Below are 216915 nucleotides of genomic sequence, written 5' to 3'. Positions count from 1 at the left end.
CAACTTATTAGATGAGGGCTATTCACATTATCAAGATCATCTCCTTTACTTAAAGCCAACTGATTGTAGATGTTAACCACATCTATAAAATACCACTGCAGCAATACTTACATTAATGTTTGACTGAATAAATAGCATAGCCTAGCCAAGTAAGACAAACCATCATACCTCCATATAAAAGTGATTACAAAAATCCTATACTTTTTTGGGCATTTACTATGCACCAAATATAATGCTAGGCACTTCACACGAACTGTATTTTTAATATTCACAACCCGACTTCCGGGAAGATGGCGGAAGAGTAAGACGTGGAGATCACGTTCCTCCCCACAGATACACCAGAAATACATCTACACGTGGAACAACTCCTACAGAACACCTACTGAACGCTGGCAGAAGACCTCAGACCTCCCAAAAGGCAAAAAAAAATCCCCACATACCTGGGTAGGGAAAAAGAAAAAACACAGACAAAAGGATAGGGACGAGACCTGCACCAGTGGGAGGGAGCTGTGAAGGAGGAAAGGTTTCCATACACTAGAAGCCCCTTCGCGGGCAGAGACTGCAGGTGGCAGAGAGGGAAAGCTTCGGGGCCGCGGAGGAGAGCACAGCAACAGGGGTGCGGGGGGGCAAAGCGGAGAAATTCCCGCACAGAGGATCAGGGCCGACCGGCACTCACCAGCCCGAGAGGCTTGTCTGCTCACCCGCCGGGGCGGGCGGGGCTGGGAGTTGAGGCTCGGGCTTCGGTCGGAGCGCAGGGAGAGGACTGGGGTTGGCGGCGTGAACACAGCCTGCAGGGGGTTAGTGCGCCACGGCTGGCCGGGAGGGAGTCCAGGGAAAAGTCTGGACCTGCTGAAGAGGCAAGAGACTTTTTCTTCCCTCTTTGTTTCCTGGTGCGCGAGGAGAGGGGATTAAGAACGCTGCTTAAAGGAGCTCCAGAGACGGGCGCCAGCCACGGCTGACAGCGCAGACCCCAGAGACTGGCATGAGACGCTAAGGCTGCTGCTGCCGCCACCAAGAAGCCTCTGTGCGAGCACAGGTCACTCTCCACACCTCCCTTCCGGGGAGCCTGTGCAGCCAGCCACTGCCAGGGTCCCGTGATCCAGGGACAACTTCCCCGGGAGAACGCACGGCGCGCCTCAGGCTGGTGCAACGTCACACTGGCCTCTGCCGCCGCAGGCTCGCCCTACACTCTGTGCCCCTCCCTACCCCCGGCCCGAGTGAGCCAGAGCCCCCGAATCAGTGGCTCCTTTAACCCCGTCCTGTCTGAGCGAAGAACAGACGCCCTCCAAAGACCTACACGCACAGGCAGGGCCAAATCCGAAGCTGAGCTCCTGGGAGCAGTGAGAACAAAGAAGAGAAAGGGAAATCTCTCCCAGCAGCCTCAGAAGCAGCGGATTAAAGCTCCACAATCAACTTGATGTACCCTGCATCTGTGGAATACATGAATAGACAACGAATCATCCCATTTTGAGGAGGTGGACTTTGAGAGCAAGATTTATGATTTTTTCCCCCTTTCCTCTTTTTGTGAGTGTGTATGTGTATGCGTCTGTGTGAGATTTTGTCTGTATAGCTTTGCTTCCACCATTTGTCCCAGGGTTCTATCCGTCCGTTTTCTTTTTCTCGTAATAATTATTTTTTATTTTAATAACTTTATTATATTTTATCTTATTTTATTTTACTTTATCTTCTTTCTTTCTTTTTTCCTCCTTCCCTCCTTCCTTCCTTCCTTCCTCCCTCCCTCCTTTCTTTCTTTCTACTTCTACTAATTCTTTCTTTCTACTTTTTCTCCCTTTTCTTCTGAACCGTGTGGATGAAAGGCTCTTGGTGCTGCAGCCAGGAGTTAGTGCTGTGCCTCTGAGGTGGGAGAGCCAACTTCAGGACACTGGTCCACAAGAGACCTCCCAGCTCCACATAATATCAAATGGCGAAAATCTCCCAGAGATCTCCATCTCAACACCAGCACCCAGCTTCACTCAACGACCAGCAAACTACAGTGCTGGACATCCTATGCCAAACAACTAGCAAGACAGGAACACAACCCCACCCAATTAGCAGAGAAGTTGCCTAAAACCATAATAAGGCCACAGACACCCCAAAACACACCACCAGACGTGGACCTGCCCACCAGAAAGACAAGATCCAGCTTCATCCACCAGAACACAGGCACTAGTCCCCTCCACCAGGAAGCCTACACAACCCATTGAACCAACCTTAGCCACTGGGGACAGACACCAAAAACAACAGGAACTATGAACCTTCAGCCTGCAAAAAGGAGACCTCAAACACAGTAAGATAAGCAAAATGAGAAGACAGAAAAACACACAGCAGATGAAGGAGCAAGATCAAAACCCACCAGACCTAACAAATGAAGAGGAAATAAGCAGTCTACCTGAAAAAGAACTCAGAATAATGATAGTAAAGATGATCCAAAATCTTGGAAATAGAATAGACAAAATGCAAGAATCAGTTAACAAGGACCTAGAAGAACTAAAGATGAAACAAACAATGATGAACAACACAATAAATGAAATGAAAAATACTCTAGATGGGATCAATAGCAGAATAACTGAGGCAGAAGAACGGATAAGTGACCTGGAAGATAAAATAGTGGAAATAACTACTGCAGAGCAGAATAAAGAAAAAAGAATGAAGAGAACTGAGGACAGTCTCAGAGACCTCTGGGGCAACATTAAACACACCAACATTCGAATTATAGGGGTTCCAGAAGAAGAAGAGAAAAAGAAAGGGACTGAGAAAATATTTGAAGAGATTATAGTTGAAAACTTCCCTAATATGGGAAAGGAAATCGTTAATCAAGTCCAGGAAGCACAGAGAGTCCCATACAGGATAAATCCAAGGAGAAATACGCCAAGACACATATTAATCAAACTGTCAAAAATTAAATACAAAGAAAACATATTAAAAGCAGCAAGGGAAAAACAGCAAATAACACACAAGAGAATCCCCATAAGGTTAACAGCTGATCTTTCAGCAGAAACTCTGCAAGCCAGAAGGGACTGGCAGGACATATCTAAAGTGATGAAAGAGAAAAACCTGCAACCAAGATTACTCTACCCAGCAAGGATCTCATTCAGATTTGATGGAGAAATTAAAACCTTTACAGACAAGCAAAAGCTGAGAGACTTCAGCACCACCAAACTAGCTCTAAAACAACTGCTAAAGGAACTTCTCAAGGCAAGAAACACAAGAGAAGGAAAAGACCTACAATAACGAACCCAAAACAATTAAGAAATTGGGAATAGGAACATATATATCTATAATTACCTTAAATGTAGATGGACTAAATGCTCCCACCAAAAGACACAGATTGGCTGAATGGATACAAAAACAAGACGCATATATTTGCTGTCGACAAGAGACCCACTTCAGACCTAGAGACACATACAGACTGAAAGTAAGGGGATGGAAAAAGATATTTCATGCAAATGGAAACCAAAAGAAAGCTGGAGTAGCAATTCTCATATCAGACAAAATAGACTTTAAAATAAAGACTATTAGAAGAGACAAAGAAGGACACTACATAATGATCAAGGGATCAATCCAAGAAGATATAACAATTGTAAATATTTATGCACCCAACATAGGAGCACCTCAATACATAAGGCAAATACTAACAGCCATAAAAGGGGAAATTGACAGTAACACATTCATAGTAGGGGACTTTAACACCCCACTTTCACCAATGGACAGATCATCCAAAATAAAAATAAATAAGGAAACACAAGCTTTAAATGATACGTTAAAGAAGATGGACTTAATTGATATTTATAGGACATTCCATCCAAAAACAACAGAATACACATTTTTCTCTAGTGCTCATGGAACATTCTCCAGGATAGATCATATCTTGGGTCACAAATCAAGCCTTGGTAAATTTAAGAAAATTGAAATTGTATCAAGTGTCTTTTCCGACCACAATGCTATGAGACTAGATATCAGTTACAGGAAAAAATCTGTTAAAAATACAAACACATGGAGGCTAAACAATACACTACTTAATAACGAAGTGATCAGTGAAGAAATCAAAGAGGAAATAAAAAAATACCTAGAAACAAATGACAATGGAGACACGACGACCCCAAATCTATGGAATGCAGCAAAAGCAGCTCTAAGAGGGAAGTTTATAGCAATACCATCCTACCTTAAGAAACAGGAAACATCTCGAATAAACAACCTAACCTTGCACCTAAAGCAATTAGAGAAAGAAGAACAAAAAAAACCCCAAAGTTAGCGAAGGAAAGAAATCATAAAAATCAGATCAGAAATAAATGAAAAAGAAATGAAGGAAACAATAGCAAAGATCAATAAAACTAAAAGCTGGTTCTTTGAGAAGATAAACAAAATTGATAAACCATTAGCCACACTCATCAAGAAAAAAAGGGAGAAGACTCAGATCAATAGAATTAGAAATGAAAAAGGAGAAGTAACAACTGACACTGCAGAAATACAAAAGATCATGAGAGATTACTACAAGCAACTCTATGCCAATAAACTGGACAACCTGGAAGAAATGGGCAAATTCTTAGAAAGGCACAAGCTGCCAAGGCTGAATCAGGAAGAAATAGAAAATATGAACAGACCAATCACAAGCACTGAAATTGAAACTGTGATTTAAAATCTTCCAATAAACAAAAGCCCAGGACCAGATGGCTTCACAGGTGAATTCTCTCAAACATTTAGAGAAGAGCTAACACCTATCCTTCTCAAACTCTTCCAAAATATAGCAGAGGGAGGAACACTCCGAAACTCATTCTACAAGGCCACCATCTCCCTGATACCAAAACCAGACAAGGATGTCACAAAGAAAGAAAACTACAGGCCAATATCACTGAAGAACATAGATGCAAAAATCCTCAACAAAATACTAGCAAACAGAATCAAACAGCACATTTAACGGATCATACACCATGATCAAGTAGGGTTTATTCCAGGAATTCAAGGATTCTTCAATATACGCAAATCAATCAACACGATACACCATATTAACAAATTGAAGGAGAAAAACCATATGATCATCTCAATAGATGCAGAGAAAACTTTCGACAAAATTCAACACCCATTTATGATAAAAACCCTGCAGAAAGTAGGCATAGAGGGAACTTTCCTCAACATAATAAAGGCCATATATGACAAACCCACAGCCAACATCATCCTCAATGGTGAAAAACTGAAAACATTTCCACTAAGATCAGGAACAAGACAAGGTTGCCCACTCTCACCACTCTTATTCAACATAGTTTTGGAAGTTTTAGCCACAGCAATCAGAGAAGAAAAGGAAATAAAAGGAATCCAAATTGGAAAAGAAGAAGTAAAGCTGTCACTGTTTGCAGATGACATGAGAATACATAGAGAGTCCTAAAGATGCTACCAGAGAACTACTAGAGCTAATCAATGAATTTGGTAAAGTAGCAGGATACAAAATTAATGCACAGAAATCTCTAGCATTCCTATACACTAATGATGAAAAATCTGAAAGTGAAATCAAGAAAACTCTCCCATTTACCATTGCAACAAAAAGAATAAAATATCTAGGAATAAACCTACCTAAGGAGACAAAAGACCTGAATGCAGAAAACTGTAATACACTGATGAAAGAAATTAAAGGTGATACAAATAGATGGAGAGATATACCATGTTCTTGTATTGGAAGAATCAACATTGTGAAAATGACTCTACCACCCAAAGCAATCTACAGATTCAATGCAATCCCTATCAAACTATCACTGGCTTTTTTCACAGAACTAGAGCAAAAAATTTCACAATTTGTATGGAAACACAAAAGACCCCGAATAGTCAAAGCAATCTTGAGAACGAAAAACAGAACTGGAGGAATCAGGCTCCCTGACTTCAGACTATACTACAAAGCTACAGTAATCAAGACAGTATGGTACTGGCACAAAAACAGAAAGATAGATCAATGGAACAGGATAGAAAGCCCAGAGATAAACCCACGCACCTGTGGTCACCTTATCTTTGATAAAGGAGGCAGGAATGTACAGTGGAGAAAGGACAACCTCTTCAATAAGTGGTGCTGAGAAAACTGGACAGGTACATTGTAAAAGTATGAGATTAGATCACTCCCTAACACCATACACAAAAATAAGCTCAAAATGGATTAAAGACCTAAGGCCAGACACTGTCAAACTCTTAGAGGAAAACATAGGTAGGACACTCTATGACATAAATCACAGCAAGATCCTTTTTGACCCACCTCCTAGAGAAATGGAAATAATAACAAAAATAAACAAATGGGACCTAATGAAACTTCAAAGCTTTTGCACAGCAAAGGAAACCATAAACAAGACCAAAAGACAACCCTCAGAATGGGAGAAAATATTTGCAAATGAAGCAACTGACAAAGGATTAATCTCCAAAATTTATAAGCAACTCATGCAGCTTAATAACAAAAAAACAAATAACCCAATCCAAAAATGGGCAGAAGACCTAAATAGACATTTCTCCAAAGAAGATATACAGACTGCCAACAAACACATGAAAGAATGCTCAACATCACTAATCATTAGAGAAATGCAAATCAAAACTACAATGAGATATCATCTCACACCAGTCAGAATGGCCATCATGAAAAAATCTACAAACAATAAATGCTGGAGAGGGTGTGGAGAAAAGGGTGTGGAGAAAAGGGAACACTCTTGCACTGTTGGTGGGATTGTAAATTGATACAGCCACTGTGGAGGACAGTATGGAGGTTCCTTAAAAGACTACAAATAGAACTACCATATGACCCAGCAATCCCACTACTGGGCATATACCCTGAGAAAACCATAATTCAAAAAGAGTCATGTGCCACAATGTTCATTGCAGCTCTATTTATAATAGCCCAGAGATGGAAACAACCTATGTGTCCATCATCGGATGAATGGATAAAGAGGATGTGGCACATATATACAATGGAATATTACTCAGCCATAAAAAGAAACGAAATTGAGCTATTTGTATTGAGGTGGATAGACCTAGAGTTTGTCATACAGAGTGAAGTAAGTCAGAAAGAAAGAGACAAATACCATATGCCAACACATATATATGGAATTTAAGAAAAAAAATGTCATGAAGAACCTAGGGGTAAAACAGGAATAAAGACACAGACCTACTAGAGAATGGACTTGAGGATATGGGGAGGGGGAAGGGTAAGCTGTGACAAAGCGAGAGAGAGGCATGGACATATATACACTACCAAACGTAAGGTAGATAGCTACTGGGAAGCAGCCGCATAGCACAGGGAGATCAGCTCGGTGCTTTGTGACCACCTGGGGGGTGGGATAGGGAGGGTGGGAGGGAGGGAGAGGGAAGAGATATGGGAACATATGTATATATATAACTGATTCATTTTGTTGTAAAGCAGAAACTAACACACCATTGTAAAGCAATTATACTCCAATAAAGATGTTAAAAAAATATTCACAACCCTATGAGGTAAGTATTGTTAATCCTGTTTTACAGATGATGATACTGAGGTTTAGAGCAGTTAAGTAATTTGCTTAAAGTCACACAATGAGTAAGCCGTTGAGTCAGGATGCAAACCTAGGCTTGTCTGACTCCTGACAAGTCCGTGTTCTAGGGAATCTTTTTGGTCTCGAATAGATCTCCTGTGTATGCTTAGTCCCCAAGTCTCTGGTGAAATCACGGAAACTACCTCAAAGCCAAGAGCCCCAGGTCTGAGAGTGGCCAGCGCACTCACTGTTACCCTCAGTTCTAGCTCTCAATTTCCAAGACCACATGATTTTCCAGAGAAATTAGCCCAAATAAATTCTGGTGGTGAGGTTAAGCAATTTAAGAGCGAGAGGAAAGCAAACCTAACCACTCACTCTGGTTTCGAAGACAGCACCCACAGACTGAAATATCCACTCTCCATGTTGGCTTGTCTAACACTGCCCACACTCATAATCTGCTACACTCTCAGGATTTTGCAAACAGACTCTCTTAACTATTAACATTTGAACCACTAAATCCTTCAAGTTTGTCTTTGAGGCCCACCTCTTCTCAATTTTCTAACTTTTTCTCTCTTTCTATGATTATCAGAAGTCTGTTCATTGCCCCCATATTTTCTCCTTCATAATCTCATTCAAAACCTCTTCTTAAGAAAGGAAGGTTTTAAATTATTCACTCCATGGTTATCTTTACCAGCAGTATTTGTATTTACATTTGAATAAAACCTTTATTTATTTAATTTTTGCTCCCGCCAAGCCGCTTGTGATATCTTAATTCCCTGACCAGGGATCGAACCCTGGGGCCCAGCAGTGGAAGTGCGGAGTCCTAACCAGTGGACCATCAGGGAATTCAAGCCTTTACTTAAATGACTAGATCTCTTGTGTGTGTGTATGTGTGTGTGTGTTTTAATTTATTTATTTTATTTATTTTACTTTTGGCTGCACTGGGTCTTTGTTGCTGACGCGGGCTTTCTCTAGTTGCAGCGAATAGGGGCTACTCTTCGTTGCGGTGCGCAGGCTTCTCATTGCGGTGGCCTCTCTTGTTGCAGAGCAAGGACTCTAGGCACGTGGGTTTCAGTAGTTGTGGAAGCCCGAATGATTAGATTTCTGATCCCGGAATATTAGGCAAGAGCTGAGGAGGCATTTGGTAGTTATGGAGCCTTCAGGCTGTGGTGTTCTGAATAATCCCTTGTTATCATTTGCCTGCGCCTGCCTTGTCTATGTCTAGCTCTATTCAGGAGAAACTCCTTTTGTGTTCAGGTACACTGACACTTTCCTCCTATCCATTTCAAGAGATAAACCTGAACACTAAGAAGATTATGAAACATCAGCATAGAAACTGGGTTTATATGTATTTCCATTAATATTTCCATCAATACTGCTAATAAGAATGAACATTGAGTATTCATTTAATTCTCACAGTGACTCTGGGAGGTAGGTACTATTATTATTGTCATTTCTCAGATAAAGAATTTGGGGCTCAGAGTGAAGTAAGTCAGAAAGAGAAAAACAAATTCTGTATACTGACACATATATATGGAATCTAAAAAAAAAAATGGTTTTGAAGGACCTATGGGCAGGACAGGAATAAAGACGCAGACATAGGGAATGGACTTGAGGACATGGGTAGGGGGAAGGATAAGATGGGACAAAGTGAGAGAGTGGCATGGACATATATACACTACCAAATGTAAAATAGATAGCTAGTGGGAAGCAGCCTCATAGCACAGGGAGATCAGCTCCGTGCTTTGTGAGCACCTAGAGGGGTGGGATAGGGAGGGTGGGAGGGAGACACAAGAGGGAGGAGATATGGGGATATATGTGTATGTATAGCTGATTCACTTTGATAAAGCAGAAACTAACACACCACTGTAAAGCAATTATACTCTAATGAAGATGTTTTTTAAAAAAGAAAAGAATGTGGGGCTCAGAGAGATAATAAGTGGTGGAGCCATGCTGAAATCTAGAAGCTGCTCACCCTAAAACCCAGGCTTTCACAGGTACAGCTTAACATTCATCCCAGAGAAACAAGGTGCAGAGGAATAGAGTAAATTATAATGGCGCAGAACATAAATCAGTTCTGGGGAGATTTACCAAAGTTGATACTTGGGCATATCAGAATTCCATTCTTAAGCCCCAGTTAACTGCTTAAAAATGAGATATATTTCTCCAAAATTTTGGAGATGGAAGAGAAAATTTTAAAAAACACAGTTAGTAGATTATTTAAGGTAATACAAAAAAGCCAATTCTTGGGACTTCTCTGGTGGCACAGTGGTTAAGAATCTACCTGCCAATGCAGGGGACACGGGTTCGAGCCCTGGTCTGGGAAGATCCCACATGCTACGGAACGACTAAGCCTGTGTGCCACAACTACTGAGCCTGTGTTCTAGAGCCCACGAGCCACAACTACTGAGCCCACGTGCCACAACTAATGAAGCCCGTGTGCCTAGAGCCCATGCTCAGCAACAAGAGAAGCCACCAGCCCTTGCTCACCGCAACTAGAGAAAGCCCGTGTGCAGCAAGGAAGACCCAATGCAGCCAAAGATAAATAAGTAAATAAATTTATTTTTTTAAAAAGCCAATTCTTATTACATGGGTTTAAATTTCCAAATTATGAAGTTAGGCAACAATTACCCTTCCTTTTGACAGGAACTGTCAGGTTTGACACTCCGTGTTAGGCAGTCCTCTACCTTCCATAAAATATTCTCTTCGAGGATTAATTCAGATTCAGCTGGGGAACCTCCTTTCCTCTCAGAGAGCTCAATCCCTCAGTTTCTGAGATCTGTAAAACACAATGTCCTAATCAAGGTTTCTGTTACTTCCCAGTGGCTTCTGATTTCATGGCCATCTCTGCCTTTAGCTCATATTTTGGGCCTTGCTGTCTTTGTTCCTCTTTCATTAATGCCTTCCCAGAACTCAGCCCTTCATGAGCTTTCACAAGAAATTCACTTCCACCAACATTTTGTGAATTTTAGTAGACTTCACTGAAGATATGTGGGATCATGGTGAGAGGTCAATCTATAGAAAGCTTCACTTTTCTCTCTTTGCTTTCCATTCTCTCTCACCTACCCTACTCCCTTCCAGAAGCAAAGCAAATTCTTCACCTGGCTTTCTGCATAGCAATTTAGCAAGCTTTACGCTTGAACATGTCCTTGGGATCTCACTCTTCACACCAGCACCTTAACCAAGTATTTTCTTCTCAAGTGCTCTCTTTGAGAAGAATTCTGGTAGGAAAAAAAAAAGTTATCTACTCTGTTCTAGAGAAAAAACTTACTTTGTTCTGGGAAAAAGGACTTATGATTCATTAACAAATGTGTCAAGTAATGGTAACAGCAAAATTTTAAGTCTTCTGTCTAGAAAGTCATGTTAATTTTATACTTTTGGCAGATGAAAAATTATTCTTATACTTGTGGTTTTAAACCAAAGAGCCATTTTATACATCTGAAACTAACACAATATTGTTAATCAACTATGTTCCAATAAAAATTAAAAAAAAATAAAGCCAAGAGCCATTTTAGACTTTTTTTTTTTGGACTGGGCCTTTACTTCACTATGACTGGGATAACACCATGTTTTAATGATTACTTCCATGATTAAATGGCCAAAGTATGCACAGTGAACTAAAAGCAAAGAAGTTAAAACTACACTTAAGTACCCATACTAATGCTGATCAGAACCTGTTATTCCAATGTAAACACTGCAGTTACATTGGTTGTATGAGACTTGAAGTTTAGCAAAGTTCAAAGACTCTCAATTGCACGCACTCGAAAACCGAAGATGAGACTGTAATCATCAAGCCAAGTCAGGAAGCCGAATGTTGTTGGGTCATTGCAGATAAGGAACTAGTGATGGATTTAGGATTCCTACATGGCAGGGGCCTGGGACAGGCAGCTTTCTAGGGGGGGAAGGTAGGGTGAGGGAACAGGTCTCGAAGCTGCATTTACATAACACTTTACAGAAATTGAGAAAATACTAATTGTCTATTCAATGACTGCGGTGCTAATGAACATTGTGCAGATACTAAAGCCTATTCTCCCTCTTTGACACTACCCTGGCCCTGGGACCCATAATGGTCTGGAGTCTTTCTCGTTTGGTGGTTTCAAATTTAAAGTTATCCCAGAAGTGATTCAGTCACTTAAGGTCTTCAGAACATACAAAGTCACTACAACTGAACCTCAGATATTCTTGAAAAGGTGTCCCACACTAAGCTGGTCTTTATCTCAACCAGAGTGGCAGAAGGTATTAATGGGTTAAAGAGATGGGGCAAAAATTAGGAGACAGTGGGCCTAGGAGATACAGTCAATTCCGTGCTGGAGGCAGAATGTCCATCTGTGTATTATAGAAGATTGAAATACAAAGGACAGTTGTGGCACACATATAGGTCATCTCGTATTTTAGGGCCAAACATAGAAGTGCACATGGATATGAACTGTATAATGTCTATGAAGTCCTGTGCTTACTTCCTGTTTTGTTTTTGTTTCTGTTTTTTTTTTTGTGAAGTCGCTTACTACTGTAATGACACCTACTGTAAGTCGCTTACTACTGTAATGACACCTACTGACTGTCATTACCCATGTTCTCTCCCTGAGGCATTCCTCCCTATCCTCCCTGCCCCACCTGAAACATACACACAGACACACATGCACAAACCCTAAAACTGACCTGCTCCTGTCCCGCCGTTAGTGGAAATAGAGGAATCTTTAAAAACTTCCCCCAGCTTTTCATTTGCATCCTCCTCCTGTACTTCCCATATTTTGGGACAGTAGCCAGTAGCTGTGCCCTTCTTCAGGTACACTTGGACGGAGAGGAGCAAGTCATTTGTTCATTTCCCTACTGGCTTTTCTCTCTTGAAATACAGCTTGATCTTCTGGCAGCTTTCTTTCTTTCTTTTTTTTTTTTAAATAAATTTATTTATTTATTTATTTTTGGCTGCGTTGGGTCTTTGTTGCTGCACGCAGACTTCAGTAGTTGCGGCACGTGGGCTCAGTAGTTATGGCTCACGGGTTCTAGAGTGCAGGCTCAGTAGTTGTGGCTCATGGGCTTAGTTGCTCCACGGCATGTGGGATCTTCCCGGACCAGGGCTCAAACCCTTGTCCCCTGCATTGGCAGGCGGATTCTCAACCACTGCGCCACCAGGGAAACCCCTCCGGCAGCTTTCTGAGTGCAATCCTCCTTCTGGTGCACAGAGGCACTGCAAGCAATACCAAACTACCCATAATCAACTGTAAACTTATAAACATCAAAAAATACCTCACGTAAAATTAAAAGACGAACAATCATGCGTATCCAACTACACAAAAAGAGGAATATTTGAAAATAAAGACAGTTAAGAAAACGTTTGGGGGCTTCCCTGGTGGCGCAGTGGTTAAGAATCCGCCTGCTGATGCAGGGGACACGGGTTTGAGCCCTGGACCGGGAAGATCCCACATGCCGCAGAGCAACTAAGCCTGTGCGCCACAACTACTGAAGTCCGCGTGCCTAGAGCCCGTGCAACAAGAGAAGCCGCCGCAATGAGGAGCCCGAGCACAGCAATGAACAGTAGCCCCCGCTCGCCACAACTAGAGAAAAGCCCACGGGCAGCATCAAAGACCCAACGCAGCCTAAAATAAATAAATTTGAAAAAAAAAAAGAAAAAGAAAACGTTTGGGATGTGTGGTCAGAATACATTTATTGACTTTTTAATTGCTATTTTAAATTTTATTTAATATAATTTTTTAATAGTAGAGGAAAGAAAAGAGCAAGAATTCAGTCCTGGTTGAAGTCCCTTTTAAAGAGGTGGTTATGGAAGCTGGAAAAGAGTCACAGAAGGTAGGACCAGAGGTGAAGACCAGAAAGAAATTGAATATTTCTTTTTCTGAGATACTCTAAGCATAACTTGTAACATGAGCCCCCAAAACGTACAGTTATTATGTAGCACAGTTCCATACACACCAATATATTTGTTGTTATAATTATTTTATGGTTTCTCAAAAATTGGTTTAATTAGCATAGATGATTGTTTTTTGTTTGTTTGTTTGTTTTTGGCCATGCTGCTTCCCCAGCCAGGGATCGAACCCCTGCCCCCTGCAGTGGAATCACAGGGTCTTAACGACTGGACCACCAGGAAAGTCCCTAGAATATTGTATTTTTAATAGATGTCTGTAACAATCTCTCCCATTCTACATGCGCTTCTAGAACTATGCCACTTACTGGGTAAGAGGTGAAGTCCATGCCTCTTCTCCTCTTGGGTGGGCCTTTGTGACTGCCTTGTCCAGTGGAGTACTGTAGAAATCACACTATGCCATGCACTTCTACCTTGTTCTCTTGGAACTCTGTCTAAGAACCAAGTCACCATTCTGCGAGGAAGTCATAGAGAGGCCCACATGGAGAGGAACCAAGCTCCTAGCCAACAGCAAGCCCAAATTACCAGCCATGTGAATAGGCCATCTTGAATGTGGATCCTTCTGGCCCCAGTTGAGCTCCTTTAGCTGATGCCAAATGGACCACAGCTAAGCCGTCCAAATTGAGACCTGCCCAAATTACAGATTCACAGCAAAATAAATGAATGTTATTATTTTAAGCTTCTATGTTTTGAGGTAGATTGTTACATACCAATTGATAAATGGGATAATCAGAATAAATGATCAGAGATTATCATGTGGCTATCATGATATTATTCTCATTTTATTTATCATTCAATTTATTGCATACAAAATTCTGTTCTTCATGGTGGTGATACAGCAGTGATTGCAACAGATAATGTCCCTCCTTTCCTTAAGGGGAGGGCTTGCTGTAGGGAGGGCAGATAGATTATTAAAAAACTAACAAATAAATTGATAATTGCTAGGTGGTAATAAATGCTTTGTAGAAAAAGCAATCTATGGGGAATAGAGAGTGATGGAGTGTTCTATATTAGATGGAGTGGTTAAGAAGGGCCTTTCTGAAAGGAAGACAATTGAATAGAGACTTGAAAGAAGTAAGGCAGCACATCCCATGAATATCTGGGGGATGAGCTATCAAGAGAGAGGGAATGGTGCAAAAGCTCCAAGATAGGCATGGCTTCGAGGCCAGTAAGTTGGAGTAGAATGAGGAAGGGATGGAATGAGAGGAGATGAAGTCAGAGATACATAGGGGCAGGGACAGACCCTGTAGGGCTTCATAGGCTATGATGGGAACTTTGGCCATTGAAGGGTTTTGAGGACAGAAGTGACATTATCTGACATATTTTTAAAAGATCAGTCTGACTGTGTGGAGAATAGATTGTAGGAGTGCAAGGTTTGAAACAGAGAGAACTGCTAAGAGGTTAATGCAATGATCCAGGTAACAGATGATGGTAGCTTAGACCAGGGCATGAGAAGTGGTCAGATATTTTATTTACATATATATATAAAAGTACAGCCACCACAGGAGTTCCCTGGTGGCCTAGTGGTTAGGATTCTGGGCTTTCATTGCCGTGGCCCAGCTTCAATCCCTGGCTGGGGAGCTGAGATCCTGCAAACCATGTGGTGTGACAAAAAAAAAAAAAAAAAAATACAGCCACCACCAGGATATGGATGTGGAACTTGATTAGAAGAGAGGCATCAAGTATAACTATAAGGGTTTTTGTGTTATTTGCTCTATAGCAAGTACATTACATGTACTTGTCCTGCCCTCCATTGGAGCTCCTAGAGTCATTCTGAGTATTCACTCATCTAATGGCTATGATGCCAGTACCAAGTGCCATTCAAGACACTGTGCCTTTAATCACAGACTCTTCAAGATGCTGACCCCTCACAGAAATGCAGGAATGACTCAGAACGTTATGAACATCGCTTTGAAGTTGTCTGTAACAGATCTAATTACACCTTTTTTTGTTAGCAATATTTCCTTGAAGAAGTTGACTCAGGATATAGGGAGAATCCAGAAGCTGGTTTTACTGTCATGTCGTAAGGGGAGAATCAGCCACAATAATTTATGTTGTTTCTCCCACAGAACTTGGTGGGCTTTCTTTTTTTTTTTTTTTTTTTAATATTTATTTATTTATTTATGGCTGTGTTGGGTCTTCGTTTCTGTGTGAGGGCTTTCTCCAGTTGTGGCAAGCGGGGGCCACTCTTCATCGCGGTGCGCGGACCTCTCACTATTGCGGCCTTTCTTGTTGCGGAGCACAGGCTCCAGACGCGCAGGCTTAGTAGTTGTGGCTCACGGGCCTAGCTGCTCCGCGGCATGTGGGATCTTCCCAGACCAGGCTCGAACCCGTGTCCCCTGCATTGGCAGGCAGATTCTCAACCACTGCGCCACCAGGGAAGCCCTGGTGGGCTTTCTTGTGTGTACCTTGGGTCCTCCTTATATTCCCAAAGTAACTGAAGAGGGAGACAAATATTATTAGTGTCATTTAACAAGTGGAATCTCAAAAGGATGTATGGAGTTTGTCATTAGTCATATATTTTAAGCCTTGAAGAACTGGCGAAATAAGACTATAGTTAATTTTGATGATTCCAGGAAAGAAGAAGACACATAATTTTAATTCCCAGGTAGGTTCTTTCCCCTAATTTCATACCTCCATGGATTTTGTGGCAGTAATAGATTTTATTAGGTGAGCAGGTAGGTGATAACTGCCCTGAAAGCAGCACTGACCTCTAAAGTTTAGCAATCCCTAGACATTCAAACTTTTTCTTAATAACTTACTATAAATCTAGTCTCCAGGAAAACATGTAAATATTACTGAATCATTTAAATTTTTTGACTTTCATGTATTAACTAAGCATCTAACAAAGTGGTTCTGGACTTCTCAGATTTGTCCTGAGACTGTCTTCTTTAGCTTAAAGGGCTTCTCTCCTACTTCTAATAATATGGGCTTCATCTAGTGAACAAGCTACATTCCTTAGTTCAAACTGATCAGAATTTTGTTAAGTCTTCATTTTCTGGAAGTTTGTAAAGCTTCAGGTTCACTTTGATAACTTAGAAGATGACAACAGTTTACTAGCTGCAGTTTCACCTTTATTTTTATACAAAGTTAATTGTCGTTAGTCTAAGCCAAAGAATGTTTACCCCTTAGTCAAACAAAAATACATCAGGGAATATATTCCAAAGTCAAATATACACATTTATGAGTTTTTTAGAGTACAAGTTCCTTATTTTAGTACAGTTTTAAGGCAGGCTTAGATTCAAAAAATCCCTGTGTCCCACTGTGATTAGCTGTGGCATCCTTTTCTTCATCTGTAAAATGGGGATAATGAACTACTGCTAAAGCAGTTTTGAGATTAAATGAGAAAATGTAGTAAACGCTTAGCATAGACTCTGGCACTTAGTAAAGTCTCAGTAGATGTTTGCTGTTTCTAACATATATGTAGAAATCCTCCAACTCCCTTTCTATTCCCCATTCACTACCCTCCCAATCAAGTGTGAGTCATTGAGGCCAGTCCGGAAGAACAGGCCAATAGGGAGGAGCTCAGACATTTCAAGTCAGGTGATCTTCGGTGGTTGTGATGTTTCCAGAAAGTACCTCCCCTTAATCCAGGCAAGAGGCGCCCTTGCCAGGCCCCTTGCCCTGGTCCTGTACTTAATAAAACCCTGCATATCACAAACACACAGAAAAGTAAATTTATCAAGGAATGTGTGGCTATGGCTGCCTCTGTCATTTAGGACTTGGCATTTAGCTCTCACCAGAAACTCTAAGCATCTGCCCTGGTAATGAACACCTTCCAGGCCCCAGGGAATTGCTGTTCCACATTTCTTGTGCTGTGTCCTCGACACAAAAGGCAATTGTGTCTGAATGTCATGAAGGTTTTAGGTTTGTGCTGCTGTTAACATTTGAAACAGATACTGCTTTGGAGTACAGGAGGATTTGAGTAATGGAAATTTTTTTTAGGAAAGACAAAAAAACAAATTAACTTGTTAAATCCTTTCTTTGTGATAATGTGAACACAAAAGATTCTGGAATAACGAAGTTTCGTGACTGAGTAAAGCCAAGCCTCCAATTTCTTGCTTATTTTTATGTTCCAGTTCCTGGTTCCAGAGGTTTTTCATTGTGTTAAAAGTTAGATTTGATTTAGACCAGACATGAGAGGCTGTAGAAGAGTAAAGTGAAACAACAGAAGGTGCTCAAATAATGAGCAAATCAGTCTTTGGCAGAAAAAAGTGAATTTTAAATTTGTGCTATCTAATTTTTTAATATGTAGTATTACTTGCTTTTAATCATAGTACAAGTGTTCAAACCCCAAACAGATCTAATTTTTAAAAATATGAAAATTATAGACAAATTTTTTTCTAAATTGAATGAAACTGCATGAGGAATATTCAACAAATGTGACATTCTAATGAAATATAAGGAAATTAGAAGAAGGAAATGGAAAAGTTTGCATGAATGTGAAGAAGAAAACATGTACAAATAAACCTAAACCTAATTTCGATAGAGATTATTTTCTGACCCTAATAGGTCAGTGTATATAGTCTGATTGAAAAGACATTTGAACAAATTGAGCAACATACTACTATTTTTGTTTTCCTGTATTACACCCCATCATTGAAATATTGTAAGAATAATAACAAAACTTGGGTGGATGTGGATATTATTGTAAGAGACAGAGAAAATTGCAATAAAACTGGCAATGGTTTATATAATACCAAAATATCTGGTAATAGTTTCTATTGTATTCTATTGAAAACAATAATTTATCATATATGACACCATTATATTGTTTGAATGTGATATGTGAAAAATCCGGTTCATTTCCAAATCTAAGTATTGCCTTATGAACATTATTTAAAATTCCAGTTTCTCTTGCTTCAGCATAGCAAAGTTTCTCCAAATTGAAATTAATAAAAATTATTCAAGAACCACAATGACCCAAGAAAAGTTGTCCAATTTGGCCTTCTTATATGTAGAACACAAATGATGAGCTATCTTGGTAATGACAACACAGAGATTTTGCTGAAATGAAGAGATAAAAAGGAAGTTTTATGGAATAAATATATTATAATTTATGAATTTTGTATGTCTTTATCTTATTAGTCATTCAAACATAAATATCCTATGAACAGAACACCCAGACATGCTCAATCATAATTATGTTTGATTGTCCTTGATATTTTGTTGACTTTCAGTCCTATAAAAATCATAGCTTTATACATTTTCCTGTTAAGAAACAAAGTTTATTCTTTCATTGAAGACTAATTATTTTTTTCCTAGATAAAAATACAGGTTTACAGGACTTCCCTGGCGGTCCAGTGGTTAGGATTCTGCACTTCTACTGCAGGGACCACTGTGGGAACTGAGATCCCACATGCCAACTGGTGTGGGAAAAAAAATACAGGTTTAAAATGTTTCTCATGTGTTGATATCAAAAGAGAGGATCCAACCATAAAGGAGTTTACCTATTTGCTATCCTTCAGTGTATAACCATAAGGTCATGTAAAGCAAAAACCAATTTCAGGGACTTCCCTGGTGGTGCAGTGGTTAAGATTCCACACTTCTAAGGCAGAAGGCCCGGGTTCCATCCCTGGTCAGGGAACTAGATCCCACATGCATACTGCAACTAAGAGTTTGCACACCACAACTAAGGAGCCTGCGTGCTGCAACTAAAACCCAGCGCAACCAAATAAATAAATTAATTAAAAAAATATTTAAAAATCTGTCATCATCATGATTTAAGAAAAAACAATTGCAAAGAAAAAAACATTTTGAGATAACTTAAGTTTTTTTTTTTTTTGCACTACGTGGGCCTCTCACTGTTGTGGCCTCTCCCATTGCAGAGCATAGGCTCAGCGAGCCCGCTCCGCAGCATGTGGGATCTTCCCCGACCGGGGCACGAACCCATGTCCCCTGCATCGGCAGGCAGACTCTCAACCACTGCGCCACCAGGGAAGCCCAAGACAACTTAAGATGTTTTTTGATCATAATTATGGTGGTTTCAATAAAGAACTAGCTGATTAGGGCAGTAGGTAGGTACCTCAAATTCATAATATATGGGTAACATATATGGCAAAATAAATATGGGAAAACTTTCCATATTTTATTGTTAAATCATCACTACCAGAACTAAAAACTGCTGATTTATTTGATAAAACTGAGTTTGCTTTCATTTCAAATAATAAAAGAAATATTTCCTATTCTAACAGGAATCAGTGTTTTATTTTTAATAATTTCCCCATTTTTTTCCCTCCCCTTTGGCCACACCGTGCTGCTTTCAGGATCTTGGTTCCCCGACCAGGTATTTCACGGGCAGTGAAAGCACCGAGTCGTAACCACTGGACCACCAGGGAATTCCCAATGTTTTATTTTTTATCTTGAAATAATTTCAAGATCACAGATTGGTTGTAAGAACAGTACAAAGAATTTTCATATACCCTTCTTCCAGATTCCCTATTGTTAACATTTTAACATGTTTGCCTTATCATTTTCTTTCTCTTTACATATATGTATATGTGTACATACACACAAATGTAATTATTTTCTGAGTCATTTGTTGAGCGTAAGTTGCTGAAATAATATCTATTACTCCAAAATAGTTCAGAGTATATTTCCTAAAAAATAAGAACACTCTCATATATAACCATAGTGTGCTTATCAAAATAAAATTAACATTGATCTATTGCTACCATCTAATTCACAGATTCCATTCAAATTTCACTGATTGTTCTGAGAATGTCCTTCGTACAAAAGAAATAAAAAACCTTCCTTTTTCTTTTTTTCCTTTCTTGTCCAGGATGAAGTCTAGGATCACACATTGCATGAAGTTTGTCATGTCACTTTGGTCTCTTTTAATCTGGAATAGTTCTTTAAGTCTTTCCTTATCCATCAGGATTTTGTCACTTTTGAAGAATGCAGACAGTTACTTTGTAGAATATCCCTCAATCTAGGTTTGTTTGCAGTTTCATCATGTATCAGACAATTAAATTAGACTGTGTTCTCAGTGCATGATATCAGGAGGCACACAAAACTGACTTGTCCCATTACTGTGATTTTTAAGTATTACTACTTGAACAAGATTATGTTGGTCGAGGGTGCTGGACAAGTTCCCCCTGGTTCCTGGTGTCACCAACTGCACTGGCTGAGCCAGCCACGCTAGCCACAGCCCCCCAGCTGCAACCAAAGTGAATAGGTTCACATATTTTAATTTTGTTCTTATAAAGGTTTATAAGGTAAGAAGAAGCAAGATAAGAAGAATAAAACATTTAATTGTGTGTTAGCTTGCTTCATAACATCCAAATATTCAGGTTAATGGTATGTGGCCTTCATTTGTACCCTTGCCCTACAACGTGCAAAAGTTAGGGCTGGACCTATTTCCAGGTAGACTTTCCCTCTTGATGATTCCACCTGCAATGTAAGCAGGGCCTGACTAAGACACGTGGCATGTTTTGTAGGCTAATAACTTGATGGACTACCAAAATGAAGGTCTTATGTACTTTCTATAAACACAAATTGTATGCCTCTTTCTTTACATTTCCAAAAGCCACTCGACAAAGATGGAACCACACTTGCCTGTGAGGAATGTTTCAGCATTTCTCCTTGAGGGCTTTGTAGACCTTGGCCAGAGTGGACTCAATGTAAATTTTTCTGGTTATAAAAGGAGTTACAAATTGAAACCAGAGGAAACTGGCCTCACGATTCTGATTTGTTTCAAGTGGCAGTTCTTTAGAACCACTTAATCTGGTCATTCTGTTCAGCAGACCCTTCTCCCATCTCTGACACTGAGCAGTTTACATGCTGATTCTTTCCTGCTAGATTAAACTTATACACACTCATGTCCCAAGAGCAGTCTTAAATCATTGGAGGATGGGGGTACAGAGTTAAAATTCATTCTAAGGATGGGTACATTTTAAATTGCTGTGCCAGTTGGTAATTTGTCTTTTTTTCCTGGTGGAGTCAGTAAATTCCAATATTGGGAAAATAGAATTTGTTTTCTACGTTCCTGAGACCTTTTGGCTTGGCTTGATTGAGGCCAAATATAAAATGTAGACTCCCAGTCCCCAAGCCAGCCAGTCTGATTTACTAGAGGTGGTGAATATTCAGATATTTGCATTTTACCTAGTACCCACACAATTCCCATGCAATAGCCCAAAGACCACCTTTGAAATACTGTTGGGTGAGGGAATACTGTTTCTTGAGGTGCTTTTTTGTTTGGTGGGTTGGTTGATTGGTTCTTCTCAGTCTCTGTGTGGAGAATAGGGAATTCTTAAGTTGCAATTAGTTTTAAAAGAAGGAAAAAAAGGACTTAGAAAAAAGTTATGTTGACTAGATGAGAGTGATGGAGGGAGGGAAAAGGAATAAGGCAGTCAGGGATCAGGGAAGACGATGGAGGGAGACAGTAGTACGTTTTTTTTTTTTACCATTTAACAAATACCGAATACTTACTGAATGTGAGTACTGTGCTAAATGCTGGAGATTCAAAGGTGAACTCGACAGCAGGGCCCACCCTCAGGGAGTTTACAATCTAGGGTAGGCTGAGACAGGTACAAAGGTGCTGTGGGAAGGCCCCTAACCCAGGCTTGGCTTCCTGAGGGGGAATCTGCATGCTCTGGACCCGGAGTAGTCAAGGAGGGGGTAAAGGGGCTCTAGAGCTAATTCATTCTATTTAATTTTTAAACTTTTTTTTTTCTTGCTTACAAAAGTAATAATGTTTGTTATGAAACAACTTCCTAGCATAGGAAAGTGAAAGCCTTTTACAATCCTCCCTGCTACTGATCACCGCCCTTCCCTGTCGGATCACCAGTCAGGAGATTGGGACTCCGCGACTTTGAGGATTTGTTTCGGGAAGGCGAAGTCCAGCATCGGTCCTCCTACCAGCAGGGGGTGGAGTACTGCAAGCCAGGCGGCCGGCGGGTCTCTCTTCCACACGTCGCTGGCGTGAGCGTCGGCGCTACATACTGCGCCTGCGCACGCGCCACGGCCTTTTTCCCCCCCCGGAGCCGTGCTGGTTTTGCAGCTTGGTGGCGGATAGAGCTTCTATTCTACAGGATGGTGAGTGTGTATCTCGGTCTCGGGGCTACAGATGCATGGGGGTTCCCCCTCCTTGTCCTAAAGGCAGGCTAGGTTCCGTCTGGCGCTGTGCAGGGATCGGATGCCATTAGATTGCCGGCTCTGCCGTGGTCGGGCTGCAGCTCCCAGCGTGGCCTTAATGGCTGCCACGGCGCACAAGCGGGCGGGGGGAGGGGTTGAAGAAGAGGGGGAGTTGGGGCAGAGGATTGGGGATGGGGTGAGTATAGTAGACAAACGACAGGGTTAGTGCTGGCCCGGCAGAGGGGGCACCGGCAGGCGGCCGGGGCGAGGAGATTGCGTAGAGTCAGTCTCAGACTAGCTGGGGGATGCCTGAGTGGAGACGGGCTGCGGCTCCTCGGACCCAGCTCCACCCATGACTGCTTGGTGGGTTTTCCGGGAGAGCGTCGGGGCTGGCAAATTGTTCGGAAAACCTGTGTTTTGGGGCCGAAGAAGTGGCTTTTAAGCCACAACCGTCAGTAGAACCTGGAGGCTGTGGGGTCTCTGGGCCCCGAAAAGAAGCTCATTTACTTTGGTATGCGTCGCCTGCCTCTTTCTCTATATCGTCGCTGGCTCCGCTTTTTAATGATTCTTCGGGTGGGTGTTGCTTTAGTTGGTGGGGGTCAGTGTTGTTTTAATCGGGAGTAATTGCTGAATATATCCTTGGCCAGTTATGTTTTGTGGCAAGTAATTTAGGCTTTTGAAATACATTTGTGGAAAGAGGGAAATATTAGGTTCTCGAAATGGGACAGTGTTAAGAACAGATTGACGTTTGCAAGATTGCTGTCTTGAACAGTGTTTTGCAAAGTTGGTCACTAGGATTATTGCTGGTCCAATAGGGAACAAAAGTTGAGAGTAAGTTTAAGAATTTAAAATCAATGTGACAGTTTTATATCTGGTGAATATAATAAATTGGCCTGCATTTTGTATGTTTTTTCATTCCATCTTTCCTGCTGATTCATTTTTATTTTGCTTTATGAAACTGTCAGTCTTGACATATGGAAAGTAGGAGAAAAAGTGATTCTTGACTTCAGATTTGAGAAAGTGATGGTTGTGTCTGGATTCACTTTTGAAGTTTAAGTGTTATTTTGTTACACAGTTAACACAAATGTCAAAAGTATCAGAAGCTAAAACATTTATCAAAGTTTTAATAACTTTTTTTTATCTTAAAGGGGTTTGTTAAAGTTGTCAAGAATAAGGCCTACTTCAAGAGATACCAAGTGAAATTTAGAAGACGGCGAGGTATGGTCAGGTTTTCATGTTCACGACATGAAAAGAATCTGCTTTGTAGTGGAATAGACTTTTTTAAATTACTTTTTTTTTTCAGAGGGCAAAACTGACTACTATGCTCGGAAACGATTGGTAATTCAAGATAAAAATAAGTACAACACACCCAAATACAGAATGATAGTTCGTGTAACTAACAGAGATATCATTTGTCAGGTAAGTTGTATTCTAGACGCAAGTAATGGATGGTAACCTCCACCCCCCCCCCTTCTGCCCTCACTGTGGTAGAAAAGTTGTACTTGGGGAGCAAAACACAACATATGCATTAGGTCCATCTAGTCTAGTGCCTGGCACTCCAAGGAACATTGAGTAGTTCTTTTAGTAGGTTTGAAGTTGGAGCCTGGGAAATTGGTACTGTAAAAAGTACTCTGAGGATCAGCTGTTTGGCAATCCTGACCCAGTTTAATTCCATTCACTTTCTAATTGGTGGGGGTGGGGTGGGGGTGGGGGTGGGATTAGAGAAGTTCATGGCACTGTGCTATTTTTGTGGGGGTGGGAGGGTAAATTTGAGACCCAGTAGAAGGTTCTTGCCCATTCCAATTCCAGTAAGATAATAGAATTTATTGTGGACTGAGTTCACTTATCCAATACTTTGAAGAGGTAGGTAGTTGTGAATGTTAAATTAGACTCTTAAGATTATTTTTATTCTTGATTATTGTTCAAAATAGGTTTTAGTAAATACTTAACGAAGGTGTCTCCCATGTAAAAGACTTACAGAAAGTGGCAATTTGCTCCTAGAAGGTAGTTTTCTGGGCTTTTACAACTAGGAAAACTTTTCGTACTTGAGATTTGGAGGAGACAGGCACATTTATTTTCTGGCCAGACTAATTTGTTGGTTGTGAAGGCAATCTCTTCCTCCATACCTAAGTTCAGATAACTAAATATTAGGTTTTCTGAAACATTGTTGGACTTAGATATGCTTAGTTTAAAAGGTGTTTGAAATAATCAGGGATTCCTTTTTGATTTTTCAAAGTGCCTCCTTAATTCACCAGCTTTCCCAGCTCAAGGTCTTTTCAGTATTTCTCAGAAGTAAGGAACTACAGTATAACTTATTCCAAAGGTATTTTAATATTCGATGTCTGTGGTAATTTGAGACTTATGTACTGTGAAATTAGTCAAACATACTTACAAACTCATAAACCTACCTTCTGTAGTTGACCAGGCCATAATTGTTGAAGGTGAGTGGGTTTAACAAAGATCTTAAGTGATGCAGATCTGTGTGTTTTTTTGTTAAATCTTTTGAAAAAGAAGGCACTTAGGAAGTAATCCACAAAACAGTGAAAACAGATTACTAACCTGTTTTTTCTCTTATTGTAGATTGCTTATGCCCGTATAGAAGGAGATATGATAGTTTGTGCAGCTTATGCTCATGAACTCCCGAAGTATGGTGTGAAGGTTGGCCTGACAAATTATGCTGCAGCATATTGTACTGGCCTGCTGCTGGCACGCAGGGTATGTACAAGATTACTTTAAGTGATGTATTTTGGAATTAGCTCACTGGAGTTGTCTGCAACATAGATGGTTCACACATGGATAAGACACCTTCAGCTAGCTGTGGGGAGAGAGGAGTGCCTCCTGTTGCCCTGTGGCTTATAAGGGCGTCACCAGGGAAGATAATTTTATATAAATACCTTGTTTAAGACAGAGATGTACTTTATAATCTGGGGAAGCCTTTTTTTCTGTTTTCTCCCATTTGTTGGGTATATCTAGACCAATAGAATTATTTTGCATTGATGGATATCTGTAATCTGTGCTGTCTGATATGGTAGCCGCTAGCCACATGTAGCTATTAAGCGCTTGAAATGTAGTTTTAGTAGCTGCATTTTGTTAATAATCTTTGCTTTTGTGCAACATTTCTATGAAATGAAAATGTGATCTTACTTGCTTTGTTCTGACTTGTTGCAGTGGTTGTTACTGTCATGTGGATCTTAGTCAGGTTGAAGTCTATAGATCTTTCTAGATCTAGCGTAGTGGCATTAGAATATATAGCGCTTACAGCCCACCTGAATATTATATATTAGCGCTGTACTCGTGATTGTATATGTCTTAATGCTATAATTGGACTAGCAGTCTGTTAGAGTTAGACATTGATAATGCTTGGGATCGTGGTGTAGTGGGTTTATCATTGGCGTTGTTTGGGTTCAGCTTTAGCATTATTTAATGTTTAGATATTATCTTGCCATATTGGGTGATCAGAATATCCTATTATATACCAGTTGAATTTGAGTGCGTGCCTATATTGTTATCAGTGACTTGTTATCAAGGATTGTGGTGGCCATTCTTTTGGTGGTATATTGACTTCAGAATTTGGGATGTTAGATGATCATCTTTGGATGATGAGAATACATTGTCTTATCATATAGATAGATTCACAGTGAGTTGCAGATACAGTTACATAGTAGTCAGTCACAGAGATAGATGAGATTGGTCATCATCTTACATGCATGATCTAGCAGATGGAGATACAGCAGATTGTAATAGCAGATCATTAATATAGCACAATAAGATATATAGGATATATATTTATTGATTTCACATTATATTATAATACATGATAAATTGAGATGTATTACGAATTCTTAGATATATATAATAAGAATAAATTTGAGAGTTATATTATGTTGTTATATTTCATAGAATACCGAGATATGTGATATACAGGTAGATTGATTACATATGAAGTCAATTTTAGCAAATTTCGTTCATTGTCGTTGCAAATTACAGATTGATATATCTTATACAGTGTAAAAAGTTTTGTCAGGATCATTTAAACAGATTATTTACTTGAGATTGTAAATAAAATGTGGATTCTAGATATTTAGTTTGTAGATTATTCATTAGAAAACATCTAATTGGTTTGAAGATTGCAGATTTTTGGTGTGTAAGAGATTGGTAAAGGAAATTTTGGAAGAATGGCAGGTCATTAAAGTTGTGAATTTTGAGATATTGTTGTTTGAATATATTCTAACAAGCATTTAGATTGGCTTCTTTGTTAATAGCTTCTTAATAGGTTTGGTATGGACAAAATTTATGAAGGCCAAGTCGAGGTGACTGGAGATGAATACAATGTTGAAAGCATTGATGGTCAACCTGGTGCCTTCACCTGTTACTTGGATGCAGGGCTTGCCAGGACTACTACTGGGAATAAAGTTTTTGGGGCCCTGAAGGGAGCTGTCGATGGAGGCTTGTCTATCCCTCACAGGTAATAATAGTATTCAGGGCCTCGTTGCCTGGACTCCAGTACTGCACTGTTTCTAACTGGTTGGGCTGTGGAGATAACTGAACCAATTAGAGTAATAGTAGCTATCATTGTGTACCTGCCATGTGCTGGGTACTGTGCAAAGGGAACCTGGCAGGGTGGGAAGGAACTGTAACATGGTTTATAAATGAAGAGACTGGGGTTCAGGGGTAAAATTATTTGTCCAAGGTTTTAGAGCCAATAAACGGAAGAGCCAGTGTTGAAACCACTACCTTTTCCACCAGTACTCCCCCTATTTTTTTTTTTTGTTTGTTTAATTCAGAATGAAAATTTGTTTACTGAGTTATGGGGAAATATGGACTCTAGGGGGGGAAAAAGTTTGAGAAAAAGACATAAATTTTTAAACTTTCAACTGGAAATAAGAGTGTAGGCTGTCCTTTGCTATGAAATAAGGAGAACTAACTTCATAGTGGCCTTGGTTCATTTAATGGTATTTAAAGGTGCTTGTGGCATGATTTTCTATCCTGGAATTCAAAAATTAGCTGCTGAATGATGATGTCCCACTAACTGAGCAGTCAGTAGTTGGTCCTTTGGTTGCATATGATGCAATTAATTGTTTCAAGACGGGACTGATGGCAGCTACTGAAATGAATTCCTTCTAGTGAACTGATTTCAACCATTATATACTAAAACATGGAAAACTTTATTTCAGTACCAAACGGTTCCCTGGTTATGATTCAGAAAGCAAAGAATTCAATGCTGAGGTACACCGAAAGCACATCATGGGGCAGAACGTTGCAGATTATATGCGTTACCTGATTGAAGAAGATGAAGATGCTTACAAGAAACAATTCTCTCAATACATAAAGAACAACGTAACTCCAGACATGGTAAAAATTTAACTAAAAATACCTGTATTGGTAAATTTATAGAACCGGGTTTCCTACCTGTTTTGAGTGGGTATGTTAATACAGTTTTATTTCAGGTTAACAGTTAAAAGTTGAATATGGGCATGTTAAAATGAAATTGGGATGTTGCACCTAGGGTAGGTTAAAAGTCAGACAAGATACTGACTTGAGGAGCTGGACTTGTCAACATGCTTTTAGGAATCTCTTAGATGCTGAAGGATGGCAGGCTTCAGGCATCCAAATCTAAAGCCTTTGGTGGCTTTTATGCATTTGGCTGTTCTGTATTTATAAATTTCATTCATGTGGTCATAATCTACTCCAATATGAGGTGCTAGTTACTAGACTTCACTCATTTTGAGGTCATGGGGAAAAAAAGGTTCTTTCTTCATTCTTAGCAGATAAGTGCTATGTTCTGGACTTTCTCAGTGTCTCAGGCATGCACACAAAAAGGGAGATGTACAGATTCTATCACTAGTTCTGTGTGATGTTGCAAAAGTGAAGGGACCCGTGTTTTCAAAAGTCAGTTTAATGCTGCAAAGTTTATCACCCCTAAAGTTGAGTCTCAGGGCTCTCTCTATTAATACATTGGGGTAATTGATGATGACAGTGCGAGTTTCGATAGCGAAGGCATAGAACACAAAAATCACAGATTATTATAAATGTATTACAAATACAGAATTATATGTAAATTGATATATATCAAGTAATTGTTTTTATTAGGTTTTTTTCTGTTGCTGCATATTTTGTATTTGGCATACCTATGTCTGAAAATTATTTTTAAAATAGAGTTATAATTGAGGGAAAGATCACTTTCTGTTTTTGCATTATTTTCCTTTGCTAATAAGCTTTATACAAATGCATGTAGTAACTGCATTTTAAAAAATTTGTTTTTGGCTGCGTTGGGTCTTTGTAGCTGCACACGGGCTTTCTCTAGTTGCGGAGAGCGGGGGCTACTCTTCCTTGTGGTGTGCATGCTTCTCATTGCGGTGGCTTCTCGTTGCGGAGCACGGGCTCTAGGCGTATGGGCGTCAGTAGTTGTGGCTCGTGGGCTCTAGAGCACAGGCTCCGTAGTTGTGGCACACGGGCTTAGTTGCTCCGCGGCATGTGGGATCTTCCCAGACCAGGGCTTGAACCTGTGGGATTCTTAACCACTGAGCCACCAGGGAAGCCCAGTAATTGCATTTTACTCACGTGGAATGAGTAGTTTTAGAGACCTGGATTACCTTGACTCACTCTTCAGGAAGGCTGTAACTGTTACTGAATTTCACACATTTTACAGTTTCTCTTCCTGACTTGATCTTCCATGTGATCAATAGTCATTTGGGGTGGGGGTATTAAAACACTTCAGAGAGTTGCAGCATTGTTTTTTGTTGAATTTTAGAACAAAATTCTCATTAATGTTTCTAATTGGACAGCGGTTTTCTAGGGAAATTCGGGCCTCTTTCTGATTCCACAGAGGCCTGATACTGCTGCCACATACTGGTGATTTGTGGTAGTAGATCAAGAGGTTCCTGGTGTGGGATTCTGGGAATAACTTTTGAAAAGACCTATCAGAAATCAGTGGGAAATAGAAATATGGGGAACGTGGGAGGACAGAGATGTATTTGGCAGTTGCTTGTTAGTCCATGTATTTTTCATCTTAAATCTTAAATGCTGGCATGTAGCCATACTTGAATGAAAGAATTTAGGTCAGATGGTTTTAAATGAGCATAAAATGTGTTTCTACAGAAAACAGTTTGCTTTAAACTTAAGTGACTCATGAAGTATAGCTGAATTATTCAGAAATACATGCGAATTTTTCTTGAGGAAGATTGTTGTGTTTTGTGAATAGTGTCAATTCATGTTGCTTATGGTAAAAACTGGGACTTTCTTAGGAAAAGATGGGTTACAAAAAGATACCAATATTGATCTAGTTTAGCTCCTTTTGAGAATCTGGCTTAGAAGGACAAAATAGAGCAAGCAGTAGAAAAGTGTGTTTTATTACTGTTTAGGGCATATGAAATGAAACCAAGTACTGTTTGCTTTGCTTTGTTTCAGATGGAGGAGATGTATAAGAAGGCTCATGCTGCAATACGAGAGAATCCAGTGTATGAGAAGAAGCCTAAGAAAGAAGTTAAAAAGAAGAGGTATGTGTTTTACTGTTTTTTGAAGAGAAAGAGGTTGGGAGGGGTTCCTGCCTTGTTTCATCTCGCTCAGACTCTGAGTGAAGTTGTGCAAACTCGATCACTAGCTCTGCATGATGTTGCAGAGGTGAGGGGAACCAGGTTTGCTAAAGTAATTGTGGTGATAGAAATGTATTGGCCTTGGATGCTACCGAGGTGGCCCATTCTGTCCCAGTACATTGACACTGTCAATTATTGCATTTTTTAATAGGCTAACTAAGGAAGAGAACAGGTATTGGACTTGGGATTATTTGACCTCCATTTTATTACAAAGTGGGTCTTTTTCAAAGTTAAATATTCTCTATTCTCTTTCGCTATGGTTTTTAAAATTTATGTCCCTTTCTCTTCTTTTTACCTTGTTCTGTAGGTGGAACCGTCCCAAAATGTCACTTGCCCAGAAGAAAGATCGGGTAGCTCAGAAGAAGGCAAGCTTCCTTAGAGCTCAGGAACGGGCTGCTGAGAGTTAATAAACCAAACCACAATTTCTATGAAGATTTTTCAGATAAAGACAGTAATAAACTTATTGAACAAGTAGCTGTTTCTGTGTTAAGCTCTTGTTAATGAAACTGTGGGAAGTACCTGAAATTGACAGTATTTTCCTTCCAGAAACAAGTGTAGCTTTTTCCAGAAAATCTTACATATTGCCTCAAAGTTCATACCTTGGGCATCTGTTCTTCCTGACAGGAGTTATCCCTTGAATTGTATGATGTGCAGCTGTCCTTAAAAAGTCTGGCAAGCAACAGACAAACCTTCCCCTAGAAATATTTCTTCCATTCATTTATTGTAACCACACGATGAGTTGGAAGAAAAAGTACCTTCAAAGTTTACAATTTTAAAGTAAGTGAAACTGATGCTACTCCATGGCTTTAGTTCTTGAGAGAGAGCTCTCCAATGAAGGTCATATAATTTTAACACATTTATCCAGGTGAAACCTTTGAGCAGAAAATACTGGTTCTTTTTAAATTTTATTTATTATTTATTTTTGCGGTACGCGGGCCTCTCACTGTTGTGGCCTCTCTCGTTGCGGAGCACAGGCTCCGGACGTGCAGGCTCAGCGGCCATGGCTCACGGGCCCAGCTGCTCCGCGGCATGTGGGACCTTCCTGGACCGGGTCACGAACCCGCGTCCCCTGCATCGGCAGGTGGACTCTCAACCACTGCGCCACCAGGGAAGCCCGAAAATGCTGGTTCTTTAATTATAAGAGGTGTTTCGTTTTATGGAGTTGAAAGGCCAGATCTGAATAAACACAAAAGAGAGGAGCAAATACTAACCCTTGTATATCAAGTTTACATGAGAAAAAGAGATGGATATATTTACATGCCTCTTGAGAAACAGTCCTTTGGCCAATAGGGAATACTGTTTGTTTGAAAATGGAAAATTATTAATAGGAAGTTTATGATTTCAGAGTCCTGCTCTTAATGTCCCACTTTCCCATAGCTCAGATTCAGGATATGTGTACCTGTGTTAGGTTTGTGGCCTAAAGATACGAGTTTTGAAGACCAGTTGGCTGGCTGATACTAAGATACAGACCCTTAAATCTAGGATGATGAGCTCATCCATATTCAGCCTCTAAAATTGGCAATTATATATTGCCAAGTAGAATGCTTCTGATGGGTTTTCAGTGGGTAAGAGCCACTCAACTTTCTGAAGCCACATAAAATGTTATGTCTAAATGAGTTAAGTGTATTTATAAGAAACCATGCTATTAACCCAACATCTGTTTATAAAGGAGTAATTTTAATTTACCTGCTTTGCAGTCTTAATTTCTGTTAATGTGCAAACTTTACCATGCTGAGACATTAGTAAATTTATAAATTTTCTTTTTTAAACAGCAGCTTCAATGCAAACACAATTTCCAGCACTGATATTTTGGCTAACAAATCTACAAAATACTCTGACCGTTGATGTTTATGGAATGAGGCTTTTCACAGCATTTTTAAGTCATTAGTCAAAATAGTTACACAGTGAATGTACTAGGAAATGTACCAGCGTTTCTAAAAGGGCAGGAATGAATATTTTTGGACCTTTTGATCCTATACCTCCTGCCATTACTTCAGCAATCAACATGTATTTTAAGATGATGGCTTCCTTAGGATCAGGGGAAAGGAGTTTTGTGATAACTGGCAAGGATTTGAATCAAGCCATTTAGAAAAAAATGTTCAAGATTTTTCTTTTGAAGTGCTAAATTTCTTAAAATGGTCACAATGTCCAAATGAACTAAGAGTCGTTTGTGTAGGAAATTTTCTTCCACAGTAATGTTTTTAGGTTATTTAGTATCAAAGAATGTTCCATTTCCATTTGATTTGCTGTGACTTTGAGAGCAATACAGGAATACAGCTGCTTTTCTAATTCTTCACGAATTTCAACTGGAGCACCACGCAACAGGTAGTCTTTGAGTAACTGACAGGCTTTTGCCAAGTTTGGTTGGATCACTTCTGAGGTACACTTCATTGTATTCTGATCACAGCTAGTTCGACAATCCGTGCCATAGACACAGTCCAAATCAGACTCACAGTGACGATCCTTTATAAGTTCTTTCAGGTTTGTCTCTGGCACAATTTTTCTCATGTCCACCATTTTCAAATCATACTTATCATTATATCCTAGGTTTTTGGCACTAGTATCGCACATGAGGAAGTTTCCATAGGGGCCATGGAAAACATCTTCCACAAATTCTAGAAGTCCTATGGCTATTTTAGCCTTTCTAGGCCATGATGGTGTGAACAACTGATCCATGCTTCTTCTGAACCCAGATGGAATAAAAAGTTCAATGACCCATGGAAGGCTTATTCCATAAAGAGAGGTATATTCAACACTTTCCATCACATAGAGATCACCACAGAATCCCATTAATTTGGGGGTATGTTCTTTATCTTGAAGTATTACCATGAGAAGAAATTCATTTAATTGAAGAAGTGCCCATGCTGACTTTGCTTCTCCCAAGGAAACCTGGCCATCTTTGTCTCCATCAGCCACTGTCAAGATGAGATTAACCAGTTCAGAGAGGTTGCCTTGGTCACCCAACTTTGCCTGTAAAGATAAGAATTTGGCTAATTATACAGAAGCAATGAAAAACAATCTCATATGTAACATACTAACTTCCTTTACAGGGATAATTACCATGCTAAGTAATAATCTTGCTACTGAATACCCATAGGAGACAATACCTTTCCAAATATTTATGTTTGCTAAGTGAGTCAGAACTATGTTTTATGTACTTGAGGTGAAACCCACTTTGCTAAGTATGTTAAGAAATAGCCACCTTAACGCCCATAGCCTCCTTAGACCTTGTAGATAAATACAGTTAACCAAGCCATTAATTAATCTTTGTCTTATTCATACACTTACTTGCAAAATTGCAGTGTAATTTGCCCATATCCAAAGTTAACGGGTCAACTACAAATTATTTTCTCCTATTTTGTAATTGTTATTATATTAATTATTTTATTCAAGGTGTTCCAATAATGAATGCTACAAGTATTTCCCTGTGGAGACTCTCTGGCATAAAACAGTCTAAAACTGTAAACTGTTCAAAGAAAAGAAAGATTTTGAGTTAAAATATAAGAGCAATAAAAATGAGAAAAAGATTCTTTCCAAAAGTGTAATTATTTTCATTGTTTTTTGGCCATGCCACGTGGCTTGCGGAAGTTCCCCGACCCGTTCTCGAACCCGCACCCTTGGCAGTGAAAGTGCGGAGTCCTAACCACTGGACCCAGGGAATTCCCAATATTTTCATACTTCTATTTAATCTCTGAGTATTTCTTTAAATTAAAAAAATAATTTGCGGGCTTCCCTGGTGGCGCAGTGGTTGAGAGTCTGCCTGCCGATGCAGGGGACACGGGTTCGTGCCCCGGTCTGGGAAGATCCCACATGCCGCGGAGCTGCTGGGCCCGTGAGCCATGGCCGCTAGCCTGCGCGTCCAGAGCCTGTGCTCTGCAACGGGAGAGGCCACAACAGTGAGAGGCCCGCGTACCGCAAAAAAAAAAAAAAAAAAAATTGGAATCAGTCTACTAATTCTATTTCACCTTTTTAAAAAAAGTGTATCAGTTTTAATGTCAAGCTATAGAGCAGCCCATCTACTTAATGAACTCTCACATCTGGACATTTTTAGTGATAGTAATGTTAAACACCCTCCATACATTTTTTTCTTTGAATTATTTCCTCAAGATAGAGTCCCTGATATAGGTCAAAGAATACCAACATTTTTATGGCTTAGAATGAGGTCCTGCCAGCTTCCAGAAGAGTACCACTTCACACTAGCAACATGTGAATGCATATACTTACTTTAAAGAGACTGTAGACCATTTCTTTGAATTTCTGTACAGTAGTTCCCCTAGTTGGCTTATCAAATAGCACTATTTCTTTCCTTGGTTCCAATTCAGTTCCAAAATCAAGATGAAGTGCTTGTTCCATTTGACATTTCACAACACCTGGTAGATTATCCCAAATCCCTAAATACATCTGTGAAAAGAATGACAAGTTATGCTTTAGGCAGAGTAGAAAACTCTAATCTACCACGATATTTTTAGTGTCCTCCTCTTAAAAAAACACACAAGCAACAAAACCGAGATTGAGCTGACTTCCTGAATTGCAAATTTGAAATCATACTTCAAAGCTTTTTTCCTTAATTTTTTTAAATTATAAAAGTATTGCATACCTAAATATATATGTATATTTTTGACCATGGTCATCAGTTTTATTATTTTCCATTTATTAAATTGTAAAATATCAAAAATAGAAAATTTACCATCTTAACTATTTTTAACATACAGTTCAGTGGTATTAGATTCATGAGGTTGTGCTACCATCACCTGTCTGTCTCCAGAACTCTTTTCATTTTGTAAAATTGAAACTCTCTACTCCCTGTTCCCCTTCTTCCCCCTGCCCCCAGCTCATCACCAGTCCACTTTCTGTCTTTATGATTTTGACTACTCAGTCTAAGTATCTCATATAAGTGGAGTCATACAGAATCTGTCCTTTTGTGACTGGCTTATTTCATAATGTCCTGAAGGTTTATCCACATTGTAGCATGTATCACAATTTCCTTCCTTTTTAAAGCTGAATACTATTACATTGTAGGAATATCCCACATTTTGCATTTCCTTTCATCCACTGATTGACACTTGGGTTGCTTCCATGTTTTAGCTATTGTGAATATTATGAACATGGATATACAAATATCTCTTCGAGATCCTGATTTCAATTCTTTTACATATATACCCAGAAGTGGAATTTCTGAATCATAGGGTCATGCTACTTTTAATTTTTTGAGGAGCTGCCAACCTGTTTTTCTCAGCGGCTACACCATTTTACATTCCCACCAACAGTGGATTCCAGTTTTTCTGCCTTATTGCCAACACTTGTTATTTTCTTTTTTTTTTTTCCAGAATAAACTCACAGTTTTATTTTACTGAGCAATGCTTGTCCTGCGTTGTTTTTACCACTTGTCAATATTTCACACTCTCTATACAATCAGAAAATGATTCCAAGGACACGTAGCAATCCTTCTTTTCTGGTTTTTTTGATAGTAGCCATCCTGATGGGTGTGAGGTGGTATCTCACCGTGTGCTTTTTTTTTCTTAGTTCTCCAACCATGTATTGAACCCACGCGTCAGCAGTGAAAGTGCGAAGTCCTAACCACTGTACTGCCAAACAATTCCCTAATTGTGGTTTTGATTTGCATTTCCCTAATGACCAGTGATGCTGAGCATCTTTTCATACACTTATTGCACATTTGTATACCTTTTTTCGAGAATGAATCCGGCTGTTTGTTTTTTTGTTGTTGAGTTTTAGGAGCCCTCTATATAGTCTATATATTAATCCCTTATCAGATATATGATTTGCAAATATTTCCTCCCATTCTGTGAGCTTCTTTTTTATTCTACTGATATTGTCTTTTGATGCACAATATTTAAAAATTTTCATGAAGTACAATTTGTCTATTTTTTCTTTTGTTGCCTGTGGCTTTGGAGTCATATGCAAGAAATAATTGCCAAACCCAATGTCACGAAGCTTTTGCCCTATGTTTTCATCTAAGAGTTTTATTTTTTATTTTTCAAAATATTTATTTATTTATTTATCTGGTTGTGCCAGGTCTTAGTTGCGGTAGGAGGGCTCCTTAGTTGCAGCATGCATGTGGGATCTAGTTCCCTGACCAAGGATCGAACCCGGGCCCCCTGCATTGGGAGCACAGAGTCTTAACCACTGCGCCACCAGGGGAGTCCCTAAGAGTTTTATAGTTTTAGTTCTTACCATTAGATCTTTGATCCATTTTTGACTTAAATTTTGAGAATGGTGTTAGGTAAGGGTCCACCTTCATTCTTTTGCATGTGTATATCCAGCTTTCCCAGTACCATCTGTTGAAAAGACAGTCCTTTTCCTATTGAATGGTCTTAGCACCCTTGTCAAAAATCATTTGAGGGACTTCCCTGGTGGCACAGTGGTTAAGAATCTGTCTGACAATGCAGGGGACACGGGTTCGATCCCTGGTCCAGGAAGATCCCACATGCCGCGGAGCAACTAAGCTCACGAGCCACAACTACTGAGCCCATGTGCTGCAACTACTGAAGCCTGCATGCCTACAGCCCGAGCTCCGGAACAAGAGAAGCTACTGCAATGAGAAGCTCATGCACCGCAATGAAGAGTAGCCCCTACTCGCTGCAACTAGAAAAAGCCCGTGCACAGCAACAAAGACCCAATGCAGCCAAAAAAAAAAAAAAAAAAGAATCATTTGACCATATATGTGAGGGCTCTCTGTTCTATTCCACTAGTCTATATATCCGTCCTTATTCCACTACCACATTGTTTGATTACTGCAGCTTTATAGTAAGATTTGAAATCAGGAAGTGAGTCCTCCAGCTTTCTGGTATTTTTTTCAGGATTGTTTTGGCTATTTAGGGTCCCTTGAGATTGCATACGAATTTTAGGACTTTTTCTATTTCTGCAAAAAATTGTCTTTGGGATTTTGCTCAGGATTGCACTGAATCTTGATCATGCTGGGTAACATTAACATCTTAAAAATATTGTCTTCCAATCTATGAACATGGGATGTGATTACATTTGTTTATGTCTTTAATTTCTTTCAGCAATGTTTTGAAGTTTTCACTGTACAAGTCTTTCACCTCTTGGTTAAGTTAGTTCCTAAGTATTCTTCTTGATGCAATTATAAATGCAATGGTTTTCTTGATTTCTTTTCTGGATTGTTCATTGTTAGTGTATAGAAATGCAATTGATTTTTGTGTGTGGACTTTGAATTCATTTATTAGTTCTAATGATTTTTTTGTGGAATCTTTAGGTTTTTCTACAAAGAAGATCATATCCTCTGTCAACAGAGATAATTTTACTTTTTCCTTTCCCATTTGGATACCTTTTATTTCTTTGTTTAATTGATCTGGCCAGAACTTCCAGTACTATGTTGAATAGAAGTGGTGAAAGTGGGCATCCTTGCCTTGTTCTTAGATGAAAAGCTTTCAGTCTTTCACTATTGAGTATGATGTTAACTATGGGTTTTTCACGTAAGTGTTTTTAGTATGTTGAGGTAGTTGCCTTCTATTCCTAGTTTGCTGTGTGTTTTTATCATGAATTTTGTCAAATGCCTTTTCTGCATCAATTGCGATGATCCTTTTTTTCTCCTTCATTCTGTTTATTTGGTGTATTACACTGCTCAATTTTCATATGTTGAACCAGCAAAAGTTAATAAGGATTAATGTGGGACTTCCCTGGTGGTCCACTGGCCAGTGGTTGGGACTCCGAGCTTCCACTGCAGGGGGCATGGATTTGATCCTTGTTTGGGGAACTAGGATCCTACATGCCTCATGGCGCAGCCAAAAAAAAGGACTGGTGCTAGCTCTTCTTTAAATGTTTGGTAGAATCTACCAGTGAAGCCCACACGGGCAGGGCTTTTCTTGTTGGGAGGCCTGATTACCAATTCAGTCTCCTTACTAGTTATAGGTCTATGCAGATTTTCTATTTCTTAGTAGGTTTTGTGTTTCTAGGAATTTGCCCATTTCATCTAGATTATCCAATTTGTTGGTGTACAATTGTTCACTGTACTCTCATATAATCTTTTTTATTTATGTAGAACTGATAGTAATGTCCCCGCTTCATTTCTGATTTTAGTTATTTGAGTCTTCTCTGTTTCTCAGTCCATCTAGCTAAAGGTTTGTCAAATTTTGTTGACCTTTTCAAAGAACCAACTTTTGGTTTCATCGATTTTCTTTATTATTATTTTTCTATTCTCTATTTCCTTTATCTCTGCTGTAATCCATAGTATTTCCTTCCTTCTGCTAGGTTTGGGTTTAGTTTGCTCTTCATTTTATAATTCCTTATGTTGTAAAGTTTGATTGTTTATTTGAGATCTTTCATATTTCTAATATGTTTATAGATGTAAATATAATTTTTTAAAAGTCAAATTACACAGAAAGATAAAAGGAAAAGTTCTACACCCATTTCTCTAATTCCCAGAATTAGTCACTATTAACTATCTAGCTATTTATCAAACTAACATTATATGGTGCTTTACTCTGTGCTACAGTCTACTAATTTATCTTACTCCCTATAACAACCTTATGCAGTAGATACTATTATTATCCTGATTTAACTGATAGAAAAACTGAAGCAGAAAGAAGTGAAGCAGCATGATGAAGGGAATACAATAGTGGCAAAGCCAACATATTAACCCAGGCAGTCTAGTCATGCTTATATATAAAAACCAAATATGACCATATTAATTGGTAATAATATTAATCACTCCTCTGCGTCAAACCCTCTAATTCAATCAGAATAAAGTCCAAAGCCCTTTTCATTGTCTGCTAGGCTTCTTATGAGCTGGCCTGCTTCTCTAACCTGATCTTTTTTTTTTTTTTTTTTTTGCGGTATGCGGGCCTCTCACCGTTGTGGCCTCTCCCCTTGCGGAGCACAGGCTCCGGACGCGCAGCCTCCGCGGCCATGGCTCACGGGCCCAGCCGCTCCGCGGCATGTGGGATCCTCCCGGACCGGGGCACGAACCCGCGTCTCCTGCATCGGCAGGCGGACTCTCAACCACTGCGCCACCAGGGAAGCCCTCTAACCTGATCTTTACCACTTACTCCCTGGGTCTCTATATCCCATCTACATGTGTCTTCTCTATGTTCCTTGAACCTATCAGCATTATTCCTGTTTCATGACCTCCTTCACTTGCTGTTGGTTTTGCCTGGAATGCACTCTCACCGATCTTCATACGGCTGGTTCCTTCACATCATTCAAGTCTCAGCCCAGATATCACTTTAGGGAGGGCTTCCCCAACCCCCTACCTAAAATAGATCCCTCTTCCATCACAGGTCACTCTCTAACCCATGACCCCATTTTATTTTCTTCACAGCCCTTACCAATGTCTGAAATGATCTTATATCTTTTTTAAATTTTTACTTATTTATTTATCTATTGGCTGCGTTGGGTCTTTGTTGCTATGCGCGGGCTTTCTCTAGTTGCAGTGAGCAGGGGCTACTCTTCGTTGCAGTGCACTGGCTTCTCATTGCAGTGGCTTCTCTTGTTGCAGAGCATGGGCTCTAGGTGCGCGGGCTTCAGTAGTTGTGACACGTGGGCTTCAGTAGTTGTGGCTCGTGGGCTCTAGAGTGCAGGCTCAGTAGCTGTGGTGCATGGGCTTAGTTGCTCCGTGGCATGTGGGATCTTCCCGGACCAGGGATCAAACCCGTGTCCCCTGCATTGGCAGGCAGATTCCTAACCACTGCACCATGAGGAAGTCCATGAAATGATCTTATTTCTTTACCGACTCTTTTATCATTTGTCCTCTTTCAAATGAAACATAAGGCATATGAGGCCAGAGGCTTTGTCTGTCTTATTCCCCATGGTCTCTCCCAATGCCTTAAGCAGTACCTAGCACATAGTAGATACTCAAATATTGGACTTTATTTCAGAAATCCTCTTAAACATGGCTAGTAGTGTAGACTTAAAATCTATTTTAAATTTCTATAAGATGAATGAGTATTTATATTGGAAACTTAGAAATAATTTGAAGAAAAAAGATGAACATAAAAATCATGCAATATTCCACTGCCCAAGGATAACCAGTGTTGTTTGTTTTTTCTTTATAAATTTATTTATTTTATTTATTTATTTTTGGCTGCATTGGGTCTTTGTTGCTGCGTGCAGGTTTTCTCTAGTTGCAGCAAGTGGGGGCAACTCTTCGTTGCAGTGCAAAACTGCTCTGCAAGTTTCTTAACCTTGTGACCTCTCTTGCCTCAGTTTCTTTAACAATAAAATGGAAATAATGATAATACCTCTTTCATAGGGAGGTTGTGAGGATCAAAGAGAAATACATGAAAAGTTCTTAGAACAATGTTGACATATAGAAAACAATATAACAAACACCTGTGTACCTACTATCTTCACAACAGACCTTAACCTTTTGCCATATTTGCTTCATTTTTTAAAAACATTTATTTTATTTATTTATTTTTGGCTATGCTGGGTCTTCATTGCTGCACGCGGGCTTTCTCTAGTTGCAGCGAGCAGGGGCTACTCTTCATTGTGGTGCGCGGGCTTCTTATTGCGGTGGCTTCTCTTGTTGCAGAGCATGGGCTCTAGGCATGCAGGCTTCAGTAGTTGTGGCACATAGGCTCAGTAGTTGTGGCTCACGGGCTCTAGAGTACAGGCTCAGTAGCTGTGGCACATGGGCTTAGCTGCTCCGTGGCATGCGGGATCTTCCCGGACCAGGGCTCAAACCCATGTCCCCTGCATTGGCAGGCGGATTCTTAACCACTGTGCCACTAGGGAAGTCCCTAGGAAGTGTTTTTAAAAAGATTTAAAAAGGAAGTGTTAGAAGGTTGATTGCACTTGCTTTTACCTTAGGATATCGTGCTACTTAAGGAATTGCTTAGAGATCTGTTCTAGAATCTATTAATAAATAGTGATGGAAGCTATCAAGTTATATCTTTCCAATGGATTTTAACTTTTTTTTTTTTGCGGTACACGGGCCTCTCACTGCTGTGGCCTCTCCCGTTGCGGAGCACAGGCTCCGGACGTGCAGGCTCAGCGGCCATGGCCCACGGGCCCAGCCGCTCCGCGGCATGTGGGATCTTCCCGGACCGGAGCACGAACCCATGTACCCTGCATCGGCAGGCGGACTCTCAACCACTGCGCCACCAGGGAAGCCCTGGATTTTAACTTTTTTAAAAAATAAATTTTATTTATTTATTTATTTAGGCTGCATTGGGTCTTCATTGCTGCGCACGGGCTTTCTTTAGTTACAGCAAGCGGGGGCTACCCTTCGTTGTGGTGCGCGGGCTTCGCATTGTGGTGGCTTCTCTTGTTGCGGAGCACAGGCTCTAGGTGCGCGGGCTTCAGTAGTTGCGGCATGCGGGCTCAGTAGTTGTGGCTCATGGGCTCTAGAGCGCAGGCTCAGTAGTTGTAGCGGACAGGCTTAGTTGCTCCACGGCATGTGGGATCTTCTCGGACCAGGGACCGAACCTGCGTCCCCTGCATTGGCAGGCGAATTCTTAACCACTGCGCCACCAGAGAAGTCCCGGTTTTGATGTTTTGTTGTATTTTCTTCTAGCACAATTGTGTCCTATTGTTTTAATTTATATTTCTTTGATGATAGGTGAGGTAGAACTTTTCTTTCATTATGCTTATCAGCTATTTATAGTTCTTCTTTTGTGATTTAGCTCATCCTGTCCTCTGCCCATGCCTCTAGTTTAATTCTTCATTCAGGTATGAGCTCAAATTTTATCTTAGAAAGGTCCTCCCTGTTCACCTCTTCTAAAGCATATTTCTACCCTCATCATCCCCTACATTTTTCATCAACCCACCCTGTGTACAACCTATATAAAACACACTACGTTCTGTAATTTCCTTGCTTATTTATTTATCTATCAACTGTTTATGTTCCCCATCCCTCTGGAATAATGTGACTCACAGGGAAGTTATCTTATCTATCTTAATCACCACTATTTTCCTAATAACTAAAACAGTGTCTGGAACATGCTGGAAATAGGGGATTTATAAACATCTGTTGGATGAGTGAATCAATGCATGCACAATTGAAGTATTTAAAATGTCCTAAAGTTCTAGTTCAAGAATGCTCTTAACAATGCTTTAATTTAGTTTAAGGTAAAATCAGAGAGCACCATAAATCTGGACTGTTTATTCATAATGTCCATACCTGATTGTTGGGCTTGGTTGATAAGCATTTTCCAAAGTAAAGAGTTTCTGTGACACAAAGGCTATTACATGCGGGCCCATCAATAACTCCAGTCTTGTACTTGTCACACTAAAAACCAGGAAATAGAAAAGTAGTTAATAGAAAAATGTTCTTAAGAAGAAACATATTAAAATATTTTCAAATTAAGCAATTGACAAAGGATTAATCTCCAAAATATACAAACAGCTCATGCAGCTCTATGTCAAAAAAAACAACAACCCAATCAAAAAATGGGCAGAAGATCTAAATAGACATTTCTCCAAAGAAGATATACAGACTGCCAACAAACACATGAAAGAATGCTCAACATCACTAATCATCAGAGAACTGCAAATCAAAACTACAATGAGATATCACCTCACACCAGTCAGAATGGCCAACATCAAAAAATCTACAAACAATAACTGCTGGAGAGGGTGTGGAGAAGAGGGAACCCTCCGGCACTGTTGGTGGGAATGTAAATTGATACAGCCACGATGGAGAACAGTATGGAGGTTCCTTAAAAAACTAAAAATAGAATTATCATACGATCCAGCAATCCCACTCCTGGGCACATATCCGGAGAAAACCATAATCTGAAAAGATACATGCACCCCAGTGTTCACTGCAGCACTATTTACAATATCCAAGACATGGAAGCAACCTAAATGTCCATCGACAGAGGAATGAATAAAGAAAATGTGGCATATATATAATGGAATATTACTCAGCCATAAAAAAGAATGAAATAATGCCATTTGCAGCAACATGGATGGACCTAGAGATTATCATACTAAGTGAAGTAAGTCAGAAAGAGAAAGACAAATGTCATATGATATCACTTACGTGGAATCCAAAAAAAAGATACAAATGAACTTATTTATAAAACAGAAACAATCTTACAGATATCAAAAACAAACTTATGGTTACCAAAGGGGACAGAGCGGGGAGGGATAAATCAGGAGCTTGGGATGAACACACACACACTACTATATATAAGATAGATAACCAACAAGGACATACTGTATATAGCACAGGGAACTCTACTCAATATTCTATGATAACCTTTAAGAGCAAACAATCTAAAAAAGAATATATGTATATGTATAACTGAATCACTTTGCTGTACACCTGAAACTAACACATTGTAAATCAACTATACACCAAGAAAATTAAAATTAAAAAAGAAAAAACATATTAAAGACACCATAAAGAGATATCTATATTCTTTAAGAGAAAGTCCTATGATGAAAAGAATTCAGGCTTTGGATCGGGACAGACTTGGATTTGAATACAAGCTCTGCTCCTTACTAGCTATATAATGATGAGAGATCTTGTTGTGACTAGGGTGTGCATAGAATTTTGAAACTGTTTTTCCCACTTAGCGTGGCCTGAGGTGGTATGGTACCTACTCTCTGTGAGAAGGTAGGCATTCAATTTTTAAAAACGGCTCAATTTTAAAATAAAAAATAAAGTTTTAAATACCAAAATATTTTAAAATAACAAAATTAAGTCACGTCTGTCATCTTGTCATCTTTGATATTGCCCCCAAAAAAGAAAAAGATGGGAATTCCCTGGCAGTGCAGCAGTTAGGACTCTTAGCTCTCACTGCCGAGGGCCTGGGTTCAATCCCTGGTCAAGGAACTACGATCCTACAAGCCATGTGGCACAGCCGAAAAAAAAAAAGGAAACCAAACGCTTTGACAAAATAAGGTACCAGTGTAACCCTAAGGTACAATAAATAAGGATGGCCTGCAAAATACAGTGAAAACTACAGCAGAGTACAGAAGGATGCTGAGATTAAATACCTGCTGTGACCTCACTTCTCAGACAAAGTTGGCGGAGCACTAAATAGGTGGTACACCAGAGGAACAGAACCATCACTCTGGTTTGCAATGAAAGTTTAAGGGGCACAAGCTGTGGGAACTTCCAAGGACTCTATCTGGCATTGTAAAGTAGCGGGGCAAGGCAGTGCTGATTGATAAAATCCTTGAAAATGTTATCTATGTTGGAGGCAGTCTGTAAATAAACTAAGCATTGGGAGAGACTATATTATGAGCATCTCTGTAGTTGCTGGGGAGATAGACAGGCTAAACCAATCTGTGTGAGTGTCTCCATCTCATCTTTTTTTCTCTTTTACCCCCCCCCACACACACACACAAACTCTGGACCACAGAAGTTTCACCACTTGCTCATTTCACTGTCCCAGTTGATTCCTGCAAATAGTGGTTGAAGAACTCCTTTCATTCAGTAATGAGTAATACTCAAAAGAAAACAAGCAGGAGATCTATACAGCAAATGTACAAGGAAAAGGAGGAAAGGAATAGGAAAAGGACATGTCAAATAAAGAAATTTTCCAGAAAAATACTGCCATGAAGCACACCAAACATACTGTTATGAATTCAAAGGACTTAATGAAACAGTTTAAAATAATGTCTCAAAGCAGAAGACATAATGAGAGACAAAAGAAGTAAATGTAAAATAAGCAAGCAGAACTCAAAAATTAAGAAAAAGAAAAAAATCGAAGAAATTAAAGTTACATTATGAATGGGGAAAAAAGGGGGGGCAGACAAAAATAACAACATAGTAAGACTTATGAGGGCTAGGTTGAAAAAGTGAGCAAAATGAAATGGAAATTTAAAAAGAACTAAAAAGAATTTGAGATAAAATTATAGATATAGAAGACAAAGGATATCCAGCATGTCCACGGGAGGGAGAATAGAACACGTAGAAAAGAAAAAATAATCAAAGTAGAATTCAAGAGAACTTCATGTAAGTGAGAGAAGTCTTTAATCTACAGATTGAAAGGATACACACTGTCCCAAGGAAACTGACACAGAATGACCCCTGTGACATATCCCATTGAATTTTACTGGACTTCAAAAATAAATAATTCTTTGAACATCCAGGCAAAAAGATCAAGACACTTTTAAGGGGAAATAAATCAGATTGGCCTCAGATTTCTCCATAGTCACATTCAAAGGTAGATAACAGTGGTGCAATGCCAGCAAAGTCTGAGAAAGGAAGTGTGACCTGCCTGTGTCCTAATTTTCTCATTTGTAAAAGGGGATGTACCTACTACTTGATTTATAGCATTATTATGAGCTATAATGGTTTAATGAGGATAGATCACCTGTGATTTCAATAAATGCTCAAAATAGCTCTTTTTATTCTCCATAGCCAAACTTTCTTACAGGTAAAAGGTGTTAAATGTTTTTGAACATGTAAGGATCAGAAGATAGAATTCCCATTAGCAACTCTTGAAGAACTATTAGAGAATGAATTTTAGGCAACCAAGAGATGAACAGAGAAACTGAACATGTAAGCCAGTTGAAATGTAGGACTGGGATGAAAACAACTGTGGAAATCTATTTCATAATAATTGTTAATATAGTATATGGTAGTTACTAGATACTTACCATGTGTCAGGCACTGTTCCAGTGCTGTACTTTTATTATGACAATAGCCCTGTGAGGTAGAACCTATTGTTATAGCCATTGTAAAAATAAGGAAACAGAAATAGCTATTAAGTAACTTGCTCAAGCTACAAAACGATAAAGCCAAGATTCCAACCTAGGCAGTCTGGTTCCAGAGCTCCTTCTCTTAATCACTACTGTATATTGTTCAGAATGTTAATATTATAAATTATACCAGTAAAAGTAATAAAATTAACAAGAACCAAGAAGGAGAGATGGAAGATGAGAGATGGCAAAAGGATGTTGATTTCCTTACCTTTATTATTTTTTAAATGTTTATTTTATTTATTTATCCCCCCGCCCCCTTTTTTTTGGTTGAGTCGGGTCTTAGTTGAGGCACACGGAATCTTTGTTGAGGCATGCAGGATCTTTTTGTCACGGCACGTGGTCTGCTCGGGTTTCTCTCTAGTTGCGGTGTCCGGCTTCTCTCTAGTTGTGGCATGCGGGTTCCAGAGCACATGGGCTCGGTAGTCTGTGGCACGGGGTCTCTCTCGTTGAGGCACACGAGCTCAGTAGTTGTGGCATGCGGGCTTAGTTGCCTGTGGCATGTGGGATCTTAGTTCCTCGACCAGGGATCGAACCTGCATCCACTGCACTGGAAGGTGGATTATTTACCACTGGACCACCAGGGAAGTCCCTGATTTCCTTATCTTTAATATCCAAGGTGAAAAGATAATATTGGGCTTCCCTGGTGGCAGAGTGGTTAAGAATCTGCCTGTCAATTCACGGGACACGGGTTTGAACCCTGGTCTGGGAAGATCCCACATGCTGCGGAGCAACTAAGCTCGTGCACCACAACTACTGAGCCTGTGTTCTAGAGCCCACGAGCCACAGCTACTGAAGCCCAGGAGCCAAAACTAGTGAAGCCTGCGCAACTAGAGCCCATGCTCCGCAACAAGAGAAGCCACCGCAATGAGAAGCCCGCGCACCACAACGAAGAGTAGCCCCCACTCGCCGCAACTAGAGAAAGCCCGCATGCAGCAACGAAGACCCAACGCAGCCAAAAATAAATAAATAAATTTATAAAAAAGATAATATTTATATCTTATAAATCAAATAACAGAGACAGAAGTATATTCAAAAGTATAGAGATGACTAGTTGAAGAACTAATAATAATAATATATTAATTAAAATTAGGTGGAGTAAAGGAGATGGGATGGATGGAAGTATAATAATTTTGTCATTGCTTGTAGTGGGGAATAAATAGATATGGTCTAAAGCAATAAAGGATAAAGTATACTTTTAAAAGTTATAGTATAAGGCTAACCACTAGAAGAGCTAAAATCTGAATACAAACCTTCCTAAATTATCAAAAGGAACACGTGTAAAACATAGAAATATACACCCTCTAGAGAAAGATACAAACCAAATGAATCCTTAAAAACAAAGTAGGTTATAAAATGTGATACAGAACTAAGACATATCTATAAATGTCAATGGGGTAAGCTTACCTATTATAAGAAAAATATCTTTAGAAAACAATGTCAAAAAAATTGAAAATAAAAGATGGTACAGGTATATCAGCCAAATGGAAAGAGAAAAGTTAAGCCACAATGTTATACCAGATGAGGTTGAATTTTGGGAGGTGTGTGGGGGAGCATTAAAAAGGCAAAAAAGAAAAGCTCCTTATAATGCTAAAACATATAATCCACAATGAGGATATTACAATACTACAGTCATGAATTTCTATTAAGAATAAAGTAACATCAAAATTGATTCAGTGAAATCTATAAGAAATAGAAAAAGAAATAAACAGAAAGGCATTAGAAGTAGGAGACCCTAAATCGCTTTTCTTAGTCTATGACAGATAAAAAAGTTTACCAAAAAAGATACAGAAGAACTCAATAATCTAATAAGGTAGATCTAATTGCCCTGAGAACAAACAGACCTTTTCAAAAGCCCGTGGAACATTTACAAAATTACAGCAAAACCTCCATACATTCCACTAAGTAGATATGGCAGAAGCAGTATGCTCCAATCACAATATGATAAAATTTGAAATTAACAAAAAATCTATCTGGAAAATTTTAAATATTCTTTTAATTCTTGAGTCAAAGAGAGAGCCTAAAATGAAATGTTAAGCAACTGGGAAATAAAAAATAATAATAAAAACAATTTAGGGACTTGCCCCGTGGCGAAGCGGTTAAGAATCCGCCTGCCAAAGCAGGGGACACGGGTTCGAACCCTGGTCCGGGAAGATCCCACATGCTGCGGCGTGACTAAGCCCGTGCGCCACAACTACTGAGCCCACGTGCCACAACTAGGGAAGCCCATGCACCTAGAGGCCGTACTCTGCAACAAGAGAAGCCACTGCAATGAGAAGCCCGCACACTGCAACAAAGAGTAGGTCCCACTCGCCGCAAGTAGAGAAAGCCCACTCTTAGCAACAAAGACACAATGCAGCCAAAAATAAATAAATACATTTATTTAAAAAAAATTTTTTTAAATATCAGAAACTAAAGCTAAAACTAATGATAAAATTAAAAAACTAGAGAAGAATGCAAAGTCTTAATTACATTGGCTGTGTTTCTGTAACTGAGAGAATTCCTCTAATCTTCATCTCCTATTCTCTGCTTTAGATCTTCTTGTTCTTTTCTGGTTTCTGCAATTACCTTTTGTTTGCTCTTTCTCAGAATTTTCCCTGTCTGTCTGGTTCTCTTAGTCTGATGACATTATGCTGCTCATAGATCAATCTTGCCCACTTCTGGCTCTTGGGACAATGCAACCTATTAGAGGGTTGCAATGACTGGGCTTCCAATGATTGGGCTTCCTCTTGTGTGGGATAGGGGCTGAGAATAATTTCTTGAGCCCTTCACTTTGGGGGCATAAATTTTTCATGATCCCAAGCAAATAACCAAAGCACAGTGGGCTCTGGTAATTATTCAATACTTGGAAAGGCCAGCACAGGCTCCTCAGACCTGCCCACCGGGTCCCCCTTCCAACACTTGCCACAGTTTGCTCTGAGGATAAGGATAGCCCAGATAAGATCGAGAGTCCTGACCACGTGTAGAGTTAAATACCAATACCTATGTTGCCCTTCAGCTATCACTAGCAGAAGCTCCTGGGTGAGCCCTTGACCATGCCACCTTTCTCCTTTAGACTGGGTTGTAACCAAGAATATTAGGTTTCATCTTCATAGGAGGAGCAGAGCAATCTAGTTCCTGGACTCAAGTTTGTGAGGGACTACACGGGGAGATGCTCAATACTTTCTTGCCCAGGTCAACCTCTGGGGATTTTTAGGAAATGCAGAACCATCTGTTTCGTATCAGGTGGTCAGCGATTTCATTGGCATGTTTCTTCACTGAGGCAAAGGTGGTGGGACTTCTTGGGCCTCACTCAGAAGTGAAACCTCCTGCAGGTATAGTTTAGGGTTTCTAAGGATTTTACATAACATAGACCAATTTGCTGACAACAAATAAATAAGAAATCAACAAAAAAAAATAATGTAAAAATAGACACAGACATGTTTGGAAACAAAACAGCACATCTCTAAATAACTTCTGGGTTAAAGGAGAAGTCACAAGGGATATGCAGAATATTTAGAACTGAACAACAACAAAGGTATACATATGAAAACTTGTGGGATACAGCTAAAGCAGTTCTTAGAGGAAAATTTACAGTTTTAAATGCAATGATGAAAAAATAAAAGACTGAAATAAATAGTAAACATTCAACAAAAGATGTTTTAAAAAATCACAATAATAACAATAAGAGAATAAACCAACCCCCAGAAGAAGGAGGAGGAGGGGGAGAGGGAGGGGGAGAGGGGAGGAGTAGGAAGAGATGAAACAGCAGAAATTAATGGGAGGGACTTCCCTGGTGGCACAGTGGTTAAGAATCCGCCTGCCAATGCAGGGGACACGGGTTCAATCCCTGGTTCGGGAAGATCCCACATGCCACAGCTAAGCCCGTGCACCACAACTACTGAAGCCTGCGTGCCTAGAGCCCATGCTTTGCAACAAGAGAAGCCACCACAATGAGAAGCCACCACAATGAGAAGCCACCACAATGAGAAGCCCGTGCACCGCAATGAAGAGTAGCCCCCGCTCACCGCAACTAGAGAAAGCCCACAGGCAGCAACAAAAACCAACGCAGCCAAAAATAATTAAATAAATAAATTTTTTTAAAAATTAATGGGAAAAAAAAAGATCAGCAATGCCAAAAGCTAGTTCTTTGAAAACTTTAACAAAAGAGATAAACCTTTAGCAAGACTGATCACTGAGAAACTGAGGATGCACAAATAAAGATTATCAGGATAGAAAGGGTAGTGCTAGTGAATAATGTAAACAACTCTGGCAATGCATTTAAAATGAGCAATACGTCTAAAACAATAACAAAAAGTGATACCAGAATAGAAAATCTAAGACTAATAAACATTAAAAAAAATTAATCAGTAACAAAAAATCTTTCCCTCTAAAAATATCAGGTCAAGGTATAGTCTAGGAGGACTTCAAGGTGCCATCCAGGATGCAGTGCTGTTTGTAAGAGTGGAAAATGATTAATAACATAAATGTCCATCACCAGGAGAATGGCTGAGTAAATTGTGGTATCTTCATACAATGCAATACTATACAGTAATTAAAATGAAAGAACTCAGCCTATGCATACCAACACAGAAAAATGCTGAAAACATAATATCAAGTGGAAAATGTTGCAGATTGGTATGTGCAGTTTAGTGTCATTTATTAAAGTTTAGAAACATGCAAAGCAATACTATATATTGTTTATGTACCCATAAACAATTAGTGAAAGTATGAAAACATGATGGTAAGAACTCACACCAAATTCAAGATGGTGTTTATCACTGGGGAGGAGGAAGGAGAATACCAGGGAGGGTAAAGAGAGCTTAACTGCACTGCCGTGTTTTTTCTTTTTAAAAATGAAATAGGGGCTTCCCTGGTGGCACACTGGTTAAGAATCCGCCTGCCAATGCAGGGGACACGGGTTCGAGCCCTGGTTGGGGAAGATCCCACATGCCGCAGAGCAACTAAGCCCGTGTGCCATAACTACTGAGCCTGCACTCTAGAGCCCACGAGCCACAACTACTGAGCCCGCGCTCTGCCACAAGAGAAGCCACCGCAATGATATGCCCGCGCACCGCAATGAAGAGTAGCCCCTGCTCGCGGCAACTAGAGAAAGCCCGCGCGCAGCAACGAAGACCCAGCTCAGCCAAAAATAAATAAATAAAATAAATTTTTTTAAAAAATGAAGCAAATATGGCAAAAGGTTAAGGTCTGTTATGAAGATAGTAGGTACACAGGTGCTTGTTATATTGTTTTCTATATGTCAACATTGTTTTAAGAACTTTTCATGTATTTCTCTTTGATCCTCACAACCTCCCTATGAAAGAGGTATTATCATTATTTCCATTTTATTGTTAAAGAAACTGAGGCAAGAGAGGTCATGAGGTTAAGAAACTTGCAGAGCAGGTTAGTGGTGGTGCTGGCCGAACCCAGATAGTCTGCCTCCAGAGCCTGTGCTTTTAACCACTTAAGTAAAAGAACCAGTAGTGGGATTGCTGGGTCATATGGTAGTTCTATTTGTAGTTTTTTTAAGGAACCTCCATACTGTTCTCCATAGTGGCTGAACCAATTCACATTCCCACCAGCAGTGGAAGAGGGTTCCCTTTTCTCCACACCCTCTCCAGCATTTATTGTTTCTAGATTTTTTGATGATGGCCATTCTGACTGGTGTGAGATACAATGGAATATTACTCAGCCATAAAAAGAAACAAAATTGAGCTATTTGTAATGAGGTGGATAGACCTAGAGTCTGTCATACACAGTGAAGTAAGTCAGAAAGAAAAAGACAAATACCGTATGCTAACACATATATATGGAATTTAAGAAAAAAAAATGTCATGAAGAACCTAGGGGTAAGGCAGGAATAAAGACGCAGACCTCCTAGAGAACGGACTTGAGGTTATGGGGAGGGGGAAGGGTGAGCTGTGACGGGGCGAGAGAGAGTCATGGACATATACACACTAACAAACGTAGTAAGGTAGATAGCTAGTGGGAAGCAGCCGCATGGCACAGGGATATTGGCTCGGTGCTTTGTGACAGCCTGGAGGGGTGGGATAGGGAGGGTGGGAGGGAGGGAGACGCAAGAGGGAAGAGATATGGGAACATATGTATATGTATAACTGATTCACTTTGTTATAAAGCAGAAACTAACACACCATTGTAAAGCAATTATAGCCCAATAAAGATGTTAAAAAAAAAAAAAAAGAACAAGGATTACTCATCTTGGAGAGCAACATGCAGAGCAGGTTTAATAGTGGTGGGGTCGGATGCCTGTCCCCAGTGCTCCTGCTTAGGGGCCCTGATCACACTCATTCCCTTTGTACAAGCAACTCAAAGTGGGGTCAGGACTTTCACATTTGTTTCCTTGGGATTTTGCATATACTCAAATCATATAAAAAGCACTTGCTGGATGGATGAATAAATGAAGTGTAGTCTGGGTTTTTATCCAGAAATAGGGCATGCTATTATGAACAACTCCTGGAATAGGACTAATAGAGCTATCCACTTTAACTGTCTTTGGCTCCTGCATCCTAAAGCACATTCTATCTGCAACTCTGCCCAAGGTCAAGATTTAAACATGGCCCTTTCTACCACACCTGTCTTCCAGTGAATAATCCTGAGGCTGTATTATTTCCTTCCTGAGCCAATATTCTCCTCCCGTCTTTTCTTGTATTCCCAAATCTAACATCATTTACGTTCACATTATCTTCCCTAATACAAAGTAAGATGATTTGAAGGCACAGACATGGTCTTAGTCATCTCTGAATCTCCGCTTCCCTTTAGCACATAGCACAGAGGTTGATATTTAAGCGTCTAATAAATGTTTATTAAATAACCACCATAAAGAACATAGAGGTTTTGATTTTAAAACCTCATTGAGGATAAAATGAATGCTTTTCCATAATATTTAAAACATTTTTTAAAAAAAGGGACAAACCAGCATCTTATTAGCAAGCTGTGAAACAGTGAAGACAAGTCTGGTATTCAGCTACAAGAATCAGATTCCTGTTTTGAGCAAAGGCGCCAAGCCAAGCCTGCATCAAAGAGGTAGTCACAAAGAACAGGCTCTTCAACTTGCGGCTTCTATCACAAACCAAAAGCAAATTTCCCACATGCTTTTATGAAAAGGATGGCTGGCCACATACTGTTTTGTTTTTGTTTTGTCTTGTTTTTAGGCTCGGCCATACACACAAACTATAATCACTGTCAGTAATCTGATATTCTAACTAAAAAGACACAGAAACTATAAAGAATGTTCAACTTTACAATACTCAGCGCAAAACATCAAAGGCTTTATTTCACTATGATTCTACCACACAACCCCCTTTGCTTGTACATACCTCATAGTACCAGAAGATGGCACTCTTCAGCTGCATTTTACAAAACCCATTTACGCTGAAGGAATAATTTCATCAACTATGGCAACTGTACCACAAGGGGCGATAACAGTGAACAAATGTATAGTAGCAGGTTTTAAATAATTTTCTAAGATCCACGTTCTAAAAATGTATTTCAGACAATCTCATCAATTTCTCCTTATTTAGGAGGAAACACAATCGTTGGGTTCTTTTTTTTTTTTTTTTTTTTTTTGCGGTACGCGGGCCTCTCACTGTTGTGGCTTCTCCCGTTGCGGAGCACAGGCTCCGGACGCGCAGGCTCAGCGGCCATGGCTCACGGGCCCAGCCGCTCCGCGGCATGCCGGATCCTCCCGGACCGGGGCACGAACCCGTGTCCCCTGCATCGGCAGGCGGACTCTCAACCACTGCGCCACCAGGGAAGCCCAATAGTTGGGTTCTTAATTCCTGAAAATTCTCCAAGTCTCTAGTCAGCACCCTCACCCATTCCCTACATCATCTATTTTAAATCAACTTCACCATTCTCTGCACTCTCACTGTATCTTCAACCTCTCATTCTTCCCTTCTCTCCTAACTTCTTTCTCTTGGCCATTAACGGTGCTCATCACACTCGGTCTCTTTTCCTCTCTCTCTTCACACATACACACACGCACACACGAACCCTCTCTTGTTCCCTTCTGTTATAATGTCTGTATTTTATTTTCAGCATATACAGTGTGCTACTTGTGTGCGTGTTTATAGTCCAGGTGCCTCTAATGTCCCAATCAGGAATGCACAGGTGCTTGGCTAGCATTCTAATAAGGTAGTCAGGAAGCCCATGCTCCAGAGGTAGCTGCTGTAAGGGCTTCTACAATATTATCCATATCTTGATAAGGATTGATCCATCTCTGAGATTTTGTTAACTAGCAAATTAGAATTTTAACTGGTGAAATTTGTGGCTAGTTAAATAGCATGGTTAAGTTAGAAATGAACTATCATTGGTGAAATTAAGAGAGATGGATTGGCTAAAATAAGAGACATTCCTACTCTTTCACAAAGAGGGTATAAGAACCAGTTGAAGCCATACCTTTATCTTTAGGGAGGTACCCAGAGCTAATCGTTTTACAGCAGAGGTTCTCAACTTCAGGGAGTTTCAGCACAGATCCGTGCACAGTACTGTGCTGCTGGTCCAAGAGACCACATTTTGAGAATCACTGGTTCAGAATTTCTAGTTGCCTGATGCTAATTGTAAGGGTAACAGGAGCTGCCTCTGAAATCTTTCATGAAAGCTGATGGAACACCTAAAAGGCCAGAGTTAGAACTTTAATGAGTTTACAGACTGATTATATGAAATGGTTTGTGACTGCTTATAAATAAATATGTGCTGAATAAATGCCTATGTGTATAGTAGAAATCATTTTCATTATAACCTAGTAAAAAGGTTGTGAGGGAGTAGTTAATGCACCTATATCAAACATTTTCTGTGGCTACCATTATCTTTCAAAACAGAATCTATGGAAGTGTGCATGACCAAACTGGATTAGGTCAGTTTAAAACAATTTCCCAGCCAAAAGGTGGAGGCAGCCCAAGAATCCATGGATGGATGGATGGATGGATAAACAAAATGTGGTTATATACATACAATGGAATATTATTCAGCCTTAAAAAGGAAGAAAATTCTGACACATGCTACAATATGGATGAACCTTCAGGATATTACGCTAAGTGAAATAAAACTGTCAACAAAAAGACAAACACAGTTGACTCCTGAACAACATGGGGGTTAGGGGCACCAATCTCCTCCCCAGCAGAAAATCTGTGTATAACTTTATATTCAGCCCTCTGTATCCATGGTTCTGCATCCGCAGATTCAACCAACTGCGGTACGTATAATACTGTAGTACATATTTAGTGAAAAAAAATACACCATAAATTGACCCATGCAGTTCAAATCCATGTTGTTCAAGTGTAACTATACTGTGTGATTCCACTTATGTGAGATCTTTAAGTAGTCAGACTCATAGAAATAGAAGGTAGTTGCTAGGGGCTTGGGGAAGGGAAAATGGGAAGTTGTTTAAGGGGTATAGAGTTTCAGTTTTGCAAGATGAAAAAGTTATGGAGACTGGCTGCAAAGCAATGTGAATATACCTAACACTATTGAACTGTACAATTAAAAATGGTTAAGATGATCTATGGAAAATAGTACTGCTGTTCCTCAAGAAATTAAAAATAGTACTACTGGGACTTCCCTGGTGGCACAGTGGTTAAGAATCCGCCTGCCAATACACAGAACACGGGTTTGATCCCTGGTCTGGGAAGATCCCACATGCCGTGGAGCAACTAAGCCCGTGTGCCACGACTACTGAGGCTGCGCTCTAGAGTCCACAAGCCCCAACTACTGAAGCCCGCATGCCTAGAGGCCATGCTCTGCAACAAGATAAGCCACCACAATGAGAAGCCGGGGCGCACCACGATAAAGAGTAGCCCCTGCTTGCGGCAACTAGAGAACGCCCGTGTGCAGCAACGAAGACCCAATGCAGTCTCTAATAAGTAAATTTATATATTAAAAAAAATAGTACTATTATGCAATCCAGCAACCTCACGTCTGGGTATATATCCAAAGGAAACAAAATAATTATTTCAAAGAGATAGCTGTACTTCCTTGTTCATTGCAGTATTATTCACAATAGCCAAGGTTATAGAAACAACTTAAGTGTTTGTGGACAGATGAATGGATAAAGAAAATGTGGTATATAGACACAATGAAATATTATTCAGCCTGTCATTTGCAATGACATGAATGAACCTGGAGGGTATTATGCTAAGTGAAGTAAGCCAGAGAGAGAAAGACAAATACTGCACGGTATCACTCATAAGTGGCATTTGAAAAAAAAAAAGATCAGAGAAACAGAGAGTAGGAAAGTAGTTGCCAGGGGCTGAGAGGGTGGGGGAAATAAGGAGAGGATAGTAAAGGGTACAAACTTTCATTTATAAAATGAATAAGGTCTAAGGCTCTAACGTGTCATAACATGGTGACTATAGCTGATAACACTGTATTGTATAACTGAAATTTGCTAAGAGAGTAGAACTTAATTGTCCTCACACACCAAAAAAGGAAGTATGCTAGGTAATGGACGTGTTAATTAACTCGAGGGAGGGATCCTTTCATAGTGTATATATATGTATGTCAAATCACCACATACTTTAAATATCTTACAATTTTATTTGTTGATTATATTTCAATAGAGTGGGGACTAAAAGTAATAACAAACTGAGAAACAAACATGGTTAAGAGGGTGTTATGTGGATGTTATCACAATTTAAAAAAATTCAAACCAAACCAAACCAAACCCAAACAACAGATTTCCCAGCACAGTTTCTAGAAACAGTAGTCAAAACTCAATGTCAACACTTATTTCCTGCCATTCAAACTTAATCCAACATATTTTGGCTTTGGACCGTACTATACTTTGAAAATACTTATAACACTTTTTTTTAAACATCTTTATTGGAGTATAATTGCTTTACAATGAATGGTGTGTTAGTTTCTGCTTTATAACAAAGTGAGTCAGCTATACATATACATATATCCCCATATCCCCTCCCTCTTGCATCTCCCTCCCACCCTCCCTATCCCACCCCTCTAGGCGCTCACAAAGCACTGAGCTGATCTCCCTGTGCTATGTGGCTGCTTCCCACTAGCTGTCTATTTTACATTTGGTAGTGCTTATAACACTTTTGACAATGAACTCTGAATTGCAAATTTCAGTTCTTACATTATTTAACCTCTCTTCAGCATTCGTCCTTGTTGACCACTTTTCTAATGGCTTCTGTCCCCATGTTTTTCTCCTACTTCTCTGGCCACTTATTCTGAGTCTTTCTGCGGAGTCATTCTCTTCCTTTCTCATAATCATAAATATTGTTTTCCAGGGTTTTGTTCTACTTTCTTTGGGTTCTCTGTATGTCATCATGGGTAACATTTATTTCCATGGCTCTAACAAACCTCTGTCCTTACACAGGCCTTTCTGCTGAGTTAAATATCTAAGTGCTTCCTGGACATCTCCTGTCTCCATCTGGATAACTTACAAGTACTTCACACTCAACCTTCCCCAAACTGAACTCACCATCTCCCGCCTTCCTCTCCCCCAAGGGTTGTTCTCCTTTATTCCCTACCTCATTGAAAGGTGCCATCATCCACTCAGGCATCCAAGGGAGGGAGCAGTGAGTTGTCTTAACCGCCTCCTTCCTCCTCATCCTCCCACATTCAGCTGGTCACCATGTGCTGGCAATCAAATCATTTCCTTAATATCCTTTGAAGCTATTTCTTCCTCTATTCCCTCTGCCAGTGCCGTGGTTTAAGCTCTCACTGCTTTGTGCCTGGATTACAACCACCACCATAAAACTGGTCTCCCTGCGTGTGATAGTCTCCTATCCAATTCACCCTCTACTACAACCGGTGAAATTCGTCTGAAACATAAATCTGATCACTCACTCCCTGTTTAAAAACTTCTATTGATTCTGTACTACCCTTAATACAACATGAATGGTTTTTTGAATTTTTTTTTTTTTTTTTTTGCGGTACGCGGGCCTCTCACTCTTGTGGCCTCTCCCGTTGCCGAGCACAGGCTCCAGACGCGCAGGCTCAACGGCCATGGCTCACGGGCCTAGCCACTCTGCGGCATGTGGGATCTTCCCGGACCGGAGCACGAACCCATGTCCCCTGCATCAGCAGGTGGACTTTCAACCACTGCACCACCAGGGAAGCCCCTGTTTTTCGAATTTGACTCTGCTAACTTGACCTCTATAAACTGCCCCTCATGCACTCTGCTCTAGCCACGCTGTTTCTGGAATGTAGCATTCTTTCATATCTTTGTAGCTTTGCACATGCTTCTTTCTGCCTGCACTGCTCAAAATTCAGTCCAGATACAACCTCTTCCAGAAAGTCTTCTGGAACCTTCTCAGGATGGCTCAATAAAAAAATACATTGCATGGGACATATACTAAAAATTATTCATTGTTTATTGGTAATATTTGGGACATATACTAAAAAACACTCATTATTTTAAATTCAAATTTAACTGGGTATCCTGTTTGGTTTTTTTCCCCCTAAATCTAGCAACACTACTCCCAGTCTCAATTATGTACTTCTTGTTTATTTTTTCATGTCCTCTCCTAGTCTTTAAGCGTCTTCAGGGCGGGAACATGCCTTATCTCTGTAACTCCAGGTTCCAGCACAGTGCTAGTAAGCACATAACTAAAATCACATGGTGTTTTACTGCTGGCTTGTTTCTTCTAAGCTGGCTTTAACCCCTAGTCTCTTTAGTGCTTCTCAGGAACGATGTTCATGGTAACAGTGATGCCACCTGCCTCAGCATCATGGTGAACGTGACATGAGACAGTGCAGCCCAGCACGTGAAGGCCACCAGGAATGCTACTATAATTTAACCAGTAAGATTATCCTTGGAATAGGGCTTATGTCTGTTAAGATTTGAAATAAATTTGTTCAGTAAATATTTTTCTATAAGTTTGCGAAGAAGAAATTGGTAACCTAACTCAAGTTGGCATAAAGGAAGACCATATTTTTAAAAGGAAAACGTTAAGCTTGCACTTTAAAAGCAGTATGTTCCAAGTGAACTGGTTCCGTGCATTTTAAAAATATAGGATAACAGCACAAAATGAACCTCTAGAGTCAAGTAATAATTGATCCTGAGCAAATAATAGCTAAGTGAAACCATTAGTTATGTACTGCTATCTAATTGGAAACATGGTTCTAAATATCTTAAATTTAGTATATATATTTTTAATAAATTTTATTTTATTTATCTTTATTTTTGGCTGCATTGGGTCTTCGTTGCTGTGTGCAGGCTTTCTCTAGTTGCGGCAAGCAGGGGCTACTATTCGTTGCGGTGCGCGGGCTTCTCATTGCGGTGGCTTCTCTTGCTGCAGAGCATGGGCTCTAGGTGCGCAGGTTTCAGTAGTTGTGGCACCTGGGCCCTGTAGTTGTGGCTTGCAGGCTCTGGAGCGCAGGCTCAGTAGTTGTGGCACACAGGCTTAGTTGCTCTGCGGCATGTGGGATCTTCCCAGACCAGGGATCGAACCCGTGTCCCCTGCATTGGTAGATGGATTCTCAACCACTGCACCACCAGGGAAGTCCCCGAATTTAGTATATGTTAAGCTAGTTGTTTTAAGCAACAAATCATTATCTCTAGAAATTAAATCTTAAGAGACTGTAATAAAATCTAGAGGCTCTCTCATCTTTTAATGTTTCCATTTTAAAGCAGGTGCTCATATAATAGTCACAAAGGTTCACCAGAATATCACAGAGAGTGATTCTTCTATTATCCAGGTAGAACCTCAGAACAAACACTCTCGATCATGGAGGAACTTGCCAGAAATTTCAATATTAAACAAAGTTGTCCTAAAAAATATACAGAAGGAAAATTTCTCTCCCTCTCCCACCATTCTTTTTTTTTTCTTTTTTAAAGAACCCAGCAAACCACAGAGTCAAACTGTACAAAATTTCTTTATGGTTAGGCACAAAATAGAACTTTGCTGAAATAATGAGTCCATTAGTGATTGCTATGATCAGAGAAAATGTACTGTGAATTATACAACATATTGTAACTAGCTTGGTGGAAAAAATTTTTTAAAGCACAAATGGGAAAAAAAAGGATCCTTCTAAGCACATCCAATTAGGCTTAGTTACTGTTGCCCTTAGTTTCAGAGACAGCTGCCTTTAAACAAAGATGAGCAGAACACAGTTCTTATTCCTTATGCTTCCACAAGTTAACCTTGGCTTCCCAGGAACACCACCCCCACTCCATTTCCCCTCTTGGAGTTTTAAAAGCCTATCATGCATTTCACTAGAATCCAGCTCTAAATAATGGATATAACAGTGGAAGGTTTCATACTTTTATTAAAAACTGAAAACAAGAAACTTGAATTGAAATTGCAAGTCAATGTACAAGGTGCAAAATTAATCTCAGTTTTGGCTAGAAGTTAAGAATCCCATTAACTTTAACATCTTTTAACAAAAATGATCCATTGGTTAGAGAAAAACATCTCAGGGCAGTAATACTAATATTCTGTAGTGACTTCCCATGTTGAAGTTATAAGAAATGTACTTGATTACTAAATTAGACTAATTCACACCCAGTACATAATGCATATGAAATACATATTTGATTTGTTCAACATTCTAAGTTTGTTTTTAAAATTTACTGTTAAAAGACAAAAGAGGAAAAGATATTAATTTGCAGGTAGCCAAAAGGCCCAATGACCAAGGCTGTGGTTCACTGGCTACTGATGCATGATTCTGGGAATTCTCAGATCTAATGTTAATCAGCATCTTGCTCTGAGGGATAAAAGTGCTAAGGCAAGCTTGGTTGTAATGAGAAGGAGAAAGGTGCTCCTCAGTGTCTTTCCAAATTCTTCCTATTCTGTAAGGTCCTACAGAAGATCTACCTCCTCTATGAAGCCTTTCTCTACTATGCTACCCAAAGTGATTTATCTATTCATTGAAACCTTTCTTAAATTTTTGTAATACAACTATTTGTAGCACAAACTAAATCATTTTAACCGGATGTGATAATCTTCGGATGTGTTGGCTTGGCTAAACTGCAGTTCCCAGCTAATGAAGCAAACAATAATCTAGGTGTTGCTGCATTTTAGAGATGTGTCCATAATCAACTGACTTTAAGAGAGATTATCCCAGATAACCTGGGTGGGCCTGATTCAATTAGTTGAAGGGCCTTAAGAGCATTGCTGAGGCTTCCCTGACGAAGAAGAAATTCTGTTTGTGCATAGCAGCTTTAGCTTAGGCCCAAGAGTTCTAGCCTGTCATTTCGGACTTGCCACAATTGGGTAAGCCAATTTCTTGCAAGAAATCTCTCACTTTAAAAAAAATTGAGGGGCTTCCCTGGTGGCGAAGTGGTTGAGAGTCCGCCTGACGATGCAGGGGACACAGGTTCGTGCCCCGGTCTGGGAAGATCCCACATGCCGTGGAGCGGCTAGGCCCGTGAGCCATGGCCGCTGAGCCTGCGCGTCCGGAGCCTGTGCTCCGCAACGGAAGAGGCCACAACAGTGAGAGGCCCGCGTACCGCAAAAAAAAAAAAAAAAAAAAAAATTGAGATATAATTGACATATAACATTATATTACTTTCGGGTATAGAACATAATGATTCAATATTTGTATATACAGTGTAATAATCACCACAAGAAGTCTAGTTAACATCCATCACCATACATAGTTACAGAATTTTTTTCTTATGAGAACATTTAAGATCTAATCTCTTTGCAACTTTCAAATATACAATACAGTGGTATGAACTATGGTCACCATCTTGTACATTGTGTCCCCATGACTTATTTGCTTTATAACTGGAAGTTTGGTCCTTTTGACTCCCTTCACCCATTTTGCCCACCCTACACCCCCTCCTCTGGCAACCACCGATATGTTCTTTGTATCTATGAGCTGGATTTGTTGTTGTTGTGTTTTAGATTCCACATATAAATGAGATCATGTGGTATTTGTCTTTCTCTGGCTGACTTATATCACCTAGTATAATGCCCTCAAGGTCCACACATGTTGTTAATAAATAATATTAATAAATTTGTACTAATAAATAAAATTTAAAATAATAATCAATCTCTTAATATATATTTTTATTGGCTCTGCTTCTCTGCTTGAAACTTGACTGATACAACTGATCGTATAATGTCATGTATGTATGTGTGTATGTATATGTCTTATTGTCCCAGTCAGATTCAAAGGCATAAACTTGAAATAATAAGAATAATAATTTATTGAGCACTTACTACGTGTCAAGAGTTAAGTGTTGTATTAAGCCTTTTAATACGTGAACTCACAACCACCTGAGAATATTAAAATCCTCATTTTAATCCCAATTTTATAGAGGCTAAATAATTTGCCTAACCTATACAGCTAAGGAATGGCAAACCCAGAACTCAAACCTGAACCTCATTTATTCCAGTGCTTATGCACTTAACTACTTCAATAGACATGACCCATCACACACAGACAGAAAGGTGAAAAGACAGAGACAGAGACATACAGAAAGAAGAAAGCTATGTAAGCTTAGACAGACCATTATTCTTAAACATAAGTAAACTGATTATCACACTCTGTTCTGTTGATCACCTGTCATTCCTAACCTAAACAATGTTCTCACCTTGGAGGTGATGCTCTAAATGGGAGAGCCACAGCAATCTTCTGGGGAAACTTCTGAAGTACAATTGGTTACAGGGGCTACAAATACTAGGGTAGGTGCCCCAAGCCAAGTGAAATCAAGTCAAGGACTTGAGAACCTCCTCTGTATTCAACAGATATGTCAGATACTTTAGCTGCCCAAGAAACTTCTTTGTTTTTCATATTGTGGGATAAAATAAACATTTATTTTAAAACAAAAGAAATAGATATGTCAGAGTATCATTCAGCTTAATTGATTCACTTCCACTTTATCCTCATAAAATCTGTGATGCAGGTAAGGCAGAAATACTTTTCTCACCTGTACAATGGAATTAATAGCAAATCAATGAAATGAAGTCACTTATTCAAAACCATACAATAGACCACAAGAAAGGGTAAGGCTGGTTCTTTGACTCCAGGCTAGTATTTTTTTCCAGTAGCCTAACATGATATAGTTGAGTACTCGTAATCAAGAAGTTCCTCATACTTGGTGTACCGTACCATTAATATACAAGGTTTTATAATGTACTGATATGACTAAAGTAATGAGACAGATTTTCATAAGTCACACATGAAACCGGTTGTATTTCCCAAACTTGCTCTGTTCTTTGGGCATTTGCACTCACTGTCCTTTCTCCATACATGCTTTTTGCCCAGATACACAACTGTTTCCTTCTCACCAGGTTTCAATTCAAAATGCCCTCTTCTCAGGGAAGCCTGTCCCAACCACTCTGGTCAAGATAAGATGCCTTTGCCATTCTCTACTAAATACTACTATTATATCCTTTCTCACTGCACTTCTCAGTACCTGAAGTCATTTATTTGTTTTTATCTTTATTATTCATATTCTGCTACCAGAATATAAGCTCCTCCAGACGTGGACTCTGCTTACTACTGTATCAACAGCACCTAGAATAATGACTAATATGTAGTAAGTGTTCAAGAAATATTTGTTGATCGATGTCTCTTCTAAAATGGACTACACTTTTAATATGATTCCTATGTGATAGTAATTACCTTGAAAATAAATTATTAAAAATGAGAAAAAAAACTTGATAAAAGTTAAAAGCTAAGCTGCCAACTTTCAAAGGAAGAAGAAGAAAAGAACCCTCATTGTTAATCTTTAGCAAACAATATTTGTAGGGCTACTTTTGGATCTTCTGTGTCTCTTTATAATCTTCCTTAGTTCACTAAGATGAAATTGACTGAGGATTTTGAAGGAAATCTGTTCAGAGTTTATACACAAGATACTATAATCCTTTGGCACGCATGTTTTTGCTAAATGTGGTTTTGAGATAATGCAGTTTTATATATTTATATCCCAAACTGAAAACAGCCATCTTATTATATGCTCTGTTCAGTTCATTCCACTTAAGAGAACAATCTATGGAGTAATACAGAGGGAGAGAGACAATCAGACTCCACATTTCAAACCAGGAATTACTAGGACCAGAACAAGTAAGCATGGATATTGCCATAATTTATGAAAAGGCCGGACAATTACTTAGCAGCTATTGTAAAACTGCAATCCGGGACAAGCAAATTTACAAGGAACTGTGTTTCAAGCCAGTAAGGGCTGATTCAGACTTTAAAAAAGAAGTATAGTCTGTGTAATATAAAACTTACATAAATATATATAGCCATGGTTTTTCCTCTAAACATCCCTGCTTCTAGAATTTGCATGAATGTTTTCCTATTCTTTTACTTTCAATCTATCTGCATCTTTATATTTTAGATGTGTATCTTATAAATATCATATAGTTGTTTTAAATTTTAACACAGTCTGACAATCTTGGTCTTTTTTTTTTTTTTTTTTACAATCTTTGTCTTTTAACTGAAGCATTTGGTCCCTTTACATTTAATGTAATTACCAACATATTTGGGTTTAGATATACTACAGTCAGTGCCGTGTTAAGCCACCCATATTTCCTCTAGAAATGGAACACTCATTCCCTCAGCTGCTGAGCATATAGGCAGTCAACAGCTCTCAGCTGAATCTTTCTTTGGGACTTGGCCTCAGCTGGAATACAGCCTTACCCAAAGTCATATCCCCTTTAGGGAGGGTGGGAGAGGATGGAAAACTGTATACAATGACTGGTCAGTGACGGGGGTATAAAGGCCTGGACCTTTGCAAGGCCATCCCAACCCCAGGTTCCCTGTAGAATCAACTGATGCTTTTATTACTACTGCACTGCAGTTTAAACTTCTCATTCTGGTCTATCTTCCTTCCTCACTCCCCCACAGGTGTTAACCTCAAAAGCCCATCCCAATAAACTTCCTTCAGGTAAATCTCAGTCTCTGAGTCTGTTTCCCAGGGAATTCAATTTGTGACATCTATCACCTTATTATGTGTTTTCTGCTTCTTCTGCCTGTTATGTTTCTTTTTCTTTATTGCCTTCTTTAGGACTGAGTGTTCTTTTATTATTTATTCCATTTTTCCTATATTAGCTTGGAAATGATACACTCTTTTTCTATTCCAGAGGCTATCCTAGAAATAACAAATACATAGTTGAATTAGCATGTCTAAAGTTAATTGATTAATACTTTTCCCCTACTCTGCAATATGATAAGGATTTTAAACATTTTAGCTCCTTTTACCCTTTTCCCAATTTATATGTAATTGTTATTCTAGGTACCTCATGTAAGTGCACACATACAACATTTGTCCTTTTGCATCTAGCTTATATCATTTAGCATAGTATTTTCGAGGTTCCTCCACATTGTGGTATGCATCAGAATTTCATTCTTTTTAAAGGTTGAATAATATTCCATTGTATGTATATATCACATTTTGTCTATGCATTCATCTGTTAATGGACATTAGAGAGTTTCCACCTTTTGGCTACTGTGAATAATGCTGCTATGAACATTGGTGTGCAAGTATCTGTTTAAGTCCCTGCTTTCATTTCTTTTGAGTACATACCTAGAAGTGGAATTACTGGTAATTCTATATTTAACTTTTTGAAGAACTTCCATATTATCTTCCTGATTCTTTTAAATACATTTCAATTCCCTGTTGAAATTATCCATTGTTTTATTTATATTCTCTACCTATTTTCCTACTTATTTGAACATGAACATAGTTATTTTAAAATCCTTTTAGGATGACACCAATATCTAGGTCATCTGTGGATCTGCTTCTATTGTCCATGTTTATTTCTTGGTTTTCAGTCATGTCATCTTGTCTTTTGGCATGCTCTGTAATTGTCTACATAATGCCTCCAGAGAGGATTTCCCTTCCCTCTAGTAGGCAGATATAATGGTAGCTGATTGCCTTAATCCAATGAGGGGCTGTGCTGAGTGCAGGCTGAATTGTACCTCTGGTAAAGGTCAATCTATTTCTGACTCATCTCTATTCCAAGAGCATAGCCCTCCAGGATTTTCAACTGAGAGCTTGGGAATTCATTGAAGTTTCTCCCCCTGGAAGGTTCATAACTCTCGTCTGTATCTTGTGAGACTGCCAAAACGTCTGCTTTTCAAAGGCTTTCCAATGAGATTTTTCTAGCCTCCCACTCTGTAAAGCCCCAGGATTTGGCAAATATCCCAACAGGATAACTGGCTTTATGTGAGGCTCCCTTAGTTTTCTATAAAAGCTTGCTGGTTTCTTATCCCCAGCAGCAGCACTCTCCCAGTATACAGTCCTGGTTCTCAGAACCCTGCTCATGCCCAGCATCAGCAAATTCCTCAAGCGAAAAAGAAGCTACAAAGTCAGCTTGCCTCTCTGAGGTTCTTTTAGCTCACCTTCATTCTTGGTGTTCAGTCCTTTGGAACCTCAGCCCAAAGCATGGTGAACCAGGGTCCCACTCTTGGTAGAAAATGGACTATATTTTTATCTTCCTAGCCCCATAAGACTGTATTTCAGGTCATACATTTTCAGGCAAACACAGCCACAAAATCTAGGCTCACCTCTCTTAAATCTTATCCTCTCCCAGATCTTGATCAAGTAATTCCTCACTATCTTGTTAGCTCTTTGAAGCTTTAACATATACTTTAAAAATATTTTCTCTGCCTGCTTTTTAGTTCTAATCATACAATTCCTATGCCATATCAGTACTATCTTAGTACTACTGGTCTTAGTACTACTAGTTGTGGTAAGTTTTAAGAACATAATTCCCAAATGCAGAGAAACTACAATTTTTTTTAAAGCCAGTCTTAGGAAAAAGGATATATTTTAGGCTCAGAAAACATTTTCATTATTTTCAAGTTTTAGAATGATAACCATTAAATTATGCTAGAATTATATTCTGCTTCCATTCTTTATCAATTAAAGTGAACTTAAAGGAAAATAATATGGTACTTCAACTATAATTGACCCATAACAGAATATGTACCAATATATGCCTAACATTTTAAAGGCCATAGTATTAAAACAGATAAAACCATGTCTATTTCATTTGGGCTTAATCTCTAGAACAGTACTTCTAACATAACCAGATGACGTTAATAAGTCTTCCTGGGAGGGCTGCAGTGGAGATGGATTTTTTTCCTAATCAAGTATATTTGCTTTCTCTGGAGATGCAGAATGCACACTAGAATATTAAAGATCCTGAGAAGTCCCCAGTAAAGTCAGTTATTTATATTTGTTTAACCTTCTGTTTTCAAATACATCTGATCACGGAATACACTTTAATGTGTACACTTTAATGTGTGAGAAAGGTGACCTAAAAAAAAAAAGGAAATAAACATTTCAAATAGTTTTGGTTATTTATATGTTATAGTTGATTATATAACTTCTTTCTTCTTCATTGAAGGTGAGCTGGTGAGTTTTGTGGGGGATTTTGTTAGCTTCATTAATCTATAACTTCCTTTATCAGTCTTTTCTGACATTGGGTAGCAGAAAGAGCATGAGCTTTCTATAGAGACAGAACTAGGATCAAATTCTGGCTCCACCATCACAGGCAAATTCTTCTGCTAGCCATATTTCTTTATTTGTAAAGTGGGCTTGGGGGGCTTTCACAGTATTATTTTAAGTACTAATGACCATGTAAAGTACCCAGTGTATTGTCTGGCTCCAGAGGCTCCTCCTAGTAAAATTCCTCAAGGATCTGGAATGGCCCATTGGAATGAATATAAGATTGACATCTTTCAACCCTCCTTGATTTGGGACTCTTCTTTGTTAATTAATTCCCTTGCTTCTTATATTAGTAATTTCTCCCCTGCCTAGTTAAGAGGCTGTAATACTCCTGGGGAATAATGTTTTTTTGTTTTTGCTGTTGTTTTTTTAAATTTTTTATCCTGACTGAGTAGCCGGAATTAAATTGATTTTTATTTTCTTAGAACTTTGGAAAGGTTCAGCTCTCCCTGTCTTATGGGGAGACATTTGCTACTGTAATATTTATTTTACCTTACTGTAATTATTCATTTTCTTCCCTGCTAGACTCTAAGTTCGTAAGGTCAGGATACCTTCTTCCTTGCTAAATGCACACCCCTAGCACCACTGGCCTAGTTAAAGAGTAACCACTCAATAATTATAGAATTGTTAACAAGTTATAATAATTGGGATCCCAACCACTATTATATCAGAAATATAATTCTCAGATGAAATGTTTTAATATTATTTATATAGAAGATATCAGCAGAAAACAAGGAGTTAAATTTACTTATCCTGGATTTTCTAGAAATCTTAAACTGATAGAGCAATTTTCCTGAGATACATCCAGTAATTAGGATAGAAATTAAATAATAAATACACTTACATGCTTTTTAGGTAAATTTTCAGTATTCGAGAATGACTCCATTTATTCAAAAGATGTGTTCCAGAAAGGTTGCCTGCAAATAACACTCTCATACTATAAATATTTAAAAACCCATCTGACTGGGCTTCCCTGGTGACGCAGTGGTTGAGAATCCGCCTGCCAATGCAGGGGACACGGGTTCAATCCCTGGTCTGGGAGGATCTTACATGCCGCAGAGCAACTAAGCCCGTGTGCCACAACTACTGAAGCCCGTATGCCTAGAGCCCGGGCTGGGCAACAAAGAGAAGCCACCACAATGAGAAGCCCACGCACCGCAAGGAAGAGTAGACCCTGCTCGCCACAACTAGAGAAAGCCCGCGCACAGCAACAAAGACCCAACACAGCCAAAAATAAATAATTTATTTTTTTAAAAAACCCATCTGATTACAGTAAACTAAACTTCAAGTATATTTGAAAAACAAAAATCCCTCTTTGTAATAAGGATGCTTTCACACTAGTCTGTATCACATATTCAGATTTCTGAATACTGGATTTTTCAAAGTGGGGAACAGTCCTACTAATTTGGTCATATCAAAATGCTAAGAAGTTCAGCACAACTCAAAATCAAATTAACTTTGACTTTTTGAAAAAAAATTTTAGCATGTATATAGTAGTAAATATAATGTGTTATTAATATAGGTTTTTTAATGTGTTATTAAATTTAGAATGGATAAACAACAAGGTCCTACTGTATAGCACAGGGAACTATATCCAATCTCCCAGGATAAGCCATAATGGAAAAGAATATAAAAAAAAGAATGTCTCTATGTGTATAACTGAGTCACTGTGCTGTACAGCAGAGATTGGCACAACATTGTAAATCAACTGTACTTCAATTAACAATAGGTTTTTCCACATACTAGAAAATAAAAAATACTTACTATTATTTTCTTACAGTCCTTTCCTCTGCATAGTTCTGTATACGTAGAGTATTGCACATATATAATCCAGCTTCCAACAAAAACCACCAACCAGGAGAAGAAAAGATATTTCATTCGCACATATGAGAAGCGAGCCTGTAAGTAAAAGAGCACATAACAATCATTCATTCAGCACCAAGTCAGCATTCACTGTCCTAGAACATGACTTTTCCCCCTTTCTTGGAAGAACTTAATATATATTCTAGGCTTTCATATGGCAATTCTCCTAGAACAAAGTGTACTTTCACTTAGTCCAAACACAACTGGTCTTAGAAAAGGAAGCTCCTTGGTCTTGCCAAGGAAAAGGGAACAAAATACCCTTTAAAATGTATAACCTTTCAAATACCACCAGCATCCAAACCTACTCATTAAGCACGAGCACGTGCACCATGCTACCCTGGGCACCCAGTAAGATCAGGTAAAGAAAGACACAATTCCCACTTACTACAAGCTTACAGAAGAGTGTTTCAAATAAGAATCTTAAAGTTCTTCATGAATAAGCATGGTAAAATAATTGTGTTTTAAGAAATAAGAACAGAGAATTTGGCTACTTGTCTAATGTCTCACAGTGAGGTACAACCAGAGTAAGAAATTATTCACATTGATTCCTATTTCCCTGCTGTATTCACCAATGCTTTCTGTTCCTCCCATTCAACTAATCAAATGCTTCACCTAACAGATATTCTGGAAACTTAAGGCAAAAGTTACAACTATTAAAGGAGAAGAAAGGTTAAGATATATAAAGAATAAAATACGCTCTGCATGTCAGTCTGTAAGGCTGCACAACAGGATCCTCCTTGCACTGTTTTGCTCTCAGTGCTCTGGTATCTAATTGTGACTCGGGTCAGTTAGTGCTTTTTCTCCATCAACCACATATCAAACAGTTTAATCTTCAAAATGTCAGCTAGTCAAGATAATTTGATATTTATTTTTTGAGTCTGGAACGCCAGTGGTCTGGTTTTATAAACAACTGAATTTAGGACTATGGGGAGAATTGAGCAAAATAAAGATACGTAAACAAACAACGAAAGGCTAGTTTTCCTTTTACAATCACAAGTCAGTTTCTCACACTGGGCAACAGTTGGATACTGTGAGCATGCAAAGAAAGCAGAAAGAGATGAAAGAGACGTAAATGCATCTGCAGAAGACAATGAGTGCAGAGGAAAAAGAGACTCAGGAAATACTGAATTCTGTTGGCTTTATTTGCGGTTTAGATATCGGTCTCTGTGAGGTTAACAGATGGTGAATCCCAGTACCAAAAGGCTTGAGTACAACGAATTCACAATTATATGATAGGTCTTTGAGCTTTATTATCAAAATATTTTTAAAAATGCCTTTAATGCAAGTTATTTTTGTATAGCTCTAAATGAATTCAGTAAAAAGAAAGTTCATATAGAATTCCAAATTAAATCACATAAATGACAATGGGGTTTACACAAAGGGGTTTGTTTGAAAGACATTTAAGATTACTTGGCCCTGATAAGAGGTCTAGTCATCAGAGAGAAATTGATATGTATTAGTATTATGAAGCTTAAATATGATTAAATGACATAATGCCTTACAGAACATAAGCACATTGCAAGGCACATAGAAAATACTCAACAAATAGCAAAATCAATTTGCAAAGGCACTGAACAAAAAGCCAATAATGCTGTCATTATGGTTTGGCCACCACCTTCTTTTTGGGCTTGCCAAAAAGAAAACTGAATCTGAATCTGATTAAGCCTTACCAGTTTACAGGAAATACAGGAGACAGAGGAATATAAGTGACAGTTAAGTAAGTGACACTATTAGGATACAATCAGCAAACTCTAGGCTGTGGGAAGTGCTGCAGTACAAACAACCCAGTTCTTCAACAAATAAAATACAAAGGAGAAAATAGAGAGAAGATGGGAAAACCAAAGATCAAAAAATACATAAGAAATACTGCATATTAAATAATCACAACCTGTGGATCTTTTCTGAGTCCTGATTCAAATGTAAAACTGTAAAAGAAAATGACATTTATGAGACAATTGAAAACTTGAAGACTGACAGGATACCTGACGTCGTTAAGGAATTATTTTAATTTTTCTGGTGTAATAATGTAATGTTTAAAGAAAAGAGACCTTATCTTTTAGAGATAGACATCGAAATATTTATGAGTGAAATAATATCTGGTATTTGCCTCAAAATAATATGGGGAGGGAAAAGTAGGTAGGGTATTATTAAAACAAAACTGGCCGTGAGTTGGTAACTGTTCAAGCTGGGTGACAGTTACATGCCTTCTTTTGTACATGTTTTTCTCTACTTTTTTAACATTTTTTTTATGTTGTGCAATACGGAATACTTCCACACCAAGACACCCCCTTCCCACACATTCATTCAGCAACTATTTATTGTCTACTAAGTGTCAGATGCTGCCTTAGGCACTTTTAGAACATCTCCAGTTAAAGGGACAAACAAGTTATAAATCTACCATACAAGTACCCTTAACACAGTTAAGAGGGTTCTTTGAACAGCTGTAGCATGGCACGATTTTACTTTTAGAAGTTCAATCTTTTTTTTTTTTTTTTGGCCACTAGAGAAAGATTATTTAATAAAAGATGATGAGACAACTGTTAAACATTTGGAAATAGCATATTTAAATACCTAAAACATATCTTATATCAAAATAAATTCCACATGAGGGACTTCCCTGGTGGGGCAGTGGTTAAGAATCCACCTGCCACAACCTGCCAAGACTGAACCAGGAAGAAATAGAAAATATGAACAGACCAATCACAAGCACTGAAATTGAGACTGTCATTAAAAATCTTCCAACAAACAAAAGCCCAGGACCAGATGGCTTCACAGGTGAATTCTATCAAACATTTAGAGAAGAGCTAACACCTATCCTTCTCAAACTCTTCCAAAATACAGAAGAGGGAGGAACACTCCCAAACTCATTATACGAGGCCACCATCACCCTGATACCAAAACCAGACATGGATGTCACAAAGAAAGAAACCTACAGGTCAATATCACTGATGAGCACAGATGCAAAAATCCTAAACAAAATACTGGCAAACAGAATCCAACAGCACATTAAAAGGATCATACACCATGATCAAGTGGGGTTTATTCCAGGAATTCAAGGATTCTTCAATATACGCAGATCAATCAATGTGATACACTGTATTAACAAACTGAAGGAGAAAAACCATATGATCATCTCAGTAGATGCAGAGAAAGCTTTTGACAAAATTCAACACCCATTTATGATAAAAACCCTGCAGAAAGTAGGCATAGAGGAAACTTTCCTCAACATAATAAAGGCCATATATGACAAACCCACAGCCAACATCGTCCTCAATGGTGAAAAACTGAGCGCATTTCCACTAAGATCAGGAACAAGACAAGGTTGCCCACTCTCACCACTATTATTCAACATAGTTTTGGAAGTTTTAGCCACAGCAATCAGAGAAGAAAAGGAAATAAAAGGAATCCAAATTGGAAAAGAAGAGGTAAAGCTGTCACTGAAAACTACTAGAGCTAATCAATGAATTTGGTAAAGTAGCAGGATACAAAATTAATGCACAGAAATCTCTAGCATTCCTATACACTAATGATGAAAAATCTGAAAGTGAAATCAAGAAAACACCCCCATTTACCATTGCAACAAAAAGAATAAAATATCTAGGAATAAACCTACCTAAGGAGACAAACGACCTGTATGCAGAAAATTATAAGACACTGATGAAAGAAATTAAAGATGATACAAATAGATGGAGAGATATACCATGTTCTTGTATTGGAAGAATCAACATTGTGAAAATGACTCTAATATCCAAAGCAATCTACAGATTCAATGCAATCACTATCAAACTACCACTGGCATTTTTCACAGAACTAGAGCAAAAAATTTCACAATTTGTGTGGAAACACAAAAGACCCCGAATAGTCAAAGCAATCTTGAGAAGGAAAAACGGAGCTGGAGGAATCAGGCTCCTGGACTTCACTCTATATTACAAAGCTACAGTAATCAAGACAGTATGGTACTGGCACAAAAACAGAAAGATAGATCAATGGAACAGGATAGAAAGCCCAGAGATAAACCCACACACATATGATCACCTTATCTTTGATAAAGGAGGCAGGAATGTACAGTGGAGAAAGGACAGCCTCTTCAATAAGTGGTGCTGGGAAAACTGGACAGGTACATGTAAAAGTATGAGATTAGATCACTCCCTAACACCATATATAAAAATAAACTCAAAATGGATTAAAGACCTAAATGTAAGCCCAGAAACTATCAAACTCTTAGAGGAAAACATAGGCAGAACACTCTATGACATAAATCACAGCAAGATCCTTTTTGACCCACCTCCTAGAGAAATGGAAATAAAAACAAAAATAAACCAATGGGACCTAATGAAACTTAAAAGCTTTTGCACAGCAAAGGAAACCATAAAGAAGACCAAAAGACAACCCTCAGAATGGGAGAAAATATTTGCAAATGAAGCAACTGACAGGATTAATCTCCAAACTTTACAAGCAGCTCATGCAGCTGAATAACAAAAAAACAAAAACCCAAACCAAAAATGGGTAGAAGACCTAAATAGACATTTCTCCAAAGAAGATATACAGACTGCCAACAAACACATGAAAGAATGCTCAACATCATTAATCATTAGAGAAATGCAAATCAAAACTACAATGAGATATCATCTCACACCAGTCAGAATGGCCATCATCAAAAAATCTAGAAACAATAAATGCTGGAGAGAGTGTGGAGAAAAGGGAACCCTCTTGCACTGCTAGTGGGAATGTGAGTTGGTACAGCCACTATGGAGAACAGTATGGAGGTTCCTTAAAAAACTACAAATAGAACTACCATATGACCCAGCAATCCCACTACTGGGCATATACCCTGAGAAAACCATAATTCAAAAAGAGTCATGTACCACAATGTTCATTGCAGCTCTATTTACAATAGCCATGAGATGGAAACAACCTAAGTGTCCGTCATCGTATGAATGGATAAAGAAGATGTGGTACATATATACAATGGAATATTACTCAGCCATAAAAGGAAACAAAATTGAGCTACTTGTAATGAGGTGGATGGACCTAGAGTCTGTCATACAGAGTGAAGTAAGTCAGAAAGAGAAAGACAAATACCGTATGCTAACATATATATATGGAATTTAAGAAAAAAAATGTCACAAAGAACCTAGGGGTAAGACAGGAATAAAGACACAGACCTACTAGAGAATGGACTTGAGGATATGGGGAGGGGGAAGGGTAAGCTGTGACAAAGCGAGAGAGTGGCATGGACATATATACACTACCAAACGTAAAATAGATAGCTAGTGGGAAGCAGCTGCATAGCACAGGGAGATCAGCTCCGTGCTTTGTGAGCACCTAGAGGGGTGGGATAGGGAGGGTGGGAGGGAGGGAGGGAGACGCAAGAGGGAAGAGATATAGGAACATATGTATAACTGATTCACTTTGATATAAAGCAGAAACTAGCACACCATTGTAAAGCAACTTTACTCCAATAAAGATGTAAAAAAAAAAAAAAAAAAATAATCCGCCTGCCAATGCAGGGGACATGGGTTCGAGCCCTGGTCCGGGAAGATCCCACATGCTGCGGAGCAACTAAGCCCGTATGCCACAAATACCGAACCTGCGCTCTAGAGACTGCGAACCACAACTACTGAGCCCATGCACCGCAACTACTGGAACCCGCGTGCCTAGAGCCATGCTCCACAACAAAGAGAAGCCACCACAACGAGAAGCCCGCACACTGCAACAAAGAGTAGCCCCCGCTCGCCGCAACTAGAGAAAGCCCATGCACAGCAACAAAGACCCAACACAGCCAATAAATAAATAAATTTATTAAAAAAATAATAAATTCCACATGAAACTGATGGACATGTAAAATCTGAAATAATATAATACAAATGTAGGAATCAAGAAGTTACTGAATAAAATTATTGAAACCATTTTATTTTAGGAAAGCTAAAAGAAAACCCAATCTTTTTTTTTTTTTTAAACCAACTTTGTGATTTTTATTTATGGCCAACAACTATATACTCCTAGATATCACTAAACTGTGTACGATTAGAAACACAGCATTGTAGAAGAGCAGACATCAGAATTAAACAGCAGACTTAAGGAAATATCAATCTTCCATTATTTTGTCCATTTTTCTTTACGTGCACAAAGAAGCATGAATGCAATTTGAAATCTTTTAATGGCAATAAAGTTACAATCACCCACCTGCGTGACAAGTCCAACCCTATATTAACACTGAGATAGGGTTTTAAAAGAAGATTAATTTCAATTCATTCAGTAAAAAGTCAAGGAAAACCTTAAAATGCAATACAATGTAAAAGAATATTTTCTTTTTTTCTTCCTGCCTTGCTCCACAGCAGGTAGAAGTCGCAGAGCAAAGGAAACAACACAGACCTGGTGAGTAGGGTTCTCTCTTAGTGTTCAGAATTTGGTCCTGTCTTACCTTCTTCTTGACACCTACCTCAAGAAGCCTAGTAATGTCAACTACCCTCTGGACTCTCCATCAATGATTTCTATTAGCTTTCAAATGCATATTGAGCTTAATAGATGCCGGCAACTAAGACTTATGTATTTCTCCCTCCTGCAGAGGCAGTTTAATAAAACTTGGAATCATTTTGCTTTTCTCTCAAATAGCTACGTTAAATTTTTTCCCTGGCATATGTTTAAATGGAAAAACACCCTGTAAACTGGCTTGCCCGCTGAGTGTTCATCATGACACAGAATGTCAAAAATTTTGGAGAGGAAGTTGAATTAATGACGTTCCCAGCAGGGCACTGGGCATCACCTGTTGTACATATAATGACAAAAGGAGTGAAACACGTTTTTATTCCAGCATGCCACGGAACTTACCGTGATTTGAGAGTAACACAAAATAGTATAAGGACCTTCATGTGTTCTTTTTTTTTTTTAACATCTTTATTGGAGTATAATTGCTTTACAATGTTGTGTTAGTTTCTGCTGTATAACAAAGTGAATCAGCTATACTTATACATATATCCCCTCCCTTTTGCATCTCCCTCCCACCCTCTCTATCCCACCCCTCTAGGTGGTCACAAAGCACGGAGCTGATCTCCCTGTGCTATGCAGCTGCTTCCCACTAGCTATCTATTTTACATTTGGTAGTGTGTATATGTCAATGCTACTCTCTCACTTCGTCCCAGGTTACCCTTCCCCCTCCCCGTGTCCTCAAGTTCATTCTCTACGTCTGTGTCTTTATTCCTGCCTGCACCTAGGCTCACCAGAACCATTTTTCTTTTTAGATTCCATATATATGTGTTAGCATACGGTATTTGTTTTTCTCTTTCTGACGTACTTCACTCTGTATGACAGACTCTAGGTCCATCCACCTCACTACAAATAACTCCATTTCGTTTCTTTTTATGGCTGAATAATATTCCATTGTATGTTTGTGCCACATCTTCTTTATCCATTCATCTGTTGATGGACACTTAGGTTGCTTCCATGTCCTGGCTATTGTAAATAGAGCTGCAATGAACATTGTGGTACATGACTCTTTTTGAATTATGGTTTTCTCAGGGTATATGCCCAGTAGTGGCATTGCTGGGTCGTATGGTAGTTCTATTTGTAGTTTTTTAAGGAACCTCCATACTGTTCTCCATAGTGGCTGTATCAATTTACATTCACCAACAGAGAAAGAGGGTTCCCTTTTCTCCACACCCTCTCAAGCGTTTACTGTTTGTAGATTTTTTGATGATGGCCATTCTGACTGGTGTGAGATGATATCTCATTGTAGTTTTGATTTGCATTTCTCTAATGATTAGTGATGTTGAGCATTCTTTCATGTGTTTGTTGGCAATCTGTATATCTTCTTTGGAGAAATGTCTATTTAGGTCTTCTGCCCATTTTTGGATTGGGTTATTTGTTTTTTTGATATTGAGTTGCATGAGTTGCTTGTATATTTTGGAGATTAATCCTGTCAATTGCTTCATTTGCAAATATTTTCTCCCATGCTGATGGTTGTCTTTTCGTCTTGTTTATGGTTTCCTTTACTGTGCAAAAGCTTTTAAGTTTCATTAGGTCCCATTGGCTTATTTTTGTTTTTATTTCCATTTCTCTAGGAGGTGGGTCAAAAAGGGTCTTGCTGTGATTTATGTCATAGAGTGTTCTGCCTATGTTTTCCTCTAAGAGTTTGATAGTTTCTGGCCTTATATTTAGGTCTTTAATCCAGAGTTTATTTTTGTGTATGGTGTTAGGGAGTGATCTAATCTCATACTTTTACATGTACCTGTCCAGTTTTCCCAGCACCACTTATTGAAGAGGCTGTCCTTTCTCCACTGTACATTCCTGCCTCCTTTATCAAAGATAAGGTGATCATATGTGTGTGGGTTTATCTCTGCACTTTCTATTCTGTTCCATTGATCTGTATTTCTGTTTTTGTGCCAGTACCATACTGTCTTGATTACTGTAGCTTTGCAGTATAGTCTGAAGTCCAGGAGCCTGATTCCTCCAGCTCCGTTTTTCGTTCTCAAGATTGCTTTCACTATTCGGGATCTTTTGTGTTTCCATATAAATTGTGAAATTTTTTGTTCCAGTTTTGTGAAAAATGCATTGGTAGTTTGATAGTGATTGCATTGAATCTGTAGATTGCTTTGGGTAGTATAGTCATTTTCACCATGTTGATTCTTCCAATCCAGGAACATGGTATATCTCTCCATCAGTTTGTATCATCTTTAATTTCTTTCATCAGTGTCTTATAGTTTTCTGCATACAGGTCTTTTGTCTCCTTAGGTAGGTTTATTCCTAGGTATTTTATTCTTTTTGTTGCAATGGTAAATGGGAGTGTTTCCTTAATTTCTCTTTCAGATCTTTCATCATTAGTGTAGAGGAATGCAAGAGATTTCTGTACATTAATTTTGTATCCTGCTACTCTACCAAATTCATTGATTAGCTCTAGTTTTCTGGTAGCATCCTTAGGATTCTCTATGTATAGTATCATGTCATCTGCAAACAGTGAGTTTTACTTCTTCTTTTCTGATTTGGATTCCTTTTATTTCCTTTTCTTCTCTGATTGCTGTGGCTAAAACTTCCAAAATTATGCTGACTAATAGTGGTGAGAGTGGGCAATCTTGTCTTGTTCCTTATCTTAGAGGAAATGGTTTCAGTTTTTCACCACTGAGAATGATGTTGGCTGTGGGTTTGTCATATATGGCCTTTATTATGTTGAGGTAGGTTCCCTCTATGCCTACTTCCTGCAGAGTTTTTATCATACATGGGTGTTGAATTTTGTCGAAAGCCTTTTCTGCATCTACTGAGATTATCATATGGTTTTTCTCCTTCAATTTGTTAATATGGTGTATCATATTGATTGATTTGCGTATATATGTATGTGTTCTTTAATTTCTGTAGATCCTGCTGCTTCACATTTTAAAATAAAGATTAAAAAAATAGCCATAAATGACACTTGTAGCTATTAATTAATTTTACTTCCCTGTGTGGCACTCACTAAAATGTTCCCAGTGGTCCGTTCCATACCAATTACCTAGACAATCTAGACTTTGATTAAGAAATGTAGTTACTGTTTCTGACCTTTTGATTTTTGCTGAACTATCCAAAATATGGCCCAGCAGATTTTCTGTTCTGCTGATTTTGTGCCTAGCTACCAGTGGTACATTGCTTTATTCCAAATTATGCTCCTGAAAGTCATGATAAGAATTTTAGTAAATACACTACAGCAGTGATTCTCAACTGGAGTCAATTTTCCCCCCAGGGGATACCTGGCAATGTCTGGAACTGGGGAGAAATACTGGAGTCTTGTGGGTAGAGGCCAGAGATGCTGTTAAACATCCTTCAATGCACAGAAGTGCCCTTCACAACTAAGAATTATCTGCCCAAATGTCAATAGTGCTAAGGCTGAGAAAACTTGTATTATGGTTACACAGTAAAATGAAAACAAAAATTAAGCAGCTGAAAGAATCAAATTTGTATGACACTATCATTTTATTTTAGTCTTTAAGGCATAAACTACTACTAATTAGAAAAATACAACATCTGTCTGGAAATAACATAAGTAATTCTTTATGACTAAATGATTGGCAATATCTTATTATAAATAAAGAAAAATCACTGGAGATGGAAAATATATAAATGATGAAATAAACTTTCCTACCATTTCTACTGTAAAGAATAGTGATACTTTTTCTTTTTTTATATTGTTTGATCTCACTGTGATAACTTTTTTTCAAAACAAATCTGAAAATCTATGATCTTATTCAAATGATTTTACATTAAGTTTTAAAAATAGGCATAAAGAAGCAACACCTCAAATTTTAGCCATGTAAGACTACTTCTATGTTACTTATCAATTTTTCACTTTCAACATCTTTTACAAACATATAAAGCACAAAGTCCCATCTGCTCTACCTCTAAATACTTCCTACACAGATGTTCTTAATTTTGAAAAGTAAGGAAGAAAAATAGGTATCATGTCTTACTTGTTCATGTTTAGTGGACTTGAACACTCAGAAAACCTAACAAATTGATAAGGCTATTGCTTGCAAAAACTCAAATACAATGATTTCATCATTTCATAGAAAAAGCTGAGAGACATATTTGCCCTTTTTCTTTTGTGATAACACTGGTTTATAAGATTTATGTAAGTTTCATGTGTACAACATATTTTCATTCAAGTTTTCCAATTACCAGTTACTCTGAAATAAACTTCAAAAATCTTTTTTTTCCTTATTGTTATATTGACAACATTGTAGCTAGCTTTTACTGCTAAATATTTAGGAGTAATCTGGCTGAAAAAAACTAAAGTTACAATTATTGACACATATCCCCAAATATAACTTTTACCCTTTTCTTTAAATAAACTCTAGATATTTATAGTAATAATATTTTGAAAAATATGCTAGCTTTAAAAAACAGAAATATAAAGAAAGCATTTCATAAGGTAAATACTTTATACCACAACACATACAGATAAACTTTGTTTGGAATGGATCCTATACCTTTTTTTTTTTTTAACATCTTTATTGGAGTATAATTGCTCTACAGTGGTGTGTTTCTGCTTTATAACAAAGTGTATCAGCCAGACATATACATATATCCCTATATCTCCTCCCTCTTGCGTCACCCTCCCACCCTCCCTATCCCACCCCTCTAGGTGCTCACATAGCACCGAGCTGATCTCCCTGTGCTATGCGGCTGCTTCCCACTAGCTAGCTATTTTACATTTAGTAGTGTATATATATCCATGCCACTCTTTCACTTCATCTCAGCTTCCCCTTCCCCTTCCCCGTGTCCTCAAGTCCATTCTCTATGTCTGCGTCTTTATTCCTTTCCTGCCCCTAGGTTCTTCAGAACTTTTTTTTTTTTTTTTTAGATTCCATATATATCTGTTAGCATACGGTATTTGGTTTACTCTTTCTAACTTACTTCACTCTGTATGACAGACCCTAGGTCCATCCACCTCACTACAAATAACTCAATTTCGTTTACTTTTTGGCTGCGTTGGGTCTTTGTTGCTGCACCTGGGCTTTCTCTAGTTGTGGCAAGCAGGCTTCTCATTGCAGTGGCTTCTCTTGTTGCGGAGCATGGGCCCTAGGCACGCGGGCTTCAGTAGTTGTGGCTCATGGGCTCAGTAGTTGTGGTGCATGGGCTTAGTTGCTCCACAGCATGTGGGATATTCCCGGACCAGGGATCGAACCCGTGTCCCCTGCACTGGCAGGCAAATTCCCAACCACTGCATCACCAGGGAAGTCCCGGCAGGCGGATTCTTAACCACTGTGCCACCAGGGAAGTCCCTCCTGTACCTTTATTAAAGGGTGTTTCGGGATCCCCTGGTGGCGCAGTGGTTGAGAGTCCGCCTGCCGTTGCAGGGGACACGGGTTCGTGCCCCGGTCCAGGAAGATCCCACGTGCCGCGGAGCGGCTGGGCCCGTGAGCCATGGCCGCTGAGCCTGCGTGTCCGGAGCCTGTGCTCCGCAACAGGAGAGGCCACAGCAGTGAGAGGCCCGTGTATCGCAAAAACAAACAAACAAACAAACAAAAACATACCTCTAGGATCTAGAAGTCTCCTGACTGCTTTTCAAAAACTTTTTTTTTTTAAACTGGAAAATATATCATTCATATAGAATTGTTTAAAATACATAAGTATAACTTAAATTATAAAGTAAATACCCATATAACTCCCACCTGGGTTAAGAAACAGTTTCTCTAGTGCCTTCACTGACCCCCATGTGACCTCTCCAGTAAGGGTTAATTAACATGCTCCTGACTTCAATGATAATCATATATGTGCTTTCCTATGTAATTTAATCATGTATCCCTAAAACACAGAATTTGATGTTCATTTCTCTTGAACTTTACAGAAATAGAAGCATATACCATATATTCTATTGTGACTTTCACCTTTCTCTGATGCATACAGCCATAATTTGTTCATTTTCTTTGCTGCAGAGTATTCCACTGTTTGATTATTTTTTTGAGAGAAATTTACTTCGTCCTATCACAATCAATACATAAATTTTTAAATGTATACATTTCTCTTCAAGCTCCGTTGGAAAAAACCCCACATAGTATGGAGATGCATTCTATGCTTGGCTCCATGCACTCTGTGGGTCTCATATATGTCATCCAATGTTCCTAGAAATCATGGATTCAGAAGGTTTGCGAGAGACAACGAAAACGAATAGCTCAACCATACACTGATGTGGTATGAGGCTGATGTGAACAGTTTTGTCCTAAGTCAGCTGTGCCAAGAGGAAGTCTAAAGGCATTACATGGGGAGTGTCACTGAACTGCCTGGGGGTGGGTGCGACTTTAGTTATCAGTCAATGAGGGAATGACTTTTTGTCGCTAAAAGTTGAAGACTATAATCCTTTGTTTTGCTGCTGCTGCTTTAGAGACCACAAGCCAGGCTCATGTTTAAAAGAGCTGTAAGGCCAGGAAAATAGAGCAAAGCCATTCCCAGGATTAAAAAAGCAGGCACACAGAGGGCTTTTAATGAACAAGTAGACAGCCGGCATTTCATAGAGCACATGGGAGGGAGGTGCAGCCCCCATCAGCACTCTACATAAAAGGAATATTAGCATTTGCAAGAGCAAATGAACTCAGTCATGGAGTTCTTCAACATCCCAGTGCAGAAAGACAGGGGTTAAGAAAGCTAAGTGTTCCAATTTTCCATTGTTGTATAATAAACTATCCCAAAACTCAGTGGCTTACAAAAATAATTTGTCTCTCATGGTTCCGAGTTGATTGGACTCAGCTGGTCACTTCTCTCCAGTTTTTCATGCATTCGTGATTAGGGCTGAAGACATGTGACAAAGGACTGACTGGGCTGGACTGTCAGTCCAGGGGGTGGACTGGACGGGGGGTGGCTGTTTCACTCACATGTCCAGCTAGCTCCATGTGGCCTAGCTGGCCTTCTTCTGAGCACGGTGCTCAGGGTAGTCAGGCTTCTTACATGATGGCTGACTTACTCCAGGGCAAGTGTTCCCAGAGACCAAGGCAGAAAAGCTGCATCATTTCTGCCCCACTCTCTTGGTTACACAGGGCCAGATCAGATGGAATGGAGGGGGTACTCCATAAGGGCTTGCATACCAGGAAGCATGGCTACTGAGGGGTCATCTTTGGAGAGTAGCTACCACTCCCAGATAGGATCAACAAAGCAGGGTCTACGGGAGAAGAGAAAAACAATGTGGAGGTCCTACCCAGAACAGAGACAATTTTCTTGGCCGTTCAGATTAAGGATTCTCCCTTCCTCCTTAGTGGGGCAGAGCTGGAAATTGCAATTAAAATCCATTAATAGTATTTGTAGTTGTACATATTTGTGTTTAAGATACTGAATACAGTTTTCATTCCATATCATGAGCTCAGTAACTGTCAACAAATCTTTTAGCTTATGTACACAAAGTTCCAAGTTAAAGAACTACTTAAGATATGGTTCTACATAAGTTTCCAAATAGAATTCACATTACCTTAGTATTTCAGTTAAGATCTGGGCACCCAGAAGGGGCAAATCACGTGTCCATTTCCCCTTTTTAGTGCGCCTGAGGCACCATACTGGGTCTAGAACTTACTACACATAAAATATCCACATGCAAATCTCACATGGGAATCCTAGTGGGCACTTCAATTCACTAACAATTCACTTACTAAAAATAAAGTTTAGCTATGTTTTACCTAAACTCGGAGATTGAACAGCATGGTCCCTTTAAACTTCAGATTCTGAAGTACATTTTAGGGCAAAATTTATTTGGAATAGTTACCTCTACGGTTGTACAACCTGATTGATTTAACAATTTTCAACATTGTTTGGAATCTTAGAGTATCCAGAGGCTGATTATAATTTAGATGAAACTTGATTATTGTAAAGGGTTTTTAAAAGGAAATTAATATTAGTTAATATTCTGTGCGATTGATGAAGAAGGAAGCTGGGTTCTGAAGCTTCCTTTCCCAGGATTCATTTATGTGACTTCCAGACACAGTAGCAATTAAATACTGAAACCTCACCTCTCTGATACATGAGAAAAGCAGATGTGTGTGTTCAAATACAGGGGTGGCCAGAGCAGGGCTGCGGGAGGTGGTTCACCTCTGTGCGACAGCATTCTGCCTTTGTATCACTGAAAGAACCGTGGCTGCTCAGGGAATGCGGTCAGAAAGGAGCTACGGTTCCTCTGACCCGAGAGGCGTGTGGAGGTTCTATTCCCGTTGGTTGGTACCCTGCACAGATTTTCAGAAGCCCTAGAGCAGAACAACTTTAATTTAAAAACATAACAGGTTGGGGTGGTGGCGCAGGGGTTAAGAATCCGCCTGCCAATGCAAGGAACACGGGTTCAAGCCCTGGTCCAGGAAGATCCCACATGCCGCGGAGGAACTCAGCCCGTGCGCCACAGCTACCGAGCCTGTGCTCTAGAGCCCGTGAGCCACAGTTACTGAAGGCCGTGCACCGAGAGCCCGTGCTTCGTAACGAAGAGTAGCCCCCGCTCACCGCAACTGGAGAAAGCCCGCGCGCAGCAACGAATACCCAACACAGCCATAAATAAAATAAATAAATTAAGAAATATATATATAACAGGTTGAACAGTGCCTATCTAGTCCATTCTAATCAGACATCTCTGAAGGTAAACTCCTCATCTGTAAAGCAATTAAAACAGAAGTGACATGTTAAATGGTAACTACATCAGAGTTAGAAGAGTCCTCAGAGGACCCAGATTCTATTATTTTTTTTCTCATCAAAGTACTTTCATACCAGAAAACAGTACATGCCCAGTATAGAAAAAATGGACAATAAAGAAGTATGTAATTCCAGTTATAAGATAAATAAGTCCTGGGGTGTAATGTACAGCACGGTGACTGTAGTTAACAATACTGTATTGTGTATCTGAAAGTTGCTAAGAGAGTAGATCTTAAATATTCTCATCACAAGAAAAAAAACTGTAACTATGTGAGGAGATGGATGTTAACTAAACTAATTGTGGTGATCATTTTGCAGTATATACACACATATCAAATCACTCTGTTGTATACCTAAAGCTAATACAATGTTATATGTTAATTATATCTCAATAAAAAAATAAAACCAAACAAAAAATAATTATGTAAAAAAGAAGGTAAATGATCGAGTTTTGGTGTATTTCTTTCGTAGCTGTTATATAATGTACATATATAACATAAAGAAAAATAAAATTAGGGTCTTATGATAAATGTCATTTATTACTTTTTTCCACTTAACATACTATTAAACACATTCTTAGGCCATTACATAGTCTTGATATTTAAAAAATATGATATTTAAATGAATGCATAACATTTTACAGTATGGGTATACCATAATTTATTTAATCCTATTTCTATTGTTGGACATTTTTATTATTTCCAATATTGTGGTCTATTAATAGTAACAACAACAATATTATTAATGAGAGCCAATATTTATTAGTGTTACCCTGTACCAGGAACTGTTATCTTCATAAAAAGTCTGCTCTGGGGTGGTAAATTGGTCAGGGGTAAGAAAACTGTTTACCATGAGCCAAATCCAGTCTGCTACATGGTTTTGTAATTTTATTGGAACACATCCACCCCATTCGCTGATTTACTGTCTAAGGCTGCTTTAATGCTATAATGGCAGAGTTGAGTGGTTGCAACAGAGACCGCATGGCCAGCAAAGCCCCAAATATTTACTATCTGGCTCTTTATAGAAATAGTTTGTCAACGTTTGGATTGTAAATATTCATTCCTTCCCCCTTCCCCACTTTCCCGGCCTCTTTGATGTTGGGCTTGGCCATGTCACTTGTTTTGGCCAATGTTTGTTAGTAGATGTGATGCAAAGAAAAGTGTACAATTGGACTTGCCTTCTTACACTTCAGGCACTGCCAGGAGAAGAACAGGTCCCTGGTAGTCCATTCATCCCAGGACAGTAAGTGACACTGTAGCCCACCTGAACCAAACCCATAGCCGGGAGCCAATCCCAGCCTAGAAAAGTTGAACTCCAGCTGACCTGTTGATGTATGAGTGAGAAATTAATGGTCATTGTGTGTCACCGAGTTTTGGGGACAATTTGTTATGCAGCATTGTTGTTGTAGCTAAGTGATACTGGACCCCTCCTTATGCTTAAATTTCCTTATAAGAACTCTGTGAGTGGGAACTATTCTTCATTTTACAGATGGAGAAACTGAGAAACATATTCAGGTTAAAGCAAGGCTATACTAGTAGTAAATAGGAGAACCAGGATTTGAATTGAGGCCACATGGCTTCAGAGTCCATGGCTCTACTCTATTGCCTACTGTATTAAATACATAAGTATTTGCTTGAGTATTTGATCATTTCTTCAGGAGAGATTTCAGCAAGAAAATTTCTAGGTCAGAGGGTAACTAGTTTTAAAAGGTTAATGATACATATTGTTACATACTTTCCAAAAAGCTTACAACAATTAACATTCACTGGTTTTTCAAATGCACTTTTTTCACCTTCACCAGCATCCAATTCTATAGGCAATTACACTTTTAGTTTCATTTACAGTTACAGTTTTAAGAGAGTGGCCTTGAATTTTTTTAATATGCTGAATCTTTTCTTTTTAATTTTTTTTTTAAATTGAATAGTTGATACTCAGAATCTTTAGCACTAGATTTGACAAAAGCCCAGGTATACAAGAACCAGTGGGGCACTGAATAGAGCTACTGTGGTTGACTACTTCAGGCCTGACCTAAGTACATTATCCTAAAGAATTATTAGAAGCACAGATAAATCTAAGATGGGCCTTCAGGTTATGTCAGTCCAAGGAATGAGAAATACAGCCTTCCACTGCTCAAATCAGTCTCTCAGAGAACAGAGAGGTCACAGAAGCATTCTTTCTTGGAGTGAACATCACCAACAACTAACGACCCTCTTTTCAGTTGAATGGTAAAATAGTTGATAGTTGTAGCAGTTTAAAAAATAAGTATTATTTTAGAATAGACTAAAAATCTGTTTGGAATGATAATCTTATTTCAAAAATATTACAAATCATGCAAACCAGATGGCCATCTCTAATTTTGGAATTTCTCAGACAAGTGTTAATCTAAATTGCCTTCCCATTTCTCTCCTAAATTCCAAAGAAAGCAAAAAACAAAACAAAATGAAACCTACAGAAAATGCTTCAGAGACAGACGACAGCTATTTTCATCACAGCAATTTTTACAACAGAAGAAAAGGAGCTCACTTATAAAGAAAATGCACTGAGACAGGTTTCTAAATGAAAATGTTTCTGCCTGCATTGTAAGTAGTACTGCACCTACTTGAGGCACGGGTTGTTTTGTTTTGTTTTTTAAGCTAAGAGTAACTAGCACATATTAAAATATTGACAGGAAGTCAGCAGAAAGAGTCTGAAGAGAGTAGGGTGTTGGCAGATTAACAGCACAAGGTTTCTGAGAAGTCAGAAGGGAGGGGACCCAGAGCAGAGATGAAGAGACAGCGACTCCACTGAGCCCAGAGGCAAGAGGGAAAGGAGGGTGCACATGTGCATGTATATCTGAGTGGGGAGGTTGCGTAGTTTCCATCAGATGACTTCTGTTTTCTCTGTCTTTGAGAATAAAGGGAGAGAGAAACCTAAAACAGAAAAATTACTGTAACCTAGATTCATTTTTCCAACTAATTTGAAGTTATAAAACATTTCAAACATACAGATAAAATGTCTGTATAGAAAAATAGAAGGGGGAGGGATAAATTGGGAGATTGGGATTGACATATACACACTATTATATATAAAATAGATAACTAATAAGGACCTACTGAATAGCACAGGGAACTCTACTCAATACTCTATAATGACCTATATGGGAAAAGAATCTAAAAAAGAGTAGATATATGTATATGTTTAACTGATTCACTTTGTTGTACACCTGAAACTAACACAACATTGTAAATCAACTATACTCTAATAAGAAATTTAAAAAAAAATAAAAATAGAGAAAATAACATAAAAGGTAGCTCTGTACCCACCACTAAATGTAAATAGATGTCAACAGTTTGCCATATTAATTTAAAACTCTTTTCTAAGAAGAAATACAATGTTACAACCAGATCTCAACCCTCTCCCCTTATATTCCTCATCTTTCCTTTCATCCTCAGAGGAAATCATTATCTGGATATTGGCGTCTATCTTTCCCATATATATTTTTGTATTTTTACTACATAAATTACCAAGTTATATACAATACATGGTGCTATATGCTTTGTGCTGTGAAGCACAAAGATACAATAAAAGCTGCATACCAAAGTGAGGTGCCCAAGAAAACACACACATTAAAAGTCAAAAGGGCCAGGGCTGGTTCCCTGACTACACCCCCAGTCAGATGGGGATATTAGAGAGGGAGGACTTGCAAGAGGTTTCCTTGGAGAGATGTGTTGTTATCCTATAAATACTCTTGAAAGGAAGGGTAGGGTTGATCCTTCCTCGCCCCAAGCCTAGAGAGAGGGGCTTCCACAGGACAACTCACTAGCTCAAAGCATATACTGAGGAGTTGGACTGGACTCCACTGTAAGCCTGACGTATTCCCAAATGAAAATGTTCCCAATTTTTGTTTGAGGAGACAGTGCAGAGAGAGACCCACCAGCTTTCAGCAAGCAAACTGAGCACCCCAAAAGGTAGAACAGGACAATCTCTTTACATCTGCTTTTCAACAACAACATTCATTTAAAATGACCTGACTACTAGAGTTTAGGGGAAAAAATAAGGATGGGTCAATTACTTTAGGTGGAACTTCATTTACAAAAAATAAGAATTAATGAGTACGTTATTTTCAGGGCTTATAAATCGTTCACCTTAGCAGAGCATTCCCTTTATACAGTCTATGTAACTAAAACAGGAGTCTTTGCCTTCTTTGTACCAAGTAAATCATGAGTGGTCAGGCAGGCCAAACAGTTAAGAGATGGGCAGGACTCTTCAACATGAATAAGAACCAAAGGCAAGCTCCTTTTTGTTCAGAGTTCTTGTTGATTCAGAGTAAGTACATTCTCAGTTTAATCAAACATTCTTTTTTCAACACGTGGGTGTTTGAAAAATTGTATCAGTACTTTGCTCTTAAAATTCTCACCTAACCACAAATCCTCCATGCCACAAAGAAATTTAAAGTGTTCTTATTTATTCATCATAAAAATTATAATTCAATGTTTCTCAAAGTACAATCCATTGTTCTTTTTTTTTTTTTTGCGGTACGCGGGCCTCTCACTGTTGTGGCCTCTCCCGTTGCGGAGCACAGGCTCCGGACGCACAAGCTCAGCGGCCATGGCTCACGGGCCTAGCCGCTCCGTGGCATGTGGGATCTTCCTGGACCGGGGCACGAACCCACATGCCACGGGCCTAGCCGCTTCGTGGCATGTGGGATCTTCCCGGACCGGGGCACGAACCCGTGTCCCCTGCATCGGCAGGCGGACTCTCAACCACTGCACCACCAGGGAAGCCCCCATTGTTCTTTTGAATCAAAATCTGCTAATACAATTTTTTTAAATGCAGGTTGTTAGGACCTACCCCCAGATCTACTGAATCAGAATCCTTACAGATGAAGCTTGGGAACATGCATTTTAAAAGTTCCCCAAATTATTCATATTAAATCTGGGGGGAAAGAGTTATAGATACAAGCTAAATAAATTAAAAACCTCTCAGGAAACCCCTGTCTAGTTTACTAAAACGAGAGTATATTGAACAACTACTTAACTGGCAATAGTGCCAGAAGGAGAATGCATCATTCAAAATCCCTTCCACTCCCAGATTTCAATAAACGACTTATTATAAGTAATAATAATTATTGTTAATAAAAGAAATATGCTATAGCTCTTAAAATTTGAACCAATAATTTAGTTATTTAAAATTGGATTTCCTTTTTTTTTTTTTTTTTTGCTTTTTATTCTGAGATAACTGTGCAATCATACGAATTTCTAAGAAATAATACAGGAGGGACTTCCCTGGCAGACCAGTGGTTAAGACTTCGCCTTCCAATGCAGGGGGTGCGGGTTTGATCCCCGGTCAGGGAGCTAAGATCCCACACGCCTCACAGCCAAAAAAACAAAACATAAAACAGAAGCAATATTGTAACAAATTCAATAAAGACTTAAAAAAAGGGACTTCCCTGGTGGTGCAGTGGTTAAGAATCTGCCTGCCAATGCAGGGGGCACAGGTTCAAGCCCTGGTCCGGGAAGATCCCACATGCTGCGGAGCAACTAAGCCTGTGAGCCACTATTACTGAGCCCACACACCACAACAGAGTAGCCCCCGCTCGCCGCAACTAGAGAAAGCCCAGGCGAAGCAATGAAGACCCAACGCAGCCAAAAAAAGACTTAAAATGGTCCACATCAAAAAAGTCTTAAAAAAAAAAAAAGAAGAAATAATACAGAGATCCTTTTGCCCATTTTTCCCAATGGTAACATTTTACAAAATTACAATATCACAACCATGATAATGATATAATCTACTGATTTTATTTAGATTTGCTGTTTTACTTGTACTCATTTGTGTGTGTGTGTGAATGTATTTAGTTCTATACAGTTTTATGTGGTAGCTTTGTGTATCTACTACTACAGTCAAGTACACACCAATTTCATCACTACAAAGATCTCCATGTTGCCCTTTTATAACCACATCTATCTCCATCCCCTCCTCTGATTCCTTGGCAGCCACGTAGTATGTATGTATCCCTGTTTCTTTAATCATTCAACTAATGAAGGCTATCTGGATTGATTCCAGCTTTAGAGTATTATAAATAAAGCTGCTGTAGCATTCATTTACAGGTTTTTGTTTGAAAACAAGTTTCCATTTCTCTGGAATAAATGCTCCAAAATGTAACTGATGGATTTTATGGCAGTTATACATGTTTAATTTTTAACGAAACTGCCAACCTATTTTCCAGAGCGGCTATACCATTTTATATTCCCACCGGCAATGTATGAGGATCAATTTTCTCTGTATTCTCACCAACATTTGGTGTTGTCAATGATCTCAATTTGTTTTCATGACACCATTGCACATTTTAATAATGAGGAATGATATGTATCAACATAAAAATACTTATTAGAAAGAGCAATGGATTTAGGATGAAAATGTTTAGATTCCTGCCCCATTCCCAGCAGTTACATGGACAAACTTTAACTTAAAACTCTTAAGTTGTGATAGGTTCATGGATGTTAGATTTTTAAATTATGATTCAAAACTTACAAGTGGGATATATATATCACATATATGTATATATATAAAACATATATTTATATATACGTCAAACATTCATGGAATTTTGAAAATAATATACCTCTCATTATAGCTTAGAATTCCTTTTGTTCTAATGGGAAAAAGGCAGAGAACAAAAGTTTTCTATGAAAATATAGATGTAATTTTCAAAATACTATAGGGTATTAGATACCTGTAAAAATGTTTCACCTGCTTGATACTTCAAGCCCCAATACCCCCTTCTCCAAGGCTTGATGAGTCCAAAGGTCTAGAACTTATAGTCCAATACTTTCAAATTTTCTCCAAAACCCAAGTGACCATGAAAATCTAATAGTCAGAGTCCAGCTTTTTAAAAAAACATTTATTTAGTATTTTATTTATTTATTTATTTATTTATGGCTGCATTGGGTCTTTGTTGCCCCACGCAGGCTTTCTCTAGTTGTGGGGAGTGGGGTCTACTCTTTGTTGCGGTGCGTGGGCTTCTCACTGCGTGTCTTCTCCTGTTGCGGAGCACGGGCTCTAGGTGCGCAGGCTCAGTAGTTGTGGCGCACGGGCTTAGTTGCTCCGCGGCAGGTGGCATCTTCCCGGACCAGGGCTCGAACCCATGTCCCCTGCATTGGCAGGCAGATTCTTAACCACTGTGCCACCAGGGAAGTCCCGGCAGGCGGATTCTTAACCACTGCGTCACCAGGGAAGTCCCAAGGGTGAGTTTTATAGTATGTGAATTTTATCTCAATAAAGAGGTTATTTTAAAATTATTGGATTTAATCCATGTTTAGTAATATAAACAAATAAATCAACCACAACTACTTTCTTAATAATTTCTAAGAATGGAGCCTACACTCTTCTGCAGGAGGTCATTCCAGTGTCATACGCCCTGAGAATGTTCCTTTTTATAACTTTCTAAGAAAGTAGATGTTTCCTTCTTTCCTAGGGAGTAATTCTTTTGGCCAGTGAAATAAAGAGGAAAGGGGCTGAGATTCTGGAGTCTTTCCTTCTTTTTGCTGCAAAAGTCCCAGAACAAAGATAATCTGAATTAACTGACAACTTGAAACTTTCAATTTTTCCAATTTCATTTACTGAAAAGACATTCAATAAAATTTTTAAAGTCACCCATAATTCCACTGAACTAGAACAACAGCTGTTCTCATTATCCATTTCCTTCTAGTTGTCCACATGTAATTCATTTTATACACATCTATAATCAGTGTATATATAATTTTGTATTTTTTCTCATTATACTGTAAACATGCTGTGTTGTTAACATAGTTTTATGACATTCATTTTCAGTGTCACAATAATATGCCATCCAGTTGATATATCATTATTTTCCTAACTTTTCCCCTTATGTTGACTTTAAAGTCTTCTTTCTCCAATTTTTCTGTGTGTATACAAGCTTTGTAAAGGTTTTTAAATTTTCCTTGTTTTGAATTATTTCCTTAGGTTGTTTCTCAGCAGTAGAGCTTCTGGGTCACACAGTAGGAACATTTTTATGGCTCTTGCTTTCTAAACTAGTATGAATTTTTCAACATTATTTTGCACTATAGGGTGTGTGTGTGTGTGTGTGTGTGTGTGTGTGTGTGTGTGTGTGTGTAGATATAGATAGATTAATTTAACAGACCTGAAAATGGTACTAAAGACTCTACTGTTGAATTTCATTTTTCAAAAGTGGGTCATCTTTACTTTTTATTATGAAAATAGCAAATGCTCATTGTCAAACTGAAATAATTTATGAGGCATACAAATAGAAAGTGAAAGTTTCCCCCATCCTTCTTTTGGAGGATTGATTACAACACACCATCTCGTAAATTTGAGTTTGCCTAAGTGGGAAATGTGATTTAAGGATCAAAGGCTCTAGGATGGTCCACATACAAACCCTATGAGCTGACAAAAGTCCACCAGAGCTCCATGAGAGGAAAGAATATCCAAGTAGAGGGCTGTGGGCATGTGAGCCCTAGTGAACAAGAAGAGTTAATGCATTCCACAAGGAAAAAGGCAGACGCTGTGGTGTATTTTTGAGAGTAGTGAGATGAAAGGAGAATCTAAGGTGGCCCTAGTGTACCCTGGTCTGAGGGTGACTTGGCAGAGACACAGGGACTCATTTCATATAAAGAATCTCTAAGGCAAATTGAATACCTTAAAGTGCCTTAAAACTAAAATTAGTGGAAAATAACTGTTATTTTCCACTAAATACTTGACACAGCCTCTGTCACCAGTAGAGAATAAGAAAACAAATAAATTTATTATAAAGAAAAAATAAAGTTGTCTCCTGCTTATACTATAAAGCTCAGAGATGATTATGTGTTTGATCTAACTAGAAGGGCATTTCTTGACTATAGACTACAAAACATTCAAAGGTTTCTAATTTACAAGTACATTACTCAGTTCTGTATTTTCTATGCTCAGCTAGCTCTGATGGAAATTGTTTTTAAGCCCCAGATCAGGTTGTCTCTTTATAACCCATGTTTTCCTAAATCACTCCTATAACTCATCCAGCTGTGCTTATTCAGACATAGAAAACAAACTTATGGTTAACCAAGGGGGAAAGGGGGTGGGGGAGGAATTAATTAGGAGTTTGGGATTAGCAGACATACACTATTATATATAAAACTGATAAACAACAAGGTCCTACTGTATAGCACAGGGAACTATATTCAATATCTTGTAATAAACAATAATGGACAAGAATATGAAAAATAATATGTATATATATGTATAACTGAATCGCTTTGCTGTACACCAGAAGCTAACACAACGCTGTAAATCAACTATACTTCAATTAAAACAAAAGATTGTACTTATATACTATCGTTACAATTTTTTTTTTTTTTTTTTTTTTTTTGCGGTATGTGGGCCTCTCACTGTTGTGGCCTCTCCCGTTGCAGAGCACAGGCTTCGGACGCGCAGGCTCCGGACGCGCAGGCTCTGGACGCGCAGGCTCAGCGGCCATGGCTCACGGACCTAGCCGCTCCGCGGTATGTGGGATCTTCCCGGACCGGGGCACGAACCCGTGTCCCCTGCATCAGCAGGCGGACTCTCAACCACTGCGCCACCAGGGAAGCCCTACCTTTACAATTTTAGTTTGCACTAGTTTGTAGATTGCTTGGTAAGGGCTCTGAACTGTTTGTGTGGGTAAATTCTTTATCCTCAATAGGACCATCAACTCCAGGGAGCATATTCTTTTCATTCTTATTCACCCATACAATGAACACTAAACTACAGCTAGATGATCACAGAACCTTGCTTCATTCTACGATGGAAACGGATGGAGATTTGCAATATAATGGCTCACACTTGTATTATTAATACCACCATACTGGAGACTACCCTTCTCTTAACTAAAAAGTTTACCAAACATAAAAGACCTTAGCACTTAAAATATTGCCTATTACCCTAGCTTCATCTCCCACCCCACACCATCCCCATTCTACTAAACTTTATGCTGCAGAGATACCAAAGTAGAATTGTTTTTGGAACACATGATGCTACTTCACATCTCTAGGCCTTTGCATATGCTCTTTCTTTGCTTGAAAGTACCTTTCACCTACCTGAGCATTTGGAGTGTCTTTTTATTCTTTATAACTCACTTAGAAGTCACCACCTCCAGGGTCCCCCATGTCTACCCTAAGAATTCTATGATGCTTACTTCTGTGCTATCTCTATATCTGGAATAAACTTCTATTGTTGCACTGAGTAGACTATATTGCAAAAAGAAAATAAAAAAACCTCTTTACATGTATTTACCCCATCGGACACAATTCCAGACTCAGCAAAAATTTATCCAGAAAAGGAATGGGAGGAAAGAATGGAGAAATGGAGGGAGGGAGACCCAAAAAAGTTTCTGTGACCTCCACTGTGCAGGAACCATGTCTTATTCATCTCCATATCTCCATGGGACTGGTCAGTACTTAGGACACATAGGGCTTCATTCAATGTTTGATAAATTGATTTGACATATATCTTAAAGGAAAAAGCAATGAACCACCTTGGCATGAAATTCTTATCAAAGGGAGAACTGCCATTAATCAAAACAGTGTATTATTTGAGCCAAATCAATTGCGGTGCACACAAGCACATTAGGGGCCCAGCTTGAGATTCTACAGAATCCTAGTGCCAAGAACTAAGCTAGACACTCCGATGCATGAGATATGATTCTTTCCCTGAAAGGGCGCATAGTTTTGATCAGGAATCAGGTTCATAAATAGATGGACCTTGAGGGCATTATGCTAAGTGAAATAAGACAGACAGAAAGAAAACTACTACATGGTATATCATTTATATGCAGAATCTAAAAATTTTTTTAAAAGTCAAACTCTTAGAGAGTAGAAAAATGGCTACCAGAGGCTGGGAGGTGGGGGAAACAGGGAGAGGCCAATAAAAGGCCAGTAAAATCTTACAGCTGCACAATGAATAAGGTCTGAGGATCTAATGTAAAACATGGTGACTATAGTTGATAACACTGTATTATTTTTTTTTTTAAAGATGATGCAATCAAAAGTTGTTTAGGAGATGCACTAGTGGAATTGCTGAGGGATTAAACATGAGGGTAAGGAAACAGGGAGAGTCTAGAAGGACTTGGGTATATTTATCTCTTGAGTAACTGGAGAGTATCACTAAGTGAAATAGGGAAAGAAGCAATTTGGGGGCAGGACTTTAGCTTTGGACACGTTGAATATGAAGTGCTATCTAAAGGTAGATATCAAATAAGCAACTAGATGCAAATCTGAAGTTCGGGGTGGGGAGGTTTGGGCTGGTGATACAGCAGGTTCTCATTAGTTTTCTATTTTATACATATTAGTGTATATATGTCAATCCCAATCTGTTGTTTTTGGTTTGTTGTTTCCATTTGTTTATTTGTTATGTTTCATAAACGGATATATCTGAAAAACTGTAAAGCCACTATTAAAATAAGTCATTATTTAAATAAATAAAAATAAAATTTAAGAATTTTGAAATTGAAAAAGGTGAATGTTTCAGTGTTCCCTTTTACATTGTTTTAGCTAATACTATACTTTGAATAATACATGTATTCTCCGGTTTAACTGTTTAATGAAGTCTTAATTGTTTTTGGCTCTTTCTTGTTCCACTATTTTGTACGCTTTTTTTCGCTAGTAACAGCATTTTCATCAATTTTTCTTTCTTTTTTTAACTGAAAAATAATACGTGCTAATTTCAAAAACTAAAAAATACAAGAAAGTCAAAGATTAAAAATCATACAGGTTTGTAGTAACTATTTAATTTATTTAGCTTTTTAAAACTGAAGTATAGTTGATTTACAATGTTGTGTTAATTTACTTAACATTTTGAAGTATTTCCTTTCAGTCTTTTTTTCTGAGAAGTTATTCTTTTCTTCTTTTTAAACATTATTGTACTTTGCTCTTATTTGAGCTTCTGAATCTTGTGGTAAACAGTGCCTGAGCGAGATGATTTCCAGATGAGTTTTTTGTGCCCAATTACACAATTTTGTCCAGGGGGAATAACAACTCATAAGGAAACTGTTTGCTTTTAAGTTTAGTCCAGATAGCACACGACACACATTCCTGCAGATTCATCAGTGTGCTCAGTTCCATCAGAGTGGTTTGGTAGGATGAGGATTCCACCAAGAGCTTGTGACTGCCTTCTGCTTACTGGTAGTCCTTTAGGAAGTCTGCCACTTTCGTAACATATATTCTGCCCTTAAGTTCTTCATGTTGATTTGTTTTTCAGTCAACTCAATGTTTTGTTTTTCAAGAAGGTTATATGTACTGTTGGCATAGTTTTGAACCCCGGCACACATGAATGTCTGTTACCCTCATTAACAAAACAAAATGCAGCTGGATACAAGACTGCCTAGTCACAGCCTTTTCCCTTGAAAACTTTGGCTCACCTTCTGACGTTTGATGTCATCAACAGCTACCATCCTCCCACAGTTTTCAATCTCTTTTATTTATCCCTCTGATTTCCCAGGACATTTCGCAAATGTGTTTTCCACATAATTACCTCAGTACACCTCAGTGTGAATCCTACTTTTTACCGTCTCCAATTTGTATTTTAATTCTGCTACTGCATGTTGTTTACTAACATCTATCCATCCTTTTTGCCCTGTTTTCAGCTCAGCCTATTTGTTCCTTTTGTTTTTATGCTTCAGTTCCATAGAAGCCTTTTCTTCTGGCATCAACAAAGGATACAGAAAAGTTTTAAAATTTCTTATAATTCTTATAAAATATAATTTTCAGAGTTGCTCTTCCTTTAAATCTCTGTGATGATGTTCCCTTTCCCTTGTTCTAAAAGTTTTATAAGTCCCATATTGTTATGTGACCTCTCATTTGAGGATGAGAAGGACATCTAGACCTGCTGTTTGAGAACAAACAGAATGTGTGGACTGTCACTGGCCCCATTCTGTCAATGTATGTGCTAGTGGATTCCCCTGCTCCAATCTACAGCAGTACAGTTGAGTACAACTTCTATCTAATTCCCGGTGTCTAACAGGTCTCCATCTGCTAAATTGAGATAAGATCCAACTACTAGGCTTATTGTTATGCAGAAATGATAGAATATTTTTTAAAAAACCAATCACTACAATCTTCAGTGTATTATTTGAGATGTTTTTGACTATGAGTAATAGAAAATCCATCTCTAATTGGTTTTGACCGAAATAAAATTTATGGGCTCAAATAACTTGAAAGTTCTGTAGTATGGAGGGCATCCAGTTTAAAAAAAAAGCAAAACTTTTTATTATGGAAAATTTCAAATCTGTACAAAGTAAACAGAATGGTACAATGAACCCCTATGTACTCAGCACCCAGCTTCAACACTTAAAGATTCTGCCATTCTTGTATCATGGATGCCTCCACCTTCTCCCTACCCCTACTTGATTGTTATTTTTGTAATGGAAGTTCTCAGATAACATTTATATAAATAGAAGTGCACAAATCTTCACTGTAAAATTTTACCAAATGGCCACACATTTATAACCCACATTGAATTTAAGCATAGAACACTTCTGTTTCCCCAGAAAGTCCTCTCGCGTTTCTTCCCAGTCAACCCATAGCTTTCCACTGCTAGCCCCAGGCTACCTCTGTTCCAATATTTTTTCCAGTGGAGATTAGTTTTGCCTCTTCTACAATCTTATATAAATGAAATCATTCAGCATATGCTTTTCAATGTCTGGTTTCTTTCACACAGCATTATGTGTATGAGATTCATCCATTTGTTGCATAGATCAAGAGTACACTCCTTTTTTTGGTGAGCAGTATGCTATTGTATGCATATAACCACAATTGTTTATTCTCCCATTTATGGATACGTGGGTTATTAGTTTTGTACATTGAATAAAAGTGCTATGAACACTCTTGCACAAGTCTTTTTGTGGAGTATGTTTCCATTACTCCTGTATGAATATACAGAAGTAGAATTACTGATTTAAAGGGTAGGTATATGTTTAACTTTCTAAGAAATTGCCAAAAAAATTTCCATCCACAGTGTATGAACATTCCAGTTGTTCCACATTCTTGCCAACATATGGTATTTTCAGCCTTACTATTTTGGTATTCTAGGGAATAGGAAGTATCTCATTGTGTTTTAATTTGCATTTCCTTGATGATTAATGGTGTTTTGTATTTTTATTAGCCATTCATATAATATCTTCTTTTGTGAAGTGTTTGTTTAGGTCTTTTAAGTCTTTGGGGGTGAGTGTCATTTATTGAGTTTTGGGAGTAATTTATTTCGTATTCTTGGTACAAGTTTTCTGTCAGATACATGTTTTGTGACTCCCCTCCAATTCTGAACTCTGCCTGTGGGTTCCACGTTCATTTCCTTAACTGCATGTTTTGATGGGCAGAAGTTTTTAATTTTGATGAAGTTTAATGTATTGATGTTTGTTTTAATGTTTTTGCTTTCTATGCCTTAGATAATTTTGTCTGACTTTCAGGTTTCAAAAAAAAAAATTCTCCTATATTTTCTTCTAAAGACGTTATAGTTGTTTTGGTTTTTTTTTTTTTTTTTTTCCTTTTGGCCATGCATGGCTTGTGGGATCTTAGTTCCCTGACCAGGGATTGAACCTGGGCCCTCTGCAGTGAAACCCCAAAATCCTAACCACTAGGCCACCAGGAAACTCCCTAAAGCCTTTATAGTTTTAACTTTTACTCTTGGGTCTCTGATCCACCTTGAATTAATTTTTGTGCATGGTGTAATGTAGGGATTGAGGTTAATTTTTTTTTTAGATAGCCAGTTGTTCCAACACCATTTCTTGAAGTTTCTTTTTTCCATTAAATTGCTTTGGTGCTTTCATCAAAAATCAATTGACTTTAGATATGTGTGTATATTTCTGGAACCCTATTTCTATTTCTTTATGTGTCTACCCTTATACCAATACCACGGTATATCGATCATTGTCACTTTATAACTAAGCCTTGATGAGAATAAATCCTCCAGTTTTGTTCTTCTTTTTCAACATTGTTTTGGCTATCCTAGGTCCTTAGCATTTCCATATAAATTTTAGAACTAGCTGATCTGTTTTTATTTACAAATCAGCTGGGATTATGATTGGCATTGCATTGCACCTATAGATTCATTTAGAAGAAGTGATATGTCAACAATTTCAAGGCTTCCAATCCATGAAAATTATGTATCTTCATGTAGTTACATCTTTAATTTCTTGAGCAGTATTTTGTACTTTTCAGTGTAGAGCTGTGAGTGTTAAATTTATTAAGTATTTTATTTTTGATACTATTAAAATATAATTGGTTTTTAAATCTCATATATATGTAAAAATACAATTAATATTTTTATTGGCCTTGTACCTTAAGACAATGCTAAGCTAAATTCACTTTTTTTTTTTTTTTGATGTGGACCATTTTTAAAGTCCTTATTGAATTTGTTACAATATTGCTTCTGTTTTATGTTTTCGGTTTTTGGCGATGAGGCATGTGGGATCTTAGCTACCCATAGGGATCAAACCTGCACCCCCTGTATTGGAAGGCAAAGTCTTAACCTCTGGACTGCCAGGGAAGTCCCTAAATTCACTTATTGATAATAATAAGTTTTTTGACGATTCATTTTCTACTATATAAATTATCTGTGTATAGGAACAGTTTTTACTTCTTCTTTTCCAATCTTTATTCCTTTGACCTTTCCTTACCTTACTGCATTAGAAAGGACAGTCAGGAAAATGTTGAGTAGAAATAGTAAGAGTGGTACTTTTGCCTTGTTCCTAGTCTTAAGAGGAAAGTGTTCAGTGGTTTATCATTTATTTTATTTTATTTTTTAAATTTGTCTTCAACTTTTTTGACTTTATTTTTTTTTGTCCAGGCCACTCGGCTTGTGGGATCTAAGTTGCCCGACCAGGGATCGAACCAGTGCCCCCTGCAATGGAAGCACAGATTCCTAACCACTGGACCGCCAGGGAATTCCCAGTGGTTTACCATTTAGAATTACATTAGCTGAAGGTTATTTTGTTGATATCCTTTATCAGGTTGAGGAAATTCCCTAATTCCAGATCCATGTATCAAGTATTCATGCTGAATTTTGTCAAATGTTTTTTCTGCATCTATTGAGATGATCATATGTTTTTTTCCTTATTCTGTTATTATGGTAATTATGTGTATTTTCAAATACAAAACCAGTTTACATTCCTGGGATAAAACCTACTTGGTCATGCTGTGTTAATCCTTATATACATTCCTGGGTTCAATTTGCTAATATTTTATTAGACAGTTTTATGTCTATGTTTTAAGAGATTTTTTTATTTTAATTTTTTATAATATCTGTACTATGTTTTAGTCTCATGATTATACTGGTCTCATAAAATTAGTTGAAAACGTTTTCTTCCTTTATTTTCTGAAAGAGTTTGTAAGGTTTAGTTTCTTCCATAATGTTTGATATAATTTACCAGTGATATTCTCTGGGCCTGGAGTTTTCTTTGGAGGCATCTTTTTTACTACAAATTCAGTTTCTTTCACAAAGTCTTCGACAGGTCTATTCAGACTTTTTAGTTCATTTTGTGTCAGTTTGGGCAAGTTGTATTTTTCCAGGAATTTTTCTATTTCACTAAGTTGTCAAATTTATTGGCAAAAGTTGTTTTTAGAATTCCTTTATTATTCTTTAAAGTTTATGGATCTATGATGATACTCCCTCTTTCTTTTCCAATACTGATAACTTGTGTTTTTCTAGGGGTTTTGCAATTTTATTGATCTTTTGAAAGAATTCATTTGGCTTTGTTAATTTTTTTAAAAATGTATTTATTTTTATTTATTTATTTTTGGCTGCATTGGGCCTTAGTTGCTGCACACAGCCTTTCTCTAGTTGGGGCGAGTGGGGGCTACTCTTCGTTGCTGTGCACGGGCTTCTCATTGCAGTGGCGTCTCTTGTTGTGGAGCACAGGCTCCAAGCGTGCGGGCTTCAGTAGTTGTGGCATGTGGGCTCAGTAGTTGTGGCTTGTGGTATCTAGAGGGCAGGCTCAGTAGTTGCAGCGCATGGGCTTAGTTGCTTGGCAGCATGTGGGATCTGTCTGGACCAGCGCTCGAACCTGTGTCCCTTGCATTGGAAGGCGGATTCTTAACCACTGCACCACCAGGGAAGCCCTGGCTTTGTTAATTTTTCCTGTTGTCTGTTTTCTATTTAATTGATACTTGCTATTTTCTTAATTTTCTTCTTCTTGGTTTTACTTTGCTTATGTTTTTCTAGCTTCCGGAAATATACAAAATAAATTTTAACCATTCCTTCTTTCTAATATAGGCATATCTTGTTTTACTGCACTTCACGGCTACTGCATTTTTTACAGATTGAAGGTTTGTGGCAACCCTGTGTCAAGCAAGTCTATTAGCACCATTTTTCCAACAGCATTTGCTTACTTTGTATATCTGTGTCACATTTTGGTAATTCTCACAATATTTAAAACTTTTTCATTATTATTATATTTGTTATGGTGATCAGTGACAACTCGCTGAAGGCAAGATGGTTAGCATTTTTTGTCAATAAAGTCTTTTAAAGATAAGGTATGTATATATTTTTTAGACATGATGCTGTTGTGCACTTAATAGTCTAAGTATAGTGTAAACATAACTTATATGCACTGGGAAAGCAAAATATTCATATAACTCGATTTACTGCAGTATTCACTTTATTGCAATGGTTTGGAATCGAACCCATAATATCCCCAAGGTACACCTGTATGAACAATTAAAGCTATACATTTTCTGCTACGCAATGCTTTCACTACATCTCACCAATGCTCATGTTTGTTTTTCATTATCATTTACATGAAAATATTTTCCAATTTCCCTTTGATATTCTTTTGATCCATGTATTATTCAGAAATATACTGTTTAATTTCTAAATCTTTGGGAATCTTCCAGATATCTTTTTGTTATTGATTTCCAATTTAATTCAATTGTGATCAGAGAACATACCCTCTTAGATTTCAGTCTTTTGACTCTTATTCAAACTTGTTTCGTGGTCCTATAAACAGTCTATTTTGGTAAAAGTTCCAGGATACCTGAAAAGATTCTGTATTCTGTAATTGTTGGGTGTTAGATTCTATAAATGTTAATTAGGTCAAGGTGGTTTACAGTGCTATTCAGATCTTCTATATCTGTACAGATTTTTGACCTAGTTGTTCAATTAATTACTGTAAAGGGATGTGAAAATCTCCAACTACAATTGGGGAATTTAATCCTTTTTCCTTTAGCTTTGTCAGTTTTATGCTTCATCTATTTTAAAGCTACATTATTAGGCACATACACATTTGTAATTATGTCTTCCTGTTATATTGGGGTTTTTATCATTATAAAATGTCTCCATCTCTGATAATACTCCCTGTTTTGAAGTCTATTTTTGGTCCATTATTAAAATATCTACTCTAAATTTCTAATGATTCATGTCTGCATGGCCTATCTTTTCATCTTTTCCTATCCTTTTATTTTCAACCTTGTGACTCTGTGTTAAAAGTGCATGCCTTGTAGACAACTTATAGTTGGGTCATGCTTTTTATCCAGTTTGACAATCTCTGTCTTTTAATTGCAGGGTTTAGTCTAACATTTACATTTGATTTGGCTGGATTTAGATTTGCCATTTTGCTACTTGTTTTCTATTGTGTCATCTGATCATTTGTTTGCTTGTTTTATTGCTCCTCCTTTGGGGTTAACTGAGAAAAAGGTTTTAGTATTCCATTTTGATTTCTCCCTTGGCTTTTTGAAAACAGCTTTATTGAAATATATTTCGCATATCATACAATTCACCCATTTTAATTAGTATGCAATTCAATGTTTTTAAAAAAATATATTCACAGGGTGCACAACCATTACCGAAATCTAATTTTAGAACATTTTCATCCCCTTAAAAGAAACTCCATACCCATGAGGTGTCCTTCCCCATTCCCCCTCATCCACTCAGCTCTAAGCAACTACTAATCAACTTCCCATCTCTATAGATTTGCCTAAATGAATATACAATATTAATATACAATATGTGGTCATCTTTGACTGGATCCTTTCATTTTTTCATAATGATTTCAAGGTTCATCCATGTTGTAGCATGTGTCAGTACTATATTTCTTTTTATTGCTGAACAATATTCCATTGAATGGATATACCACATTTTACTTTTCCATTCATCAGTTGATGGACATTTGGGTTGTTTCCACTTTTTGACTATTATGAATAAGCTGCTATTAATATTCATGTACATGTTTTGTGTGGATGTACATTTTCATTTCCCTTGAGTATATACCTAAGAGTGGATCTGCTGAGTCATACTCTACATTAAACTTAAGAACTGCCAAGCTGTTTTCCAAAACAGCTGCACCATTTTACATTTCCACCAGCAATGTATGAGAAGTCCTATTTCTCCACATCCTTGTCAGCACTTGTTACTGTCCATCTTTTTTATTATAGCTATTTTAGTGGGTTTAAACTGGTATCTCACTGTGGTCCCATTGACTTTTAGTTGTAACTCTGCATTTTGTTTTATTGGTTGCTTTAGAGATTAAAACATTCATCTTTAACTTAATATAATCTACTTACACTTAATGTTGTACTACTGAGCATTAAATATAGCCATCTTGTAACAGCATAATTCTACATACCTCACTTCTTTGTCCTATTGGCATAAACTCCACAATACAGTGCTAAAATTTTTGTTTTAACCACTATGTCTTTTAAAGAAACTAACAGAAGAAAATATAGTCTTTTAAATTTACCCACATTTTTACCATGTCTACTGAACTTCATCCATTTCTGAAGATATGAGTTACCATCTAGTATCATCGCCTTTCAACCTGAAGAATTTCTTTTAGCATTTCTTATAGCACAAGTCTGGTGGAAATCAGCTATAATTTTGTATGATTGGCCCCTTGTATATAAAGTGTTGTTTTTCTCTGGTTAAAACCAGGATTTCAGCAGTTTGACTACAATGTACCTGGTGTGGTTATCTTTGTAGTTATTCTTCTTAGGAAAGTAGTTATTCCTACGGATTTTGGATCCATAATTGATTTTTTTTTTGCCAAATTTACCATTATTTGTCAATTTTTTTGGCCTCATTTTCTCTTTCCTTTCCCTTAGAGACTCAAATTACATGTTATGTTAGCCAATTGCTGTTGTCCCAGAGGTCTCTGAGGCTCTGTCTAGTTTTCATGAATCTTTCTCTTTTTAAAAATCATTCATTCATTCATTCATTTGGTTGCATCAGGTCTTAGTTGCGGCAGGCAACCTCCTTAGTTGCCTCTTGCCTGCTCCTTAGTTGCGGCGCGTGGGCTTCTTAGTTGCGGCATGCATGTGGGATCTAGTTCCCTGACCAGGGATCGACCCCGGGTCCCGTGCATTGGGAGCACGGAGTCTTAACCACTGTGCCACCAGGGAAGTCCCTTTATGAATCTTTTTTATCAGCTCTTCAACTTGAATATTTTCTATTGATCTGTCTTCAAGTTAACTGACTTTTTTTTAACATCTTTATTGGAGTATAATTGCTTTACAATGGTGTGTTAGTTTCTGCTGTATAACAAAGTGAATCAGCCACACATATACATATACATCCATATCTCCTCCCTCTTGTGTCTCCCTCCCACCCTCCCTATCCCACCCCTCTAGGTGGACACAAAGCACTGAGCTGATCTCCCTGTGCTATGCAGCTGCTTCCCACTAGCTATCTATTTTACATTCGGTAGTGTATATATGTCCATGCCACTCTCTCACTTCATCCCAGCTTACCCTTCCCCCTCCCTGTGTCCTCAAGTCCATTCTCTATGTCTGCGTCTTTAAGTTAATTGACTCTTTCCTTGACATCTCAAGTCTGCTATTAAGCTCATCCAGTTTATTTTTCATTTCGGTTATTGTGCTTTTCTGTTCTAAAATTTTGACTTAAAGGATAGTTTCTCTTTCTCTGTTGAGATTTCTCATCTGTTTAATCATTGTACACATATTTTCCTTTTAGTCCTGGAGCATATTTATGATGACTTCTTTAAAGTTCTTGGCTTCTAATTTGAACATCTGGATCATCCTGGAGATGGTTTGTTATTGACTACTTTCTTCCTGAGTATGACCACATTTTCTTGTTTCTTCATATGTGTAGTGATTTTTTATTAGATACTATATATTATGTACATGTTGTCAAGACTCTGAATTTTGTTATGTTCCTCTGAAGACTGGTGTTTGTTCTAGCAGGCAGTTAATTTGGCTGGACTCAGTTCTCAAATTCTGTTTCCCCTGCCATGAGCAACTGCTGAAACCTCTCTCAGTTCTTCTAGCTTCTGGGTACTGATTTTGCATTGCATTCCCTGGGGCCTTCCCATCTATACATAGGAGTTGGGAATTTTTAAATCCAGGTTTATGGGCTTTTATGTAACTCCTTCCCTTCCATGATTTTCTTCCTGAATTCCCAGTTGCTCTGCTAGTCCTGAACCCTGTTATCTATGACCTTTGCCTATGGAACCAGGCAAAGATTGGGGAATGCCCTCAAAGGGACTTTCTGTCTTTCAAACTAAGTTTCTCTTTTGTCTTGGTTTCTTTCCAGTGCCTTCAAATAGTTGTTTAAGGACACACGAACACACACACACACACACACACACACACTACACAGTCGTGCATGCACACATTATACGCAGAAGCCTAGCATAAGCAATCTACTATGCCATTATCAGAAGTGAGAAATATTCAGTGTTGTTTTGATTCAGTATCTCAACACTATTCCCCAAGAGTCAGTTTCTTTGATTCTCCATTCTACCTTTCAGAGGTTCATCTTCATCTGAAAGCTGACTTTCCAAGCTGTCAGGAGATGCAACCAGCAGCTAGCATAGTCACATGCTTCCAATCTCCAAATCCAGATAAAGAGATCTTAAGAGGTTATCACTATGCAACCATCAAACTTAGTCCTGGACTTCACTTCATCTGAACACATTTTTATAACATACAACTACTGCTGAACCACGCACGGTGTTTAGAAGAATGCCATGAGCTGAATGGCTTAATCTTGGGTCACTGGCCATCTCCTCCCTCTAGCCCTATTCCTTATTTCTGACTCCCCAAAGGCCTAAAACCCCAGCTCTAAGTGCTTTGTTGCTTCCTTAGGTGTAGTTTTTGTATTCCTTTCCTCAAGAGCCCTTTGTGGCTCCCAACTTTCAACACATAGATCAGTTCCAGGCTTCCCTGGTGGCGCAGTGGTTGAGAGTCTGCCTGCCGAGGCAGGGGACACGGGTTCGTGCCCCAGTCTGGGAAGATCCCACATGCCGCGGAGCGGCTGGGCCCGTGAGCCATGGCCGCTGGGCCTGCGTGTCCGGAGCCTGTGTTCCGCAACGGGAGAGGCCACAATGGTGAGAGGCCCGCGTACCACAAAACAAACAAACAAACAAACAAAAAACTACAGCTCCCACTCCTCACTATCCACTTGGCTTTAACTCCCTTTCATGTTTAGTTTCTTCTTCATTTCTGGTATCTGTAGATTTTCTTTTCTTGCTTTCAAGCTCTGTTATATATTTATTACATAGCTGGGAAAGAGAGTTTATAATTTATCCAGCATTACTACGTATTTGAAGAAGAAAGCAAGAGGGATCTTCTTATATCAGGTAAACCCACCTTAAGTAACTTTCCTTAGCCTTCAGGATAAAGTACAAACTCTAGCTCATTTAATACACAGGGGTCCTTCATGATATTATTTACCCCCTTAATTTCATGACTCACATTACCCCTAGATGCAAACTTTCCTATAACTAAGGTAAGTTTGTAATTTTGTAATTTTCTTTTCATACCATGCTGATTCTTAGCTCTATGCCTTTTCAGATACTGCTTTGTCTATATAGATAGACAACAGAATATCATCTTCTCAAGGTGCTCATTCCCTGACACACAAATTTTTATCTAGTCAACTACTACTCACCCAAACAATCTCAAACAAAGCATGACCTCTGAGTAGCCTTTTCTGTGACTTCTTCCCCCTCCCCAATCCAGACTAAGGTGATCCCTTCCTGGGTCCCATAATAGTCTATACACACTTCTGATATAGCAAATATCACCCCAATTGCTGATTTACTTTCCCCACTAGACTATAAACTCTTTGAAAGATATATGTCTTACATAATTTATTACTTCGAGTACTTCACTCTTTGGCACATAGTTGGTATTTAACAAATGTTCGTCAAATGAATGGAAAGACATACTCTTTTATTTAAAAATTAATAAATTTACTTCTTATAGCAATTTTAGACTTACAGAAAAATTAAGCAGAAAATACACAGTTCCCATATACTCCTTCTCCTCCCTCCTCTCATTTTCCTCTATTATTGATATCTTATATTAGTGTGCTACATTTGTTACAATTAATGAACCAATATTGACACATTAACAAAAGTCCATAGCTTATATTAGGGTTCACTCTATATTGTACAGTTCTATGGGTTTTGACAAATGCATAATGTCATGTATCCACACAGTATCATACAGAATAATCTCACTGTCCTTCAAATCCCTGGTGCTTCCTTCCCTACCTCCAACCCCTTCCTTCAAGCAATGAATGAGAGTTCCTGTCATTCCACATCCCTGTCAGCATTTGGTACTGTCAGTGTTTTGAATTTTAGCCATTCTAATAGGTATGTAGTAGCATTTCATTATTGTTTAAATTTGCATTTCCCTAATGGTATATGATGTGGAGCATCTTTTCATATACTTATTTGCCATTTGTTTATCTTCTTTGATGAGGTGTCTTTTTACCTCTTTTGTCCCCTTTTTTTTGTTTTGTTTTGTTTTGTTTTTTTGCGGTACATGGGCCTCTCACTGTTGTGGCCTCTCCCGTTGTGGCGCGCAGGCTCAGTGGCCATGGCTCACGGACCTAGCTGCTCCATGGCATGTGGGATCTTCCCGGACCGGGGCACGAACCCACATCTCCTGCATTGGCAGGCAGACTCTCAACCACTGCGCCACCAGGGAAGCCCTTTTGTCCACTTTTAATTGGGTATTTTTCTTTTTTATTGTTGAGTTTAAGAGTTCTTTGTATATTTTGGATACTAATCCTTTACCAGATATATGTTTTATAATTATCTTCTCTCAATCTGTGGCTTGTCTTCTCATTTTCTTAATAGTATCTTTTGCAGAGCAGAAAATTTTAATTTTAATGAAGTCCAACTAATCCATTTTTTCTTTCGTGGATCGTGCTTTTGGTGTTGAATCTAAAAACACACTGCCAAATCCAAAGTCACCTAGATTCTTCACCTATGTAATCCTTTAGAAGTTTTACAATTTTGTGTTTTACATTCAGGTCTATGACCCATTTTGAGTTCACTTTTGTGGAAGGTTTCAGGTCAGTGTCTAAATTTACTTTATTGCATGTGGACAACCAGTTGTTCTAGCATCATTTGTTGAAAAGACTATCCTTTCTCCATCAAAGTGCCTTTGCTCCTTTGTATAGGATGTGTTGAAAGAGACAAACTCTTGAACATAGTTTTTCAAACTAGAGGCAGTTAAATCAACTGAGTGAACCTTAACCAGCATTTTAAAAAATGAAATGGCCTAGACTAGAGAATATCAGAATGCAGTAAAGGAAGTAGAAAAGTTAAGTATTATTACTGAAACTTTTGCTTCAGTTACTTGTGTGTGTTTATTCGTCATACAAAACGTATTTCTTATTACAGGTTATGGTTAAAAAAGTTAGAAAGTCATTGTCTAGAGAATCTACTAGAGATAGAAGGCCACAGCCATTAGACATCTTTAATAACTGCCATATTCACCAGAAGTTTTCAGAGTTATATATCTAAAATGCAAACTTGATATCATTGTTCTGCATAAAACCCTTCATCATTCTGCAAGCAATGTAAAGTAAAATGTAGTCATGTAAGAATAAATTCAGCAAGACCATTTAGAAGACTGTTGTAACAAAGTGGGCAAATTATGATAAAGATCTAAAATAAGGCAGTGGCTCTGGGACTAGAAAGGAGATGGCTCTATGACCTGGAGAATGAATATGCGGGGAGCATAGATGAGGATATAATGAGAAAGGAATTGTAGTGATAGTCCAGAGAAGATAGGTAGTAGACCAGTTTTAGAGTAAAAGAAGGTATGCCTTTGGATATGGTGAATCTGGGGAAGTGATAGGATCTCCAAGTGGTGAAGTCCAGGAAGCAATAGAATAGACAGGCTTGGAGCTCAACAAGTAAATAGTAGTTGAAATTATAAGTATGAACAAAGTCACCAAGGACAAGTACACAGAGTAAAAAAAACAAAAGGCAAATAATGAGATCCTGGGGAACATGAGCATTTAAATGGTGAACAGAGAGTGACACCCCCACACACACACACAAAAAAAAAAACCTAAAAAAAAAAACCCTCGGGTATGAACAGAATCAAGACAGTAACATTACATAAACTAAGGGAGACAAAATAATATACTTAAACAGATCAGTAAACATGAAATATGAATGAATGAAATGCTCCTGTTAAAAACAAAGATTATCAGGCTGTTAAAAGAAAATGATTTTCTTGGGATTTCCCTGGTGGTCCAGCAGTTAAGACTCTGCACTTCCAATGTAGGGGGCACAGGTTCAGTCCCTGGTCGGGGAACTAAGATCCCACATGCTATGTGGTACAGCCAAAAAAAAATCAAAACAAAACAAACGAACAAGACAAAGATTTTCAGACTAGATAAAAATGAAACAAAAAAATTAATTAAGACTCGTGTAATTTAAAAATACAAAAAGGGTGAAAGTAAAAGAGTAGATAAAGTTACACTGAGCAAATAAAAACAGAAAGCTGGTATAGCTAGAGCTGGACCATAGCTGATAATATAGCTATATTAGTGTCAGCCAAAAGAGACTTCAAGGGATATTTCCTAATGAAAAAATGTGCAATCATCAGGAAGATCAGCATTTTTAGATTAATAGGCTCCTAATCATATAACCTCAAGATACATAAAGCAAAAATGACAGAACTACAAGGAGAAATAGACAAATTCACAATAGTTTTGGGAGAGTTTAACACCTCTCTCAATAACTGATAGGATAAGTAGACCAAAAAAACAAATCAGTGAGGTTGGAAAAGATTTGAACAATATAACATGATCAGGAAATTTGACCTAATACAGAACATTTCACCCAACACTGCTAACTACATATTATTTTCAAGCACACATGGAACTATTTTTTTAGTGCTGAGGTATAAAGAAAGTCTAAATAAAACTCAAAGGGTTCAAATCATACAAACTGATAAGCAACTAAAGCACTAACAGGGAAATACACAGCCTTAAAGGCACAGGTCAGAAAAGAAGTTTGAAAATTATAGTCAGAAGATCTAAAGATACCTCACCAAAAAAGATATACAAATGGAAAATAAGCGTATGAAAAGACACTCTCCATCATATGCCATTAGCAAACTGCAAGTTAGAACAGCTATGAGATACCACTATGCACTTATTAGAATGGCTAAAATTCAAAACACTGATAATACCAAATACCGACAAGGATGTGAAGCAACAAAAATTCTCCTATTGCTGGTGGGAATGCAAAATGGTACGGCCACCTTGGAAGGCAGTTTGGCAGTTTCTTATAAAATAAAACATATTCTTACCATACAAACCAGCAATCATGCTCCTTGGTATTTACTCAAATTAACTGAAAAAAAGTCCACAGAGAAACCTGCATACAGATGTTTATAGCAGCTTTATTCATAGTTGCCAAAACGTGGAAGCAACCAAGATATCCTTCAGTAGGTGAATGAATAACTACACTGTGGTACATCCAGACAAGGGAATATTATTCAGTCTTAAAAAGAAATGAGCTATCATTTTCATGAGGACATGAAAAGCCATGGAGGAACCTCAAATGCCTATCACTGAGTGAAAGAAGACAATCTGAAAAGGCTACATACTGTATGATTTCACCTATATGACATTCTAGAAAAGGCAGAACCATGGAGACAGTAAAAAAGAACAGTGGTTGCCAAGGATTAGGGTACAGGGAGAGATGAACAGGTGGAACGCATTGGACTTTAGGGCAGTGAAACTACTCTATATGATACTATAATGGTGGTGGATACTTATCATTATATATTTGTCCAAACCCATAGCATGTACAACACAAAGAATGAATGCTAATGTAAACTACAGACTTTGGGTGATAATGAGGTGTCCATGTAGGTTCATCAATTGTAACAAATATATCACTCTGGTGGGGGATGTTGATAGTGGGGGAGGCTGTATGTGTGGGGAATATATTGGAACTCTGTACTTTCTGATCAATTTTGCTGTGAATCTAAAACTATTAAAAAAATAGTCTATTTTGGGGAATTCCCTGGCAGTCCAGTGGTTAGGACTCTGCACTTTCACTGCCGAGGGTCCGGGTTCAATCCCTGATCAGAGAACTGAAATCCCACAAGCCACATGGGATGGCCAAATAAATAAATAAAGTCTATTTTTAACAAATGGGACCTAATCAACCTTATAAGCTTTTCCACAGCAAAGGAAACCATAAACAAAATGAAAAGACAACCTATAGAATGGGACAAAATATTTGCAAATGATGTGACCGACAAGGGCTTAATTTCCAAAATATACAAACAGCTCATACAACTCAATAACAAACAACCCAATAAAAAAATGGGCAGAAGACCTAAGTAGACATTTCTCCAAAGAAAACATACAGATGGCCAACAGGCACATGAAAAGATGCTCAATGTCGCTAATTATTAGAGAAATACAAGTCAAAACTACAGTGAGGTATCACCTTATAAGGTATCACCTTATACCAGTCGGAGTGGCCATCATTAAAAAGTCTACAAATAACAAATGCTGGAGAGGGTGTGGAGAAAAGGGAACCCTCCTACACTGTTGGTGTGAATGTAAATTGGTGCAGCCACTATGGAGAACAGTATGGCGATTCCTTAAAAAACTAAAAATGGAGTTGCCATATGATCCAGCAATCCCACTTTTGGGCACATATCCAGGCAAAATTATAATTAGAAAAGATACATGCACCCCAATGTTCATAGCAGCACTATTTAAAATAGCCAAGACATGGAAGCAACCTAAATATCTATCAACAGATGAATGGATAAAAAAGATGTGGTGTATATATACACACACACACACATACATATATACATACGTACATACACACAATGGAATATTACTCAGTCATAAAAAAGAATGAAATAATGCCATTTGCAGCAACACGGATGGACTTAGAAATTATCATACTAAATGAAATAAGTCAGAAAGAGAAAGACAAATACCATATGATATCACTTATATGTGGAATCTAAAATATGACAGAAATGAACTTATCTACAAAACAGAAACAGACTCACAGACATAGGGAACAGACTTGTGGTTCCCAAGGGGAAGGGGCATGAGGGAGGGATGAATTGGGAATTTGGGACTAGCAAATGTAAACTATTATACATAGAATGGATAAACAAGGTCCTACTGTATAGCACAGGGAACTATATTCAATATCCTGTAATAAACCATAATGGGAAAGAATATGAAGGAGAATATATATATACATATATATATATATATATATATATATATATATATATAAAAAACTGAATCACTTTGCTGTACACCAGAAACTAACACAACATTGTAAATCAACTATACTTCAATAAAAATTAAAAAGCTAAACATACATCTCAAGAAGTTGGAAAAGAACAGGAAAACAAACTGAAAAAAAAAAAAACCTAAGGAAGTAGAAGGAAAGGAGGAATAAATACAGAAACTAATAAAATAGAAAATAACCCAAAATAAAGATCAACAAAATAAAAACTCTGTTAAAAAAAAATTCCAAGAAGTAATAAAAAATGTGAATAGTTTCTATACCTAGAAACTGAGGAAGGAAAATGTGTCAACAAAGCAGGCAAGATTGACAGCACCCAATGCCATGTAAAGCACAATTAGGACTGAAAAATGCCTGATGAATCTGGCAATAAGGAGATCACTGATAACCTTAGCAAGAACAGTCTAAGTGCAGTGGAGTGAAGTAGAACAAGTTTCTAAACAGAAAAAAATCCTGGATGTGCTAACATTAATGCTGATATTATACATCTACAAGAAGCTAGATTTTATTTTTACCTTTGCACAGTATCTTGCACACAGTTGCTCAAAACAATATTTGCTGAATTAATTCAGTTGGATGGAAAAGAAAGGACCACATACAGATGGTTTTAAAGGCTTGATAGCATTGAGAACTGAATTAAGAGGTTTTAAGATTTTTAAATAGATATATAGCCTGGTTAAATTGATGTTTAAAGAGTAATCTGGGGCTTCCCTGGTGGCACAGTGGTTAAGAATCCACCTGCCGAATGCAGGGGACACGGGTTCGAGCCCTGGTCTGGGAACATCCCACATGCTGTGGAGCAACTAAGACTGTGTGCCACAACTACTAGAGCCCATGAGCCACAACTACTGAGCCCACATGCTGCAACTACTGAAGCCCACGCTCCTAGAGCCTGTGCTCCGCAACAAGAGGAGCCACCTCAATGAGAAGCCCGCACACGGCAACGAAAAGTAGCCCCCTCTCGCTGCAACTAGAGAAAGCCTGAGCACAGCAACGAAGACCCAACACAGCCAAAAATAAATAAATTAATTTAAAAAAAAAGATTAATCTGGATTTTAGTTGAACAGTTTGAAAGGGAATACCAAGGTCGGGGGACTACTTAGAAGGCTGTTGCAGCAACCTAGGCCCAGCCTGGATTAGGATGGGGCAATGCAATAAGGACAGAAGGTGAAATCTGAGAGATGTTATGAAAGTAAAGTTATTAGGATCTGTTAATAAATAGATATGGAGATTAGGAGAAAAGAATTTTAAACGTATCTGAAGGACTGAAAGAATTAAGAAATGAAGATCAGTAGTGACATACAGTGACATTTTAGATAAATACAGCTTCAACAGGATTTATTCTTATAGCTTATGAAATTCAGATATTTAATTTTCAGCATTTAACTTTCAGTCACAAAATAAACTTTCTCAAACAAATTAATTTTAAATCCAGTCGTTAATTGGGATCTTTACAAAGAAATAGAAAGTGGTGGAAAATTTATTCAAATACTTTTATCTTTATTTCCAGATGGCAAAATAATGGGGCAGTTTTGGAATATCTGTAAAAAGTACAAATTTTTCCAATAATGAAGTTCTTTTTAAACAATTTACACTCCAATAAAGATGTTTAAAAAAATTTACAGCTAGAAGACTAGTTCAAAATGAAAAAATCAGCACAAGAATGTCTAAAATGACAAACCTGGCAAGACAGTTAATACTATACACGTATATCTGAAGTTTCCAATATATTGGGTTGGCCAAAAAGTTCGTTCGGGTTTTTTCTGGAAGATATTATGGAAACCCGAACAACCTTTTTAGTCAACCAATATGTAAACACACATAACTCACACAGTTCAAATTCATTTCCAGAGTCAGCATATACTGTGGATGGTTTCTCACCTTCCTCTTTTTATTTCATTTTGGCTCACCTCCATTCAACACATCTTGAAACATAGTGTGGAAACAAATGAACAGAAGCTATCTCTGAGAGCATTTAGAATGAAATAGCTCAGCATTCCTTTTCTTTTTCACTAAACTATGCACTGCATCACAAAATTAAGCAGTCATTTCTAGGGATACAGATTTGCCAAGAATATTTCTGGCAAAAATAAAATCTGGCCCTTCTCCAGACTTCTATACATGGACAACAGTGGCTGTTCTACAGATGGAGATTGATTGCTGGTTGGCTAGTCTGTGCTTACTTAGTAGTGTCAAGATAAAGAATGTAATGCACAGATCAATTTCATGTCCAAAGACTTCTGACAACAAACCTGCTCTGCCTAACTTCTCATATTTTGCAGTAATGAGAGTTATTTACTAAAGAGACAGTTACAATTCTAGCCTTACTTCCTTATTTCACAGACAAGCAAACTGAAGCCCAATAAGGTAGGCCATTTGCCCAAAATCACACAGCTAGCTGGTGCCAGTAGAAAATGTGGGTCTCAAGACTCTCAGTTCAATAACCTTTCAACTTCTCTGTTGAACAGTACTACCTTTCTAAATAATATTAAAATGACCATGTTGCCTGTATCTTAAACTTTTAATCTAAGTCATTTCAAAAACTTGAAGGTCACAGGCTCTTTCTCAATCAGTATTTGGCTAGAAATAGGAATATACTGTTATTTTGTGACATAATAGCTTTTTAAAAGAACTGTACATTTTAAGTCCCAGAGTCACCAAAGTATCTGAGGTTAGAACTGGACTGAAAACTATGAAAACATAATTAAGAAATTCTGTATCTTTAAACTTGGGAAGATTCTTTAAAAACTATGCCCTGGAACTATATTCATTATCTGTAATAAACCATAATGGAAAAGAATATGAAAAAGAATATATATATATATATATATATATATACATCTGAATCACTTTGCTGTACAGTAGAAATTAACACATTATAAATTGACTGTACTTTAATAAATTTTAAAAGTTATGCCCCAATTTATTTAAAGGTGGCAGGGCACTGGAATCAGGATTATAAGACCAGGAATTAAACCTCAGCTCTGCTACTGACTAGCTGCGTGACTCTGAGCCTGTTTCCTCCTCATCTATAAACAAGCAGGTTGGTTCGCCATCACTAAAATTAATTCTACCATTTACAAATTTCAGATAACTCAAGAACAAGATCTTTAGCTTATCCTGATTATCTTTTTTTAATTAATTTATTTAATTAATTTATTTTTGGCTGTGTTGTGTCTTCGTTGCTACGTGCGGGCTTTCTCTGGTTGCGGTGAGCGGGGGCTACTCTTTGTTGCCGTGAGCGGGCTTCTCATTGCCGTGGCTTCTACTGTTGTGGAGCATGGGCTCTAGGCACGCGGGCTTCAGTAGTTGTGGCACACAGGTTCATTAGTTGTGGCTCGTGGGCTCTAAAGCACAGGCTCGGTAGTTGTGGCGCACAGGCTCAGTTGCTCGGCACCACGTGGGATCTTCCCAGACCAGGGATCGAACCTGTGTCCCCTGCATTGGCAGGCGGATTCTTAACCACTGCGCCACCAGGGAAGTCCCTATCCTGATTATCGTAGAACTTATTCAAATAGTAAAGCAAAGAAATAAACACATCGATCCATATTTGATTAACTAAACAAGTTAAAACACAGGAAATATCATCTCCACTATAAAAAAAGGCTCTGCATTTGATTTGGCTCCGCATAGAGTCAGAGAGAACACTATTATCAGAAAATTGTGGTAGTATACAGTTGAAATTATGGTGATTTAGATCATATCTTTCCGCATTCATTTATCTAAGTAGATAATTTTGAAAACCGAAGTCTAGTTTTTCTGAAGGGGGAACAGAGAAGAACGAACATAAATGCTCAGAGTCACTGTTTTAGTCTAGTTCTGCCAGAACCACCATAGCAAGTACCATGCACCTCTACCAGATATGAAGAACCTTGATCTATTGCTTTATTGAATGCTTTATATACGGCCCTGGATAATTTATGTTTGAGCCTTTTTTTTTCTTCTTTTTTTTTTTTCTGCGGTACGCGGGCCTCTCACTGTTGTGGCCTCTCTCGTTGCAGAGCACAGGCTCCGGACGCGCAGGCTCAGCGGCCATGGCTCACGGGCCTAGCCGCTCCGCGGCATGTGGGATCCTCCCGGACCGGGGCACAAACCCGTGTCCCCTGCATCGGCAGGCAGACTCTCAACCACTGCACCACCAGGGAAGCCCCATATGTTTGAGCCTTTTAATGAATAGGTCATTTAGATCTTTTTTTTTTTTTAACTACCACTAGTAGAAACAACTTTTACCTTCACTACTCTACTTGAGACAATTGTTAGTTCGTACAGACTATAGATGTTCATTACATGTGGTTCACACTTGGTTACTCTAGGGAAAACCAGAACCTATAAACATAGTCCCTGTACCCACCAGCTGCCTAGGGCTTACAATTGAGTAGGATCATGCAAATTTGATGACCTCTGAGTTATACTTTTAAAATTAAATTCTTACCAGTTTTCATGTCCAGTTTAATTGCATTTGGGTCCTGTGTCTGTTTGCTAACGATATCAAACACAAAGTTTATTTGTAAAGTGCTAGAAAAAGGGATTAAGGCATCATAAAGAGCTAATTCAATTGACAGTTGTAAGAAAACAATAGGAAAATATGAGATTATCAGACTCTATGACCTGAACCCCTTCAAGCTCCAGCTCATTCATCAGACCTAAAATATTTTGTTTTGATTAAACACTGAAGCTTTATATCCCTTTGAGAGAATAAATCATATTTTGGGGCTCTCTGCATCTCTGGTTCAGTTTGCCTAGAGAAATCTTGTAAAGATGGTTGGATCAAATGAAGGAGACTACTGGGTTATCAGTTTTATCAAATTACTTATCAAGCTGATTAACTGATCTGAATTTTATTTTTTTTTCTGTTAAAGGGGGACAGTAATAACTGTCTTGAAAACCTTGCAATGCTAGTTACTATAATGATCAAAATGAAATACTGTAAATTAAAGTACTTTGTAAACTGTTCTAAAAATGTAAGGCAATATTACTATCATGGAGCTTTTTACTTTTTAAAAAACTTTTATATAAAATCCAAAACTAGATACCATCAGATCTACATCTTTCTCCAATCACTCCAACTTCCTCATAGCACAGCAGTTCCCAACCTTTTTGTCACCAGAGACCAGTTTCGTGGAAGACAATTTTTCCACGAACCGGGGTCGGGGGGGTGGTTTGGGGATGATTCAAGCCATGACTACATTTAATGTGCACTTTATTTCTATTATTATTACACTGTAATATATAATGAAATAATTATACATCTCACCATAAAGCAGAATCAGTGGGAGCCCTGAGCTTGTTTTCCTGCAATTAGATGGTCCTATCTGGGGGTGATGGGAGACAGTGACACCCGAAGTGTGTTGCTTATGTCCAGTCTACTCCGTAAGATGCACCTTAACTGTCACTTGCCACTCACTGATTTTTTTTAAATTTTATTTAATTATTTATTTATTTGGCTGCACCAGGTCTTAGTTGCAGCACGCAGGATCTTTGTTGTGGCATGCAGGATCTTTCGTTGAGGCATACGGGCTCTTCCTTGCAGTGCATGGGCTTCTCTCTAGTTGTGGCACACGGGCTTAGCTGCCCCTCGGCATGTGGGATCTTAGTTCCCTGACCAGGGATCAAACCCATGTCCCCTGCACTGGAAGGTGGATTCTTAACCACTGGACCACCAGGGAAGTCCCACTGATAGGGTTTTGATATGAGTCTGCAAGCAATTGATTTATTATGGTCTCTGTGCAGTCAAACCTATCTGCTAATGATAATTGGTATTTGCAGCCGCTCCTCAGCACTAGCATCACCGCCTCAGCTCCACCTCAGATCATCAGGCATTAGATTCTCATAGGGAGCGCGCAACCTAGATCCCTCGCATGCGCAGTTCACAGTAGGGTTTGCGCTCCTATGAGAATCTAATGACGCTGCTGATCTGACAGGAGAGGGAGCTCAGGTAGTAATGCGAGCGATGGGGAGTGGCTTTAAATACAGAGGAAGCTTCACTCGCTTACCCGCAGGTCACCTCCTGCTGTTTGGCCTGGTTCCTAACAGGCCACGGACCGGTACTCGGAGGTTGGGGACCGCGTTATAGCACATTAACTGGTGACTAACCCATCACGAATAGTTTGCAAGTAGTACTGCACAGTTACTGCATGTTTTACTTTACCTAACTCTAGCAGACATGACTTTTAGCTTATAGGAATCAACAGAAATCCCTACCTGATTTTCTGTGCTGGAGACCAAATGGCAAAGTAGGAAAGAAAAAGAGGTCTTAAAACGCTCTTTCAGTCTCATTTTGAGCTAGGGTTGGAACTCATTCTTGTGGTGAATGACCCATTATTACCAAAGTATTCATGCTGCTTTTCAAAAAATCTCAGCAAAGGTCATCTGAGTATCCAGTTGGGAAAAAAAAAGTACCTTAACCTCTAATTACTCCATAGACAAAAATCAGTTCCTGATGGACTACAATTCTAAATATGAAAGATAATAAAACTTCAGAGAAAAAACTAAAATATCTTTGTGACCTTAAAGTATTTTAAGTATTTGTATCCTCTTAAACAGGATATAAAAACTCTGACCATGAAAGAAAAAGAATGATAAATTTGATTACATTTATCATTTCTGTTCATCAAGAGACAACGTGAACAAAATGACAACCCACAAAAGTGGAAGAAGGTATAACAATAATATATCTGAAAAATGACTTATATAGATATTACAAAAAGAATTCCTATGAATCAATAAGAAAAATAGAGACCACACAACAGAAATAGGAACAAAAGACTTGAACTTGTGTGACTTCGTATAAAAGGCCATCCAAATGGAAAATAAACCTAAAAATGTCCAACTTCATTAGCCACCAGGAAAATGCAAATTAAAACCACAATGTGACATTCTACACACATCAGAATGTCTAGAACGAAGAAAATGCATTGGTGAGGACATAGAGCTGGAACTGGAACTATCATATATTGCTGGTGGTATAAAACTGGTACAATCTTCTGGAAAATTGAGTATAATTATTTATTTAAACTGCACATAGGCATACCCATGACCCAGCAATTCCAGTCCAACAGAAATGCTTAAATATATTCACCAAAAGACAGGTACCAAAATCTCCACAACTTTAATATTTGTAACTGCTAAAAACTAGAAATAACCCAAGTATCCAATAACAGTAGAACAGATAAATAAATTAGGGTGTGCTCACACAACAGAGTACTATACAGCAATGAAAATGAATATATATAACTATGTAATAGAGAAGAACAAATATGACTCCATATTGGATCTATTTCTTTTACTTTAACCTTTGTATTCTACTGCTTTTGCTATAAGTTAATTACTAAAAGCATGTTGCCAATAGCCTGAAATATACAGGATAACCCATTCTCAAGGTTCTGCCTTTCAAGGTATAACACTTTCCCATTCATATAGAGATAAAAAGTTGCAGAACAGAGAATAACATTTGTCTTGTTGGAGGTTTGTAGGAATCTCATGACTGGACCTACAGGGACTGCTGCAAGAACAAAGGATTCTGGCACCAAGAAGTTTGCAAAAACCAATCACACCCCCTCCCCTCTTAGTATGAAAGAAGCCTGAATTTTAATTCAGAGAAGACAGTTCTTTGGGACGCTAGTCCACCACCTTCTCGGTCTGCTGGCTTTCTGAATAAAGTCACTATTCCTTGCCCCAAGACCTCATCTCTCGATTTATTGGACTGTTGTGTGGCAAGCACTATGAGCTTGGACTCGGTAACAACTACACATGACAATATGGATCAATCTCACAAATATAATGCTAAGCAAAAGAAGCCAGACCCAAAAGACATGAGTCTATTTATATAAAAAACAAAAACAGACAAAATATGATCTATTCCATTAAAAGTCAAGACAGTGTTTACCATCGCTGGGGATGGTGGTAATAGGAAGAGAACATGAAGAGGGCTTCTAGAGTCTGGTATGGTTCTTAATCATATATGTACTTTTTCATATGCATGTTACACTTAAATAAAAAGTTAAGAAGTAGTATTTTTCTTGCTATTTTGTGTTAGGGTTTTGGCCTTTCACATAAAAAAAATCAACCCCTCTTGGATAAATGTCAAAGTTGCTATAAAGGCTAATAATGAAACTGATTTTAAGCTAATTGCAGAGTAACCTTTACCAAACTCACAGCTTCACAGAATTAGAGATCTAGTAACAGTCTAGTGGAAGGAATTTGCTCTTTCCTGAATTAAAAAAAATTTAAAGGCATTAGAAAAGAGTGATTTTCTTCCCCCTCCCCTTATCATTGTCTTTATTATGAGCTATACACAGAGCAAAGTGCACTATGTATATTATTTCATCTAATTCTCATAACTCCATGATACAATACTTTCGTTATCTTCCTGATTTTATGTTAAGGAGATTTAGGCTGAGTATGTTGTCTAAAGGCAGACAGTACATACACAGTACAGCCAGAATCTGAATCCTAGTGTGTCTGACTCCCAAGCTGATGCTCTTAATCACCATTTCATATCACCTCATTGTCATACTGGGGGATTTAGAGCATATGGTGATGATAATCTTCTTTGGCTTTTGCCTAATCACTTTAGAAGGTTAAAGTGATTTTATAAAGACCCATAGAGGGACTGGACTGTTAAGGAGTAAAAGCTGGGTGTTGAGTAAAGACAGAAAGCCCGTGCCATCAGTACGCCTACAGTGAAAATGTTTGACAGCTTTTAACAACTGCCTAAATGGGAAACTGGGTAGAAGTCTCAGCACACTGGTCTCAAATTAGACCAATTCAGGGTGAATGCTCCTACTTAGGCCATAATGTCAAAAATAAACAAAGGATAAACAAAGCAATTTTGTCAAAAATGAAGATCAATGAGAAGGTTCATGTGTGTGCATGGGTGTCTGCATTTCTTTAAGTCTTCCTCTAGATAATGTTATTTTCCGAAGTTATTTTGACAGGTATTGATTATTTAATATGAATGCTAGTAAGGCATTAATAAAGTTTAGGGTAGAAGAAAATATATGATTGACTAGACTATTGAGCTTTTTTTTTAACAACTCCTTTATTTTTATTTAAGTATAGTTGATTTACAATATTATATTAGTTTCAGGTGTACAACATAGTGATTCAGTATTTTTATAGATTATACTTCATTTAAAGTTATTACAAAACAATGGGTATATTTCCCTGTGTTGTACAATATATCCTTGTTGCTTCTCTATTTTATACATAGTAGTTTGTAACTTTTTTTTTAACATCTTTATTGGAGTATAATTGCTTTACAATGTTGTGTTAGTTTCTGCTGTATAACAAAGTGAATCAGCTATACGTATACATATATCCTCATATCCCCTCCCTCTTGCATTTCCCTCCCACCCTCCCTATCCCACCCCTCTAGGTGGACACAAAGCACCGAGCTGATCTCCCTGTGCGATGCAGCTGCTTCCCACTAGCTATCTATTTCACATTTGGTAGTGTATATATGTCCATGCCACTCTCTCACTTCGTCCCAGCTTACCCTTCCCCCTCCCGGTGTCCTCAAGTCCATTCTCTACGTCTGTATCTTTATTCCTGTCTTGCCCCTACGTTCTTCAGAACCATGCTTTTTTCTTTTAGATTCCATATATATGTGTTAGCATACGGTATTTTTTTTTTTGTCGTGAATTTATTTTTCTGGTAACGGATATAAACTAAGGCATATAGACTTAGCTCAAATTCTGACTGACTGGATGCCCACGCCCTAGTACTGAACGTTCCTGTCAAAGATTACATGACTTACGCAGAGGCAGGTAAAATTGCTACTACATTTTAAAGTTTTCCCACTATAAAAGTTAAAATGAAAATGGTTTTCAAGCTCTCAGGAAAACAAAAGATTCAGTTATGTATAAGACGCCCCTTTTTTTTTTTACACTGAACTATGCCTTATGATTTTATTGCACTCTTTTTTTCTTAACATCTTTATTGAAGTATAATTGCTTTACAATGGTGTGTTAGTTTCTGCTTTATATCAAAGTGAATCAGCTATATATATACATATATCCCCATACCTCCTCCCTCTTGCGTCTCCCTCCCACCCTCCCTATCCCACCCCTCTAGGTGCTCACAAAGCACCGAGCTGATCTCCCTGTGCTATGTGGCTGCTTCCCACTAGCTATCTATTTTACATTTGGTAGTGTATATAAGTCCATGCCACTCTCTCACTTCGTCCCAGCTTACCCTTCCCCCTCCCTGTGTCCTCAAGTCCATTCTCTACGTCTGTGTCTTTATTCCTGTCTTGCCCTTAGGTTCTTCAGAACCTTTTTTTTTTTTTTTTTTAGATTCCATATATATGTGTTAGCATATGGTATTTGTTTTTCTCTTTCTGACTTACTTCACTCTGTATGACAGACTCTAGGTCCAACCACCTCACTACAAATAAATCCATTTCGTTTCTTTTTATGGCTGAAAAATATTCCATTGTATATATGTGCCACATCTTCTTTATCCATTCATCTGTTGATGGACACTTAGGTTGCTTCCATGTCCTGCCTATTGTAAATAGTGCTGCAATGAACATTGTGGTACATGACTCTTTTTGAATCATAGTTTTCTCAGGGTATATGCCCAGTAGTGGGATTGCTGGGTCATATGGTAGTTCTATTTGTAGTTTTTTAAGGAGCCTCCATACTGTTCTCCATAGCGGCTGTATCAATTTACATTCCCACCAACAGTGTAAGAGGGTTCCCTTTTCTCCACACCCTCCCCATCATTTATTATTTGTAGATTTTTTGATGATGGCCATTCTGACCAGTGTGAGGTGATACTTCATTGTAGTTTTGATTTGCATTTCTCTAAATGATTAATGATGTTGAGCATCCTTTCATGTGTTTGTTGGCGATCTGTGCATCTTCTTTGGAGAAATGTCTATTTAGGTCTTCTGCCCATTTTTGGATTGGGTTGTTTGTTTTTTTGATATTGAGCTGCTTGTATATTTTGGAGATTAATCTTTTGTCAGTTGCTTCATTTGCAAATATTTTCTCCCATTCTGAAGGTTTAGACTATTGATCTTTACTCAGCTTTTGATCTTTAATCAGATACTTCTCTGGTCAGAAAAAATATCACTTAGTAGATACTTTCCCAAGTTGCCTAAGAGAAAATAAGCACTTTTACTCATTCTACATTCATAAATCCTAAACTTAAAAAGTAACTGTCAATTTGTGTCAAAGGTCCATTGCAAAGTTAAAAATCACACCTTGACCTAAGGTTGTTTCTATCACCCTTCATTTATAAGAAATTTCAAAGTTTATTTTTGAACCATCCAACTTGAAGGTTATTTAAGCCTTAAATGCCACACTTAGGAATAAATCTACCTCAGGAGGCAAAAGATCTGTATGCAGAAAACTATAAGATAATGATGAAAGAAATCAAAGATGACACCAACAGATGGAGAGATATACCATGTTCTTGGATTGGAAGAATCAATATTGTGAAAATGACTATACTACCCAAAGCAATCTACAGATTCAGTGCAACCCCTACCCAATTACCAATGGCATTTTTCACATAACTAGAACAAAAGAGTTTACAATTTGTATGGAAACACAAAAGACCTCGAATAGCAAAAGCAATCTTGAGGAAAAAGAAAATGGAGCTGGAGGAATCAGGCTCCCTGACTTCAGACTATACACAAAGCCACAGTAATCAAGACAGTATAGTACTGGCAAAAAACAGAAATATAGATCAATGGAACAGGATAGAAAGCCCAGAGATAAACCCACGCACCTATGATCACCTCATCTATGTCAAACGAGGCAAGAATATCAATGGAGCAAAGACAGCCTCTTCAATAAGTGGTGCTGGGAAAACTGGACAGCTACATGTAAAAGAATCAAATTAGAAAACTCCCTAACATGACACACAAAAATAAACTCAAAATGGATTAAAGACCTAAATGTAAGACCAGACACTATAAAACTCTTAGAGGAAAACATAGGTAGAACACTCTTTGACATAAATTGCAGCAAGATTTTTTTTGACCCACCTCTTAGAGTAATAAAAATAAAAACAAACAAATGGGAGCTAATTAAACTTAAAAGCTTAGCAAGTGAAACCATAAACAAGACAAAAAGACAACCCTCAGAATGGGAGAAAATATTTGCAAACGAAGCAACTGACAAAGGATTAATCTCCAAAATACAAAAGCAGCTCATGCAGCTCAATATCAAAAACAGAAAAACCACAAAAACCCAGTCAAAAAATGGGCAGGAGACCTAAATAGACATTTCTCCAAAGAAGACATACAGATGGCCAACAAACACATGAAAAGATGCTCAACATCACTAATTATTAGAGAAATGCAAATCATAACTACAATGAGATATCACCTCACACCAGTAGAATGGCTGTCATCACAAAATATACAAACAGTAAATGCTGGAGAGGGTGTGGAGAAAAGGGAGCCCTCTTGCATTGTTGGTGGGAATGTAAATTGATACAGCCACTCTGGAGAGCAGTATGGAGGTTCCTTAAAAAACTAAAAATAGGGCTTCCCTGGTGGCACAGTGGTTAAGAATCTGCCTGCCAATACAGGCGACACAAGTTCGAGCCCTAGTCTGGGAAGATCCCACATGCCGCGGAGCAACTAAGCCCGTGCGCCACAACTACTGAGCCTGTGCTCTAGAGACCGCGAGCCACAACTACCGATCCCTCATGCCACAACTACTGAAGCCTGCACACCTAGAGCCCACGCTCTGCAACAAGAGAAGCCACCACAATAAGAAGCCTGCTCACTGCAACAAAGAGTAGCCCCTGCTCGCCACAACTAGAGAAAGCCCGCACACAGCAACCAAGATGCAACGCAGCCAAAAATTAATTAATTAAAAAAAAAACTAAAAATAGAACTACCATGTGACCCAGCAATCCCGCTACTGGGCATATACCCAGAAAAAAACATAATTCAAAAAGACACATGCACCCCTATGTTCTCTGAAGCACAATTTACAATAGCCAGGACATGGAAACAACCTAAATGTCCATCAACAGAGGAATGGATAAAGAAGATGTGGCACATATACACAATGGAATATTACTCAGCCATAACAAGGAACAAAATTGGGTAATTTGTAGAGACATGGATGGACCTAGGGACTGTCATACAGAGTGAAGTAAGTCAGAAAGAGAAAAACAAATATCGTATATAATGCATATATGTGGAATCTGAAAAAATTGGTATAGACGATCTTACTTACAAAGCAGAAATAGAGACACAGACATAGAGAACAAACATATGAGTACCAAGGCGGGGGTGTGGGATGAATTGGGAGATTGGGATTGACATATACACACTATTGATACTATGTATAAAATAGATAACTAATGAGAACCTACTGTATAGCACTGTATAACACAACATTGTAAAGCAACTATACTCCAATAAAAATTAAAAAACAAAACAAAACCTTAAATGCCATTTTTTATAACAGAGGGAAAGCATACTTGCCAATATACAGTTATATACTTAATGAGTATGTTAGAGTACTTCATACAAAGTCATAATCTTCAATTATGAGCTAGGGATACTCCCCACTCCAACCTTTCCCAACACCTATAGATAAAGCAGCCTCCTAATGACACTCTGATCCTCACAACTTCTCTGTGGAGGTGGCCCAGTGTGTGAATCTAAGCCACACCCACTCGCTTAGATGAAGGACATAGCATCCAGACTCTTGGAAGTGTTTATATATACGGTGGGGAGAAACCACATGTGGCTCTATTTAGTAAATATAGATAGCATCGACCTAGACCTCCATTGTGTTATTCTATCTAGGCCCTTTCCCAAGTAAAAATGTAAACTGTTTACTTCTTCAAAGTTCTACAAAAATATTAGAAGGATCTTTTTCATATTAGGTAACATAAATATGTCCCTATTTACTTACTGAAAGAGAAAAAAAATTCTGTGGAACTTTGTAAAAGCATTTATTTATCATCATACATAATAATAAAATTTTCTATATTCAATATGACTAAATGTAAAAATAACTGCTATATGAATTTCTAGAAATCTTTATGTAATGGATACATTAACAGCTCTCAAAATGAAAAAATATGTTGATTTCTCCAAGGTAATCATAAACACATACCAAGATAAATAGACAATTTGAAGGAAGAAAGTGGGCATTTCACTAATCTGACTTCAAAAAAATCCTTGAAATACGCAAGAGTACAACATAGAAGGCTATAATGTATTTTCTGAAAGTCATTTAAAAATGTATAATTTTTGTATATCATAGCATTTTATGAAGAAGCTAAAGCATTCGTCTTTCAGTTTTTTTTTTGATAGGTAAGAAGTGGATTTATTTATAGAGAAACGCACTCCACGCAGGCAGAGTGTGGGCCATCTCAGAAGGCGAAAGCAGCCCCAGAGTATGGGGTTGTCAGTTTTTATAGGGGTGGGTAATTTCATAGGCTAATGAGTGGGAGGAGTATTCCAGCTATTTTGGGGAAGGGGTGGCGATTTCCAGAAATTAGGCCACCACCTACTTTTTGACCTTTATGGTCAGTCTTGGAAGTGTCATGGTGCCTGTGGTTGTGTCGTTTAGCTTGCTGATGTGTTACATGAGCATATCCTGAAGCTTAAGGTCTAGTGGAAGTCGACTCATCCCACCATCTTGGACCTATTTTGTTCTAATCAGTTTATGTCGTGTCCTCGGATAATGTCATTCTTTTAACCATTGTGCCCTGCCCCCTTCCCTCCTCGTTTAATAAGGCCTAAGGAATGTTAATTTCAGCTGAGCCATGTAAGATGTATGACATGATTACATTTCCATCTATGAACAATATGCTTTGTTTTACCTTTTTTTAAGGAATTAATAATTATTGTTTTTGGCATTTACTTAACTGTACTTACCACTCACAGTACATCCCTAATTTCTCCACCAGAAGTGTGTCCTTAATATTCAAATCATCAAAAAAAATATTCAAAGCACCAAATGATCTTTAGTTTCAAATATCCATCATCTATTAATCTGTTATCAGTTCTAATTTGAACTAGTTGTTCTTGAAAACTGCTATCCTACTGAAAACATAATGCCTGTCTTTGCTATCATTCTAGAAATCTTGTATATTAGATTCTCTGCTTCCTGGTGCCCAGGAGGTGAAATGTTTGAGATTTTGCATGTCTGAAGATGTCTTCATTCTGTGATCAGACACGATTGATTGTTGGGTTAGGTACAAAGGTCTAGTTTGGATATCATTTCACTAAGAATTTTAAAGTCATTGCTACATTCTTTTCAATTTCCACTTTTATCTTGCCTGACAACATTCTGATTTCTATTCTACTGTATGTGGTTTGTTTTTGTTTTTCCCTCTCTGGAAGGTTTAGGATCCTGTATTTGTTCCCAGTGTTCTAAAATTTCACATTGAAGTAACTTGGTATGTCTTTTACATTCATTGTTTAGGGTACTTTGTGGGACTTTTCAATACATGATTTGAGCAATTTCCTTTAATTATTTAAAAAATTCATCGTCTTTATTTTACCAATTTTTTTTTTCTGGGCCTCTTATTATGGGATGTTGGACCTCACTGATTGATTCTCTAACTTTTCAATTTTCCAAAATCTTGTATTTGTTCTATTTTCTGGAAGATTTTTTTCAACATTATCTTTTAATTCTTTTATGAAATTTTCAATTTAGCTATCATATTTTTAAATTCTGAGAATTCTGAGATTTTTGTTTTCTGTTTTTATTTCATGGATGCAATACCATTGCTCATAACTCAGAAGATATTAATTAGATTTTTGTTTCAAAGTTTCTTCTGTTCTCTGCATTCTGTTCCTCTCTTATTCCTTTTTTCTGTAAAAATAAGAGTTTTGTTTTATCTCTGTCTTTCATATGAGACTTTCCTTGAATTTCTAGTTACTTTATAGTCAGTCATCTTAGACTTTCTTTTATATTTAAAGGAAACTTCAAAAAGATGATTGGAAGCTCTATATGTGTGGAAGACATTTGTCCATGGTGACCTTCATTACAGGGTAGACAATTTTTGAGTCCCTCCAAAGTCAGTCCCTCTAGATCTTCATCTGGGGCAGGTCACTCACTCCATAGTATTCCTTCAATCTCTTGCCTGCAGAATATATTTCTAGTTGGCATACTAGGTTTCTAGTAGGTGTGGGTCTTATCAGTTGTTATGTAGACTTACACTTATACCCCATTTTTGCTTCTCATTAATCTGTGACTGGTATTTCTGACTCCAGAGCTTTTCCCATTTTACTCCTCCAGAGTGTAAATATCTTATCTTCTGTTGGTGTGGGAAAAATTAGTCACCTGGCTGCTTAGATCAGGAGAAGGGTATATGGGTCTAAATGCCCCTTACATAGTCCTTCAACCCTTATGTAGTTCTTCCTTTTGACAGTCCCACCTGAACTTTGACTTTCTGAGATGTGGGTGCCAGCAATTTCTTATTTTTTAATGAACTCATTTTGTATGTCTCTGATTCACTACCCCTACCTGCCCATTGGCAATTTGTTTTCAGATTTCTCCATTGCATTAGTTTTCATGCCTCTGTCCATTCCTCTGGTATTTTATTGACATCTTTTGTCATTTCTCATATACTCCTATTTTTGAGGCTACTGATTACTTCTTGTGTTTCCTTTTTTCCACAGTCCTCAGAAAACTTGATTAAAAGGCACAAATAGCTCATTTCGTGTGGCTCCTTGTCTTTGGGTGTAGAATATCTTTCTTGCTGGGCTTGAGCCTTTTGTGTCGATGGTTTTTCAGCAGTTAGTTGTGATTTTGGTGTTTTCGTGAGAGGGGATGAGCTCAAGTCGTCCTCTGCCATTTTGTCTCTGGGCAAAATCAAGTCTTGCTGAGCACTCCTACGGCAGTTAAACTCCAGGGGGTCACCAGCTGGGTTCATCTGTCCAGGATTAAACCTGTCTCCACCGATATGTTACAGGAACCTGAAGAATCACATTCCAGCCATTACTGTGAATCCACCCCTTCCTCCGAGTTTCCACAGGATCTCTCTTCTTTCAATATTGAAAATATTGTTAGGGAGGTAAGAAAAAACTGTCTTATCAACCATCATCATCATCTCACTAGTAAATGAAAAAAATAAGGCTAAGAAAAACAAAGGGGCTGGATACAAGTCAAATCGCATGCCTGAAATCTCATGCTAAAGCATATTACTCATCTTAAAAGCATACAACATTAGAATTCTTTCACTTTTATTTAAATTCAAAATCACTTCATTAAAAATACTTGCTACATAAGATATTTATATCCCAAGAGTATCATTTTGTATGATTAATTTCTATCACCTTTGGGGAGGGAAGTCTACATAACATAATGACGTTTACTTGGTAGCTCTAGCTATGGGCCATTTTTATATTAATCTGATTTAATGGGATCTATTTTAGGTTAATTAATCCTCAGAGATATAAATTCCTTAATAAAGCAGTCAGCAGTATTTTAAAATATTAACCGAAACATTCATAAATCATGTTAAACAATGCATTAGCAAGACCAAATACCTCACTTTCTGCTCCTATCTGTAGCTTTCAAAGCTTAACTCCCTGCTTCACCACCTTCCCAAATGCTCCCTTTTTATGGAATGATAAATAGTCCTTCACATTCCACTCCTCTATCAACTAGAAGATGATTAGATATAATTTACATGTATCAAATGACTGAAATTCATTTATACTATAACTATACTTGCATATTAAGTCAGCTAATGGTGAAATGGAAGGTTTAACCCTCTATTTAAGACTGAGACATCATCAATCATATAGAGAGATTTTCTTTCTGGGAGGCAAAAGCAGGAAGTCTGAAATCATGCACTATCTAAAGGTTAACATGATGTAGTCCTTTCAGGGTAACTACTGGAGGTGGAGGTGAACATCTCTTGTCATTCTGCCCCCCACTAACATAGATTGCTAAAAACCCAACCCTCTTCTGCCTCTCTTTCCTTTTCTTCTCTTGCCTATTTAGAACACAGCAACTAAACATACCTGTATTGATTCAAAAAATAGGCCATTAGAGGCCAATAACATTATCTAAACACAGTACAACACTTCTTCCTTTTCTTACTCTTTTTTGAGCCATATTTGTATTCTTACTTATTTAATGGCTTTTTGATACTATAATCCTACCCTTAAACGACAGCTCCCAAGTTCTTTAATATTTCAGCTAGGGACTTCCCTGGCAGTCCAGTGGTTAAGACTCCAGGCTTCCACTGCAGGGGGCATGGGTTCCACCCCTGGTTGGGGCACTAAGATCCCACATGCTACGTGGTGTGGCAAAAAAAAAAAAAAATTCAACTATCTCTAGAAATTAAGATATTTATTATTTTTTGTGTGTGTGCGGTACAGGGGCCTCTCACTGCTGTGGCCTCTCCCGTTGCGGAGCACAGGCTCCGGACGCACAGGATCAGCAGCCATGGCTCACGGGCCCAGCCGCTCCGCGGCATGTGGGATCTTCCCGGACCGGGGTACAAACCTGCGTCACCTGCAACGGCAGGCGGACTCTCAACCACTGTGCCACCAGGGAAGCCCAAGATTTTTATTTTTTTGAAGTATACTTTTGGGGACTTCCCTGGTGGCGCAGTGGTTAAGAATCTGCCTGCCAATGCAGGGGACACGGGTTCAATCCCTGGTCCAGGAAGATCCCACATGCCACAGAGCAACTAAGCCCATGCGCCACAACTACTGAGCTTGCGCTCTAGGGCCCGAGAGCCACAACCACAGAGCCCTCGTGCCACAACTACTGAAGCCTGTGTGCCTAAAGCCTGTGCTCCATAACAAGAGAAGCCACCACAATGAGAACCCTGTGCACCTCAATGAAGAGTAGCCCCCGCTGGCCCCAACTAGAGAAAGCCTGCGCGCAGCAACAAAGACTCAATGCAGCCAAAAATAAATAAATAAACCAAATTTATTAAAAACAAATAAAAAAATAAAAGTACGCTTTTGGAATTTAGCCCCTTCATCAATGGGGGTATTATGCTACTGAAATCTAGCTTTTTTGTTTGTAGACACCCAAGAGAATTCTGAAAACTATATACACTGTCCCCCACCCCTGGCACATTTTAAAATTGACATCTAAAATTTTTCACCATAAGTTTATATAGTTACAAAGGAGTAATTGCTAACATATCGTAAGTATTGATACTTTAAAATAAGGCTATTATGTTACCTTAAATGTATCAAATGAAATTTAAACCCTATAGCAATTTGATAGCGCCAGTATCCACTTCAAAAACTGACGAACTACTGGTCCAGAATGGTCATAAATTTTCTGTATCTTATTTTCCTTCTTGAACTTATTTCCCTTTCTACTTTCACCACAAATTATTTTTAACTTTTAATTTGAAATATTTATAGAGTCACAGGAAGGTGCTAAGACATGCAATGAGTTCCACGTACTCTTCACCCAGCATCCCCCAACACTAACATCTTGCATAACTAAAAATGGCAAAACATCAAACTGAAGAAATTGACATTTGTACAATCCAGAGCTTATTCACATTTCACCAGTATGTATGCACTCATTGCGTATGCGTGCATATGTATGTACTGCTATGCAATTTTATCACATGTGTAACTTTGTGTAACCAAAATCAAGATACCTAACTGTATCACCACAAGACTCCTTTTACTACCCTTTTATAGCTATAGTCTTCCTCTCTCCCATCCCTTTCCTATCCCCTGGACACCACTAATCTATTTTCCATCCCTGCAATTATGTTATTTCAAAAATGTTATGTAAATGGAATCATGCAATATGTATCCTTTTGAGATTGGCTTTTACTCAGCATAATATCCTCGAGGTTCATCCAAGTAGTTGCATGCATCAATAATTCATTCTTTTTTATTGCTGAGTAATACTCTATGGTTTGGACTTAACACAGTTTCTTTAACCATTCATCCACTGAAGGACATCTGGGTTTCCAGTTTTGGGGTATTATAAATAAAGTGGCTATAAACATTCGTATATAGGTATGTGTAAACGTAAGTATATTAGTCATCTCAGGATGCCATAACAAAACACTATAGACTGGATGGCTTAAACAACAGAAATTTATTTTCTCACAGTTCTGGAGGTTGGAGATCCAAGATCAAGATACCATCATGGTCAGGTTCTAGTGAGAGATCTCTTCCTAGCTTGCAGATAATTGCCTTCTCACCGTGTCTTCACATGGCAGTGAGACAGAACAAGCTCTCTGCATTTATTCTTGTAGGGGCACAATACCAACACAAGGGCTCTGCCTTATCTTCAAATACCACACATTGGGGGTTAGGTCTTCAACATATGAATGGGGGGTATGTGTACAATTTAGTCCATAGCAATAAGTTTTAATTTCTCTGGAGTAAATGCCCAGGAGTTTAATTGCTGAATCATACAGTAGTTGTATGTTTAGTTTTTAAATAAATTGCCCACCTGTTTTCCAGGGTGGCTGGATCATTTTACATTCCCACCATTAATGTATGAATGATTCAGTTTTTCTGCATCCTCGTCAGCATTTGTTATTGCCATATTTCTTATTTTCGCCATTCCAGTGATATCTCACTGTGGTTTTAATTTGCATTTCCCTAATGGCTAATGAATTGAACTCTTTTTTTTTTTAAAGTAGTTAATTTATTTTGGCTGTGCTGGGTCTTAGTTGTGGCATGCAGGATCTTCCTTGCGGCATGTTTTTTTTTTAGTTGAGGCATGCTGGCTCTTAGTTGCAGCATGCATGTGGGATCTAGTTCCCTGACCAGGGATTGAATCCGGGCCCCCTGCATTGGGAGTGCAGAGTCTTACCCATTGGGCTACCAGGGAAGTCCCAAGTTGAACATCTTTTCGTGTGCTTATTTGCCATCTGTATATCCTCTTCAGTGCAACGTCTGTGCATGTCTTTTCCCTATTTTCTAATTGGACTGTTTTTTTTAACAGTTGAGTTTTAAGAGTTCTTTATGTATTTTAGTTACTAGCCTTTTGTCAGGTATGTGGCTTGAAAATATCTTCTCCCCCTCCCTCCCTCCAAAAAATCTCCTATTCTGTAGCTTGTCTTTTTATCCTCTTAACAAGGTTTTTTTGCAGAGCAAAGATTTTAATTTTGGTGAGTTAAAATTTATCAATTTTTCCTTTTATGGAACATGCTCTTGGTGTCAAGTCTAAGAACTTTTTGCCTAGTCCTAGGCCCCAAAGCTTTTCTCCTTTTTTTTTTCCCTAAAAGTGTTATAGTTTTACATTTTCCATTTATATCCATGATCCATTTTGAGTTAATTTTTATACAAGATTTAGGTCAGGTATTTGTTTTTTTTGTTTTTTTTTTTTTTTGGCCAATGGATATCCAATTGCAGGCTCAGTAATTGTGGTTCGCAGGCTCTAGAGTGCAGGCTCAACAGTTGTGGCACAAGGGCTTAGTAGCTCCACGGCATGTGGGATCTTCCTGGACCAGGGCTCGAACCCGTGTCCCCAGCACTGGCAGGTGGATTCTTAACCACTGAGCCACCAGGGAAGCCCAGTAAATGCTTTCTGATGAGGAAAAGTGCAACAGCAAAATGACAAGCACCAAAATAGCAACACAATATATCAAAGGAAGACTCCACTTGAAAGCTAAGAATCAGACAGAAGCAAATTAAGTTGTTGCTTAAAGCATAATAATTAAGGCCTTTAAATTCACCAAAGCATTCTGCTATCACAGACTGAAAAGGCCTGTTTATCCCTTCTCTGTCCTAGGGGAGTAAATTATCTCATGAGTCTTTCTATTTCTCCAAAGTGCTCTTTCAAAGGTGATGAAATGTTTAGGCAATTCGTTACATTAACATGAAAATCTTTTACAGGACAGGATGATCAAAACCAAAAGGGGGGTGGGTAGCACTGACTAAAGAGGAAAGGATATGCTCTCTCAGGGTAATACCAAGTTTCCTGTTCTTGCCTGGCTGGCTCCTGCTTGTTAGTCAGATCTCAGGTTCTCCAGCCAGCCGGCTAACACAAATGTCTTGACACTCACTATCATCTCACCTATTTTAATTATTTGCATTGTGCACATAGCTACCTGATGTTTTTGTTGTGTGGTTATTTTTTAACTTCATTTATTCTCTATCCATCAGTGCCCCTCCCCTAAACATGCAAATTCTATGACAGCAGAGAGCTATCATAGTCACTGCTACAAACCCAGTGCTTACCTGATACATAGCAGATAATATACCCTTGTTGACTATAACCTATAGAAATCAGGAACAAAATTGATGCTAATTTTAAGACTCTAATCTTTAATTGAGTAGGTTTTTCCTTTTTTTTTTTTTTTATACTAAAATAAACTGTTGCTATTATACAAGATTTTCTGGGGAAAATGTGCCATTATATCTTTATCCCTCTGAAGTTATTTACGCCAATTCTCTTGCCTTATTTTACTGAAATAACTTATTAATTATGCAATGCTTAAACAGATATTGCAGCCATGAAGATAAACAGGGTAGGTAAATATTCAAATGATAGATAGTTAAAATTCATATCAGGACTTTTAGTTCAAGATGGTAGATTGAGGATATAGGTTTACTACTTAAAGCTTGCAAAACCACACTGAAAGAAGGGAGACAAAAGAAGCAATGAAAGTTTAATATCAGGAGGAAGGGGAAGTAGGGGGGTTCACCAGTGGATGAAAGATCCAACAAATTTTGAGAATTCAAAAAGCAGATTGAATTGTGTTGACGGATGAGATGGGCAAAGAAAGCCACAGCCCAGAATACTCCACAAAGCAACCTAAAGAAGCTGGAAGCCAAATTGCTTGTTGGAATGCTAGAAGGAATCTAGAGAGCCAATCTGCCCTGGAACACCTGATGGCTCTGGGCTCTGGGCCAGAGGTATGAGGGAGGGCAGGAGTGAGAAGTGGGGCTGAAGACAGTGGGGATAATTGAAGGTCTGTACCTGGAACTGCGCTGGTTGGCACCTCCATCTGCTTCCCCCACCCCCATGCAGATCACAGGCAGCCTGGCATTAACCCACAGTTGAAAAACCAGATAGCTGAAGGAACAAACAACCTAGGGAAAGCCAAGGCTTCTAATGGTAGTACAGTCCGCCCGGGATAAAGCACTCCTCTGACACGGGGCCCCCAGGGCCTGAGCACAGGCTCACCCCAGAGCAAGAAGGCCAGCCAATGCACCCCACCTACACAGAGGGCACAGTCAGCCATCCACTCAGGTGATAGGTATAGGAGGAAAAGAGACCCACTTTTCAAATAGCAGAGGAAATCCACACCAGTTTCTCAGCCCTGCTTTCTAAAATATGAATAGATGACCAAGACACATGGAAAAATCCAGCAGCATGAAAAAGAAGAGCTAAGAAAAACATATAGAAAAAGGAATCCTGAGGGGAACAAATATAATTAAGGGACATAAGAAAATAAAATATATTTTTTTAAAAAACTACTATAATCAAAAGATTCCAGAGGGTATTACATGCATATAAACTAGGAATAGGAAACCACACACACAGAAAAGGAACAAAGAACTTGACATAAGTCTTTTAAATTAAATTTAAAAGTCAGAATTTGAAGAGTGATTAGAAAAGGAAAAAAAATCAACAGATGAGCTGGAGAATAAAACTGAGAAACTCAGAATGACAGTGTATGGATAAAAAGATGGAAAATGATAGAGAAACTGTGCGAGATACAAAGAGCCAATCCAACAGGTACAACATTTGACTAATAAGAGCCCCCCAAAAGAGGAAACAGAAAAAAGAGAAGGGAGAAGCTATTAATTAATAGAATTCCCCAGAGTTGAAGAAACACCCAAGTCTTAAGATTGAAAGGGCTGGGGGCTTCCCTGGTGGCGCAGTGGTTGAGAGTCCGCATGCCGATGCAGGGGAAACGGGTTCGTGCCCCGGTCCGGGAAGATCCCACATGCCGCGGAGCGGCTGGGCCCGTGAGCCATGGCCGCTGGGCCTGCGCGACCGGAGCCTGTGCTCCGCAGCGGGAGAGGCCACAACAGTAAGAGGCCCGCATACCACAAAAAAAACAAACAAAAACAAGAATCCACCTGCCAATGCAGGGGACACGGGCTTCAGCCCTGGTCCAGGAAGATCCCACATGCCGCGGAGCAACTAAGCGCGTGCGCCACAACTACTAAGCCTGCGCTCTAGAGCCCGTGAGCCGCAACTACTGAGCCCACATGCCGCCGCTAATGAAGCCCATGCACCTAGAGCCCGTGCTCCACAACGAGAGAAGCCCCTGCTCGCCGCAACTAGAGAAAGCCCATGTGCAGCAACAAAGACCCAACGCAGCTGAAGATAATAAATAAATAAATAAATAAAATTTTAAAAAAAAAGATTGAAAGGGCTGAGTGCTCAATACAATCAACTTATAAAGGACCCACATTTATACATTTCCTCATGGAATTCCAAAACAAATATAAAAAGGAGACTCTGAACAGGAAAAACAGGTCACCCACCAAGGATTGACAATCAAACTGGCTTCTTGTTAGCAACAGAGGATGTTAGAAGACAATGTCTTCACGGTTTTAAAGAAAATTATTTTCAGCCCAGAATTCTGCACCCAACCTAACTACAAACAAAGGTACAATAAAGACAGTTTTAGACATGACTCAGAAAGTTTACTTCCCACACATCCTTTCTAAAGAACTTGTTTCAGGATATACCCCAGTAAAATTATGGCATAAATCAGAACAGTGGAAGACCCAGGACCCTAAGAACAGTGATTCCAACATAGAAGAATAGAGGAAAACCCTTGGAAGGCAGCTGTGCAGTAGCCTAGAGAAGCATTTGGTCATGAAGGGGGATTCCACAGAATAAAAAAATACAACTGAGAATATGGAAAAAGTGAGGCTATGGTAAAGGCATATTATGCCAAAAAAAAACCCCAAAACAAAAAACAGTTAGAAACTCCCTGAAAATTAAAAAGAAAGAAAAATACAAATGTCACAAAAAAGCCGCATTTCAAGTAAGAAGCACGCTTACATATCCTAATTATAAGGAACTGGAATATGAGAAAAGGGGATGTAGTTGTTCTTGATCTTACAGTCTTGAGAGCCAAGGGGTCATGACCCTGGCCCTGTAGAAAATGTAATCCCAGCACACAAATTGGCTCTGCACTAAATACAGAATGATATTTTAGGGGATACTAAAAATAGAGAGGCCCTTCATCTTAGGCCAGAATTAACTTTGATGTGGTTGGTCTCAAGACATAAATTTCAGGACCCTAAGAGAAAGACTGGCCCAAACTGCTTTACTCTTGTTTTATTTTCTATAATTGTGGCATCAAATGATAGCCAGTTCTACCTGCAGTGCTTTCCCCAAAGATGAAAGTTGTTTTCATTATTCAAATGGTCTAGGACTCCAAAACTGGCTCAGTTCACTTGGATCTGAGGGGCAGATAACATAATAAATGTCTGCTTCCTAGAGCTGAGTATAACCAGGTAATCATTCCAAAAAAGACAGTATATTGACTGCTCAGGGGAGAAACTGTGGCTCAGAGTGATCTCAAATCATAACTCTGTTACTTCACTACAGATCCCAAAGGCCAGGCTTTAAATCATGATTCTTTAGTAGGAATATTAAAAGGCAAGCAAGCATGATTTCTAAGCAAAAAGAAACTTTCTATAGGGAATGTGCAAATATCACATGTTTTCTTCCCTATTGGCAAAAATATGGTTTAGCTTCTGGAAAGGGACAAATCCTTGCAGTAATTTGCTTAATAACAAAAGACATTTGTCCCAGTAATTCTACCCACTTTCCTGACACGGAGAAAATAATTTCATGCTGCAGCCAATGGATCTCAGGTTTACAAGGGAGATTTTTCCTTTTATGGAAGAATTAACAAGTCATAGTAATATAATACTGTTTATAGTTTTCATCTTGTAGAGTCAACTTATTTGGAGATTTGGTTATTGTCACAGGATAAAATATAAAGTTATCAACTTAGACAATGTAAAAGTGTTGCTGGACTTCCCTGGTGGCGCAGTGGTTAAGAATCTGTCTGCCAATGCAGGCGACACAGGTTTGATCCCTGCTCCGGGAAGATCCCACGTGCTGTGCAGCAACTAAGCTCGTGCGCCACAACTACTGAGCCTGCGCTCTAGAGCCCGTGAGCCACGACTACCGAGCCCGCGCACCTAGAGCCCATGCTCCGCAACAAGAGAAGCCACCTCAATGGGAAGCCCATGCACCACAACGAGTAGGCCCTGCTCTCTGCAACTAGAGAAAACCCACACGCAGCAATGAAGACCCAACAAAGACCAAAAAAAAAAAAAAAAAGAGTGTTGCTGACAGAAACTGGGAAAACCAGATGAAAAACAGAACATGTTCTAATGTCCCTTCTTAATAAGGGGGGAGTAGACAGACTGACAAAAGTGGATGAAATGAGAAACAGTTGTCATTATCTGAAGTTACTAAGTTAAGCAACAGAAGAAGTAAAATTTAAAACAAACACTGGAAGAGAATGAGATGACCGTAGTGTAAGCAAGCTAAATACTCCTTAAAAGTAGGAAGTCAATAGATATATCTAAAGTTGATAAATCAAGAAACAGAGGTAAAAGTTTATTATTTAGAGCAGCAGCCCCAAATCATTTTTTATTGTACAATTCTCTCAGGGAAAATATTTTAGAGCACAAATCCCTAACATTTGTATATTTACTTATTTATACTCTATATAAAATCATGATTATATTAACTTACTATTTGTATACTGTGACTCACACAGTAATAGAAATTAAAAGTATATAAGAATAATTTTGAATAGATTTTTATTGTGGCGGGATGCTTATTATAATAATGAACCGAAAACAAAAAATCATCAGCTATTCTGACAAAAACATTTTAAGATATAAAAAGTATATGAGAATAAATACAATTTCAAATAATTTCTTCCAGTACCCAAAGTCAGCATCATATGCACCTCCCAGAGTGTGTGCAGTTCCCTTTAGACACACAGCTCTAGAAGTCAGAGGTTTAGCCACCGGAAAATCCAATAAGATTAAGTGATTCAAAGAGGCTACCTTTCGGGAGCAAAGCTGGGGGTAAGGAGAAGTGGAAGGGGAGACTTATGATTTGCATCATAAGCTCACCTATACTATTTTACTTATTGTATATACATTTTCTTTCATATAAGTAAATTAGTTAATCTGATCAACTCCATAAAACTCTATGTCTGGATTCAGTCATTCAACAAACATTTATTGAACATCTGCTTTGGGCTAGGCACAGGAGATAAAGAGAGGAAACTGACATCTTGGCTGTCAGGGAGATCACAGTCTGGGGCTCAGAAGAGAGATATGAAAATCACTGATGACAATTCAATATCATAAGTGCTGTAAGAGAAGTGTGTGCCAGATATCATGTACCCACAGGGTGGGGCACAAAAGAGGTACACTAATACCATGTGGAATGTTAGGGAGGAATTGCTGAAAGGTCACTTCCTCTCTGAGTTGAAACCTAAAGGACAAGTAGAAAACAGAGAATAAACCAGGTAAAGAGGGATGCAGGAAATGGGGGAAGGGCATTCTAGGGCAAAGAGGAAATGGTGGGGTAGACAGGTTGACATGTGAGAGAGAAGCACAGTGTGTTGGGAAACTGGAAGGTTTTCAGAATTGCTAGAGCAAACAGTGCATGAGATGGTAGTGGCAGGAATGAAACAGCAAGATAGGAAGGGACCAGAAACAAAGAGCCACGCTCAGAACTCTGCTTAGTCTACTGAAGGCAATGGTAAGCCCCTGAAGGATTTCACTGGTAGGGAGGGAGATTAGATCAGATTGGCATTTTGGGAAGGACTGCTCTGGAAGTAATGTGGAGGGTGGATCTGAAAGGGGTAAATGAGGAAGGGCCTTCTGGAGGCTATTACAGTGGACCTAATGAGACAGCAGGAGACAAACGGCCAACAGGTACATGAAAAGGTGCTCACTATCGCTAATCATCAGAGAAATGCAGATCAAAATCACAATGAGCTATATCACTTCACACCTGTTAGAATGGCTATATCAAAAAGACAAGAGACAACTATGTTGGCCAGGATGTGGAGAAAAGGGAACTCTTGTGCACTATTGGTGGGAATGTAAGTTGGTTCAGCCACTATGGAAAACAGAATGGAGATTCTGCAAAGAATAAAAAATAGAACTACCATATGATCCAGCATTCCTACTTCTGGGTATATAACCAAAGGAAATGAAAACAGGATCTCAAAGAGACAGCTGCATTCCCATGGTCACTGCAGCATTATTCACAATAGCTGAGACATGAAAACAACCTAAGGGTCCCAAGTGTCCATTGGAAGATGAATGGATAAAGAAAATGTGGCATATACATACACCATGGAATACTACTCAGCCATGAGAAAGAAGGAAATACTACCTTTTGCAACAAAATAGATGGACCTTGAAGGCATTATGCTAAGTGAAATAAGCCAGACAGAAAGAAAAATATTACATGGTATATCATTTATATGCAGAATCTAAAAATTTTTTAAAAAGTCGAAGTCTTAGACAGTAGAAAAATGGCTACCAGAGGCTGGGAGGTGGGAAAAATAGGGAAAGGCCAATAAAAGGCCAGTAAAACCTTACAGCTGCACAATGAATAAGGTCTGAGGATCTAATGTAAAACATGGTGACTATAGTTGATAACACTGTATTTTGTTTTTTAAAGATGATGCAATCATAAGTTATTTAGGAGGTGCACTAGTGGAATTGCTGAGGGATTAAACATGAGGGTAAGGAAACAGGGAGAGTCTAGAAGGACTTGGGTATATTTATCTCTTGAGTAACTGGAGAGTATCACTAACTGAAATAGGGAAAGAAGCAATTTGGGGGCAGGACTTTAGCTTTGGACATGTTGAATACGAAGTGCTATCTAGAGGTAGATATCAAATAAGCAACTAGATGCAAATCTGAAGTTCCGGGTGGGGAGGTTTGGGCTGGGGATACAGAGTTGAGACCCATTAGTATTTAGGTTGTAGTGTAAGCCATGTGAAGAGATGCAATTACCCAAGGAGACTACAAAGTGAGAAGTAGAGAAGCTTGAAGTCCTGAGGAAAGCAGGGGGCAAAGGAAGATGAGATTGAAAGGAAAGTGTGGAATAAACGATAGAATAAGAATAAAGGAAGGTCAGAGGAGCAAAGAAGTAGTGAGTGAGCAAAGAAGAGTAGCTGAAATGACAGAACATGTGATCCTGACTAAATAGGGAAAAGAGGGAAGCCAGAGGAGGTTGGCAGATTGGAAGAAATGGGGGTGGCAAGAGCCTAAATTATAATGACAATGATGAGGATGATATGATGGTGCTGGTGGTAACAGTAAAGAGTAAGAATGTGAAAGAGACAGCAGTGTGTGCTTAGCATGAGCTATTGGAGTTCAATATCTCAGAGTCATTACAGAATATTTTTGAATATATGTAAAAATATATGTACTGTACTATATCATTTTGCACATCCTGAGTACTAAGCTCAGGATAAAGGACAAGACCAGGGTAATAAACAGGCTCTGCCTTCACTGGATACGAATTTAGTTCTACTGGATCAGGTGTGACTGAAAAATCTTACAAGCTGGCACATTAAAACAAAACCAAGCATTGTCTTCTTTAAGGGGTAAAGAACAACAATGTTAGTTAATTACAGTAATAAACAGAAAGAAATAGGTTACATTTTAAAGAACCTTTTCTTAGAGTTCATAAAGTGATACTTTTCCACTTTTACTTCAGTTTGTACAAGGATACAAAAGATTTAAGAATAGTATCTATTGTAAAAACAAGTATCACCACATGTGGTTGTTAAAATTTTTAAAATCTCTTCTTTGGCAATATCTTAAAAACCTAATAGTAATGGGGGGAAAACCAAAATATTTTAGGAAATGATTGATTTTTTTAAACTGTCAGAATTTTCAGTTGTATTCTTTCTGGGGTAGACAGAATTCTAAAGCTGTCTCCCAACATTCCCACTCCCTGGTTATTTAATCAAACACTAATCTAGATGCTGCTGTGAAGAGACTTAAACTAGAGATATTATCTTGGATTATGCAGGTGGACCCAATGTAATCATATGAACCCTTAAAAGCAGAAGAGGAAGGAGTCAGAGAGATGAGGCAGAGAAAGGTAGTAAAAGGCGGAGGCAGAAGAGTAACATTCAAAGCCACCCACTGTTACTGGCTTTGAAGATGGAGAAAAGAAGCCATGAACCCCGAAATGGAGGCAGCCTCTAGAAGCTGAGAACAACCCCCAGCCAACAGCCAGCAAGGAAATGGAGCCTTCAGTCCTACTACAGCACGGAACTGAATTCTGAAACCAATCTGAAAGGGCCTGGAAATCAATTCATTCCCAGAGCTCCAGAAAGAAACTCAACCCTACTGATGCCTTGATTTTCAACCTTGTGAAACCTGGAGCAGAGAACCAGCTGGGCCATACCGTCCTGGGACTTCTAACCTTCAGAAGTGTGAGATACGGGTACAAATAAATGTGTGTTTTCTTAAGCTGCGAAATCTATGGCAATTTGTTATAGGACCACTGGGAAACTAACAATGCTTTCTTTAATCACTGACTTCAGGGCTTCCCTGGTGGCACAGTGGTTAAGAATCTGCCTGCCAATGCAGGGGACACGGGTTCGAGCCCTGGTCTGGGAAGATCCCACATGCTGCGGAGCAACTAAGCCCATGCGCCACAACTACCGAGCCTGTGCTCTAGAGCCCACGAGCCACAACTACTGTAGCCCACACACGTAGAGCCCGTGCTCTGCAACAAGAGAAGCCACCACAATGAGAAGCCCGCGCACCGCAACGAAGAGGAGCCCACTCACCACAACTAGAGAAAGCCCGTGCACAGCAACAAAGACCCAACTCAGCCAAAAATAAATAAATAAAATAAACAATAATAAAATTTTTTTTAAAATACTGCATGATTCTACTTACATGAGTTATCTAAAGAAGTCAAACACATGGAAACAGAAAGTATAATAGAATGTGGTCACCAGGCTGGTGAGGAGGGGAAAATGAGGAGTTGTGCAATGGGTACAGAGTTTCAGTTCTGCAAGATGAAAAAGTTCTACAGATCTGTTGCCAAAAATGTGCATATATTAACAGTCCTGTACTGTACACTTAAAGATGGTTAAGATGGTAAACTTTATACTGTGTGTTTTGGCCACAATAAAAAACAAAAGAAAGAAAAAACATACCCACACATCATGATCATACCTAAAAAGATAATTATTTAATTTCATTAAATAGTCATCAAAAAAATCCCCTACTATTTCTAAAGAAAAATTCATCCACTAATATTTTGGGTTTTTAAAACATGCTCATTTTACAGTATCCTGGTTTTTCTAAACTCATATACTTTCTAGATTAAAGGGTTTTAAAGGAAAATTATTCACAAAATATCCGAATGTCTAGAAATAGATACGTTAAGAATGTGAGACATTTATCTTTTCAATCAATGTAAAAAGATGGTATTTAACAGAATAGTATAGTATTGTTTTTCAAAGTAACTTTAAAAAATGAAAACATTAAGATGAAAACTTCTAAAAAAAGAAAACTTCTATAAAGAATACAAAACAACATTAAGATGAAAAGCTGAGGCACTAGGAAGATGACAATGAAGAAACCTTTTTACTATAAGCTGCAGCCTGAAAGTGTGTGAGGATGAAATCTGCCTGAGAATTCACCATTTCTTTTGAGTTTCTAACAGGGGTAGAAAAGCAACTTATGGTAATATCAAAAGGCTGCATTATAATTCTATGCTTGATTTTAAGACATTATGGGATACAGATGCTCCCTGTGTATTCACAAGTCTCAGAAAGCTAATCATCATTCTGGAGATTTAGTTTCAGGCAAAGGCAAAAGTGTAGCTCTGAACAGCAGGTATAATAAACCTATATTATTAAACCATGCTACTTATAGTCCTTCTCCCTTTGGAGAACAGGAAACAACTACTTGCTCTTACTATCCTTAGATTTAGAATAATCCTGTGAGCTGAAAATGAGCAAAAAGCCGTATTAGTCTTACTACCATATTTGTCAACATTGTCACTATTACCAGCTAATCTGTATCAGTAACCCTATCTGGCACTAAATCCTGCAAAATATCCACATGAAGTCATAAAGAACCAAACTATCTACAGTAGTCATATTTGAAGACTAGTACTAATGTAAGTCAAAGAGCCAGGCAAGTATCAGAAATGTTAAACAAGTGCCAACACCCGGATTAGAACATGCCATCTATCCATCCATTCATGACAGCCCTACTGAACACATATTGAAACTGTTAGTCAAGAGGATGCCTTAAGAAATCTAAAACTTTTGTGATTTAAAGGACTTGAAAAACCTTCGGAAGTACCCAAGAGTCTCAGACTTCAAATTCCATTAGAGTTGCACCAGCTTTTTATATGTAACAGGGCATGCAGGCAGAATAACTGGAATGGAAAATGTGTCTAATCTAAGTATAGAGAATTAGCTTAAATTGTCTTAACTTTCATTCTTCCAGGACTTAATGATAGTGAGAAGGAAGAAGGTATTAAAAAGTAAAACCAATGAATTATAGGGCTGCTGTGTTATCAGTCCCACTCAGACTGAGTAAACACCAAACAAAGTGGATCCTAATTTGTAGAAAACATGATGCTAAAAACAGACAAACGCAGGTGTCATTCTGGGTCACCATGCAGGCCACAAGGAGTATCATCACAATGGTGTGTGGAAGAAAAACACTGCCTAAAAATGGTCCAAACTGGTTAACACACCTACAGATTCTGTTCTCATCGACAGGATTCTACTCCGTTCAATGTGCCACAACATTTAGCTAGTCCAGGAAGTACTATTTCCCAGGTAAGTTTTCAACAAAATAGCTAGGAAGGGCAGAACCGCAAGTTAGTGTGCTCTGAGAATACTGCCTAGCCATGAGCTGCTTGTTGCTCAGGTAAATGCTTGTGGGATATCACAATCCCTCCTGGCTCACAGAGAGGCCGCAAAGGCAAACAGTGTGCCTGCACCAGTCCTCTGGATGAAGTACTCCCTGCACCAAAAAGCTGGCATTAGTGGAATCTACAAGAGGCAGAAAGAAGGAACACATGAATGGGATAAACTCAGTTTCTTTTCTTTCTTTTTTTTTTACAGCTTTATTGAGATATAATTCACAACCGTACAGTTTATTCATTTAAAGTATACAATTCAATGTTCTTAGTATATTCACAGACTTGTGCAAAGCATCAATTTTAGAACACTTCCATTACCACAAAAAGAAACCTCATATCCATTTCCCCCCAACCCTCCCAGCCCTAGGCAACAACTAATCTATTTTCTGTCTTTATAGATATGCCTTTTCTGGACACTTCATATAAATGGAACCACAGAATATGTGATCTTTTGTGAGTGGCTTCTTTCATACAGTGTTTTCAAGGTTCATCCATGTTATAGCACGTATCAATTCTTCATTCTTCTTTATTGTTAAATAATATTCTACTACATGGAATATCAGTTCTTTTCTTCACAAGCAGTACAATCTCTTTTGCTATATAAACAAAACTACAAAAAGTACTTAGGTCCCCACATTAGTCCATAAATGCCTATTTAAGCCATATTATAGCTGAAAACTTATAATTGCATAATACTACGGTTTCTAGAAACATTACCAATCATCACAGTGATATCTGGATTAAAGAAATACTGAGAACGAAGCTCCTTTATAATTAAGTTAATTGCTTAAATTTTTTTCCCTGTAAATTGCAGTAGGAAGAGGAACTTGCAAGCCCTAAGGCGCAAACACCTCAGGACAAAACTACTTTTTGACTCCACCCACTTGAAGATGAACAGCAAAACGGCAAGTATACAAAGCTGGTGTCTGCAACTTCCCTCTCTTCTTGCTGGGCCCTTCATCTCTTCCCCCTATCTTTGACATTCAATACTCTTCACCCCTCCTCCTAGTTCCAAAGAAAACAAGACCTTTTATATCTGTTGACTAATTACTGCCTCACTTTAAATTAAAATATTACATTTACATGAAAATGTTAATTAAACCAGACATTTTCTAAGACATTCTCCCAAAACCTGAAATGAGAGTTAGTTTCCCTGCAAAGAACTTCTGGTAGGAACAAGCTGGTAAGCGGAGAGGCTTTTGTTTTGTTTTTACCAAAAGATCCTCTCAAATCATAGTAAACCCACCCCACGGCAAATTGAATTTAGTCAGTCCTCTCAGGGTAATGCATATCTAAGAGGACAGTGAGAGAAAATAAGGACCTGTTATTAATTTTGTTAGGCGTGATAATGGTATTATGTCTAAAGATATCCTTATCTGTTAGAAATTCATACTGAGGTATTTGGACGAAATGATGTGATACCTGAAATTTGCTTCAAAATACTTTAGTTGGAAAGAGGACATGGGGGAGGGGAGATGAAACAAAATACTGATAATTGTTGAGGGTAAGTGATAAGGTACATGAGAGTTCATTATTCTTTTCTGCTTTATGTATGTATAAAAATTTCCATAGTAAAATACTTTTTAAAAGAGAGAAACTGTTCTGTTCCTCTCAGGCAGTCTTTCGTTCCTTTTCCTTCGTAACACTTACTGTTGTCACTATATATTTCTTTTTTTAAGTTAATTTTTTTTAATTTATTTATTTTATTTATTTATTTTTGGCTGTGTTGGATCTTCGTTGCTGCACGTGGGCTTTCTCTAGTTGCAGTAAGCGGGGGCTACTCTTTGTTGAGGTGCGCAGGCTTCTCATTGCGGTGGCTTCTCTTGTGTGGAGCACGGGCTCTAGGGGTGCGGGCTTCAGTAGTTTGGCACACGGGCTCACTAGTTGTGGTTTGCAGGCTCTAGAGCGCTGGCTCAGTAGTTGTGGCGCACGGGCTTAGTTGCTCCGCAGCATGTGGGATCTTCCCAGACCAGGGCTCGAACCCGTGTCCCCAGCATTGGCAGGCAGATTCTTAACCACTGCGCCAACAGGGAAGCCCTAAATTAATTTTTATTGGAGTCTAGTTGCTTTACAATGTTGCGTTAGCTTCTACTGCACAGCAAAATGAACCAGCCATACATATACATATATCCCCTCCCTTTTGGATTTCCCTCCCATTTAGGACACCACAGTGCATTAAGTAGAGTTCCCTGTGCTATACAGCATGTTCCACTCAGTTGTCTATTTTATACATAGTATCAATGGTGTATATATGTCATCCCTGTCTCCCAATTCCTCCCACTCCACCCCTTTCCCCCTTGGTATCTAGACATTTGTTCTCTACATCTGTGTCTCTATTTCTGCTTTGCAAATAAGGTCATCTATACCATTTTTCTAGATTCCACATATATGTGTTAAAACACGATATTTTTCTCTTTCTGACTTACTTCACTTTGTATGACACTCTCTAGGCCCAGCCACATCTCTACAAATGACCCAATTTCGTTCCTTTTTATGGCTGAGTAATACTCCAGTGTATCTATGTACCACATCTTCTTTATCCATTCCTCTGTTGATGGGCATTTAGGTTGTTTCCATGTCCTGGCTATTGTAAATAGTGCTGCTATGAACATTGGGGTGCATGTGTCTTTTTGAATTATGGTTTTCTCCGGGTATATGCCCAGTAGTGGAATTTCTGGGTCATATGATAGTTCTATTATTAGTTTTTTAAGGAACTTTCATACTGTTCTCCATAGTGACTGTATCAATTTACATTCCCACCAACACTGAAAGTGGGTTCCCTTTTCTCCACACCCCCTCCAGCATTTATTGTTTGTGGATTTTTTGATGATGGCCATTCTGACTGGTGTGAGGTGATACCTCATGTCACTATATATTTCTAAGATTATTTTATTAATGTTTGTCTCCCTGACTATACTTTAAGCTGCATGAGAACCACAAAGGTGTTCTGTTTAGCTCCTTTAGAATCTCTACCACCTCACAGTTTCTGGCATGTGAGAGGCATCCAACAAATATTTATTAAGTAAATAATGGAGTCAATAAAATTAAGTCATATCATGCCCCCAGATAAATAAATACTCAATAAATAAAAAGGGGGATGGTAGAAAGTCAGGGACCTTTGGTTGAAGGAATTTAACATATTTACCTATATGTATTTACCATTTAAGTTCATATGCTTTTCTATTAAAAAATGTAGTAAAGGTGTCACAAAATAGATTTAACTTCCTCTAGATAATCCTCACTACGTTCATGTGATTACTCAGCTAAGAACTACACCCTCCACTTCATGATGTGGAAACTATAGAACTGAAAAGTTGTGAAATTTTTTCAAGGGCATAATGAACCAGATGCACAAATGAACAAAACTCAGCTCTGTTCTAATGCCTCAAGCCTCATGCTGTTCCCAAAGGAACATGATTTTATTCTCAAGAAAAAGAAAACAATAAAAATATAAAAATAAGAGTAATGTATATGTTAATTCAACTTTCAGTGGCTGAGAAACTGAATAGCTAGCTGTATAACAGTCTTAGATTAAAATATTTTATTTTAACTTCACCTAAAACAATTTCAAGGTTGAAGCACCTAATGGTAGAGAAAGTATTAAAAACATAAGGTGAGGCATTTAGGCAATAGAGAACAGAAGAAAGCATGACACGAGTAACCTGAAGGCCTTTTTTTTTTTAAAGCTGGTTAAATTGAAACAGTACGGTGAGGGACAACCAACAAAAAAATTCATAAAGAAATTCATAAAGAGAATAAATACTAATACCAAGACAATGTTTAAAACACCAGCGTACCCGGTTCCCAAGTTTTAAATTTATTTATCTCAAATATAATACTATAATCAATAAAGATTTCTATTTAATCATTATTTTATATAGAAATAGCCTACTAAAATACCACTATGCCCCCAAATTCTTTTGAAATGCTTAAAACCTGCGTTTACCTTAATTTGGTAATAGATAATGATGCACACATTCAGGAAGGCAGAAACACCAAATGTTTCCCATTAACAGAAGCATAACTATTTGTAAAACTAATCTTAACTCAGCCAATCTGAAAGCTCTTGTACTATGGTGCCAAAAAAAGTCACAACCACACCTGTGGAGAACAGTGAGAACCAAATGAGTCACAGTCTAAAAGTCTGCCACGAAATCGAATAAATAAATAAATAGCTAGACAGTTTTAGTTAAGAAAAAACATTTAAAATATCTCAATAAGCTTATTTTGAGTACAGAGTCTGGAAAGATTCTTTTTTTCTCTCTTACATAAAGGGTTACAAAGAGGTATAACTCTGGCCTGGGTTGAATTCTAGACTGGGTAGCTCTACTGTTACTCAAGGCACAGTTACTACTGGTGGAGCTGCTACAAAGACTCAGAACGTTCCGTTTTACTCCTGTACTCTTCATATCATGGGCTGTCAATCATGCTTCCAACTTGCAGTACATCACTCATTGCAGAATAACGATTCACACATGCTATTTCCAAACAAAAATGTAAGATTTACTTGCCCCATGACGCTTTCTTCTCAACTTTTAAAATAATTGATAAAAGCACCAGCTGAGCATGAATTCCCATCCTAAAATAATCTATCAATAGCCTTAAGCCTTTTAAGGTAAGCGGTAAAGAAATACTGTCCTCTGAATGCAGACAACACTGCAGACCCACGCGAGGCATTGATTTGTAGTTGTTTTTCCACTGGGGTGATGGATTTGCGCTCAGCTACTCACGGTGTCCACTAGGTCCCCCTGGTGACCAACAGTACATGAAGACAGTAGTAGGGTTCGAAGACACAGACTGGCAGCGGAACAGAGGGTGGAACGGGAAATCATGAAAAATTAACACGCCAACAGTACACATGACATGACTGAAAATTACGTTTGCATTGTTGGGGTATCTGAGATCGGCCAAGACACTGTCCCCTTCCTTTTAAAACGCAAACATCCATCCGCCTCGCTTGGGCTTCGGAGCCCTACCTCCCATTTAAATCACGGGTGTGACGGAGAGACCGAACCAAGGGGTTCAGCCCGAGGCACATGCCGCTTCTCCAGGGTTTGGGGAAAACACTGACGTGACAAATTACCATAATTTTCTAAAATATGGAGGAATGACACACCACCTTTCCTACCACCTACTGAAGACTCAGGACAGAGTCGAGAACAGCCGCCCTGAGGGGCCCACCACGGAGGGGGGAGGAGAGCACCGGCCCAGGGAGAAGACGGCGGCACGTCCCGAGCCCAGACTGCGGAGCCCCGAACGCGAGGGGCGTAGGGTCGCACCCGGGTCACGTCCCAGGGCTCTCGGGATGACAGGGGCGCGAGGGCGAGCCCGGGCCGGCCGACATGCGGGGGGCGGCGGGACAGCGGCTGGGGCTGCGGCGCCCGGGCGGCGGGGGAGGGCGCGCCGCCAGGTGCCGGACGGCAGGGGGCAGCGGGGTTCGGGCGGGCGCCGGACCCAGGGAGGGAGGAGGGAGGCGGGCGAGTCCCGCGCAGAGAGAGGGCGCGCGGCGGGCTCGCCGCCGGCCTACCTGGAGGTAACAGGGTTTCCTTAGCCAGGCCCCCGGACAGAGACTCCTCGCCATGGTAATCACACATCGCCCCGCCGCGCCGCAGTCAGAGGCGGACCCGAGCGCTGGCGACCCGGCTCCCCGCCTTCCCCCGCCCCCAGCTCGGCCGGGCCCGCCCACTCCTCCGCCCCCGCGGCGGCGCGCGCCGCGCTTCCCCCGGCCCTGCTGCGGTGACTGCAGCCGGCTGCCCGAGGCCCGGCCTCCTTCTCTCCTCGCCGGGCTGCCGCGGCTGTCAGAGCCGCCGCCGTCTCCGGCATAAAGGGGAGTCGCGCCTCGCCTCGGCCGACACAAATCCAACTGCGCCTCGCGCTTAAAGGGGAGGCGTGCGGAGGAGGGGTGGGGCGCCGCGGAAGAGGGGGTGTCGCACGCTCGGCGCCAGAAGGGGCTGGTCGAGCCGGTTGAGGGCTTGCGCCCCGCGGACGGGAGAGCCCAGCGCTCAGACGTCGCCGACCTGAGTGCCTGTTCCCGGCTTCCCGCTCCCAACGCTGCGCGTCCCCACCCCGCCCGGAGGGTCTGACGCTCCCTTTGGACGCTGCTCCTTCAGGCCGGACGTGTCTGGGCGGGTTGCGTGGAAATTCAAGGGAAGCTTGGGGCTCCTTCCCGGGGGACCGGCTTTTTCTCCTTGGAGCATGGTGGTCCGTTTGGCCGCGGGAGGCGCCGGCGGGCGCATCCCCTGAGCGAACGCAGACGGGGCTCCCCTCTGCTGAAGTCAACGTGCCCGCCAAATACAGTTCTCTAACGGCCTTCAACTTTTTTCCTGAGTACTTTTTAGCAAGTCTGACCTTTTGGGTCTGTATTGTTTTCAGACAGCTTCAGAGTTTTCCTGGCCCCACCCAGGAACCCTGAGTCAAAAGAAAAAAGAAAAATATTACTGAGTTAAATACAGTACTGAAGACAGGAGACCTAGGACGTGGCATAGCTACTCAGTTAAGGCTACATAGCACAGGGTGTGGTGTCTTTCTTTTGACAGTGAAGTCCAAATAAGGGAAAAAACAGCCACCCTAGCGGGAGAACAGCTGTTGATCCTAGTAACTTGTAATGGAGGAAGATATGTTTTTGCTTCTTTTTACCCGGTATACCACCTTTTCACGTGACGCCAACAAAGTTTAGGTGGCCACTTAGAACTCATTCGGGCCTGTTGCTCTGACAAGAGGTTTCCCCAGAAGCAAACCTTTACTCACTAATACTGCGGTTTTTACCTAAGCTTTGTTCTAGTGCTTTCCGTTTATGAAGAGATGCTTTCTTGTCCGCCCCCACCCCTCCCCGTCCAAGCACAGACACAGGTTTAAAACCTGTGTGGTATTTTATTACCACGTATAAAACTCAGAGGAAAACATAGGAAGACCACTCTTTGACATAAATCACAGCAAGATTTTTTTGATCCACCTCCTAGAGTAATAGAAATGAAAACAAAAATAAATGAGACTTAATGAAACTTAAAAGCTTTTGCCCAGCAAAGGCACATAAAGAAGATGAAAAGACAACCCTCAGATTGGGAGAAAATATTTGCAAACGAATCAATGGACAAAGGATTAATCTCCAAAATATATAAACAGCTCATGCAGCTCAATATTCAAAAAACAACCCAATCCAAAACTGAGCAGAAGACCTAAAAAGACATTTCTCCAAAGAAGACATACAGATGGCCAAGAAGCACATGAAAAGCTGCTCAGCATCACTAATTATTAGAGAAACGCAAATCAAAACTGCAATGAGGTATCACCTCACACCAGTTAGAATGGGTATCATCAGAAAATCTACGAACAACAAATGCTGGAGAGGGTGTGGAGAAAAGGGAGCCCTCTTGCACTGTTGGTGAGAATGTAGGTTGATACAGCCACTATGGAGAACAGTATGGAGGTTCCTTAAAAAACTAAAAATAGAATTACCATATGACCCAGCAATCCCACTACTGGGCATATACCCAGAGAAAACCATAATTCAGAAAGACACATGCACCCCAGTGCTCATTGCAGCACTATTTAGAATAGCCAGATCATGGAAGCAACCTAAATGCCCATCGACAGATGAATGGTTAAAGAAGATGTGGTACCTATATACGGTGGAATATTACTCAGCCAGAAAAAGGAACAAAATTGGGTCATTTGTAGAGACGTGGATGGACCTAGAGACTCATAGAGTGAGGTAGGTCAGAAAGAGAAAAACAAATATCGTCTATTAGTGCATATATGTGGAATCTAGAAAAATGGTACAGATGAACCAGTCTGCAAGGCAGATATAGAGACATAGATGTAGAGAACAAACGTATGGACACCAAGGGGGGAAAGCAGCAGGGGTGGGTGCTGGTGGTGTGATGAATTGGGCAATTGGGATTGACATGTATACACTGATGTGTATAAAATAAGTAACTAATAAGAACCTGCTGTATAAAAAATAAAAATTAAATTAAATTTTAAAAAACACTGTGTGGTATTTTATTGCTGACAAATAAACCCGTTTTTCATTGATTTTCAGTCTGGGTTAAGAGACTAAGGTAATTTCTAAGTATGATAAGTATGGTTTAATTCGTTCTTTCATTCATTCAATAAATAAATATTAATTGAGCACCCAGACATTGTTCTAGTTGATTGGTTATATACTTGAGCAAAATACAAAAACCCCAGGGCTTGTGGATATTACATAAGTATAAGTAATAAATAATAAGTAATAAATGTAATAAACAAGAAAATCAAATAGGATAATAAAGCTGATAGGTGATATGTAAAAAAGAAAACAAACCAATGGAGATGAGGAAGACTAAAGGTAGAGTTGCTTTGGGGAGAAAGATCAGGAATTCAGTTTTGGACTTTGTTACATTTGAGATATCTATTAGAAATTCAAGTGGAGACCTTGAGTAAGCAGTTGTACATATGAGTCCGGGGTTAAGAAGGGTGGTCCAAGCTAGGGATATATGAGAGATAGCTGCATTTTTTTAAAGATGAGAGTTATGTTTTATTCGGTCCCGTTACTGAGGACTGCAGCCCAGAAGACAGACAGCTCTGAGGAACTGTACCAAAGAGGTAAGGGAGGAGCCCAGATATATAGGTGTTTTTACCAGTTCAGTAGTATGATCTAAAGGTCATCAGAAACTTATATTTGTCAAAAAGTGGAGAGGTGTCAGCATTTAAATGATATTTAAAGCCACAAAACTAGACAAGATCACCAAGGGAGTGAGTATAAATAGAAGAGAAGCAAGGAGGAAACCTTGCAACTTCAAGGCAGGAGAGTGGAGGAGCCAGCAAAGGAGGCTGAGAAGGAGCAGCCAGTGAAGTAGGTGAGCCAAGAATGAGATGCCTGGAAGCCAAGTGAATATAATGTTATCAAGAAGGTGTGAGTGCTCAGTATGTGAGTGAGGACTGAGAATTGACTATTGGATTTGGTGCCATGGAGTCACTGGTAATATTTCAGTGGAGCAAAAGGGGAAAAATTTGATTGGAATGGATTTAAGAAAAAAATGGGAGGAGAGGAATTGGAGATAGCTAATATTATAGGCAATTCTTTTGAGAAGTTTTACTGCAAAAGGGAGCCCCAAGATGGTGGTGGGGAGCCCACTACCACAGTAACTGGTGGTGGAAGTGGAGCCAAAAGTGGGTTGGCCAAAAAATTGGGAGAAATATTTGTTTTTGATGAGAATGATCTAGAAGAGAAGGAAAATTTTACAAAGGGGCAAGAAGGGAGAATTGCTGGAGCAGTGTCCTTGAGAAAGAAAGAGTTTAGAACCTAGCACACAAATGAAAGGATTATCTATAGACAGGAGCACAGTCTGTTCATCTATGGAAACTGGCAGGCAGGTGGTAGAAGTGGTGGTGGGAATCTGTGGAAGTTCTCTTCTGACTGTTTCAGTTTTCTCAGAGACATAGGAAGTCAGGTCATCAGCGGGGAGGAGATTCAGAAGAGCAAGGGAAGGTGAAGAGAGAAGCGAAGGTGCGAAATAGTCATCCAGGAGAATGGAAAGATGAATAGACTAGGAAAAAAATATCATATGCTTGCTGAGTGTCATTAAGGGCCCACTTGAGTTCATGGTCATAAATTTAAGTGGGATAAGTCAGTGTGCCTGTGCTTTTTTTCCTCCAGCAATAATTGACTGCCAGGGTGCAGGCTCAGAGTAGGCTTAGAATTCTATGTAATCAGGTTTTACCAAGGAAATAAGAGCAAGGAGAGAGGACCAAGGAAGTCAAGGATGTAAGTAAGGGAGTGATTATGATTCACCGTGGAGTTTAAAATGAGGGAAGAGTAGATATGGAGAGATTAAGGACAGAAAAAGGTGGTAGGATCAGTGAATTGCCAGTCCTTGTGGGGTTGAGGGACTGTAGGAGTCAGAGAACAAGGGGGAATGATCTGAAAAGATAGGTATAACATAAAGGGTCTAGCTCCATTTTTGATACTCAATGACAGCTATCAAGCCCCACCACTTCTCTTTTCTCTGTGCCCCACATCTGGGAAAACTGATAAGAAAGCCCAGGTGCTTGCTCCTTTGGTGTCAGTGGGAAGTTCAAACTATGCAAGACCCAGTCCATGTGAAGGACCATTCACCCTGGCCCCATCCACTCCCAACCACCATAAACCCTAAGAAAGTCTCCTTTCTCTGCTCCCTCAAGCCATATTCAGACCAATTTGGAGCCTGCCCTGCTCTCCCCAGAAAGCTTCTTTATGTATGCAACAAACTTTTTCATACTCTGAAAAAGTTGGTATATGTGTAGCATCATCAGTCTTGACATCCAAAACAAAATTTAAGTAGAGGAATCTATCTCACTTCTGCAGAGTGACCACAACAATGTGGTAGTTAGAATGGGATGCATAAAATTAAGATTATGAAGAAGTGATGAGGTCTAGGGTGGAATCTGAAAATGGCAGTGAATGGCTGAGGAGTGTGGAATACAGTGTCACTAGAAGAGAGTCAAAGAGAGAGTATCATGAGGATTATCTACGTATATATTAAAAACAACAAGATTTAGGACAAGGGAGATGCTGGATAGGATGCCAGTAGTCAAAAGCTAAAGTCCTTGAGAAATAAGGCAGAGTGATCTATGAGCGGGTAGGGGACTACCACAATGAGGAGAGTGATAACATCAGAGGACATGAGTTAAAAAAACAAATACTGGGTAGGGGGAAGAATTAGATAGGAGGTGGGGAGAATAACCTGAGAGAAACAATGAAGAGCAAAGAGGATCCCTCTCCCACCTCCAAGTCCAGTGGTACAAGGGCTCTGGGAAGGCTGCAGGGACAACAGCATCCACCAGGGGTGAACCAGGTTTGCTTTAGAACAGGAAGGTGAAGGAAATATTCAGAGAAGAGACTGAGGATACAAAGGTTTTTGATGAAGATGGACTGTGAATTCCAGAGGACACAGTGGAAGAGTCTCAGAAATTGGGGAGTGTGGTAAAGGGATTCAAAATAGGTGATGTGAAGAGCTTTGAGTGAGTTAGGGGGTGGGAGACAAAGAGTGACCCGAGAGTCTGGGACTTCTTATGGTAAAGGATATAAACACCGATAACAAGGACAAAGTTTCAACCAAATGAAAAGAAATGATTGTTCATTTTCCATATAGAGTCAACAAAGATTAAGTGTAGTTAACATTTTCTTATTTGAAAGGGGAAAATTAGTTTAGATTATTTTCATTTCTCACTTGGGTAGTTTATCTTGTCATCCCATGTAGAACAGCAGCTACCCCAAGGTCCATCCTGGGAAACTTGTAGGTGGGTTTGATGAGCTCTCATACCACTGGACTTGCACTTTTGGCTTTAAATCTATCTATGTGAGTCCCAAGATGGGTCCAAGCAGGTTGACCTGTAGCAAATTTGGATAAGAAACCTTCTACCTCTTGACCTTGCTCTCCTTCCCACACTCATTACAGTGGCCCTATGAATTCTTGATGTCCTATGCTGGACCTACCTTACAAACATATAAATTTACCTGTTTACCTAGCACTCATTCTTACGGAACTTAAAAGTTTGTTTTTCTAAATAAAAGCTAGCTAATCCAAAACTAATTGTTGTGTAGCTGATCCGTATTGTTGTGTTCAGAGGTGCTAATTTGTGGCCTCTCAGTCCTCATGTACAACATAACTTTGGTCTTACAGAGCCAACGGAGCAGCTCCAGTGATTTCAAATATAGGAAAAATCAAGATCAATGGTCTTTGGACTTTTTCGTTTACATACTCCCAAAAGAATTTTGAAAAATACATGCATATCTTCCTCATTTTTATGTCAGCATATGAATTTTTTCTCATAAAATTAAACAATTGTAAAGGAAGTTATTTCCAGCATTATGTTCTAAATATTGGCATTTAAAAATAAATTAGTTACACAATTCTTAAGTATGTCCAGTTGAATATAAATACCATCTTGATTTAATATAATTGAAAGAGTATCACCCATTTGAAGAGTAAATGAAACATTGTTTCTTTAGCTATCAGAAATGTAACAATTGTTCCCTTTTCTTCTTCTTGAACTTTAATAATTCCACTTCCCTTATAGCATTTTTTCCTATTATGTATTTTATGCATTCTAATCTATTTTTCAACCGACCACATTTCTCTGCAATAAAAAAGACATTTTAATGCCTTTTACTTTCATTTTAAAATTTATTTTAATTTTTGAACATGTAATACTTTCACCTAGTTCAAAAATAAAACCTAAACAAAAACATACATTGAGAAGTCTTATTCCCACACTCTTGCCTTTCTACCTTGTCCCTACCCACATAGATAATCACTTTTATTAATTTTTATTGTATTCTTCCAGTGCCAGTGTTCCTTTATAAATAGAAGCAAAATTGAATGTATTTTAAAAATTGAATATATATTTCATCCCCCTTTTATTACATAAAAGATGGATTACTTTATTATATATATTTTTTTAACTGCAGAATGACAATCTACTATTTATTTATTTATTTGGCTGTGCCAGGTTTTTTTAAGTTCTGGCATGCGGGAGTTTTAGTTGTGGCATGCGGGATCTAGTTCCCTGACCAGGGATTGAACCCGGGCCCCCTGCATTGGAAGCGCGGAGTCTCAACCACTGGACCACCAGGAAAGTCCCTCTACTAATTAGTATTACTGAAAATATACCGATTAGACCAATATCAAATCACACTTCTAATAAGTCTTTCTTTCCCTTTTCTCTGGATAGTGGGGTTGGATCACAGAACTCAACTTACATTCTTCAAGGACATTTCGGAAAGCTAGATGCTTTTAGTTCTTTGCATTCAACTCCAATGAGAGCAGAGGTTGCAAATGGCAGCCCTGGGCAGACACATTTTGTTTGACTGGTCCAACATTTACAGATCAGGACATTTTACATAAAGTTCCAAATTTTTGACTCTTGAAAATCAGATCATCAGCTAACCAAGGCTTTCATTCACTCAGCAACAATGAGCTGGCACTGAGTACCACATCCTCCTCCTTGAGGGGGCCCAGGTGATGCAGTTTGCCATGGTCCCCCTCATTCTTCAATTTTCCTGCCCCAGCCCCCAGAACTTATTTATTTTTCCAGTCTGGTCCCTGTAGGCATTTGACTTTATGACCTCTGAGTTAACCACAGAGTGATTTGGGAAAGTAGACCCAACCAGGAGCATCTTTGAAGCTTCAAAATGGGAAACAAGAAAGGAACTAGTGAAGAGTATAAGAGGACATTAGGCTCTGGATTAATAATGCAATTAAAAAAGAACCCATGTTTCACCGGAACTTCCCTAGAGAAAAGAATAGACAAATGAATTACTTACTCAAACTGTTTAGCCTGTATCCACTAGATGGCTTAGGGTAGAGGTTAGGCAAGGCGGAGACTGAGTTTGTACTCCAGGAAAAATGAAGTCTGTTGTGTTTTAGGCATGAGAACATAGACGAAAATGAGAGACAGGGCTCTGTTTTATCTTCTATGAAAAGGCAAATTGGATATTGGAATAAAAAAATACAATGGTTCTCTCATTTTCCACTACCACCACCACCAAGTATTATGAACCTTTTATGTCCAAAATGTTATGAAATGATGTTAAGAGTATGGAACACAGAAACTTTTTTTTTTTAATTTATTTTTGGCTGCGCTGGGTCTTTGTTGCTGCACACAGGGTTTCTCTAGTGGCGGTGAGCGGGAGCTACTCCTTGCGGCGCGCGGGCTTCTCATTGCGGTGCCTTCTCTTGTTGCGGAGCACGGGCTCTAGGGCACGCAGGCTTCAGTAGTTGTGGCTCACAGGCTCTAGAGTGCAGGCTCAGTAGCTGTAGCTCATGGGCTTAGTTGCTCCACGGCATGTGGAATCTTCTCAGACCAGGGCTCAAACCCGTGTCCCCTGCATTGGCAGGTGGATTCTTAATCACTGCAGTGCCAGGGAAGCTTTGGAACACAGAAACTTAAGATGAAATAGAGCAAGTATTTTGTGTATCTGGTTTTTATATGGAATGCTTCAGAAAAGAAAAAAGGGAATAATTAGAATTCTAGGTCATTGTTATGTCTCTAATACCTAGCACAGTACCTGGCATATAGAAGGTAATTCATAAATATTTGTTGAAAGAATGAATAAATGAAGCTGCCAGGAGAATATAAGGTATAAGAATAGAATAGATTTTAAAGAAGTTTTTAACTTGAAAGCAACATTCAGAATCTGAAACAGAATCATTTATTCCATTCCTTATTCTTATCTGTACATTCACTGAGACATTTTGGGGGAATAGTTCCTCAGGAAAAAGAATAGCCTATAGGGGCTTCCCTGGTGGCTCACCGGTTAAGAATCTGCCTGCCAATGCAGGGGACACAGGTTTGAGCCCTGGTCTGGGAAGATCCCACATGCCGCAGAGCACCTAGGCCCATGAGCCATGGCCGCTGAGCCTGTGCTCTAGAGCCCGTGAGCCACAACTACTGAGCTCAGGTGCCACAAACACTGAAGCCAACGCACCTAGAGCCTGTGCTCCGCAACAAGAGAAGCCACTGCAATGAGAAGCCTGCGCACCGCAAGGAAGAGTAGCCCCCACTTGCCGCAACTAGAGAAAGCCCGCACGCAGCAACGAAGACCCAACGCAGCCGAAAATAAATTAATTAATTAATTTTTTAAAAAGTGCAGAGGAAACAGATATGAGTGGAGGATGAGAGTAGAATGGACTTAAAAAAAAAAAAGAATAGCCTATAATAATTTGGTGCTAGGATTTTGTCTTACTTGACACGTAATACTAAAATTCTGGAAATTGAAATCCCCCCTAATGAAAAGGTTGCAATAAAAGACCTGTATTGAGAACTCACAATGACTGTAGCAAGTGTGTCAAAAATGATTATATAAAACCTGTCACATGGGAGTTATTGAAGGAATTACCTTATTAGGGTGAATTATGGTCTTCAGCAGGATATGAACTTGTCCTGAGACTGAGAATATTTTCAGCCTCTGACAGTAGTCTCAGGGTTTCATACAGACAAACTCTTAATGTCATAGTATTCAAACAGCATTCCACAATATGGTTTGACTACCCTCTTAATTTGGTTTATGGGATATGCCATGCTCTCTAAAGGGGAAAATTGCATAGAGACATAACGCAGCAAGAGATGACCTGGTAGCACTGCCAGAACACAGTTCATTGGGTGATTTGTAGTGTTTCTTTCCTTCTGAAGACCAGTCCTAAATATTTCCCAATTCTCTTGAACACAAGAATAACCACCCTAATCCAGGAAACAGCCGATTCACTCAGATGATAGCAGAGCTCTTAGAGGACCCATCTGTTTCCTTGCTGATTACCCCAAGTAAAATCCAGTTATAACCAACCAATCCAGAAAATGTCATAAGGATTCCAAACTTCATGTTGCACATACTCCTTATCTTTTCCTGAGGCATTTTTACCCCCTTTCTTTTTTCTCTTTTTCTCAGTGTTTCTTATTTCCATGTAATGATTAGGAGCTATCTAGAGACAGATAAACTGTCCGGTTCTGCCACTTTCTAGCTGTGTCACCTCAGGCAAGTTACTTAAAATCTCTATGCTTCAGTTTCATCTTTAGTAATAGGTTAATAAACTTGTGTGAGGATTAAATGAGGTTATATGTTATAAAGCTCTTAGCATAATACCTAGCACAGAGTAAGCACTACACACAGAGATGTCTAAAATGCCATGTTGCCAGGAATTCCCTGGCGGTCCAGTGGTTAGGACTTGACATTTTCATTGCAGGTTCAATCCCTGGTAAGATCCCTGCAAGCCACACAGTGCAGCCAATAAAATAATAAAATAAAATAAAATGCTGGAAGGCCATGTAAGATTACTTTTTTTTGATGAAAAGAAACAATAAAAGGAGTTTTGTGTTTTTTTTAAGTTCAAAGGTATACTGAATAAGTAGGTTTGTTTACAACCATTCTTGAAATTTATTATTGAACAACTTCATGGAGAGTCAGCATCTTCAAGAAACTTTCCCAAAAAGCTTTAGGTAAAAACCCATTTTTGAGTTTTAGGGGAATGAGCTTTTCCACACAAATTAATTTTCTTAGAAAACAAAACTCATCCCTTAAGTACCAACTCTTATAAAACTTTAGACCATTGTTACACTAATAGAGATCATTTTGAACTATGTCACCCAAGTCCCTATCTTATGAAACAGATTATAATGAACACAATTTAACAATTTCTTAGTGCTGTAGGATCATATACAGAATCACACATCTGGCATCTTGGAAGTAGGCTGGGTATGGCCCTCTAATGCCAGAGAGGGGAAGAAAACCAGTCTTGAACATATCCACTGGGATAGGATTAGAACTTGGGAATACTGGCATGCCAGCAAGTGTTCAAAATATTTCTAGGTATCAGGCCATAGTTCACTAAGCAGTTGTCAATGAGAGGTCCAAGGCAGCAGTTGATCACTGAGTCAAGTTGACAGAAAATCAGGCAGTTCAGGGGGAGATAGTATTCTGGGATTCAGACTAGCAGGCTGGAAGTGGTAACTGGAAGATCTGTCTAAAAATCGTCATCTGTGTGAGGGCAGGTTTCTAAACCTAGAGGTGATCAACTGTGCTGGACAGGCAACTGGAACACAAATTCTGGAATGGGGTCAAGGCAAAGGTCTAACTATTAAAATAGGGACACATGGAGAGAGGTAAAGTTTAGAATCTTATCTAGATTAAACCAGTGGCAAGGATGACTTGACCCCAGGTCACAGATTGTGGAGGTGGAGTTCGTTAAAAATCTTTCTCAGGTGAAGAGACATTGAGTAATTTCCCCCAGGTCATATTGTGAGGCTGCACACCTGGAATTTTATCACAGGCTGTCTGATTCTCTACACATTTCTGCTGTTTTGCTCTATTCACTTTAAAATAAAATAAAGTTATACTACTCTGGAAAATACAAAAATAACTGGATTTGTTTTTCTGATTCCAAGGAAAACTACAATTGTACAATTCTAGAGTCACATCATTTATAAATTTTGAAGGGACAAGAAAAATATATTCATAAGAAAAATACACTGTTGGTAAGGAATAGCTTTCTATATATGTACCTTAAAAATTAACTCTCATAGGACTTCCCTGGTGGCGCAGTGGTTGAGAGTCCGCCTGCCGATGCAGGGGACACGGGTTTGTGCCCCGGTCCGGGAAGATCCCACATGCCGCGGAGCGGCTGGGCCCGTGAGCCATGGCCGCTGAGCCTGAGCGTCTGGAGCCTGTGCTCCGCAACGGGAGAGGCCACAACAGTGAGAGGCCCGCGTACCGCAAAAAAAAAATAAATTAACTCTCATAAATTCCTACAATCTAAAAGTAAATCTTTCAAAAGGAGCCAGTGTATCCCTATGAAAATAGCACGATTCAATTGTACCCATTTAAAAGAAATTCACATATTCAAAATTTCATAATAAGCTAAAAGCATATAGTTCAAAGGAACAAAATTTTCTTGATATGAAAAATAGAATATTATTAAGAATAAATGCTCTGTCTGGTTCTTTAAATTATTCTTAGATAATTATTGTTCTATTATAAGTATTACCAACAATAAATGGCTTTCTCTTAGAATCCAGATTTTTTTAACTTTATACTCTTTGTTATTGCCTTTTGAGATTCAGATCTAAAGAAGGCTAAAAAACCTTCCACTCTAATCTTGCATTTCCTCTTTCCAAGAAGGTATTTCCTTGTGATTGCTCCATCTCAGGCTCCAAAAATGTCAGTTTTGGGGTTATGAATAATGATAGCACTTTGCAAAGACAGGTAAAAAAAAATCAAACAGGTAAGGGAAGTTGGAAGTGGATGTCTGCTAAGCAGTGGGCCAGCGAGCATGAAAAAACAGTTTAGAAATACACAAGAACCAAAAAAAAAAAAAAAAAAAAAACAGTGATCCAGAAGCCAAAGGCAGGCAAAATTCAGAGTGTGCCAGAAACCGGGCAAGTAGACGAAACCAAGTTGACCAGACATCCCAAAGGAATGCTTTAGGAGACCAGGAATACCCAAAGCCAGGCAGACAGGAACCCAGTGAGCAAACAAGAGGTAAGAGCACTGCCTCTGCAAGAGGTCTGGACAGCAGAAGTCAAGCACCCAAGCAAAGAAGTCTACAAAGAAAACTTGATTCTCAGGCCAAACCGCGTCCAGCTTGGGACTGTCAGGAGAAGTAGAAAAATGGACACCTAGTTGCCCGGGGAATACAGAGTTGGTCCATCCAGAGGAGGTCTTTCCTTTTCCTTGTTAACAAAAGATTTGACTCAACGACTAGCTAGCCTTTTTTTTTTTTTCACTTTTGGATACTTTAATCCAGATAAGAATTTACAGCACTCTGTTGCTCTCTTCCTAGGTAATGTGACATTCTTAATCGGTTTCCACAGATGCTCCTCTAATCAACTTGGCAAGAGGCTTACAAGGTCTCAGGACAAGTTGAAAACTGAAAATAGATCCTGCCCATAGGCTCAGCATGACTGGAGAGCTTGCTTCTTAATAACCCCACACCAAGTCAGTACTTGTTGTGTCTAGGACATCCTATTCTATCCCAGTGTGGGTCTGATTTTGTTCCAAAGGTTGTTTTCTTATTAAAACAGAAGTATTAACAGCTAGTACCATGTTATTTTCTCCCTCTTTACAGAATGCTAATAAAGTTCTACAGATATGAGTCTGGTGACATTTCCCTTCTCTTTATAAAGCATAAGTCTCACAGAACACACACCCTGTCGAGGCCATCTGGGGAAACAGAATCTTTTATCACTGTAGGCAGAGGGTTTATCGGTTTCACTTCCTTCTTTTAGGCTGGGGACCATCTCATGTAGTTACATACAGCTGGCCCTCCATACCCGTGGTTTCCACATCCAAAGATTGAACCAACAGCAGATCAAAAATATTTGAAAAAAATTTCAGAAAGTTCCAAAAAGCAAACCTTGAAATTATACTGTGCAGACAACTATTTACATAGCACTTGCATTGTATTATGTATTTTAAGTAATCTAGAGATGATTTAAAGTATATGGGAGGTTGTGTGTAGGTTATATGCAAATACTACACCATTTTATATTAGGGATATGAACATCTGCGAATGTTGGTATCCTCGGGGGTTCTGGAACTAATCTCTGGCAGATACCAAGGTCTACCATACATTGATAAATGACTCTCTGCTCCTGCCTTACCTGACTAGGTTGATAGGAGAAGTTGAGGGCATTTCCTTAGAAGATAAGATTGCTTTTACATTGGGTTCACGGAATGAGGACTGATGGATCCAGTTTTCCCTTTCCCCCTCATCTTCACAGACACTACAAGGTCTGACAGGGAATTCCAGCCACATTCATTCTTGTAGGGACCCCTGTGATGACTGTTGTTTATATGGATTTGGACCAGACTACCTGAGTTTGAATCCCAGCTCTATTATTTTCTAACGATATGACCTTGGGTAAATTATTTCTCTGGTGCCTAGTTTTATCATCACTGAAAGATAAAAAAATGATACTTAAGTCACAGACTTGTGTGAATTAAACAAAATAATATATCTGAAAGTGTTTTGCATATTGCAAGTTTTCTGTGGAGATTAACATAGCATTAAGTTAAAGCCTTTGTACCTGAAGGGGATGGGGCAGACACTGATCCCTGTAGGTTATCCATCCAGACCTATTTACATTTGAGACTATTCTTTCACAGTGAATAATTTCATTAAAAAAAAAAAAACACAACTCCCCAAGGGCTCTTTTTCTATAGATGGCTTTCCTCTTGAGTAGATGGAAATTTCCAGTGTGCTGGTCCCTAGAGAAAGTTTAGCTTAAATCCCCAATACCAGTAGCTGGATTGGTAGCTCAGCATTTACCATGCACTTAAGGAACAGTTTTACACCCGAGAAAACAGGGTTAGAAAGGTTGGATCATTTACTATAGCTCACAGATAGTCATTATTTAAAATGCTTCAGTGACACTCCACCTGTCTACTGGCATAGCCTCAGCTAGCACCACTGTCCCTCAGATGTCTGCATTTCACCACACAGCTCCTCTTTCAGTTCCCCCATTGTACTGTGCTCCCTCCTGCCACATGGCTTTTGCACACACTTTTCCTCCTTCCCAAAATGCTTCTTACTTCTTCCTATCCTCTCCCCAAACTTCTAGATATCCTGCAGATCTAGGATCTGCAGAAGTCTTCCCTGACTCCCAAGACAAGTTCTGATTCCACATCATATGCTCCCAAAGCCTACTTATGGCCTGTAATTACATTTGTGGGATTATTTGATTAGTGCCTGTCTTCACGTCTAGATTATAAACTCTATGAGGGCACAGGCCATGTTTGTTTTTTGTTTACCATTGTATCCACAGAACCTGTGTGCCCAGTACATAGTAAAATAGTGATAAATATTTAAATGAATGAACAAACTAACTGGGTCTAGAGTTCAAGTTTTATGACATTTTTCACTAACCCAAAACACAACAGCTTGCTGTAGACAGTATTGACTTTATAAGGTTCTGTGACTCTCATGGTCACTCTAGAGTTGTGATAATAGGGTTTGATGTTAATATTGAGGACACTGGTATTAATATGGTATACTCAGAATCATTGCACAAGACTTCGGCAATCATGTGAGATTTAGCAAATTATATGCTCCAAAGGTAAAGTGAATCCCTTAGTACACTTTATTTATTTATTTTATTTATTTATTTTTTTGCGGTACACGGGCCCCTCACTGTTGTGACCTCTCCCGTTGCGGAGCACAGACTCTGGACACGCAGGCTCAGCGGCCATGGCTCACGGGCCCAGCCACTCCGCGGCATGTGGGATCTTCACGGACCGGGGCACGAACCCGTGTCCCCTGCATTGGCAGGCACACTCTCAACCACTGCACCACCAGGGAAGCCCTATTTTTTTCTTTTTTAAAAAAAGGATTTGGAGTCATTTATAGAAATACATAAAATATAACAATAAAAATCTACTAATATAAATGAGAAAAGGGAGCAAAGGGAAAGTAAAAAGGTAGAAAAATGTCACACCTAGGGTTGAAAATAGAATAGAGTAGAATAGAATAGAATAGAAAGGAATAGAATACCCAGGCACTAAAAATTCATCCGTGAACTTCTACATAGATACAGAGAAAAACACAAATTTGGCTCAGTTTCCTAATGCCCAAGGGAAAGCAAAGCTACTACAAGTTTCACAGTATCCATAAGATAAAAGAGGACAAGATGCTCAGGAAAAAATGTTGCTTTTCCTATATTGTTGTGATGTCCAGAAAATGTTCTTAATAACAGTTCTACAGTATTATACCATGGTGACTAAAATTTCACTGTTTCTTAAAATACCTCTCAGTGTAGACTCAAGGCAAAATGCCAAATGTAGGTCAGAAAAGGGCCATGTCATGAGGGAGAGGGGTGTTGGGACAATGTGGCCCAAGAAATCTCTCCAGGGATCTGTCCCCAGACCTAACAAAATTTAGAATGGCTAGAGAATGGGTCCATTCCCATCGGGCTGTTCTCCCTGAGCATGATTTTTACAACTAAACTTTTGTTAATAATTCAACACCAGAAAATTCAAGGTTGTATTTTCTGATAAGAGCCTGAAGTGTAGAAGTCCTATGGTATAATTAAGCATAACCAACCTAGAATTGGTACCCTTTATGAAAGGAAAGCAACTAACAAATGTGCATACCTAAATGGAGAGTGATTCAACTCTTTCATGGAGGTAGACAGGAAAATGCAGGGCCACGCTTTTCCTCAGATCATACTTTTGGGGAGTCCTTTTTTTTTTTGGCCACAGAGTCTTAACCCCTGGACCACGAGGGAAGTCCCTTAGGGCGTCCCTTTTCATACACACAACAGGCATACAGCATGAATTCTTAGCAGGAAAGAAAAGAGTTTAATTACAAAGTAATAAACACTTGTAAAATATTCACACCACACAGAAAGCCTTCCTACCCGCATCCTCTCTGTTCTCACTGCCTCTGGGTACCCACTATGGATGGTTTCTTGTGTCTCCTTCCAGACCTTTATCTACGCACAACCTTAAGGAAATCCCGAAGGATGGGGTGACGATACCCCTAACACTATATATTATGATTCTCTTTTTTTTTTTTTTTTTTTGCTATACGCGGGCCTCTCACTGCTGTGGCCTCTCCCGCTGCGGAGCACAGGCTCCGGACGCGCAGGCTCAGCGGCCATGGCTCACGGGCCCAGCCGCTCCGCGGCATGTGGGATCCTCCTGGACTGGGGCACGAACCCGTGTCCCCCGCATCGGCAGGCGGACTCTCAACCACTGCGCCAACAGGGAAGCCCTATGATTCTCTTTTTTTCATGGAGAGCAGATGAGATGAACAGGCTGTAACTACTGTCTATTATTCTTAAGCAAGGTACACCAAGACTGTGTGATCCTTCCAAGAAGATAAGACTCATATCTGCAATAAAGGAGAATTTATGGAGCATCCATAAGTACCCTGCTTTACACTTCTTAGTACAGAAAGCATTGCTTGCTTTTTGTGTTTCTACAAAAGACTGAGGAGAAATCTGTCTGTCTCTCAGGGCCTCAAGAAAGGGGTCAAGGTTGGCCATAACCATGGGCTCACAATTTATGCTCTGAGGAAATTAGTAGAAGGCATCTGAACATCTTCCTGCTTTGGAACATTTGCTCGCTTGGTTTGGAAAAGGTTTGACAGACAGAGAGGACATCCCTCTTGCTGTTGACGCTCATTGCCTAGTGAGCAGAGCCAATCCCATTCAGATCACTGAGCAAGCTCTCCTTCAGGCAGAAGCGCAGGGGTAGTATGATTGGTATCAGGACAACGCCTGGTCAGACTGCAAAACAACATACACACACACACACACACACCTCTCCCACAATAAAACAAAACAAACCTATTCTACAACTCTCTCTCTCTTGCTATTCTTTGATTTTTATCTCATTGCTGTTCTTTTTTTTTTTTCATTTTAACATCTTTATTGGAGTATAATCGCTTTACAATGGTATGTTAGTTTCAGCTTCACAACAAAATGAATCAGTTATATATATACATATGCTCCTATATCGCTTCCCGCTTGCATCTCCCTCCCTCCCACCGTCCCTATCCCACCCCTCCAGGCGGTCACAAAGCACCTAGCTCTCTGCTATGCGGCTGCTTCCCACTAGCTATCTACCCTACGTTTGGTAGTGTATATATGTCCATGCCACTCTCTCGCTTTGTCACAGTTTACCCTTCCCCCTCCCCATAGCCTCAAGTCCATTCTCTAGTAGGTCTGTATCTTTATTCCTATTTCACCCCTAGGTTTTTCATGACATTTTTTTTTCCTTAAATTCCATATATATGTGTTAGCATACGGTATTTGTCTCTCTCTTTCTCACTTACTTCACTCTGTATGACAGACTCTAGGTCTATCCACCTCATTACAAATAGCTCAATTTCGTTTCTTTTTATGGCTGAGTAATATTCCATTGTATATATGTGCCACATCTTCTTTATCCATTCATCCGATGATGGACACTTAGGTTGTTTCCATCTCATGGCTATTGTAAATAGAGCTGCAATGAACATTGTGGTACATGACTCTTTTTGAATTATGGTTTTCTCAGGGTATATGCCCAGTAGTGGGATTGCTGGGTCATATGGTAGTTCTATTTGTAGTTTTTTAAGGAACCTCCATACTGTTCTCCACAGTGGCTGTATCAATTTACATTCCCACCAACAGTGTAAGAGTGTTCCCTTTTCTCCACACCCGCTCCAGCATTTATTGCTTCTAGATTTTTTGATGATGGCCATTCTGACTGGTGTGAGATGATATCTCATTGTAGTTTTGATTTGCATTTCTCTAGTGATTAGTGATGTTGAGCATTCTTTCATGTGTTTGTTGGCAGTCTGTATATCTTCTTTGGAGAAATGTCTATTTAGGTCTTCTGCCCAGTTTTGGTTTGGGTTGTTTGTTTTTTTGTTATTAAGCTGCATGAGCTGCTTATAAATTTTGGAGATTAATCCTTTGTCAGTTGCTTCATTTGCAAATATTTTCTCCCATTCTGAGGGTTGTCTTTTGGTCTTGTTTATGGTTTCCTTTGCAGCACAAAAGCTTTTAAGTTTCATTAGGTCCCATTTGTTTATTTTTGTTTTTATTTCCATTTCTCTAGGAGGTGGGTCAAAACGGACCTTGCTGTGATTTATGTCATAGAGTGTCCTGCCTATGTTTTCCTCTAAGAGTTTGAGAGTTTCTGGCCTTACATTTAGGTCTTTAATCCATTTTGAGCTTATTTTTGTGTATGGTGTTAGGGAGTGATCTAATCTCATACTTTTACATGTACCTGTCCAGTTTTCCCAGCACCACTTATTGAAGAGGCTGTCCCTTCTCCACTGTACATTCCTGCCTCCTTTATCAAAGATAAGGTGATCATATGTGCGTGGGTTTAACTCTGGGCTTTCTATCCTGTTCCATTGATCTATATTTCTGTTTTTGTGCCAGTACCATACTGCCTTGATTACTGTAGCTTTGTAGTATAGTCTGAAGTCAGAAAGCCTGATTCCTTCAGCTCCGTTTTTCGTTCTCAAGATTGCTTTGGCTATTCGGGGTCTTTTGTGTTTCCATACAAATTGTGAAATTTTTTGCTCTAGTTCTGTGAAAAATGCCAGTGGTAGTTTGATAGGGATTGCATTGAATCTGTAGATTGCTTTGGGTAGTAGAGTCATTTTCACAATGTTGATTCTTCCAATCCAAGAACATGGTATATCTCTCCATCTATTTGTATCATCTTTAATTTCTTTCATCAGTGTCTTATAATTTTCTGCATACAGGTCTTTTGTCTCCTTAGGTAGGTTTATTCCTAGATATTTTATTCTTTTTGTTGCAATGGTAAATGGGAGTGTTTTCTTGATTTCACTTTCAGATTTTTCATCCTTAGTGTATAGGAATGCCAGAGATTTCCGTGCATTAATTTTGTATCCTGCTACTTTACCAAATTCATTGATTAGCTCTAGTAGTTTTCTGGTAGCATCTTTAGGACTCTCTATGTATAGTATCATGTCATCTGCAAAGAGTGACAGCTTTACTTCTTCTTTTCCAATTTGGATTCCTTTTATTTCCTTTTCTTCTCTGATTGCTGTGGCTAAAACTTCCAAAACTATGTTGAATAATAGTGGTGAGAGTGGGCAACCTTGTCTTGTTCCTGATCTTAGTGGAAATGCTTTCAGTTTTTCAACATTGAGGACAATGTTCGCTGTGGGTTTGTCATATATGGCCTTTATGATGTTGAGGAAAGTTCCCTCTATGCCTACTTTCTGCAGGGTTTTTATCATAAATGGGTGTTGAATTTTGTCGGAAGCTTTCTCTGCATCTATTGAGATGATCATATGGTTTTTCTCCTTCAATTTGTTAATATGGTGTATCGTGTTGATTGATTTGCATATATTGAAGAATCCTTGCATTCCTGGAATAAACCCCACTTGATCATGGTGTATGATCCGTTTAATGTGCTGTTTGATTCTGTTTGCTAGTGTTTTGTTGAGGATTTTTGCATCTATGTTCATCAGTGATATTGATGAATCAATAATTGATGAATCAATAATTGATGAATGAATTAATGATGATAGGTGTTAGCTCTTCTCTAAATGTTTGATAGAATTCGCCTGTGAAGCCATCTGGTCCTGGGCTTTTGTTTGTTGGAAAATTTTTAATCACAGTTTCAATTTCAGTGCTTGTGATTGGTCTGCTCATATTTTCTATTTCTTCCTGATTCAGTCTTGGCAGGTTGTGCCTTTCTAAGAATTTGTCCATTTCTTCCAGGTTGTCCATTTCACTGGCATAGAGTTGCTTGTAGTAATCTCTCATGATCTTTTGTATTTCTGCAGTGTCAGTTGTTACTTCTCCTTTTTCATTTCTAATTCTATTGATTTGAGTCTTCTCCCTTTTTTTCTTGATGAGTCTGGCTAATGGTTTATCAATTTTGTTTATCCTTTTGAAGAACCAGCTTTTAGTTTTATTGATCTTTGCGATCGTTTCCTTCATTTCTTTTTCATTTGTTTCTGATCTGATTTTTATGATTTGTTTCCTTCTGCCTACTTTGGGGTTTTTTTGTTCTTCTTTCTCTAATTGCTTTAGGTGCAAGGTTAGGTTGTTTATTCGAGATGTTTCCTGTTTCTTAAGGTAGGATTGTATTGCTATAAACTTCCCTCTTAGAACTGCTTTTGCTGCATCCCACAGATTTTGAGTCATCGTGTCTCCATTGTCATTTGTTTCTAGGTATTTTTTGATTTCCTCTTTGATTTCTTCAGTGATCACTTCATTATTAAGTAGTGTATTGTTTAGCCTCCAAGTGTTTGTATTTTTTACAGATCTTTTCCTGTAATTGATATCTAGTCTCATAGCGTTGTGGTCGGAAAAGATACTTGATACAATTTCAATTTTCTTAAATTTACCAAGGCTTGATTTGTGACCCAAGATATGATCTATCCTGGAGAATGTTCCATGAGCACTTGAGAAAAATGTGTATCCTGTTGTTTTTGGATGGAATGTCCTATAAATATCAATTAAGTCCATCTTGTTTAATGTATCATTTAAAGCTTATGTTTCCTTATTTATTTTCATTTTGGATGATCTGTCCATTGGTGAAAGTGGGGTGTTAAAGTCCCCTACTATGAATGTATTACTGTCGATTTCCCCTTTTATGGCTGTTAGTATTTGCCTTATGTATTGAGGTGCTCCTATGTTGCGTGCATAAATGTTTACAATTGTTATATCTTCTTCTTGGATAGATCCCTTGATCGTTATGTAGTGTCCTTCTTTGTCTCTTCTAATAGTCTTTATTTTAAAGTCTATTTTGTCTGATATGAGAATTGCTACTCCAGCTTTCTTTTGATTTCCATTTGCATGAAATGCCTTTTTCCATCCCCTTACTTTCAGTCTGTATGTGTCTCTAGGTCTGAAGTGGGTCTCTTGTCGACAGCAAATATATGCGTCTTGTTTTTGTATCCATTCAGCCAATCTGTGTCTTTTGGTGGGAGCATTTAGTCCATTTACATTTAAGGTAATTATCGATATGTATGTTCCCATTCCCATTTTCTTAATTGTTTTGGGTTCGTTATTGTAGGTCTTTTCCTTCCTTTGTGTTTCTTGCCTAGAGAAGTTCCTTTAGCGGTTGTTGTAGAGCTGGTTTGGTGGTGCTGAACTCTCTCAGCTTTTGCTTGTCTGTAAAGGTTTTAATTTCTCCATCAAATCTGAATGAGATCCTTGCTGGGTAGAGTAATCTTGGTTGCAGGTTTTTCTCCTTCAACACTTTCAATATGTCCTGCCAGTCCCTTCTGGCTTGCAGAGTTTCTGCTGAAAGATCAGCTGTTAACCTTATGGGGATTCTCTTGTGTGTTATTTGTTGTTTTTCCCTTGCTGCTTTTAATATGCTTTCTTTGTATTTAATTTTTGACAGTTTGATTAATATGTGTCTTGGCGTATTTCTCCTTGGATTTATCCTGTATGGGACTCTCTGTGCTTCCTGGACTTGATTAACTATTTCCTTTCCCATATTAGGGAAGTTTTCAACTATAATCTCTTCAAATATTTTGTCAGTCCCTTTCTTTTTCTCTTCTTCTTCTGGAACCCCTATAATTCGAATGTTGGTGCGTTTAATGTTGCCCCAGAGGTCTCTGAGACTGTCCTCAGTTCTTTTCGTTCTTTTTTCTTTATTCTGCTCTGCATTAGTTATTTCCACTATTTTATCTTCCAGGTCACTTATCCATTCTTCTGCCTCAGTTATTCTGCTATTGATCCCATCTAGAGTATTTTTCATTTCATTTATTCTGTTGTTCATCATTGTTTGTTTCATCTTTAGTTCTTCTAGGTCCTTGTTAACTGTTTCTTGCATTTTGTCTATTCTATTTCCAAGATTTTGGATCATCTTTACTATCATTATTCTGAATTCTTTTTCAGGTAGACTGCCTATTTCCTCTTCATTTGTTAGGTCTGGTGGGTTTTTATCTTGCTCCTTCATCTGCTGTGTGTTTTTCTGTCTTCTCATTTTGCTTATCTTACTGTGTTTGGGGTCTCCTTTTTGCAGGCTGAAGGTTCGTAGTTCCTGTTGTTTTTAGTGTCTGTCCCCAGTGGCTAAGGTTGGTTCAGTGGGTTGTGTAGGCTTCCTGGTGGAGGTGACTAGTGCCTGTGTTCTGGTGGATGAGGCTGGATCTTGTCTTTCTGGTGGGCAGGTCCACGTCTGGTGGTGTGTTTTGGGGTGTCTGTAGACTTGTGATTTTGGGCAGCCTCTCTGCTAATGGGTGGGGTTATGCTCCTGTCTTGCTAGTTGTTTCGCATACGATGTCCAGCACTGTAGCTTGCTGGTCGTTGAGTGAAGCTGGGTGCTGGCGTTGAGATGGAGATCTCTGGGAGATTTTCTCCGTTTGATATTATGTGCAGCTGGGAGGCCTCTTGTGGACCAGTGTCCTGAAGTTGGCTCTCCCACCTTAGAGGCACAGCACTAACTCCTGGCTGCAGCACCAAGAGCCTTTCATCCACACGGCTCCTTAATTTGGGAAGATTCGTTGTCTATTCATGTATTCCACAGATGCAGGGTACATCAAGTTGATTGTGGAGCTTTAATCCGCTGCTTCTGAGGCTGCTGGGAGAGATTTCCCTTTCTCTTCTTTGTTCTGACAGCTCCCAGGGGCTCAGCTTTGGATTTGGCCCCGCCTGTGCGTGTAGGTCGCCGGAGGGCGTCTGTTCTTTGCTCAGACAGGACGGGGTTAAAGGAGCCGCTGATTCGGAGGCTCTGGCTCACTCAGGCCGGGGAGGAGGGAGGGTCACGGAGTGCGGGGCGGGCCTGCAGCGGCAGAGATCGGCGTGATGTTGCCAGCCTGAGGCGTGCCGTGCGTTCTCCCGGGGGAGTTGTCCCTGGATCCCTGGACCCTGGCAGTGGCGGGCTGCACAGGCTCCCTGGAAGGGAGGTGTGGATAGTGACCTGTGTTCGCACACAGGCTTCTTGGTGGCGGCAGCAGCGGCCTTAGCGTCTCATGTCTGTCTCTGGGGTCCGCACTTTCAGCCGCGGCTCGCGCCCGTCTCTGGAGCTCCCTTAAGCAACGTTCTTAATCCTCTCTCCTCGCGCACCAGGAAACAAAGAGGGAAGAAAATGTCTCTTGCCTCTTCGGCAGGTCCAGACTTTTCCCCAGACTCCCTCCCGGCTAGCCGCGGTGCACTAACGCCCTGCAGGCTGTGTTCACGCTGCCAACCCCAGTCCTCTCCCTGCGCTCCGACAGAAGCCGGAGCCTCAGCTCCCAGCCCCGCCTGCTCGGCGGGTGAGCAGACAAGCCTCTCGGCTGGTGAGTGCCGGTCGGCACTGATGCTCTGTGCGGGAATCTCTCCGCTTTGCCCTCCGCACCCCTGTTGCCGTGCTCTCCTCCGCGGCCCCGAAGCTCCCCGACTCCGCCCCCCGCAGTCTCCGCCCGCGAAGCGGCTTCCTAGTGTGTGGACACTTTTCCTCCTTCACAGCTCCCTCCCGCTGGTGCAGGACCCGTCCCTATCCTTTTGTCTCTGTTTATTTTTTTCTTTTGCCCTAACCAGGTACGTGGGGGGTTCCTTGCCTTTTGGGAGGTCTAAGGTCTTCTGCCAGCGTTCAGTAGGTGCTCCGTAGGAGTTGTTCCACGCGTAGATGTATTTCTGGTGTATCTGTGGGGAGGAAGGTGATCTCCGCGTCTTACTCTTCCGCCATCTTCCCGGAAGTCCCCCTCATTGCTATTCTTTAAAAAAACGAAAATACGGTCCTAGAGAGATAAGGAATCCCAAATTTTGACAGGGTCTCTATACATGTATTTTTTTCTTTTTTACATCTTATTGGAGTATAATTGCTTTACAATGGTGTGCTAGTTTCTGCTTTATAACAAAGTGAATCAGTTATACATATACATATGTTCCCATATCTCTTCCCTCTTGCGTCTCCCTCCCTCCCACCCTCCCTATCCCACCCCTCCAGGTGGTCACAAAGCACCAAGCTGATCTCCCTGTGCTATGTGGCTGCTTCCCACTAGCTATCTATTTCACGTTTGGTAGTGTATATATGTCCATGCCACTCTCTTGCTTTGTCACACCTTACCCTTCCCCCTCCCCATATCCTCAAGTCCATTCTCTAGTAGGTCTGTGTCTTTATTTTTAAAATAAATGAGATTATATTTTATATACTGTTGTGTAATTTGCTCTTTCCATTTAACTATATCACCTACATGCCAACACCTAAATTCATCCTACTTTCTACAATAGTTTTATGTATATACCATAGGGCCATAGTTATAAAAAACCTTGTTATAAAATTGTTTTAAAATGTACCATCAGGGCTTCCCTGGTGGCACAGTGGTTAAGAACCCGCCTGCCAAGGCAGGGAACATGGGTTTGAGCCCTGGTCTGGGAAGATCCCACATGCCGCGGAGCAGCTAAGCCCATGTGCCGCAACGACTGAGCCTGCACTCTAGAGCCTGTGAGCCACGACTACTGAGCCCTCGTGCCACAGCTACTGAAGCCTGTGCGCCTAGAGCCCATGCTTCGCAACAAGAGAAGCCACCACAATGAGAAGCCCATGCACTGCAAAGAAGAGTAGCCCCTGCTCACTGCAACTAGAGAAAGCCCGCACACAGCAACAAAGACCCAACGCAGCCAAAAAAAAACAAGTACCATCATATGAATATACCATAATTTATTGAAACTGTTTTTATTAATAAATGTTTTACTTTGTCTCCAACTTTCCCTTGTTTAAATAATGCTCTGATGAATATCCTTATGCGTGGTTTTCTGGAGTGAAGTTTCCTGAAAGTAAATTGCTGGTCAAAAGATACATTCATTTTTAATTGTGAACAGTATTGGAAATTTTTTTCCACAAATGTGGTACCAATTTACATTCTCATAATAGTATATTAAAATGTCTGTTTCCTCATTAAGAGGAATTGAATATTATCCAGTTTTTGAAACTTTGTCAATCTTCTAAGCAAACAAAAAAGTATCCTCCTTTTGCTCTAATAATAATTACCCTAATTAGAAGTGATATTGTGCATTGTTTTATATGTTTACCAGCCATTTATATTTCTTCTTATGTGAATTGCTTCAAAGGTAGTGTTAATTCTTTAGTGAAACTGGACCCTTTGGAGGCTGTGCAAGGGCCAAAACTGGTCCCTTAGCATTCTCTTTGGTTAACAATTGAGCTTAGAAGGTATATTGTCTCAGGTAACATAAATGAGGGGTGAGTAATGTAGCCAAGCGAGCCTCAAGTGTAACTGGAGCAGGGATTGAAAACCTTCAGGATCCTTCTTTCAGTCTTCGCTGCCTTCCGCACATTGGCTTTCCTGAGGATGATCCCATGACTTCCATGGGCTCCCAAGTTTCCATCTCCCATCTTTGTCACTCCCATTGGTCCAGCTTAGGTCATGCATCCATCTCTGCGACCAATGAGCTGTTAAGATGATTGGCAGCCTTTACTAGAAACACACACTTTGTAAGAGAAAAGGAGTTGTCTTCAAAAAAGAAAAGGCTATGGCAAAGACTGATTAGCTGTCTCTTAATATCCTTATTCTCCTCTTACATCTGTACACATGGCAGCTCAGAATGAAACAGCGTCTCCTAGTTCTCGTGGCCTGCGTGTGGTCATGTGACTAGCCATAAGTTCTAGCCAATGGGATGTAAGCAGAAGAGTGTATACACAATTTCTAAGTATCCTAACAGGAGGAGCATACTTCTTTTCTCCTTCCTGCTTCCTGGAAGGGAAATGTTCTGGCTGGACCCGGAGTAGCCAGGATCACAAAATGGAAACTGTAGCAACAAATTAGAAGGAATCTGGGTCCCTAATCATCATGGAGTCATACCAGCCCCGAACTGCCTAGATTTATGAAAGAGAAGAATAAACCTCTAGAATTTTTAGCTCCTAGCTTTTAAAATTTGCTGTCACTGGCAGCCAAAAATAATATTAACTGATGCAAAAGGTAATATTATACTAAAAGGAAAAGTTGCTGGGTTAAAAAGAAAAAGAATGTTTACTGCAAATATTTGGTTAATGTTTTTCTAAATCTCCCATTAGTTATCCACAAGGCTAACTTCCTCACTTCCCTCAAGTCCTTGCTAAATTATCACTTTTATTACAATCTTTAAACATTTTTATTCGAGTATAATAGTATACAGTAAACTGCATATATTTGAAGTGTATTATTTGGTAAGTTTTGATGCTTCGCATACACCTGTGAAGCAATCACCATGATCAAGGTAGGGAATGTATTCATCACCCTCACAAGTTTTCATGTACACCTGTACACCCTCCCTAGCCACTCCCTACCCAGGTAAACCCTGATCTATTTTCTGTCACTATGGATTTGTTTGATTTTCTAGGGTTTTATATAAATGGAATAATACAGTATGTACTTTTTTTAGGGGATCTGAATTCTTCCATTCAGCATAATTATGTTGAGATTTATTCATGCTCTTGTGTGTATCGATAGTTCATTGTTTAAAAAGAAACAGACTCACAGATATAAAGAACAAATTAGTGGCTTCCAGTGGGGAGAGGAAAAAGGGGAGAGGGAATGTAGGAGTAGAAGATTAAGAGGTATAAACTATCATGTACAAAATAAGCTATAAGGATATATTGTACAACACAGGGAATATAGCCATTATTTTATAATAATTATAAATGGAGCATAACTTTTAAAAACTGTGAATCACTATATTGTACACCCATAACTCATACAATATTGTTCATCAACTATTCTTAGGAATAGGAAATTTAGGAATAGGATAAGAAATTTTTAAAAATACCATCATACTCACCCTCAGGACTAGCATTCCTGAAGCAGATCAGAATGCTCCAGGCTGGCAAGTAGCCTCTCTGGATTCCAAGTTGCCACCAAAGGATGTAGTGGCTTGCACATTAAAAAGGTCACCTATGGGGCTTCCCTGGTGGCGCAGTGGTTGAGAGTCCACCTGCCGATGCAGGGGACATGGGTTCGTGCCCCGGTCCGGGAAGATCCCACATACCGCGGAGCGGCTGGGCCCGTGAGCCATGGCCGCTGAGACTGCGCGTCCAGAGCCTGTGCTCCGCAATGGGAGAGGCCACAGCAGTGAGAAGCCCACGTAACGCAGAAAAAAAAAAAAAAAAAAAAAAAAAAAAAGGTCACCTATGACTCTAAGCCACCCCAGGACCATTTGTTAATTACTGCTGGGGTAATTTACAAAAATTGAGATTGGACGACTTGAAGAAATAAAGATTTCCACAAATGCCTGACGTACTCATGCAGACAGAAAAAGAAAAAAAAAGTACACTGTTTTTTATTCTGAGTAGCAGGCCATTGTATGGTTATACCACAATTTGTTTATCCATTCCCCCTTCAGTAGACATTTGGGTTGCTTCCAGTTTGGGACTATTACAATTAAATCTGCTATGAACATTCACGTACAGGCATTTGTATAAACATATGCTTACTTTCCTCCTGAGTAAATACTAGAAGTTGGTTGGATCATGGGATAGATGTATATTTAACATTTTAAAAGACTTCCAAACTGGTTGGTATAATTTTAAATTCCCACCAGCAATATACGAAGTTTCAGTTTCTCCATATCCTTGCCAACACTTTATATTATCTGTCTTTTTTTATTATAGTGCCTGCATGGTGGTTTCTCATTGTGGTTTAAATTTGCATTTCCCTAGGGAGTAATGATGAGCATCTTTTCATGTGTTTATTTGCCATCTATATATCTTCTTTGGTGAAGACATACAAACTTTTTGCCCATTATTTATTTTATTGGATTTTTTGTCTTATTGAGTTGTAAAAGTTCTTTATATATTCTGAATAAAAGTCATTTATAAGATACATACATTGAAAATGTTTTCTCCTAGTCAGTGACTTGCCTTTTCATTCTCTTAGCAATATTTTGAAAAGTGGAAGTTTTAAATTTTGATGAAATCAAATTTATCATTTTCTTTCATGGATTGTGCATTTTATCTAAGAAATCTTTACCTAGCCTAAGATCACAAAGATGTTATCCTTTTTTTTCCAGAAATGTTACAGTTTTAGGTTTTACACTTAAGTTATGATCCAAGTTAATTTTTGCAGATGGTATGAGCTGTGGATTGAAGTTCATTGTTTTGCATTAGAATATACAATTGTTCCAATTCCATTTGTTGAAAAAAACTACTTCTGTTCCACTGAGTCTACTTTGTACAGTTGTTGAGTCTTTTCCTCACTCTCTATTCTATTGTTTTGATCTATATGTCTACCTTTACACTAATACCACACCATCTTGAATAGTATAGCTTTATAATAAGTCTTGAAATCAGATAGTGTTTGCCTTCCAACTTTGTTCTTTTTTTCTTTTCAAAAACATTTTGCCTATTTTTTTGAGTTGTTTTTTTTTTTACTTTTGACTTTTTTTTGACTTCTGCATATCCACATAAATTTCAGAGTTAGCTTGTCAATTTCTATGAAAAAGCCTACTGAGATTTTGTTTGGAATTGCATTGAATCTATAGAACAAATTGGGAAGAACTGACATTTTAACAATATTTCCATTTATTTAGTTATTTTTTCATTTCTCTCAACAGTGTTTTATAGTTTTCAGTGTACAGGTCTTTCACATCTTATGTCAGATTTATCCCTAAGTATTTCATATTTTTTGACATATTTTCAATTGCAAATGATATTTAAAAATTTTAATGTCTAATTGTTTGTTACAAATATATAGGCATATAGTCAATTTTTGTATGTTAATCTTGTATCCTGAGACCTTGCTAAACTCATTTATTAGTCCTAGTAGATTTTTGGAGAGTCTGCTAGATTTTGTACATACATAATTATTTTATCTGTGAATAAAGATAATTTTACTCTTTCTTTCAGATCTGGGTTTTTCCCCCTTGACTTACTTCTCTGGTTAGACCCTCTAGGATGAAGCTGAATAGAAGTGGTGAGAATGAATATCGTTGGCTTGTTCCTAATCTTAGGTGGAAAGCATCCTATCTTTCACTATTAAGTATGATGTTACCTATAGGTTTTTGATGTATGCCATTATCAAGTTGATGAAGTTCCCTTCTAATCTTAGTACATTGAGAGTTTTTATTGGCAAAGGATGCTGGATTTTGTTGAATGTTTTTTCTCCATCTATTGAGATGGTCATATGACTTTTTTTCCAGTTTGTTAATATGGTGTGTTACACTGATTGACTTTCAAATGTTAAACTGATCTTGCATTCCTGGGATAAACCCTATTTGGCTATGATGTATTATTTCTTTTATATATTGTTGAATTTGACTTAAAGTATTTTTAGAATTTTTGCACTGTGTTCATGTGGCATATTGGTCTATATATAGTTTCCTTGTAATGTCTGTGTCTGATTTTGGTATCAGGATAATACGGGTCTTATAGATTAAGTTAGGGGAAAACCCCTACTTTTCAATTTTCTGAGAGAGTTTGTGCAGAATTGGTATTATTTCTTCCTTCAATGTTGTTTAGAATTTAACAGTGAAACAATCTGGGCCTGGAGTTTTCTTCCTTTTCCAAAAAATCATTCATTCATTTTTTAAAATTTTAAAAGAAAGGCAGACTGCCACATTCAGTGCCTTATTTGGATGTGTTTAGCATCTTAGAAACTCAACTGCTTATATCCTCCTACGAATGGACCATGAGGACTTGTGGAGTTTTCTTTGTAGGAAGGTTTTCAACCACAGATTTAATTCTTTAATTGATATAGAGCTATTCAAGTTCCTTATTTCTTCTTGAGTAAATTTTAATAGTTTGTGTCTTTCAAAGAATTTGATAGTTTATCTATGCTGTTGAATTTATAAGTACAAAGTTATTGATAATATTCTCTTATTATCTTTTTAATAGCTGTAGAATCTTTAGTGATGTCACCATTCTCATTCTTGATATTGGTAATTTGTATATTCTCTGTTTTTCTCTGACAAATCTGGCTATAGATTTATTAATTTATCAATTTTATTGATCTCCTCAATTAGCTTTTGGTTTTATTAATTTTTTCTTTATTTTTTTCTATTTAATTTATACATATTTTTATCTCCATTTTTTCCTTTCTGTTTACTCTGGGTTTACTCTGGGTTCTTTCTGTTTACTCTGGGTTCTTTTTTTTTTTTCCTGTGCTATCATTGGATTTATTTTATTTTATATATTTTTTGGAGTATAGTTGATTTACAATGTTGTGGGGACTTTTTTGTTGTTTTTTTTTTTTTTTGCGGTATGCGGGCCTCTCACTGTTCCGCGGCATGGGAATGATTCCCATGGGAAAGATTCCCGTGGGAATCTTCCCAGACCGGGGCATGAACCCGCGTCCCCTGAATTGGCAGGCGGACTCTCAACCACTGCGCCACCAAGGAAGCCCGCTCTTCTTAAGACAGTTTCTTAAGGTAGTTTCTTAACTTTCCAAGGTAGTTTGTCTGTTTTGTTGTTGTGGTGGTGGTGGTGGTTTCTGGCAGGAGAAGAAGTCTAGTTCCTGTATCCCATCATGCCTGGAAACAGAAGCTAGAGTTAATTAATAGGAATTAGCTCTTCATCAAAATTTATTGATCATAGAACCCAGATCTTTCCTTCTATATACTTTTTAGATCTACTGATTCCAGATCTGTCATTTGATACCAGTACTGCTGAATAGGCATCAGACTCCTATAAATGGTTTTTTTTTTAACTTGTTTTTCATTTGTTTCTCTGAACAAAATTAGAATTAATGGTTCTTTCTGAGTGAAAAATTGCTCCTTTCTATGTTCTATGGCCTTTCTTTGTATTTTGTGATCTTAGGTCTTAGCATATTTCTGGGGTTTGAGGAAAATAACAGCATGCTTGGCAGTCTAAGTGAATAAATTATGCTTTTTTAAATTTCAAGGATCTAATGATACCCCGGGGTTTATCCATGTGTGCTCAAGAGGAGTAAGTGATGGCTTCCATGGTTCAGTGGGATAATAAATGATGGTATCTAGGGTTCTGAATACCCAGTTTTGGCTGAACTGTGCAATTTGGCAACATTCCTTACGGACAGCCTCAGGATTCAGAGGAAACTAATGGGATTGATGGATCTTGCTACATCTGGAAGTTTTTCTAAAGTTTGACTCTGTGGTGGTTTTAAAATATGTCCACATGGGCTTCCCTGGTGGCGCAGTGGTTGAGAGTCCGCCTGCCGATGCAGGGGACACGGGTTCGTGCCCTGGTCCGGGAAGATCCCACATGCCGCGGAGCGGCTGGGCCTGTGAGCCATGGTTGCTGAGCCTGCGCGTCCGGAGCCTGTGCTCCGCAACGGGAGAGGCCACAACAGCGGCCCGCGTACCGCAAAAAAAAAAGAAAAGTCCACAAATTCTGTGATACTCTCCCCTGCAGGGGTCTTTCTTTCCTTTAAGTGTTGACTGGACTTAGTGAATTACTTCTAACATATTGAATATGACATAATTGACGTGTCAATTCCAAGACTAGACCATAAAAGACAATGTAATTACAGCTTCTAAGTTAGTCTCTCTTGGATCACTCATTCGAGGGGAAACCAGCTACCATGTTGTGTGGAAAGCTCTGCTCTACAAGAAACTGAACCAACAGCCATGTGAGTGAGCCATCTTGGAAGCAGATCTTCAGCTCCATAAGCCTTCAAACAACATCTTTACTACTAAGGATTCTGACCTTTGGAAACTGTGTAAAATAATAAATGCTGTTTTAACTGCTAATTCGGGGACGATTTATTACGCAGCAATAGATAACTAATACGGATTCACTGTGAAATAGTTTCTGAGACTTGAGGTAAATAATAGTGGGTTTCTAGAACTCAGAAGGTACCAAGGTAAATTTTTTTGCTGGACACTGTAAGGAGCTCTCAGAACATTGATGGAAAAATAACAAGGTGGGTTCAGAGGGTCCAGGGAAAATGGGCGACAAATGCATCAGCAATGCAGATTTCTGTGGAAAGTGATTCTCTGGTTCTAGGGAAGTGCTGGAAGTTTTATATAGTGAAAAAAGAGCCACACAGATTTTAGAGAATTCAAGAGATAAAAGGCAAAGATTCTGGAGCTCAGAAGGTAAAGGACTATTTTCTGGTGCAGTGAAAAAAGAGGAGCTTCTTTTACTTTCCCCCTTTTTAATTTAATACTATCACATTCAGAATTTGTAGAAAATATAGATAAGCAAAAAGAAGAAAATAAAAATCACCATATAGAAAAACCACTGTTAACATTTTTGGTTTGTTACTCTAACAAATAAATAAATACAGACAAAGCAGACAGACTGACAGTTCATGTTTCAACTGGCCCTTTAGAAGGTCATTTTGGCATTCTATGAGCCTGGCTGCATCTAGATGATGTGGCATGTGATATGATGAGTAGAGTACATGGTCATAGGTCCATGGAATGGACCATAGAATACATAGGACCATAGAATACATAGGTCCATACATAGGACCATAGAATATATAGATCCATACCTGCACCTTTGCTCTAAATCAGGTCACCTGATCAGATATTATGCTGTGTGGGATGCTATGCCCGTGGCTCAAGCATTTCAAAAGCCCCTGGATAGTAGTCCTGGCTGAGGCTCTGTGGGTAGGAAAGGAAAACTCATACCTGGAATAGGTACTATCTTTGTAAGAGGGAGTCACTAGCTCTTTTAGAATAGGAGAGCTCCAATGTCCAGGATGATTTCTTTGAAGAATAATGTTATATTGGGAGCTTAACATTGGTCTCCGTTGCTGACACGTTAGACATTCAGAGGCAGCAGTATTGTTAACTATGAGTCCATGCTGTTGGGACCACATGTAGCCTCCATCTCTGCCGCATGATCATGTCATTTATATGTCCATCGTGTCACCTCTGGGACCGCTGCTGATGACGTCTGGTTAATATCAATTAGCTGAGCCATTTTGTCTACTTGGTTGTTTAGTGTCTGGTGCATGTTTCCTGGTGGGTGTTAACATGTGACACAAATATCTTCACACTTGTACCTCCTCTCACATTTTCATACGCATTCCTCTACCCAGACCCCTTTGTCCATGCTCTTCCATTTTTTTTTTTTTTTCCAGGCCTCCAACCAGCCAAACCATTGCCCACAACTCAGGAATCTATATGTATTCTTACCTCAGGCCATTTCTCCTTCCACCAAAGCAGATGAACAGGTTCTCTGCTAACTCTGTCATTTGGGAAAATTTGCCCTCTCCACTGTCTTCCAAGACCAACTCTGAGTGTGGCTATGAGGCAGTCATCCATTTTTAGCCTGTAGGTACTTAGAGCTGACCCATCTATAAACCAGTCTTTGGCTTTTCTCACTGCTTTACCTGGTCATACGGGGCCCTTCATTAGGCCGTGGATACAAGCCATGGGAGGAGAAATAGCACAACTATGATAGGTGACAAGAGAGTCTTAGATATTTGCTCATACAGCTTACTTGTGCCCTCTGGCCCTGTTTGAACTTGATCCTGGATATCCTATTTCCATCTTGTAAAGGATTGTTACTGAGCCCCTCCAACTTTTTGACTTGGTATAATTGACAGAACACAGCTCATAAGAGGAAATTCTGAATGCGTGGGTCATTTGATGTTCCATCACCAAGCATTCTGCCTTTACCCCTCTGTAACTTGCCAAGACCTGTTTTTCAAATAATATGTAAAATAATAATAATAATAATATGTAATTCTCTGCTGTGGATGGTATGACCTTTCTCCAAAATCTCAGGGGCCAAACTTGTGGAGTTCTCCATAGGCTCTTACTGCATTTTTTGCCACCACTGATACCTCTAACACCATAGGGCCTGCTGGATCATATGGCCCAAGTGGCAGGGCTGACTGCTCCACATTTTGGACCTGCTGGCGTATCTTTTCCTGCTTTGAGCTCCCTCAAAGCTGACATCCCTCCATGTCACCCAGTATAAGAGTAGGAGCAATATTCTTAAGTGTGGAATATGTTGTCCCCAGAACCCAAAGACACTTCCAGTTTCTTTGCTTCTCTCTTTATGGTGAGGGTGAAAGATGTTACAATTTGTATTTACTTTAAAGAGATTATTCTGGCAAGCCTCTGACCACTAAGCCCCTAAAAACCACACTGAATTGTCTGGTCTCTGAATCTTGATGGAGTTTCTCTCCCAATTATGGAATGCATGTGTCTTCCCAAGGTAGCCAGCCACCTCTACCTGACCACAGAACACCCAATATGCAGTGAGTTGCCCATCTTAACTGGCAGTTGTCTGAGCCACAAAACCATGAATTTGGTGAGCTAAGCATTCCATCATCGGGGGAAATGGCATGTATAAGATCAGATTTAAGTAACTTCTGAGGACCCAAGTAAGTTGCATGAGCAGGTGTCTCTCACTCACAGTATGACTACTCTTTTCACACTCACTCCACACATATATCCTATGGGAAATTACCCATGATCAATTGACAGAGAAAAAAGAAATTTAAGCCTGGATTACAGATGACTCCATGATCTGATATTATAAGCCAAAACTGAACTGCCATGGCAGTTCAACTTAGGTATGTCCTGAAAAGACAATGGAGGAATGGAAATCCTCCCCGTGGGCATAACTTTGACCAGTACATTTTACGGTCCATTTTCCAAGAAAGAGAGATGGACTGAAGTATAGATCTATATAAATTCAAGGACAGGGGCTAAAGGTTTGGTCACATGTTCAGAAACTTGGAAGGAAGAACAGAACACCAGGGGATCAGTTGCTGTAGGTTTAGGGAAGATATATGTGAATGAATATCTTGGAATGATCCTGAATGTGAGAATATTTGTGTCCTTTGAGAATGCCCATCAAACAGCCTTTGCAGTAGAAGATGCTCTGCATAGTCAGGTGGACAAAATTGCCCATTTTGTGACTCAAGCTTCTTTCCCCAAACACTTCAGTACTTGCACAATAGGTTCATGGAAAGACTAATGGTGTCAGGGGTAGAGATTATTCATGGATATAATATGGGATTCTCTTCAACAAAGCTGGTCTGGCTACTACCACTGTTTAATGTCAACCTGACCTTGAGCCCTCAATTCCACCTACCTTGAGCCCTCAATACAGTGCTATACTCAGCAGGAAAACACTGCCACCTGGTGGCATGTTGATTATATTGCCCCCCCTTCTATTAGTACTATTAAGGGATAGTAATTTAGTAATTTCTCCTCATTGTAATGGAAATTTATTCTGGATAATCTTTCTTGCCCACTGTATGTCCTCCAGTAATATTTCCATGTACTTCCTTAATGCCTCATTCACCAGAATGGTATACTATACAACATTGCTTCTGATCAAGGAACTTATTTTACAGTAAAAAAAAAAAAAAAAAAAAAAAGTAAGGCTGTGATTATGGGATTCACTGGTCTTAGCATTTATCCCATCCTCAGAAATTCTGAGCAGAGTAGTGTCACTCAAAGTAATCTATTCAAAGCTAATGAGGACTAATGAGAACAGGACCCAGCTCCTAGGAAATGGGGTAGCAGAAATGAAGTGGGAAAGCAGGACTTTGGCTTTTAACTGGGGCTCAGAGTATAGATCTCTCCTGCAGTGACAGTATAAGGATGCAAAAGCCATAAGACCCAGCAAGAAGAGACGCAGAAGGGTATCTGGCTTCTTTTCACCAGGAGTTTCAGGGGACTTATGTTCAGATTGGCATTGTAGCATTTAGGGTTGCTCTCAGTGGGCAAACACCTAAGCTCTTTTCAAACCTTGATGGTTCCATGAGAAAGAATGACACAACCTATGAAACCTAGACAGTCATGAAAACAGGACCTTAATTTTTCAGGAGGAATGGAGATGTTTTTAGAGGAGAGAGGTAAGCAGCAAGGGACTTAATGGTTATAGCATCTCTCTTCTCAACTGCCTACTGCTGTGCTCCTCCCTTTAGAAACTCTATACCTCCACTATCTGCCTCACCATTAATACTGCCCAATAAAGAAGTAAGATTACTAGGCAAACAAATCACAGAACAGGCATGAAAGTAAGCTTTATTTTTACTGCCATGATAATGTAATCTTCCCAACCTTTGGCCTTCAGTATCATGACAAAGCAAATACTTTGGTGGATGGTGCCCAAACCCAGGATTTGGTTTGAGGCCAGTCCTAAGGGCGCAGGCTCAAACTGGGCAGGTCTGTGTCCTCTGCCATCATGTGGAACAGACCAGTTCTTACTCCTTCCTTAGCCTTGCGGTAGACAGAGTGGTTAGGCTGGCTGCCTAGAGAATTACACTGCGGGCTAAAATCAGTTCAGGTAGAATAGAAGCCTGAGGCAAACCAAAATCCATGACCCTGTATGACGTGACCATAGATAGACACAGACCTTGCATATTTCTTGACTCTGCTGTTTCAGGAACTGGCTAGACTATTGTGTTTTTCACTTGGTCAGCCACTTCATATGTTCCAGAACTGGGGCAGGGTAGGGGGTGAAGAAGAGCTCTAGGATTGCTGTGGGAGGCGGGAGGTACAGCTTGGCCTAGTTATTCCAAGTCCCAGACACTTTGGGAAGATCTGGAGGAGCACAGGGATATTAGCAAGATTAGCCCAGTGACTCTTAGAGTCTGTGCCTGGAGTAAGATCTTTGTATAGGAGAGCTAGAGGGATGGCAGGCTGTCAAGGTGCCTACTTTAAAACACATACTTCCCTGCTCTCCCCAGGTGCCCATTATCCAGGAGATCTACCTATATATCATGGGATTATCTCCATGGTTTACATCATTGAGTGTTTTTCCTGAGTCAGGACTCATTTATGGTGGCCACTTATTTTCTTTACTGTTAGTCCCTTAATCACTTTTATTATTTATTACTACATCTTTGCCTGAATTTCTCACACTGCCTGGTTTTTACTTGATAAAACAGCTTTTCTTAACCACATTTTTCTGGTTAATTAGCCATGGTTTTTCTGCCATCACCTTTATTGCTTGAAAAAAAATTATTTCTTTAGAGGCACATTATGCCAAACTTTTTTTTTTTGGCCTTTTTAGAATTCTTTTTGCTTTTATTAAAGAGGATTTTTAATGAATTGATTTCATCAGGAAGTTTTAATTCTGTTTACTATTTATAAGTATGGGAGGTGATTAATATTCAGAGTTTTCCTTTTCCTATCCAGGTTCCTTTCTAAAAATTTGGCCAGGGTAGTGTGCCAAGGGAAATAAAAAAAAAAGGTCTACTGCAAAAAATATCACTACTGAGATTTGACTGAAATATTCCAAGGGTGTTGAATACTGCCATTGATACTACAGACACCATTTTTCTTATGATTCTTAATCTTGAGACATTAGGAGACTCAGCTGTCACTAAGAACTATATTGCTCATAAACCCAGAGAATCCCATTTCTCTTCTTGGTGAGATATAAAAAGAACTTTAAGCAACAATGTCCTACTGTATGGCACAGGGATATATATTCAATATTCTGTGATAAACCATAACGAAAATGAAAGAATATGAAAAGTATATATATGTATAACTGAGTCACTTTGCTGTACAGCAGTAATTAACACACTGTAAATCAATTATACTTCAATTAAAAAAAAAAGAACTTTAGACACCCATAAACCATTGCTTCTTCCCTCACTTTTACCTCACTGGATGGGTTGGAAAGAAAAGAAAATGAAAAGTATCTGTCACCTATTACGTTATTTGTTTTACATATGAAGTCTCAAATTATCCTCACAATGACCCCATTGCCCATATTTGACAAACACGAAAATTTAAGCTCAAAGTAGTTGGTTAACTTAACCAAAATCAAACATCTGGTAAGTTGGTGGTGTGGGATACAAACTCAGATCTACCTAATTTTAAGGCCTGGGCTATTCTACTAGACCCATTGCTCAAAAAAAGACAAGGATCACTTCATAAACTAGACAATGAGTGAGCAATAAATGTTTTATCCAGATGTCCACAAAAATTAAAGGCCAGTGCAAAGCAAGGAATTATAAATTATAAACCAGGCCTAGAGAAGTTAGGGAGATGTAGATGTCAGAGGTCAGGTTAGAGACTGGGCAGGCTCTGGGAACGTGGAGATGGGTTTGGCTAGAGAGGAGTGTGTGGGGAGAGAATGAGGTCCTATCAGGATAAACCAGGAGACATTATGCAAAGTGAAATAAGCCAGACAAAGAAAAACAAATACTGTATGATCTCACTTATACGTGGAATCTAAAAAAAAGAAAAAAAATTGAACTCACAGAAGCAGAGAATAGAGTTGTGGTTACCAGGGGCCAGGGAGTAGGGAGGTGGAAGGGAGAGATGCTGGTGAAAGGATGCAAATGTTCAATTGTGTAGCGTGAATAAGTCTAGAGACATTATGTACAGGCATGATGGCTATTTTTTTTTAATCAACTTTTTAAAAAAATTTTATGATTTGGCTGTGTCGGGTCTTAGTTGCAGCATGTGGGATCTTTCATGTGGCTCACGGGCTCTTCTTTGTGGCACACAGGCTTTTCTAGTTGTGGTGTGGATTTAGTTGCCACGCGGCATGTAGGATCTTAGTTCCCCGATCAGGGATCGAACCCACGTCCCCTGCATTGGAAGGTGGATTCTTAACCACTGGACCACCAGGGAAGTTCCATGATGGCTCTTCTTAATAATGCTCTATTGAACACTAGAAATACGCTAAGAGCATAGATTTCAGGTACTCATCACACCAAAAAACTGGTAACTATGTGAAGAAATTACATGTTAACTAGCTTGACTGTAGTTATCATTTCACTGCATAAATATAGATCAAATCATCATGTTATACCTTAAATACATATATTTTTATTAAAAATAAAAAACCCAGAATTATTTCAAAAATGCTCAAAGTTGTTAAAAACGTAAGGTATATTTAACAAGTTATAAATTAAAATTTTTAATGGAAAAAAGAATGGTATTAATATATAAGCACTAATATGAACACATTAAATCTGTGTTTCTCAGAAATCTGACCATCACTGAGGTCATTTCTCTATTTCTCCCTCCACCTCTTCATTCTCCTGCTTTTCTCTATCATCTCTCTGATTATACTTTAGAACTGGATTTTTTAAGTTAAATTTTATTTATTTATTTCGTGGCTTAAAATAACAATCTTTATTTTTATTTGTGAGTCATAAATTTGGATAGGGCTCAGCTGAGTGGTTCTTAGCTCTCTATGGAGTCTGCTGGGGTTCACTTGGCTGCATTCAAGAAGGTTTTATCATGTCTGGCACCTCGGTGCTACTTCACAGGGTCTGTCTGCCTGTCTGTCTCTTTCTCTCTTACGGCTAGCTTGGGCTTCTTCATGGCAAGACGGTCACAGGATAGGTGGATGTTTTACAGGGTCGCTGGGTTCTCAGAGGGAGAATTCCAAGTAGCATGATGAAAGTTGCAAGTCTCTTAAGGCCCAGCCTCAGAAGTCATCCAATGTTACTTTCACTGCATTGTGTTAGTCAGAAGAGGCCATATGGCCAGCCCAGACTCAATGGAAGGGAAAACTGACTTCACCTTTCAGCGGCTGCCCAATGACAAAAAATTTGTTCCATCTTTAAGGTACCACACAAAACTTGCCACATCCAAAACCTGGCTTTTGTTTGTTGATTGAGGGTTGTATGGGGTCTCTCGACTATCGTTCAAAATGTGAATGATGAGTACACAGTCATGTGGATGCTGGAGATGTGACAGACAGATGTAACTGATGCTGGAGATGTGACAGACAGATGTAACTGACAGACATCAGTTAAAGATGCTTTCAGCTGTGAAGAACAAACAATCTAAATCAAATCTGTTAACATCATGTAAAAATGTATTTGCTTATTAGGCATAAAGTCCAGAGGTGGAAGGTTGCCTTCAGCGTTGGTTTATCTAGTACTTTAGTGATATCAGTGAGTGACGTCATATTATTCTCATCTCTCTTCTGTGACATTCCCCATATTGGCTTCATCCTAAGCTCCTCTTCTTATGACTGGGTGGCTGCCAGTAGTGATTGTGGCTGTTTGCTTCCTATAGCTGCTAAATCAGTTGCAAAGTAAACTGGTTTACTGGTCTATCTCAATGCTGGCCTGCCCATCTTCAGCACCTTTGACGATCTGGAGCCAAAGCTACATCTCTTGAAAGCCAAATTTTATTTTTATTAAATAGAATTTTCAGTTTTCTAGTCTTCACTTTCAAAACAAAAAGGCAAAATTAAGTCGCCTTTAGTGCCTAAGGTCTTTAATTGAAACTTTTCTGTTATTGAACGTTGATAGTTAAAGTGTTCAGAAACCAAGAAATTTCCCAAGTTCTTCATACAGCCTTCCCTGCCCCATCCTCTCACTGTTGTTCTCTTCCTTCTCAAGGGGAGGACTGTCTTAGGTGGGGCATGGGTGGCAGGAACAGAGCAGAAGGAGAAAGGAAAGAAGGGAGAGAAGGGAGAGCTTTCCACTTTCTTTGTATGCACCTCACAACCTGCCGTTGACTTGTCTACATTACTAATCTCAGGCTGAAGTTTTGCCCCAAGACAATAGTTGATAACCAACTTTCTAAAGCAGAGAAAAAAATACTTCATTTTTTTTAACTTGGAGACAAATATCCTACTTAAGAAAACAGATCGACATTTATACTGACTTGAAAATGCTGTGATATTTTTGGGAATTGCTGGGCTTGAATAACTTTCTGAAGCTAGGAAACCAAAGAAACTGTCAGATGGCATTTTCACTCGAGGGAGAGAAGGAGTACAGAAGAGAAAATTTGGATTCACAGCTGAATGTCTGGCTTAGATGTTAAACCTCCCTAAGAATGTGCTTTCTTGCTCCTGTTTTTGGTGTAATGCCAAGGGAACTGTCAGACCACAAATAATCATTGTTAACTTGCAGTGGAAACCAGAGCCATTAAGAAAAATATTGAAAGCTTGTTCCAGGATAATAACATTTTAGAGGGCAAAGAAATAAGATACCTGACTAACCTGTTTTACTAGGTCATATATGGAAAATGTATTGACCAGATGAATTTTAAGCAAGAATAATGACTTTTCCTTGATTTGTCAAGGATTTTAAAAAGACAATGTGCTTAGAAAAACAAATTTGCTGTAACTTGGGTAATAGGGAAACCAAAGGCAGAAAGCCTAGGTAGCTCAGATTCATGATGCGGCAAAATAATTTTGTTATCTGGTCAGGTTTTCTGGTTCTGATGCATTTAAGCTCCAAGGAGTTGCCTAGGTTGCAGGAAACAAACCACACTTGTGCAGGATGCAAATTCCTTTGAACTTCACTGTAAAAGTCTTTACTTCTCAAACTGTATTTTAGAAGATCTTGCTACAAGATTGGCAAAAACTGCAGATTCCCAAAGGTTATTTTCATCAGATTTTACAACTAAATAACCTGAGTAACAGGTAACAATAGATGGAGGGACTTCCTCCAACAGCTGAGAACAATTTTCCTTGTTTCATTTTTGTTTCTCAATTAAAATGTCTGAAATCCTATTCCAATGCAGGCTAAGAGGTGATCATTTGAATTGCTAATTTGATTGGCTGAGCTCCAGCATGGACTTCTGTTTGCCTCTCCGGGTCTACTCTCCACCCTCACCTGCATTCACACCTGGAGGCTGACTTGAATATACCACAGAGTCTCAAAGTCCTTCTAGTTGGGGTTTACCAATGGGGATCCCAGACAGTGGACTGATGAAAGGGAGGAAAGTGAGTCAGGGAGAATTTCTACTCCCTGGCTTCTTCCCTGTAAATTCCTTGACCAAAGAGTATAGGTCAAAGTGACCTTCTCCATATGATTTTCTCCTTCTGGGTTCCGGTAAGTGCCCTCTCCCCTTGTCACATCTAGTTGGGGCCTAGGGTTATCCTTTGTGGTTCCCTTACACCCTGCCCACATCTTTATAAGCAACCCTTTGTAAAGAAGCTCACTCACAAGTATTCTAAGTATACCATCTATTTTTTGGTAGTCGTTCTGCAAGGTTTATCATAATCCTGTAAGGACATTCTAGGATACTCTAGGACAAGAAGCAGGAGACTGACTAGGTGCTCCTTGGAATCTCATACAATGTCCCAACTCTTTGCTGAACCCCATCTGCCAATGCCTATTGTGCAGTGCTCAGTCTCTGAGCCTCTTTCATACCCCTGCTCCCCCAACCTGCCAATCATTACATCATCCATATCCTTCTATGCCCACTGCCACCTCTGTAGGGCAAACCACCACTGTCTCCCACTGTCTACTTCAGAAGCTCACCCACTAGTCCTCTGCACTTGTTCTTGCTCCCTCTGATTTATTTCCCATATTGCAATCAGAGTACTCTTTCTAAACTACGAATCTGATCACATAGATGATGGTCATGTACAATAGATGATGTTTAATATATATATGTTAAATGAGGAAACAGGTAATGTTCCCCTCAGGCTTAAAGTCCCTCTGTGGCTTCCTAGTGCTTTTAGGCTAAAACTCAACAGTCTTATATGACACTTAAGGTTTCGAAGACCTTATGATATCTGACTCCTGCTGACCCCACCAGCTTCATCCCACACAGTGGCTCCTCTTGTTCTCTGCTTGAGCCACACAGACCACTTTTTAGTTCCCGGATTTAGCTGTGCTCTTCCTGGTCCCAAAGCTTTCCCACCTGCAACCCCTGTTCTAGAAATTTTTCTTCTCCTTTCCCACTTCATTCATCCTTCCAGTCCCTGCTTGAATGCCATTTGGTCAAAGAAACCTTACCTGACTGCTCTTCTACCCGCCAGACCAGACCGAGTTGAGTTGCCTCATTCAACTCTTTTGTGGCACATATCTCAGTTATAATTAATTATTTGTTTAAATAGTCACTTGATACCTGGTTGCTACCTTTGCCCACTGCTACCCTGGTCCTGGCCTTCAGCATCACTCGCCTGAATGGCTGAAAGAAGCTCCTAGCTGGTTTCTAAACTTCTACTCTTGCCCCCTCTCAATGTTCATTCTCCACATGACTACCAGAATGATCCATAAATGGGTCATGTCACTTCCACACACTGAAAATAAAATCCTAGATTTGCACCCTGGCCTGCTGTGCCTCCCTCTCTGTCTTCATGTCTAAGTGCTCTCTGCCTCACTCATTCTGGCCTCCCTTCTGTTCCTCCAACCCCTTTCTGCCCCTCACCATAACACCTAGCATTTTCTCCTTCTTTATCATTTTAAGTTTTCTTTCTGAAATTTCTAATGTGATTGAATAGTTTATGATGAGTTCATGGGCTACCATGTGGACAGCTATTGGTTTTGTTTCCCAACACCCTATCTCCTCCCTTCCTTAGCTGAACTTCTCCCACCCCAGTCCTAATTCTGTCCCTCCACTCCCCCAGCTGTGTGGGACCCTAGTCTGATCACTCCGGTCTCCCATTTCCTGGTGATTTCTTATGTGTATTGTTAGAGACTCTCACCTGGAGAGAAAGTAGACCAAATCTCGGGACTTCCCTAGTGGTCCAGTGGTTAAGAATCCACCTTCCAATGCAAGGGGAATGGGTCCAATCCCTGGTCAGGGAACTAAGATTCCACATGCCACGGGGCAACTAAGCCTGCATGCTGTAGAGTCCATGCACCACAACTAGAAAGCCCGCGTGCCGCAACTACTGAGCCCGTGCACTCTGGAGCCCTCGCGCCACAACAACTGACCCTGTGTGCTCTGGAACCTGTGTGCCATAACTGGAGAGAAGCCCCTGCACTGCAACGAAGAGTCCGCATGCTGCAACTAAGACCGGACGCAACCAAATAGATAAATAAATATTTTTTTAAAAAGTTAATAGACCAAATCTTAAATTAAGCAATACACACGTAGGAATTTCTCAAATGCTTCAAATCCATTTATCAACAAACATTCATTGAGCACTTTCTATGCTACTCACCTATTGTGCTAGGAACTGGGGAAATATATAGCAATGAACAAAGCAGACATAAATCCCTGTCCTGGATAATACTGTAACTCGCACTACATCGGCCAAGTGATTGCTAAAATTCCAAGTGCTAAAAAGGGATGTAGGGCATTTACTAGATCCAGCAAAGACCTTTATGATCAAATAAATTTTACCATAGATTTTGTGGATTCTAAGACTAAACTACAAAGCATATTAAAAATGCAAGATATCAATAGAAAGAGACATTAAAATTCTATTCTTTCAAAGAACTGAATCACTCTGCTGGTTAGAGCTAATATGTAACCAGTTCTGAATCTAAAATGATTCTGGGAAGTAGAGACTCAACACAAGGTCACACTCACATCTTCCCTCTCCACATATTTTCAGAACATCACCACAATATTAAAAAGAAAATGGTTTTTAAAAAGAGGTAAATCCGGGACTTCCCTGGTGACACAGTGGTTAAGAATCCGCCTGCCAATGCAGGTGACATGGGTTTGAGCTCTGGTCCTGGCAAATCCCACATGCCTTGGAGCAACTAAGCCTGAGCGCCACAACTCCTGAGCCTGCGCTCTAGAGCCCGCGAGCCACAACTACTGAGCCTATGTGCCACAACTACTGAAGCCCATGCGCCTAGAGCCTGCTCTGCAACAAGAGAAGCCACCGCAATGAGAAGCCCACACACTGCAACGAAGACCCAACGCAGCCATAAATAAATAAATTTATATTGAAAAAAAAGAGATAAATCCTAGGCCTAGGAAGTGAAAATGCAAGAATATGGGTTTAGCGTTGCAGGAAAAAATGGTCAAGCTACTCCATCAGTTTATTTCAGTAAAAATCTTCTTAGCAGTAGTTCAATTCTTCAATTTTTACGATTAATTCTGTTTTTATATCATGTTTTATTTAGTGAGGATGTGTTGAAAATAAATAAGAGAATAAAGAGGAAAACAATCGGCCATATTCCTACCATTCAAAATCAACTCCTCTTAATATTTTGGCATATTTGCTTCCAGTCTTTTATCATGTTTATAGTATTTTTTTAAATGTTTCTTTCTATCTCTCTGTCCCTGTCTCTGTGTGTCTGTCTTTGTCTCTCTGTCTCTCTGTCTATCTCTCTCTTTCTGTCTCTCTCTCTATTCAAAATATCTTAAAATATTAGAGCATTAAACTAATGCTAAAGTCCCTTTTGAATGTTATCCCTCTTGGTTCCCAGAGGTAACCACTATTTTGAATTTGATGAATATGTATCTATCTATCTATCTATTTATCTATCTATCTATCTATAAAATGGATCCTCAGGCCACTTATCCAATGCCAATCTAGGATCCTGGTGAGTTGGTTGTAGAATCCACATGTCTAGATCAAGGTATGAATTATAGTTTAGGCCCAGCTGAAAGTCTCACCAAAATTATACACATACAGCCATTTTTCTGTAAGAAAATTGTTTCTATTCCATAAGATGAAATTAAATACATTATTTTCCCAGCATTGTATCATGATTTCCCAGTATTTCACCTTGAATAAATGTGAAGACCACTGCTCTATCAAAGGGTTGCCACGGTGCAAAAATTATTCATTAAGTGTTTATCATGTGACAGGTGCTGCTCCAGGTGCAGGGGTTCAGCAGTAAACAAAATCCTTGCCCCCATGGAGCCTAAATTCTATTGAGAGATACACAGTAAACAAAGAGACCAACAGACATCAGGTAATGATAAATGTGATTAGAAAAGTAGAGTCAGGTAGGCGAATAGAAGTGAAAGTATCTGGGTGGGTGGGTCAGGGAGGTCTCTCTGAAGAGGTGACTGTGATGTGAATACAATAAGGTAAGGAGCCAGAAAATATCAAGGATTCAGAGCAAAACAGTGTGATATGATATTTGATATGATCTGTCACTTTAGGACCCTGTGGTTTATGTTACAACCTAATCCTCAAGGGAAGAAATGCTAATGGACAGAACTGGGTACATTTCCTTCCCCAGCTACCTAAATAGCAGAAGATAAGAGGTCTCTGAGGAATCCAGCTCATTATTACTGGGTTTGTTAGATTATCAGAAGCATAAGCCAGAGATGACTTGAGGGCTATGTAGGGCTGTTAGGACTTCTAGGGCCTTGAAAAACTTTGCAAGTAATAGGAATTTGTTGTTACCCCTTTTTTTTTTATGACAGTCAAGTCATTCTTGCTTTTTTCCCCCCAAATATTTATTTATTTATTTATTTGGTTGAGCCGGGTCTTAGTTGTGGCAGGCGGGCTCCTTAGTTGCAGCTGGTGGGCTCCTTAGTTGTGGTTCACCGGCTCCTTAGTTGCCGCACGTGGTCTCCTTAGTTGCGGCACGTGAACTCTTAGTTGCAGCATGCATGTGGGATCTAGTTCCCTGAGCAGGGATTGAACCCAGTCCCCTGCATTGGGAATGTGGAGTCTTAACCACTGCGCCACCAGTGGTTAAGTGTTGTTACACTTAAACCTCTTTCTGAACCTTCTGCCCAAGGCCTTGCCAAGACACCTGGGGTGTTCCCCTAGTGGACACCTAGCATGCGTGTTGGTCCACATGCTTTCCTTCCTCAGAATGGCACCCCTTTTCTTCTGGGGTATATTATTCCTATTACCATCATGTGATTCCAAAGGAACTGCCAAGTTGTTACAAATCCTGCCCTTTGCTCACAGTTGATGGGTCTGTGGGTGCAAACATGACCCAAACTGAGCCAACCAGAGTATTTCATAACCTGGTCAAAGCTAGGTCAAATCACAAGCCAAGTTAGTTAGCATCCATCCTTGGGATTTTTTTGGCTTGGAGCTCAGGGAGAAAAAGTCAGTCGTCTAGAGGCAAAGTTGTGAGAATCCAGTATAGGGACCTAACAGTCCTCTCCCGGCTGTGGAGGAAGCTATACTAAGAGAATGAAGCCTCATGCTGAGAGAAGCAAAGAAATGAGAAAGATAGTGGTGTTGGATCCCCTGGTTCCAGACTTCTTTGAATTCTGGCTACGTCTTGTCTGCAGTCATGATAGGCTGCTAATAAATTCTCCCATTTGCCTGACCAGTTGTGGTCAATTTCTGTTATGATAAGAAGTGTTCTAATGTAAATGTCTTCCCCCAAATTGCCCTACATTCTACAGTTACGCTCATCCTAACTTCTGCTTCCTAAATAAAATTCCTCTCCAAGGTGCTAGGAGAAAGTAATCTGATTGGGTATTGGAAAAAATTCACACTGAGATATCGACAATTTAAAAGCTTTCCCATGTTGATAATGGGGGGAAGCTATGCCCATGTGGGGGCAGGGAATATATGAGAAATCTATACCTTCTGAATTTTACTGTGAACATAAGACTGCTCCGAAAAAATAAAGTCATTTTAAAAAAAGCTTCCCTGGAGGCTTGGCCTTAAGATTGAATCTTTTTTTTTAATTTTAAAATTTTTTATTTTTTGCCTTCGTCGCTGCATGCGGGCTCTCCCTAGCTGCGGTGAGCAGGGGCCACTCCTTGCTGTGGTGCACAGGCTTCTCATCGTGGCAGCCACTCTCGCTGCAGAACAGGGCTCTAGGGGCGTGGGTTTCAGTAGTTGTGACACACGGGCTCAGTAGTTGTGGCTCGCGGGCTTAGTTGCTCCATGGCATGTGGGATCTTCCTGGACCAGGGCTCAAACCTGTGTCCCCTGCATTGGCAGGCGGACTCCCAACCCCTGTGCCACCAGGGAAGCCCTGAATCTTTTTCTTTTTTTAACTGAAGTATAATTGAAATACAGTATTAGTTTCGGGTGTACAACATAGTGATTTGATATTTCTATAGATTATACTCCATTTAAAGTTATAAAATATTGGCTATATTCCCTATGCTGTACATTACATCCTTGTATATAATTTATTTTAACCTAGTAGTTTGTACCTCTTAATCCCCTTCCCTTATCTTGTTGCTCACCCAACCCTCTCCCCACTGGTGACCATTAGTTTGTTCTCTGTATCTTAGTTTGTTTCTGTTTTGTTATATTCATTTGTTTGTCTTATTTTTTAGATTCCACATATAAGTTAAAAAAAAAAAAGGATTTGTCTCTTTCTGTCTGACTTATTTCACTAAGCATAATTTCCTCAAAGTCCATCCCTGTTGTTGCAAATGGCAAAATTTCATTCTTTTTTATGGCGGAATAATATTCCTGTGTGTGTGTGTGTGTGTGTGTGTGTGTATTCTTAAACAACTATTTGAAGGCATTGGAAAGAAACCAAGACAAAAGAGAAACTTAATTTGTAGTTTTCACTTTGCCTGGAATAACCCACACCTCCTCCAATTCTCATAGCTCAAATGCCACTTCTCAATATACATCTCTTACCCACTCAACTTAGAGCTCTTTGGTCTCATTCATTTTGAATATCCATCATTTAACAGACTGCCTGCCATATAGCAAAAGTGCAGTAAATATTTTTTAAACAAAGTAACTAATGACCGAACCTATTTCTTCCAACAAAATTGATTATTCCATTCCCAATGGACCCATAACATTTTATGTCTCTTCTATGGCATTATTGTAAGCAGATAAGGTAGGAGTCCCTGGAGAAAGAGAACCAGGGATGGCTTTCTTGACATAAGACAAGCCATTTTTGGCCTACGCCATTTTGTGATCTAAGCCTGGCTGCAATGCTAGCCCTTGAACCGTTCTCAGTAATTGATGAGCTTAAGGGAACAAAAGAATGCAGAAACAAGCGACTGTTAACAGGCCAGAGAAGTAACAAGAGCAAAGATAATACATCCGTTGTGAAGACTCCCGTTCTGTTCCAATGGTAAAGATTTGCCTAGAGTCCTCAACCACCAGATCAACGGGAACCTAAGGGCCGATGATGTTGACCTTTTCTGACCCTCATGACTTCAATCCACTAGAGCTTGCCCTCTGTCGACCGCCCAAGCCCCTTCATGACTATGCATGTACCCCTAGATTAAAATTTCCCCAGTTTTGCAGTTGAGGAGACACTGCTTTGGGAAAGATCCCTGGTGCTCTCCTTACTTGCTGTGAGTGATAATAAGTCCTCCCATCCCCCACTCTTTGCCTCGGTTGTGTCTTTTTGGCTCAACAGCGCCAAGAGGCAAACCCAGTTTTCGGGTGACATTATGACTTTCTCCCTTGTATTACAATTTATTTGTGTGAATGTCTGCTTTCCCGCAGGAACCACATAACACCAAGAATAGTGTTTTTTTTTTTAAATAAATTTATTTATTTTATTTTTGTCTGCGTTGGGTCTTTGTTGCTGCGCGTAGGCTTTCTCTAGTTGCAGAGAGCAGGGCCTACTCTTCGTTGCGGTGCGCAGGCTTCTCATTGAGGTGGCTTCTCTTGTTGCGGAGCACGGGCTCTAGGCGCACGGGCTTCAGTAGTTGTGGCTCGCAGGCTCAGTAGTTGTGGCTTGTGGGCTCTAGAGCACAGTCTCAGTAGTTGTGGCGCACGGGCTTAGTTGCTCCACGGCATATGGGATCTTCCTGGACCAGGGCTCGAACCCGTGTCCCCTGCTTTGGCAGGCAGATTCTTAACCACGGAGCCACCAGGGAAGTCCAAGCACAGTGCTTTGTGTATAAGCATTCAATTAATATTGAAGGCAGCTGGGCAATAATTTTTTGAGAAACAAAAGTAATTATTGCCATTCTAATTAATATGCAAAACAAATGTATGTTGCAGGAATATAATAAGAATATAAATAGGACTTCATTTCCACAGTACTGTCATCCTAGAACCAAGGGGGATATTCTGCGGTTTAAGTGAGTTGATTTATGCACACGGTGCTTAACAGCCAGAGCAGCTCAATCAACTGCTCTTCCTCTCTCTTTCCCTCAGGCCTCCCCTCCAGCTAATGATAATTTTGACTTTCACACTGTAAGGAAAACTGGCACCTGGAAAAGTCGGAGGGTTACTTCAGTTCAAACAACAAGTCAACTGCAGCATTAAGGACCCGTCTGTCCTCTCAGCTGCTCTGGCATAGATCTTCTGCACAAGCTCTGGCCTTGGGAATGTGGGGACAATTCCCACATTTAGGAAGCTGATGACACACATCAAAGGAGAAGCTGCTTGTCAAGTTAATTCCTCTCCCTACATTCAGAGAACAGAAGGAGGTTTCTCTATCTGAGATCTTAGGGTCCCAATATATGCCTGTTTTATATCCCATACTCTCCTTAAGGGCTTGTGAGCATGTCACAGTCTCAGCCTTATACTTAAGCACAATTATCTTTGTGCTGAGGAAGGAACTCTGAGGTATAAGCTATTTAATATTCTGGGAGCAATTTGCAGGTACTCAGCTTAGTCACGAAATCTGCTTAACGATGCTGAACATGAAAGTCTGGATTGTCTATTTCCAAGATGCTATCGAGGCTGGCTAAATGATCCATTTTAACTCTGGCTTGAATTCCAAGAGCAGCTGGAGTTTGGGGTCCAATCTGTACAGCTATCGTCAGCTAAACCAAGGTTTCTTTACCTCAGCACTATTGACATTTTGGGCCAGATAATTCTTTGTTATGGGGGCGGCCCTGTGCATAGTAGGATGTTTAGCAGCACCCCTGGCCTCGATGCACTAGATGCCCACAGCATAACTCCTCCCCCAGTCAGTTGTTACAACCAAAAAAGCCTCCAGGTATTGCCAATGTCCCCTCAGGAGCAAAACTACCCCCCCCTCCCCGACGAGAACCTCTGACACAGACTCTGAGCTACTTGCTTCCTATCCTCTGGGCCAGAGACAGATGATCCCAAACTCCTCTCATCTCCATGTCCCTAGACCAAGCCATGTCTTCTTTCACTAAGCCTTAGCTTTGACTGTTTCTTCCTTATTTGCTTGATAATTGCTGGTCTCCTGAATGCTTAAGCTCCTTGATCTGATTTCCCTCTGATCTTAGGATGACCTCACTGTTTTCCTGTTTCAGCCAATGAACTTCTGGACCAACAAAAATAATGTACACCCCCAAATTTGCAACATTTATTCAATAAACTTTCATTACTATATATTTTGCACTGGTAGCATTAACATATGCTAGAGATTTTAAGGTTTAACAGTTAGAATTATGCTCTGTTGCTAGTGAAGGTAGCTTGAATAAGATAGAAGAGTTTATCCCACATAAAAGTCCAGATGGAGGCAGGCCAGACTGGTGTGTGATTTTGTTCCATGAAGTTGCTCTGCCAGGCCTGGCCTCTCTTCTAAGATCATTTCATGGTCAAAGCTGCTCACCTCCTGGATAGTTGCTCACCTCTAGCCATTAGATCCACCATCCAGCCAGCAGGAAGAAGACAAAATGGAAAAGAAAGCTAAATTAAGGAAGGCTCCTGGAGACTGTTTACACTTATGCTTACATATCATTTGTCTGAACTTAGTTACCAGGCCACACCTACTGTTAAGTCAGCCTGAGGAAATGTGGTCTTTATTCTGAGTGACCATGTAACCCACTTAAAAAACTGGGGCCTGTAGTACCATGAATACTGAAAGACAACTGAAGCCTCTGCTGTGTGAAGGGTACAAGGACATTTGAAACACATACATACCCTCAGGATGTTTCAGTCTAGTAGGAATTGGTTGTTTACACAATTACCTCTAGTCTAACTTGACTAAAATAACTTTTTGCCTAAAGGGAAAGGCATGATTACAATACTGATAACATTTTAAGGACTGTAAGCTAAATACTAACTAGCCAAATGTGGATAAGAACACGTTTGTATTTATGCAACTGTGACTTTCTATAATTCCTTAGATCCTGAAATTTTATTCTACAACAAATTTGAGTTTAATTTTTGGAAAAGCTTGCATCTTAGGAAGTAAATACAGGAAACTTAATTACCAGTATTTTAAATGTTGGAAAAAATAATTATGAGTCACTTGGTAGGTTCCACTTCTGTCATCTTGTAGTGGGTGTCAAATTAACTGCTGCTTTATATTTAGCTGTGTGATGTGTCACTCAGTACACATTCCCTGGAGGACCACATTGGCTGAAATATGAAAAAGATTTGTAGTATCAATAGGGTTGTCAAGTCTTTGTTAAAGACTATCACAAACTGGTAATTTGTCTCTTGGTACAAATTGGCCTGTTATCTTCCAGTGCCAAAAGTCAAGATTATCAGAGTTGGAGCTATTCAATATTCTGGGAACATTACTTACTCTCTCAGTTTCCACATTTTTATAGCTCTTTCCCCTAGAGAACTGTATTCCAGGACAGTGCTGTTCTAATGGGCTCCATGGGGTGCTGGGCCAATATCAAGGCCTTGTCACATATTACAGAGTCAACAGGAGGGAGAAGAGTTCAGTTCTGAACTCTGGAGTAGGAAGCAGGCAGCCTAAATATAGATTAACAGATTTGCTTTGATTTTCTTTAGGAAACTTACATGGGGCAGAGTCAAGAGAAGGTTGACCTCATTTTGCTATTTTCATAAAAGAAAAGCTTGGTATCTTCTAATTCTGATCCAAGTTCTTATCATCTCTCATTTCTGGAATTGTTTAGGTAAATATAGAATCTCAGAGGTAGAAGAAAATGAGGTGATCTCGAGACCTGATCCCTGGATAAGACAGAGGAGGTGGCCAATCCCATGGAATGCAGCAATTGGTAATGCAGTGATTATTTTAAAGCTTTGGGGCCTAGAGACGAGGAGCTGGGGTGAGCAAGGCCTGAAAGTGGCAGCTGCAGCTAAACAGCAAAGGGCAGGCTTCCTACACAGGTATCAGACAATGTCTCTTCAGTTACTCCACACATTGCAATAGCACTCACCTTCAGTAGTATCAGCTTCCAACAGGAAGCATGATGGAGTTTTTTCCATATCTTTGCATGTGTGTATGTTACACACACACAAGGACAGTCCTGTGAAGGAAAAATACACATACAATGCCCAGCACTGTGCCTGGCACGTGGTAGTAGGTGCTCGACAAGTGAGAGTCATTGTTATTGCTATTATCCAAATGACACCAGAAGGGGAACTGCAGAGCCCCTTCCTCCCAACCTTAGAAAAATGCACTTGTTATCCGGGACCTGAGGCAGTCTCTCTCACCTTCTTGCAATACTTGTTGGCAGGCTCATTTTCATCAGTCATCTTACTGCTCCCTTCTCACCCTCAAATGCCTACTTTTTCTTCAAGGCCCAAGATAAACGTCAGCTTTTCTCTGTATTATGCTTCATCACATTTTTACGTAGATGTCCACTTTCTCCTATGGGTGCCCACAGTGCCTTGCTTATACATGCAATATAGCTCTTATCATGCTGTAGTTTATCTATGTGCCACCAACTCCAGTGGCAGGGAATTTCTCCAGGGTAAGGATGACTTTTTCATCTCTGCATTTTCAATTATTAAAACATTGCCTGACTGGATAAATTGTACATCCATTCAATGGGATATTATTCATAGATAAAAAGAAACAAGCTTTCAAGCCACAAAAAGACATGGAGGAATTGCAAATGCATATTGCTCAGTGAACTAAGCCAGCCTGAAATGATTACATACTGTATGACTCCAATTATATGACATTCTGGAGAGGCAAAACTATAGAGACAATAAAAACAGTGGTTGCCAGAGTTTCCGGGTGGAGAGATGGGGAGCTGAAGCACAGGTGACATTTAGGGAGGTGAAATTATTCTGTATAATACTTTAATCATGGATACATGACATTCACAATTATCAAAAGCTATAGAACTGTAAAACACAAAGAGTGAACTTTAATGTATGAAAATTAAAATAAAATCATTTAGGAGGTCAGAAAATTCCAGGAAGGAAAGCAGATCATGATAAGAGAATCTAACTGTATTAAAGATATATGGGACTTCCCTGGTGGCGCAGTGGTTGACAGTCCGCCTGCCGATGCAGGGGACACGGGTTCGTGCCCCGGTCCGTGAAGATCCCACATGCCGCAGAGTGGCTGGGCCGGTGAGCAATGGCTGCTGAGCCTGAGCGTCCAGAGCCTGTGCTCCGCAACAGGAGAGGCCACAACAGTGAGAGGCCCGCATACCGCAAAAATATATATATATACATACATATATATATGTAGGGAAGCCTATATATATATATATATATATACACATACATATACATATGTATGTATATATATGTGTATATATATGTATATAGACATATATAGACATATATAGAGACATATATATATATGTATACATATATATATATAGACTTCCCTGGTGGCGCAGTGGTTAAGAATCCTCCTGTCAATGCAGGAGACACAGGTTCGTGCCCTGGTCCGGGAAGATCCCACATGCCGTGGAGCAACTAAGCCCATGCACCACAACTACTGAGCCTGCGCTCTAGAGCCCGCAAACCACAACTACTGAAGCCCACGCCTAGAGCCCGTGCTCCACAAGAGAAGCCACCACAATGAGAAGCCTGCGCACCGCAACGAAGAGTGGCCCCTGCTCGCCGCAACTAGAGAATGCCCACACGCAGCAACAAAGACCCAACACAGCCAAAAATAAATAAATTAAAAAATATATATATATGGGGGGCTTCCCTGGTGGCGCAGTGGTTGAGAACCTGCCTGCCAATGCAGGGGACACAGGTTCGAGCCCTGGTTCGGGAGGATCCCACATGCCGCGGAGCAGCTGGGCCCGTGAGCCACAACTACTGAGCCTGCGCGTCTGGAGCTTGTGCTCCGCAACAAGAGAGGCCACGACAGTGAGAGGCCCGCGCACCGCGATGAAGAGTGGCCGCCGCTCGCCGCAACCAGAGAAAGCCCTCGCACAGAAAGGAAGACCCAACACAGCCAAAAATAAATAACTTAAAAAAAAAATATATATATATGTATATATATATATATATATATATATATATATATATATATATATATATATATGAAACAATGCCACTGAAGGAGGGGGCAGGGAAAGGTGCTGACCTTAAGTAAAATTGGAAATGAGTGGAATCTGGAAGACTGAAGGCAAAAGAAATTGCATAGAACTCTACTTTCGTTGATAAAGTTGTTTCACTTGGGGGTATGTGTTAACAATTCTGATACTGCTACATGTGTATACTGGAACTGAACAACTGAGTGAATGGGCCGCAGGTGTAGCTCATTGCTGGAGTAAGAATTTACAGACAAGCAAAGGGAGGAGGCTAGAACGATCTGTGTAGTGATGGGTTAGAGTTGGAGATATCAGGAAGAACTCATGTTTAGCTTACTATAGACGCACATGGTTACAAATAGAAATATTAATAGATATGTATGTATACACTGATTAGTATACATGCATATATTTCTTTGATCTGTTAACCGAGAGGGATCATAAAAGAAATGACATCCCCTAGCACAAATACACATAGCACTCAGATCTTGGTTTCTAACATTATTCTCCAGTAAAAGGAACTAGGGCTTTTTGGAGAAATGGTTGATTCTAGGACTAGGGCAGGAAATATACAAGATGAGCTTGTTGAAGTGACAGAAAGTAATGAATGAGATTGCATTCTTTTATTTTTTTTTTTAGGAGGTGATTTCTTTAAAAACCATATTGATAGGGATATGACAAAGGGACAGAGAAGACAACTGAAAGAATTCCCAATAGCCAAAGGTGGAACAATTTGGAAAAAATAAATAAAAGTAAAATTGGATAATAACCCAAAGCATAAAATAATTATCTGAGTCAATACTGGTGTAAATAAATCATTGAATAAAAATAAATGGAGGAGAAGAAACAAATAGCCTATGCAGAAGAATTTCAAATAATTTATATGGATACTCTGTCCTCAAGGAGAGGGAGCATAAATCCCTACTCCCTAAGTGTGGGCTGCATGTAGTGATTTCCCTCTAAAGACTATGGAAAGGGAGGAAATAGAGTAACCGTACTCTGGAGAAACCTACAAAAACTTACTGTGGACAAAAACTACATCAGCCAAGTGATCAAGGTCAACATCAACAGTCATAAATCATGATGATAGTATATATGATGTGATGAAAATGGCTCTTTGCCTCTGTGATCTTCTTCCCCAACTCCCATAACCCCAATCTAATCATGGGAAAAATGTCAAATCCCAATTGAAGGACATTCTACGAAATACTTGACCAGTACTCCTCAAAACTGTCAAGGTCATCAAAAACAAGGAAAGTCTGAAAAACTGTCATAGTCAAGGGGGGCCTGAGGACATTATGAAAACTAAATGGAATGTGGTATCCTGGATGGGATCATAGTATAGTAAAAGAACATTAGGTAAATATTAAGGGAATCTGAATAAACTGTGAACTTCAGTTAATAATAAAGTGTCAATATTGGTTTATAGATTGTAACAAATGTACCATACTACTTTAAGATGGTAAGAGTAGGAAAAACTGGGTGTGGGTATACGGGAATTCTGCATACTATCTTCTCAATTTTTCTGTAAATATAAAACTTTTCTAAAAAATAAAGTTATACCTGAACAAAGAGGATATACAGATGGCAAATAAACATATGAAAAGATGCTTCACATTATAGAAATGAAAATTAAAACAATAAATACCACTACACACCTATTAGAATGGCCAAAATTCAGAACACTGACAACAACAAATGCTGGCAAGGATGTGGAACAACAGGAACTCTCCTTTATTGCTGGTGGGAATGCAAAAGGGAAGACAGTTTGGTGGTTTCTTGCGAAACTGAACATACTCTTATATGATCCAGCAATCACAGTCCTTGGTATTTACCTAGAGGAGTTAAAAGCATATGTCCAGGGGCTTCCCTGGTGGCGCAGTGGTTGAGAGTCCGCCTGCCAATGCAGGGGACACGGCTTTGTGTCCCCGTCTGGGAGGATCCCACATCCTGCGGGGCGGCTAGGCCCGTGAGCCATGGCTGCTGAGCCTCCGCGTCCGGAGCCTGTGCTCCGCAACGGGAGAGGCCACAACAATGAGAGACCCGAGTACCGCAAAAAAAAAAAAAAAGAAAAAAAGCAGATGTCCACACAAAAGCATGCACGTGGATGTTTATAGCTGCTTTATTCATAATTCATGTGGAAGCAATCAAGATGTCTTTCAGCAGGTGAATAAATAAACTGTGGTACACCCAGACAATGGATATTATTCAGTGCTAAAAACATGAGCTTTCAAGCCATGAAAATACATGCAACAACCTTAAAGGCACATTACTAAGCTAAAGAAGACAATCTAAAGAGGCTACATACTGTGTAACTCCAAATACGACATTCTGGACAAGGCAAACTAGGGAGGCAAGAAGAAGGTCAGGGGTTGCCTGGGGTTTGGGGGGAGGGAGAGAGGAATAGGTGGACCACAGAGGATTTTTAGGGCAGTGAAAATACTCTGTATGATACCATAATGATGGATATGTGTCATTACACAGTCGTCCAAACTCACAGAATATACAACACCAAGAGTGAACTGTATTGTAAACTATGGACTTTGGGTGGTAATGGTGTATCCATAGTTTCAGCAGTTTTAACAGAGGCTCTATCTGGTGGAGGATGTTGATAATGGGAGAAGTTATGCATGTGTAGCGGCAGCAGGTATATGGGAAAGCTCTGTACCTTCCTCTCAATTTTTCTGTGAACGTAGAACTCCTCTAAAAGAGAATTCTTAATAAAACAAATAAATGAAAGTCTATTTTTAAAAATTTCCTCACACATGATTATTTATTACTAAAGAAGCTTAAGCACAGAGAAGTTAATTTTCCCGTTTAGAAAAATTATAAATTATTGTCAGGATAATGTAAATAGAAGAATGAGCTTTACTATGATTTGCTCTAATTTATTTAGCATATATTTATATTATGCTTACTATGTGATAGGCACTGTTCTAAGTTCTTTAAAAATATTAACTCAGTTAATTCTTGTAAAAACGTCATGAAGAGGGTATTATTGTTATTCCCATTTTACAGAGAGGGAGCTGAGACATGGAATGATTAAGCAACATTTGCCCAGGCTCAAACAGCTAGTCAGTGGCAAAGTTGGTGTTTGGACTGAGGCAGGCTAGCTCTGGAGATTATGTGTTAACCACTACACTATGCAGCCTCTATTAGTCAAAGAAAACTTTGAAAAGTATTGATAGTTTTAAATCAAAGTCTTCCCCATGGTTTTTGGCTTCAAAACAGAAGCCAAAAGAGAAAACCATAATTCAAAAAGACAAATGCACCCCGGTGTTCATTGCAGCATTATTTACAATAGCCAGGTCATGGAAGCAACCTAAATGCCCATCGACAGACGTATAGATAAAGAAGATGTGGTACATATATACAATGGAATATTAGCCATAAAAAGGAACAAAATTGGGTCATTTGTAGAGACATGGATGGACCCGGAGTTGTCATACGGAGTGAAGTAAGTCAGAAAAAGAAAAAAATATATTGTATATTAACACACATATGTGGAATCTAGAAAAATGGTACAGATGAACCAGTTTGCAAGGCAGAAATAGAGACACAGATGTAGAGAACAAACATGGACACCAAGCAGGGGGAAAGTGGGTGGGGCAGTGGTGGTGTGATGAATTGGGAGATAGGGATTGACATATATACACAAATGTATATAAAATAGATAACTAATAAGAACCTGCTGTATAAAAAATGAATAAATAAAATTAAATTTAAAAAACAACAAAAAAACAAGTTACCTTAGAACTGTAAGTGCAGGCAGACAATGCTATTATAACTGGCCACTAGGGGGCGTCAAAACTCTTACAAACCTGCCAAATTATTTTGAGAGCAATAGAGGACATGGTCTCTTGTTTGCATTACTTTTAACCTGTTTTAATTTGCTAGCCCATGAATAAACAGAAAATCACACAAATAAAATTAGTACAGAGATGTTAAAGTCTCACAAAGTTTTTCACTTGTCTTTTCTTCTTTATCATCCATATCCTACAAATTTTCCTTGCTGTACCATTTAATGCTTCATTATATACTGTTTTGTTTTCAAGTTGTTCAATTTGTTTGTCTTGTGCCCACAACTAAGATGCAAGCTCCTTGTCAATGGGGAACATGGCTTATATTATACTTATTATTTTAAAAAATTGCATAGCACCTGACTCAGTGTTAGGTACAGTTGGTACTCCATATCCTCGGGTTCCACATCCAGGGAATCAACCAACCACCAACCAAATCGAAAATATTTGGAAAAAAATTCCAGAAAGTCCCAAAAAGCAAAACTTGAATTCGTGCAAAGGCAAATATTTACATATCATTTACATTGTATGTACAGCTATTTACATAGCTTTTACTTTGAATTAGGTATTATAAACAATCTAAAGATGATTTAAAGTATACAGGAGGATGTGCATAGGTTATATGCAAATACTACACCACTTTATATAAGGGACTTGATTTTGGTATTCTCAGTGGATACTAAGGGATGACTGTACTTTATAAACACTTGCTAATTGGTTTTAATGCATAAGTACCTTAATTTACATAATAGATGTGTTCTTGAGGCTAGCATAAGCCAACTTTAAAATTCAGTAGGGGAGCTAAAGGTTTACAAAAATCCAATAGTGAATCCTTGTAAATTAAGTCAAGAAGCACTCTGTGATTTAGCCTAGTGTACATCTCTATTTTCATACGTGGTTTGGCTTAAAACAGAAAGCACCTCGGTATCATTCGTTGAAGAAAATCCATTTCTGTGTCTTGTGCAAGGTTTAATAAAGGTTTTCTCCCTTTCCCCTTGCTGCAGTTGACCGCAACAAACTGGGGGACAAGATAGGCTGGGTGGTCAAGTGGTCAAAATGTTGCCCGAAGAGACAAGAACCTGAAATTCTGGTCCTGTTCTCCATCACTCATTTCTCTGGGCAAACCACTTGAACTTTCTGGGGCTCTGTGTCCTCATCCATAAAACGATGATGTTGAATGAGATGAGCTCTTTCAAAGTCAGCATTCAATTTCCCAGCTAAAGGGATGGGTAGACAGAAAAGCCTTCAAACTCTCCCATCAGGCTATGATACTTACAGCACCTTATTCTTTACCTTAGTTGGACGCCATCGACATGGAACAGTTTGTAATTATATAGTCATTCTCCACAATGTTTTTAATATTTCTTTGATCCTCCCTGATCATCCTGGATACTATATACATATAAAGGCATGTATCATCCTTGTGCTCCAGTTTCAAAGAGCAAGATATTTAAGGAACTAGTAGGAGACCTGGCAGTCATTGAACATAACCTCCTAACCTCTTCTCTCTAAAACTAATTTAGAGAAAATGCTCAGATGTTAATTTTTTCTAACAAATAATTATAAACATTTAAAGAGTATAGGATTATTCAGATATTTCACTTTTTTCTACCAAGGGACGCTATGGTTCATTTAACTTTGAACTTATCATAGGCAAAGAGATTTGGGGGCCACTGGGAGGGATTTATGAGCTGTAAATTGAGTTCACTGAGAGCAATTAAGCATTTAAATTAGAGCAATGTGTAAAATTAACATCTGGTAAGTGTTGTCAATTGTAAACGACAGACCTCCTGCTTGGCATAATCTACATACAAACTGAAGAAACTAAATTGAACAGTAGAGAGTAGAATCTGGATTTGGTAATTTGGAGAATAAATTCAGATTTACATATATTGCTGGAGTAGCTTTAAAATTAATCTGGAAGCACAGCATCTCCTCTAGGAATGCTTGCCTGGACAAAGATCTGTTAGGCTCTTTAAAATGTGCTTAAATTACAGTTTAATTATTCTCATAGTTAATAGCTTGGAATCGTTTCAAGGGAATCTGACCTTGAAGACTGATGTCTGTTTATCTTATAACCATTTTTTGGTGTTAAAAAGAATGGTTCTAATGAAGACCTAGATATTTCTATTTACACACATTGTATTTATAAAATTTATTGAAACAATGGTTCTCACCATGATCCCAGGATACTTCCTTAGGACTTGCCAAAGGGAAGGAAAGGGAGTTCCTGAGACATTGGTCTCCTAGCTTTCTATCATTGACCAACTTCTCAATTAAGTATGTTTTAAATCCTCTGTAATAAAGTATTGATAATTGTTGAAGGGAAAAAGGTCATGGGATTTGAATTTACACTTGGTCTGACCTGCACTTATTACTCTTCTTTTTCACATCAAAATCAACTCATCCTAGATCTGTGGATCTCTGAGTTTTTTTAAGATGGCAGGTTTGGTCATTTCTAATAAATCAGGAGACATAAATCACAGAAGGAATCCATACTTGTTTTATTAATTGGAAAAGGGAAACTTCTGAAAAGATTGAAGGGTCTTTTAGTGTTGCTGTAGTTTTTTTGGTTCCTTCTTACTTTTGTCTTAGAACGGATGAGATCCTGAAACACATGCATGCTCAGTACTTCATGCATTCATGAGCTTATTCAACAAATGTATATTGAGCGGTCTCGAAATGCCAGGCACAGTGTCAGAAGTTAATGATACAAAAGTGAATAAGACTGTTCCTGGCCCTCAAGGAACTCCCCTGGTGAAGTAGTAGAGATAGAAACATAGATATAACCACAACAGAATAATAATACCTCAATACTTTGAGCATTCAATGTCAGACACTTTATTAGATGATTTACATATGATATGTCGTTTAATCCTACGACCAACCATAAGAGATAGGGGTATATCGCCCTACTATTTGCGGATGAGGAGACAGGCTTATAGAGTTACCTTGGCCATTCTCTCAGTCTCCTCTGTACATTTAATTCCTCTGCCTGAAACTTTATACCCACCTTATTTATTTATTATTTTTATTTATTTATTTATTATTAATAATAATTATTAATTTTTATTTTTTGGCCTCACCACGTGGCTTGTGGGAACTTAGTTCCTCAGCCAGGAATCTAACTCGGGGCCCCAGCAGTGCAAGCGCTGAGCCCTAACCACTGGGCCACCAGGGAATTCCCTCTACCCATCTTCATTTAATTCCTGTTTGTCCTTCAAGAAAGCCTTCCTTGACCCTGGGAAGTGTCAATGTCTTGCCTAATGCTCCCTGTATGTATCTCTAGCAGTGCACTTGTCTCTCTAAATTTTAATTTACTGTCTGAATCCACAACCAGACTGCATTAGGACTAATTTCTTTCAGGGTGAGCACAGGTTTGTCATCTTTGTATTCCTGGAACATGGCTCAGCGTGTTTCATGTAATTCATACTGTAAAAAGCTATTTGATTGAATGAAACATGGCAGAGTCAGGATTTGACCCTATGTCTGCTTAGCTCCAAAGCCCTGGCCGCTCTTCACTCTGTTAATCTGCTTCCTGATCTCATGAGATAAGTGCAATTGTAGAGATATATACAAAATATGGGAGCACAGAGGAGAGAAACTCACAGTGGGGTTCACAGAGAAGGTAATATTTGAGCCGGGTTTTGAAGAATGTGTAGTAATTTTTCAAGTTGAGAAGGTAGTAAAAGCACCCTAGTAGAGAAACAGTTCACACAATGCCATGGGAGAGCAACATATATTTGATTTATAAAGAGCGGTGTGTAATTCCATATTGATAAAGTATAGGCTGAAAGGGGTTGAGTGATAGTAGGCAGAAAAGGAAAGCTGGGGCACATCAGCATGAGAGGGACCTTGTATGCCATTCTAAGTAAAGAATTTGGCCACTGATGTTTTTTAAATAGAGAAGGTCTCACTTGATAGAGAGGCGCTGAAGTCAGAATACTTGGATTCGGGACCTAATTTTGTCCCTCACTACTGGACCTTAGGGATTCCCATGTCTTCAGTTTCCTAACTGAAAATTATAACACCCTACCAACACTTAATAGAGTCAATTAAGATATGTAACCGAAAGCGCTTTGTAAACTGAAAAAGGTTAACATTTATAGCCACTATAAATGTTAACCTATTATTAACTTCGCATATGTATTAGTTTGCTAGGTCTGCCATAACAAATACCACAGACTGGGTGGCTTAAAGAACAGAAATTTACGGGACCTCCCTGGTAGTCTAGTGGATAAGACTCCCAATGCAGGGGGCCCTGTTTCAATCCCTGGTCGGGGAACTAGATCCCACATACATGCCACAACTAAGAGCCTGCATGCCGCAAGGAAGATCTTGCATGCTGCAACTAAGATCCGGCACAGCCAAAATAAGTTAAAATAAACAAACAGAAATGTATTTTCTCACAGTTTTGGAGGCTAGAAGTCCCAGATCAAGGAGCTGGCAGGGTTGATTTCATTCTGAGACCTCTCTCCTTGGCTTGTAGATGGCCATCTTCTCCCTGTGCCTTCACATGGTCTTTTCTCTGTGTATGTCTGTGTCCTAATCTCTTTTCATAAGGACACCAGTCACACTGGGTTAGGGTCACCCTAATAACCTCATTTTACCTTATCTTACATTTTACCTTTTTTTTAAATTGGCATTTTACCTTAATTACCTCTTTTTTTTTTTTTTTTTTTTGGCTGCATTGGGTCTTCATGGCTGCACGCAGGCTTTCTCTAGTTGCAGCGAGGGGAGCTACTCTTTGTTGTGGTGTGTGGGCTTCTCATTGCAGTGGCTTCTCTTGTTGTGGAGCACAGGCTCTAGGCACACAGGTTTCAGTAGTTGTGGCACATGGGCTCAGTAGTTGTGGCTCGCAGGCTCAGCAGTTGTGACGCAGTGGCTTAGTTGCTCCATGGCATGTAGGATCTTCCCAGACCAGGGCTCGAACCCATATCCTCTGCATTGGCAGGCAGATTCTTAACAACTGTGCCACCAGGGAATCCCTTAATTACCTCTTTAAAGGCCCTATCTCCAAATGCAATCACATTCTGAGGTACTGGGGGTTAGGACTTCAACATATGAATTTTGCAGGTGACACAATTTAACCCATAACAGCATATAATAAAAACAAAATGTAACAACTCCACAATATCAACTCAGGTAATGCCAAATGAAAAATGGAAATTTTAAGTTATTTTCTGACCACACCATTCAAACGAGACATGGAGTTGTGGACCCATTCCCACAACTTCCCTATGAAATGGATCCTGTGGTCCGAGATTACATTAAGTGGGATTTCGTGCCTGTGGATCAAGCATCCCATAAATCCCAGAAAATGGTGCTGGCTGTGGATCTGTGAGCAGGAAAGGAAAACCCATACCTGGAGTAATAAGTATTTAGCTCTGTGAGGATGAACCACTGGCTCTTCCAGGATGGAAGGGACATTCAAGTCGGTCTCTTTGAGGAATATTTCTATAGGAGGACCCCAGTGTTCGTCCATGTTGCTGACAGTTTGGACATTCAGAGGCAGCAATAGATAGACTGGCCCTGGGAAGTAGAAGTTCATGTTTTATGGCCAATACATAGCCTCCCTCTCTTTCACTATAGTCAGTCTGTTCATGTGCCCATCATGCCTGATCCAGACTTGACAATGACAATGGCCGGCTAACATCAACTAGCTGAGAGATTTTGTCTGCTTTGTTCAGCACTTCTGTGGTAGATGCCTCTGGCAGGGATTAATACTTGATACAAAAATCTTCATACTTGGTGCCTACTCTCTGTGTCCTTCAACAAGGCTGTGCTCCCTTATCTCCAATCTTCCAGTCCTTTTCTTTCCACACCCCTGACCAGATGGTCATGCCATTGGCCACTGCCAGGGGTCTCTACATATTCGTTCCTCAGACCATTTCTCCTTTCACACCATCCCATAGCAGGCAGTGTTAATTACCTTATTGGTGATTTTGAAGATGAACATGCTCCTTCCTGTTTCTCTTTGGAATCTACCTTCCTAAAAAAAACACACACACATCCTGGGTTGTTCCTCTATGGTGTGAATTTTATAGAGATAGGCTTAGCATTGCCCAGTGCTGCCTGTGAGGGTGTGGGTCAATTTGTCCAATTCTGCTGCTAAACTGCCTCCTCCAAACTAGCCTTTATCAGCAATTAAGGTGATACTTTGATCTCCAGCTGCCTGACTCCTGCATCTTTCTCTGGATTAGTTCCTAGCTCTGGAAATATTACTTATTATGCAACTGAAACTCCAGTAGAAAGGACAGTGCTTCCGTACTCTAAAAATTCTCCAGAGAGGCAGGTGCTTCTCTGGACCTAGGGAATTATAGGAACATTTGAAGTCATGGTGGACCCAGGAGCTGAAACAGCTTGAAAGAACATTATCCCTTGACAGAAAGTTATAGGTGACAATGGGGTCTGAAGGACACAGAGGTAGGTGCAGTCTTGTTGCTTCATCTCCTTGGCTCTCTGCAGGGCTCCTTTCTAGGAAGCTGTTGTGATGAGAGGCAAAACCAGGCTCCTACAGCAACCCAAATTCTCTGAACCCATAGTTCATTTGGACCACATCACAGAGAGAACTTTGGAAGGATCAGAGTGAAAATACTTTTTCTTATTCTCTTTGAAAGACTAAATATTTTTCTTTATATGCATTTTTGTTGTTCATTACAGAGTCTTTCTATACATTCAACTCTGTAAAAATATTAATTTCCTACCACACTTGAGGCGTTTACTATTTTATATATTCATATATATATATATGATGTGAGAGAAGAAAATAAGCAGTTGAGCTTCTCACGTTTCTTACAAGTATTTCTTTAGTGACTACATGCCCATATGGAATAAGCAACTTTTTCTTTTCAAAGCAATGTTAAAATACTTCTGCTCAAGCTAGTGAATTATCAGGAAGGAATAAGTTCACATATAAGTGTGGGAACTAGAGCACTTAATTTCACTTCAGAATATAAGTGTCTTGGGTTTTTGTGTAAAAGAAACAGAATGCATTTGATGTTTACTCTCTTAATTTTCATAGTACCAACAGTTGCCCCCCATCTGGCATTCTGGTGGCCACACCTGGGTCATCACAAAACTGAAAACAGATGTGTGGGCTCCTAGAAAGCAGAAGTACGTGTCAGATTGAATCAGAGAAGCAATGGGAACATTATAGGGTGAAGCCTGTGTTTAACCACAAGATGCCAAATTTGATTGGGGTTGCCACTGACAAAGAGAAGCCACAGATGAGCAGCTGGGAAAGGAAGAGAGGCAGAAGGAGAAAAGAGACGGAGATAAGACATGGGAAAGCAGATGTAGCTCAATCCAGGGCACTTTGGTGTGT

General features: G+C 39.2%; 2 protein-coding genes and 2 non-coding genes across 4 annotated transcripts; 3 read left to right on the top strand and 1 right to left on the bottom strand.

Annotated features, from left to right (window-relative positions):
* The first annotated feature begins 22251 nt into the window (after nucleotides 1-22251).
* On the top strand, nucleotides 22252-30489 carry RPL5 (ribosomal protein L5). Its single transcript, XM_004319544.4, has 8 exons — nucleotides 22252-22386; nucleotides 23574-23643; nucleotides 23729-23844; nucleotides 25006-25140; nucleotides 26688-26890; nucleotides 27600-27777; nucleotides 29833-29921; nucleotides 30325-30489. The coding sequence occupies exons 1-8, from the start codon at nucleotides 22384-22386 to the stop codon at nucleotides 30422-30424; spliced, it is 894 nt and encodes a 297-aa protein (XP_004319592.1). The 5' UTR covers nucleotides 22252-22383; the 3' UTR covers nucleotides 30425-30489.
* On the top strand, nucleotides 27432-27527 carry LOC117309779 (small nucleolar RNA SNORD21). Its single transcript, XR_004524078.1, has one exon. It is a non-coding gene; the product is annotated as a small nucleolar RNA SNORD21 (small nucleolar RNA).
* On the top strand, nucleotides 30007-30139 carry LOC117309791 (small nucleolar RNA SNORA66). The gene has a single exon (XR_004524090.1). It is a non-coding gene; the product is annotated as a small nucleolar RNA SNORA66 (small nucleolar RNA).
* A 1361-nt stretch (nucleotides 30490-31850) lies between the features above and the next one.
* On the bottom strand, nucleotides 31851-151041 carry DIPK1A (divergent protein kinase domain 1A). The gene is made up of 5 exons (XM_004319545.4): nucleotides 150890-151041; nucleotides 68794-68928; nucleotides 42118-42225; nucleotides 34242-34418; nucleotides 31851-32987 (listed from the first exon to the last, which is right to left on the bottom strand). Exons 1-5 carry the CDS (start codon nucleotides 150941-150943, stop codon nucleotides 32175-32177), a joined length of 1287 nt encoding a protein of 428 aa, XP_004319593.2. The 5' UTR covers nucleotides 150944-151041; the 3' UTR covers nucleotides 31851-32174.
* Between the last annotated feature and the right edge of the window lie 65874 nt (nucleotides 151042-216915).

Source organism: Tursiops truncatus, chromosome 1 (assembly GCF_011762595.2).
Source record: "Tursiops truncatus isolate mTurTru1 chromosome 1, mTurTru1.mat.Y, whole genome shotgun sequence".
Taxonomy (NCBI): domain Eukaryota; kingdom Metazoa; phylum Chordata; class Mammalia; order Artiodactyla; family Delphinidae; genus Tursiops; species Tursiops truncatus.
Note: the sequence above shows the minus strand (reverse complement) of the source record. Positions and strands in the feature narration are given on the sequence as shown.

Bases quoted from the DNA above. Each gene is read 5' to 3' on its own strand.
- RPL5 (XM_004319544.4), top strand. The intron at 26,891-27,599 runs GTAATAATAGTA...ACTTTATTTCAG, and splicing joins GGCTTGTCTATCCCTCACAG to TACCAAACGGTTCCCTGGTT. The intron at 27,778-29,832 runs GTAAAAATTTAA...GCTTTGTTTCAG, and splicing joins ACAACGTAACTCCAGACATG to ATGGAGGAGATGTATAAGAA.
- DIPK1A (XM_004319545.4), bottom strand. From the start codon at position 150,943: ATGGCGAGGAGTCTCTGTCCGGGGGCCTGGCTAAGGAAACCCTGTTAC. The intron at 68,929-150,889 runs GTAGGCCGGCGG...TTTTACTTACAG, and splicing joins GGAAACCCTGTTACCTCCAG to GCTCGCTTCTCATATGTGCG. The intron at 34,419-42,117 runs GTATGGACATTA...TTCTTTTCACAG, and splicing joins CAACCAAGCCCAACAATCAG to ATGTATTTAGGGATTTGGGA.